General features: G+C 44.8%; 8 protein-coding genes across 19 annotated transcripts; 4 read left to right on the forward strand and 4 right to left on the reverse strand.

Annotated features, from left to right (window-relative positions):
* Positions 1-6,829: 6,829 nt before the first annotated feature.
* On the reverse strand, positions 6,830-36,018 carry LOC123763642 (protein abrupt). The gene is made up of 10 exons (XM_045750898.2): positions 34,880-36,018; positions 22,400-22,589; positions 18,608-18,739; positions 17,982-18,221; positions 17,057-17,296; positions 16,529-16,739; positions 13,186-13,324; positions 12,688-12,777; positions 9,118-9,259; positions 6,830-8,888 (listed from the first exon to the last, which is right to left on the reverse strand). The coding sequence occupies exons 1-10, from the start codon at positions 35,128-35,130 to the stop codon at positions 8,688-8,690; spliced, it is 1,836 nt and encodes a 611-aa protein (XP_045606854.2). The 5' UTR covers positions 35,131-36,018; the 3' UTR covers positions 6,830-8,687.
* A 1,038-nt stretch (positions 36,019-37,056) lies between these two features.
* LOC138352192 (ATP-dependent RNA helicase glh-2-like) lies at positions 37,057-43,588 on the forward strand. Its single transcript, XM_069304463.1, has 2 exons — positions 37,057-37,519; positions 43,527-43,588. The coding sequence occupies exons 1-2, from the start codon at positions 37,057-37,059 to the stop codon at positions 43,586-43,588; spliced, it is 525 nt and encodes a 174-aa protein (XP_069160564.1).
* A 3,865-nt stretch (positions 43,589-47,453) lies between these two features.
* LOC123763641 (activating signal cointegrator 1 complex subunit 1) lies at positions 47,454-58,129 on the forward strand. The gene is made up of 8 exons (XM_045750896.2): positions 47,454-47,633; positions 48,720-48,825; positions 50,143-50,252; positions 52,098-52,249; positions 54,048-54,211; positions 55,323-55,489; positions 56,834-56,973; positions 57,665-58,129. Exons 1-8 carry the CDS (start codon positions 47,510-47,512, stop codon positions 57,794-57,796), a joined length of 1,095 nt encoding a protein of 364 aa, XP_045606852.2. The 5' UTR covers positions 47,454-47,509; the 3' UTR covers positions 57,797-58,129.
* Positions 58,130-62,810: 4,681 nt separating this feature from the next.
* On the reverse strand, positions 62,811-64,512 carry LOC123763506 (spidroin-2-like). The gene is made up of 2 exons (XM_045750637.2): positions 64,432-64,512; positions 62,811-63,986 (listed from the first exon to the last, which is right to left on the reverse strand). Exons 1-2 carry the CDS (start codon positions 64,510-64,512, stop codon positions 62,811-62,813), a joined length of 1,257 nt encoding a protein of 418 aa, XP_045606593.2.
* LOC123763505 (uncharacterized) lies at positions 63,411-69,388 on the reverse strand. The gene is made up of 2 exons (XM_069304345.1): positions 68,466-69,388; positions 63,411-65,971 (listed from the first exon to the last, which is right to left on the reverse strand). Exon 2 carries the CDS (start codon positions 65,928-65,930, stop codon positions 65,316-65,318), a length of 615 nt encoding a protein of 204 aa, XP_069160446.1. The 5' UTR covers positions 65,931-65,971; positions 68,466-69,388; the 3' UTR covers positions 63,411-65,315.
* A 10,287-nt stretch (positions 69,389-79,675) lies between these two features.
* On the forward strand, positions 79,676-89,347 carry LOC123763639 (uncharacterized). Its single transcript, XM_045750894.2, has 5 exons — positions 79,676-79,862; positions 85,317-85,602; positions 86,043-86,207; positions 87,617-87,985; positions 88,698-89,347. Exons 1-5 carry the CDS (start codon positions 79,836-79,838, stop codon positions 88,922-88,924), a joined length of 1,074 nt encoding a protein of 357 aa, XP_045606850.2. The 5' UTR covers positions 79,676-79,835; the 3' UTR covers positions 88,925-89,347.
* Positions 89,348-93,921: 4,574 nt separating this feature from the next.
* Positions 93,922-180,818, forward strand: LOC123763638 (anoctamin-7). Of its 9 annotated transcripts, XM_069304353.1 has the most exons (20): positions 93,922-94,159; positions 145,027-145,340; positions 145,478-145,746; positions 153,621-153,911; positions 155,367-155,474; positions 157,261-157,397; positions 164,869-165,037; positions 166,695-166,860; positions 167,001-167,258; positions 167,560-167,780; positions 171,352-171,444; positions 172,435-172,537; positions 173,352-173,518; positions 174,258-174,386; positions 175,263-175,419; positions 175,785-175,990; positions 176,693-176,826; positions 177,761-177,851; positions 178,260-178,391; positions 178,929-180,818. In XM_069304353.1, the coding sequence occupies exons 3-20, from the start codon at positions 145,567-145,569 to the stop codon at positions 179,319-179,321; spliced, it is 3,135 nt and encodes a 1,044-aa protein (XP_069160454.1). In that variant the 5' UTR covers positions 93,922-94,159; positions 145,027-145,340; positions 145,478-145,566; the 3' UTR covers positions 179,322-180,818. The 9 variants fall into 9 exon arrangements, with proteins under 9 accessions (XP_069160454.1, XP_069160452.1, XP_069160455.1 ...); XM_069304351.1 differs by having other exon boundaries at positions 145,027-145,746; XM_069304354.1 differs by having other exon boundaries at positions 145,027-145,746; positions 175,329-175,419.
* A 29,467-nt stretch (positions 180,819-210,285) lies between these two features.
* On the reverse strand, positions 210,286-241,709 carry LOC138352101 (insulin receptor substrate 1-like). 4 transcript variants are annotated; one of them, XM_069304357.1, is made up of 13 exons: positions 241,600-241,709; positions 240,146-240,342; positions 237,460-237,599; positions 236,199-236,341; positions 234,362-234,453; positions 233,580-233,757; positions 229,021-229,112; positions 228,453-228,593; positions 227,221-227,498; positions 226,353-226,560; positions 225,551-225,764; positions 217,220-217,411; positions 210,286-213,101 (listed from the first exon to the last, which is right to left on the reverse strand). In XM_069304357.1, the coding sequence occupies exons 1-13, from the start codon at positions 241,707-241,709 to the stop codon at positions 210,413-210,415; spliced, it is 4,674 nt and encodes a 1,557-aa protein (XP_069160458.1). In that variant the 3' UTR covers positions 210,286-210,412. The 4 variants fall into 4 exon arrangements, with proteins under 4 accessions (XP_069160458.1, XP_069160457.1, XP_069160456.1 ...); XM_069304356.1 differs by having other exon boundaries at positions 228,459-228,593; positions 233,523-233,757; XM_069304355.1 differs by having other exon boundaries at positions 233,523-233,757.
* Positions 241,710-261,172: the final 19,463 nt, after the last annotated feature.

A 261,172-nucleotide genomic window follows, 5' to 3' on the forward strand; every position in this document is an offset into this window, starting at 1 on the left:
TAACTTTGGAGCCAAAGCAAACAAACAATTGAGCCCTATAACAAAAGAAACCTAGAATTCTTGCAAAAATACAACAATGAAGCCCTTGAAAATAAACATGCACTCAGCCATAGCAAAGAAACAACCATGATGATCTAGCAAAGAAACATGAGGTACTGGCACACCAATGCACGAACTGAAGCCCGACCATGCACAACCCGAAGCCCAAGTGACACCCCCGGAGCCCGACCAGTTATTTAACCGGAGCCCGACCAGTTATTTATATAACCGGAGCCCGACCAGTTATTTAACCGGAGCCCGACCAGTTGTGTAACCGGAGCCCGACCAGTTGTGTAACCGGACCCTACCAGTTGTGTAACTAACTTTGGAGCCAAAGCAAACAAACAATTGAGCCCTATAACAAAAGAAACCTAGAATTCTTGCAAAAATACAACAATGAAGCCCTTGAAAATAAACATGCACTCAGCCATAGCAAAGAAACAACCATGATGATCTAGCAAAGAAACATGAGGTACTGGCACACCAATGCACGAACTGAAGCCCGACCATGCACAACCCGAAGCCCAAATGACACCCCCGGAGCCCGACCAGTTATTTAACCGGAGCCCGACCAGTTATTTATTTAACCGGAGCCCGACCAGTTATTTAACCGGAGCCCGACCAGTTGTGTAACCGGAGCCCGACCAGTTGTGTAACCGGAGCCCAATCAGTTGTGTACCTGGACCCTACCAGTTGTGTAATAGAAACCCCACCAGTTGTGTAACTAACTTTGGAGCCAAAGCAAACAAACAATTGAGCCCTATAACAAAAGAAACCTAGAATTCTTGCAAAAATACAACAATGAAGCCCTTGAAAATAAACATGCACTCAGCCATAGCAAAGAAACAACCATGATGATCTAGCAAAGAAACATGAGGTACTGGCACACCAATGCACGAACTGAAGCCCGACCATGCACAACCCGAAGCCCAAATGACACCCCCGGAGCCCGACCAGTTATTTAACCGGAGCCCGACCAGTTATTTATTTAACCGGAGCCCGACCAGTTATTTAACCGGAGCCCGACCAGTTGTGTAACCGGAGCCCGACCAGTTGTGTAACCGGAGCCCAATCAGTTGTGTACCTGGACCCTACCAGTTGTGTAATAGAAACCCCACCAGTTGTGTAACTAACTTTGGAGCCAAAGCAAACAAACAATTGAGCCCTATAACAAAAGAAACCTAGAATTCTTGCAAAAATACAACAATGAAGCCCTTGAAAATAAACATGCACTCAGCCATAGCAAAGAAACAACCATGATGATCTAGCAAAGAAACATGAGGTACTGGCACACCAATGCACGAACTGAAGCCCGACCATGCACAACCCGAAGCCCAAGTGACACCCCCGGAGCCCGACCAGTTATTTAACCGGAGCCCGACCAGTTATTTATATAACCGGAGCCCGACCAGTTATTTAACCGGAGCCCGACCAGTTGTGTAACCGGAGCCCGACCAGTTGTGTAACCGGACCCTACCAGTTGTGTAACTAACTTTGGAGCCAAAGCAAACAAACAATTGAGCCCTATAACAAAAGAAACCTAGAATTCTTGCAAAAATACAACAATGAAGCCCTTGAAAATAAACATGCACTCAGCCATAGCAAAGAAACAACCATGATGATCTAGCAAAGAAACATGAGGTACTGGCACACCAATGCACGAACTGAAGCCCGACCATGCACAACCCGAAGCCCAAATGACACCCCCGGAGCCCGACCAGTTATTTAACCGGAGCCCGACCAGTTATTTATTTAACCGGAGCCCGACCAGTTATTTAACCGGAGCCCGACCAGTTGTGTAACCGGAGCCCGACCAGTTGTGTAACCAGAGCCCAATCAGTTGTGTACCTGGACCCTACCAGTTGTGTAATAGAAACCCCACCAGTTGTGTAACTAACTTTGGAGCCAAAGCAAACAAACAATTGAGCCCTATAACAAAAGAAACCTAGAATTCTTGCAAAAATACAACAATGAAGCCCTTGAAAATAAACATGCACTCAGCCATAGCAAAGAAACAACCATGATGATCTAGCAAAGAAACATGAGGTACTGGCACACCAATGCACGAACTGAAGCCCGACCATGCACAACCCGAAGCCCAAATGACACCCCCGGAGCCCGACCAGTTATTTAACCGGAGCCCGACCAGTTATTTATTTAACCAGAGCCCGACCAGTTATTTAACCGGAGCCCGACCAGTTGTGTAACCGGAGCCCGACCAGTTGTGTAACCGGAGCCCGACCAGTTGTGTAACCGGAGCCCAATCAGTTGTGTACCTGGACCCTACCAGTTGTGTAATAGAAACCCCACCAGTTGTGTAGCTAACTTTGGAGCCAAAGCAAACAAACAATTGAGCCCTATAACAAAAGAAACCTAGAATTCTTGCAAAAATACAACAATGAAGCCCTTGAAAATAAACATGCACTCAGCCATAGCAAAGAAACAACCATGATGATCTAGCAAAGAAACATGAGGTACTGGCACACCAATGCACGAACTGAAGCCCGACCATGCACAACCCGAAGCCCAAGTGACACCCCCGGAGCCCGACCAGTTATTTAACCGGAGCCCGACCAGTTATTTATTTAACCGGAGCCCGACCAGTTATTTAACCGGAGCCCGACCAGTTGTGTAACCGGAGCCCGACCAGTTGTGTAACCGGACCCTACCAGTTGTGTAACTAACTTTGGAGCCAAAGCAAACAAACAATTGAGCCCTATAACAAAAGAAACCTAGAATTCTTGCAAAAATACAACAATGAAGCCCTTGAAAATAAACATGCACTCAGCCATAGCAAAGAAACAACCATGATGATCTAGCAAAGAAACATGAGGTACTGGCACACCAATGCACGAACTGAAGCCCGACCATGCACAACCCGAAGCCCAAATGACACCCCCGGAGCCCGACCAGTTATTTAACCGGAGCCCGACCAGTTATTTATTTAACCGGAGCCCGACCAGTTATTTAACCGGAGCCCGACCAGTTGTGTAACCGGAGCCCGACCAGTTGTGTAACCGGAGCCCGACCAGTTGTGTATCTGGACCCTACCAGTTGTGTAATAGAAACCCCACCAGTTGTGTAACTAACTTTGGAGCCAAAGCAAACAAACAATTGAGCCCTATAACAAAAGAAACCTAGAATTCTTGCAAAAATACAACAATGAAGCCCTTGAAAATAAACATGCACTCAGCCATAGCAAAGAAGCAACCATGATGATCTAGCAAAGAAACATGAGGTACTGGCACACCAATGCACGAACTGAAGCCCGACCATGCACAACCCGAAGCTCAAGTGACACCCCCGGAGCCCGACCAGTTATTTAACCGGAGCCCGACCAGTTATTTATTTAACCGGAGCCCGACCAGTTATTTAACCGGAGCCCGACCAGTTGTGTAACCGGAGCCCGACCAGTTGTGTAACCGGAGCCCGACCAGTTGTGTATCTGGACCCTACCAGTTGTGTAACTAACTTTGGAGCCAAAGCAAACAAACAATTGAGCCCTATAACAAAAGAAACCTAGAATTCTTGCAAAAATACAACAATGAAGCCCTTGAAAATAAACATGCACTCAGCCATAGCAAAGAAACAACCATGATGATCTAGCAAAGAAACATGAGATACTGGCACACCAGTGCACGAACTGAAGCCCGACCATGCACAACCCGATGCCCAAATGACACCCCCGGAGCCCGACCAGTTATTTAACCGGAGCCCGACCAGTTATTTATTTAACCGGAGCCCGACCAGTTATTTAACCGGAGCCCGACCAGTTGTGTAACCGGAGCCCGACCAGTTGTGTAACCGGAGCCCGACCAGTTGTGTAACCGGAGCCCGATCAGTTGTGTATCTGGACCCTACCAGTTGTGTAATAGAAACCCCCACCAGTTGTGTAATCAGAGCCCGACCAGTTGTGTAACAGAAACCCCACCAGTTGTGTAACCGCAAGCCTAGCAAGTATACATCTCATCCAACTCCACCAAGCTAAACAGCCCCAGAGCCCAACCAAACTCCATTTCTCGCTCGACCAAACAAAAATTGCCTTAGCCCTACCTACAACCCTCCACTTGCCCTAGAAACCAGCTATGGAGCCCTAGCAAACAAACCTGGAACACAAGTATACAAATAACCCCTGGAGCACAACCATGCACGAATCAGAGCCCGATCATGCACAACCCGAAGCCCAAGTGACACCCCCGGAGCCCGACCAGTTACGTAACCGGAGCCCGACCAGTTGTGTAACCGGAGCCCGACCAGTTTTGTAACCGGAGCCCGACCAGTTGTGTAACCGAAGCCCGACCAGTTGTGTAACCAAACCCCGACCAGTTGTGTAACCAAACCCCGACCAGTTGTGTAACTGCAAGCCTAGCATGGACGAACTAAACAAAACCTCTGAAGCACAACCATGCACGAACCGAAGCCTGAATACCCACAACCCGAAGCCTAGTGACACCCCTATATAGCCCGAACAGTTATGTAACCGGCGCCCGACCAGTTAAGTAACTAGACACCGACCAGTTGTGTAACCGAAAGCCTAGCATGAATGAACCAAACAAACAATTCAAAATAAACAACATCAAACAAACATCTGAAGCATCACCATGCACGAACCGAAGCCCGACCGTGCACAACCCGTAACGGCAGTAAAAAAGCAAACCAAACCCTGGGAATAATCACGCGTACCTTTACCTTCAAGGAAAAGAAAGTTGACCTTCAATTGTTTAAGTTTCTGGTGCACCCCCACATGAATTATTGCATCCAGGCATGGAGACCTCATCTTCAGAAAGACATAGCTGTTCTGAAGCCATGTCTTACCAGAGCTGTGGAGCTATGTCTTACGACAAAAATCATACCAGCGCTTAGTCATCTCTCGTATCAGGAACGGTTGAGGGCCACAGGGCTAACACCACCACAAACCAGGCATGACAGGGCGAACTTCATAGAAACCTATAAAATTCTCAACAAATTGGAGGATGTCGATCAGGACAATGTCTTCAAAAGGTCAGATGTTACATGAACAAGGAGCAACGGGTTCAAACTCAACAAGCCAGAATATTGGACAGAAAACAGGAGATGCTTTTTCACCCATAGGGTTGTAAATCCGTGGAACCGCCTACCCGCCGAAACCGTAAACGCCAAAACTCTGCTGGGTTTTAAAATACAGCTGGAAAAGATCATCAGGGCAAATGCGGGGACTTTAACAAGCTGCCGGCTTACTGTCCTCATCGAGGCCACTAGTATTAGTGGCTCTCGCCTCGGGTAAATTCAGTTCCTGGAGGGGTGTCCCCGCTCCTTCCTGTTGGGAAGTTGTTCAACTATTGCAGTGCACTGGACTGTCGCTTGTCACTAAACTTAGTTTTTAAACTATTAACTTCTATAACAAGTCTTCTTAAGTCTATAACATATGCGTCTTGGGAGGTGGAGGCAGGGGTCGACCGCCGCGTTAACGAGCCTAGCCTGACGACGGGGTGGTTTAACACTATGGGGAAGTGTATTCTACGTAATATCCTACCCATATAATATTGGCAAATCATGATCCTCAAAATCTTCCACAATATCTGAGAGAGGACGGACTATTTAGCATTAGTGGAACACCAACATTTGAATACTACAGAACCCGGATGAAAAAAAAAAAATACGGAAACTGACCTTCGGAGACATTACTAAAACTCAATGTTATAATAGGGAACAAATGTATAATGCATTAAGCATTGTAGATGGAGGTAGACTATATATTCATGCTACCTCCCAACTGCTCAGATAGCAAAAAAAAAAAAAAAAAAAAAAAAAAAAAAAAAAAAAAAAAAAAAAAAAAAAAAAAAATTGATCAGCCTTACCTACACGGGAGCGACATACTCACGCCGCCGCTGCTTCCTGACGACTGGCGGGTAGTCGATGACCCGGAAGCGTTCAACCGACCCCAGAGACCCTCTGCCTAAAATTATTTGAACGCCATATTGAAATTCCTAGCATATAGCGCCAGGAGTGTGTAAATTAATATTTATATGTGCATTAGAGGCCTTTCTAAAGTAGTTTATAGATCTGAATATCATATATTGTTTAACAAACGGATTATTTAAGTTAATATTTTAATTATGCCAGATACAAGTCTCAACGCTCACAAGATTCGTCAGCGTATTTTTTTTTTTGTATTTTTTTGTATTTATATATAAAAAGAGTTCTTCTTTCTCGTAAAGTAGATTCTTGTGAATTCTTGTAAAGCCATTAGCATACATAGCGTTTCGAGCAGGCCCTTAATCCTAATTTCTTCCCTGGAATACGACCCGCCAAATAGGCCAAACAACCATTTCTCTGCTGGGTCAACAGTTAAGGATTGTCGCCCGGTCAGTTCTTCCCGGGCGGCAGGTCACAGCGCTGGCAAAGAGCCGTGTTGGGCGCGCGCTTTACCACTGCGCCACGGAGATTTCAGGATTATTTAATTAGCTAAGATATACCTGAATTTACCAGAGGGTCACTATCTCTCAGTGAGGATACGAAGCCAGCGGCTTGTCAATTGTCCCCTATTTGCCCTGGTGATTTTATCGAGCAATGTTTTGACATTTACAGCTTCTGTATTTTAGAATCTAATGATGAATACTAATGAGTATTTGAAACGTTATGAATTTTTAATTGAAATGTAAATATCTTAATTAAAAAAATAATATATATATTGGGAGGCTTACTAAAACACATCAGAAAGACTTGACAATATAATAGTCACTTCAGATACGCCTAACACAACTAGCAGATTGATAGGGGTTATATGCAAGGTAAAAATAAAACAAACATACATTGTTATCTTAATATATTATGTTATACAGTGAAGAGAGACTAGGTAGTGCCACACGTACAGTGAAACATTCTTAGTACCAGAGCCATAGAGAACATACCATAGCCCCCTCACTCAGGCACTTACAGTGCCAGTCACACAGCGCGCACCACAGGCCGTCACCCCAACACACACACGCACACACACACACACACACACACACACACACACACACACACACACACACACACACACACACACACACACACACAACCAACCTACAAAATCCTCAGGGGAATCGACCGGGTAAACAAGGACGAACTTTTCAACACTGGTGGGACGCGAACAAGGGGACACAGGTGGAAGCTGAGTACCCAAATGAGCCACAGAGACGTTAGAAAGAACTTTTTCAGTGTCAGAGTAGTTAGCAAATGGAATGCATTAGGAAGTGATGTGGTGGAGGCTGACTCCATTCACAGTTTCAAATGTAGATATGATAGAGCCCAATAGGCTCAGGAATCTGTACACCAGTTGATTGACGGTTGAGAGGCGGGACCAAAGAGCCAGAGCTCAACCCCCGCAAGCACAATTAGGTAAGTACACACACACACACACACACACACACACACACACACACACACACACACACACTGGAAGTTTGAGAACTCATTATATTGTAGGCTTACCTCATTAGCTAACGTACTACGTTGTTTAATAAGGAAGTATCCATTAGAGCAACTTTGAGGAAACATTATGTTAAGAAGACATTTTGGTCTGAGATCGGCTGGATACTGAATGAAATGAATTTAGAGACTTTCCTCTAAATAAAGCCACTATTTTGTACATTACTCTGTATGGTCCGGATAAGGTCATTACATTATTAATTACTCTTGTGTGACCCAGATGAGGGCATACATCACACACATTACTGACCCAAGTTAGGGCATACATCACACACATAACACTATGTGACCAGATGAGGTTACTATAACATACATTACACGAGTATCAGGAAAGTTTCCACCGACAAACACAGGGAAAAAGCTCCATTTGAACTAGTATAATTGAGCTTCAGTTGTTTGGCGTCTCACAGCCCTTAAAATAAACTTACTACTATTGGCTACATCTGACAATCCTACTAATACAACTTGAGGAGATCAGATTTGAGCATTGTACTGTACAAGTCGCCAAGCTAGAAAAAGATTCCTTCTTACTAACGCTTGCGGCTTAAAAAATAGCAAAATCAAGCATTCTGCAGCTTTTGTTTCTCCGCTGGAGGCAGAGTTCCTGTTTACACTAAGTCATTACCTCAACATTACCTAAATTATCATGTCACCCTCTCCAGGACTTCCATTAGAGTGTTGTTTGGGGTTCTATAGAGCCTTGACGATAGTGTTCTTGAGACTGCTTCGTCGCAGGAGTTCCTTCTGAGGGAGATGTAACCATTTTCATCCACCACGCGGAACCTTAAGGGGGGGGGGGATGAACATCTCTAGAAAATGCCTTATGGAGAACGAAAGAAGTATCCCCGCTGGTAGTTAGTTTCAGGAACCTTTGCTCCTTTGATCATCTTCCTGGAATCCCTTTGCTCATCTTCCTGGAATCCCTTTGAGTCCCTTTGATCATCTTCCTGGAATCCCTTTGAGTCCCTTTGATCATCTTCCTGGAATCCCTTTGAGTCCCTTTGATCATCTTCTTGGAATCTTTTTGAGTCCCTTTGATCATCTTCTTGGAATCTTTTTGAGTCCCTTTGCTCATCTTCCTGGAAGTGAGAATCCCCCCAAACAGGACACATGGAACACGTGTCCGAGACCCCCTCAGGACTTGAGCAGCCCGTAACGGAGGTCGTTTAACTAGAGGGATGTCTTAGGGGTGTAAGTTAGCACAGCTCTCTCTTCGAGGGCCTGAACAAGGAGAGGTAAGGGTCGTAGAGAAGGCTAGGATGCAGGCTGGGCATGTCTCGCAGGAGCGGACTGTACAGGCTTTCCATGGAGGCCGTAGAAGTCATGGGTAGACAGTTCAGGTTGGAGAGACCGCTCAGGCTGGACAAGTTGGGAGACACCAGGAAGCTGGACCCTGCCTGGAACGAGAGAGATTACTTTAGTGCCAAGGCAACGAACGGTACACCACCTACGTCACATATACCTCACATATAGGAGTCATTGCATCATATATAGGTCAAGACTCATTGATTAGACAACCGGCGGCTGAAAAGGGGGGCTCCGAGAACTAAAACTCGATCCTACAGGTATAAACAAGCGAGTACAAATCTGTGAGAACACACGGGAGCCGGTAGGCATATGATGTACCTGGTCCGTAGAAGGGAGTTCGGACTTAAGAGTAAGGTCATAGTAGCGCATCCGCTGCTGGATCTCCGCGTCGCTCGTGTTGAACTTGTAGATGAGCTTCGTCCCGTCGATGTGGAAGAGGATGCCCCTCTTGTAGTAGGTCCTGTAGAGGAGAGGAGGAACACGACTGTTTACCCCGAGAACTGGGTTAATGGTGCAGGCTCAGCTGGCAGCAGGGGAGTGAAAAATGGTTAATTTAAGAAGTAAAATCGGGTTTAGAGCATTGTAAACACTTATTTTTTGCTCACACTCCACTTCCTGTCTCTCCCACGATAGCTAACACATCGTTACATCGCCGCTAACACACCACTGAAGAGGAATTGTAACTTCGAAATAACATCTCACTACATCATTGTCATCATTATCACATTAACGTGACAGTATCAATGAATTGGTTGCTTTTGAGCATGTCGTGGTTAAGTGGTCTGAGGTGTGTGCTTGGGAGTACCCAGTGTGGCAGTTTCGAATCGCCCTCACGGCTCCTACTGATTTTCTCATTCATACAGCACCTTAATGGGATTTCTTTGTCATTATTAATTATTATTATTATTATAATTATTATTATACACGGCAACAACAATAACGCACAACACTCCGGCAACAACACCACCTCAACAACAACACCACACAACAACACCACACAACAACACCACACAACAACACCACCTCAGCAACAACACCACACAACAACAACACCACACAACAACAACACCACACAACAACAACACCACACAACAACAACACCACACAACAACAACACCACACAACAACAACACCACACAACAACAACACCACACAACAACAACACCACACAACAACAACACCACACAACAACAACACCACACAACAACACCACACAACAACACCACACAACAACACCACACAACAACAACACCACACAACAACACCACACAACAACAACACCACACAACAACAACACCACACAACAACAACACCACACAACAACAACACCACACAACAACACCACACAACAACACCACACAACAACACCACACAACACCACCTCAACAACAACACCACACAACAACACCACACAACAACACCACACAACAACACCACCTCAGCAACAACACCACACAACAACAACACCACACAACAACAACACCACACAACAACAACACCACACAACAACACCACACAACAACAACACCACACAACAACACCACACAACAACAACACCACACAACAACACCACACAACAACAACACCACACAACAACAACACCACACAACAACAACACCACACAACAACACCACACAACAACACCACACAACAACACCACACAACAACACCACACAACAACACCACACAACAACACCACACAACAACACCCAGCAACAACACCACACAACAACACCTCACAACAACAACACACAACAACAACACCACACAACAACACCACACAACAACACCACACAACAACAACACCACACAACAACAACACCACACAACAACAACACCACACAACAACACCACACAACAACACCACACAACAACACCACACAACAACAACACCACACAACAACACCACACAACAACACCACACAACAACACCCAGCAACAACACCACACAACAACACCTCACAACAACAACACACAACAACAACACCACACAACAACACCACACAACAACACCACACAACAACACCACACAACAACACCACACAACAACACCCAGCAACAACACCACACAACAACACCACCTCAGCAACAACACCACACAACAACAACACACAACAACACCTCACAACAACAACACCACCTCAGCAACAACACCACACAACAACACCACACAACAACACCTCACAACAACAACACCACCTCAGCAACAACACCACACAACAACACCACACAACAACACCTCACAACAACAACACCACCTCAGCAACAACACCACACAACAACAACACACAACAACACCACACAACAACACCTCACAACAACAACACCACCTCAGCAACAACACCACACAACAACACCACACAACAGCAACACCACCTCAGCAACAACACCACACAACAACAACACACAACAACACCACACAACAACACCACACAACAACACCACACAACAACACCACACAACAACACCACACAACAACAACACCACCTCAGCAACAACACCACACAACAACAACACACAACAACACCACACAACAACACCACACAACAACACCACACAACAACAACACACAACAGCAACACCACCTCAGCAACAACACCACACAACAACACCACACAACAACACCACACAACAACACCACACAACAACACCACACAACAACAACACCACCTCAGCAACAACACCACACAACAACACCACACAACAACAACACACAACAACACCACACAACAACACCACACAACAACACCACACAACAACAACACACAACAGCAACACCACCTCAGCAACAACACCACACAACAACACCACACAACAACACCACACAACAACACCACACAACAACAACACACAACAACACCACACAACAACACCACACAACAACACCACACAACAACACCACACAACAACACCTCACAACAACAACACCACCTCAGCAACAACACCACACAACAACAACACACAACAACACCACACAACAACACCACACAACAGCAACACCACCTCAGCAACAACACCACACAACAACAACACACAACAACACCACACAACAACAACACCACCTCAGCAACAACACCACACAACAACACCACACAACAACACCCAGCAACAACACCCAGCAACAACACCACACAACAACAACACCACCTCAGCAACAACACCACACAACAACACCACACAACAACACCACACAACAACAACACCACCTCAGCAACAACACCACACAACAACACCACACAACAACACCCAGCAACAACACCACACAACAACACCACACAACAACACCACACAACAACACCACACAACAACAACACCACCTCAGCAACAACACCACACAACAACACCACACAACAACACCACACAACAACACCACACAACAACACCACACAACAACACCACACAACAACACCACACAACAACACCACACAACAACACCACACAACAACACCACACAACAACAACACCACCTCAGCAACAACACCACACAACAACACCACCTCAGCAACAACACCACACAACAACACCACACAACAACACCACACAACAACACCACACAACAACACCACACAACAACACCACACAACAACACCACACAACAACACCACACAACAACACCACACAACAACACCACACAACAACAACACCACCTCAGCAACAACACCACACAACAACACCACACAACAACAACACCACCTCAGCAACAACACCACACAACAACACCACACAACAACACCACACAACAACAACACCACCTCAGCAACAACACCACACAACAACACCACACAACAACACCACACAACAACACCACACAACAACACCACACAACAACACCACACAACAACAACAACACCCAGCAACAACACCACACAACAACAACAACACACTCACCGCATGCCTCGTGACATTTTCTCATAGTTCATGTTGGTGTTCTTGCGTGCTCGGCCCCACAGCTGAGCCACCATGTCCGACTCCATGATCCTGAAAGCAGTTCTTCTCTCAGCATTTGTCTTCACTACACTCTCACGAGGTAATTAATAAAAATCAACATTTCAATCGAGGATATGAAAGATGCAAACAAAAAGTTTATTAAATTGATGACCAAACAAGCTTTAAACACATGTCCATTTAAGAACATAAGAACATAAGAACAAAGGCAACTGCAGAAGGCCTATTGGCCCATACGAGGCAGCTCCTATCTATAACCACCCAATCCCACTCATATAAGAACATAAGAACATTATTTTTTGCTAAATATTTTGTTTTCGTCGATTGCAGCGACATCTATGAATGTAAATCATAACTTTTTAAACATATGATAAGGGTCTTGAAGATAAGAATGCCTCGGTGCAGGCATTAGATATGTGCTCAAGTTGGAGTTTGTCTTACCTAAAGATGCCGGCCGGGCGGTCGAGCCAGCGGATGTAGATGGGGGTGTAGTGTGGGTTGTGGAGGAGGTCGAGCAGGAACCTCCAGAGTAGCACCCTCGACCCGCTGCTGGTCGACCCCGGACCCCGGGTCCCGCTCTCTGAGGGAGGAATATGCAAGACTAAGTTGGTGGGGAACTGAAGAGATTGATTGATTGATGAAGATTAAGCCACCCAAAAGGTGGTACGGGCATGAATAGCTCGTAAGTGGTGGCCCTTTTGAGACATTACCAGTATCAATAGATGATACTGGAGATCTGTGGAGGTGCGACTGCACCCTGCGTGACGGGAGATGTCTCCCTTATGAATGTGTTAAGATGAAGATGAAGCCACCCAAAAGGTGGCACGGGCATGAATAGCTCGTAAGTGGTGGCCCTTTTGAGACATTACCAGTATCAATAGATGATACTGGAGATCTGTGGAGGTGCGACTGCACCCTGCGTGACGGGAGATGTCTCCCTTATGAATGTGTTAAGATGAAGATGAAGCCACCCAAAAGGTGGCACGGGCATGAATAGCTCGTAAGTGGTGGCCCTTTTGAGACATTACCAGTATCAATAGATGATACTGGAGATCTGTGGAGGTGCGACTGCACCCTGCGTGACGGGAGATGTCTCCCGTGCCTGAAGAGAGGAGGAGGAGGAAGGGGTTGGTGAAGAAATGTAGCGCGACGTTTGCGAGGGAGAAAGTGAGTATAATGAAAGGGGGAAGTAGCAGAAAAGTGGATTAAGTAAGCACCAACAAAGGAAAGAGAAGAAAAGGGGAAAACAGCGAGAGGTGGGAGACAAAGGGAGCGGAAGAACGTGACGTAGAGAGGAGGAAGCGAGACTGAAGACGACATGGGAGTCTAAATTTTGTGTGCGAAGGTCCGCAAGTGCCATACGCTGCAGCCACGAGTTTTAACTCGACACTTAGCAAGCGCCCAACCTGAGTACCTATGCACATAAGAATTAGGGAGCAGCGCAGTAGATCACGGGTCATACTATTCGGTCCCCCTTTATATCCACACCTTCTCATCCATATACCTATCCCCTCTCATCCAAATAACTATGCTCTCTCATCCGCGTACTTACACAGTCTATTAAAGAAACCTATTAAACTGTTTGTCTCTATGATGCTAGCTAATAGTCCATTCTACAACCCTGAGCTATTCCAAGAGTTTCATAATCCTGTTTATATACCCGTTTGTTGATGCCTCGAACCCACTTGAAGGCCTCGATCATATCCCTCTTGTCCTGTGCCTCTGGCGAGTGCAGATTGTGACACTTCAATCTGTCTCCCTAGGAAAGGTCAACGATACCAGGTATCAGCCTTGTCATCCTTCACTGTATTTTCTTCAACCCATCCTCCGAATTGACAGTACGATTTAATACTAAGTGTAATAAGTACACTTTCGTACTGTCATAACCAGTGCATAATTGTACTTATGGGGCTGTTACATTTACCCAACTCCCTCCCCCGATTTAAATCTCCTCGTTTTCTGTTAACACACTCAGAATTTTAGGATGCAGTTTTCAATTTCAATTAGCAATACACAAGTTTTAAATATCAGGAATTTCTTTTTCAGGTTTATTAAACAATATAGATTTTATACAAAATTTTAAAATATCCTTAGTTACTTTACAATTTATTGATATATTTTAGTTTTGTTTTATTAGTTTTATAAAACTGTAATATCAATACAGCTATAAGTTAAGTACTAATTGTAATTAAGAAGCAATAAAATTATTATCTTCAAAAACTAAGACGGTTAGGTGAGGGTGTGGTTTTCTATTCAGTTTTTGGGGTAAACTCAAATATTCACAATATATTTGACAGTACGATTTAATACTAAGTGAAAATAAGTACAATTTCTAACTGCTATGAATAGTACATAATTGCACTTATTTGTCTCCTTACATTTACCACCCCATTTTTGGAGGACGGGCTGATTTTCTTTGTCAAGTCAATGGTCATTCTATAGTACGTCGACCAGTGGGGCTACACCAGTGCTAGATATACCTGAAGGATTGTACTTGTGCCTCTGTTGCTGAAGTGTCTTACTATAAATCCCAGCGCCCTGTTTGCTTTATTTCATGTTTTGAGACATTGTTGTCTCGGCCTCAGGTTGCTGTTAACAGTGACTAAGGTCTCTCTCAACCTGATCTATCAATGATTGTATTATGGACGTGGTGTATAGCATCGCTGTTTTTCCCTAGGTTGATAACTTGCATTTTTCAATTTAAATTACATTTGACCTTTTTCCGCTCAGCCCTGGCGGAAATTAAGTTTCTTTGCAGTTTCTCAGTCTTCTTCTGTATTCACTACAAGTCCTGTCATTGTGTCATCTGCAAACTTGCTGATATTACTGGTCACTCCAGTACCAAGGTTGCTGATGTATATTATGGACATCAGTGGGCCCAGTACAGAGCCCTGCGACATACCAAAAGTGACGTCCATCCATTCTGATTTCGCTACATTTATACTGATCCTGTGTTTTTTTCTTTTAACCATGCCCTGAACCCCCTTATATATACACTTTGATGAAAGTGACAGCATTTCAGTCCTTCCTGGGGCCGCTGTCCAGTTGTAACTGAGCAAAAGTGGGAGAGGGAGTCTTATGTTGGAACATTCTTGCAAGTTAACTCAGCTACGACTTTTATAACATAACTCTTTTACACCTGTTTTGGGAGTCTCTTATCAACCTGTACGGAACATTTTCAGCAGAAGGAAACTATTATAAAGTTGCTTTGGATTTCACAACTAGTTTTTTTTGCAGCGGACCACAGATACAGGGATGGTGGTTCTACCTTGTTGCATTAAGTATTGCATAGCAGAAGAAATCTTACCTTATCTTGCCTGTCACTAAAGATATTGTACTTGTCACGGAAGGAAACGAGAGACCAGAAGCCTCCAGTGGAGGTTTCTGGTCCAGACCAGAGACCAGTGGAGCATCTGTAGGTGTCCACTTTGGGAGAACCGACAGATGTTGTTAGTGTTAACTGTGTTCACCTGCAGGAGATCACTCTTGGGGCAGGTATTCACCCTGAGAGCACCTGAAGCTGCTCACTCTGGGAAAACCTGCAAATGTTCTCTCTGGGAGCACCAACAGGTGTTAACTCTGGGGTTACCTGCAATGTTCACTCTGGGGGTACCTGCAGATGTTCACTCTGGGGGTACCTGCAGATGTTCACTCTGGGGGTACCTGCAGATGTTCACTTTAGGAGCTCCGCGCATGAATGTTCACTCTGAACAAGAACTCGTGCTTGGGGGGCTGTGGAATGCCACCCGGTCTGTGTTCTACAGCTCACGTGAGCAACACTTACCGCTCTTCGTGCTTGGCGTCGTGGGCGTGGTGGGCGTGAGGGGCTCCTTGGTGGCTGTAGGCGTCTGGGGCAAGCTGTGATTGTCATTGGCTGTTGGAGAGGGTGACTCCTGGTGGGGGGAGCCTGGGTTTGAGGAGTGGGCCGGTGGGGGAGAGTGAAGGGGCTGCAGCAGCCGGGATGGCGGCACCACGCTTACTGACGACGACCTCACCTACAACAACAACATTGATGAAGATTAAGTCACCCAAAAGGTGGCAATTATTATTATTATTAAAAAAACCACAGGAGCCTTGATAAGGGTTCGAACCTATGCGCTGTTCCCGGACCTCAATATATAGATTCGAACCCTCATCAAGCCTCCTTTTGATTTGTTATTTGATATATCACGTTAATGTGATTTCTCTGTGTATTATTATTACTGTTTTCTCCTGTAAATAAATATTGTTATGATTTTCTGTAAACAAACTATCAATGTAAATATATTTCCGAATAAATCTTTTAAGCTGAATTGAACTGGAGGGAACTTACCGTGTGTGAGGAGGGGGAGGAGGGGTGGGGGAGGTGGTGGGGGGCGGAGAGGTCCCTGGCGGCCTGCGGGGGCGCCGAGTTCGGGGGGCTGAGGTGGTGGCTCCTGAAGAAGTGAGTGTTAGAGGCGTGTCCCGTCAGGTACGGAGGGGCGGAGGTCGGGGGCGTGGAGTGGGGTGATGTGGCCAGGAGCTCCCCTTCCTCCCCTGACGCCAGGGGCTCCACCTTGCACCTCTTCCTGCTCTACAGGTGGGAAATAAAATAAACAAAGACAATTAAATTAAAGAAAATAATATTAATCTTGACTTGCTACTTCGCCTTTACTGTTTCATTGTCTTTCCTCTCTCTCTCTACCTCCCTACTTTCTCTCACTATCCCTCTTTTTTCTTTTTAACGGACTAGGGTATATTATAAAGTCTCGGTCGTACAGTTGAGTTCATTCCCGATTCACAATTGGGAATCTGGAGTTCAAACTCCTGTTCCTGATCCTATTTTTTTCTCCCTACGTCTTTCTCTCTCCCTACGTCTTTCTCTCTCCCTTACCCCTTTCTCTCTTTCCCCGTCTACTTCTCTTACCGTCTCTTCCGAATACCCTGCGGTGTTCGAATAGTTTTGAATGTCACGTTCAATAGTTTTGAACGTCACGGTTTTGAATAGTTTTGAACGTCACACAGTGACGTTCCATCACAGTCACTGTGATGGAACGTGGAAAAATGATGAATTTACAGAATATTTTATTTATATTTCGCTCTCTATTTCTCTACATCTCTCTTTTCTATATGTCTCCTCTCTCTAATTTCTTTACCATCCCTCTCCCCCTCCCGTATAAGGTTGTTGTTGTTAAAGATTTAGCTACTCAGGACGAAGTGTCCATGTAGCACGGGCTATGGTGAACCCGTAAACCTATAAGGGTCATGCCAGTCCTTACCTGTGTGTCCTGTTGATTGAGAGGGCCGCCGAGCCTCTTAGGTCCGGAGAAGCCGTCAAGGCGTGTGTGCAGGGTGGGCGTGGCGGGGGAGTGGTTGAAGGTGAACATGTTGGGCGAGAGTGGGCCCAGAGGGCTCGCCCGGGGGACGCTCGACCTCGGCGATGCTGACAGAGGCGAGGCCGCTTCTTCCTTTTGTGTCGACATCTTCTGTAGTCCGCTGATCTCCAGGTCTTCGGCCAGCTGCAAGGTTAGACAAGGGTTGGTGAGAGGTGGAGGATCCCAGCGGTGGTGTTGGTGATAATTGTTAGTGGTGGGGATAACAGGTTGATTGATTGATGAAGATTAAGCCACCCAAAAAGTGGCACGGGCATGAATAGCCCGTAAATGGTGGCCCTTTTGAGCCATTACCAGTATCAAGAGCTGATACTGGAGATCTGTGGAGGTGCGACTGCACCCTGCGTGACCGGAGATGTCTCCCGTCTCATGACAGGTGATAATGATGACTTATTTCTAGCCCTGTTGCCTCCATTCCTGTAAATATATCCCCCAGGCATTATATTCCCCCCTCTCACATCACTATAGAACCACCTCCACGTCTCTTGTGCCGTGTGTGTGGCCAGACTCACCTTGAGGACCTCGGAGACATCCTGGTGGGGTATCCTGAGGGAGCCGCTGTAGCAGAAGGAGACAACGTGTCGTAGGTGGCGGGGGTCGGCGCCCCTCACCACGATCACGGGGTGCTGACCCGCTGGCACCCCCTGAGGAGAGGAAGCGGTTGTTTTAAGGCAAAAATCTTGATATTAAGGACATATTTGTTATTGCAACTCCACTTGATTTGTCTGGTGTATACATAGAATCTCTTGTCAAGTTTGTTGACAAGAGAGTCCAACTTTTATGTTGGAGAGACTCAAGGTCAAGGTCGGTTCAATTGCTCCCCTTGAAGGGAGGTCAGCCCCTATACCCCCTCACAAAGTCGGTGGATATGGAAAAAAATGTGCAACCCAAAGTCCATAGCGTTCGTTATTAGTGCAAAACGAAGATATACATGACAGATTTGCATTCTGGTCACAATATTTTGTGACCAAAAATGCACAAAAGGTGTGTCTGATGGGAGATAGGGAGGGAGGTGAGTGTGGGAGAGGACTGAGCACAAGGTCGACCCGGGCATCGCCGGGTATCCTATCTAGTATTGTATAAGGAAAAACCTGAATTCCAATTCGGTGTTTATTTATAAAAGATGTTAAAGCTACCCAATTGACGTAATACTCAGGATATCACAATATGCATGTTAGTACTCCTGTACCCACTTGTGTAAAAAAGAAAAACTAATGGGTAGTTTACAAGTTTTCGTATTGTGATACAGCCATCAAAAGATGGCTAGTATCTACAATATCTACAATACTACATGAGACTACAAAGAGCACAAGTTATTGAGACAAGCGGGAATGACACGCAAGTCCTTCCGAGAATCACCACAATGGCGAGGCTTCACCGGTGACAGAAGCCTGATCGTCAGTCTTTTACTGATGGGTAACAATTATGAAGATTAATACTAAAGAATACATCAGGAAGATCAAGCCTGGCTGCTGGAATGGCCTAGGAAGTGGTTGCTAGACCACATAGTAATGAAGTACTTTAATACGACTATGTATGAAGCATGGGGATATTATAGATAATATTTTTCTCCTCGCAGAAGTAAATTAATGTAATGAAGTTTAAAATAAAGAGGTATAGGTAGACTCTGTATAGAGTTTAGGATGTTGATATGTTAATGTCCAGTAATAGGTGAGAGGCGGGGCCTTGGTTGAAGCTCAGCCACCGCGAGCACAGCACGGTGGGTACAGCACGGTGGCTACAGCAAGGCGGGTACAGCACGGTGGCTACAGCAAGGTGGGTACAGCAAGGTGGGGTACATACTCGGAGACTTGCACAATAACTTGGGTTTTTTAGGACACTGTTTCCTGTTGTTTGGTGATGTTTATTTCCCACTAAACGCACGACAAGCCCCTTCCTCTTCATCCTCCTCCCCCCCATCCCCACAACCCTCCCCCTCCTCCCTCCGCAATCTCACAGTCCCCCCCCCCCCCATTCAACTGGCAGTTAACAAACCTATATTGTTGTTGTTAAAGATTCGCTACCTGGAACAAAAAGTTCCAAGTAACACGGGCTATGGTGAGCCCGTAGAAACAAACCTAACTGCCTGGTTCAACTAAGCGCAGCGGCCCAAGTATAGTACGATTTAATATCTCGATTAAATGTTTACAAGTCTCGCCAGAAACATTCATACGGACGCACCCATGAATTTCCGTTGCATAAAGGAAGTTAAATGAGCCGCAGCTGTTATCTCTTTTACAGTCTAATGAAACTTTATCTTTATATTTTCTGTTGTAATTTCTTTAAAATATAAATAGGTTGATATAATATAAATTGTCTTTACAAGCAATAGCTACCGATATCGTGAGTGTCTTGAAGACAATGCTTGCTACGGATAACGTAAATGTCTTTAAAGAGCAATAGATATGGATATCGTAAATGTCTTTAAAAAAACAATAGCTACGGACATCGTATAATTCATTGTACGCTAACATGTTCTAAGCTCATTTTCAGATAACATGTTATCTAGTTAGGGGGGGGGGTCCCGCCAGTATTTAGATAACTAATTATGTTAGATTCCGAATACATGTTTTATATACTGATAGGAATAAATGAGGGATATTCAACTGAAGCATTACAGTCTTTGAAAGGAAGAATACGATAAAATATTTCGGGATTACAATATTTGTCATCAGATATAATAACACAATGTTTCATAAAAAATATCATATTATTTGTTAAAAAATGTAATGTTGCTCTTTATATATATTTGACATTGTCAGACCACGAAGGAAGGATTGAAACAGGAATTGCCTTAAGTACTTTAGTATTTAATAATACATCTTCAGAAGGAAGATGTATTATTCTTCATCCTTCTGAAGATGTATTTAATACGAAAGTACTTAAGGAAATTCATGTTTCAATCCTTCATTCGTGGATTGACACTGTCTCATTTTTCATCACGTGTTAATTTTCGTGATTTACACACACACACACACACACACACACACACACACATATATATATATATATATATATATATATATATATATATATATATATATATATATATATATATATATATACTGTATATATATATTTATAGTTGAAAACTTCTCCCCCATATGCTGTTCAAAAGAATTGGAAGTCGTCAGACCCTTAACCCAATCCCTGAAAGCACTGGGTGGGATTAGTAGACACAACGACAATCTACTATAGCTATAATTTTTTTGAGATATATACAAGAGTTGTTACATTCTTGTACAGTCACTAGTACGCGTAGCGTTTCGGGCAGGTCCCTGGAATACGATCCCCGCCGCGAAGAATCGTTGTTACAAACAAGTACACATTTTACTGTTGCGTTAAACAGAGGCTACAGTTAAGGATTTGCGCCTAGTAAATTCTCCCCGGCCAGGATACGAACCCATAACAAAGCGCTCGCTGAACGCCAGGCGAGTGTCTTACAACTACACCACGGAGACTGATAATGACGATATCTTCGGCATTATGGAGGGCGAAGACCACGTACTGAATTTCTGTACATGGGAAAACACAGTTCACGCTAACATGAGAATTACACTGGAAAAGAGCGAACACTCAATCGCCTTCCTTCATACGATAGTGTACATCGACGAGACAGACAAGACGCTACAGACAACAGCCTTTTATAAGCCCACAGACTTGCACACAAAACCTAAAATATGACTCAAGCGATACGCAAATACTTAAGGACTCACTACCTTTCTCCTTACGACTGAGACTGAAAAGGATCACGAGTAAAGAGGAGAAATTGTACCCGTAACTCGATAGCTTGTGGAGCCCGTTCAGAGAGAGAGAAAGAGGGAGGTTACCCGGACCGAATAATGCGGAAAACAGAAGAAAAACTCAGAGGCTTCGGGAGGACGCAACTCCTCAGACCTAAAATTAGATAAGACCAGACGGATAGATGGATCCTCCCGACACTCTCCGTCCCAGGCTTGGCAGGACCTTCACAAGAAGGAATGACAAACTATGGGGATGGGTGAAAGAAACCTATGAGGAACACCCAGCCTGGACAACATTCCCTGGGCGCCTACCCATGATAGCCTAGAAGAGAGGCGGAGAAATCTCACGGACCACCTCGTGAGAGCTTATTTAAAACGACCAAAACTGAGAACTCAACCAAACCTAACTTAGGAGAAGAGAAACCTAACCTAAATATTCCTAAAAATGCATGTTCAGCGGTTAGGGAGGACCCACATGTAACAGTTCGCTAACATATAGATAAAAAAAAAGAGACGATGAAGCTAACGAAGCAGAAAATGAAATTAAAATTGGTCACTGACCTGTAGGACAGCTCTGAAGAAGGCGCTGGCGGCGGCAAGAACGATCCTGTGGGAGGGGATGGAGGCGCCCTTGGTGGCCACCGTGACGTCGGCTGAGGCTGGGTCGTGCTCCAGGCGGGCCACCTGCTGCGACAGGTGATTACCGTGACCCTCCCACCTCACACGGTACTCCTCCGGCTGCACCGACCACCTGGGGGAGTGAGACAGGTGGAGACTAATAATAAATAACTGAACACAAAAGTAGCTTTTTGATCAAAATATGATGATGAACTTATGATAATGGTGAGATATTATAAATTACTCTAATGTGATTAAAAATAATCTCAGGCTATCAATTTATATTTGTGATTTTCTGCACAGGAATATTACATAATACCTTATAATAAAAGAAATGTTAGATGGGGGGAAAGAGGGGAGGGAGAGACAGACAGATAGACCCGGGAACCGCTGGTAACCCCTTCCCGTACTATATAAATAATAATATATATATATAACAAAACACCACCACCGGCCTGCGTGTGAGTGCAGAGAGGTCCAGTGCCACTCTTAGCAGCCTAATCACTGCACTCGGCCATCGCGAGTCGCTATAACATCTTCATGTGGGGGCACAACATACCTACATCACTCACGCCACATGCAGCAGGGCAGCTTCAACAACCGCTGCTGAATGTGGGCCAGCGGTCACAAGTTTATTAATAAAGTAGCAATTCTAGCAGTCAAGCGTTTAGTGTTGTGAATGGAACTTATAACATTAGAAAATGTTATTCCGAGCAACTAAGACTTTAGCAAAAATGTGATGTTAACTGAACATTTCCACAGATATGGTAAGTTACACAATACTAAAGCTTGTTCAACTTGGCAAGAACCAGGTAATTAGGTAAGCTTGACTCAAGCACTTCTGGCCAAAGGTGACCAAAGAATGCACACAATATTCTTGGCTTATATAGGCCATTTTGCCCAAGCTAGCACTACCACAGGCTAGCCCGAGTATTGAGAGAACAGGTCAAGGGGGCCCAGAGGGCAACGGGGTCAGGTCAGAGTGTCGTCACCTGCTTGTTAGTGTCGCTGGAACAGAGGTGGCGCATCCTGTGTCTCCAGCGCTATCAAGGACCTCCTGCGGGCCATGATAAGGACACTAGCTGCGGCACTATACAGGATCTCTTACGTCCCTTGATAATGCCACCATAGGGACGACAAGGGGGCCTGCCATGTATGTCCCTTGTAGCCTATGAAATACTCTGTGGTATACCTTTATGTTAAAAAATAATACATGTTTGCATGTGCGCAAGAACCTTTGAATTTGCATCAGTTCCGTGGATCATTGAGTCTTCACTTATGAGACCATTGCTCAACTCAACTCTCCCTTACGTCTCTCCTTCAAGAAGAAGAAAAGGTGACACGAAAGAAGGAAACGAGATCAGACAAGTTGTTCTTGACGGCGGCCACAGTACCAAGAAAGGTTGACGGTGGTGGAGAGTCCTTATCAGCTGACGCTCCTGGCTTCCCTTCCCTTCCTAGGAACCTCATCTTGCCTCTCACTTTGCCCACCGTCAAAATCTGGGGTTAACCTGCAGTGTTCTGCTTCTCGAAACATGACGATGGAGCTTGAACATTTGCCGAAGCTTTTAATGTATTCTGAAGAACTATACACGTAACTGAAGTTCCCAAGTGGGCGGATACTGGGCATTGTACTGGGGGGAGGAGCCTGAGGGCTGGTGGGCGGGTACTGTACGGCGCGGGGGGAGGAGCCTGAGGGCTGGTGGGCGGGTACTGTACGGCGCGGGGGGGAGGAGCCTGAGGGCCGGTGGGCGGGTACTGTACGGCGCGGGGGGGAGGAGCCTGAGGGCCGGTGGGCGGGTACTGTACGGCGCGGGGGGAGGAGCCTGAGGGCCGGTGGGCGGGTACTGTACGGCGCGGGGGGGAGGAGCCTGAGGGCCGGTGGGCGGGTACTGTACGGCGCGGGGGGAGGAGCCTGAGGGCCGGTGGGCGGGTAGTGTACGACGCGGGGGGAGGAGCCTGAGGGCCGGTGGGCGGGTAGTGTACGACGCGGGGTGAGGAGCCTGAGGGCTGGTGGGCGGGGTTTCATGACACCATCAAGATGGACTATGAACCAACACCAAAATTGATCAATTGGTTTGCATTTTTTAAGTGATATTTAATAATGAAAATCACTCACTACTTAAATCTAGAAAGTGTAGGTACAGCAACTGAACAGATATAGAATATAATGTTCACAATAACAGCATAACATAGGTTGACATTCTGGATGAAGACATGTGAGCAAATTGGTTACATAATGTTTGATATTACTCAGTTTCTCTTTTGAACCGGTTGAGAGAAGAACAGTTTTTAATCTTATTATGTAGGTCATTCCACAGTTTAGAACACCTTGACTTGCCAGGCATTTCTTCTCTGGTTAAGTCTCACTCTAGGAACACCAACTAGATAGTGTGGCGACCAAGGGTTCTGCTACAGCCCTCTAGGAAGAGTTTGAAGTCAGGATTAGTATGGCAAAGGAGAGTTTTATATAGAGTACACTTGAGAGCGTGTGTAGAGACTTCACATGTACCATATTCAAGCAGTTCAGTAAGGAAGCAGAGTGCTGTCTGTGCCTGGAGTTCCTTATTGTTTGAATTACTCATTTCGCTGAATACTTATGGGTCTAATGGTAGTCTTGGGTTGAAGATTCCCAGGCGCAGATACCGTAGGTGAGATACAGATAGGTGAACAAATCCACAAGGGCCGTGACGAGGATTCGAACCTGCGTCCGGAAGCATTCCAGATGCTGCCTTAATCGACTGAGCTACGACATGGTCAAAAAGAGTTGAAACCGAAGTTCTACTGAACTTACTGGATCCTGCAGCCTCTCCGAGACAGATAGGTGAGTGAACAATATAGTGTCACCAAGGCATAACGAGGTACGTAACATAGGATTTTAAAGCGAATACCTATTGTTGTTGAACCTTTCTGTGCTGAGATGTCAGCCTTGCTGTAGTTAGCGGTCGCAACCACTTGTTATGCTCAACAACTGCCTAAAGATGTGAATTGTGGCTCAGTCCGTTAAGTACCGTTGCGTCTCACCGCTAACTACACGGATAAACACATGGAAACAGCCTCACCTTTAGTTAGGTAAGGCTATATAGTCTCATTAAGGTCTTTGCCTATAGGGTAAACCCATATCGAGAGGAAATGAACAACATTAGAGGAATTAATATTAAATAAAACTGAGGACAAGGGCGCACATCCAGAGAGAAGCAGAGTCACCGTCCTTGGGCCAATGGCGTAAGCGCTGACTCTCCAGCAGAGGACACAAGTATTCACCTATTTGTGCTTGCGGGGGTTGAGCTTTGGCTCTTTGGTCCCGCGGCTGGTCTGTGTGTGGTCTGTGTGGCTGGTCTGTGTGTGTGTGGTCTACAAGGTTCAAACATTGTTCTCTACAAGTCTCTCCCTCGAGAACAACCTACCAAGTGAGGTGTGTGACAACCTGATAGATGTTCCCCTTTGCACGAAGAGAGTAACTGCGACGGTCTTATCACCCGTTAACATGCACAGTTATGTAACGCATTTTGGTAACAGGCTGGCGACCAACCCATACTGTCACTTAAAAAAAAAATTTGTGCAAGTGATTGGCTAATAACCCAGAATTGTGTTCAATCAAAACACATAATCTCCCCATTGCTTCAGATAACTGTACAGAAAAAGTGTTCTAGTTTGCAAACTTCAAAGTAAACTCTAACTAGTCACGTGTTAAAAAAATAGATCATAATAAGAGGAAGAGAACAATATTAGAAAATATCGAGAGAAAACGAAAAATAACAGACAAAATATTAACGGCACAATTTGCCAAATAAAGAAGAAGGTCCAGTTTAGTGAAGACTGATACAAGTGCTTGAGGCAGCCGCAGGTTTTCCTCGTGAAGACTTGGTGACTCAGGTTTATATATACAGAAGTGTGACCTGCGTCACCAGCCGCTGGACCTGAGCCTTGTGCAAGACACAAGCGGCGCCCAGCTGCTCTGTCTGACTCACTCTTGAGGAAGTGGTCGACCAGGCGGGTAGGCAAGCCATACCAACAGCCAGGATGTTGGTGAAGTCAGAGGAACAGCCAAGGAGCTGATGAAGTCAGAGGAACAGCCAAGGAGCTGATGAAGTCAGAGGAACAGCCAAGGAGCTGATGAAGTCAGAGGAACAGCCAAGGAGCTGATGAAGTCAGAGGAACAGCCAAGGAGCTGATGAAGTCAGAGGAACAGCCAAGGAGCTGATGAAGTCAGAGGAACCATAGGGAGGGGTTGAGGAGAGCTTGGGGAGCCAGAGTTGATGAGTCCAGAGGAACAGTAGTAGGCATCCATCAGTTTCAGGAGACTATGGAGTTGCGCTCTGATGTCGGCCTGGTCTGGAGTGGCCTCACCAGGGCGCAAAACGAGGGTCCTGTACCCTAGACATAGGTCTCTGATTTCTTTCAAGAACAGCTTGTATGAAATCAGAGACCTATGTCTTCCCGAGTCTGTACGGCTTTAAGGTCCGAGGAAGAGCCTGAGCTGCCTTGTACTCAAGGCAAAGACAGACTCTTACGTTCAGGCTGCTAGTAAGATAATGGGGACATCCTATTTGATTACCGATAGACTGTGAAGTCGTGAAAAAATATCTAAATTACAGGTTAAAACGTTCACTGTCTCTGAAAGTTCGCTGTGGCAAAATTGTGGAAGGAGCTTGTTATACCTCGCATGATGGTTCAATCAACAACAAATAACTATGCTAATATTTTCTGCAATATATAGACTGCTGAGGTTACATTGCAAGAAGCACAGTCACCAGCACACTTGTTTTTCATAAATTTCTAAACGCCCAGATAAGTGACTTCCCTCAGAGAATTTCAGAGAGCTATATCCTTACAGGTTCCTTTGTGCGTAACGTAACTTTCAATGTCCACATATCCGGATCTGAGCAAGACGAATCACCTTGGAGAGGACGGAGACGACGGGCTGGCGCCACTGAGTCATTAATGTGGTGGTCATCAGGGTAGTGAGTCTATCCACCTCGAGATGGCACTCTAATGCATCAAGGTGTGAGTAAAATCCATTTGCCAGGAGACGGTGAATGGCGCTCCCTTCTTAGAGATCCGGTGGCCGCGCCCACAGCAACAGGGACATGAAGAAGAGTATGATATCAGTGCCAGACTCGTCCCATGGCTCTCCCTCCCCCACGTCGGGGACCACAGCGCGTGGGAAGGGAGGAAGTAATGTGTGACGCAATATATTGAGTTCTCTTTGTTCTTGTGTCCGGCTCGACGGAGCAGCGCCTCTCGCATTAAGAACTGCAATAATAAATAGCCGTGGAAGATCTTATTTGTATTACTGTTTTTGCGAGTATAGTGTCAGCTGATGTCTGTTGGCCAGCCTGCCTTCTGTTGTGAAATTACCTAAGTGTAGTTACAGGATGAGAGCTACGCTCGTGGTGTCCCGTCTTCCCAGTACTCTTTGTCATATAACGCTTTGAAACTACTGACGGTCTTGGCCTCCACCACCTTCCCACTTAACTTGTTCCAACCGTCTACCACACTGTTTGCGATAGTGAATTTTCTCATATTTCTTCTGCAGTTTTGTTTAGTTAACTTAAATCTTTGACCTCGTGTTCTTGAAGATCCAGGTCTCAAAAAATATTCGTTATCAATTTTGTCGATTCCCTGTTGTTTTATTGTTATAGATTCAGCTACTCAGAACAAAACGTTCCAAGCAGCACGGGCTATGGTGAGCCCGTCGTACTTACCTAGCACAGGGGATGTGCGTGTGTCGATTCCTGTTACTATTTTGTATGTAGTGATTATTTCACCTCTTTTTTTTCCGTCTGTCTTCTAGTTTTGGCATATTTAATGCCTCTAACCTCTCCTCGTAGCTCTTGTCTTTGAATACCGGAAGCCATTTAGTTGCATGTCTTTGCACCTTTTCCAGTGGAAGCACGTTTATGTAGACAATGAACATTGCCGGTGCAAGAACTGAACCCTGTGGTACTCCACTCGTGACATTTCTCTAGTCCGATTCATTGCCTCTGATTACTACCCTCATTTTTCTGTCGGGAAGAAATTTGTTCATCTATGTTAGAAGGCTCCCTGTCACGCCTCTTTGTACCTCTTATGGGGGACTCTGTCGGTAGCTTTTCTTAGGTCCAGATAAATGCGGTCAACCCAACCATCTCTTTTCTGTAAAATCTCTGTGGCTCGATCATAAAAACTAAGTAAATTCGTTACAGAGGATCTTCCAGATTGAAAACCATACTGTCTGGCTGTTATTATATAATTTTTCTCTAGGTGTTCTATCCATATGGTTTTAATTATTTTTTCCAAAATTTGTAGTCCTATACTTGTCAATGATACAGGTGTATAATTAAGGGAGTCTTCTCTGCTGCAACTTTGGTAGACTGGGACTATGTTAGCCTTTTTCCATATCTCTGCCAGGACTCATGTACACAGAGATGACTGGAAAATCAATTGAAGTGAAATACAGAGCTCAGATGCACATTTTCTCAGAACCCAAGATGAAGCTCCATCTGGGCCCACTGTGTTGTTTTTACTTAGCTCCTTAAGCATTTTTTCCACATCGTCTCTCTAGACACCTCTATGTGTTCTATGGAATTCTTAATGTGTCTGGTTCTCTGAAAATTTAATTTTACTCAAACACACTTTGGAGCTGTTCGCTTAATGTTTCACACATTTTCTTTTCATTTTCCGTGAATTTGTGTCCCATTTTCAACCTCTGTATTTTTCCTTTACCTACAATTTTGCTTTTTATGAATTTATAGAATAGGGCTGGTTCTGTTTTACATTAGTCCACTGTACCTCTCTCAAAATTCTTTTCTATCTCTTCTCACTGCAGTGTAGTTGTTTCCTACTTCTTTGTATTTATGATATGTTTGAGGGTTTGGCCTCTTCTTATACTGATTCCATTTTTGTGACAGTTGGCCTCTCGCCCTCTCGCAATTTATGTTGAACCAATCCTGTTTCCTAGTTCTGCATCTATGTTATGGTATAAATTTTATGTGCCTTTATCACATATTTCACAAAACTTGACATACATTTACTTCCTTGCCTAACAACAAATCAACCTCATTAAAGAACTTTCTAAGTTACCCATAGTGTCCTCTCCTGAAATCAGATTTCTCGACTGCTTCATTTTCCTCATTCTCTTCTAGATTGTAACACATTGCATACTTTATCCCCAAAAGGACATGGTCACTTTTAGGCAAGGGAAGAAGGTACTGAATATCAAAATATCTCTTCCTCTTTCCTGGTAAATATCAAATTCAACGTTGAAGGAACATCCCCTTCCCTCATCCTCATAGCTTGGTTAACGTGTTGATACACCAATGTCTCCAGGATGAGGTTTACAAACCTACAGGTCCAAAAGTCACCGAGTTCTAGCAGTCGTTATATATCTTTATATCCGCTCTCGCTATAATGTCTCTCATGATCGTTAAGAAGTCCTCTCGTTCGGTGTCCAGCTCCTCCTTTGTTCATGTGTTCCATGGCAGTAGACTGTAAGCATTTTTGATTATTAATTAATCATCCTGATTACAAATATCCAGTGTTATTATATCACCTTCTCGTTGGCAATCATTAATTTGTTTACCTTTAGGTGTTCTTTCACCAGCACGGCAACGTCTCCACCTTTCCTAATGGCAAAGGTAAGCTGAGTGTCGCTTTTTGTCTTCTGTGAGCCTGTCTTCTGTTGGGTGGCTAGGATGTGCTGAGTGGCAGCTGATGTCTGTTGGCCAGCGTGCCTTCTGTTGGGAGATAACGGGGGGTAACCTGACCGTCATCTACTGTTTGCTGACGAACCCGTTTCCTGTTGTGTGACAAGGGTAACCTGAGTGTCAGCTGCTGTTTAACCCGTTTCCTGTTGTGACAAGCGTACTATTTAGTGCGTACAGACATCTCTGTTCTGGTCGACGCATTGCTTCACTACATAACCCGGGCCTACACACACACAACATAACCCAGGCCTACACACACAACATAACCCGGGCCTACACACACACAACATAACCCAGGCCTACACACACAACATAACCCGGGCCTACACACACACAACATAACCCAGGCCTACACACACAACATAACCCGGGCCTACACACACAACATAACCCGGGCCTACACACACACAACATAACCCGGGCCTACACACACACAACATAACCCAGGCCTACACACACAACATAACCCGGGCCTACACACACACAACATAACCCAGGCCTACACACACAACATAACCCGGGCCTACACACACAACATAACCCGGGCCTACACACACACAACATAACCCAGGCCTACACACACAACATAACCCGGGCCTACACACACAACACAACTAGGTCTAGATGTGAACCACACACTACTCTCCAGCACAGAACATCCGACACGCGAGTACTCCGTAGTACTCCGAGTACTCCGAGTACTCCAATAACCAACGTTCCTCCGTGGCATCACTGCGTCATTGCGTGTGTGTGTTCCCTCCATTGTGTCATATTTATGTTGAGACAAATATCACAACCATATTTATCCTTGTTTATTTATTTATTGGCTATGAAAATGGCACAGCTATCTTAATTTTATTGACATTTTTGTTCTGATGAAGTCATAGATGAAATCAAAGAACATGAGGTTATGTTTCGGCCAAATGCAGTTACTTTAATTATTTTTTTCATAATAGTGTTTCCCCTGTCAAGACTTATGAACATCTTGCTGGTCAATACATCCACTTAGCGTAAAAGAGCACCGGCTCTCTGTGACCTGTGGTATAGAGACCATAGAGCCAGGCAAGGAGTCTTGCCCTGGCTCTTTATGACCTGTGGTATAGAGGCCATTAGAGCCAGGCCAGGAGTCATGGACCATGCTCGAGGTAAGGAGGTCGTGGAGGAGTCGTCACAGTGTGAAGGGGTCGTCAGGAAGAAGAACACATCACTCTGATACCGTCCACTTGTGTGTGTGTGTGTGTGTGTGTGTGTGTGTGTGTGTGTGTGTGTGTGTGTGTGTGTGTGTGTGTGTGTGTGTGTGTCTGTGTGTTTCCTGTTGAAGATTTACAGTTTGTCAGTCCCTGTCAGCTGTTGTTCAATGGGTTGAGTCAGCTGATACCCGGGACGCAGACTGTCAGTCTTGCTGACCTCCCCCGTCAGCCTCACTCCTGTCTGACACCTTTGTTTGTGGTCCTTCCTGGTGCTGACATGGCCCCACGGCTCAAGCCGATGGGGTTCTCTCACTCAGCGGTCAAAACTGACACTGGAACCATGTCCCCATAGGTCTGGAACCATGTCCCCATAGGTCTGGAACCATGTCCCCATAGGTCTGGAACCATGTTCCCATAGGTCTGGAACCATGTTCCCATAGGTCTGGAACCATGTCCCATAGGTCTGGAACCATGTTCCCATAGGTCTGGAACCATGTCCCATAGGTCTGGAACCATGTCCCATAGGTCTGGAACCATGTCCCCATAGGTCTGGAACCATGTCCCATAGGTCTGGAACCATGTCCCCATAGGTCTGGAACCATGTCCCATAGGTCTGGAACCATGTCCTCATAGGTCTGGAACCATGTTCCATAGGTCTGGAACCATGTCCCCATAGGCCTGGAACCATGTCCCCATAGGTCTGGAACCATGTCCCCATAGGTCTGGAACCATGTCCCCATAGGTCTGGAACCATGTCCCCATAGGTCTGGAACCATGTCCCCATAGGTCTGGAACCATGTCCCCATAGGTCTGGAACCATGTCCCCATAGGTCCGGAACCATGTCCCATAGGTCTTCCATCCCAGATCTCAACCACACAAGAAGCTGACTAACTCCTGGGTACCTATTTACTGCTAGGTGAGAAGGTGCATTAGGCGATAGGAAACGCGCCAAACCATTTCTGCCCCGCCCGGGATTCGAACCTGGAATTCCCGATTGAGAGTCGAGAACGAACCCGACTGTACTACCGAAGGAATACGAAAGGGTGGTGACATGTTCCTTGACACAGGTTCAAGGCTCCAGCCCCGCCTGGCGGTGGGGCTATCCTGGCACGGGGAGTGTATGGATAGTGCCGGAGTAGTGCCTGTGGAGTGCCAGGGGCAGTGCCAGGGTAGTGCCTGGTGCCCGTAGAGTGTGTGTACTAGCCATAGCAGGAAGTTGTCCGCAGATGTCCGCGGCCTCTTATCTCTTTGGGCTGTCCGAACCTGGCTTAGCACCCCGTCCCTTCCCCTAGTACCTAGACCAGGAACACCAGTGACTTCCCTACACGCTCTCTCTACACTCTCACTCTCTCTACACTCTCTCTCTCTCTCTCTCTCTCTCTCTACACTCTCACTCTCTCTACACTCTCTCTCTCTCTCTCTCTCTCTCTCTCTCTCTCTCTCTCTCTCTCTCTCTCTCTCTCTCTCTACACTCTCACTCTCTCTACAATCTCACTCTCTCTACACTCTCTCTCTCTACGCTCACATTCACGGCCTCTCCTGTGAGTGGACAGCGCTCAGGAGTCGTAATTCTAAGGACTAAGGCGTTCGATTCCCAGCCGAGGAGGAAATAATTGTGTAGCGTTTCTCTCACCCTGATGCCCCTGTTCTCCTAGCAGTAAGTAGGTACCTGAGAGATAGACGGCTGCTACGGGCGGCTTCCTGGGGACGTGTGTGTGTGTGTGTGGGTTAGAGAAATATATATAGTAGACATGATAGAAGAAAAATAGATTGGTTAGAAAGGTGGGGGGTCCAAGAGCTAATAGCTCGATTCTGCAGACACAAATAGTAAACACACACACACACACACACACTTCGCTGGAAGACAGAAGAGTAAGGGGGGACATGATCACCACATTCAAGATTCTGAAGGGAATTGATAGGGTAGATAAAGTCAGTCTATTTAACACAAGGGGAACACGCACAAAGGGACACAGGTGGAAACTGAGTGCCCAAATGAGCCACAGAGATATTAGAAAGAACTTTTTTAGTGTCAGAGTGGTTGACAAATGGATTGCATTAGGCAGTGATGTGGTGGAGGCTGACTCCATACACAGTTTCAAGTGTAGATATGATAGAGCCCAATAGGCTCAGGAATCTGTACACCTGTTGATTGACGGTTGAGAGGCGGGACCAAAGAGCCAGAGCTCAACCCCCGCAAGCACAACTAGGTGAACTAGGTGAGTACACACACACACACACACACACACACACACACACACACACACACACACACACACACACACACACACACACACACACCACACACACACACACACACACACGGACTCGTAAATAAAGGAGTAGAGTTACAAGAACGAGTGGCAGAAGTACAACTACACATGATGGCGACAACAGAGACGAAACAGAGAAGTGATATGGGTAATAATCCTCCCACGAGAGTATCAAGCAATAAGGAGAGGGAGGGTGAGAGGGTGTAGCCGTGTTGCTGCAGCTTATCTACACCTTTGAAGAATTAACATTAGCACAGGAATCCGATCAGCAAGATCAGATTCCCTTAGGAATTACTAGGAACTGCAGCAGCGGGAAGCATATGGTGTTGGCAGTGATTTACAAATCCAGCAAACAAAAGAAGACTTAGAGAAGAATACGACTGATGCAATGTGAATTGTCTAAAGGTAATGGGGAAAAAAACAGCCACAGTAGCAATGGAGCTAAAATCCTTATACTGGACTGACGGACTTCAACATAAGAAATAGAGTGGATAAATAATGATGCCCGCGGGATGGCTGAGACATGGAGACCAAGACTGCAAACATTTTCCCCTCACACTGTTCACAATATTGTAGCTATTCACTGCATGTAGCTTCACTGCAGTTTCAGGCCTCAAGTAGAAACCAGCGAGCAAGATGTACTACTGTGCTACTGTGTCCACTGTGTCCATTGTGTCCACGGTGCCACTGTGTCCACACTGTCCACTGTTCAGCTAGCACGAACATCACAATTATGACACATATCTTCAGCAATAAATGTAAAAATAATAAACTGATTTTGAAAGCCAGGTGAGAAAATGATGCCGCCACGTCAACGTCTCGCTAATGGGTCGGGATTGACACCAAATTTCACCTGTTGACCAGTCCACACACCAGAAGGTGAAGGGACGACGACGTTTCGGTCCGTCCTGGACCATTCTTAAGTCGATTGTGTGTCAAGTCACACACAATCGACGTGAGAATGGTCCAGGGCGGACCGAAACGTCGTCGTCCCTTCACCTTCTAGTGTGTGGTCTGGTCAACATACATCAGCCACGTTATTGTGACTCATCGCCTGCAAATTTCACCTGCTCTAATTTCACCTTAATGAACTAATGTTGTACAAGGAGGGCGAATGTAGTTGTACCTTGTAACAGCCAAACGTTTCCGAGGTGTAAACAAATATATTAAATAATAATAATAAAGAATGAGTGATGAGGCTGAGGAAGAGGAGGATGAATAATGGCTTCTTAAGAGCAGGAGGCGCAGCAGCAGGAGGAGGAGGTACTTACCTGTAGGCGTTGTAGAGGCGCAGTCTAGCCAGGGAGACCGGGTCGGTCGCCGGCGCCAGCAGAGGGCTGGGCACCCCTGGCTCCTCGCTCTCTTCGCCTCCAGAAGTATCAGCGTTCAGCATCTTCCTCTCCCACTCTCCTTCTCTGCTGTCTAGAGTCTGCTCCTCGATGCTGCGGGAAGGTGGCGTGGTTGGCTGACCTGCTGCTGGGGGGCCTGGCGGCTCAGTGCTGGCTTCTTCCAGAGTTTGCATTCAGGGTTCTTCCAGGTAGTTGATGGGAGTATGGCACCCGTTGAGTTCCTTCCAGATACGTCCCAGTGCCTAAATCCAGTCAGTTGTGTTTCTATCGGACTCCGAATTCGGTCCAATGTGTTTACAACTTGTCAGTCTCTGGAGCTGACTAAGGTGCCAGCCAAGAGACAGAAAGCTCAAGACGAGAAGGACTTAATTATACCAATGACGAGAACTTGAAAACTTTGTCCAACGCTGACTGTAATGCTCTCACCAGGTGGGAGTGTGGACACGGTGGGCGCCAGGCACCAGCGGCACGGACGCTCCTGCCACTCTGACCGTCACTAGTCACTAACTTGCAAATGAAGGGGGTCACGACTTCAGTAATAACGAGGAACGTCTCACTTCAGTAACCAGAACACAGCAGCAATTCAGAACGAGACTGGGAGCAGATAGGAACACATTAATGTTGAGGTACTCTGGAACATCAGGAACGCGGTACCATCGCGGTTCTTCTCCACAGTTCACAGGAACAAATTACCGGAATGTATCAGAGTAACAATAAGGAACTACTGGTCAGGAACCTCGTGGTAATGAGACATATAATTCCAGTTGTCAAGATTTGTGGAACACTGATGAACTTGTCATTGACGCTAATCGTAAGTCGGACACGAGATAGAACACTGTCAGCAAGCAGTAGAGATGAGCAGGAACGGCGCCAGGCGCTAGCAGGGAGGAGCAGGAGACGAAGTCAGCAGAGAGCTGCAGTAAGCGGGGTCAGCAGGCAGCAGGGGGGTGAGATCTTGTCCAGTGCCCGGTTGACAGGCATCTGTGCCAACACGCTCCGTGCTTCAACGGAAACAGATACCAGAGGTGACCACTGGCACCCCCACTCTCATGTGCTTCCAGTGACCGACCTCCCCCACCTCTATTGGCACACCCCACAACAAAAGGGCCACACCACCAGGGCCACACCTCCACAACACCAGGGCCACACCTCCACACCACCAGGGCCACACCCCCAGGTTCACACCTCCACAACACCAGGGCCAAACCCCCACACCACCAGGGCCACACACCCACACCACCAGAGCCACACCCCCACACCACCAGGGCCACACCCCCACACTACCAGGGCCACACCCCCACACCACAGGTGGCCACACCCCTCCCCCCAAGCACCAGGGCCACTCACACACCACAGTAGTGTAGAAGAGAACGGAAACAATACATGTTGCTTGCCCTTACGTTGCAAATATTTTTGGTAGCTCGCTAAAGACTGCTTAATTGTACTAAGTCATTTTTGGTGTATTGTTAATGATTCCTTATTGAACATAAGAAATAAGAAACCATTGTACACATAACAAGCAAGGAACCTGCAGCTAACTACCCAACCACACTCCGAGGGGAAGATTACTTCTAGATGACGGCGTCACAATATATAGATTAGCGATCTCCTCAAATAGTTCCTTCCTTTAACTAACCTAATCGTAGGGAACCCCCCCCCCCCATACTTTCCCTATCCACCACCTCCCCTCAATCCCCCATACTTCCTCCCCTATCTCCCGCCAACATGCAGAAGCAACTTGACGCGCGCTAAAAGGTTTAACATCACAAGCTTCCCGCTCTAGCTGCGACTGGCGCGGGCGGGCGGGCGGGCGCCCTAAATCCGAATTTCGATCGAAATATCGCACGGTTCCCGGCACGTTTCTTACTGCTAAGGTTCAAGTTCAAGTTCAAGTATGTTTATTGAGATAAGAAAGAAATACATCTCAAAGGGATAGAGTAGCTTAGGCTATTTCTACCCCCCCCCCTCACTACTGAGGTGATACTTGAGTGGTGGTGGTAGTGGTGGTGATTCTGGTAGTAGCGGTAGTTATGTTGGGGGGGGGGGTAATGTTGGTGCTTGTGGTAGTGGCAGCGATTGTAGTAGTGGTGATTGTGGTAATGGGAGTAGTGGTGATTTGCGGCAGTGGTGTTTGTTTTAGTGGTAATACTTGTGGTAGTAGTGGTATCAGTAGTAGTAATAGTGGTAGTAGTGGCGGTACTGGTAGTAGTGGCGGTACTGATATCAGTGGTAGTAGTGGCGGTACTGATATCAGTGGTAGTAGTGGCGGTACTGATATCAGTGGTAGTAGTGGCGGTACTGATATCAGTGGTAGTAGTGGCGGTACTGATATCAGCGGTAGTAGTGGCGGTACTGATATCAGTGGTAGTAGTGGCGGTACTGATATCAGTGGTAGTAGTGGCGGTACTGATATCAGTGGTAGTAGTGGCGGTACTGATATCAGCGGTAGTAGTGGCGGTACTGGTATCAGTAGTAGTAGTGGCGGTACTGGTATCAGTGGTAGTAGTGGCGGTACTGGTATCAGTAGTAGTAGTGGCGGTACTGGTATCAGTAGTAGTAGTGGTAGGAGTGGTGATTGGGTTGCGAGAAGTATCAGTCCAGTATATATATTTCCGTTGTTGTACACCGTATATCAACAAAAAGCGGCTCGTCCACCATGTTATCACATCCGCCCCGGATGTCATTGGGGAACTGAACCAACTGACACTAGTTGAGGGCTGACCGAGCTATGTTGAGGGCTGACCGAGCCGTGTTGAGGGCTGACCGAGCTATGTTGAGGGCTGACCGAGCCGTGTTGAGGGCTGACCGAGCTATGTTGAGGGCTGACCGAGCCATGTTAAGGGCTGACTGAACCATGTTGGGAACTGACTGTGGATGTTGAGGACTGACTGTAGCAGGATGGAAGCTAACTTAAACTGATTGCAAAATTTTAGAAGATGGGTGGCCTTAAAATAAGTACTTTGAATTTACGAGAGAAAGAACTTTTGGACCCCACGTATATGTTTAAGCAAATTGTGCCACACTGTATCTCTTCAGTCTTTCTTAAATGTGTATATTTCTTTCTGAGTGTACTCGTGCCTGATGATATGCATATCAAGAACCAACTGCCGCGGGGAGAGCTCATTTTCTGCTCTAAAATGAATCTAGAGAAACCTGAGGTCATGAATAAAAGACAAGGAGCCAGATTCGCGAAGCAGTTACGAACCTGTACATCTTTTCTCAACCTTTGGCGGCTTTGTTTACAATTATTAAACAGTTAATAAGCTCCGAAGCACCAGGAGGCTGTTTATAACAATAACAACAGGCGATTGGGACGTTTTTATGTTTGTAAACTGGTTAATAAATGTAACCAAAGCCGTCAAAGATTGAGGAAAGATGTACACTTTCGTAAGTACTTGGGTAACTACTTCGTGAATCTGGCCCAAGATGATCAACTTTTCCTTGATGTACTTCGATGTACCTCAAGACAGAACATTTGCGAAAACTTTACTCTCTGACAATTATTTATGATTTTGCAAGCCTAAAATGTCGCAAATTTCAATTTTGAATTTTTGTATCGTAATTATTTCTAATATTGTTAAAGAGAATTAACTAGAGAAGTAGTTAAAAAATGTAAAAATCATCATTGATTAGAAGATCAGTTAGGATTTTTAGACCATTTTATTTTTTACAACTAATTTCGGAGCTCACGATCACCGACAGCTGTAATTAGGGTTTTAGGCATAAGCCCGTGCAACTTAAAGACAGAGCCGGATTAAATCTTTCGTAGGCCTTAGACACCTCTAAGATATGGGGTCAGGTTCAATAGCATGTTCACTAAAGCACAAGTTAGTATAACTTATGTTGAACAAACCCACAAGGGCCGTGACAAGGACTCGAACCTGCGTCCGAGAGCATCCCAGACTCCCGATGTTCATTTGATGCATCACGCAATTGTGATTTCTGTGTGTAAAAACTACGTTGCTTTCATCTTGGCCCAGAACATGACTAAATACACTATTATAAAAAATAAATTAACGTCAATAGACATTAATCGAATTAATTAACAAACTAATGGGAAAAGTGCTCTCGGAATTTAAGTAATGTCCCCCTAAAAGTGGGGTAAGCAAAGTTATTGTTTTATTTTGAGTAGGGCCCCCCCCCCCCTTCACTATCTCGTAGACCGTAGGCACTGTGCCTAATAAATAACTCGGCACTGCCTAAACGGCTGTCTGCCATTGTGTAGAGTTGTAGGGCGAGGCTTTCATCAAGAACGAAAAGATGAGATGAATAGAGGCCAGCATGGCAGAGTGCTGATGAATAGGCTTCCCATCAAGACGGGAACTATCAGGAGAAAGCGCCAAGCCATTACGACTAATATAGCACTTGGAAGGGGGTCAGGATAAGGATTTAGGATGGGACGGGTTAAGGACTGGTGTCCAACCACTATTTCACCATTATAAATTCACATTAATGCATTTATAAATCTATGTATCTATGTATTTAGGTATGTAGCTTAGCCTAACATTTTAAAAGCACTACAATCACCTTCTGTGGTTGTTCAATAAATCTCTGAATTGTATGTTTGACAAATCTTTCACCCTGTCCATGGAGGATAGAAGAAAATGCATATATGCTGCTTAGCATTGTAAATGTGTGGCCACGTCTGTGGTAGAAAATAATAATAATAATAATAACAAAACTTGGACGATCGGGGATTGAACGCCGACTTGCATGTAGCAAGACCGTCCCTCTACCGTCCAGCCCAAGTGGTAGGGAGTTAGTTATGAGGGGGAAAGCGCCAAGCCATTACGACTGTATATCACTTGGAAGGGGTCAGGATAAGGATTTGGGATGGGACGGGGGAAAGGAATGGTGCAAAAAACCCGCTTTAATCATTAACATGAAAATTAAAACTATAAGCGTGAACGTGAGGCTTTAGGAAAATATTTTAGAATAACAAATTTGATTCTGTATTGCATAAAGTCATCAATATCCTCACTGGTATTTTCCTATATTATTTTCCAAGCTTTTCCGGTCAGATACCTGCCAGCGCCATGGGAGAAGACGCGGGATAATGATCATTATGATGATAATGATGACCATGAGAATTATCAAAACCATAATTGAATCAATGTTAATTTGTTCAAACAAATAAATTCAATTTTGCATTGATGAACACAACAGAAACGAAATTGTTATAAAGATTTTACCAAACACTTGGAAAAAGACGAAAACTACGAAGCATAAAGTATCGTACACATCAAAAACCTGAATTAACACAATGACAAACTTAATTTAATCTACAAAACACGTAATGTTTGTTTGAACCGTCCACGGAGGGGGGGGGGGGGTAAACAAGAAGTGAGGGGTAAGGGGGGGAGGGGGGAAAGTGAGGTATGAGGGGAGGAGAAGTGAGAGTGAGGGGGGGAGAGGGGGAGAGAGGAGGAGGCTGTCGCGATGCAGATAGCGGTGCCACACTTCCGGTGATATCCGCGGGAATACCGTCTCTGTACCGCTACTGCTGATGCTTCTCCAACCTCGCCACAGCCCTTCCTCACCCCCCACCACACTCGCCTTATCCGGAGCCCCGGGGGGTCCTTCAGGCATGAGCATGGCCATCCAGATTTATCCGATGTGTCCGGTTACTAGATTCCTACAGTAGACGCAGGTATCACCTTGACATCCGGTCCGGTCTGCCGATTACGGTACATGGGCCGCAGCAGAGGCTGGACAAGGAGACAGAACCCAGCGGTACGGCGCTGGAAATGATGTACCTATGATCTGTCTCAAGCTGTCCTGGTCTTCCGGTGTGGCAGGTGTAGGAATGTCCACGATAATAATAGTCCACCAACAGACGTCCAAAACGGTTCAAGGTGCCTAACCCAACGGTACAACATTTGCAAATAGGGTTGCTGAAAACCTGAGAATAAAGAATCCGGACAATGCCACCTCAGTAAAATAGCCAAGTAAAATAATAACCTGAATGTAACAAAACTGAACTTGCTTTTATTAACAGTCTTAGGAATATGCAGCAATGTGCTATTATTTTTTTCTGTATGAAAGATTACACAGTGAAGATAAAAAAACAAGTTACAAGTTCATCTAATATCCAGGTGCAGGCGATGAGTCACAGTAACGTGGCTGAAGTAGTTTGACCAGACCACATACTAGAAGGTGAAGGGACGACGACGTTTCGGTCCGTCCTGTACCATTCTCAAGTCGATTCATCTAATATCCCCATCTCACAGGATGGTTAGGGTCACGTAGCACAGGTATGCGAAGAAATGTCACGGATATTGCGAGAGTACCTCCAATAAAGGTGGCAAGTTTACTGGGCACCTCCACGTCCCTAGGTGGGGCAAGAGTGCAAATGGTCGACACAGATTCGCATAAGGAATGCAAAAATGACTTTGCTTTGAACACCTTGGATTATATCAGTCTTAAGACGTGGTTCCCAACTTTTCATGTCTCATGCCCCATTTTCAAACGACATTCTTACCTGTTGACCCCTACAATTACGTTCTCATCAGTGTACCCCTTCAACTACTGTGTTATCTGTAGACCCCAACAACCACGTTCTCACCTGTGCATCCCAACAACCACGTTCTCACTTGTGGATCCCAACAACCACGTTCTCACCTGTGCATCCCAACAACCACGTTCTCACTTGTGGATCCCTACAACCACGTTCTCACCCTGTGTACACCCAACAACCACGTTCTTCGCTGCCTGCATTAAACCGATCACGCTAGCAACATTGACAGTAGCCATTATTGCGACAAATACACACATTCATGTGTCACAGGCCCTGCAGTCTTATTCTCACTTAAAACGTCATATGAATGAAAAAGGGAGACATTCAGTTCAACACACAAGTGGTTATTACAATACCGTTGACAGTATTAGTCTCATGGACCCGCGTTGAAATTCTTCCATGGCTCCCCCAGTTCGAAGCCACGGGATCAAGCATAATAATAATAATAATAATAATAATAATAATAATAATAATAATAATAATTATAATAAAAAGAATGTGTGTGTACAAAGAACATAAGAGTATTGACAGGAGTTACACATCCTAATGAAGCCATGTGTAAATAAGCTAATAAAGTTCGTATATGATCTTAGCTTGAACACCGGTTTGGGTCCCACATTATTTGTAAACATTGATATAAGAAATAGTTTGTTATATATTAACCAACTGGATCAATTGTGACGCTAGCTATACCTATTCAGGTGACTAGGATATGCAGTAAAAACTGAAAAGTATTGAAAGGTGACTAGGCTATAAAACTGGAACGAAAGTGGGTTATAAATCTTTAAACAGCTGTACTCTTACGAATAATTCTGCTAAAATAGCTAGGCTATAATAGCAGTACACAGGTGACTAGACATAGCAGTAGTACAGACAGGTGCAGCAGAGAGGTAGCTAGGCTATGGCAGAAGTAGAACAAATGTAAAGCATGGGTAAAAAAATTGTAATACAGAGGTACAGAATGCGTGCTACAGCGGTGCAGCAAAAGCACTACAGCGTCACAACGGTGGTACAGGAGGGCAGCTGGGCGGACGGACGGAGTGGTTGTTGTAGTCGGGTGTCTAGTGCAGGAAATATTCTGATTAGATTAAAAAAGTCTCTTGTGGAAGCAAGCTGATGGTCCCTGTCTAGTACCACCACCACACCTGTCCCATATCTGTATTACCACACACACACCTGCCCCACTACACACACACCTGTTCCATTACACACCTGTCCCATTTCTGCACCACCACCACACACACACACACACCTGTCCCAAATCTGCACTACACACCGGTGCCCAATATGTGCCACCTCTCACATCCACACCACCACACAACCGACCTATTTGCAATCACATTATAATAACTTTCTCCTAATTCAAAGTTAAATATAGAAGAATTAATATACAGAAAGGATGTCAACACTCAGCCACGCTTTGGACCATTCACAGCGAATAGATAGCCTAAATTATTACCGTCCAGATAGCCTAAATTATTACCGTCCACTGGAATAGATACTAGTGCTATCCTACGCTCGAGAGGACGGGCTGGCTATCCGGAGTAGATCAAGGAATGATCAGGCATGGAGGATAGGCTAGAGAATAGTCATGGAAATAGTTACAGACTCGTGGCTGCTCGCCTATATTTTACTAATCTGTCCTGCTGATTAGATCGACTCAAAAATCCGCCACGAGGGACGTAGTTGACGCAATACACGACGATAACGGACCAAAAACTTTGGACGGTACAGGAAGCAAAACGTTGGTAAAGCGATAGTGATAAGCAGGTAGAGAGAGAGAGAGAGAGAGAGAGAGAGAGAGAGAGAGAGAGAGAGAGAGAGAGAGAGAGAGACAGAGAGAGAGAGAGACAGACAGAGACAGACAGTCAGAGACAGAGAGAGAGAGACAGAGACAGGAGAGCACGACATATGAAGGCTCTGTGACTGCAATTGTTACCAAAACGAAAGCAATCAGGTGTGAGTCTTGCCACGTGAGGGTCCACAGTAGTTGTCAACACTCAGACGTATTAAATCTCAGATCTCAGACGTATTATATGATGTATACAACAGTGGGAAACTCGAAGGCAAAGTCCAAGACTAAGGAAGATGGACTTCGTGCACTTGGCCTGTAATTTGGGGTAATTTTCCGACTCTTGTGCTCTTAGAGAAGCTCTGTAATATGCCGCTTGAAGTCAGCAGTGGGAAATGGAGAGACCACACTCTCACATCATCTACCTTTCAGAAGTGACAGAACAGCAAGAGAAGGTGATGCGATGCAATGTATGAAAGAGGATTTGAATGCAATCAGCAATGAGGAGCTAAAACACCATAAGATCGACTCCATAAGATAAGAAAACACAATCGACTTGAGAATGGTTCAGGACGGACCGAAACGTCGTCGTCCCTTCACCTTCTAGTGTGTGGTCTGATCAACATACTTTAGCCACGTTATTGTGACTCATCGCCTGCACCATAAGATCCTCAGAATCTGTATGGTGCAATATACTAGATTAAAATTGTAGCTATATGAATATATTTATATTCATATATATATACATTTATATTCAGCTACCATAGACTCAGACAGACTATATGAAGGGGAGTACAGAGTGTGTCCCCATCTCGCAGGATGGTTAGTCATACAGGGCCATGTGTTTAGTAGCCGGCACTGGCAAATTTTGGGTTCACTGTGAGGATATCTTCAAGAATACGAGAATGAATAAAGTAATTGCAAAGCTCCAGGTACCTCATGCCAACTGATCTGAAAGGTCTAATAACTGGGCATTCAGTGATGTAGTGTGGGAGATCGTGCCGTAGTTCCTGCTCACAGAGTCTGCAACTGGAGTGCTCAGGATTGGGAGATCCGTCACCTGCAGCCACCTGCCACAGGTAACGGTAACCCAACCTGATCCTTGCAACCACTGTGTCGCACAGTCTAGTGGACGTTTAGTGCTGCCCATAGATATAGGTTTCAGATCTGAACAGATCATAGCTCTTTATACTAGTACTTTCAGGTCGTTGGGAGCCCAGAAATATTGAAATTAACCTCAATTGATCAACTCTCCGGGACCTGCACCGCACGTTTCACAACTCTTCACACTTTTTATCATTTAATTCAAACTTCAATGTATCACTTCCTCAAACTATTGTATTCAAATTATTTAAAAATATGATACTAATTAGTATTAATAATAATTAGTATACTATTATAATAATAATAATTATTATTATACTAATAATAATCATGAAATTAATATAAATATTCATTTATCAATAATATTCCAATGTTAAACCAGCATTCTATATATATATATATATATATATATATATATATATATATATATATATATATATATATATATATATATATATATATATATATATATATTCAGTCCATCCTCCAATAATGAAAGTACTTTGATTAACGACGAGGTCGATATCGTACAGATATGGACGTGATGGACCAATAGAAAGTACACATTTTGTATTATTCAATTTGGACAAACCGGAAAATTGTGCTACCTATGTTGCTAACGAAACCTAACCTAACAATCCAAAGCCTGATACACATTATCTGAGGCCTGTTTAATACTCTCCAACACTATATCTGTGATTACCCTGTTATCAGTGATTTCAGACCAAATGGTATGAGGTACTTTAAGTTCGGTAATTACTTCATACACTCAGGAATATTGGAAGATATTCTTGTGCTGTACAGTGTGCTAGTGGAGGGTAATAGACCAGCCTTAAATTTTATGTTCTCTCCTGATTGCATGAATGACTAACCATTCTGTGGGATAAGGATATTAGAGGAACTTATAGCATTTTTTTTATCTACACTGTTTAATCTTTCATATAGAATAGGGGTAACAGCACATTACTGTGTATACCTAAGCTTGTTAATAGAGGACGACGACCGGGCCGCGGGGACGCTAAGCCCCGGAAGCACCACCTCAAGGTAGATGTTTTTATAAATGATTATTATTATTATTATTATTATTATTATTATTATTATTATTATTATTATTATTATTATTATTATTATTATTATTATTATTATTATTATTATTATTATTATTATTATTATTATTATTATTATTATTATTATTATTATTATTATTATTATTATCTTTGTAAGTTGTTGCGTAAATGCTTGATGAATCCTAGCCGCCCAGAGAAGTCCGCACAAGGTGGTGCTGTAGCTGCTCCTAACCCATCAACCACAACAACTTGTGCCAGGGTTGCCAGATTGCGCTACAAGTAGCGAATTGGGCTACTTTTGAGAGCCTACGCTCCCAAATTTTAAATTTCGCTACTTGCGACTTTTTGGGCTAGTTTAAACGCAAGTTGGGCTACTTTGGGCTATTAATATTAAGAAACTCAATGATGATTATTTATGCTTTAATAATATAATTTGTACAAATCACAGCCGAGTCCAACAGCCTGATTGACTAGACCACTTACCGCAGGAGAACCCTGGTCAGAGACCGGCCCCTGGGGGACGTTGATCCTAGGAACCTTTGAAAGAAAAAGTAACCGCAAGGCAAGGTAATCCTCCCCAGGGGCAATAGATTTCCCAACCTTAATTGCTAATAATACTTCATCCCAAAAGCTACACCTGGTTCCACAGATCTTCATTAAGGGGGAGAAAGTTATCTAGAAATTTACAGATTGATAAATGATGGGAAAGATCTCTTAGAGTTAATACCTTTGTCAGGAAGACGATGGTTGGCAAGGAGCGGTAGTGTAAAGCGGCCGTTTGATCAGTGGGGTTCTCTAACAACTCATTACCAAATAGCTTTTTCCTCTTGTGATAAATATGTTGCAAGGCAACTATTTTCAATGTACGCTGATCCCTCCAATAAGCTATATTTCACATGTCTCAAACCAATCCTAAATGATTTTGAATGGATGAATTTACTTTATCAAAAGATGAAGCAGATCAGAATAGCCTTCACACTGTCTTAGAAAACTTCACTCTTGGAATACTCAGAAGAATCTTTCGTCCTCATCATGCAAAGCTTCATGTTAATTTGGACTACAATTCTATGTATCTGCCCCTGGAGAAAGTGGACTTTGATTACGAATTTTCAACACTGGCCACTAACAGACAAAAGAATTTTACAACCCAGGAAAAGTTTCAAAATGTTCAAGAAAGATGCGATAATGTTTTAATGAAAGCTTGCAAATAGCTTCTTTCTCGTATTTTAAGTAATGTTGAAACTATAAAAAAGGTGAAAAATCTGTTACCTATCATATGCCTTAGTTTACATGGCCACCATTTTCCGAACTTCCGTTAGTATTAGCTGACCAATCTAAGCTTAGTGAAATTGAAAGTCAGTGGCGCCTACTGTTAACCACTGACTAGTCCAACATTTGTAAGGGACAAATTCCGACATCTGAATCGTCATTTTAGACCAAGACAATAACTGTCAAGAACACTGCTGGCGATCCCATACTGATTGACCTCGCTGAGTTCGTGTTGAAAATATACAGCTTGCTAATCAGTAATGCCCTGGTTGAACGGATATTTTCGAGAGTAACGTCTGTGAAAACTAAACTGAGAAATCTTGAATGGAAATGGGACTTGAGCTTTTGACATCAGTCTTGAGAATCAAAACATATCTTGAAGAAAATGTAACTTGTTGCTCGTCATTTGAACCACTCATGTCAATGCTTAAATATGAGTCTGCAATATACAAGACCGAGGTTGTGGATGCAGATCAAGATCTTGGTAATCTTCAACTGTAAAGACGTGGAAGGACTTCACACCCATTAAGCTTCAAACAGTAAATATTGGTAAGTTATCCTATTATCATATTGGTTAAATATGCAGAGATAATGTTAATAAAACAATTAAAATCGTTTAATATACTCTATATATCATAATAGACTACTTTGAAACCCGTATCAGTCACTAAACAAAAAATTGGGCTACTCTTATTACAAATTCGCTACTTTTAGACCGTCAGCTCGCTACTTTTAGCAATTTGAATCTGGCAACCCTGCCTTGTGCTGTAGCTGCCTCAGACCCCATTACAACAACAAGCAGCATGTGTGCTGATGTGTTGCGGCCCCCAACAGTATGGCTAGACGGCCGCTGCTACCGTGTGCTCAGCCCCCTCGCATCTACCACTACCGTCACCAACTATGTCGAGGAGGATTCCTATGGACTCGGTAAGAGTTAGTAGGCATGGTGCTGAGCCGCTCTCTGATGCCACACTACTAGGCCTAGTGATACTGTTTATTTAGGGATAAGTACATGCATACAAAATGGATCATCAGCAGAATGTTGGATTTCTAGATAGAGCAAGTATATGCTATGCCTAAAGCCACTAATACGCAGTGGGTATTCCTGATACAATAACACGAAGGTCTTACTAGTTGACACATATCATGGACAATGACTGGTAGAACACATAACAGGTGGTCAGCAATTCCTCACTCTGGGATGGCCAGAAGACCACTGAGCATCCCACTGAATGTCAACTGTCTTCCCTGGTTGCCCGCTGCCTCGTAAGTGGACGAATCATCGGTGAGGGGAACATCCTCACATTATGACAATGCACTGTGCATGTGCAGAACTAGCCACTGCATTGGTGGGAATTCCAAATGTCTTTTCTTTGCAATCCAACACAGAAGAATTCCTCAACACTAACATTCTTCCAAAAAGGACTCCTGCCTTACAAATTATTCTGTAAAATAATTTTAGCTCCATATATAAACCTTTTAAAGTAACGGTAAGAGCTGAAAATAAAACCCTTTGTAGAAGTCAGATACTATCATTTCCCCACATTTGTTACCTTAATCTTTTTTGTCCCTAGGGGTGAAGAGTGTCTTCCCAGGTATGTTTGATTATTTGATTATTGTCACAATTAGTATAAAGCAGACTTTAGTGACCTTTTTATTTCCATGCTCTAAGGATGGGTTTCGATAGTTCATACTTTAGGGTATGGATTAGAAATTTGTGCCCTTACAAGGTCCATAGGACACTTACTTATAGGTAGTTACCTATTACCTAATATAAGTTCATAGAGTGCTGCAGTGTTTCTATGCAGGTCCATGAGGTACTGCATTATTTGTATATAGGTCCATGGGGCACTCCAGTATTTGGATCTGTACACATATACTGCTGTCTCATGCAGTGTTTGAATTCTACTGTATATTATTACATTATACTATATAGTACAGTATTACACTTGCATTATGATGAATTGTACCATATCTTAAATGTATTAAATTATTAGTTTGTTAACTTGACAGAAGATGCTGTGTACCAGGATGAGGTGGAATGTGGTGGTGAACAGGCAGAATTTGCTTGGGAGCAGCTCAATAATGGAAAGTTCCAAACTTCATTCCCCGTGGCAAAGTAAAGTAAAAATGCCGTCTTACTTTTTATTATTATTATATATACAGTACTGTATACTGATAATTTCTCCTCTTAAATTATTTTCATACATTTAGTTTACTTAAATTAATTCGGATTTCTAAAAAATTTTGGCAACTTTTTGGATCACTCTATATACCCCCTTAGGTATTTGCTCATAACTCAATCATCACAATAAGAACACTCATATGCAAGAGTTGAGATGATGGTGAAGGTTAGAGAAGAACTGTGAGCACATGAGGCACGAGTAGTGCTGAGGTAGAAGTGGCTGGGTTGATGAAGTGTTGGAGGGTAAGTGAGGGTGAAGTGGTGGAGAAGCAGAAGCAATGGCAAAAGGAAATTGCTGAAAATGAAAGGATGATAATACAGTACATGGATATAATAATAGTGGAATAAAGAAAATGAGATAACACAATATAACACAGAAATCTGTTGATTTCTGTGTTATGCCACTAGGTCATCAGTGCCTACTGTTGCTTCCTTGGGCAAGTCCCAGCTGACTTTATTTCTACTTAGTTTTGCATCATGAAAAGATGACTTGGGTAAGAAACTGAAGGGGGCCTTACTAAGAAATATAACACCAAAGGAAATTTAACTCTTCTTTCTGGGTACCGACTCGTTCACTCATAGTTTTAGTCCTTTATTTTCCTCCTCCAAAATCACTTTGGTGTTCTCGACCTAAAGTAAGGGGTTGCCACCTTTCCTGACCCAATTGTACTAGCTAGTGCTGTCATTTTGTGGCAAGTGATGTGAAAGGAAGTGATAGTTATGCACAAATATACAAGGACCGTGACGAGGGTTCGAACCTACGTCCGAGAGGATCCCAGATGCTGCCTTAATCGACTGAGCTATGACATGGCCCTTGTGGATTTGTTTATTTAATGCATCACGCTATTGTGATTTGTGTATGTAAAGATAGTTATGCAGTTTCAGAATGACCATTGCCTATCTTAGCAGCCCCAGTGATATTTTGGAGGAGGCATTTAGTGGTTTGATGTGACCTTTGGTGCCAATTTGAGCACTTTTTCTCAGTGGTGGATTGAGATATGTTCTCCACTGTGCTCCTTACATATTACAGTACTCCTAATAACCCAACCCTTGCATTTGAAATTTACGTGTTGACGTCTCAATCCGTCAATACGTTCATTTCATTCCACACATGTGGGTTTGATTATTTGTTCCGGCAACATTATTGTCAGTTATTTTTTACAGATATTACTCAACTTTCATGGCATTTATCATGTTTGGCACTGTTAAAAATTGAATAAATATCTACTATACCAATGTGATGTGTTTCAGCTGCTACATATCATACATCATTGGAGCAAAGGGAGCCACCAAGAAGAGGATAGAGAATGAAACTTACACGACCTTAAAATTCCCGGTGAAAGGCCAGTCAGGAGATGTTGGTAAGGCACCCGGCAGTAAAAGCTTATCAACATTATTTGCACACAGTCTGCTCTAGAAAACCTGGTTACCTTTAATCCTTTATTTTCTCATATTTGTTGCTTTTGTTAAAGTCAACCTCCATGTCATAAGCTGTAGTTTAACAAAATTTAAAAAGGATTCATGCATTATAAAATATTAATTTCCTGAGCTAGGTTAATTATATTATAATTAGATTTGATATTAATATTTTTTTATGTTAAGCCTTGCAATGCACATGGGGATCAAGCACTTGCACATCACAAGAATCAGGCATTATCTTGATGTGCATACACAAAACTATTTATTTATTTATTTATATATATACAAGAGGGTATATTGGATTTATGAGAATACATAGCATTGATGTTTTTACATTCTTGTAAATCTACTGACACCCATAACGTTTTGGGCAGGTCCTTAGTCTAACAGATAATTTTAAGTAGGTAATTTCTAACAAAATTGAGAAATGTTAACAGGGACATTGTAAAAAACAATGAAAAAGATTAGTAGGTACATTATAGTAAAATTTGAGGATTATCAACAGGTACATTGTAGCATAATTTGAGGATTATTTCTAGGTATAATGTAATAAAATATGTATTCAGTAAAACAACCATAATAAAAAATGAGAGCAGTGATTACAATGGTGAAGTTGAATGGCTTAGGCACACATATTGGGGGAGTGAGTAGCACAAGATACAGTGCGAGTTTAAGGCACTAGGTAGGAAACTATGAGGATGAAATTATGTACTTTTGGTTTTATTTTTGAATAAGGTGTAGGTTGGACAGCTTTTCAATTCGTTAGGGAGTGAGTTCCATAGACTAGGACCCTTTATTTACATAGTGTTTACACAAATTTAGTTTGACTGGGAATATCAAAGAGATATTTATTTCTGGTGTGGTGATTATGGGTTCAATTACATTTGTCAAGGAAGAGTTTCAGATCAGGATTTGTATTTAAGAACAGGGGTTTTGTAAATGCAATATAGCACAAGAGAATGTGTGGAGTGAGTTTATGTTTAGCATGTTTAGGGATTTAAACAGGGGAGCTGAATGTTGTCTGAAAACAGAGTTTGTTATTGTTCTGATTGCAGATTTTTGCTGGTTGATGGTGGGCTTGAGGAAGTTTGCAGTGGTTGAAACCCATGCACAGATACTGTATGTGAGATAAGGATAGATTAGCACATAGTATAATGAGAAGAGAGCAGAGTTAGGAACATAATATCTGATTATAGAAAGTATACTAACTGTTTTTGAGACTTTCTTGGTTGTGTGTTGTACATGGGTGCTGAAGTCGAGTCTCTTTTCTATGCATAGGCCAAGGAACTTACCATCATTTTTATTGCTGGTGTTAACATTTTCTATCTGAAGCTGAAAAATACTCTATTCAATTCTATTCTATTCTGAAAAAAAAATAACTATTCAAGAAGTTATTTGTCATCTTTATTGTTAAAAACCATGCCAGAGCATAGGAAATTGTTAAATTAAACATGTTACATATTTTTTGTGTAGTGAAGCGATGAATTCGTGATTACTTATCATAAAATGTATAGCCCACGGGAGTCTCAAATGTTGTACGGGGTACCTAAAACTGTGTTAGCAAGATATAAGCATTTTAAGGGTTAATAAGTTATAAAATTTTAGTAATAAATATTAAGTAGTAAAAATTAAAGTTATGATGAGAGCTGATGAATCACGATGGAAACATAAATGTAAATTATATTATTGTATTATTATTATTATTATTATTATTCTACTCTTAATTTGCCTTTGCTATACAAATTTTCTTTAGGACATGTCAAATTGCATAATTTTTATTCGTGCAGTTGTGATTGGTAAGGATTTGAAGACTGTTCGGCAGGCGCGCCTCAAGATGGAACTGTTAGTGGAGCAGGCGAGAAAAAAGCAGCCGTTTACCCATTTTCTTTGTATCCCTTTCAATAAACCAGCAATACAAGAAAAATATATAGAATTTAAGGTTTGTAAAAAAAAACTTAGTCTTGTTTGCAATAACATACTGTAGTTATGTTGTTTATTTGTTCTTTCATGTGTCATTGTGTAGTTAGTTATGTTCTTTCATTCGTAGTACTGTAGCCTAGTTATATTGTTCAGTTGTTCTGTTTGTAGTAGTGTATTTGTTCTTTTTTTTCTTAGTTTTTCATAATGTAGGTGTTCTACATTGTTCCTTATAAATTTGTTAGTGTTGTTATGTTCTCTTTTGTTCTTATTTGTTGTAGTGTAGTTGTTTTCTCTTATTCATATTTGTTGGTATAGTTATATTGTGTCTCTCATTTTTGTTTAAGTTGTGTAAGCTCAATTTAGTTTAATAATTATTTACAATTAATATGAAGAGAACTGGTGTCTTAATTGTTTACTCTTAAACTAAACATGATCTGCTTATGCAAAATTTTCATTTGTTGTTTTCTAAATTAGTATATATCCCAAATTCTTACTCTATCATTTATGTTTGTACTTCCCAATATATTTCATACATAGTGCCCAATAGTTAGGAACATAAGAATAGAGGACACTGCAGAAGGCTCTTTGGCCCATTTGAGGAAACTCTTAGTTTTTTATAATTGTAATAAATGTCAAAAGCTCAAATGACAAATCTAGTGTATGGAATGGAATGAATGTAATGTAATTAAATGTCTCTTCAGGCAGCCTCGGTGGCTCCCTAAAGCTATCTCGTTGAGGTGACTGCCTACTACTGGGTCATATCATCTGCACATGTCCTGTTGCCCTTATCAGGGACCAGAGCCAGAACCCTCACAGAGGCACATAGAGCAGGGCACTATTATTGTCACCTTCACCAGGAAAGCATCCAGAAAGTCAATGAAACTTTACACACAATTGCAAGGTTAATAGAAAATGGTGCAGTGAAATAGCCAGACGACTCCACAAACAATTCAGACTAACCAATTGGTTCACTCTAAACTAGGTCACACTCATTAGCAACAATATTGCCACCAGGCAGACCAGGATCCTGGCCCACAGCAGTCTCCAGTGACCAGTCCAAAGCTGATGGACAATGAACAGATGAACGTGGTTTTCTAGGAGGAGCTTCTTTGTGGCTCCCTGAAGCTAAATCACCACAGAAATAGGAAAACAAGGGACTTGCTATGGCAGAGGATTGAATGCAGGAACTGGATCAAAGAGGAGTCCCTGTCACACAAGACTGACAGGGGACCAAGGACATGAACCATATACTGGGCAGCCAGAACCCACCAGAACTCAAAACCCCCCCCAAGCCCTATTGGAAGCCCATGACATGCTGGTCAAATTTGCAGCCAACACTGCATAGATGCAAACACCAAGGGCCTGGAGGTATTAACCACAGACTGGTTAACTATGATGACACTGCTCACAACCAAAGGAAAACTATCCATGAAACTGGTACGAAAGAAAACAGGGCCAACCAACAAGGCATTTACTAAGGTAGAACTGGTGGTATGCAGGCAGTGGGGAAGTGCCACTGCCTGCATGAAGTGGTACTGCACTGCTGCATGCAAGTGCAGTGATGTAACCTAATGTACATGACCTAATGTAACCCAGTAGTAGGAAGACTTCAGGGAACCACCAAGAGGCACCTCCCAGAAAAGTTGTTTAGAATACCCATCATGGGATTAATGTTGGGTGCTAAAAGGCATGTATGTATTTATTATATAAATTTGAGCAAAAATTCTTAGCTCATGATTATATATCGAGTGTAAGTCATGACTTTAGGGTACTAAATTTCATACTAGTAATAGTTTGTATTGCTCATTCTGCTACAGAAGGAAGTGCTGGAGAAGTGTGGTAGCAGCCGTGGAGTTGATGAGTCGATTTTTCAGGAGCCTGCCAAATTGCATCTAACTTTGTGTGTCATGGTGTTAGCAGATGATCGTGAACGCTATCAAGCTCTGGATGCACTGGCTAATTGTCCAGAAAGTGTTCTAAAGTTAGTTGAGTCAAAAATGTGTTTCCTAGTCTCAAATTGGTGATGAGGAGGGATTGATTTTAATTATCATACTGTTGTACTCAAACTTTTAAAGAATGTTGTGTTAAAATGGAATAACATATCTGATGTAAAATATGCATGCAGTGCTTGGTGCAAAATATGGAATTATAATTATAGCCGCTGAAAATGACTTTCTGTAGCTGTTTTTATCATTTTTCATCGTAAATATTGTCATTATGTAATGAAAGCATATTTATTCACAGTACTGTGCACACAATATCATGGGAAAAGGGGGGTGTGCACACCAGCATCTCATGTTTGTTAGTATTCATGAGATTCAAAACTTTCATGGTACACAGGGCTAACATCATGTTCCTCGGGACTTCAGTAAACAGATGCCATCTTGACAAAAATTATCTGCAATTTTTTGCAGACAGAGGCGCAGGGAGTGATGGCCCATGAATCTGCCCGAAACGCTTTGCGTAATAGTGGCTTTAGGCATTGTATGTACTAGCTCTATCTATAAATCTATCAATTTTTGTAAAATCTCTTGTATGTATGTACCTTACCTGAATAAACATTTATTTATTTATTTATTTATTTATTTATTTATTTATTTATTTAATACTTTACATTTAAAGTTTATCATCTTTGCCATCTTTGGCAAGCACCCAGAAAGATACGTGAATCAAAACAAACAACTACTGCATGATTTAAAATGAGACCTCAGCCCACAAAATGTCAAAAGAAATCCCCCAAAAGAAAACGGACAATCAAAACTTTGTCAAACCACCCCTTGCTAGTTAGCTCCACCTTCCTCCTCATTGGTGGGAGAAGGTAGCCGGGCTGACACCGGTCAGTTTTAGAATGATGTAAAACTGCTGACCAGAGAGAGGGCGTCAGGGAGCCTCCGGGGCTCACTCAGAAACTGGGTGAGCCCCAAATTTTCAGCCACATTATTGTGACTTATTTTCTGAACCTATAACAGTTATTTATCAGTTTATAGTGATATATACAGTAGTTGTAGGAAATGTAAAGTGGTATGTTGATAATTCAAGAAATTATTATTAGATGGGTTATTTATTTATTTATTTATTTATTTTTTCTTCAGGAAACACTTGGCTGGAGAAAAACTGCGTGTTGAGATGAAAGGCATCGAGTACATGAATGACGACCCAGGAGAAGTTGATGTTCTGTATGGCCGCATCAATGCCCTCAGCTGGACTCATTCATTACAGACTATTGCTGATTCTCTTGTAGATGAGTTTGTTAAAGCTGGTAAATACTGTACATTTAGTTTGCATTGTTTGACATGCTATTCAAGGAAATCTCAAACACCATTGTGTGTAATTTAGCAGTTACTATAAATATCCACTTATTCAGCATCCAGCATATCAGTGGTCTTGGGAACAGGACATCCATGCTTGTTAAGGGCACCAGCATTTTGCTTCTTTCAGTTGTATTTATATTGACCACTGATTTCTGAGGGAGCCCCTTGTGGCTTCCTGAAGCTATCTATCTTCTTGAGATTTCTTCATAATAAAAAGTCACATCAGCCATGACTAATTCTGTTAGGCATATCAGGGACCAAAGCCAGAACCTGGCACATTCACAGAGGCACAGAGAGCAGGGGACAATCCGTCACCTCACCAGAAAAAGTCTCCAGGAAGTTTGCACAGAAGTTCATCTTCACAGAAAATGAAGCCTCAAAACTGGTAAACAACTTCGCAAACAATTCACACAGAATGGGAGTTCACCGAATCTAGCTAAAAATTCATTAGTACTTAGTGAGAGTAGGTGGGCTGAACGAGTGTATGCTTGTTTTGAGAGATTCAATCGTTTATCTACATTGTTGAGGGGAGTTCCTTTGGCAGTTTTTGAGACTTCAGTCTCTTTGAACCCAGTAGTATCCTAGAAAGAGGCATTTTCACTAAATTTGATGCTGGTGTTTTGGGCAACTGCAGTAGCCCCTCTATTCCCACCCTTCTTTCACCACCCCATTGGGGATCGAATATGTTTTGGGAGCAGCATGTGAATTAGGAAGCAGGTAGGCCTAGATCCATTGGTATCCTGAGCTGCTGTCTTATGGTGCACTTGGGTACTAGCATGTGGTTTGTTGACATTGGGCAATGACATTGGGCATTGGGCAACTTCCCTTGTTTTCAGCTTTTCTCTCTTTACTCAAGATATGCAGTTTAACTTCAACTGTACTTACTGGATAGTTTTCTTCAAATATGAATCAGTCTCGCATCCAAATGTTCTCATTTGCCTTTATGAGCACCCCAGATTCTGGTTCAGTCTTTTGGTATATCACATGATTACAGAAGCTTGGTAGTTATGTTGATGTCTATAGTTCCAGAGTCATTGCACCATAAAGCCACTGAGGCTCCCAAAAAAGGGCTGTTCATTAAATTCAGCGCTTGATTTTAGTGTTCTCATAAATGCTTACAATTTCCTTTTTCTTTTGCCTATGTGAACTGAATGACATCAAATTTCTTTACATTATTTTCAACAGAAATATAATTACTGTACCGTGCTATAATGCCAAATTATTTCTGTCTTCCTTAAAGAAAATTCCAACAGCTGTACTGTGTAAATAATGAATTCATGTGATTTCAACAGGTGTGTTGAACCGACAACATGACAGGGTAAAGCTACATGTAACGTTGATGAACACATTGTTCCGCCATGATCGAGATGGTGTTACAGACTCCAAAGCTAGCAAGGACAGAGAGTCATTTTGTGCAAGGCAGATTTTGGAGGTTAGTGCATAATTGTTATATACAGTATTGTTATACTGGGAGGATGCATCACACAGTACACAAGACAGTTCTCCGCCAGATTTTAAAACCCACCTAACCTTATCCAACTTAATATAACCAAATCTAAACCAGCCTAACCTAACCCAACTGAGCCTAACACATCCTAACTGAAGCTAATACATCCTAATCTAATAATATATAGTTGTAAAAAACAGAAAATGTGGTTTGTTGAATTATCTTGTGCATTATTTGATCATACTGGGAGACATTGTGATTGTGTGGTGCTAAGCCATCATCAGACTAAATAATCTATACAGTATATATATCTATCAACATCAACGTAGTGCATATGATTACTTTAGAACTGAAAATACTGCATTTTGAAGTTGTGAACTTTGTCTATATTTGTATTCTAAAAATATGTCAAAGTTTGCAATAGGAGGACCTACTCTCCCACCTTTTCATTAATTTTGCGTTTATCTAATCAGATCAGTTTTAGGATCAGTTTTCAGTGCAGAAGAGTTTTTATGGTTAAGTGTTAAAGATAACAATTTTGCCACCATGGCCTATCAAATTCATTAAATGTCTGCCTTAATGGGTGTTTATGGTGTTGCTTAAACATCATGCAAGTCTGGATTGCATAGTTTTAGATTGCACCTAGATTGCAGTTTTACTATGATTAGTTTTTCAGGAGTTTGAGAATTATGAATTTGGCGAGATGGAGGTTGAAGAAATCCACTTATCCGTTCGCTATACTACAGCAAACAATGGATTTTACTCATCCTCGGGGAAGATTCCTGTCGTACCAATTGCAGCTTCATAATTAATGCTGTTTGTAATTACAGCCTCTTTAAGTAATAAATAATATTGGGTTCATTTGAATATAACATGTTAAAGGATGTCAGTTCTGTATTTAAATTTTCTAGATTTTCTGAGGCATGATTGGGTTCCTCGTTTGGCTTTCAATAGCTTACTAATTTTAAACAGCCAGATGAATTATTAAATAAATGGTAGTTTATTATTTACAGCATAGTTAATCGACTCAATTTATAAATGTCATTAAACTTGAATGTGCAAGTGATTTTGAATGCAATTTATAACAATATTTTTGTGTTGTAAGTTATATAATAAACTAAGTGTAAAATTACAGTGAACATTATGAAAATGTTATTTTCCCAGCTAAAAAATTTACAAAAAGTATTTTCTTGGGCTGTATTTCTGCGTTTAACTTTTAAACAAGTACATATATTAACCTGCTTCTTTATTAGTTTCTTGGGGTGGGGAGGCATCAGGTTGGAGGACAGTCTGCAAGTAATAGAGCAAAAGAAGTATCAGATATGTAAATACGAAACCAGATGATGCATTGCAGGATGTATCAGGTTCATGACTGGATTTTTATCAAAAGGCATCTAGAAATAAGTCATTCATTACAGTGAATGACTGATTTTCATTCGTCAACCACCTCCCACTTGCAACTAAAGGATTAGAGGTTAAAAAAAAACTTGTTAGCTTGACTCTTTTTTAATTTGGTATTTTTTCTTGAATTTATAAACCTTGAAATTGTTTCAAGAAAGTTTATATTGAATCTAGGTATTGTATAACTAATTTCATTAGTATGATGGGTTGTTTTTGGTGAGTGATGAATAAGCTGCAGCTTAGGTATATTATTTAGGTATGTTAAACTGTGCTAGCATGAGTGACAAAAAATCAAGAAAAATATGCCAACAGTGTGTATCTCTCTGACCAGAGATTAGAAATGTGTGGTGCAATGCACAAGAGTGTTGCAAAATTAAAACAATCATAATTTTTTGATGCAGCTCCATGTGAAATCTTGCTTCGGGTTGGGCCTAGATGCTCCAATGCTCCAGAACAATGAATGATACTGAATCAGAAAATAACAGCAATAGATCATAGGATACCTGGTCAACCAGACCATGATCCATATGGCAGGCTGTGAGCAGCTGCATGCAACAACCTGGTTGACCATATCAACCAGGAAGCCTGGTCAGAAACTGGGCCCTGGGTAGGGGATGTTGATCCCCGTGACCAACAAGAGGTAGGTACAGAGGGGCATTAATTACATTTCCCATATGTATTCTGTATGGGAAAAGAACACAGAATTATGTGTATGCATACAAGTATCCCAATATACATATGGGTACCCATGCAATAAGAACCTGGCCCCCCCTTACATAGGCACAAGGATTGAGTGATAATTCACCACCACACTGGGTAATCATCCAGAAAGTTAGTGAAGCTAAATAACTGTAGGGTTCAGAGAAAACAAAGCATCAAAACTGCCAAACAACTCTGCAATGATTCAAATGAAATATTTGGGTCACTCAAAACTAGCTTAAACCTTTTGAAGTTAGTATCTAATAGATGCTACCAGGTGGTCCAGGGCCCCTTCTCACAGCTGGCCTTCCTGACTCTGGAGCTGATGAACAACCCACTGACAACCCTAGAAGGGAGGAGGAATCGGTAAGTCACCAAGGCTCTACCAGAAAGAGGCATTTCATTACATTCAACACAGTTTCTGGGGAAACCCCTTGGTGGCTCCCTGAAACTATATAGCCATGGAGAAAGAATACAGGAGACTTTCCAGGGAGGATGAGAGGTGGCAGGTACTAAGACGAAGAAGAGACCCTGGCCAGAAAACACTGCCCAGAGCAACACAAGACTGACCGAGACCCTGAATATTAATCATATACTGGGCCACCTGCACCCAGTTAGATTTCCAAAACCCTGAACAGAAGGAGAAGCCATAAACCAAGAAGAAGACAGAAGGGCAAGGATGCAGATGACCAAAAGGACATGTCATAGGCATGCCACCCCATGGAGATTGGACGGAAACAAGAAAGTCCATCCATGAAAATGCTGGACACTCCCAAAAAAGTGAATGGCAAAGAAAACCAAACCTTGAGAATCCAGAAGATGAAATATGTGCAGCGTCCAGCTCCACAGGGAAATGGACCGAACAGACCTCCCTCAGTTCAGGCAGTGAACCACTGGGAAGCAGTATGAATGAACTGGAATGCAGGAGGATACTAATCCTCCTTAGGGAATGCTACACAGCAATAAACTTGCTCTTCATATTGTACACCCAACAGAATAGACCTGTCCAATAACCTTGGGCAGCCTGGCAACTGCTTGTCTGGAAGTTTCAGCACGAATCTCTAGCACTTTCAAACATATCAAGCGATGGGAGAGGATGGTGCCCAAAAAGCCAGAAGAGGAAGCTGACAAAGCAGCAGAGAAAGAAGGACAACAGGGCCCAAACCCGATGGTTGCAGCAGCTGTGAAAAAGGTTGAACCAGAAAAACTGGTACAGTACCCAGGGCCACACCATGCCTAGCAGAAAACTACACAAGCAAAGTTCATGCTACCATATAGCTGCTTGAGGAAATGCCGAGTCACCCAGAACTAATCCAACACTAAGCTGTGGCAGAGCCAAAGATGGAGCAAGGACAGCAGAGGGAGAAAAAGCAAAGCTGACTGAGAATCCCAAACAAGGCCAAGCCAAATCTGAACCTGGGACAAAACCAATTGGAACTTGTCAGTTTATCAGGAACCCAAACCCAGCAATAACCTTGCAAAGACATAGGGGAGAGCCAGATTCAGTCTAAAAGGAAGAACCTGTAAGTGGTAAGCTTGATGCCCTACCACAAAACCTGACCAATCTCTGAACCTCGGATGTACAGGGACATGTATATAAGCATTCTTGAGGTCAAGAGAAATAATTCAAGAGCCAGCCTCTGAGACCAGGCACACCAGAGCCAAAGTGACCATGCAACAGGTCAGACAGGGAATGAACTTGTTAAACCATGAGGGAGAATGAACTGGAATGTCACCAAGTCCCATTTAGGTACTGGGAAGAGATGGGACACCCAATGAAGAGATGTATTCTTTTCAGCCATGTTGGAAGCCAACCATTCCACAGTAACCTGATTGAGAAAAAGGAAGTGACGTGACCTGAGCGCCCCAACCCCCCCCCTAAGTAGGAGGCCAAATAACGTCACTAAAGACCATGGAAAAACTACTCGATAATCTTTCAAATCATGGTACTAAAAGTCTGCAAACCTGGCCAGGAATCCTGCAAGAAAAGAACACTTTAAGGTGTAAGTATTTGAATACTAACATAAGTACTGGTATTCCAATTTCAGAGAAGTGATGTTTATGTCAGATTTTAAATATTTTTGAATTTCTGAACATCCAATGGAGAGTATGGCAATTTTGTTATGAAAAATAATACAATAATTATTATTATTATTATTATTATTATTATTTATTACAATATGTACAGTACATAAAATAATTGTATTTATTATATAACGAATAAAAATATTGATTATATACTATAATAATAATGATTATTATTATTATTATTTAAATCTTTTAACTTGTTTGCAAAAAAAGAATTTATTTTTCCAAATACTGTATGTTAAGAATAACAAATATTGGTGACCCCTGAGGTGGGAGACCTGCGCGCACGCACACACACACACACACACACACACACACACACACACACACACACACACACACACCGAGGGTTAACAACATATATTATATATATATATATATATATATATATATATATATATATATATATATATATATATATATATATATATATATATATATATATATATATATATATATATATATAACTATTGGGTTAAGGATAGCATAGGCTAACATAAGACATTATATTTTGTTACATTGAAAAACTGTACATGAACCAGAAGACGTATGTGGCAGCCGTTCTTCTTTAACACAACAGACACGTGACAACGTTAAACACTAAATATTAAGAAAACCACAAAAATCGGCCACACTGGAGACATTTGTTTGTGTCATACAAGTAATTAGTGTGAGGGGACAAGGAGAGCAAACACGATAATCAAGACTGTCATTTTGTCCCGCCTTGTAGGGCACACTTAAGTAACATTAGTTGCTCGGTAAGTATTTTGCATATTCGATATGTATTCTGTATGGGAAAAGAACACAGAATTATGTGTATGCATACAAGTATCCCAATATACATAGGGGTACCCATGCAAATAGGTATCCCATTGTAAACTGTATAAGGGTGCCCCCATTGTAAACTGTATAAGGGTACTCCATTGTATACTGTATAAGGGTACCCCCATTGTATACTGTATAAGGGTACCCCCATTGTATACTGTATAAGGGTACCCCATTATATACATATACAGTATATTATACATTCAAATATCACATTATGCATACAGGCATCCCATCATACATTCTGGTATCCCATTATACATTTGGGTATCCCATCATGCTCTCATTAGTTACAAAAAAATTAATTAAAAAATCAATCAATTTGCTCTTACAAATATTTTTGTTGTTTAAATGTCTTGATGTCATTTAATAGTGCCCTGGACATTATACTGTTACGAATATGAAAATTTCAGCCCGGTCGCTTGAACTCCGTAATAAATCCAACCTCTGACTTAAAAGAACGTACAAACCCAAGCAACCCTCCTAATCTGTCGAGTCCTGTGCATAGAAAATGTGGATATTTGTAAGCTGTTACTCGGTACATTGCATTTGTAATGGGGGTTATAACTAAAATGAGAGAGATGGTGGGAGGGAGGATGAAGGTGGTGGGAGAGTGGGGAAGGTAGTGGGAGAGTAGGGAAGGAGGTGAGAGAGAAGGGAAGGTGGTTGGAGAGAGGGGAAGGTGCTGGGAGAGAGGGGGAAGGTAGTGGGAGAGTGGGGAAGGTGGCGGGGTAAGGTAGCAAGAGAGAGGGGGGGAAGCAAAGTATCATGGAAGGAAACTTCACCTGAGTGGACCGAGAAGCGTCTCTTTATAAGTCTTCGCCGCCATGGAAAAAGTAATCAGGTTTTAAATTGAGTCTGTGTGCCTCTTCTAAGGGAAGCCGCACAACAGGTAAATCCCGGGGCCTTCTCCAGAGGCCGGGAGATGCTGCTGATGCTGCGCCTCCAGGGCCCCCCTGATGCTGCGCCTCCAGGGCCCCCTGATGCTGTGCCTCCAGGACCCCTGATGCTGCACCTCCAGGGCCCCTGATGCTGCACCTCCAGGGCCCCTGATGCTGCACCTCCAGGGCCTCTGATGCTGTGCCTCCAGGGCCCCTGATGCTGCACCTCCAGGGCCCCTGATGCTGCACCTCCAGGGCCCCTGATGCTGCATCTCCAGGACCCCCTGATGCTGCATCTCCAGGACCCCTGATGCTGCGCCTCCAGGGCCCCCCTGATGCTGCGCCTCCAGGGCCCCTGATGCTGCGCCTCCAGGGCCCCCTGATGCTGCACCTCCAGGGCCCCTGATGCTGCATCTCCAGGACCCCCTGATGCTGCATCTCCAGGACCCCTGATGCTGCGCTTCCAGGGCCCCCCTGATGCTGTGCCTCCAGGGCCCCCCTGATGCTGTGCCTCCAGGGCCCCCCTGATGCTGTGCCTCCAGGGCCCCTGATGCTGTGCCTCCAGGGCCCCTGATGCTGTACCTCCAGGGCCCCTGATGCTGTACCTCCAGGGCCTCTGATGCTGCACCTCCAGGGCCTCTGATGCTGCACCTCCAGGGCCTCTGATGCTGCGCCTCCAGGGCCCCTGATGCTGTACCTCCAGGGCCTCTGATGCTGCACCTCCAGGGCCCCTGATGCTGCGTCTCTAGGGCCCCTGATGCTGCGCCTCCAGGACCCCTGATGCTGTGCCTCTAGGGCCCCTGATGCTGCATCTCCAGGACCCCCTGATGCTGCATCTCCAGGACCCCCTGATGCTGCATCTCCAGGACCCCTGATGCTGTGCCTCCAGGGCCCCTGATGCTGCTCCTCCAGGGCCCCTGATGCTGCGCCTCCAGGGCCCCTGATGCTGCACCTCCAGGGCCCCTGATGCTGTGCCTCCAGGGCCCCATTAATGCTGCATCTCCAGGACCCCCTGATGCTGCATCTCCAGGACCCCTGATGCTGCGCCTCCAGGGCCCCTGATGCTGCGCCTCCAGGGCCCCATAATGCTGTGCCTCCCTGACCCTAATGTTGCTGGTGTTGTAGGCATGATTAGTGGTTCTACGTGAATGTACTGCTTCCTTGAGATGGTCAATATCCCCGCGGCCCGGTCTCTGACCAGACCTCCTGGTTGCTAGTGTGGTCAACCAGGCTGTTAGACGCCGCTGCTCGCAGTCTGGTGTATAATGTTGTTCTCCACTGTATATCAGTTTGTTACACTAACCCAATGTACGTTCTTAATGAAACCATTCACCCATCTACCTATCCTTTCATCGACGTATCTACCTATCTACACATCTACACTTTTATTGAAGTATCTACACGTCTATCTATCTATCCTTTTAGCTACATATTTTCCTATCTACATGTTGTTCGTTGAAAATACTCATCTTTCTTGCTGGATGAACAGATGTATTAGGTGTAAGGAAACGTGCTCAAACGCTTCGACTCTCCTGCACGGGAAGCGAACCGGAGACGCTCCGGCTGAGCCAGTTTCTCGAATTGCATTACCATGCATCCCATTAATCAATCCACTCGCAGATTCAGCCATCTATCAAGCTATTTATCCATCCAGGGACTCGCCCCCTCCCCCTCACGTTAATCACCGACCCAGAGGGCAAAACGGCTCGAATAACGTTGAAACAACGTCGTTTGCCCAACATGTGACTGTCCTCTCGAAGAGTACATTGCATTTTGTATAAATAAACCCAACGGCAAATATATGATGTACTGTAAATCATGGCAGCTCGCAAGATAGACAGGTCTGTCATGTTTTGTGTTCATGGGGCCCCGCGGGCAGGTTAGCTTCGGGTAACTGAGTGCATCTCTTGTGGAGTTATGACAACTCGAGAGGACGGGCTGAAGGGAGGTCGAGAGAGGATCCTACTAACACTGTTGTGTTTACCACAAGCCAAGCTTCATAACAGCCCTCACGGACTTCTCCCGCTCACCGGCTTCCTATTATCTTCCCAGCCTGCCGTGGGGGTGTTGGTGTCTCAAGGTCCTCGTCTGGTGTGGGCATATTGGGGGTGTTGGTGTCTCAAGGTCCTCATCTGGTGTGGGCATATTGGGGGTGTTGGTGTCTCAAGGTCCTCGTCTGGTGTGGGCATATTGGGGGTGTTGGTGTCTCAAGGTCCTCGTCTGGTGTGGGCATATTGGGGGTGTTGGTGTCTCAAGGGCCTCGTCTGGTGTGGGTATATTGGGGGTGTTGGTGTCTCAAGGGTGGAGCGAGGAGTACGAGGCTCAAGTGTATGTACAGGGCACAGTAGGAGGAATATTCCACTAATATAAGATAGAATATTTCAGGTTTAGGTCTGCGGTTCAGGTGTGGGACAGGTTCAGGTATTAGCGTGCTCAGTCGGAGCTCAGGTTAATGAAAGAAGAAATGTGTTCCCTCGCCCTCATCCTCAGCTGCGACAGGGTTGTGGGCGTCAAAGCCAGACTCGTAGGTGTGAGGGGCAATGTTGTGGGCGTAGGAGACTGCGTAGTGGGTGTGAGAGTCGTGGGCGAGAGAGACAAAGTCGCTGGTGGAAGAGATAATCCAGTAGAAGCGAAAGACAGACTCGCGGGCTGCAGAGACAGATTCGCGGGCGGCAGAGACAGACTCGCGGACGGCAGAGACAGACTCGCGGACGGCAGAGACAGACTGGCGGACGGCAGAGACAGACTCGCGGACGGCAGAGACAGACTGGCGGACGGCAGAGACAGACTCGCGGACGGCAGAGACAGACTCGCGGGCGTAAAGGAAAGCGTCGTGGGCGTGAGACTGAGGCTGCTGGAAGAGAAGGCCGGAGCGAAGGACTGAGTAAGTATGGGCGGCTTCTCATCCTCGTGCAGTTCCAGATCCGACGCCCGCACGCCCAGGTAGTAAGGGCTGGAGAGGATGGGTGGCGAGGACGCGGGTGGCGAGGGCGTGGTGGGCGGCGGAGGCGTGGAGAACGTGGAGGTGAAGGTCGACGTCCACTCCATGCTGAGATACGGCAGGGATGACACTGGCGGCGACGACGACCCTGTCGACACAACCACATACAAGGTCATTACGAGTCAATGAAGTCTTTACTGGCTTAGCAAGTTGGGGTCCAGGAGCTAGGAGCTCGATCCTGCAGGCACAAATAGGTAAAATACAAGTCTCTTCAATTAAAAACAAAAATATATAAATATAAAGTACCTTTAAAATACATTCTAGTTATTAATTAAGGTTCAAATTCCACTACTGGATCAAATCTCGCAAGTTCAGCCCAGCCAAGTGTTTGATGTCGGCCTTGCTAATTGCATTATGGGATCTGTTAATTATCCCGCCAAAACTGTGCTCTGCGGATCACGTGACTGCCGCTGCCAGCGCTCATTGGCTAGTGTGTGACGTCAAGCGCCGTGTTTAATTAACTGATGCATTAATGCTAATCTTTCATTGGTTGAGGATTTGTCTTACTACTTGATGAGGCCTGTCAGTGAGCAGCGGTGCCTGTGATGGACGGCCCGAGGACCTGAAGGTCCAAGCTCATGGGACTCGCTGGTGATGCTTCCCGTGTGTTTGGTGTAGTACCCACTATTACCACTCACTGCGGTACTCTTGCTGGGGAGTTGGGCCGAGCCCCCGCCCTGGAAACTAATATAGCGTCCTTGAGGCACCTGTAGGCGCATCTGACTGCTCAAAGAGAATTGTAGCTAGAAAACCTTTAATGATATAAGTGTGCGCATCGCATGATCTGCCACGACGCGCTCTCAGGCACGGCCACTACATGCTCTACGGCACAGCTTCAAGGTGACCATATACAGCTGACCCAGTGGTCTTTCGAGGTCCATTGAAGGTTGAAAGGCGGGACCCCAAGAGCTGAAGCACAGCTATGTGAGTACACAGACATAGCCGGACACCCCACAAGCGCCTCCACCGACCCCCTCCCCCACCCCGTCCCAGCTCTTGCTAGGCTTCGCCACGCCCCTAGATCATCACTGTTTCACGACCACGGGCCGCTACAGGCCGCCACGGGCCGCTACGTGCAATAGTTGCTACGCACACGGATTGCCACGAACACAATGCTGCCATGTAAATAGACATTCATAAACAAGCAATACACGGACGTTCGCAAATAATGACTATTGCATTTGACATGGTGTTTAGGACAAAGGTTGGCGGTGGCTCTTGTGGAGCGACGACTGGCTGTACCAGGGTCACCAAAATACAAGAAAAAAATAATAGTTGGTTAGACAATCTTCCTAGATTGTTAATAAACATTTGACAGTCCCTCGTCCCTCAAACACTGACCAAATGCAGTGTTTCTTTAGTCATTTCAACTTATTTCTGCAGCTTCAACACCGGCTTTTAATAATAAAATTATTAAAGCAGCAGAAATAATTTGAAATAACTGGGGAAACACTGGATTTGGTCAGGGACAGCTTGCAGGACAGAAAATCAAGAGTCGCAGGCAGAGAGGCGCCGAGCTTAGAGCAATGCGAGTTTTTTCTAATTAAGACGCAACAAGTACATCAAGGCTAGACGGTGAGGCATAGAGCTAGACCACTCTTCCCCATAGCCACTGTTAGGGAAAATAAACACACACACACACATGGTTAATAAGTCAACATGTCAATTAGACCCGCAGGAACGAGAAACTGATGACCCCCAGTCAGACTTGACATGATAATGTTAACTGAACGTGTCGGACATAAGGAAAGTCACCTTCGAACCCCTCACTGGAAAACAAGAAGCCGAAAGAACCGTACTGACATCTTAGTGTCTGTAAGGAGTAGGAGCCGCTTGGGCAAGGTATCAGGACACAGAATGACTTACAGAAGAAGGAAATTAATTGAAAATTCAGATATTTCATATCGTAAGTACCACAGAACACACAACGTGGCGTCAAAGCTACTACAAGAAATGATCGCATTCCTCACCCTTGAAAACTATCGGGAAGAAAGCCGACAAATTTGTTCAGTATATGTGTAGTGGATGAATTTGTGTTTTATTTATATATACAAGAGTTGTTACATTCTTGTACAGCCACTAGCACGCATAGTGTTTCAAGCAGGTCCATAATCTTAATCTTTCAGCGGAATACGACCCGCCAAATCGTTTAACAACCAGGTACCCATTCACTGCTGGGTGAATGGCAGAGGCGTACAGTTAAGGATTGCGCACAGTCAATCCAGGATACGAACCCTGTCCTTATAGTTCGCGAAGCTTGGGGCGAGTTCCCCTGCGCCACGGGAATGGATGGAATGATTCCGTGTACGTGTCGTGGATAGATAGATGGAATGGTTCAATATACGTCTAGTAGATGGATAGATGGAACTGGTTCTTAAGAAGAGGTAATTGAGGGAGAGACAACAACCAAATCAGAAGTGACAATATCATAATAAGACCTTAACAACTTCGCTCGGGATGTGAAAGAGGCAGCGGACCCCAAGAGATGTTCCTCCGCGCCTCCGAGCACTCCTGCCTGACATCTATTACCCAGGTACAAACAAGAGCCAAAGGTGCCACACTCACCTGCCGGAACAACTCACCGAAGGTCAAGTGTTGTGAGGGCGTGGGCGGCTGGGTGGTGGTGGTGGGCGGCGGCGGCGTGCTGGGCGTGGTCTCCGATGGTGACGTCACTTCTGGGGGCGTGGCCACTCCTGATTTGCCGAAGAAAAGCGGAAGGAGGAAGGGTCGAAGGTGGGGCGGAAGTGGATGGAATGGGGGTCACGGAAAGGATCAGCAAGAAAGGAAAGGGATCAAAACAAATGAATTAGGAACATAAATTAAAAGGTATTACTTCGCCCTGACCAGTCTACGTCCTCTCTATCTCCGCCTCTATCCCTCGACCTGTACTACACACTCCCTATCCTACGACCTGTACTACACACTCCCTATCCCACGACCTGTCCTACACACTCCCTATCCCACGACCTGTCCTACACACTTCCTATCCCACGACCTGTACTACACCTTCCCTATCCCACGACCTGTACTACACACTCCCTATCCCACGACCTGTCCTACACACTCCCTATCCCACGACCTGTACTACACCTTCCCTATCCCACGACCTGTCCTACACACTTCCTATCCCACGACCTGTACTACACCTTCCCTATCTCACGACCTGTACTACACCTTCCCTATCCCACGACCTGTACTACACCTTCCCTATCCCACGACCTGTACTACACCTTCCCTATCTCACGACCTGTACTACACCTTCCCTATCCCATGACCGATATTTGCTATATCTATGCATAATAAAGTGTCACAGGTTTACGGTGTAAAGTGTGAAGGTTCACGGGCTCGCCATAGCCCGTGCTACAGGAACATTTTGTTCTGAGTAGCTAAATCTAAAACAACAACAACGTGTCCCACACCCTCTAACTACACTACTTATGCGTGAGTGCATGTCAAAGACTGAGCCAACTGTGCCACGGAGTCCCACAGTAAGAAGGCAGGTGACCAGCCTGGGCTTTGAACACACACAGACAAAACACACAGAGATCACACTAACGTGATGCATCAAATGAACAAATCCACAAGGGCCTGTGACGAGGATTCGAACCTGCAGTCCGGGAGCATCATGCTCCCGATGCAGGTTCGAATCCTCGTCACGGCCCTTGTGGATTTGTTCACACAGACAAACGTACAGTGTAAGTATAGACACACACAGACAAGTACACACATGGAGACAAGGCGTGAGGTAATTATGAGGAGGAAGCGCTCATCCGGCACAGAACACGGTTGATTGAGAGTTGAGAGGCGGTACCAAAGAGCCTAATGCTTCAACCCCCTGCAAGCCTAACTAAGGGAGTTCACAGCAGCTGGAGGAGCGAGGCTGCTCACCTGTCATGGGCTCCATCACCACCTGGCTGGTGATCTGAGGGGAGGTGACAGCTGGAGCCAGCGTTGTGCCGTGTTGATGTTGCTGCTGTACTACGCCCGTCCCTTGCACGCCCGCGCCCTGCAGGCCCATACTCTGTACGCCCGCGCCCTGCATGCCCACGCCTTGTTGCCCAACGACCGCCGCTACTGCCGCCGCCGCCGCCTCCTGGTGCTTGGCTGCCAGCTTCTCCTGCTTCCGCCACTTGGCTCGCCGGTTCTGGAACCACACCTGCAAGAGGACGGGGTGAGACGGGGAGGAGGGGGGAGAGACGGTGACAGGGAGGAGAGAGAAACACTCTGTGTAGCCGAGAGAGGTGATGAGATAGGAAGAGTGTACCGGGACCAGGTTTGAGACAGACACTGTCAAACTTCCATATACCCATATCGCAGACATGGCGTCAAGCGTGTTGACAAAGATCTTCCACACTACACAGTCAGCCAGTCCCGCTGACCCAGGAATGAGTATGAAAGATCACACAGACAAAACTCAGCCAGTCCGAAGGTTAATCCAACTACTAAATGTAAATCATAGAATAGAACCAGTACGGGAATGTTGATTAAATAGGTCAGCTTATATTTATTATTATATTCGAGGGCCTCACCTGCACTCTGGCCTCCGTCAAGTCAATCCTGAGAGCGAGTTCCTCCCGGAAGAAGACATCAGGGTAGTGGGTCCTGTGGAAGGCGCGCTCAAGTTCCTCCAGTTGGAAGTTGGTGAAGGTGGTCCTGTAGGAGAGAAGCACGCCAGGAGGGTGAGCGGGAAAGTTACCTCGAGGTGCTTTACCTTGAGGGAGGTGTTTTCGGGGCTTAGCGTCTCCGCGGCCCGGTCGTCGACTAGGCCTCCTTGTTTCCGCTCCTTGGGAAGCTGTGTTATGCTCCTGTGTGAGCCACTACCCACGCTCAAGACACCAGGGTGAGCGGGAAGCTGTGTTACGCTCCGCCGTGTGGGTCAACACCCACGCTCAAGACACCCACGACACCTCTACCCATCCGGGTTTCCCTCCAGGTAACTTATTTTAGTTATTGACACTAATACAATTGTAAATTCACACTCAAGTCTACATGCGCAACTTTGAACATTTTGTATTACAGGCAAATCAGAAACCTTGAAAGGAGTACAGAATACAAGATTCAAGAACACCGGCATTCTTCAGAACACCGGTGATGGTATTCTTCAGAACACCGGTGATGGTATTCTTCAGAACACCGGTGATGGTATCCTTCAGAACACCGGTGATGGTATTCTTCAGAACACCGGTGATGGTATTCTTCAGAACACCGGTGATGGTATTCTTCAGAACACCGGTGATGGTATCCTTCAGAACACCGGTGATGGTATTCTTCAGAACACCGGTGATGGTATTCTTCAGAACACCGGTGATGGTATCCTTCAGAACACCGGTGATGGTATTCTTCAGAACACCGGTGATGGTATTCTTCAGAACACTGGTGATGGTATCCTTCAGAACACCGGTGATGGTATTCTTCAGAACACCGGAGCTGCCATGCGTGCTCCGTCCTCGCAGCCCCTTATTAAGGCAAGCGAAATTGCAGAGGTAGAAAATGTTCCAAGAACCTTTACTTCCTGCAGAGAATGAGTGAAGCAATGATGACCAAACCACACATCACAAGATGAAGAAACGACGACGTTTCGGTCCGTCTTGGACCATTATCAAGTCGTGTCTTATCGTCAGCCACGTACAGAAACACCGCAAGGTAAGGTTATTGTGACTCATCGTCTGCAATCAGTGAAACGCCTTAACTACCGGAACCGTCTAAAAGCACTGTTCTCCTTGGAACGGAGACGAGATATATATCTGAGTATTTAGTAGTAGGCATCCATCAGTCTCAGGAGACTATGGAGTTGCGCTCTGGTTGTCGGTCTGGAGTGGCCTCACCAGGCCACTCCAGACCGACGGTCCTCTGACTATATACACAGGAAAAATACCAGATGATTAGGTTTCAAACTTGCACAGTGCAGGTTTGTGCAGGCCTCCCTTCAAATACATATTGAAGGGAGAGATATGGTAGGAAGTGTAGAAGAAATCCAACGAAAAGTTCTCGTACCATAAATACACTTAGAGAATACAGTGTAAACATCAGAGGACCATCATAATCCTGCTGTTAACATATAAACAAATATCACAGAAAGAATTTCAAGAGGTTTCTGCTTAAGTTACCGGATTAGCCTGGCTGTGATGGCCGTGTGGCCGTGCGGGCTACGAACACAAACAGCTTCAGACCAGACAATTACCAGGCAAGGTTAAAGTCAAGGGACATCAGGAAGACATTTTTCAGTGTTACAGCTGTCAATAAATGGAATAGGTTAGATGCAGAAGTTATTGAAGCTAATTCGATTCAGAACTGTAAACGTAAATATGATAAAAGCGCAAGAAATGAGTCATTACGTAAATCTAAGAACGTTCGGAGGTCGGGGCTAGGAGGCAGCTGGGCTCTACAAGCACATCAAGGTGAATGCACACACTTGTAGAAGAGTGTTGTATCTCATGCTACTAGGAATGCATAGGAGCCTGACACACTGATCTGGGACTGGATGACTTCAAGAGAGCTAAACACCTGCAGACACACACCTGTAGCGGCGTTGTTTCCTCTTGAGGGCCCCGCTGGTGAGGCTGGTGAAGGAGACGGGGCTGGAGGCGTGGGTCGGGGAGGCGCCGCCCCCGCTCGACGTGGGCGTGCCGCTTATGGGCGCCCCGATGGAGAAGGAATGGCCGGTGTGGTGGTGGTGCTGGTGGGGGTTGAGGTGGGCGTGGTGGTGGTGGGGGTGATGGTGGTGGGTGGTGAGGGGAGATCCCAAGGTGATGGAGATGCCTGAGGGCGTGGTCATGCTGCTGCCCGCCATGTCTCCACACTCAGGATACCCTGTCAGGACACATCACGCCTCAGTAACTAACGCGTGACACACATATACTCCGCAACACTTCATTAAGTCTAGGGCAGGGGTGGTGAAACTATGGCACGCGTGCCTAGCGTGGCATGCAGTGCCACCCCCTTAATTGTTTAAATCCCGCCTATAATAAGTGTATATAAAGATAACAATTACTGGCAAATGAAGCAGCGAGCGAGGAAAACATTCAGTCTTCATATACAATCTTCCGGCATCATTGATTCAAATTTATAAAGTGTGAGGACAGTGTAATACCGGATAAACTGAACTTGGAAATGATGTAGTGGATTGAGTGATAATTTTGAGATGCAATTGATTTTCAAATTTACCTCCAAGTTTACTTACTTTTGTCTCCAAAATACTAAATTTGGAGGTCAAAAATGATAACGTCTGTTATGATTTCTAAATAATTTCTGCACTTTTCCCTTCACCTGTGTCTCTCCATCTTTTATACCCCCCCCCCCCCTCTCCCTCCCCAAAACAAAAGAAGTGGTAGCAATAGTTGTTGTAGTAGTATATATTATTATTATTATTACTAGTAGTAGTAGTAGTATTATACATTATTATTATTATTATGAGTAGGAATAGTTGTGGTTTCATGACTAACATTAACACTACTACTAAAACTATTAATTATAATACAAATAATACAAAATAGTAATAATAAGATATCAATAGAAGGGATGAACAAGTTTCGGGCGATGGCGGTGGCGGCGCCGAAGGCCACGGAGGCGGCGGCGGTGGCGACGAAGGCCATGGCGGCGGCGGCGGCGGCGGCGGGGGCGCGGGCCGGTAACCAAGTTAGCGTAATAGCGGTCATTGAGTTAGGGTAAACGATTTAGTCAGCCTGGCTCCGTATATAAGATGCGGCCACCTACCGCCCGGTAAACACTGACTTCTTCATACACCTCTTTCACTCTCCGCCGTCGCCGTCTCCTCCAGCGCCTGCTACACCGCCGCCTGTCCTCGTGTCAAGGACAAGCAAGAATCTAATATCGCCATTAATACAGTAATCCAGATATGCCAATGGTGACATTTCTCTACTTATTTCAGTTTCAATATCAACGAGCTGGGAGCTTCCTCGCTTGAACCCTTAATGAAAGGAGAATAAGATTGTTGTACTAGTGAGCCCAGTGTATAGTGTGTCAGTAAGTGCTGATTGTGTAGACATTTGTATACCAAAAGAAGATGGCCGCTAGCTCAGACGAGGTAAACCACTCTGGTACTGAAAGAGGCTGTGAGCGCTCCAGTGGACATTAGAGCAAAGATGGTGATGCAGCCTTGTTGTGCAGAACATTGGCTTGAAGACCTGTGAAGCAGCGTGTTGTGAGGAAGGTGAGTATGTCCACGCTACTTGCTACACTCATGCCCGGCTCTCAAACACCACACTACACTGCTCTTATTCTACACCTTCCCTGGAATTGACAGGAGTAGATAAGGATGGATAACACGGGTGGTACACGCACAAGGGGACACAGGTGGAAGCTGTGTACCCAAATGAACCACAGGGACTTTAGAAAGAACTTTTTCAGTGTCAGAGCAGCTAGTAAATGGAATGCATTAGGAAGTGATGTGATGAAGGCTGACTCCATACACAGTTTCAAATGTAGATATGATAGAGCCCAATAGGCTCAGGAATCTATACACCAGTTGATTGACGATTGAGAGGCGGGACCAAAGAGCCAAACCTCAACCCCCGCAAGCACAACTAGGTGAGTATACCCCCTCCACACACCACCCTCCTCCCCCACTCCCTCCCTCCATCACCTTTCTCCCCCTCCCACCCTCCCTCCCTCCCTATCTCACCACATTCCTCCCCCACCACTACCCTACTCTCTACCCTGGCCCCAATAAGCCTTCTGCACATTTCTTAATTCATTTGTTAAACAAGTGAGTGTCGCAGGGCAGGACTCCGGCGTGCTCGCCAACACAGGAGTTACAAATGTAAACATGTTCCAATAATGGAGCCATTTACACATAACCAAATTCAAAGAAATAAAAAATCTTAATCGAAAAAAATATAACTTATAAAATATTCTAACTTGACAGTCCCTTAACTGAAAATTAAAACACAAATATAAAGCTAAAGTTACAAATCCCAGACTTCAAATTCAAATATAAAGCCTAAAATGAACCCAAATTATAGAGCTACACTGTCAGGGAGCTGCGTGACGTCACGGACACTCCGCATGTGGTGAAAGGTGAGCCTGGCCCCAGGAGTAGAGTCCGGCCCCCAGGAGTAGAGTCTGGCCCCCAGGAGTAGAGTCTGGCCCCCCCAGGAGTAGAGTTTGGTCCCCCAGGAGTATATCTGGCCCCCAGGAGTAAAGTCTGGCCCCCAGGAGTAGAGTCTGGCCCCCAGGAGTAGAGTCTGGCCCCCCTCAGGAGTAGAGTCTGGCCCCCAGGAGTCGAGTCTGGCCCCCCCAGGAGTAGAGTCTGGTCCCCCAGGAGTATATCTGGCCCCCAGGAGTAGAGTATGGCCCCCAGGAGTAGAGTCTGGCCCCCCAGGAGTAGAGTCCGGCCCCCAGGAGTAGAGTCTGGCCCCCAGGAGTAGAGTCTGGCCCCCCCCAGGAGTAGAGTCTGGTCCCCCAGGAGTATATCTGGCCCCCAGGAGTAGAGTCTGGCCCCCAGGAGTAGAGTCTGGCCCCCCCAGGAGTAGAGTCTGGCCCCCAGGAGTAGAGTCTGGCCCCCCAGGAGTAGAGTCTGGCCCCCCAGGAGTAGAGTCTGGTCCCCCAGGAGTATATCTGGCCCCCAGGAGTAGAGTCTGGCCCCCAGGAGTAGAGTCTGGCCCCCCCAGGAGTAGAGTCTGGCCCCCTCCAGGAGTAGAGTCTGGTCCCCCAGGAGTATATCTGGCCCCCAGGAGTAGAGTCTGGCCCCCAGGAGTATATCTGACCTTTAAGAAAAGTATGAACCCTATACGTCATCGCTATTCTTTAAACAACCCGAACCTAACCTTCCCAAACCTAAAGAAAATAAGACGCAATTTTGAGCTTCGTGTATAATGTAGAGAAGGAGTGTGACGTCATAATGTACCCACGGGTACAGAGCCTATAGTCAGAGCCTATGGGACCCAAGGCGCCCCCTCCCCTCTCCCCCCCAGGAATGTCCAGTACTCGTCACTTCAGCGGCCGGTGTAACAGCGTACTCTCCCTTAATGATCTTACCACTTGTTTCATAGACTCTTATAGCATGGAATTTTAGGATTTTACAAGAAATAATAATATAACCATTCATCGTGTCGGGGTACAGTACAGTTATTCATCTATCATCATACTCATCTCTCTAACGATATGTATATTTTGCGCTTTGTACAAACCTAAATGCGCTTTGTATAATTATTATTTATTATTATTTCTTTTACACAAGTGGGGTAGACAATTTTCACTCCTATTATTAGCCTTAGCGTTTTCCTTCCTGCAGCTAATGGTAAACATTACCCTACTAATTTACTCTGGAACATGACCTCCCAATCAGTTACAACCAGATCTCCAATTATTGCTGGGTGAAATGTGCGAACTGTCAAGAATCAATCCGCCCCCTAGCCAAGGCTCGAACCCAAATGCGGGGAGCTAGTGTGCTGCCATCATTGATGGGGTTACTGACTCACCGTACTTGATGGGGGTGAGGTTGTGAAGCAGCCCTGGGCTTTGGTCTGGCTGTGTGGTAGGGGTGAGGAGGCCGTTGATGGAGTAGCCGCCCATGTTCATGCCCATGCCTGCCCGAAGACCCCGGAAATGGGCGTCGGGAAATGCCCCATTACTTGGCTCTACCATCTTGTCCTCCATGGTGGCTCAGTGTTTACTGTGTCCGAAAGATATCCCTTATTCCATCGATGTCTCCTGTGTTTAGTTGATGGTTCCGGTGTTCGATTGATGGCAATGTTTGTTTGGTTGATGCCCCCTTTGAATTCAACCTTTCTCGTGTTGATGTTACTATCCGGCTTGTATTCCTCTGTATCGTTGTGGTTATCTTACACTTGTCCCGTCCGGAGACACTGTCGCCGTTGTCTTTACTCTACACTGAAGTAACTCTGGGCGCTAAAGTTCGAATCCCAGATGCCGAGAGCCACTGTAGCAAAATGTACGGGAATTAGGCCAAGTCGTGCATTCTTTTCTCGGTTCAAGTCAGTTTTGTGCACTCAGGTTTTCTGCTTGAGACACTAGTGTGTGCCCGGACCCCAGTTAGGTGTCACTAGTGTTGCTAGCGACGCAGGTGACCTCCCGGGCGCCGCACACAGGTGTTTCACACTCACGCCAACACGTTATATGTTCATGCACCGGCCGAAGGTGTTCTGGGCCAGTGTTATACTTGGGGGTATGTCGGTCCTGGCACTTAGCGGAGATGGCAACCCTCGTGTTTCTGCCATGACACTAGATGGCGATAATCACCGGTGACCTCGACGGAAATCTCATACGCTAAGAAAGGCCAAGGTTTAGTCAGTCTTTTGTTGCTGTCCAAAGCCTTTACTGGAGTCTAGTTTCAGTGTAGCAGTTTCCTCCAGTGTCGTGACTCCCTCGCCTGTAGGGAACCCGCAGGAGTCACCGCTACAGATCACACCAAGGTCAAAGTTCACGAGAGAATGGTGTCGGTGCTTGTTGCAGAGGGAGGCCGTTGGAGGCGCCCAGATAAGCCGGAGGGCGGAGTGCCGTCTTAAGGGGAGGAGTCAGTGCCATCGTGGAGGGGAGGAGCCAGTGCCGCATGCCACACGAGGGGAGATAGAGAGGAGGCACAAGTGGCAGGAGGGGCTCGGGAGTGAGCAAAAGGAGAAAGAGGGGAAAGGAAAGGTGGAGTAGAGGAGATAGAGAATACAGAGGGAAGGAAGGAGAGGGTAAAGTAATCGCATTTCTGATCTCCGCACGATCGCTCCTCTGTCAACACAACTCGCGGTCAAGTTGTCCAATGAGGCAGGCCACTGCTGATGCCTCCCTCTGTAGACATGGCCGCCGCTGGGCCCCTGTAGTCGAGCACCCGCCCCCCCCCTCCCTCCCTCCCTCTCCCGAACACCCTCCCCCGAACATCCTCCCCTCCAACACCATCCCCGTGCCTGTTCCAGTGGGAGGGGGAAGGGGGTGCTGGAAAGCTCATGGAGGAGGGGGGGCAGGGAGGTGGGAGGGGAAAATTGTTGTGGGTCTTCAACTATCAATAATTTTCTTCTCCAGCAGTGAATCATGTGTGGCTCCAGAGCCTGAGACTAGAGCCTCCTGGCGGGGAGACTGGAGCCTCCTGGCGGGGGAGACTGGAGCCTCCTGGCGGGGAGACTGGAGCCTCCTGGCGGGGGAGACTAGAGCCTTCTGGCGGGGGAGACTGGAGCCTCCTGGCGGGGGAGACTAGAGCCTCCTGGCGGGGGAGACTGGAGCCTCCTGGCGGGGAGACTGGAGCCTCCTGGCGGGGGAGACTAGAGCCTTCTGGCGGGGGAGACTGGAGCCTCCTGGCGGGGGAGACTAGAGCCTCCTGGCGGGGGAGACTGGAGCCTCCTGGCGGGGGAGACTGGAGCCTCCTGGCGGGGGAGACTGGAGCCTCCTGGCGGGGGAGACTGGAGCCTCCTGGCGGGGGAGACTGGAGCCTCCTGGCGGGGGAGACTGGAGCCTCCTGGCGGGGGAGACTGGAGCCTCCTGGCGGGGAGACTGGAGCCTCCTGGCGGGGAGACTAGAGCCTCCTGGCGGGGGAGACTTTCTTGCTAGTGCTTTTAGCCTCATCTTGGGATGAGGCTTAACAGTAGGCCTAAGAGGAAAGGACATCATAAATATTAATATGAGGAGTGAAGGAGAAAGTAAGGAGAGGTGTGAGGGAGAAAGTAAGGAGAGGTGTGAGGGAGAAAGTAAGGAGAGGTGTGAGGGAGAAAGTAAGGAGAGGTGTGAGGGAGAAAGTAAAGAGAGGTGTGAGGGAGAAAGAGAGTGTGAGGGAGGGAGGAAGGGTGAGGCAGGTGTGAGGGAGAGTGAGGGAGCTGACCACACAAGATAAAGACCTACAAGTTGCTTGGTACCGATACAGACGGGTGTCAGGTCGACGACACAGACGGGTGTCAGGTCGACGACACAGACGGGTGTCAGGTCGACGACACAGGTGTCAGGTCGCCGACACAGGTGTCAGGTCGCCTGTGTATACCTCAGCAGGGGAACACCCGGGAAGAGACCCGAGTCGTGCGGGGCACACCTTACCCTCGGGTACTTATCATGCAGCAAGAAAATGTACAATATACAATATACGGGTTATTCATGCCCGTGCATACGGGTTATTCATGCCCGTGCCACCTCTTGGGTGGCTTAATCTTTATCCATCAACTTACAATGACTCGAACTCTGTCTTTGACAATGTTAACCAAACGCGTCTCTTAGCGTCTGGCCAAATAGAACTGCAAAAAAAAAATTTGGAGAGTTAATTTTTTCGACTTCCTTCTCAAGTGAAGATAACTATAAGGGAAGTGAAAGAAGATTAGTGTTAGAATAATGATCTCACACTTTCGGTACTCATCAAGATTGTAACTTGCTTAGCTAAATGAATTGTGGGGTTCAGTCCCTGAGCCCATTATGTGCCTCTGTAACCCTTTCCACTACCGCCCACAAGATGGGTATGGGGTGCATAATAAATGAACTAAACTAACTAACACTTTCGGTCATGTTCAATAATATATAAGAGGGTAAGAGGTGTTTAGCAAGAGGTCGCAGTAGGGAATGTTTTTAACTGTGAAACTGTTGAGGTGGTCAGGTGACTGTACTGCTCCTATTCTGACTGAGACTCAGCCAGTGAATTGAACTATCTTTCCTATCCCTGCAGTTTATATCATCTTCGTGATGCAACTGGTTACTTACGCTAAGTAGGATATCGTTCATGTAATTGCAATATATTGTTAGTTGTTCATGCTATAAGGAGAGGGGGTAAGTGTAAGAATGTGAAGCAGAAGACGGCGCCAGAGGTGGGCGAACACTGGTGACCCGGGTTTGGGCGGTGGCCCGCTGTCCCCGGAGACGTCAGTTGGCTACTGGCTGTGTGAGAGCTGTATTCCGGGTTCCTGTACCGTTTATTCCTTGGACTGTACCTGTGCACAAGTACAGCTTGTGGGCGCTCGAGCCCAACGTCTCTACAGCGTGACTCTTGTCTAATATCAGTCTAAGCCGGCGCCATGGTGTCCTCCGGCCTGCTTGTTGCGGTAAGATGAAGTGGTTGGCTACTTCACCATGTTCTTGATAACCATTTCTTAAGCCATTCTAACGCCTCCTTGGGATGACTTTACTATTGCGGTTCTCTTCTTGAACACTTGGCTAATTCGCAGACGAGGAGTCACAATAACGTGGTTGAAGTATGTTGACCAGACCACACACTAGAAGGTGAAGGGACGACGACGTTTCGGTCCGTCCTGGACCATTCTCAAGTCGATTGTGTCGTCGTCCTTTCACCTTCTAGTGTGTGGTCTGGTAAACATACTTAAGACTAGTTTATTAACTCTTGAGTATCCAGTTGACGCTCTGCTCCAATTGACTGTTCACTGATAATACAACTGCTTAACAACTTGCCATTGGTCGGTAACTGGTAGTTTGAGACCTTGCGAGCAGCTGTGCTACGATGGTGAGGTTTGTGGTGAAGGACAGATAGAGCCACCCAAGAGGCGGCACAGGTAGCCCGTACAGTTGTGGTGATTGAAATTGAAATAAGTTTATTGAGGTAAAATACACAAAGGGATGAGGCAGCTCGAGCTATTCTCACCTCGTTCAGTACATCGTGTTAATACATAGACACACATCACAAACAATAAACATATTACCGAACATTCTGAGATAAATATATACATTTCCTCCTTGACACAAGTAGTTGTGGTGACGGACTTCCTCTGTCAATCTCTATGGTTAAAGTTACCAAGAGCTGACAAACCAGCAGGTACTTTAGTTATGGACAATGTCCAGGGCTAAAGTAAGCTACGTGTACATCAATATAAATATGTGTATATATATATGTGTATGTATGTATGTGTATATATGTGTGTGTGTATGTGTATACTAAATTGTTCTGGGGGACAGGAAGCCCTTGTGTACACACTAGGCTTGTAAAGGGGTACTCCCCCCCCCCCCCACACACTACGTAGCAGTACTGACCCCGCCCAGGAAACAATCCCACAGCAAGTTCAGTAAACAGTAAGAAGGTACCCAGGACTTAAATGAATGGGTGCATTAGGTGAAAGTAAATATACTCAACCATTTGTCCCGGCCAGGATTCGAACCCGGAATTCTCGATTGTGCGTAGAGAACGAACCCGGCTATACTATTGGAACCCTCGTCTAAATTAGATATACCTCGGTGTAGACATTTCCCAGTGGTAGTGAGACCCGTCAGTATATAAAAGTACACGACAATCGGCATTAAATTACCTGGCGGCCATGAAAGAAGTTACAGTAGATAGTTATTTCGCAAACCATCTGGTTCATCAGTCCAGCAACCAGGAGGCCTGGTCGACGACTGGGCCGCGGGGACGCTGAGCCCCGGAAGCACCTCAGGGTAACCTCAAGGTGACCAGGGTTCCAAGGTAGGGACCTCTCGGTCTGCTCTCCCAGCCGGCACGAGATTATGTATTTATATATACAAAAGTTCCTACATTCTTGTACAGCCGGCAGCACGCGTAGCGTTTCGGGCAAGTCCTTTACCCTGTGTTCCCCTGAGTACGACCCGCCGAATCATTTAATTAGGTACCCATTTTATTGTGTAAACAGGATACAGTTAAGGATTGACACCCAGTCAATCCAACCCCGGCCAGGATAAAATCAGAGGATAAAGCGCTCGCGAAACGCTAGGAATGTCTTAACCACTACACCACGGACTGTCTAATCCCTAATAGATGGTCAAGCCTAAATTTTTAGATAATTTGTGGGCAATTGATTCATGTTTTAGCAGTCCCCGTATTCACCTAGCTGTGCTTGCGGGGGTTGAGCTTAACCCGTGGTGTGGTGGTTAAGACACAAGCTTGGTGTTTCGCGAGCGCTTTGTCCTGGGTTCGTATCCTTGCCGGGGAGGACTGACTAGGCGTCAATCTTGTACATTTATACTGTTGTTCAGTATAAGCATTTATACCATTTCCTTTTGGTATTGCCATGCCCTAATCCAACTTAGCACCAATACCGTGAGTCTATCTTTTTAATGTCTCGTGTGGCACTGTATCAAAAGCTTTGCTAAAGTAAAGGTACACATCACAAATCTTACACTGTCAACTGCCTCAACTATGCTGGAATAAAAAGATAGCAAATTTGTTAAACATGAACGGCCATTTGTAAAACCATGTTGACTGCTTTATTAGTTTTTAAAAGATGAAAATGAATGGTATTTCCAATTATCGATTCAAGTAACTTTCCCACAATAGACGTTAGGCTAATTGGCTGATAGTTTGATGAATGTGATCCATCTCCTTTCTTAAAAATTGGTACCACATTAGCAACCTTCCACGACTCTAGCACTCTGCCTGACTCTAATGATTTATTAAATATGGTAGACAATGGATCGCAAAGCTCCTCTTTGCATTCTTTAAGCACACTTCATCCGGCCCTGGGGATTTGTTTGGTTTGAGTTTTACTATATGTTTAATATCATCCCTGGTAACTGTTAGATTAGTCAACCTGTCTTCGTCCCCGCCCACATTCACTTGTTCGGCTGAAGGCAGTAAAGTTCTTCTTAAGTAAATACAGATAAAATATTTATTGAAAATGCTACTCGTCTCTTCATTATCAGTTATCTTACCTGTCGGTTTTTAATGGACCTATCCTTTCCTAACCTTTGTTCGATTATAGAGGATTAAGGACTTGGCCGATACGCTACGCGTGCTAGCATAGCGTTTAATTAAAATACTAAACACACAATTTGTGATCAGTAACTTTTGAAATAGGTGAGGTATGGGCGTGTTGACCGTAGTGTGGTTGGTGTGAGGGGGTGTGGCTACACCTTAACACTTTAAGAATAAGCAGACACGGCTCCATTGTCTGGTGACCCCTTATTTACACCTCGGTCATTACTTTGAAGTTAATTATACTGTTGGGGTTTATGTATGAACCCGACACTCTTGATAGACGGAACATAATCAGACTGACCAATTTAATTTTAGGGATATTGGAGGACCTCTCTCATCTCCGGCAGTTTCTCCTATTCCACACTGCCTCTGCTTCACCAGAGATTTTGTAAATTCGGGTGACATTAAGAATGCGATGGCTGCAATGAATGTACGCGCCTATGTCTGGAACTCTGCGTTTTGGTGGCTTTATTTAAGACAATTAACCAATTGCAATATTTTTATCTTATTCATAAAATTGTCCGACATTCTCAAGTCGGACAATCGACTTGAGAATGGTCCAGGACGGACCGAAACGTCGTCGTCCCTTCACTTTCTAGTGTGTGGTCTGGTCATCATACTTTAGCCACGTTGACTCATCGCCTGCATTCATAAAATGAGTTGGTTGTCAATTTCTGAGCTCGAGATTACGTTTAGGTATTAAATAAGTTTACCCATAAATATTTGCGTTTTCTGTTAAATATGAGGGTTTTCTTATTAAGAGCGGAAACATTTATATTCTTTCAAAAGTTTAATAATTTATATTTTGTAAGTTTATTATGCACTACATTCCCGTCCGGTGAACATTAGTGGGAAAGTTAAAAGGTACATATTGAGCTCTCAGATTGAACCCCAATATTTAGCAAAGTTAGTCTAAAGAAGCTAGTTAGTTCACTAAAAATTATCATATCAACAAAGTACACACAGAAATCACAACGTGATGTCAAATGAACAAGTCCACAAGAGCTATGAGGGTTCGAACCTACGCACGGGATGTTCCCAGATGCGCCTTAGTCAACTGTACCAATATATGGTACATATTGTGATTTAATTTTTTTTTTACGCATTTTGATATACCTGAATAAACATTTGACATGGTTAACATGTTTGATCGAGGCCTTGAACCTTCGAGGCCCTTGTTGATTTGTTTATATAAAGTGTTCAGAAACTCCTAAAAGTTGTCACTTTAGCTAAACAACTTGCATACGGGGTGAGCTAATTTCATAATTTGATCTGCCATCACACACACCGGCCCATCCAGTGGACAGCGGTGGGAAGCTTACATTAACAGCCTGAATTTAAGTGAGCCGCTAACGTTAGTGGCCTCGAGGACAGGAAACCGGCGGCTTGTCGAAGGCCATTTGTGGAGTTTGTATACAACTTTTGAAAGGCCTCAATATCATCTTCATATCCCACGTTACAATAAATCTATCATCGCCAAATCGGATAATGTGACTGAACAAACCACATTTCTTCAGATTAATTTCCGTTAATGACTGTTTGAACCAGAATATCCATTAATTAGCTCTCTTCTCTTTCAAACGTGTGGGTAATGGGATGTCGCCCAATCATTTTATTGCGAACAGTGATGTAAAGTATTCATTGTTTGCCGCCATTTATCGTCCATTATAACCCGTTGCGTCATGCACATAGTAGCAGCCGAGTGAGCTGTACTGTGTCTTGGAGCCACACTCGCCTCCAGGGGTGTGGCTCCAACTTCTCACTAGAATAATCAACTGACAAATGTCGTATGAACGTATTTTTAATATATTTATAACTGAATTTTGAGTGTTCATTAGACAAAGATGGTGCATGATGTACATAAGTGTAAGATTTATCGGCGCTGCCTGACACGCTGAGCAGCATTAGGTGTAGCCACTCACCCGGTCAGTCCTGTGCGGGCGGTGGCGCGAAATCATCTTTATTTCTGGGCTTGGCGTCCCCGCGGCCCGGTCCTCGACTAGGCCTCCTTTTTGTTACACATCCCCGGGACGCAGCCTGTAGCAGCTGTCTAACTCCCAGGTACCTATTTACTGCTAGGCGAACAGAGGCGTCAGGGTGGAAGAAACTGCCCATTTGATTCCTCCTTCACTGCGGATTAGAACCCGGAACCTTAGGACTACGAATCCCGACCGTTGTCCACTCGGCTGTCAGGCTTCTAAGTTCAGGTGGTGCTGAATTTAGTTTGAATACTTCACAAGTTTAATTACCCTTTGAAAATGATGCCCCGATATTCTTTTAAAAATGTCACCACCTCTGCCATCCATACCTCTATCCTGTCAATTATAACCCCTACGGGTCTACAGTACATAAAAGGTGTTTGTTAACGTTTTTATCTACTTTTGTGAAGCTTCCAGTGACTCGGTCTATTGTTCCCCACGAGCCGCCACTGATTATAACTTGTCTCGTGTGTTTAATGGTAGCACGCAGCCTTTTGTTTCGGTTGACTTGTAGAGACATAGTCCGACTTTAGGCTTTTTTGAAAAATTTCTTTCGTAGTTTCTTTTGGCAGATTTGACTTCCTGGGTGGCAGAACTTAATGTCCTCTTATATATATTTTTGCACTGTTGTTCATTATACATTTATACCTTCTCCAGAAATGTACTTATCTTAGCCAAGTCTCCCAACTTTACCTGCTGTAGGTAGTGCCTGTGTCAGTGTGAAGTTTCCACCACCATCAATGTAAATTGCTTATTTGGTGGCAAGTATAGGTTATATTTAAAAAATTTTTTATAATTTGCTACAGTAATTGTACTTTGAAAATTAAGATAATTCTCCCTCATTTGGATATACATTTCAGGCGTTTGTGTTGGTTGTCATGTCGGTGTCTGGGGACGTAGCATTTGCCGCGACGCCTCTGCTGCCCCCTGACGCCGCGACGTCTGGCTCACGAAGCGACTCCATCAACACCTCCAGTGCTCCGGCGGCGACACACTCCAGGACTGGAGGCGCAGAATTGGTGACGACGCTAGGAGAGAGCCTGCCTGGAGGTGAACAGGAAGATGGTGGCAGGGAAGAGCGTGACGAGCCCTTCCTCCCCGGCATCTTGACACACCTATCTCTCCTTGAGGAACGTGAGGCAGAAGGTAATATGAAAGTGTGGTGATGACCAGACCACACACTAGAAGGTGAAGGGACGACGTTTCGGTCCGTCTTGGACCATTCTCGAGTCGATCTCGCAATCGACTTGAGAATGGTCCAGGACGGACAGAAACGTCGTCCTCCCTTCACCTTCTAGTGTGTGGTCTGGTCAACATACTTTAGCCACGTTATTGTGACTCATCGCCTGCACATGTGTGGTATACGGAGACAGGCAAAGTCCTATGAGTTAGGACAGCGTAGAGTATAGATTATGCAATATTTAACATTTAAATCACTTGCCACCATTGTTTCCCATGTTGGAACTACTGTAGCCCTCACTGCCAAACAGATAACCCACAATGACTCCCCCAGTGCCTTCACCAGATTTTTTTCTCTGGCGTCTCGCCGCCTAGGACACGCCTTGCTAACATTTACCTGGTTTCAGTGCCGCGGTGCCAGCAGCCAGTCCAGACGGGGATGTGTCGGGGGATGTACCGTATGTGGTACTACGACACCGCCACCACCACCTGTACCATGTTTATCTATGGCGGCTGTGGAGGAAACGACAATAACTTCCTGACGGAGGCGCATTGTCGCGCTGCTTGTCCAGGTGGGTCATTGGTGGCGGGGCCGGGTGTTAAGTTGACATTTTATGAGCTCTCCAGGCAGACTAATACACAACCCAAATTAACAAATTGATAAATTTAACAATCCGGTACTGCACCGTTATTTGTAACAGAACTACTAGAAAATCACATCAGAGAAATCACAAAATCGACTTTGCCCCCCCCCCCCCCAAAAAAAAAAAATCACAACAAATTACCGAATTATTGAACTAGTTGTACAACTAGTTATGACTTTCATCTATTAGAAAGAGGAAATAGAGGTAGGTTTCTTGATATAAAATATTAATTTGTATATTTTGAATTTTGGTGAAAAATTGACTAGTTACTAGTTAGATATTGCATTTAGGGTAATTGACTTAATTTCGTAGAAGCTAAAAAGTTGGCGTAAAACACTAGAGGTGAGTGTCGCTCAGGCCGCACTTGCATTAAAGTAGAATTTGGTTTGCTTTAACTTCTTTAAAGCCAGCCAGCAGCCGGATGAACATTTTAAAGATTAAAATGGCCGAGTGGACTCTTAAATTGCCAAATAGTTTTATTTATATTTAATGTTCTTTTATTTATGAAATGGTTCTGCGCTCGGTGCTCCCAGTGTATTAGCAGGATTTTACTAAAGATGAATTAGACAACATTGGTGCCGAGGCTGGAGGTAAACATTAATCCCTAGGCTGCGCCGAAGGCAATAAAGGGCTGTTTAGTGCCCTCGCCGGACAGAGGCCAATGTTACTAGTGTCGGTCATTCCCATGGTGTCTCTAGATGTAGAGCGGCAATAACGGTGCCAACGGAAGTAGTTAAGTGATGCCTAGCCTTCCCACGGGTAATAGTGACTGTACCAGGAGCCCTGATTTAATTTGTTCTGGGCACTGGGTGAGGACTCTCTTGAACCCCGCTGACTAGTGTTGCTTGTGACCAGTTTCCTGTACCGGTGACACAAGAGGGCGAGAGGCATAACTTTCGGACGGGGGAGCCCAGCCCAGCCCGTCCTAGAAGAACCGTCACAAATGTTTTAAACTGCCGTAAGACTGGTCCACGAATAGAAAAAGTAACAGGCCGTAAATTTAGAGAGCCGCTATGATTTACAGTAAATCATATATCGACGTTGAGGATTTTTAGTCTAAATCATTTCGAGAGGACAAATTGCATCGTCAGAGTTCCTCACTCTGCTCGGGAAGACTTGACTTTCAATCCTTCTGGGACTGGGATCACATTAAGAGGGGGAACGGCCCTTTCCACCCCCCCCCCCGTCCCTCCGAAGTAGCGTTGGTATATTAACCCGTAGTAAATGCCCCACAATGTGAGAATTGGGAAGTTAATTTTATAAATTTGAATATAAATTAGTAACTCTTAAGGGTGCCAAGATTTTTAGTCTCTCGCACGTCCTCCATTCATCCCCAGACGTGGTGACCTGCCCAGAGGACCCGAGCAGGACGTGTCTGGTGTCTGCGTCAGCCTGCGTCAACGCGACTTGTCCAGCGGAGCCGGATGCCATCTGTCGCGTGACTCCGTGCTCCTGTCTTCCCGCCTTCGTCAACGAGGTTGGCGATCCCGTTCGGTGCGAAGAGCAGACGCCTGCCCCATCACCACCAGCCCCATCCCCACCTGCCTCATCACCACCTGCCCCATCACCACCTGCCTCATCACCTGCCCCATCCCCACCTGCCTCATTCCCACCAACCCCATTCCCACCTGCCTCATCCCCACCCACCTCTACCCCCACATTAACAGAGATAACCACCATTACGCCCACGACCTCTGAAGACGAAGGTAATGGTAAAGAGTTGTTAATGGAGTATTTGAGGGATAATAGTGAGGTGAGGGGCCATGGGTGGAGGCTGACTTGCACAAGGAAAGCCTTGTAAAAGAGAAGACATGATTGACGATTGATTGATGAAGATTAAGCCACCCAATAGATGGCACGGGCATGAATAGCCCGTGCGCATGATTGACGTGTACAAATGAGTAAAATAGTTTAAATAAAGGGCAAACGGAAAAGGTTCTAAAAAGCTAATCCCGTTAGGAAACTTTCACACCCTCTTTTTATTACCTGGTTATTGCTCTACCTGGACGGTAGAGCGACGGTCTCTGTTTATGCAGGTCTGCGTTCAATCCCCGACCATCCAAATGGTTGGGCACCATTTCTTCCACCTCCCTTCCCAATCCCATTTAATTATCATATCTTCCAAGTACCATATAGTCACAATGACTTGGCGCTTTCACTAATAATTCACTAATCTGTGGAACAATCTTAAATAGTCATCACTTAACCTATCCACACGATCTCAACACCCCCCCCCCATTAATTCACTGGGTATTGCAAGGGTTAGGCTTGAGTGATGGGTTTTGAAGGTAAAAATTAATTTGGTGGTTCTCTTGATCGTGGATATCGCTATACAAGAAAACACACATTAACGACTTGGAGAAAGTCGGGAGGGGTCCGCGCATGTGTAATAACTTTCAGTAATATTTTCTCCTACAGTGGACGAGCTGCTGTGGGTGACGGTGGTGTGTGTGGCAGGAGGGGTGATCCTGGCGGGGGCGATGCTGTGGGCGCTGGTCCGCCACTGCAGGCTACACCACAAGGGCTTGTACATCATCTTCCTCGCCACCACCAACACCGACAGGGAACTCTGCCCCGCCAAGCAGGTCAACGCTCTAGACTCCACACCCGGCAAATTCAAAGAGCTTTCCCACTTCCCAGTATGAGAGGCAACGCCGGCGACGAGACGTCTCTTGATAAATGTTTCTAGTTAAAGTTTAAAGCACGTTTATACGTTAAGGTACTTAAAACTGAAGTGATTATAGATGTTAAATTTAAATTTTCCATTAACTAATGTTTTAACGGAGTGGAATACGGCAACATTTGTTTTAGAGGCGCTATTTGCATTTAAGATTTTTAAATGTTATTAAAACTAGCATTAAAACGATCACACTGATAGTTTATCATGGATTTTTTTTTAATTTTGAGAAAGATGTGGCATGTTAGGCGACACTGGCAGTGAGAGGCAGCACAATACCTCTGGTAAAGTCACTGATCAAAGTTATTGTGAGAAGCTCAAATTTTGTTCAAAGAATTACTTGTGCATTTTAATTCTCTGTAGATTTGTGAATAAATCTTTCCTTTTTTAATGGCATTAAATTCACCTTACGATGGGCGTGGTTTAGTATCGTTAGAATTACAAAGAATGTGTCTGTTCAAAGTTGGAGGCTTGCAGATACTTGACGCTAGCCTCGCCCATTTGTGTAAGAATACATGTTTTGGGGGATGGGACAGTCATAGGCTGCTTGGGGTCGGGTCAAGTTATATGCTTTAAGAAACATTAGCATTTGGACCCCAAACTTCCCCCCCCCCCCCTCCCCTCTATGAGATTTTCATGGTAAAGTGCGAATTGTTTGGCATTATCCCCCCCCCCCCTCTCTCCTTCTCCCCTCTTAAGAGTTTTTAGTAATATTATATTTTGAGACTTGAACACTTGTTTGTGCTTCTTGATCCTTTCCCACTTTTCATTAGTTACCACAATCCGTTCTCGCAAATTTAATAAGTCAATATTGACTTATTAAATATGTGCATAGGTGACATACTTAACATAATAGATACCCTTAAAAAGATTCATAGAAAACACCGACCTTACCTAACCTTGTTAGTATCTTAAGATAAGCATCTTATAGCTTCGTAATTACAATTATTACCTAACCTATAATACGTATAGGTTAAGTAATAATTGTAATTACGAAGCAATAAGATGCTTATCTTAAGATACTAACAAGGTTAGGTAAGGTCGGTGTTTTCTATGAATCTTTTTAAGGGTATCTATTATGTTTAGTATATCACCTATGCACGTAGTTAATAAGTCAATATTGACTTTACGAATTTGCGAGAACGGGTTGGTTACCAAGTGGGTATGGGGGTAGAGTGGCTCAAGAGGTAGATACGGTGAAGTGGGTAAGAGACCCGGGTGCAGCCGGGTATCCCTTGTATACAAATGCGTCCCAAACGTCTGACCATACAAGTGAATTTTTTAAAAATATAACGTGTATTATTTACATTATTAGTTGTATTGTAACTGACTTAAATTATACTTTAAAAATCCTAATGGTTTTTTCATAAGTAACCTATGGCCATACTTGTGTAGGGGGCGAGAGGGATAGATGGGAGAGGGGGGGGTGTGGATGGGAAATGTGGAAGGACGGACTATCCCGGGTACCGCTGGGAACCCCTCCTAGTAATATATATATGAAAAGTGCGTTTTAAAACGAAATAATTCAAACAAAAATTTAGCAGTTTATGCAATAGTCTAAATGCTGATTGTTGGCAGATTTAGATTTATTGAATTTTGATTTTTTGGTTGAAAGATTAGGATATATTTTGGGTTGGGTGTAATTCCAGGTGGAGTATGTCAGGACGGAGTCTGAGGGCCTCGCATGCCTCTGAAGATCCTGGTGATCATTTATCCTGGTGTTAAAGTAAGAATCATGCGGGTACAGGGCGACGTCACGGAGGGTTTATAGAGTAATGCTTGTCTCTGGGATGGTGGTCCTGCCATGATATATTATAGGGGCCCTGCAGTGGAATATTGGTCGGGGTGTGTATTGTCACGTGTGGGAGGTTGTGTGTGTGTGTGTACTCGTCTAATCGGTGTACAGATTCCCGAGTCTGTTGGGCTTTCATATCTACATTCGAAACCGTGTTCGGAGTCTGCCTACGCTACATCGCTGTCTAGTGCACTTTATTTGTTAACTACCCTGACGCTAAAAAAAATTCTAGTCTATGACTCGCTTGAGTACTCTTGTTTCCACCTGTCCCTTGCTGCATGTACCCCCTATGTTAAGCCGTCTTTATCTACCCTATCAAGTCACCCGAGAATCCTGTATGTGGTGATCATATCTCCTCTAATTCGTGTGTTTCCCCACACACCTGATTGTGCCGTCAGGTGTGTGAGAGGGGGGAAAGGTCACGTACCGTCAGGTGTTTAGGAAACTTCTACTCCACAAGCTCTGCCACAAGCAGAGCTTGTCTGAAGTTACTTGGTCTGAAAGGCTGTTGGTGTGTGCACCCCGCATGTTCGTGTCCCTCCAACAACCCGGCTTCTCCAGCACTTGCCCCGGGAACCTGTCCAGCTGTTTACTAAAACTTACGCTTGTCCTGTAACATTTCTTGGTTGGAGGAGGTTGAGCTGACAAAGCGGCCTCCCAACACGAGAGTTCTCGGTACATCATCTTTAAGCCATTAAAGTCAGCTTTTCAAAAGCCTATTGAGGAAAATTAAAGTTTTATTTCTTTAATTAAAGCATGACTGCTGGGCTCTACGAAAGCCGACACAAATTATTATGTTCATTAACATAATTAACTTACAATTTTGCCTAATTTGAGTAATTAAGTCTTATTAGAGTGAGGATGATGCTCGTATTCACTATCAAACAGAAGAGACGATCATGCACAAGGCCATAGGTTGAAACTGTAGACTGAAGCGCGCACAAATTTCATATTTACACTCAATTTTACAATCAGACATTATACACGATTCAATTTACGAATTTGTAAATGCACCTTAGTATTGTTCACTACCCCACAAGGCACGGATGGATTCGTAAGAAATAAAACTTAAAATTTGTTGTCTATTCCTGAAATTAGGCAAGCAAATTTAGAATAAATTGTTCGGCTATCGTCTAGTACACCAGATACAAGGAAATGGTTACATAGTGGATTGTACAGCAGCTCGGGTCTACAATCTTTTTACTGTTTACAAGCTGAATATTCTGGTAGTGGCTCAGCCTCACTAACCTGCCAGATGTGCCTATAGTCAAGATGAATTAGCGCGACCACATTGTCTCGTCCGGTTACTGCGCTGACCATATAAATAATAATAGACAAGTTGATTTTCAATACTGCAGCTTTTAGGTCTTTTGATCTTTTCTTAGTTCTAATAAATCTGTAGCAATCTCTTTAATGTGAATATTTTTAATTGCATTAGATGGGCCAAATCAGTGTTTTTTTTTCCTGCAAGCCTACTGGCCAATCGATGTACAAAGTCATGTTTTCCAACTCTAACATAAGACGGGATTCACACAATTTTTCATTAACAAATGATCAGCGTTGGGAAATATTCAAATGTTATTTAATATTGTCAACTACTTCAGCCATTAATTGCGATGGTTATTCAAAGACTGTAGAACAGGCACAAAATACCACTCCGCCCCATTGAGTTTAAAGTACTCAGTGAGTAGGTAAACACCTAATACCTCAGCTTGTGAGAAACGGAAACGACTGTTAAAGTCTTTGACCTGAAATATGACACGATTGAGAGCAATTCTTCCAGAGACTTTCAGTTCTTTACACATACACATGGGTCTGAATTTTTGAGTTAGGTTTAGGAATTGGTATTAGATATACTAAACATAATAGATACCCTTAAAAAGATTCATAGAAAACACCATCCTTACCTAACCTTGTTAGTATCTTAAGATAAGCATCTTATTGCTTCGTAATTACAATTATTACTTAACCTATACCTATAATAGGTTAGGTAATAATTGTAATTACGAAGCAATAAGATGCTTATCTTAACATACTAAGTAGGTTAGGTAAGGTCGGTGTTTTCTATGAATCTTTTTAAGGGTATCTATTATGTTAAGTATGTCACCTATGCACATATTTAATAAGTCAATATTGACTTATTAAATTTGCGAGAACGGGTTGCATTATGAGACAGTGTCCATTTTTTTAAGATTCCTTGTGAGAGGCTGATTTGATAGGTGAAGCAAAGGGTGGCTAGGGACATCATTCAGTAAGCTCAAGGTATTATACGTTATACCATCCTCACTATGGGCAGTTTGTTTCCCCTTCTGCTGTTGTCTACTCAAATTGGGTTATAACAAACTAATCCGTTAAATCTGGCAAGACTAGGCTATTGCAATATTAAAAGTTTGTTAATTTTGGTATTATTTAAATGCTGCTCTATGTCTGGGGGTAAGGCTGAAGTTTGAAAGACACTAGGCCATTGAGTTAAGAGCATATCCGTATATCATGCAGACGTATGCTGAACTGGGGGGATGAAGACTTGGCAATATTTTAAATTTCGCTTCATATCTCCGATCAAGTTGTAGTTCTATTGATACATTGTAGGAATTGCTCCTAATTTGTAGTCTTCATTTAACCCATAAATTATTAAGGTCGCAAGAAAAAAAACTCTTATTGGCATTGAGGAATGGTAGTACATTTTCAGCTGTTTTCTGCATGACTTACGGAGGTGGCAAGCCTAGCCTCGTGCCACAATCGAATGATAGGATTTCGTTCATTTATTTCTCATTGTTTGTGTATGAACTTTCTTGTTGAGAATTGCTCCAATATTGGTGCAGGATTTTGATTTGGCTTATATGAACAAAGTATTTTAAATGGATGGATGGAAAGGGAGGTGGATAGTAAGGTGAATGGGGGATAAGGAGGTAGAAGGTGGATAATGGAGTGGATTGTGAGGTAGAAGGTGGATAATGGGGTGGATTGTGAGGTAGAAGGTAGATAATGGAGTGGATTGTGAGGTAGAAGGTAGATAATGGGGTGGATTGTGAGGTAGAAGGTAGATAATGGGGTGGATTGTGAGGTAGAAGGTGGATAATGGGGTGGATAGTGAGATGGATAGCGAGACGGGTAATAGTGTGGAGGCGAGCTGGTACCGGGTGGAGAGAGCCAAGGGATCGTCAGTGAGACACGAACTGCAGGCGGGGGCGCACCACGCTGCTCCTGGGCTGCACAAACGCACGCTGTGTTCGGCTCCTTCCCACCCTGACTTGATTGATCTCTTAACAAACCTGTACTCACAGCGGACTAACACCGTCTCGAGATGGATTTATAAGTGGATCAGTGTTCAGTAGGACGCCTTTTGCCAAAGCTTTATAATTGCCATCCAAGCAGCGACCACTAACTGCCATTGAGCACCAATTAAAGGTTGGTACTGCGAGCTTAATATAATTTCCTTTCAGATGCCTTTACGATAGACAACGGTTATCGTAATTTTAATAAGTCCCAGCACGTCCGGTTAACGCATAGCTTGGTTGGATGAATCTTGAGATGAATAGGATGAATCGTGATTGATTCTTCGAGGCCTGGTGGTGCTCTCCTGACGGTATAGGCCTCGAGGAAACATTTTTTGCAATGAACCAAATCTTGCATACTCTTGCCTAGCTGCCATTGCTATTTAGCATTACTCGGCACCTCTTACTAAATCCTTTCAGCCTCGTATGTCCTATGTGAAATCCTTTTGACTTAATGGGTTATGGCTGCCTTTGTGATTACCATGCTAATCAATCATAAAAATGGAGGAGTTCTGGCTGTTAATGGTGCAGCTGTCATGCGCCGCCGCACTGTCTGTGCGGTGTGACTAAGTTAGTTAGTGTGTTCACAACAGCAGCGTCACTATTAATGTGATGTATTTTGTGGTATTTGAATAGTGTTGGTTCTCTAAGGAAAATGTGCGAGTGTGTTGACTAATGGTTTCTTGAAGTGTACCGTTGGGTGTTTTGTGTTGCGGCTCTTGAAGTGTACCGTTGGGTGTTTTGTGTTGCGGCTCTTGAAGTGTACCGTTGGGCGTTTTGTGTTGCGGCTCTTGAAGTAATCATTTTTGTTTTCCTAGAGTTCTTAATCTGGGAAATTCAGATTTAATTTGGGATTTCAAGATATCCAGATTTTAATCTGGAATTAATCTGGGATTTCTTAATCAGCATTTAATATAATTTGAATTGATTGTTGTACTGGAGTAACAGTATTCGACAAAGCAAGTAAGATATTTACATAAAATATGTGTATATTTACGTGACGGTAAAGAATCATCTGTCTATAAATAGATGTGCATGACATGGGCTCCTTCCATTGAGAGAGGGGGGGGGTTATCAGGGTAAAGCGCCAAGTCATTACGACTATATAGCACTGGGAAGGGATCAGGATATGGATTTTGGATGGGACGGGGGGGGAGAGTTCTGTTTCCACAATAAATGATTTGAGGTGATCTGTGTTATTGGCCACTCCATTCCACATAAATTATAGCATGTACTTACAGCAGCTATTTTTCTGCTGTAAGTACAAAAATACTTTTACGTACAAAAATAATGTTGCAGTTAATAATGTTAAGGTCTTGTACTTTCATAGAGCTTACACTAGAACTGTTTTAGTCGTATAGCACATGTACGATATCAAGACTAATGTAGCGCACATTAGGCTATCGTATAACGCGTATATCAGACATTAAATTGATTAATTTGTATCTTGGTCAGGGTTAAGCTATCGTCTTTAGTTACGGTTCCATTTCTAAAGTATGAAATTTCGGTCAATTAAATAATACAGCAAGTGAATTTTTTGGGTCCAACAGTGTTTTATGTTTGTCAAAAGAGTTGCAATAAGTATTATCATTATTGCAGGGTGGAAGGAAGACGGTTTAGTGTGGGCAAAGTAGAGTCGGTGCCCACTAGGTGTGTGGGGGGGGGGAAAGATAGCACTCCACAAGGTGTGTGAAAATCGGTACAAATGGCTAATTTTCTGGGCGTAATTATCTTAAATTAATTTCATCCCAAATTATCTTCTCATAGAAAAACCAAAGCATATATTCATGTTTGACTAATCGGCACAAAATACCGTAGTGAACCCTTCAATAGAAAACTTTGTAAAAACGTTGAGATTATTCTAAAATGAAGTTCCACGCGAGTACTCTAATGTGGACAGGGTTGTCGGAGCAACCCGTCCTCTTTAACAGTACACCGCATGATGACGTATAAGTCCCCCCTCGGGCCAAAAACTGACGTACTAAACATTATAGCGGCTCGCCAAATTGTCGTGATGTCCCGTTTTCTATTCGTGGGGTCCACGGTTAGGTTAGGTTCGGGCAATTTAGTGAACGCTCTAGAGGACGGGCTGGCCACAGGTCTTCCGGCAATGGGTAGCTTTTTTTTCTTTAGTAGCAATTAAGCCAAAGTGCTGCAAATGTTGACGTTTGTTTACTAGGAAACTAGCGCTAATTGGAGGGGCTGGTGACAGGAGGGCAGCAGCTTGCCGACACCCGACCTACTGTACTATTGATCGGTGGGAGGGACGGGGGGGGGGGGGGGGGTTGTGTCCACCTGTACTCGGCTGGTAGGATGTAACCCACTGTGGTGGTGGTGGTGGTGGTGGTGCACTTAATGCCTGGTGCGTGCACACGGGTCCACCCTCCCCCACACCACTCACTCTCCCCCTCCCCCCCCCTGTATGTGTGTCTTCTCCTGTGTGTTGGGGGAGACGGGGGATGGTTGTAGGTGGTCGGCGGGTGTGTGAGAACGTGGTTGGTTAATGGGGGAGGGGGAATGAGAAATAAAAGATTGGAAACTACAGTGTGTAGACATTTTGGTGCGTAGTACTGTAATGTGGCAGGCTCTGACCGTAGACTTCTTTACGGTATGACTGGATTGCAGTTACAAACTCTGTGAGCAGGAACTACGGCACGATCTCCTGCACTACATCACCGAATGCCCAGTTATTAGACCTTTCAGACCAGTTGGCATGAGGTACCTGGAGCTTTGCAATTACTTTATTCATTCTCGTATTCTTGAAGATATCCTTACAGTGTACCCAAAATTTGCCAGTGCAGGCTACTAAACATATGGCCCTGTATGACTAACCATCCTGCGAGATGGGGACTTTTATTACCACTGCTACCTTATTCAATCTTGTGTTGATGATATCCTCAAAATGCTTCCGGAGTCTGCCAGTGCAGACTGCTTATCACTTGCCTCTGTATGACTAACCATCCTGTGTGATGGGGATTTTTTAGCATCACGTAGCTAGCTTTTTGACGCTGTACTCCACTTCATATAGTCTAGGGTAGCTGCACTAATGCAGATGTACCTAAATGTGTTAATAAAAAAATAGTCATTAGACCCATTAGTTAGACCTGCCAGTATAAGGTACCTGGAGCTTAACAAGTACTTTATATCCACTCTCGGGTTTTTGAGAATACCCGCACCATGCACCCGATGTTTGGCAGTATAGGCTACTTGGGGTGTCCGCATGACCCACCTCTCTTAACTCGTTGTGGACACCGGGGCTGTTAGCCCGCCTTTGAAACGAAGGCCAAAATGCTCCTTAATCGAGCCAACAAACCCGTTTGAATGCAAATTTCTCAACCTGTCCTCGGGCGAGGCTCGTTAAAGCAATGGCCGTCCCCCCAAGACACATTCATCAAATAAATGTAACCAAAGCCGTCAAAGATTGAGGAAAGATGTACACGTTCGTAAATACTTGCGTAAGTACTTTCGTGAATCTGGCCCCCTAGACAATTGCAGTTAACAAAACTCTGGCGTCGTGAAGGTCGTCGCTATAAACGAAGATCGGTTAACGAACAATTTTGCGAGGCTTTTGTATTTGTAGTTCGTGGATGGAACAGTTAGAGGAGCGAGTCTCGAACACTGGCAGTGCGAGCGAAACATTGTTAGAAAGAAGTTTAAAACTATTTACTAAAGAGATTCATGTGTTAAAGGGTTTTATCATTTACAAGCAGGTCGGGGCGGCTGGTGCCGGGTTGTGGCTCGGGAGCTAGGGCTCGACTCGCTATAGCTGGACTTAGGATTGTGAATGGTCACCATATGCTTCTTTGCTGGGGGTTTTGTTTATTAATAAATGGCACGCTTTAAGCCAGGGGGGGTTTCCCAAACTTTTTCCTGGCCATTCCCCACTTTAACCAGGAAATATATATTGATTTTCCCCACGCGACCTCCCCCCCACCCTCCCCCTTCCCCACGCGACCTCCCCCCCACCCTCCCCCTTCCCCACCCGACGTCCTCCTCCCTCACCCAACCTTCACTCTTAACCTTGATGTTATATAGTTTCACTACTTTACTTGAAATAAACATTGCAAAAAGATTTTATTAGTGACTAGCAATAATTAAGTAGACATAGAAATCACATTGACGTGATGTATCGATAAGGAATTCAGTAGGAGCCGTGAGAAAGATTCGAACCTATGCACTGGGTACTCTCAGGCAACGCCGTAGACCACTCCATCACGACATGGAACCCTAGATGATTCAGTTGAATCCCAGGTTACACCGCTTTTTGGTCATGCGGTGGTGTAGTGGTCCAGAGCGTTGCCTGGGAGTATCCAGTGCATAGCTTCGAATCCTCCTCATGGCTCCTACTAAGTTTTTTCATTAATTTTTAATAGACATGAAAACAAATTAGATTTAGAGATAAATTACGGTTCCATATCCAAATCTCCACATGCTGCCGCTACCATCACTGTCATCAACTGTACCTCACCGCCGGTCGGCCGAGCGGACAGCACGCTGGACTTGTGATCCTGGGTTCGATCCCAGGCGCCGGCGAGAAACAATGGGCAGAGTTTCTTTCACCCTATGCCCCTGTTACCTAGCAGTAAAATAGGAACCTGGGTGTTAGTCAGCTGTCACGGGCTGCTTCCTGGGGGTGGAGGCCTGGTCGAGGACCGGACCGCGGGGACACTAAAGCCCCGAAATCATCTCAAGATAACCACCAGTCTCTCTGTACCTCCGTGTGGTCCTACCACCTTTTTGACACCAGCTCAGTTGTCAGAAGGGCTGTTGTTGCTGGCAGAGTACACCCAATATCACACTCAACCCGGGGCGGCTTGCTTAGTGACTTTGACGTTATTAAGAGCGGGGAAGAAATGCTCCACTCACATGTTGATACAAATGGGATGAGCAGACGGTCTGTTCTCTCAAAGTACAGCATAAATGAGTAGCATTTAAAAAAACACTTTGCAAAAGAGCTGAAATTCCTAAGTTGTGGTAGAGTTCCAAAACATCTTGCAGGAACTCTGTACATACATGATCTACACCGCATTTTAATGGATAACTGAAAAGCAAAGTGTTCAGTGCTTGCCCTTCGATGAAGTTGACAGTTTTGACAGCTTGGCAGTGAGCATGCAAGAGCTGGTGTCGTCTTCGAAGCAAGAGCCTCTCTGTGAATCATGTCTTATCTCCCAGCCACTGTACGATTTTTTTAGTTTGACAAGTGTCAAGAATCCAGGCTTAGACACCACTCTACATACACTCTGGTTACATCTTTCCATAGTAGCCATTCTTTATCACGTAAGCTTTAATTTAGTTCCATTACTTGAATCCTTTGTTATCGTGGACGATAAAACAAACGTCCTCTATGCCGTCAAGTCGATTGTGTGAGGATGGTGATGGTGAGCGGAAAGTGAGCACAATCGACTTGAGAATGGTCCAGGACGGACCGAAACGTCGTCGTCCCTTCACCTTCTAGTGTGCGGTCTGGTCAACAAAACGTCCTCTATGCCTTGACCGTCAACGTATCTGGGGTGAGGACTGAGAAATTGACCATGTTAGTGGTCTCGTTTACTAGGCGAAAGTTCTTTGACATCTTTATCGTGTCAATCACTTGATCGATAATGTTCAACCATCTCACCAGTCACAGACTTGACAGTATTATCACATAGCGAGAGTTGCTTCATTTTCTTGACTGCACGATCTTTGAGGACACGTTTTGTACTGTCAAGTATAATGGCTTGATCGCGGTATCTCCAGTTGAGGGGGGAGTCTTATCTCTGGCAATATAGAGAACAAGTATACATGATGCATGTGTACTAAGTCCCCTTCGGGTCCGCTGGATGGTTCCGCTGTCTTCCTGCATAATTATGTCCAAACCATGGGATTTTTAGCTTCAACAATGTGCGACTTTGCTCTTAAATTGATGCGACTTTGCTTTTAAATTTATAAATAGTGTTCGCCTGTGTGGTCATAAAATAAATTTGTTCTCTAATAAACAATTTATAAAAATTATATTTTGGTCTCTTTCCCCCCCCCCCCCCTTGGAATGTCAAAATCCCTACAACGCCCACTTTAACTCCCTCGATTGGGAACGCCTGCTGTTAGCAAATAGCTACAGGCCAAACCACTTGAGTTCTCTGAATATTTCAACACTTCCTGTTTGCACTGAGCTCAGCCTTTTAGGGCAAGTTACCTCCTAAAGGCATTGAAATTTTCTAGTTCCTGTCGGCACCGCCAGAGGAAATGAAGGCGGGAAAAAGCCCCACCGCTTGATGACTGTTGAAAGTGCCCTGTAGTGAGCGTAATAATATTTATATTGAACACAAAAGACAAACGTCATATCTTCTTGTACAAAATAAGACACCCATCTGAGCCTTCCCTTGAATACTCCGCTCACTACCATTTACGGACAGACAGAAATATACAGGTTTCTGCTTGTTACTGAAACACACAAGTATATATATATAATTATGCGTTATGCTCAGTGTCGGGCCCCGCACAGGTGGCAAGAAGAGGGAAAAAAAAAAACACCCGCGGTGTTGCCATTAAAGGGTGTTTGTTTTTGTTGGCCCAAAGGACGAAAAGTATGGCAATTTGTATTGGTAACTGCGAATGTTGAAGCAGGAGTGTTGAGTAACAACAGTCTAGATCAGAACTACTACTTGCAACTAGTATAGCGTGTGTGTGTGTGTGGATGGGGTGGTAAATGCGTGTGTGTGGGTGTTGCATGCGTGCGTGAGGCTGTGTGCGTGCTTTGAGTGCGGTGTGGCTGGTTCCTGTGGGGATTTAGGTGGTTTGGTGTCGTGAAGGCGGCGAGGGGCAGAGGGCAATTCATCCTCCAGAAATGTTAGGTCCTATAGCTGTGTATATAATGCTCCAAATAAGAACTGATGTACCTGAAATGTTCACGTTTGTAATATTTTCTGTATACTAAAGATCATAACACTAGCTACCACAACCTAACCTATCCTTGGCCTAAATATGCCATCCTCTCTCTAAGCCCCTAGGGCTAATTTATTATACACATTTACTAAACTGGTCTAGCAAACGTAAGATACGGGTCTTGCATTTCCGCTGACTCTCTGCAAAATGGATTTTTTGTCGTCTCCGTTATCTTGAGGTTATCTTGAGATGATTTCGGGGCTTTAGTGTCCTCGTGGCCCGGTCCTCGACCAGGCCTCCACCCCCAGGAAGCAGCCCGTGACAGCTGACTAATACCCAGGTACCTATTTTACTGCTAGGTAACAGGGGGCATAGGGTTAAAGAAACTCTGCCCATTGTACCTTTAGCGACTGTTGGTACAAGATATTTGAATGGATATGTTGAGTTTGGGTTTTGTTTACCCAGGCGATAGTGGAGGTAACAGATAACAACAGGTAACAGATAGCAACAACAGGTAACAGATAGCAACAGGTAGGTAACAGATAGTGAACAACGGGTAGCTGTTGTTCCTTGCCAGTAGCCCCCCCCCCCGGGTATGGCACTACCCCAACTTGCCATAAACGGTAAATTTCACTCGCCAAACGTGGCCTTATTACAAGGTCGAGGTCAAGCAGTGATGTATTTAGTCATTTAGAGAGAGAGTTTGAGGATTAAGTCATAAATTTGAAGCTTAATGTCTATAAACACGAGAGATGTGGTCTTGAGATTACTGGGTATCTTTAGCTCTCTGTTGGTCAGTTTGTAGATTACTAAACTAATATAAACTCGTTGTTGGGTATTTATAACTTAGATCATATATTGCTGTGAGTTACGAAGCAATGCAGAGGTAAGGTGATTATCACGAGAGAGCACTAAGCCATTACGACTATGCAGCACCTGGAAGGAATACGAGGATAAAGGATTTAGATCAGGACGAAGGAATGGAATGGTGCCCAACCACTCGGAAGGTCGGGAATTGAACTTTACTCTGCGAGACTGCTGCTCTACCGTCCACGGCAAGTGGTAGCGGAAAAAGACTTTTGATTGTTGCCGTCGGAGGTGGCTAGTTTGTGCACCCCATACTCATCCTGTGAGCGGTAGCGCAAAAAGCATCACAGAGGGGCACAAAAGGTCTTTATCAGACCTCAACGGAGATTATTACATAAACAATTTCATCTATCCTTCACCCCTTCTAATTACAATGTCGGCAAGTTAGAGAACACACAGAAATCACAATAGCATGATGCATCAAATGAACAAATCCACAAGGGCCGTGACGAGGATCCTCGTCACGGCCCTTGGGGATTTGTTCAAGTTAGAGAATGTTGTATTTAAAGAGTGGAAGAGAGAGATGACACACATCCGCGGGGTGGCGCTTGACGGCTGCCTGGTAAAGTTCTGTATATTACTTCTCTCTTAATTCCATGTTATAAAGTACAGGGGAGGCTCTGGGTGTGGGGGCGTCGCGTGACAGTCAACACGCCAACACACACTTGATATAAAGTGTCTTAATTTCCAATTCAGGTTTGGAAATTCTAACTGTACTAATTCTAAATGTACTAAATTAATTCTAAATGTACACAGTCGGCCACAAGAGAGAATTTCAGTCTCTCTCGGGGGACAGGCAGCCTGTGTACATGTATACTTTAGGGGGGACGTTCGTGCAATCCTAAAGTCGAACTCCGATTAATGCAAGGAAACATTCCAATGGAGTTACGAATTTTGTCCTAGTTCAGCTGCGTGTGTGAATTGGGAACACTATTACTTTTATCTGACCAATCAGAATGCAGGAAGCATTGTGCCTCTCAACCCTTGGCCAACCATATTGTCGGTTCACTTAGAGAACTGATCACTTGCGTACATTTACTCTCTGCCGACTCTGGTAAACCAAACCACAATTTCCGACTTCATAAGAGTCGCAAAAGTTACCGATCCTTACTGAGAGTGGGAGATGGGGACCTACCCCCGACCCCCTTAAGTGACGTGGCTCTCACAAGTAGGCAGAATAGTATATTAAGACAAAGTAAAAGACGTGTATACAAGTTCACATATTCTTATTTTTTAAGAGTCATTCTTAAGAATCAACGACATTACTGATAATCGTTCCTAGAGAATGTAGCCATGTCACGGAGCCCCCATCTTCCCCTCAAAAAAGACAATGCAAATTAAAAATGTATACAAGTTTAGAGAAGGGTTTGACCCCCTGTCTCCCCCTTTTCTCCCCTTCTCTTGTGACTGAGAGCTGAGCCTAACCGGTAGAAGTGAGGGGAGAGATGTCTAGAAGGAACACACTTGAGGAACAGACGTATAAGAGTTTACTTAAGTCACGTAGTTTCTGGCTCTCCATAAATTATGTACGTGTATAAATATAGTTAAGAGTCCTCCCTTGTTATTTGCTTGTCCGGGATATATAGTAGGATATAAATGTATTAAAGTTGTTGTAATAGGAGGGTACACAGTCCCTGTAAATGTTGCATTGTTTCTGAACCCAACCACTTGGGCTGGACGGTAGAGGGACGGTCTCGCTTAATGCAGGTCAGCGTTCAATCCCCAACCGTCCAAGTGGTTGGGCACCATTCCTTTCTTCCCGTCCCATCCCAAATCCTTATCCGGACCCCTTCCAAGTGCTATATAGTCGTAATGGCTTGGCGCTTTTTCCCAATAGTTCCCTTCAACCCATTTTACAACCAGTCACGTCTCGACTCCACTCTCAACTCTTTAGGCTCTCACTAACCCACAAAATAGATACTTTTAAACAAATGTTTTATTTTTTTTTTGCACGATGAACCGAATGTAATAAAGATAAGGTTCTGGACCGTGACTAGTCAAGCATGTGTGTTCCTGTGAACACACACACACACACACACACACACACACACACACAATCTTACCTTCATCATGGCGGCTTACGCGTGTATTCATTAAACAGTTTACGAGCTGGGCACCGCTGCGAGATGGTTCTCGACCCAAGGTTGTTATTGTCATAGACAACCTCGTAACGCTTCGAAGCAAATAATGTTAAATAAATACAAACAAAGCAAGCGTGATGGAGACGATGTACAGGCTTCGTAAGTGGACACGTACATTCTTGATGAATCCCGAGGTGTGAGGTCTACACAGACCGTGCCCGGTGGTCCCCCTGTGTTACTGGAGCCTTGGGGTACACAAGGACGGTGATGGTGACCTACTCTGGTCACCTCTACTGTGGGACACCTCCGGGGGTCGGTTCCTGTAGCCTGGACAGTCTTGAGAGCTGCTCTTAGTGAGGACACTGCTGCTCGTAAGGTAGATATATTTGTCCTGTCGTTAATATCTGTGAATATGGCTCATGGGACAGCACTTGGTGGTGAACCTTGAGTTGGGACATGTCCCCTTGAAGAGGACATCACGTCCCCCTCTTGAAGAGGACATCATGGTCCCCCCCTTGAAGAGGACATCATGGTCCCCCCTTGAAGAGGACATCATGGTCCCCCCTTGAAGAGGACATCATGGTCCCCCCTTGAAGAAGACATCATGGTCCCCCCCCCTTGAAGAGGACATCATGGTCCCCCCCCCTTGAAGAGGACATCACGTCCCCCCCTTGAAGAGGACATCACGTCCCCCCCTTGAAGAGGACATCACGTCCCCCCCTTGAAGAGGACATCACGTCCCCCCCTTGAAGAGGACATCACGTCCCCCCCTTGAAGAGGACATCACGTCCCCCCCTTGAAGAGGACATCACGTCCCCCCCTTGAAGAGGACATCACGTCCCCCCCTTGAAGAGGACATCACGTCCCCTTGAAGAGGACATCACGTCCCCTTGAAGAGGACATCACGTCCCCCCCTTGAAGAGGACATCACGTCCCCCCCTTGAAGAGGACATCACGTCCCCCCCTTGAAGAGGACATCACGTCCCCTTGAAGAGGACATCACGTCCTTCTTGAAGAGGACATCACGTCCTTCTTGAAGAGGACATCACGTCCTTCTTGAAGAGGACATCACGTCCTTCTTGAAGAGGACATCACGTCCTTCTTGAAGAGGACATCACGTCCTTCTTGAAGAGGACATCACGTCCTTCTTGAAGAGGACATCACGTCCTTCTTGAAGAGGACATCACGTCCTTCTTGAAGAGGACATCACGTCCTTCTTGAAGAGGACATCACGTCCTTCTTGAAGAGGACATCACGTCCTTCTTGAAGAGGACATCACGTCCTTCTTGAAGAGGACATCACGTCCTTCTTGAAGAGGACATGTCTGATAGGGAGACCACTTGAGCCTGGCAACTGAGGGGGAGGAAGGAAGGGGGGGATATGACTGGTAGTCTCACCCTTCAGCATTAATGAATGCCTCGAGTGACCTCTGGAAATTACACCTGCGACTTGACCATAAACTACGCGGGAATGGTTGGCAATTTCGCACACGAGAAGCTTCGGGTAGTTGTGGCAGTATTGGTGGCTCTGGTTGGTCTCCCAGGGCCACCTGTAACGAGCCCTGGAACACGGCTCACTAGTGTAATTTGCACAGCCCGTCCTCAGACCATTACAGTGAGAAACCACACCCCCTCGTTCCCCCTCAAACCTCCTGGATAGTTGTCTGGATATTTGTGATGGTCTGAAAGCACATCACGGTTCCAGTAATAGTCTTGATGTAAACTGGCAAATGAACTTTTGTCATAAACTAAGATTATTCTCAAGTTATAACTTTAGAATATTAGAAATCGTGGGTTTAAAATGTGTGTTTTTGATAATTACCTTGCCTTAAAATGTGTGTGTGTTTTTTAAAACGTTTTCTTTTAATTCTTTTTTTTTTTTAAACGGAATTCGCGGGCACACTGAAACAGTTTTCGAATTTTCTATTTTCGCATTATCGCCAATAATACATTGTCTTATCGTAACCAAATGTAAAGAAACATATCCTAACCGAACCTTACCCGAACCATGGGTAGAGTAGATAATAGCACAAATTATTTAGTTGTTCCCAGTCCATTTCCTTGAGGGGAGATCTCCTCCCAGAGGACAGGTTAATTAGCATCACCTACGTAGACTCACGCACCTGTAAGTCAGGGGAACAAGCTTTCCAAGGCGTTTGATACGTAAGGAATTAGCGTTTCCCGGTAAATATGACCTCTAGTGATCTTATCTTGAAATGATTTCGAGGCTTTTTAGTGTCCTCGACCAGGCCTCTACCCCCAGGAAGCAGCCCGTGACAGCTGACTAACACCCAGGTACCTATTTTACTGCTAGATAACAGTTAATAGTTGATGTGAAGGGAACAGAGTTCATTTGGAGTCATTAACTCACTGTTCAAGTTACTGAGGGAACGGTTGTTTACCGGGCCCCATGGTGGTGGGACCAGGGGGGGCCGCAACCCCCTTCCCCTCCCCTGATCTACGAGCTTCTAGATGGGACTTTCCAGAACTTCCCGGACAGACGTAACTGAAAGCTATATACTGTGTTACCCTGATGGACGTGCGGCTGACTGCCTCCAGGATTCCTTCAGTGTTATTTAATTTGTTGTTGTGAGAAAGGGAATGAATATGCGGGTGGTTGATAAACACTTGTGATGCAGGATAGACGTTGTCGGCCACTGTTGCCCTACACACAGATCTCTCGCCCGATGTTGTCTCCTTTTGACGTCTAGGAATTAACGAGACGAGGCCAGAGGACAAGACACCGTTAGTGTAGCGACTTGATTTACAATTCGAATTTGCCGTTATTGAAATGGCTGTCGAAATTAATATCTGTAACGAGACAAAATACATAGTTGTTCCTCGGGGAAACTGCAGGAGGACTATTGGTCCGTTCGAAGCGGCTCCCATTAATATCCACCCAAACTCTATTAATTAATGTCTAACCTACCGTTGGTCTCGGCCTTCCAGGTATGTTAGGCTCCGGTAATTTAATTTCATGAACAAACTTGTACATATATATGTGTGCGCGTGTGTAATGTATATATGGTGGTATGTATTCTAGTCACCACATACAGGAAACCAACTAACCAGCGAGGGTCTGAGGAGAGACAGGATTAAATAACAAAATACAATCTAGGTGGAGACGGCGAAAGGGGGGTGGGTGGGGTGGGGGGCGGGGCTCGAACCCGCGTCAATAAAGGCGAGAGTGGTGAACGTGTCGTGCATGCTGGCGAGAGTAGGAGCTCCTTAAGAGTTGTGGGAGCCCACTGTGGGAGTAGGTGGCGTGGGTGCCCACTGTGGGTGGCGTGGGTGCCCACTGTGGGAGTAGGTGCCGTGGGTGCCCACTGTGGGGGAGTAGGTGGCGTGGGTGTCCCACTGTGGGGGAGTAGGTGGCGTGGGTGTCCACTGTGGGAGTAGGTGGCGTGGGTGTCCACTGTGGGAGTAGGTGGCGTGGGTGTCCACTGTGGGAGTAGGTGCCGTGGGTGTCCACTGTGGGAGTAGGTGCCGTGGGTGCCCACTGTGGGGGAGTAGGTGCCGTGGGTGCCCACTGTGGGGGAGTAGGTGCCGTGGGTGCCCACTGTGGGGGAGTAGGTGGCGTGGGTGTCCACTGTGGGAGTAGGTGGCGTGGGTGCCCACTGTGGGAGTAGGTGGCGTGGGTGCCCACTGTGGGAGTAGGTGCCGTGGGTGCCCACTGTGGGAGTAGGTGCCGTGGGTGCCCACTGTGGGGGAGTAGGTGGCGTGGGTGTCCCACTGTGGGAGTAGGTGCCGTGGGTGCCCACTGTGGGTGAGTAGGTGGCGTGGGTGTCCCACTGTGGGGGAGTAGGTGGCGTGGGTGTCCACTGTGGGGGAGTAGGTGGCGTGGGTGCCCACTGTGGGGGAGTAGGTGGCGTGGGTGCCCACTGTGGGTGAGTAGGTGGCGTGGGTGTCCCACTGTGGGGGAGTAGGTGGCGTGGGTGTCCACTGTGGGGGAGTAGGTGGCGTGGGTGTCCACTGTGGGGGAGTAGGTGGCGTGGGTGCCCACTGTGGGGGAGTAGGTGCCGTGGGTGCCCACTGTGGGAGTAGGTGCCGTGGGTGCCCACTGTGGGAGTAGGTGCCGTGGGTGCCCACTGTGGGAGTAGGTGCCGTGGGTGCCCACTGTGGGAGTAGGTGCCGTGGGTGCCCACTGTGGGAGTAGGTGGCGTGGGAGCCCACTGTGGGAGTAGGTGCCGTGGGTGCCCACTGTGGGAGTAGGTGCCGTGGGTGCCCACTGTGGGAGTAGGTGCCGTGGGTGTCCCACTGTGGGAGTAGGTGCCGTGGGTGCCCACTGTGGGAGTAGGTGCCGTGGGTGTCCCACTGTGGGAGTAGGTGCCGTGGGTGTGGAAGGAACCTGTTCTTAATAACGTGTAATTGTGTGCATTAGAACAATGGGAGATGCTCCAATGGAAACCGCTGTAATATAATGGGCGCTGTTGGTGGCTTTAATTGTTTGGGGGGACGGTATTGATGGACCTTAATGGGGGGGGGGAACGCTGTTTACAGTTATAATGGGTGAATGGGGGATGATATTTAAAGGGAACCACGCTTGCAGCAGTGTGTTGGGGAGTTTGCTTTAAAGATGACTGTGTTTGTTTAAAAGTAATATTTGCTTTGGTTTTAATTAGCTTGATAATGTATTTTATTTATTTATTATTATTTTAATTTTATTATTTATTATTTTATTTATTTTATTTTAATTTATTTTAATTCGTTATATAGATTACGGTGTATAATTTTTTGTTAATTTGGGACTGCATTAATTTGACAATGTTATTACCTGCAGTGTTTCCGAAATGTTTATAGCTCAGAATTTGTATTATAAATATTGTTTTGTTGATTTAACAAATTCACATTTGGATACACAGATTCCTGGGGAACTGGGGGGGGGGGTATTCAAGGGAAGGGGGGGGGGTGGCGGGGGGTATTCAAGGGAAGGGGTGGGGTGGCGGGGGGTATTCAAGGGAAGGGGTGGGGTGGCGGGGGGTATTCAAGGGAAGGGGTGGGGTGGCGGGGGGTATTCAAGGGAAGGGGTGGGGTGGCGGGGGGTATTCAAGGGAAGGGGGGGGGGTGGCGGGGGTTTTTCCGGGGAAGGGGGTGTGTTAATTATGGCTTGATGCCAGAGCCATTACTGCATTAACTTCATTAAAATATCTCGCATAAAATTATACAATTTGCGTACCATGGTATGCACAATTGGTTGAATACGTCGCTTATTCTATAATGTGGCAGTAGTGATAAGTATGCAAATCTTCCCCTTCTGAATCCAATAGTATTTTCATGAAGATCGGACAAAAAAGTTAATTTGCCATAAGGCTGTTACTTGCGTGTTGCCTTGCACTATTATGCAAGAATTCTTATTGATTAATTCTATGCAGATTTGATGTTAACTCTCGAGATGTATTTTTAGTTAATAGTTTAAGAGGGAAGGGAGGGGGAGGCATGGGAGTGACTATGGGCATAGGGGGGGTTTGGGATGATTGTATGGGATGATTGACTTCCCAAATGTGTCGTAGACTGTCACGGCGAGAAATGGGGTGAAGGGGGGGGGGGGGTTGGAAGAAGTGGTTTATTTAACAATATGCAATTGACGGTTGTCTCTCTTAAGAACATGTGAAGAATGAAGACGACAAAAGTCCTTATTTTATATTCTATTCACCTGGGATGTATGGGTTTCGAACCGGGGACCCCCACGCGTGTGAGGCCGAAGCTCTATTGGCTGGGCTATTTGAGTTGTCTTAATAAGAAAAGTTCCCAGAAGCAGCAGCATCCTGCTGTCAAACTGAAATTATCGCCATTCCCCAAGACTACCACTGAAGCCTCGAGGAATCACTGGCCCCACGTCATATAAATTGTCATCCAAACTTCCGTGGAAATAAACACTCCTGGAAGTGTGGATGACAATTTATCCTCATTGTATACCAATGCCAACATGTTAGTATACATGCCTAGCCTACAGGTGAAATAATAAGTTACCCAATGTCTCTCGTCTTGCTCACGAACGTACCATAAACAGTCAACTGGTTTTCCAAACCAGTCTTTACCAGGTGTGTGCGAGACCCGGATATATATATAGTATATATATAATATATACTATGTACAGTATATAATATATACTATATATATAATATATAATATATACTATGTACAGTATATAATATATACTATATATATAATATATAATATATACTATGTATATAATATACATATAATATATACTATGTATAGTATACATAGTATACTATACTATAGTATACATAGTATACTATACATATATATACTATGTAATATATACTAATATATATATTATATTATATATAATATAATATATAATATAATATATAATATATACTATGTACTATGTACATAGTACAGCCTACTATGCAAGGCCAGATTTGCCTAATAAGCCAAGTTTTCCTGAATTAATATATTTTCTCTAATTTTTTTCTTATGAAATGATAAAGCTACCCATTTCATTATGTATGAGGTCAATTTTTTTTTATTTGAGTTAAAATTAACGGAGATATATGACCGAACCTAACCAACCCTACCTAACCTAACCTAACCTATCTTCATAGGTTAGGTAGCCGAAAAAGTTAGGTTAGGTTGGTTAGGTAGTCGAAAAACAATTAATTCATGAAAACTTGGCTTATTAGGCAAATCGGGCCTTGCATAGTAGGCAGAAAAGTGTGTTCTGGCTACTAGGTACGACATAATATATATATATATATATATATATATATATATATATATATATATATATATATATATATATATATATTACTGCACGGAATTGTAAAGTTTTGCTCATTGCTGCTATAAATAAAATATACACAATGGGAGGAAAAGAGGCGTATCCCCTACTGCACTATTCGGCATCAGGGGAAGGTGGCGCCCCCTTGCAAGACTACCACGTGGGCCTCTGCTTTATTGGCTTCTACCACCCACATCTAATTTATATTTTTAAACTTGGCTTCTCCAGATTGGTTGCGAAAGAGTCGCAGGATGTAGTGTGTGTCCTCGGAGACCAAGACATAAGTTTCCTGTGTGTTGTCACACTGAGGCGCGCAGGAGGAGGAGGCAGCTGAGAACTCTTGCGGTCTCGTGTTTCAAAGAATCCGGATTCCTGTAAAAACCCATTGGTAGTTGTACCCCAGAGATCAAGGGAGTCGCGCAACACCGGGGGCGAAGTTTTTGGTAATGACATAGTTCTCCTGTTGTTGTTTATAGATTCAGCTACTGGGAACAAGTTCCAAGTTGCACGGGCTATAGTGAGCCCGTAACTTACCTGGCACAGGAGCGGTTCAAATAACAAGGGCTATGGTGAGCCCGTAGTGGACTTGCTTAGCACAGGAGCGGTGCCGTCTGGTCTGGAACATAGTTCTCTGTGCCTTTATGTTCTTGACCGATTCCAACAGGAAGGTGAGAATTGTGGAGTGTTTAGGAAGTTGTTGGTGGGTGTGCTGGACACACCCGGCTGTGGTGTGGCTCTTAATATCATTGACTTTACTGTGCATTGAATCCCAGCCCCTGGGCTTTGGCAGAGCAGCCGTGCTGATTGGACCTGTCAACTTCTGCTTGCATTGGGGGCAACAAGGCAGAGAATAGATACACTTGCATGTAGTATGTTGACCAGACCACACACTAGAAGGTGAAGGGACGACGACGTTTCGGTCCGTCCTGGACCATTCTCAAGTCACATTCGACTTGAGAATGGGTCCAGGACGGACCGAAACGTCGTCGTCCCTTCACCTTCTAGTGTGTGGTCTGGTCAACATACTTTAGCCACGTTATTGTGACTCATCGCCTGCATGTAGTATATAGATATACATACCGATATAGTACATACATATATAGTAATAAATATACTACAGTATATGGAAAAGTTGCTGTTTGAGACGGGTGCTTGTTGCTGACTTAGGTCTGTAATAGACCATGACCTAGGTGATGCGTCAGGCTTTGGTCTGCCAAAGAATCGGGTCTGGCGAGAATTGTGACGGGTTGCAGAGTTGTAATGGTGATGGATGGTTTTCCCCTCTACCTCATCACCCTTCCCACCCCCCACCCCCTCCCAGCTCCCCACAGAGCCTCGACTTCTGGGAACATAATCAATAGTGCACCTGTTGAATGAAAATCCTAGTCACTCTCCCCATCTACCCTCTCTGCGCTCCACCGCAGTCAACCTTGGGGGGTTCCACTTACGCCTCCCGCATGGGGATTGTGGGGGGAACTCCTCGCTCAAAGTGGGGGGGGGGGAGAGAGAGGAGGGGGAGGTGGGGAGAATTTAGGGGAAGATCTTCTGCCCACTCAACCCATGCTTCTCAGCACACGCCATTGTTGGCAGAGTGGTGAACCACGGCCCGGCAGCCTGGATCCTTACTTTATTGCCGAAATGACGAGGGAAAAATGTAAGAGATTAGAAGGTATTGTCTGGTATTTTTCCGAGGAAATAGCGTATTGCTCGAGGCTTCAGAAAAGCGGTGGAAGGTGGCTCGCCACTAATCCTGGGATGGGGGGGGTGTGGGGGCGTTGCTGGAGGCAGGAGTGGGGGGGTAGATAGGGTCTGGCTAGACCTGGGACCGGGATAGGGGTGGTGGTAGGGTCGGGCTTTGGCTGGAATGATGAGAAAATTGTGGCTAGGTGTGTTGTGTTTGTGTGTATACATTTTAATAATAATAATAATTTGTCGAGGCGTTGATGACGAGACGTCTACTATATTTAGTAGTTGTCTACTATATTTAAGATAATAAGAATGAAGGTAACTGCAGAAGGCCTATTGGCCCATACGAGGCAGCTCCTGTTTATAACCACCCATTATAATTCATATTTATGTCTAACCTTCGCTTGAAACAATCAAGGGATCCTATTTCTACCATGTTACGCGATAATTGCTTGCACAAAACAACAACCCTGTTACTGAACCAGTATTTACACAGGATTTCCTAAATCTAAATTTCTCCAATTTATACCAATTGTTTTGTGTTGTCTACCTAAGAAAAGGTAACTGCAGAAGGCCTATTGGCCCATACGAGGCAGCTCCTATTTATAACCACTCATATACATGTCCAACCCACGTTTGAAACAATCGAGGGACCCCCACCTCCACCACGTTAAGCGGTAATTTATTCCACAAATCAACAACCCTGTTATCGAACCAGTATTTATCCAAGTCATTCCTAAATCTAAACTTATTCAATTTATACCCATTGTTTCGTGTTCTGTCTTATGTTGATACTTTTAATACCCTATCAATAGCCCCCTTGTTATGTCCATTCATCCACTTGTAAACTTCTATCATGTCACCCCTAACTCTTCACCTTTCCAGTGAATGCTATTTAAGCTTTGTTAATGTTTCTTCATATTCAACAACCCTGTTACCGAACCAGTATTTACTCAAGTCTTTCCTAAATCTAAACTTATCCAATTTATACCCATTGTTTCGTATTCCTTCGTGTTGATACTTTGAATACCCTATTAATATCCCCTTTGTTATGTCGTCTTAATAATAATATTAGTAATATTATTAATCTTAATGATAATAACTCCCAGATCCCTTTCGCAATCCGACTTCGCAATCTCAATACCATCTAGCTCGTATCTTTTTTATTTATATATGCATATATTTATGTATCTTGTAACTCTATCATCATTACCCAGTCTCAAAACCTTACATTTGTCAGCATTAAACTGCATTTGCCTTATCTTTTGACCATTTCAACATGGACATCATATGAGAGTGGGATTGGGTGGTTATAAATAGGAGCTGCCTCGTATGGGCCAATAGGCCTTCTGCAGTTACCTTTGTTCTTATGTTCAAAACTCTTTGACTATTTCAAAACATTTAAAATATTAAAAATTATTAGTCAGAGTGCCTGTCGTGGAAGTTTGCTAATGTGGCACCAATTTTCATGAAAGTAGAGAAAGATTAGCGGGTTGGACAAGTATATGAGTGGGATTAGGTGGTTATTGATAGGAGCTGCCTCGTATGGGCCAATAGGCCTTCTGCAGTTACCTTTGTTCTTATCATGCGCGTCCAATTAGCCTAACGGCCAATATGCAATATATCCACGTCTCTTGTGGAAAAGTTGCTTGAATCGATAATTGCAAATACCATTCGTCTTCATCTTGAAAAACATGGTGTAATAAATTATTCACAACATGGTTTTCATTTTATATGAAGAAAGATTTAACTAAGATTAAATTGTAAATTTAAATTGATTTTCAAGCTTGGGTTGGACATGTATATGAGTGGGATTGGGTTATAGATAGGAGCTGCCTCGTATGGGCCAATAGGCCTTCTGCAGTTACCTTTGTTCTTATGTTCTTAAGATAGAACACGAAACAATGGGTATAAATTGGATTAGTTTAGATTTAGGAACGATCTGGGTAAATACTGGTTGTTACACAGGGTTATTGTGACATATATATATATATATATATATATATATATATATATATATATATATATAATTAGCCGAAAACGCGTTAAGCATTCTCTATTTTTCACATGTGGTTATTTTGCATAATATACATATATATATATATAAATGTATATTATATATAATATATACAATATATAAATAATAAATAAAAAAAAATTAAATATATAAATAAAATTGGGTGGATATAAATAGCTGTCTCGTATGGGCCAATAGGCCTTCTGCAGTTACTCATTCATACACGTACACCTTAGGGTACATCTCACCACCTTAGGGTGGTGAGATGAGGTGTATGTGCAGCCAATACCTATATATATCCTCTATCTGGAATTGCAAGTTCACTCTTCTCTCGTTGTGTGAGAACACTCCGTGAGGTGTAAGTGAAGCCATTACTCCGTGAGGTGTAAGCGCAGCCATTACCTATATAAATCCTGTATCTGGATTTGCAAGTTCACTCTTCCTCTGTCGGTGTGAGAGAGAATTGTGAGAGAACACTCTGTAACAATGGAATCTCTACACATTTTTACAGTAACTGAAGAGGGTTCTTTGTCGAAATTGCATTCATTCCTCATGGCTGCGTCCAAGATAAAACCTTCAAGAGTTTCGGCTATTCAAATTTTGGAAGCTATGGAAATATCAGAACACCATCTGAATGTCACACACGGGTCTGATTCAAAGACGCTCGCAGCCAGCACATCCCAGCTTGGAATATTTTGGGCACTAACTCTGGCCTCGTGTTTGAAAACGAAGATTATCCTGCAAGATCGATGGGAAGGTGTGCTGTGGAAAATGATTGAATTAGCTAAGCACTGGCTTCCTCGAAACGTTGATTCTAGTAAAATGAAATCTATCTTGAAACCCTGGATCCTCTCCATGTTCACCGACCGTCATCTGTGCCCCAATCCGTACCTGCGTCTGGAGATGCTTCGCTTTATTGGCATGTGGCCGGAGACATATCTTCAGGACGCTACATCAGGGAGGCGGGCTGCCGCAGGCCTGGTGGCCACAAGCCCACACTTGGAACTGGATCACCTTTTGGGCGTCGACTCACAGATGACGCTCTTCTACCCGCTCATTAAGGTGTTGCACAGCCTTAGTAAATACGGTCATATGAATGATGTTGCCACCGCAGCCATGAGTCAAATGAGGAGTCTGAGGGTGGGACCTGAAGCAGCATTCTACAATCGTCTACTGCAGCTTTTGAAAGAAAAGGCAGAGGCTACTGTGGCAAAGTATCATTCCGGCACATTTAACACCATGCTGACTCTCAATGTGTGTAGCAATATCCTGCGACTTTTCAAGTTGATGGTCTTACCACCCTCCACAGCGGTGTATGGGGTTCCTGGTCTAGCCGAGGCAGCTGCTTTGTCCCTGGTTTCAATCACGTCTTCTATCGTTCCATTAGTCTCGAAATCACAAAATCAGAATGAAAGAAGTCTGTGGATCGTATCTTATTTGGATAATATTTACAAGACCATATCGGAACAGGATAAATTTAGATTGATATCTCTGGTTCTGCAACGTGACCACGCAGAGTTTCTGGCTTCTCTACAAGAGCAGGGAACAGATTCCAGGTTCTCCTTTCATCACTTCCCAACTCCGCGTGAGGAGTCGACAGAAGAGTGCCCGGAGGAGTTCGTGGACGCCTTGACGCAGGCGGTGATGGAGGCCCCGGTGCTGCTACATTCCTCCAAGATGGTGGTGGACGCCTCGACGCTGCTGCTCCTGCTGTTGGAGTCTCACGTCGACCCCTTCACGCGATGCCCTCTGGACCCCGGCTCCTATAGTCGCCTCCCCGACCTCCAGGCTGACATTCGTGCCTGGAGGAACGAATGTTACTCCAACATTGAAGATGCTTACAGCGAAGTGGAGGAAGAGGAAAGTAATATTGCTGTGGACGAGGTCAACAATGACAGTAATATTGGTGATTGTAATATGAGTATTGATTATGGCGACGATGACAGTGACACCAGTTTTGAAGAAGTTGTCGAGATCGGATATGAAGACGTAGAAGATGTTTGTGAACTTTGTAACCTGTATTATTCCTTCTAATCAAGCTGTTTCATGGTGTCCAGACGTCCCGTAGACTCCTTCATATTTGCATCAATCTCACATGGGAAAATTAGATGCATAATGTGATCTGATGTTGTGATCAATTGTTATGTATAATTTTAATAAAATCTACAAAATAAAAAAAATACGTTTATCTCGCCTATCATAATGTTAATATTATATAAAAAGGAAGGTGGAGGGAGCCGGTGCCGATTGCACGGTGGATCTAGCACCGATCCTCTGTGCAAGAGCCAGAGTCTAAAACCTGTGCCGGTATGTACATTATTGCCGTCACACACACGCGTATCATATACCTTGGAAGAGATATACCGAAAATAAAATATTGATTTATATGTTTTGTTTCTTTATTTTGTTTCAGTAACAATAGTAGAGGTGCATAATTTTGTTAATTTTTGTTAATAATAACTATTCGTTCTTCCTAATTGTCTGATATCCTGAGTCAAACCTCAGGATATCTGAGGCCCCCTTCCTCTCGTTTTCTGACTTACCAGCTCCTATACCTCCTCCCAGAGTGAATAGGTAACAGAAAATCATTCTCTTAAGAACATTAGCATTCCAATGAATTTAAATGATATTTTCATTAAAAAATTGGTTCTCTTCATATTTAATTAGTCCTCGCCTGAATCGTGGAGAGGAGTTATATATAGTTTATATAGTTGTATATATAGTTTTCTTTGGTGGTTTGTCTTCTGGTATTGTGTGGGGTTTGGGTGTGTTACGAGCGGGGTGAGATTAGTCTAGCTGTAATTGCAAGCATCAGTCCTCATTAAGTAATTAAGCTTCTCATACCGTTGTGGGGCTTGCTATGTTGACTCATTTTCATTTTTTAGTAGAGCTAATAAAAATAATAACTTGCGTTCTCAAGTTTGTTGGTTGAGGAGTGATTTTGTTGCTATGCAATTCGCCTAAGTAACCAGGTAATGTGGAATAATTATGCGTTTAGCATGTCAGGTATTTTTGCATGTAATCATGATTTTGGCATTTAGTATAATCAGCCTAAACTCTTTGTATGTCTGTGTAATTATAAATACACAGACTCTTCTGTGTATTTATAATTACGAAGATTACGATCCTTCTTGGGATTGGAACTACTAGGAGAAAACTCGAAGCCATTACGACTATTGCACTTTGAAGGGATAAGGATATAGATCTTGGACGGTTGGGGCTTGAACGTCGCTCTACCTTCCCAAATGGTTGGGAATTCTCTCAGAAGCGTCTTGGGAGAGAATTATTGGTCGTGCCTTAATGTGTCGTGATCATGTCTCCTCTGCTTCTCATCATCGTTGAAACCATACCATCACCAGGTATGGTTTCAACGTCTATCCTCTTAATTCACTGTACAGTTTCTCGTGACAGTCTTGTTGCTGTACTTGCTCAATTTTGATTTTGTATTCCGCGGGGTCCACGCCAGTGCTGAAAAACAAAGGATAAAGATATTATCCCAAGAGGTGGCACGGGCATGAATATCCCGTAAGGGTCGAGCTAGCCCGATCATTACTCTTGTACTCCTCTTCTTTACTCATGTACTACTGTTACCCCCTTATCCCTTATGCTTTCCTATACCGTCCCATGGTGTTGACCTGCACTATACTCTCAAATCTTACCTTCCTCGGGTCTCATTCCTCTCGTAACCCCTGCTCCCTTCTCTTCCCCCCTAATAGCTTTCTCCCACATTCTAATGGCCCTCCCCCCCCCGTCCTCCTAGGTAATGATGCTCCTACTCCCCCCCCCCCTCACACCACCGCCAACACCTGTGCATGACGATGGAGAATATTACTGGTGCGTCAGGCAAGAGTGTCATAAATTAATGCGTTCGTTGCCTGGACCTGGTGCGTCGTTCCACGCACGCAGGCCTCCGTGGTGTTTCATGTTCCAATGATGGTGACTGCGCTTCTGCCATCATGATGCAGCGGCTTCTACTGTGGTTAGGCAAGGCGTCACTCGACCTACCATAATGGTACTTATATCATTGGCTGATCATTGCCGTTTTCAGGTATGTGTTTGATGAGTAGGCTACGGTAGTGGGGTGGGGGGGATGTGCATGGTTGTATGTCTGACGAAGCCTACTCTCTGCAACAGACAGTATAACTCCGTTGCATGTGCCAGTAGACCATTTCCTCCCCTCATCATGGCACTATACTGCCATGGGTCTCCCCTCCCACTGGTGCCGTGTGAAGGTTAAGAGGGGTCAAGGACCCCTCGCGTAAAGAAAGATGGGTCTTATTATAGGTATTTGCAATGTCAGCTGACATAATGCATAACAAAAACGCACCCTACCCGGAATGATATCTTTGTTGCAAGAACGCGATAACGTTGCAGATACGTTGTGTGAGCTTGTGTTGCATTCCTACGATGGACCGGAAGGTCGTAGTTTTATCTTCTCATTCGTGTTGGAGTGTTTTGTCTTACTCTCTGCGTGACGAGTCATCATTCAGGAAGATGCTTCGATGTTGTCGTGTGGGTCACACTACGCGGCGTCTCGAATTACAGGCAACACATATTGTTTAATAAGGTTTGTAAACCAATGGAACGGTTTATCTAGAGTGATGTTATGTTTACTTAAACATTAATTGGATATTTGCTTCTCTTCAAATTCTTGTCGGTGTGTTTGCTAATCATAAATTTGATTAGCAAACATTTGTCAAGACTCGATTGCCGCGGGGCTGTTTATCTTCAGGTGTGTGTTTGTGTGGTTTAGAATGGTGTTAGGGGATGGTTTGCGGCCCCCCCCCTTTCCCTTAGCCTTGCCGCCAACACCCTTAGCCAGGGTGTTGGCGTTGCCCGCGGCTCCTCTCCCATCTCCCTTCCATTGCGCGCGCTGCATCAGAAGTGTCGTAACAGTGTACTCGGGGGCTACTTGCTGTCACTCGTTGGCACTCTTTACTTAGCTGTGGAAGGGAAGGGGACAGTGCCTGGCGCTTCCCTCAGATCAATGACGACCCCTGGGTACGTCCGCCCCCTCTCCCCCTTCCTCATGTAGCTCTTCCATCCACCCCTTATCCCCCTTACACCCGCCCTATCCCCCGCCCCGCCCCCGGATCGTTTCCCCACTTTAGATCCTATGATGGCAGCAATTACCCCGGCGAGGCTCTGTATGCTTGTGTGGTTGCCAATATTTACTTGTAAACATGTAAGGTTTACGGTCGACTGATCACCCAACTGGTCAGCTGCAGGAGGGCTGCTGACCCATGTCCTATTATTACCTAGCATCGCGCTCCTGCTTGTTATTTCCAAGTTACCGCCACCAACAAGCCAGTTGGCTTGTTTGGTGGCGGTAACTTGTTGAAACTCGTGAATTTTGTTGAATCTAGACTTAAAGATGTTTTGCTTGTCTAAACATACCGTTTACTTCCTCCATCCCTTCCCCCATTTTCTAAATCTCCTATTTTCCCAAAGTTGGTTGGTTCCAGGTGCTGGGAACCTGATTTTCTGGAACCTTGGAAACTTCACTTGATTACTATCTATATCACCATACACTGAATATTTGTCAGCTACACTGGTCTATAATTTAGTGTCTTTGTACGCCTTTTGTAATATAGGGACAAAACAGAAAAATTAAAGGAAATGATAAGGAAAAAGTTTGTCTTTTTCCGAAACTCTGGAAGATTTCTCATCCGAGTTCTATTGCAAACATCAATTGGCGGGTGACAGGGCAGCCATCTATTGCTTCTTTTATTTGAACTCTGAAATGTCTACTAAACAGTTAGATAACTTACCAGTGATAGCATATTTGTTATTATACATTGTTCTTAAGAGTATTTCTTATCTATTTAACAGGAATAGTAATTAAGTATTTTTTTTTAATTCCGATACGCTTTGCGTGTTAGTAACTTTGCAGTAGTGTAAAACCCCCAATATTACTAATAAAACCCCCAATAAAATAAGTACAAAACTATAAGTCTTGTGTTGATAAAACCTTCTGTAAACCGCTGTAACTTCTTTGTTAAAGATCTGACTTCATTTAAAGGAAGATTATATGGAGGAAGATGTTAAACGGTCCTGACCATTCTAACTTCACACACTATCTGCACACGCTCGACATACTAGTGGCTCTCTGTATTGTACTTCACAGTCTCCACTGTTCATGAATTTACTCGCTTAGTAAATAAAGTAAATTTACTTTACTCGCTGTTCATGTAACTAACTCGCATAGATTATAGATTAATTATAGATATAGATTAATTATAGATATAGATTAATTATAGATATAGATTAATTATAGATATAGATTAATTATAGATATAGATTAATTATAGATATAGATTAATTATAGATATAGATTAATTAATCTATAGATTATACGTAGATTAATTACAGATATAATTTGCGGCTTTGGAGGTGCGGCTGCACCCTGCGTGACTGGAGATGTCTCCCGTGTCGGTGACAATATCTCTTGGCGGTATTAATATTCCACGACTTTACAAATTTCCTCTCATTTCCCCTTCTCCCCCTCCGAACTGCACCGTTGCTCCCAGTCACGTCCTGCTCCCCCTCCCTCCTGCTGCTGCCAGGGAGAGATCACTGTGATGGGGGAGACAAAGAGAAGCTGCAAGTCTCGCAGTATTGATTCCCCGGGATATGACGGTGGTAACCGTCTCTTTTGGGAGACTTATGCTCGCTCGTTCCCAGGGTAATAGTGGTGTTGCTGTGGTGTAGATACAGGAAACAGGACCGACAGAGTGTGGTCTTTTTGTGCCAAAAGTCCAAATACAAATTTATCAAAGTTATGAGGATAGGAAGAGGAGTGGGTGTTAAGTGGAGACCCAGGTCTCCACTTCGTATGGAAGAGCTTCCCATACGAGGAGACCTGGGAGCAGGCGTACAGGAGGAATGGGATGGAATTATCAGGGGGGGGAGGGGAGGTGCCAAGCCATTACGACTATATAGCACTTGAAAGGGGTCAGTATAAGGATTTGGGATGGGACGGGGGGGAAAGGAATGGTGCCCAACCACTTGGATGGTCAGGGATTGAACGCCGACCTTCAGGCCAAACTCTTCTGAAGGCTGAGAACAGCCTCGTGGGACCCATTCTTAAATATGCTGCCCCTGCATGAAACCTGTTAACTTAATTTGACCCCCTTAACTGTTTTCCTATTTTTGTTCATCTCTCTTTTCTCTCTTCCCCTCCCTTCTCCCTGACCTCCTCCCACCTCCGCCTGGCCTTCCAAGGGCACAGTTAATGCCTCGCTGCATGAGAGTATTGCATGGAAAGTCTTGAGCCCAGTTTTATTCATCGTTGATTCACTGATATTGCTGCTGGGCTGGAGGTCGCGTGACCAGGCGACGGGGGCGGGGGGATGGATTAGTATGAGGCTCCCCCCCCCCCCTCTGTCACACACACCAAAACGGAGAAACGGAGCTAGGAATGAATACATGAAAATAAGAAGATAATCGAAAAAAAACATGAAAATGGTGTTGCTTCCACAGCAAAGAAACGCAGAAGCATTGTCACATTTACAAGGAAAGTGACAATGAATGACCAAGTGACTAAGTTACGAACAAAGGAGAGGCGAGTATAGAGAAAATTAGGAAGTTTCTAAGGAACTGGAAGTCAGGTTCCAGGTAGTGTTTACCACCGAGTCTGAACAGCTCCCAGACCAAGACGGTATCCCTGATAAGGGCGTGTTAAATATTGAGGTAACAGGAAGTAGCAGCTTTCTTTACAATTATTAAACAGCTCCGACGCACCAGGAGGATGTTTATAACAATAACAACAGTTGATTGGGAAGTTTTCATGTTTATAAACTGTTTATTAATAAATGTAACCAAAGCCGTCAAAGATTGAGGAAAGATGTACACGTTCGTAGGTACTTGCGTAACTCCTTCTTGAATCTGGCATCCGTTAGGTTTAGCATCTTGCCCGATCAAAGAATACAGTGTGGTGTGGAGGCTGGTGAGTGTAGCAACACGGGCTCTGGGGACGGTGTCGTCATCGTACTCACCATTATATAGGTCAGTGTTGTGATGCTGGTGGCGCCCTGCGGGTCTCACCAGCCACGGGGAACACTATGTGGGTCAAGGATACTCTGAAACCAGTCCCACATCTTTTGATTTGTACACAACTAGACAGTCCCACTACATCCCCCCACCACACAAACCCCCCACAATCCTCTTCCCCATCATTGTTTGCACTCTCTCTGGTATCTACATGTGATCAGTCTGGATCCCATACTTAATGTGTGGTTCCCTGGGTTTGCTAGACACAGTTTAGCACTCTTGTTTATTAAAATATACAAGAGAGGGGTGAGGACACCTCTCCGTGGGGTGCCTAGGTCAGAAGATGACTTTCTGTTGGAGAAATAACCTCTGAATAAAGAAGTCGACCAGCAATATTTATTATCGCAAGCTCACTCAGACGGAAATGTCGGTATGCAATTTCAAAGGCAGACTTGAGGTCTAAGAAGGTGGTAAATATAATATATATATAACTTCTTGGTGTGTAGGGGTAAGACAGGTGGTGATGCAGTGATCCACACTCCTTCCATGCATGAAGCCCCTATATCTGGTTATCTTGAGATGATTTGGAGGCTTTAGTGTCCCCGCGGCCCTGTCCCCGACCAGGCCTCCACCCCCAGGAAGCAGCCCGTGACAGCTGACTAACACCCAGGTACCTATTTACTGCTAGATAACAGGAGCATCAGTGTGAAAGCAACTCTACCCATCGTTTCTCACCGGCGCCCGGGATCGAACCCGGGACCACACAGGATCACGCGCCCAGTGTTCTGTCCGCTCAGCCACCGGCTCCCTGCCATCTGGATAGGATGGTTCTTATTCTACTGAGGCGATTGTTTAAGACCATTCTCTAAGAGTTGTTGCAGAGGCAATAAGTAAAGGAAATTGGGCTGAAAGCGTTCTCCTGATTAAGCTTGGGAATTGGAGTGATGATACTGTTTGTCCACGAGACGGTAAGTCTAGACGGCGTTCCAACTTGGCCTCCGACTGGACATTACTTGTGGTATTTTACCCAGGAAAAGAAAGCTTCCCCGCCCTTTCCCATCCCATCAGCTCTCACACTAAAACCTTAAACCTCTTACATAATTAAAGCGTTCTGCCTTGTTCCTTTTATTTCTCTGATCTTATGTGATGTATGACCTTTGACCTGGGTGGGCGGAGGACATGGCGAGCCTGTCAAGGGCTGCCCTCGCCTGTCCTCGTCTCCCAGTTAAGGGCAAGGGTGTGGGCAGTCACTCATCTACAGTTACTATCTGTACCTCTAAATCTGAAGATACCTGGCCTAACAGGCTGAGGAACGTTCAAAACTTCAGCAGGAGACTTGGAATTTGATGCTTGAAGACGACCTGAACGACATTGAATAGTTATCCTTGGCGATAATGAAAACGGGTTAACTAGATTTTTTCTCTTAAAAGAAAATTCAATTATTGACGAAGACTGTTGGTAACGCTGCGTGCAATTGGCGGTGAGGTTGGTTGTTGGTAGCGCTGCTTGGGAAGTAATTGTTAATCTTGGTAATTGGGTTACGCGAATGGGGGTGGGGGGGGGGAGGGGTAGACAGAATGGGGGTGGGGGGGGGAGATCACCTCTTGATCGAGTGGTAACTCAACAGTGGGGAGTTCTGTCTTGCATATTACTGAGTAAATATAATGTGTAAATTATTGAAATAATAAAGCACCTAGAAGGGTAGATCATTATATATAGTGTGACAATATATATGTAAGAAATTGGTGGTGGTCAAATGAGGCAGAATAGAATAGTACTATATCATTATTTTGGGGTACTATATATTTGGGAAATAGTACTATATCATCTTCAGGCACCGTAGTAACGTAGTAACGTATTATATATAATACTATATAATACCCATTAATAATATATATATAATAATAATATATATAATATATAATTATTATATATATAATATATATAATAAGTCCTTGTTCCAACGTCTTGGAAGTTGCTTCAGGTTGTCTTGTATGAAACTTTATGAAGATTAATTCTCTAAGACGGTGTTGGCCCGGTAATATATTGTGTTAAGAGACGTCTGGTTGACGTTTTGGTCTCTGGTAAAGTTTTTAACTTTGCGCGTCCTTGGCATGGAGAATGGCCTGATTAGACAGTTGGTGTCTGGCGATATGACTCTGGGGGTATTTTCCCCCCGTCCTCCTTCGTCCCTCCCCCCTGGGTCCCCTCCTCTCGGTCCCCTTCCTTCTCCCCCATCTCCCCCTTCTTCCAGGAAGTATTAAGCACGGACAGAACTGTATGGGGGTTTTCGCGAAATATATTACTACGAAGTGGAACAAAATGTTCGCGCATTACCAGGAAGATGCGCGCGTGAGCACCCGCCCGCACGCACTCTAGGGCACATTATGTAATAAATCTAAGAAAATAAACTGCCCAACTTATGCTATACACCTTTTATGATACATTCCACGCGTAATTATATTATTGAACTGAATCTAGATATCACACGGAGTTGACTCCTACCTCCCACTCCCCCCCCTTCGTGACCCCTCTGCCTCCCCCTTCGTAACCCCTCTGCCTCCCTCCCCCTCACGCAGTCTTGCCGGTAGAGAATAGTGTTAAATTAGTGCCTAGTCTGTGGTGGAAATTATCCCCGTGGGACCCTTGCCTGACACCAGGACCCCGACCCAGGGCCCTGGAGTAGTTCCACCAGCTGCCGTATCACCCCCACCTGGCTGCCCTTGGGGGACACAGGCTCGTATAATGCTTAGCAGCTGGTGCGCTGCCAGGCACCAGCTGAGGGGAGTGGGGAGGGGGTTGGGGAGGCGTGATAGTTTAGTCTCCAGTCTGCCACTAGGACGCCGGTGCAATATGGCGCTCTTTGCTGTTCTACGATGCTGGCGACATTCATCATCATACCCAAATGTGCACCCCATGCACGGGGTGACCAAGCTTGTACCATGTGACAGGTCAGGTCAGGTTCTGTATGTCTCTACGCCTGAGGCACTACGGGCTCACCATAGCCCGTGCTACTTGGAACTTTTTGTTCCAAGTAGCGAATCTTAAACAACAACAACAATGTGTCTACGTCACGCGCTGAGACTCGCATGACCGTATTGGGCCTCAGTGTGTGTAATTACCTAAGTGTAGTTACAGGATGAGAGCTACGCTCGTGGTGTCCCGTCTTCCCAGCACTCTTTGTCATATATGTGTGTGTGTGTGGTGGGTTATGGGTGTATATTGTGCACCCTAGATATACTCGCATAGATCTTTACCAGGTTGAGTATCAACTCCTGGCCCCCGCCTTCCTAATATTTAGCAGTTCAATGCAATGACGTATTCGTGTTTTTCATAATATATCTAAATTTTTAATTGACCTTTTGAGTCGGCCTTATCTAACGTTCTTACGTACTGAGAACTCTTTATTAATAGTTTCTCTGCGGTTTTCCATGTCACCTGGTTCTGTTGTTCATAATTCTGGAGATTGTCAATTCCCCTTAGAATGTTGTATGTCGTTATCATGTGCCGCAAAGGTCTCCTCGTCGCCGTCAGCTCAAGCACGTAGCGCAGTCGGCTTCGTTCTCAACGGTCAGTCGCGAAGGGACGGGAAATGGTTGGAAAAGTTCCTAATCATCTAATTTTTCTGTTCACCTATCAGTAAATAGTTTTTACTGATCAGATAAGTTCTGATCTTAGTTCTGATTTTTTTTTCAAGATCAGATAAGTTGACCAGACCACACACTAGAAGGTGATGGGACGACGACGTTTCGGTCCGTCCTGGATCATTCTCAAGTCGATTGTCAGATAAGTTTTCTTACCTGGTCTTAAGCTCTTGCACTCACTGCTTGAGTGCCTGGTCGACCCGAGACCTTCGGGTCGACCCTCGGTACATCGACTAGCCGTTCTCTCCATCGTCTGCTCCGTAAAAAATGCAACGGTTTTACTTAACCAGAAACGTCCGAACTCCAACCAGCCTACCTAACCTATCGAAGCCTATGTATATATAATGGCAATATGGCGATGCTGGCACGTCCCTGAGAGGCTCCGAGGACGTCCCTGGGTGGTGGGAGGCTTCGAGGACGTCCCTGGGGGAGTTGGGAGGCTTCGAGGACGTCCCTGTGACGTGGGAGGCTTCGAGGACGTCCTTGTGACGTGGGAGGCTTCGAGGACGTCCCTGTGACGTCGAGGACGTCCCTGTGACGTCGAGGACGTCGCAGGGTATCGTATAAGCTTAACCTTTCGCCCTAAAACCGATGTGCCAAGCCTAAGATCAGAGGTCAGCATCGGAGATAAAATAATGCGGTTTTGAGTTTTATCAGAGCATCAAGCTGAAGTTCAAGCTGGTCAGTTATTACAAATGGGGCGGGCAAGTTATCGCATCCGAAATAATAATAATAGGTTATAAACGGCCCCAAGAGCTGTGTGCATTGTTCCCGGCAACTGCCAGGAAATGGAGGCCTATTGCTTTCAGTTTAATGATACGGGAAGCTGTTTATTCCAGCCGGTCAATATTTGCCCCGACACATTGTGAGGGGAGCGCGCACGCTGCAGTGTGTGTGTGTGTGTGTGTGTGTGTGTGTGTGTGTGTGTGTGTGTGTGTGTGTGTGTGTGTGTGTGTGTGTGTGTGTGTGTGTGTGTGTTACCATCTCTGAACCCATGTTGGTGGTGCGTTAACTTACCACAGCAACCCATGTTGCGGTGGTAAGTTATTTCCCTCCAGATGCTCTACGAGCCTTTTCCTCGCGATCTTCTCCATCACCTTGCATGGTATACAAGTTAAGGAAACTGGCCTGTAATTCAGTGCCTCAAATTCAGTGTGTGTGTGTGTGGATAGTGGCCATCGTCAACTTGAAGAGCAGCAATACAAGCCCAGCATTCTCAGGCGTGGTGTATTTGTATGATGATTTTTTTTGGTGACGTTTTGAAGTAGTGTGAGGCTCGTGGAGGTCCCTTTGTGCCTTGTAGCCGCGTTCTCACCTTGTGGTGCTTGTCTGGGGTGAGCTGCGACGTTGGCCCTGTCTCCATACTCTTTAAGGCAGCGTCTGGGATGCTCTCTGACGTGGGTTCGATTCCTCGTTACAGCCCTTGTGGATTTGTTCACTGGTGTATAGGTTCTACAGCATATTGGGGCTCTCATATCTACACAGCTGTGGATGGAGTTTGCCTCCATAGCTTTAAGAAGTAAGGCATTGGATTTGTTCACACTCTGGCTAGATACTGGAACGGCCATGTTCTCCAGATTCGCCAGTCGTCTTATATCCTGGATCTTAGGTGCTGTTGGGAGCACAAAGGTGAGCGTTGATGGAACGGTGTCCAGCTGTTCCAGGCTGCCGAGGTTAGAACCACGACCTTTGTACCGGCGTGGCGAGAGGAGTTGATGGTGGTAGTCACACCTCAGGGTGCTGTCAACTAGTGTGTCGTCATCCAGTAGTGCTGCTCCACGCGTTAACTACCACACTCTAGCCTCAAACTATCATACTTACTCATCATGTTATAATAACATGATGTGAGGCCGAAGCTCTCATCATGTTATAATAACATGATGTGAGGCCGAAGCTCTCTCGACCGAGCTATTGAGTCGTCTTAATAAGGAAAGTTTCCAGAAAGCCTTTGCATAACTTTATGTAATTTTGCTTGAAATGTCTTTAGATTGACATTAAAATATAAACGTAAGCTTCCAGTTACCGAACTCTTGACGTGGAAATATATATATATATACCAGGGCCCGAAATCATGCTCGTATTTCGTCCTCAAGTTTCCGACCTTAAGTAAAGCGACTCTAAGTTTTGAGGTTATGGCTCGAGACTGTCGGGGACACCCGCTGTCCGCCCCTCATTACGTCCACCTGGACCAGACTCCACTGGAGGGAAGCGCATACACCAACAACCAACTTGATCACTAACAGCCGTGAGAGGAGGGGGGACTCCCCCACCGGGCCTGGTCTATTAAAACACCTCACACACACACACACCACACACACACACACACACACACACACACACACACACACACACACACACACACACACATTTTCATACACTTTGAACGTGTTTTTCCAAATGTAATGAACACTTAAGTGTAGACTTGCATTACACTGGAGTCGCACCTTGTAGACCTTCACAGCCAGGTGTAGCGAAAAGGGACTGGTTATACCTGGTTGATGGGGTTCTGGGAGTTCTTCTACTCCCCAAGCCCGGCCCGAGGCCAGGCTCGACTTGTGAGAGTTTGGTCCACCAGGCTGTTGCTTGGAGCGGCCCGCAGGCCCACATACCCACCACAGCCCGGTTGGTCCGGCACTCCTTGGAGGAATAAATCTAGTTTCCTCTTGAAAATGTCCACGGTTGTTCCGGCAATATTTCTTATGCTTGCTGGGAGGACGTTGAACAACCGCGGACCTCTGATGTTTATACAGTGTTCTCTGATTGTGCCTATGGCACCTCTACTCTTCATTGGTTCTATTCTACATTTTCTTCCATGTCGTTCACTCCAGTACGTTGTTATTTTACTGTGTAGATTTGGTACTTGGCCCTCCAGTATCTTCCAGGTGTATATTATTTGATATCTCTCTCGTCTTCTTTCTAGTGAGTACATTTGGAGGGCTTTGAGACGATCCCAATAATTTAGGTGCTTTATTGCGTCTATGCGTGCCGTATATGCATACGTGTGTCTTTGTCCACACCGCTCCATACGCTGACAAAGAGAAAAGACAGACATGAAAATGAAGACGTGTTTCATGTAGACATGACGGGGAAGGTGGGCACGACAAAGGGGGGTGTGGGGGGGGGTAAATGAGAGATGATGGTATTCAGATGTGGGGCGGCGGGCGTGCCTAAAGATGAGGAACAATGGGGGATGGTGCGGGGCTCCTCCCTTCTCTCATACACGCTGCATTGTGTATATTTTGATTATCGATTCATTCTCTCTTTCCCTCTCTCATTCTCTGTCTGTCTCTCTCTCTGTCTGTCTCTCCCTCTGTCTGTCTCTCCCTCTGTCTGTCTCTGTCTGTCTGTCTGTCTGTCTGTCTGTCTCTCTCTGTCTGTCTGTCTGTCTGTCTCTCTCTCTCATATATATATTGCCTGTATCTCATTTTCTAATTGCCTCTCTCTCCTATACTTTGTAATTCGATAATGTACCCCTAACACATTCTAATAAAGAATAGTAGTTTACCCTACAGGTAAACTTGACATGCTTCTACTAAAGAATAGAACAACCAAATGACAGCATCCTATTAATTATATTTTAATTCAACTCCCCCACTCGATCTATTAACTCAAAATTGATCTACATAAGCGTGCCTTGATAGGCAAACATGTCACACATTTGTATAATGTATTGCAGAAATAATAATTATTCTACATGCAGGCGATGAGTCACAATAACGTGGCTAAAGTAAGTTGACCAGACCACACACTAGAAGGTGAAGGGACGACGACGTTTTGGTCCGTCCTGGACCATTCTCAAGTCGATTTTGACAATCAACGTCGTCGTCCCTTCACCTTCTAGTGTGTTTGGTCTGGTCAACTATTCTACATAATATTGGGCGGCATTTAAATAAGGCAATAGCGATTGGCTAATTAGCATACGTGTAGTTATTCTTGTGGACACATAATGCACAGCTGGGTGTTAAATTTCTGTTAATGTTCTATGCTGTAAGAAATTTATTTTTTTCAGATTCTTGCTGGCTCGTTACGTCTGGACAGAAGTATGCCAATTTGACTCTGGGTATTTTAATAGTTGTGACTGAGGCCAATTACCTGGTCCATAAAAGCATCTCATACCCATAATACACAAGAGGTATGCACCTTGGGTATTCTCTAGGAATGATCTATAGGAATGAAATGAATTTTGCCCTGGTTCAATACACGAACCAGCAAAATTCTAGCGAGAAAGTGTGCATTCTTAAAGGAAACGGAGGGAGGTGTTGACGGGTCCTTGGGCGGGCTGTCCTCAGGTGAGAGGGATCACACACGTGGTGCTGGGAGGGTGAACACTCACGCTAGTGTTATACCATGTTCACAGGAGCAGTGTGCATGATACGTGGGGAGAAACATGTTGATGGGTATGCTTATTCTCGTCTTGCCCTCCATCTTATTCTTGAGGTCAGTTCATCACCGTCTTCACCTTATTGCCGTCCCCACACACACACACACACACACACACACACACACACACACACACACACACACACTCACTCACTCACTCACTCACTCACTCACTCACTCTCTACCTCTTTTCTGCTACAACTTGAGAATAAGGAGCTGACTGACCAGAACCCTCGTTTGGCTAGGTCTTTCCTAACATTTTTAATTCTCCTGTTGCGATTACCAGTTTTGTACCGGCATCAAACACTAACATGCACGATCCTACTTCCTCAGTTCAATCATGTGTAGCAGGAGGCGTACGGGTCATAGCGGTGACCCCTATGCCACTCTGCTTCATCTTATCCCCCTTCCTATCACTCGTCAGTAACTACAACTCTCTGCCTCTTGTTGGGTAATTCTTCTATCCAGTTAATCCCAGGGTTACACATCAAGTTCGTATAGAAACCTCCTCCTTAGCCTCCTGTACAGAAGAGTTTGGAAGACTTTCTGTAAGTTACGGATGTTAGCCCATGCTTGCCGGCATGATTGTGAATCCTTGTTGATGCATTGTTGCACAATATGTCAGTTCTTGGTGTTATACCAGCCTCTTGCTGATTAATTGATCTTGCACATACATGTCAACAGTAGTCCTGCAGCTTAAACTTCCTCTTTCCTCGTGTGTATACAAGGATATTACCCATAAATGTTAGAAGCTCTTGTAACCACATGTATTTCAGTCGAAACCAAGGAGTTCCTCTGGTTTGCACCAAGTTAGGTTAGAATAGCTTGGGTTCCTATTCCTTGTGACTCGCTTCCTACAGTAACTGAGCAAGGAAACGTGCCCTAACTTGCATACCCTTCAAGGAGGATACTGCCCTTTTCCAGCCTATCAGAAGGGAAGGACCGATGGGAAATGTTGCCCCGCGGAGAGCGTCTTAAAGGTGCCCCTCCGTCCACTGCTAAAGGTTATCTCCTCTCTGTCGGCTCGTGATGACTTCATCATTTTTGGTCATCCGAGAAAATGGTCCTCCAGAATATTTCGCGAAAGTCTTGGGCGAGCGAGAGGGAAAACTTGCACTTAGTTGTCAGGACCATATTGGAGAGAGTTTGGCTTAAGGCGCAGTGAGAGCTTTTCATATCTGGCTGGAGACGGCCCACTGAGCTGGGAAATTGGCTGGATGTGTCTCTCTGGCTTTCGCCATGGTACGCATGTGCGTACTCACTCACTCACTCACTCACTCACTCCCCCAAGCTCCCCAATTACCGGTCAGTGAACAGGGGGGTCGAACAGTTTAAGATCACTTTTCTCAGGTCATGGTTTGAAACCAAATCGCTCACGAAGCACAAAGCGAGGGTGCTGTAACAGGAATTGTAAAAAAAAAAAATGCTCAATGGCCTGGGTGGATGTTGACAATGGCGAGGGTAAAAAATTGAGTTGTTAGTGGAGCTCAGTGTAGCGGTCACGATGGTCTCACAACTTAGCAGCCTCTGGGAATTCATACTCACGAGTCTGTGGGTGCTGGGAGTGAGTGTCTGTGGGTGCTGGGAGTGTGGGTCTGTGGGTGCTGGGATTGTGGGTCTGTGGGTGCTGGGATTGTGGGTCTGTGGGTGCTGGGAGTGTGGGTCTGTGGGTGCTGGGAGTGTGGGTCTGTGGGGTGCTGGGAGTGTGGGTCTGTGGGTGCTGGGAGTGTGGGTCTGTGGGGTGCTGGGAGTGTGGGTCTGTGGGTGCTGGGAGTATGGGTCTGTGGGAGCTGGGAGTGTGGGTACTGTGGGTGCTGGGAGTGTGGGTACTGTGGGTGCTGGGAGTGTGGGGGGCTTTTAAACTGCAGTCTGGGGACTAGAAGTTTGTCTTTCTGCTCTGAGGGGGTTTTGGGACATACGTATCATATATTCAGACGTGTCATGCATGCATGCAAACACACGTGCATGTAGGAGGCCCTCGAGTCGTGTGTGTGTGAGTTAGAAACATATGTAGTGGACATAATAGAGGAAAAATAGACTGGTTAGAAAGTCCAAGAGTATAGTAGCCAGGATTCTACAAGCACAAGGAATCAATACAAGCTCCGTGAGTGTGAGGGAGCTGCCAACATTGCTTATAGCGGCTTTATCAGTAGCGGAAATGGCCTAAATGTTTGACAGTAAGACCGTCACTGTTAAACATTTAAACAGCTGAAAAGAACACATTTATTCTAACTGTATTATTGGTAAACATTTTATCTGGACGTTGTCTCGTGGACACTTCATGGTCTCCTGTCTGTTGGAACACTCGGTATTTTTTTGACGGAGGCTTCACTGAGAGAAAATGTTTTTGGTAACTTTTTTAAGTATATTGTTCCTTTCCAAGTGTTGTGATGGTCTAGGCCTCCTTCACGCACTGGGGAGTGTGTGTTGTGATGGTCTAGGCCTCCTTCACGCACTGGGGAGTGTGTGTTGTGATGGTCTAGGCCTCCTTCACGCACTGGGGAGTGTGTACTCACCAATTTGTACTCGCCTAATTGTGCTTGCGGGTGGGGTTGAGCTCTGGCTCTTTGGTCCCGCCTCTCAACTGTCAATAAACTGATGTAGTACAGATTCCCACACACAAGATATGTGTCTTGGGTGTGGTAACTTCCCACCAGCTGTTGGGTGTAGGTTACACAGGTGCCAGCTGTCTCCCTCCACCAGCTGTTGGGTGTAGGTTACACAGGTGCCAGCTGTCTCCCTCCACCAGCTGTTGGGTGTAGGTTACACAGGTGCCAGCTGTCTCCCTCCACCAGCTGTTGGGTGTAGGTTACACAGGTGCCAGCTGTCTCCCTCCACCAGCTGTTGGGTGTAGGGTACACAGGTGCCAGCTGTCTCCCTCCACCAGCTGCTGGGTGTAGGGTACACAGGTTCCAACTGTCTCCCTCCACCAGCTGCTGGGTGTAGGGTACACAGGTGCCAACTGTCTCCCTCCACCAGCTGCTGGGTGTAGGGTACACAGGTGCCAGCTGTCTCCCTCCACCAGCTGTTTACAGCAGGAAATTTGATATCCACACGCAAGAAAGTTTAAATTAGACAATTGTAAATAAAAGCCGAACTAATATAATTATTACATTCAAATATTTTCATATAAATTTAACAGTTTCATCTGATAATTATGTATATTCCATATATTTATCAAAGCTTCTGGCTGCCATTTAGTGTTCAAGATGAACGTAACTCAACGTAACACACACACAGAGATCACAATAACGTGATGCATCAAATGAACAAGTGATCATGAACAATGATTAAGGCAGTGTCTGGGATGCTCCCGGACGCAGGTTCGAATCCTCGTCACGGCCCTTGTGGATTTGTTCTCGTGTCTCGGCATAAGATTCGAGTTAATGAGTCGTGTTAAGGGAAATTAAGGGACAGCCTCTCGCTGTAATAAAAGATACAGTGCCTCCGAGTAAGTGGCTGTATTAACCCATAAACTTAATTTTATGTTTGGATGTAAAGTTGAATGCTGCGACGGACGGACAAGATGGCGTTGGGGTGGGGGGGGGGGGATTACACTAGAGGCTATGTAATGAGGTCGGAAGTCACTGTTGGCTAGTCTTCAGCCGAGATGGATAGTTCTCTGGGGGATGCACGTGGGGACGGAGATTAGGATAGGCCTCTCTAGGCTCTCCCAAGCTTCCGCTACACACACACACACACACACACACACACACACACACACACACACACACACACACACAACAGCCTAGCAGGAACGGAACAGCCTACCTGTAACGATTCGAGAAAGAGACCTGGGAGTGGATGTGACACCTAATCTAACTCCTGAGGCACATATAAATAGGATAACGACAGCAGCGTACTCTACACTGGCGAAAATTAGAACTTCATTCAGAAACCTAAATGAGGAAGCTTTTAGGGCGCTTTACACTGCCTACGTGAGACCCGTCTTAGAGTATGCCGCGCCATCATGGAGCCCCCACCTGAAGAAACACATTAAGAAACTGGAGAAGGTTCAGAGGTTTGCGACGAGGCTTGTCCCAGAGCTACGAGGGATGGGATATGAAGAGCGGCTGAAGGAACTGAACCTTACGACACTAGAGAAAAGAAGGGAGAGAGGAGATATGATAGGGACATATAAAATACTCAGGGGAATTGACAAAGTGGAAATAGATGAAATGTTCACACGTAATAATAACAGAACGAGGGGACATGGGTGGAAACTGGAAACTCAGATGAGTCACAGAGATGTTAGGAAGTTTTCTTTTAGCGTGAGAGTAGTAGAAAAATGGAATGCACTTGGGGAACAGGTTGTGGAAGCAAATACTATTCATACTTTTAAAACTAGGTATGATAGGGAAATGGGACAGGAGTCATTGCTGTAAACAACCGATAGCTAGAAAGGCGGGATCCAAGAGTCAATGCTCGATCCTGCAAGCACATATAGGTGAGTACATATAGGTGAGTACACACACACACACACACACTCTCACTCACTCTCTCACTCACACTCACCCCCCCCCCCCCCGGTTGGGTATGAGCTTCGGCTCTTTGGTCCCCCGCCAATCAGCAGGTGTACAGGTTCCTGAGCCTACTGGGCTCTATCATATCTACACTTATAACTGTGTATGGAGTCAGCCTCCACCACATCACTTCCTAATGCATTCTATTTATTAACTGCTCTGACACTAAAAAAAAAACTTCTTTCTAATGTCTTTATGGCTCATTTGGGCACTCAATTTCCCCCTGTGTCCCGTAGTGCGTGTGCCCCTTGTGGTAAATAAACTGTTTACCCTAACAATTCTTTTGATAGGGTAGACCTTTCCTTTGTGTGTTTGTGTTTTTGTTTGTTTGTGTTAACAATTGTTTAGTGTTAACAACGTTGACTGGAGGCCCCTTAATGTCCTCCCATCAAAAGAGTTGATTATGTATTACTGATATTCTAGAGAGTACAGAACAATACAGCCTAATCAACAATCCTATGTTGTACTTGTTTGGCCTAGGAACTATAAGGGAGAAAGCACCAAGCCATTACGACTATATAGCACTGAGAAAGGATCAGGATAAGGATTTGGTATGGGACGAGGAGGAAAGGAATGGTGCCCCAACCACTTGGACGGTCGGGGATTGAACGCAGACCTGCATGAAGCGAGACCGTCGCTCTACCATCCACCCCAAGTCGTTGGGATGTTTGGCCTAGGAGAGGATATATTATAGCCTTTCGTGGGACGTATAAAACGAAATTGGGATGGCGGGTGACCCACCATCCAGTTTTCCTACAGATACTCCCATATGGTTACTTTACACAGTAGAATTAGTTAAGGATGTGTTGTTGCTGGCATCTCCAGCTGTGACACATCGTGGACCGTGTATGTTCAGATGGTCCAGTCTAATGACCCCTCGCTGGTACTTGGTGGTGATCTGTGGTTTACCATCTACCTCTTGAGTGTGAGGGGAGGGGGGGGGGTCCCAGAGTAGGGGGCACTTGAGGGTCAAGTGTGTCTGATGAACGTTAGGGCAAGTGTTGGTTGTGAGGTCACAGTAAGTGGGTAAGGGACGTTGAGCAAGGGGTCACAGTTAGGGGTATAGGGCAGCATGCGCATCAGCAGGTCAGTATTATACTATAAGCAATAAACGTGAGCTGGAGGACCATCAGAGGGCCTTCGGTGATTGGCTGACGTACTAGGTACAGTACCGGGCCAAACTGAAGAGCCGCATTACCCTCTTTTTGACGTAAAGTGTTGGAGGAGTGACGCGTTTCAGGCCTCGGCGAAGCCACTCTTGTCTTAGTGGCTTTATTATTAAGGCTTTCACACACTCGAGAGGCTGCAGGATACTTTCCACAACACTTGAAGGAGCATAAAGGCTAAGCTCGTCCTTCAAGTGATAATATAGGGTGTTGTGTTGGATGTCATACGGGCGGAGGAGCCCCAGCAGCGCCTCGGGGTCTGAGAGGGTCTTGCTTGGGGCCACTTTGCTCTCACCTTTAACAGAGGACACCCTGAGCGCTCGAAGCCTCGGACAGCGGGGGAGTTTCGCTGACTGGTTGGCTGGTTAGTTGGTTAGTTGGCTGGCTGGTTGGTTAGTTAGTTGGCTGACTGGCTGGCTGGGGTGGCGGCGGCTATTGTTGTAGCTGCTGTTGCTACTGCGGATGTCGTTATTGGTCGTGCTGGTCGTGTTTTTAAGGTTGGTGATAAGAGAGGCAGGGATGGTCGGGCGGTGTGTGTGTACTGGCAGACTTGTCAGGAAGGCGGACACTCGCCCTCACAGAGGACTGGTGACTGGGTGATACTAGTGACTGGGTGATACTAGTGACTGGGTGATACTGGTGACTGGGTGATACTGGTGACTGGGTGATACTGGTGACTGGGTGATACTGGTGACTGGGTGATACTGGTGACTGGGTGATACTAGTGACTGGGTGATACTAGTGACTGGGTGATACTAGTGACTGGGTGATACTAGTGACTGGGTGATACTAGTGACTGGGTGATACTAGTGACTGGGTGATACTAGTGACAGGGTGATACTGGTGACTGGGTGATACTGGTGACTGGGTGATACTAGTGACTGGGTGATACTAGTGACTGGGTGATACTAGTGACTGGGTGATACTAGTGACTGGGTGATACTAAAAATGTTGACCAAAACGGTGATGACAGTCAATTGTGACACTCGACTTGAGAATAATAATAATAATAATTTTTATTTAGGTAAGGTACATACATAAAGAGATTTTACAAAGTTTGTTGGCTTTATAGATAGAGCTAGTACATACAATGCCTAAAGCCACTATTACGCAAAGCGTTTCGGGCAGGTTCGGAATGGTTCAGGACGGACCGAAACGTCGTCGTCTCTTCAATTTCTAGTGTGTGGTCTGGTCAACATACAAAAGTACATTGTAAGTGCTGTAAAACGGAATGAAAAGGAAAATAGCGTGATTTAGTAAGTCTCAATATGTAAGAAGCCTATCAATGGAAGTCCCTTCAAGAACTATACACCTCTTACGTCAATGTTTACACCTGTTTAACATAATTCATCAAACCTCGAAGGAGCAATTGCCAGGGGCCAGATTCACGAAGCAGTTACGCAAACACTTACGAACCTGTGCATCTTTTCTCAATCTTTGGCGGCTTTGTTTCCAATTATCAAACGGTTAATGAGCTCCGAAGCACCAGGAGGCTGTTTATAACAATAATAACATTTGATTGTCAAGTTTTCATGCTCATAAACTGTTTAATAAATGTAACCAAAGCCGTCAAAGATTCAGGAAAGATGTACACGTTCGTAAGTACTTGCGTAATTGCTTCGTGAATCTGGCCCCAAGCTCTTAATGTTGTTACTTTGCACTAAGGAACCCACAACCATCTGGTTGATCTGTGCAAGAGCAATTTTGATGTCTGTAAAATAGTCTAATTTAAAGATGCATCGCTCAAAGTGCAGTAATGTAAAAAATGTTTTGTGTAGCCATTTTAAGCAGGAGTTGAATAATGAAATAAGTATACGTCAGACTGCGAGCAGCCGCGTCCAACAGCCTGGTTGATCAGTCCAGCAACCAGGAGGCCTGGTCGACGACCGGGCCGCGGGGACGTTAAGCCCCGGAAGAACTTCAATGTAGTAGAGTTTGTTGGTTTAAGAGGTTAGTGACATTTCAGTTCAGAAGTTATTTGGGAGTGTCCATTACTTACTATAGTGAAAATGATCATAAGGTTGTCAACGTGTCTTAGGCTGGTTGTGCGTGAACAGATGTGAGGTTGGGAGTACTGTAGAGGGGTTGTGCGTGAACAGATGTGAGGTTGGGAGTACTGTAGAGGGAAATAAATTATTATCGGACAGAAGATTGTATTTGAAATTGAAATTTATCAATTGTATTTGATTGTATTTGAAATTGAAAGTTTATTGGGGTAAAGTACACACAAAGGGATGAGGCAGCTCAAGCTATTCTCACCCCGTTCAGTACATCGTGTTAATACATACACACATCACAAACAATAAACATATTACCAAACATTGAGAGATAAACATCTACATTTCCTGGATTTGAAGAACCATGTTAGAATAGGAACATATAATACAATTGAGAGTTTCTGGCTCATCTTCTGAGCCAGAAACTCAGAAATTTGGAAACTAGAAATTTTAAATTTCCAAACTAGAAATTTGGAGTTTCTAATTACAGAAACTCAAAGATGATTTTTTCTCGCTTCGCTCATAGAGAAGTTAAATATAAAAAATATATGGAATCTGATTCATAATTTGTTACTTGAATTACCTAAATTACCCCTCTTAGGCCTATCAAGGTATCCCTAACCAACAGCTGATCTTTCAAAAAATGCGAACCACAATAGTCGACTAACTCTAAACAAAAAATATTTCGTCATATTTTAGGTCTCGGTAGTACAGTCGGCTTCGTTCTCGACTCAAAATCGAGAAGTGCGGGTTCGAATCCCGGACGAGACAGAAATGGCGGGGCGCATTTCCTATCACCTAATGCCTCTGTTCACCTAGCAATAAGTAGATACACAAGAGTTAATCAGCTTATTGTGGGGGTTGCATCCTGTGTCTGTATGGGGGGGGGGGGGCGGGGTTCCTGGATAATAAGCCTAACGTATATAAATACGCGTTGGCAACAAGCTTTGTCGAGTGTTGCTGTCGCGTGCTCGTCATAATATTAGACAAGAGGTGGTAGCAACAACCACTTTGGACTCGTTATCAAATATTCACATCTGATTCATCTTGAGGAACTCTTGACACGCAGCTGTCATCTGCTAGAGGTTAGGAGGCTGCTAGAGGTTAGGAGGCTGCTAGAGGTTAGGAGGCTGTAAGAGGTTTCTGCCCGAAACGCTGCGCGTACTAGTGGCTTTACAAGATTGTAAATACTATGTTATGTATCCTCACAATCCCAATGTACCTTCTTGTATATAAATAAATAAATAAATAAATAGGAGGGGAAACAGTGTGTCTTGTAAAGTATGGAGACCTATGAGTGATAAACTTTAAGATCGAAATAGGTAAAATCAGGATCTTTTACAAGCCGCTGGGTTCCTGTTCTCATCAAGGCCACTAGAGAGAGAGTGGCCCTCGGGTAAATTTAGGTATTAATGTGTTAGGACTCAACGATGTTGGGTACTCAGAACTGTGTGACTGAGTACCACACAATTCTGAGCTTAAAGAGCTGTATTTTCAGTGCCCCATACAGCTGTGAACAGCTTGTACAAAATGGTGGTTTCAATTTTTAATATATAACGCTAGATGGGATACCCGGGTCGACCTCCAATAGATTGCACCATTTAAGCGATAGAGGTATACCCTAGAAGACACATCTATCATATTTATAAGCAGCAGGAGGAGTCTCTCTGGAGAGAGAAATGATTCATGGGAGTCGCATGATGGGAACCGAACCCCTCTCTTAAAAGGGGCGGCAATGGGCCGACCCCGACTGACCTGTGACATTCCCCTTCTCCCGTCTCTCTCTCTCTGCTCTCCCTCTCTCCTATTTCTCTGCTCTCCCTCCCACATGTCTCTCTCTGCTCTTTTCACCATCTGGAGACGAGATCTCCATCAAGCAGCACGAAAGGCTAAAATTGGTCTGTCCATCAGCGCCAAAGGCCGTATTGTTGGTCTCGTGGGCAAATTGTTTTTCTGTCGATTCCACCACTTCCCTCATTCTCTCCTCCCCCCCCCCTCTCCCACCTCCCTCCCCCCCCCCCCTCGGTCACTTCCTGTAGCCATTCCTTCCCTCCACTACTCGGGCCCCCCCCCCCTCTTCACCTCACTGGAGACAGGGCCGGCCTCAATACCCAGAGTGGCAAGCGACTTAACAGTGGAATTTACTAGTGGTCGCCTCCCGTTCATCCTCTCGCTAAAGTGGAGACAGCACAGAAAACGGGTGGCGGGCGGGGCGCTGTGAGGGTGTTATCTGGCCGTGTTCAGGTGGGCTTTAAAATGTAAATTGGGATTTAGTTGGCGAGTCTGGCTTACGGCTGTGCCTGTGGAGGGGAGTGGGAAGAGGGGGAAGGGGTAGGGGAAGGAAATTACGAATATATATTTTTTTTCCTTCCGTAGACGAGGCCACACAATGCTGACTAACACACACACACACACACACATTTAGAAAGGGGGGTCCTGGTGGTACAGTCGGGTTCGTTCTCGATCCATAGTTTCGAATCCCGGGCGGGGACAGAAATGGTTGGGCGTGCAGCCCGTCCTCATAAACAAAGGCCAAACGTCCACTCCATGCACCCGCCAAACCCGCTGTTTATGAATGGAAAACTGCTTGTACACACACGACTCCCAACTGCTGACGTCCGCACCTGCAAGAGTGCTCTGGTGCAGGAGTCAGCACTCGGCCACAGCTGCAAGAGTGCTCTGGTGCAGGAGTCAGCACTCGGCCACAGCTGATTTAGAGTGCTCTGGTGCAGGAGTCAGCACTCGGCCACAGCTGATTTAGAGTGCTCTGGTGCAGGAGTCAGCACTCGGCCACAGCTGATTTAGAGTGCTCTGGTGCAGGAGTCAGCACTCGGCCACAGCTGATTTAGAGTGCTTTTACAAATCTCAAATTTTAACATTGTATAAAAAGTGTTGTATTAGATACTTCAGTTTTGTGAAAGCTCCCAGATACGTCTATATCCCAAGACGTATTCTGGCTACTATGACATCGCAATGAGGAGTTCTTGTTCTATTAGTTTCGTATACAAATGTCTCCTTACGGAATTAATTAGCATGTTTAATTCTTTCAGGTCTGTGACTCTCTTAGGTCGGTGAGATTTCCATCGGAAATTTAAGTATTCTTATTTTTTTAAATGTAATTAAATGCCTATATTAATTTTTACTATCGGTCTGCTACAGTCTGTCTTTGCAAGCATGTTAACAGTATCGTGCCTTGGGATAGCGAAAATGCAATGGCATTCAGAGGAATTTATCCTCGAATGCCACAGAGTAAATCCCAGAATGAAAGGATAGCCGGTTAGTGTGAGGAGGAGGAGCTATCTTTTGTTATCCTGTTTCTCACAAGCTTCCTCCCTCCCCCCGTCCTCCCCTCTCCCCCCCCCCTCACACCATCACTTAGGAGACAGGGAAGATGGGAAGGTGTGAGAAAGTGGTGAGAGTGGGGAATGCAGTTTTTATCTTGTATTTATAGATATGAGAGAGAATGGGATAGGAGGTTGGAGGACACCTCCGCTATGGCCTTCTCTAATACCATTATACCATAATACCATTATACCATAATACCATTATGTTGCTAATGTTGCTTTTGTCCATAGTGTGTGTGTCCTTTGTTACGTGTCTTGTGGAAGGTGTAGTGGAGCAATTAACTGCTTGCGACTCTCGTCTCCAGTAATGAGTGTTCCGCTTCCCGCTTCCTCCCTCCCCCCCCCCCTCCTCTCCCTATTTTTTGTTGCGCCCCCCACTCTATCTTCCACTCCCCCTCCTCTCTTCCTTCGACTCCCCACCCCCCTCTTCCTTCCGCTCTTAACACTTGCCCTCCTCCCTTGTAGCTTCTCTTCCTCTATTTGGCTCTCTTCTCTTTCTCCTTCCCTTCATCACCCTCCCTCCCAAACCCGTTTCTATTCCCCCTTCTCCCCAACACTATTCACCATCCTCCAACACTCCTTCCCCTCCCCCCCCTGCCCCCTCCCAGGCCTCATTAACTAGCGTTTTTTTGCCCTCGTGCCAGACCAAAAAAAAACGCATGGCCTCTTAACCCCCCCCCTCCTTCTGGGAGGGGGGGGGGTGAGACTGTTTATTTCTATTATTATTGTCTACCACAGACGTGGCCAGACATTTACAATGCTAACCAGCATATATTCATTTTCTTCTGTCCTCCCCCATGGACAGGTTAGAGATGTGTTAAAGCATATGGTCCAGTGGAATGGGATGGAAGAGACGGTGAAGGGTGAGGATGGAGTTTGATGGAGAAGGGCCGGGATGGAAGAGGTGGGAGGATGGGGTAGGGGGGAAGAGGAGGCTGAAGGATAAGCTTGACGAGCTTGAAGGGAGAGTATCAAGGCAGGTGGTGGAGAAGCTGCGCACACGAAGAGGCAGGCTGTAGTGTGTGTGTGTGTGTGTGTGTGTGTGTGTGTGTGTGTGTGTGTGTGTGTGTGTGTGTGTGTGTGTACTCACCTAGTTGTACTCACCTAGTTGTGCTTGCGGGGGTTGAGCTCTGGCTCTTTGGTCCCGCCTCTCAACTGTCAATCAACAGGTGTACAGGTTCCTGAGCCTATTGGGCTCTATCATATCTACACTTGAAACTGTGTATGGAGTCAGCCTCCACCACATCAATATTTATGGGAGGGGGTAATGGGTGGGAAGTTCCCAAACACACACTAACTTCATCAGAGTATTGGGAGGTGTGGGGAAAGCTTTTTGAGCATTTATCTGTTACACACTTGAGAGTGTCGTCAGTCAGTCAGTCGAGTGTGTGTGTGTACAGATGAGCACACAGTATGTACACGCTGTGGGCCGCCTCTTCACAGGGTCAAGGGGGAGAGGGTTTCAGGTCTACAACTATTCCTTAATTTATGTACCGAGAAACTTGGCTGCCCTCGAGTAGAGTCAAGCTCTTGGGCTCACTGCGTGGTGAACTGCGACGTCTCTTATAAAGGGTGATCTCTCTGGGATTCCATCTCTTAACAGCTTTCTGTTGTTCTCTGTTGTTCAGCGGTTCATGGAGCTATTGAACCGTTGATCAGATGGTGTGCAGCTCTCTCTATGCCTTGTTTTGCACTGCTTGCACCTTGTACACGTTTGCTATTTGTAAAGTTTTTTGTTAAGGGTTTTAGAAGGAATTAGAGGTGCGGACGACCTAGATCCTCGTGTAAAGCTAGTCGTCTCCGCACGAAGGTCACATAATATTCTTCCTTTGCCAAAGTCTTTTAGCTATGTTTGTTATTTGTAACTCGAGTTTGTTGGTGTTTATTTTCAACTTCTTCTTGGTTTGTTTGTCATGCCACTGGAAGACCCTGAACCATCAGGCACTCCGAGCCTTGGCACCATAATCTCCTTCCCCCCCCCACAACCACCCCCCCCCATCCAGGCCCCCCCTCCCCGGCCTTATAACATTGATCTGCAACCTTGCATCTTAGATAAACACCCCCTCAAAACAAGAACGTCCACGACAGCCCCCCTCCCCCTCTCACCCCACAACCAAGACGCCCCAATAACCCCCCCCCCATTCCCCACACCCGAACACCCCCAACAACATTCACCCTTCACCCCACAACCAGAACGTCAACAACACCCCTACTCCCTCCCCCCCCCCTCCATATGTCGGCCATATTGCAACTGGCAACATTGCAAGCAGAAATAATCAAAGAAAAAAAAATGAAATTCGAACAGCCGCTTCCCTTCTGACTTAATGATTCGTTTTCTTTCCTTACTACCTGGACTCTCCCTAGAAATATTACACCAGATATAATTCGTTCCTCACCAGATTATAATCATATAATTCGTTCCTTTCCACCGTTGCAGTTATACTTGGTAATCTTGAACAAACAGGAACAGGAACTACTCTTGAACAAACCTCAAGTTTCCTGTTTGTGACTCGGCGCGGGTGTACCACATCTTACGGCGGCTCTTGGAGATGATGTTTCTTAAACCCTCGGAACACTCCTGTAGTGTGCTTATGCTGGCCTGGGTTGCAGGTGTGATACGGGGTTGAGAGGCTAGAGTAGTGAGACACTGTGGAAGAGAGATACCGAGAGGAATAGTATTTAATGCAGGCGATGAGTCACAATAACGTGGCTGAAGTATGTTGACCAGACCACACACTAGAAGGTGAGGGGACGACGACGACGTTTCGGTCCGTCCTGGACCATTCTCAAGTCGATTGATTCTCACAATCGACTTGAGAATGGTCCAGGACGGACCGAAACGTTGTCGTCCCTTCACCTTCTAGTGTGTGGTCAGGTCATCAATAGTATTTAATGCCTCGTCAATAGGCCTTCTGAAGTTACCTTCATTCTTATGTTAGGTTCTTATATAGTGGTGGTGATGAAAGAGGGGGAGGATAGCAGGAGGGTGGCAGTATACAAAGGGGGCTGAGGGGGGAATAGGGGTGCAGAGGGGTAGTGTGCTCAAAGGAGGAGGAAGAGTGGTCCGGTGTTTGTAATTACATGACTGTACTCGCCTAACTGCTCCTCGCGGTAAAGTTTCAGTCCTCGTGCGCGTGTCTGAATTATATACAAGTATATATCACGCATGTTAAACGTATCTCTCAAATGTACGAATTTAGTCCTTTTATCCGGTTTTCGTGCGAATTTTCGTTCTGTTAACGGGTACATTGTATGTATCATTGTATAATGCATGCAATGTATCGGTGGGGGTCGTGTCTTATCTGGTGGGTTGGGGGCGGCGTGGCAGACGAGGCCTGGCAATAATTGCACTCGAGGGGCCGCCCACCTCGACTAATAACATGCTCCTGGTGGGCGTGGGGGGGGCGGAGGGGGCTGGTGTGTGAATTAAAGCCAGACGTTTGAGGAGAGGCAGGCGAGGGGTGGCAGGGGTAGAGGTAAAGGGAGCAAAGTTATGGGTAGAGAGTGGGAAGTAATACCCTCCCTTGCCTTGTTGGGGAACAAGGCTATTATTTACCTCCCTACCCAGGACGGGGTAGGGAGGGAATAACATTAGAGCTAAGGTTAGAGTAAGGGAATATTATACACGTATTATATTAAAAAATAGGAAATAGCTTGAGAGGTTCTCGTAACTAACAATGTTTTCTCATTTCCAGACTTGGTGTCGCGCTGTGTCAACCTAATTTGCGTCAAAGGGGGTCGTCCCGACGCCTGAATCTCTCATCCAAGAGTCACGGAAGTGTCAAGTCCATTGAGTGCTCATTAGTGATGAACGTGTTCACACGCGGAGGCTTTCCCCGACGACGGCGCCCCCAAAGTCGCCGGCCGCCCGTGTTCCCGCCAAATGGCTTGGGTATCCACAGTTGGGCTGGCTTGTACTGCCTGCCCTGAACTGTTCCCCGGATAGCTACTTCGCTGTGTGGGCGTGGGGGCTGGTTTACAGTCACTTTTACATTAAAGATCTGCAATGGTACATTAGCTCAGTGTATTTGTGTATGTAACTACATTCAAGAATAAAGATAATTGAAATCCAATATCGTCCCTTCACCTGACACAAGAAATTTTTGCCATATACTAGACTATTTTTGTACTGAGAGGGCATTTCAGTGATAACGCAATTGGAGACGGTTCTGTTCGAACTATCAACCCCCCTCCTCCTCCTCTCTAACCCTAAACAAACCAACTCGATCCAAACGATGCCGTTCGGGACCCGTCAGAGCGAACGGTACGAACTAAACGGGACGGGACAGCTCCAGCGAGACCGTACGTACGGCAGCATCGTGCGGGACGGGACCTATGGCAGCATCGGCAGCTACACCAACATGGACCCCGAGGCCCATTGTAACTTTATCAACGAGGATGATCTTGATTTCCAGGTGAGTTCGTGATGCTCTGTTTTTTTTCCTTCCCCCGCCGGTATGTGATGTCCCCCTGGCAAGTGTGTGTGTGTGTGTGTGTGTGTGTGTGTATGTGTGTGTGTGTGTGTGTGTGTGTGTGTGTGTGTGTGTGTGTGTGTGTGTGTGTGTGTTGGGGGGTGAGGAGGGGGGGGGGTGAGTTGGTCAGGTGTGGTGCAGCTCTCGGCTTGATGCCGAATGTAAAAATGGTTCACGGTTCTTGTACCATGTTTAAGAACCATCGGTGTTATAGTGTTGTATAAAATATATATTCACGCAAGTTAATGAAGTGTTAAGCTTGCGTGTTTCATTATTTTGTATAGATTTAAAACAAGAAAATTCGGAGTCGTATTTTTGGAGACATAAGACAAGTACATGCTTGTTCTAATAAGTACGCCTTCTTTACGAGTACCTTACTAATACGGCTCGGGTTGGACTAATCAGCCATCTCTGAACCCCACTCTCCTAGAAACTTGTGGCACCGAATGGTGGTCATTGACTTGACAGTGGAACAGCCGCGTGTATTCCAGACCCAACGTGATACAGTTCTCCAGCACGTGACGTCTTGCGAGAAAAGGAAATTGTATTATAGTAATCAACAGGGGAAGCCGAGAGGCTGTATGATGCTGGTGTGAGAGTGCCTGGCCTCCAAGATAAGAGATAGCTGGGTATTGATTACACACGCACGCATGCACGCGCGCACACGCACGGTCTTCATCGGGAGGAACATGTATACAGCGGATCTGTATGCGATTTTGTATTGCTATACAAAATGTATATTCTAGGAAACTAGCAGATGCCTCTGCTAGGAAGCAGCTCTCCTTGCTGGTCCCTTCTCCCAAATTAGGATTACTTATTCGGATTTTTTTACTTCTACTTCGCTATAATTCCTTCCCCAACCATTGGAAATAATGGTCAGGTATTACGAGGAAGCACACTGTGACCTGTTACATATGTGCGGCCAGAGTAACAGGTGGTAGCTAGGACACAACCGTCCAACCACTTGGGCTGGACGGTAGACAGCGGTCTCGCTTCATGCAGGTCGGCGTTCAGTCGCTTCGTCTCCTGACCAAGACAGTGGAGTGTGCGCCTACAACGGAGATTAATTACCATGACAGGTTAAGACAGCCACCAGGCTCTTGCTGGCTTTTTCATTTCATGACACAATTGCTGAAAGTTTCTGAAGTAAGGGAAAGGGAGGGGGGGTCTCTCTTTTTAAGAGAAGGAAGGGGTCCTTTTTAAGTTTTGGGGTCCCTCTTTTAAGGGGTATAGGAAGGGTCCCTCTTTTTGAGAATGGGGGTCCCCCATTTTTAGAGCGTAAGAAATGAATAGGCACGCCAGGGTGAGAGGGGGGAGGCGGGGACGACCCGCCAGGGTGAGAGGGGGAGGCGGGGACGACCCGCCAGGGTGAGAGGGGGCGTCGAGACGACCCGCCAGGGTGAGAGGGGGGCGGCGGGACGACCCGCCAGGGTGAGAGGGGGGACGGCGGGACCGGGAAATACTTTTCACTTATTGATTCACTTGGCAACATAGAGCAGCAGCAACATGCAGAAGCCCGGTATAATGAGTGTGTGAGGGGCTGTAGTACGTGGCTGTATACAGACTTAAATATTGGTTAGTATACCATTAAAACATTCTCTAATCTATGAGACGTGCTCTGATAGCAGGTCACATCTGAGGTGTTGTCTGCACACACTGGGGGGAGTTGTCCCCCCCTGTCTGCTGCACCCCCAGGGGGTAAGGCTCCCCCTCCTTCCCCCCTGTCTGCTGCACCCCAGGGGTAAGGCTGGCCCCCGCCTGGAGCTCCCCTTTAGGGGGAGTGTGTTGGGGGTGGGGTTCCAGGGCGTCAGGGCGTCATATGGTTCGCATCTAGACCTGCTAACTTGGAGGAGAGGGAGATGGGGGGTGAGCTTTAGGGATCAGGGAAGAGTTCATAAGCTGTCGACGTTTCCTCTCACGTCCTGCCTCTATCTTATCAACTTTCCTTTCGTAACTGTGTGAAGTTCGACGTCATTCCGTATGAGTTTGGAGCAGCTGCTGACGTTGTCCTCTGTGTGTGTGTGTGTGTGTGTGTGTGTGTGTGTGTGTGTGTGTGTGTGTGTACCGCTCCTAGAGCCGGGTTAGTGCTTGTTTAACATGGTCCTCCAGCCGTTGTCTTAGAGTGTGCCAGCAAGCATAGTCCAACCTCCGAACCTAACCAGAACAGTACTAACTCGAGCAAGCCAACAGATCTATAGAGTCCGAGGCATATAGAGCGTAAATGTTTGTGAGCCGTCACTTGTCACAGAGCCGGTCGGCCGAGCGGACAGCACACTGGACTTGTGATCCTGTGGTCCCGGGTTCGATCCCGGGCGCCGGGGAGAAACAATGGGCAGAGTTTTTCACCCTATGCCCCTGTTACCTAGCAGTAAAATAGGTACCTGGGTGTTAGTCAGCTGTCACGGGATGCTCCCTGCGGGTGGAGGCCTGGTCGAGCACCGGGCCGCGGGGACACTAAAGCCCCGAAATCATCTCAAGATAACCTCAAGTAGGTTGGATTTGTAACGTTGATTTACCGTGACGGACAAAAGTTGACCTAATTTAATCGAGGGCTGAGTGACAATGTTGACCAGACCACACACTAGAAGTTGAAGGGACGACGACGTTTCTGAGTGACAATCTTAACAGTACTTCGTATAGGATAATTGTCAGTCACGCTTCACACACTGAAATCACAATAGCGTAATGCATCAAATGAACAAATCCACAAGGGCCGTGACGAGGATTCGAACCTGCGTCCGAGAGGTTCGAATCCTCGTCACGGCTCTTTTGGATTTGATCAATTGTCAGTAACGAAGGTCTGTGTTAGTCTCTTCCCTCTTTCTTGTTTGGGGGGGGAGGGTGTTTGGGTTTGTGGATAGCGAGGAGGGGGGGGGGAAGGGTGTGTACTAACCTAGTTCTTCTTGCAGGGGGTTGAGATTTGGCTCTTTGGTTCCGTGTGTGTGTGTGTGTGCACCTAGTTGTGCTTGTGGGGGATGAGCTCTGTTCTTTCGGCCCGCCTCTCAACTGTCAATCAACTATTACTAACTAATCTCCCCCCCCCCCCACACACACACACACACACATCCAGGAAGCAGCCCGTAACAGCTGTCTAACTCCCAGGTACCTATTTACTGCTATGTAACAGGGGCATCAGAGTGAAAGGAACGGCCCATTTTGTTTCTGCCATCACCGGGGATCGAACCCGGACCCAAGGATTAAGAGCCTAGAGCGCTGTCCGCTCAGCTATCAGGCTCCCAGGTGTATCAGGTTTGTGTGGGTATGGGTTTGGGTGTGTGGGTGTTTGTGTGTGTGGGTGTGTTTGTGTGGGTGTTTGTGTGTGTGTGTGTGTGTGTGTGTGTGTGTGTGTGTGTGTGTGTGTGTGTGTGTGTGTGTGTGTGTGTGTGTGTGTTTGTGTGTGGGGGGGGGGACGGATTTATTTGTGGGAAATGATTTGTGAGTGTGTTGGAGAGAGGAAATTAGTGTGGAACAGTAGTGGTGCACTAATCTTGCGCACACACGGTTGGTGAGGCCAGCAGTATCTAAGCGACTTCCGCTGCCTCGTGTGGGTCTGGCCAGTCTCCCACCAGTCAGCCAGCCAGTCAGTCAAGTCACAGTTCATTACCATCAATCAACCAGTCCTCCTTTGACTGTCCGCGCGGTAACAACAATCCCCTACCACCACCACCACTACCACCACCACCACCACCACCAATCGCCGCCTCGTCGCGCAGTCGCTACCACCACCACACGACTATCACCAACGCAAACCCCTCAAGTCGATACTAGTGCGTGGCGCCCTCAGTCAAAACGCCACAACGTCTTACAGTCGCTGTTGATGTGTCTGTTGTACAATACCGTTTCGCGATGCCTCACTGTTGTATTTTAGTCTCCCCAAGTGCTACTGTTGGTCCCCCCCCCTACTGTATTATTCGAGTGTCACAAGTGCTACTGTTCACTGTTGTGCTACAGCAAATCAACTTTTATTTGCTCCGTTACTTGGAAGGAGGTTGGAATGATTCGAAGGAAAGTGCTGCAGTGCAGGCCCCCTCTTAGACGGAACTGTTGCATCTACAAGCGAAATAGTTGATATATTTTCCCCTCGGCTCTATATTGGGGGGGGGGAGATGCATAAACATTGATATAATTTAGTTTTATAAATAACATTTTAATTTGTCGAGTAGACGTGTGTTGCTGTAAGCGTTAGAGTAGTGTTGCAACGCTTGATAATGCTACAGAAAGTGCTCCTGTTTGATGCAAGTGTTACTTAAAAGCTCACTGGGTAATTAGCCATGTTACAGACTAACTTGTAAACTGTAGTAACACTTTCATCAAGTGTCGGTTTATGATGATACGTGTTACTTAAATTGTTCCCTAAGTGATCTTGACAGCCGCCACGGAGCCTGGTGTGTGACCCCTTAAGTGCGACTAAGGTCCTTGTGTTTTTTTTTATTTTGAGGGCGAGGGGAGAGGTCTAGACTCACTCTCCATCTTGGAATGATGTATTGTGGGTCTTGGTTTCCATTGAGTAAATCCAAGCTCTTGGGCCAGCGGTTGTGGGAGTATATGGTGTCTCGTTTGTAGTAATCTTGGTAACTTTGTGTCTACTAATATTTCGAAGGTGTTGCACACAGCCTGGTAGCTTAGTGGACACTGTTTTGCTGCTCTTCTTAGCGTTTTATTCTGTACTGTTTGTACATAATAAAATACCATAAGTTTATACTGATGTTTATACCATCCTCGTCTCAGGAGATGAACTTATCATTCTCATACTACTGGCCCAAAGTTAATCACTTCATAGCGGCATATACATACCTCTCACGATACCAAGTCCCGAATTCCACACCTTGGTCAGCTGGTAGTGACAGCGGAAGTCCCCCCCTTCCCCAGCTTGAGCTCTTATCAACCCGATGTCACGTTTCAATGGCTCCCCCGTCAACCACTCTCTGACATCATGTAGAACATAACCGATTCTCGCAGCATCCTTGAGCCGACTTGGGTCTACTTTCCCCCCGTGACACTCCCTCTGGTCCTCTACAACTACTCATTGTTGTGTGGTAGCTTCAGGACTCCCTCCTGCTATCAGTCTCCGGTCGCCGCAGAGTCATTGAAATACTGCCAGCCTCACATGATTATCGGACTCCTCTGGGAGCATCCGTTATGTATCGGCGTCGCAGTGTCTCTCCTCTATCTATGCTTCTAATACTCGCTCATAAAGGCTTCCGCTAGACTCGTACTTTTAAGAGAGAATAACTAATTTACTATCATTCATTTGGGTCACACCAGCACCCTAGTTCGTGGTGCATTTGTCCGCCTGTGCTCACTTGCATGCAAGACGCATGTCCTGGGACCTGCAGGGGTGCACCTGGCTATACCTTGCATCCTGCAATGTGTCTTGGGTACCAAAGACTGGTACTTGGTAGCATTTTAACTTGCAACTCAACTCCCTGACACTAAAGCATTTCATTAATTTGCTTAAAATGCAGTTATAATTGGGAAGAAATTGTGGTTGTTTTTAATGACTTGTTAGCCGCTTTCTTGAGTTGTATACCTTTTTATAGTTTAAAAAAATGGTTAGTATTGGTAATATTATAAATTATATAAATTTCTAAATACCTGTATTTAATACGGCCATGTTTGTGGCGGTTGGAACTGTGGAAAATAGTTTGTTTTTTATCGCGATGGAATGTAATGTTCGAATTTCTTATGACAACTTTTTAAGAACTGTGAGAAAAAAACAAATCAAAAGTTTCGCTCAGTGAAATTTTTAAAAATTACTAGACAAATCTAAATTATTTGTATTGCAGATGATTGTAACAATAATGATTGGTTAAAGGGAAAGTTTGAAACTTATAACAAAGAACGCAAGTGATTGTTAGTGACGAGAATAACACTTTGATGAATCTTGTCAGCGTGCGCATACAGGTGACAAGTTGCTGCTAAACACACCAAGAAATGGGAAGAGACATTTCCTCAGAATGCAACACCTGGACCCATGCCGTACATTATATGTATATATATGGCGGCTTCCCAACACAATATAAAACAAAGGAGCAATAGAACTTCCTGGCAAATAAGAACATCCTGGGTAGTTTACCATCATGGAGTGGCCAGTGGGAGGCAAGGATGCCACCGGCCAGGCTATGGCCAAGGTGGAGTGTGGTGCCAGCAGTTCGGGCCAGGTGGACCAGGTGGACCAGGCAGGCCAGGTGGACCAGGCGGGCCAGGCGGGCCAGGCGGGCCAAGGCACAGCCTCGGTGGAGTGTGGCAACAGGCGAGTACTCTTCGCCTCTCATCCAAAGACAACAGAGTCGTCCACACTCGACAGCGGAAACATTTCACCAGATGAAGACAAAACGGTTACTTCCAGCAAGAGGGAAGGCATGTTAGGGCAGCTAGATGAGGCAGCGTCATGTGTAGACGAAGATGATGATGATGATGAATCAAAGGCTTGCCTGTCTCGGGCCAGTATAAGGGCACACTTGTGTGAAGAGGACGAGAAGGTAGACTTGCTTAGGCAGCAGACAAGGGCCAAGAGGGTGACGAGGAATACCCTCGACTTCGACGACGGCGGCGTGGTCATGATGGGATACAGGAAAAAGGAGGACTCGCTGGAACCCACCACAGCTACCCCTGACAGCAGCAGACCGGAGACCCCCGAGGGTGAGGAGTGGGCGGAGTCCCCGGTGGGTGAGGATTGGGCGGGAAAGAGTACTGGGCCAGGGTGGGCAGAGCTGAGCGGTGCAGTCCTCAAGGAGTTGTGGAACGACGCCAGGGATTACCTGGATCCCGCCAAACACTCCCAGGTGAGCAACTGGGTGGGTGGGGGTGTGTGTGTGTGTCTCAGTGGTCGTGCCTGGTGCTGCTATACGTATTCTATGGTGCTTGTGTGTGTGTGTGTGTGTATGTGTGTGTGTGTGTGTGTGTGTTAATTGTATCTCCTCTTTCATTGCTGTTCAGTTTGGGCAGAATTAAATCCCTTTAATTTTTATTATAGTGCATATTTCTGGGCTTTGGAATTCATGTTCAATTCACTTTTCATATTTTATAGTTGTAAATGGTAACTGAAAATCCTTTTGTGGTTCGAAAGGTTAATTCATAGACAGTATAGTTTTGTTCAATGATTTACATCCATCCACTTACCAGGTCATCTGACAGCGGTCTTAAGCACTTGAACGGTCTTATCATTCCATCAATCTCGTCCCAACCATAGTCCTTAGAAGTTAGGGCTAATGTAAGGGAACTATCAGGAGGAAGCCATTACGACTATATAGCGTTTGGGAGGAAGCAGGATAAGGGTTTGGGATGGGACGGGGGGGGGGGAGGAATGGTGCCCAACCACTTGGACGGTCGGGGATTGAACGCCGACCTGCATGAATCGAGACCGTCGCTCTGCCGTCAAAGTGGACTATTACTTTAGGGCTAATTCGTCATTATTCAAGAGAACGAGTCCACCGCTGGTGTTATTTGAGGACCAAACTGGAACTAAATGTTTCTCTACAGTTTCCTGTTCCTTATCTGATGATATATAGCTGTTTGCAGGCGACGAGGCACAATAACGTGGCTAAAGTAAGTTGACCAGACCACACTAGAAGGTGACAGGGACGACGACGTTTCGGTCCGTACTGGACCATTCTCAAGTCAGAATGGCTTGAGAATGGAACGACTTGAGAATGGTCCAGGACGGACCGAAACGTCGTCGTCGTCCCTTCACCTTCTAGTGTGTGGTCTGGTCAACAGATCAGGGAAATGTTGGACGAGACTCATTTGATACACAGGTGTGTGTGTGTTTTGGGTTTGTTGTGACAGGTGTTACACACAGGTGTGTACTTCCACAGCACGGCGGTGACGCTGACAGCTGGCGCAGCAGCGGCGGCCTGACCCCAGCCCGTCCTCCCGCCCCCAAGCACCGGGAGGACGCGGACACCTTCTTCAGGGACGGCCGCCGCCGGATCGACTACGTGCTGGTGTACGAGGACGCTGCGGGCGCCGGCCGCAAGACTCGTCAGGAGCGGGACAAGACCCTCAACCGGACGCTCTCGGCCAGTGAGAAGAGGGCCTTTAAGCACGAGTCCTGGAGGCTGAGGTTCATGAATTCTCTTATGAAAGCTGGACTCCACATGGAGGAGGTGAGTGGTGGTGGAGGGGCGTTCTCTCACCTCTCCCCCATTCTCTCCCATCTCTGAATATATATCTCACACTGACGCGCGCGCTTTCACACTCACTCTCTAAAACACACACACACACACACACACACACACACACACACACACACACACACACACACACACACACACACACACACACACACACACACACACACACACACAGAGGGTAGATAAAGATAAACTGTTTAACACGGGTGGTACGCGAACAAGGGGACACAGGTTGAAACCGAATACCCAAATGAGCCACAGGGACGTTAGAAAGAACTTTTTCAGTGTCAGAGTAGTTAACAGATGGAATGCATTAGGCAGTGATGTGGTGGAGGCTGACTCCATGCACAGTTTCAAATGTAGATATGATAGAGCCCAGTAGGCTCAGGAACCTGTACACCAGTTGATTAACGGTTGAGAGGCGGGACCAAAGAGCCAGAGCTCAACCCTGGCAAGCACAACTAGATGAGTATACACACATACCAGGAAGCAGCCCGTAACAGCTGTTACGCCCCCCCCCCCCATCCCATCCTGTAGTTGGTGGTGTGTAAGTGTTGGTAAGCACTGTTCAGCTGATACCAATTAAGCTACCATTACCCAATCCGAGACGACAAGCGTTTCAGCACCTGTCAATCTTTCGATCATTTTAAAAGCTTCTCTGAATTTTCTTTCGACGAGTTTGTCTTGATTTATTTCCAGGCCATTTTTTTTCTTCAGCAAATTGGCAAATATTGCTGTTGAATCCACTCAAAATTGTTTATATACAGAATAAACAACAGAGGTTCCATGAAAGAGCCCCGGGGCACTCCACGTAAACATTCAATTCTTCCTTTGAAATAACAAAGCTCTAATCCATCCTAGGATAGCTCTCCCAGTACCACGTGCCTCTAGCTTTGTGACGAATCATGTGAGAGTATTTGAAGTCAAGTATATAACATCTCGAGCCTTTCCACTATCTTGAAATATAATGAAAAGGAATATGAGAGAGAATTGATCAAACACGAGCTGCCCTTCGTACAGCCATGTTGTGAATCCTCTATTAATCTGCTTTCAAGATGTAGACGAATGACGTGATTATAAATACAATAACTCTTTTTTTATAATAGAAAAGTGATTGTATTTCCCGCGGTTCTGGCACTGTGGTCGACTTTAATTATATATGCAAGTGATAGGCTCTCTAAGCTGCTCTTTACGCGCTAAGAAATATTCTGTTTATCCCTGGGGACTTGTTGAACTTTGATTTTCACCGAACTTCAACAGTGAGAGATCGACCCCCAAACAGGGTCCAAACAACCACATTTTTTACTTATATTTTGTGTGCATTTTTCTGTTTTTAAATTGTAGTATTAGACGCCTTGGGATTATTTTTTGTGTATAGATGATTACTTGCATTAAAACTAACGTGATCTCTGACCCTTGTGTGTGCAGGAGACGGAGGAGACTGGGAAGAAAGTGATCTGCTTCATCAAGCTTAGTGCCCCCTGGCCCGTGCTCTGTCACTTCGCCGAGGAGCTCAACATGAGAGCGCCCCTCCAGGTTAGTTGTGTGGGGGGGGGCGAGTCCTTCTCCTCTTCCCCCCTCTCTTGCAGGTGTTGGGGGGGGGGGGGGGGGAGGCCCTGCCCTTCAGGCTATAGTTCAGAGGGGTAAGGGAACCCTCGTCACGGCCTTTTTGGGTTTATATGGCTAGTCGGGGTCGGCCCCAATGTCAACCTATTAGAAATATCGGCATCTTTAATGCCCCCCCCCACCACCTCCCTCTTGGGATTTTCATGGTATGAAAACGGGTATTTGTTTTCTGTATAATTTCCAGTTTTCAGTGCTTCGTAATGTTATATTTTCTGAGGGAGAAAAGCTAGGAGAGGGGGAAGAGGCCATATCTAATAATTATATATATATATATTTATATTATATATTATATACAGATTATATATATAAATAAGACACCCCTACATGTGAGAAAGGTAGGTATGGTGTATGCGTGTGTGTGGTGTTGTATATGCATGCATTCATTTATATTAAGAACTTGTATACATTTCGTAATTTACGTGACAAGAGTACTATCTGGGTCCGAGTGTAAAGGCACGACCCATAGCCACGCCCGGCCCATAGCCACGGATGACAACGGAAACTGTGTAAAACTGGTTAGAAGCTTGGCCAGTGCTTGGCAGAATCCCTGGTGGATTTAGAAATTGCAATTCTTGTGTGGTGTTGGTGTTGAAGTGTGTGGTGTTGGGTGCCGCTGGGGGTCCTTGGATGCTCGCAAGGCGGCTGGTCCACCTGATGCATCGTCTTAGTCTGTCTTGTATCCCTCACAATACCAATTAAAATATTATAAATGGTGATGAGTGACGTGGAGGATGAGGAGGTGGGTGTTACTTGGCCTGTGTGTGGTGTTGCAGGTCCGCCAGCCAGGGGGGGAGCTCCGCAAGCTGCTGAGAGTCCGCTCATCCACCGTGAGTTGACTCCCTACATACACCCGGCGACGCCTTTCAGTCTTTAACGCGGCTTGTTAAGCTTTGTATTTATCTTCCTTCTTGGCCGCACCGTCATTCCCGGCGGCTGCCGCCTTCTCCCTTCACTCACACGCACAACAGTCATCAACTGTGACTTTTATGGGGTACTCTGAGAGACTTGGCGCAGTGCAATCCCTCCAGCGGCGGCAGTGGTATTCCCCAGTAATGAAATCCGCAAGCGTTGGTATCCCTGATGTTATTGCCTCTAAGTGTTATAATGGGTGAGCATCGTGGCGCTGTGCAAGCAGACTTGTGGCTAGGGTGTCTGCTGGCGTCTGCTCCAGGCCTGCCTCCCCTGCCCACTTTGTCTAGAGGTTGAAGTCAAGCACTGTGGAATTTTCTGTTTTGTATAATACTCTCATGGAAAGGGATTCAATTCACACACTTATTGCTTCTATATAAGAAATCCTAATATTAAGTGCGTGTGGTCTTTGACCTTCCTGGTTCATGTTTACACCTTCGACACTGCACATTTCTTTGACTTATCTTGCTATTAAGTCTAAAACTTCTCCTCCAGCGCAAACTTCAGTCTTATCTCCTCCTTAGCTTGTTAATCCCTCAACTGAACTACTAACTCTCCGGCTCAGTCTGTCAAGATAATCTTAGTGTAGAGTCATTCATTGTAAACATGTTGAGTGCCCTTATGACCTGTGGGGTGAGAACCTGTTTGCTCACGGTTGACTAACTCTCCAACTCCTGAGCATAACGTCAATATCTTTACCGCTTCTCAGAGGACATAAGCCTCGAGGTGGTCCTTGTTGGGTAACCGTCATCGCTTCGAGATAACACCATGTCTTCTCCCCCTGTAGGCACACAACAACCCGTCTACCAACTGGTCCGAGGTCATCCTTGAACGGCTGCACCTGCCCAACTTGATGGCGGAGGACGTCCCCAACAAGCCCCTCGACTACTTCACCTGCGCCTTCAAGAAGTCCAAGATAGATAGGTAAGGTGGTTGTGCCGGCTGGCGCGTCTTGGCGTCTCGCCTGTGTACCGCCCTTAGTTGACGGTGTCGAGGAGACGGCTCTTGCGCTCTTAACAACCAGGGGCCAGATTCACGAAAGCACTTACGCAAGCACTTACGAACGTATACATCTTTCCTCAATCTTTGACGGCTTTGGTTACATTTATTAAACAGTTTACAAGTATGGAAACTTCCCATTCAACTGTTGTTATTGTTATAAACAGCCCCCCTGGTGCTTCGGAGCTCTTTAACTGTTTAATAATTGGAAACAAAGCCGCCAAAGATTGAGAAAAGATGTACAGGTTTGTTAGTGCTTGCGTAAGTGCTTTCGTGAATCTGGCCCCAGATCATTGTCGGTGTGTGGGCAGCATTCCGGCCAGGCGGTCATGAAGCAATGATCATCCGGTGTGTCTCTTTCTTCCTTCCTCTTATGTTTCCTCGCTGAATCTCTCAATTTATCTCGCCCACCCTTCTTGCTGGCTGGCCTCCTCACACCGCTCAACTTAGGGTTGCTTAAGTACACAGACGGAACTCGGTAGGAGTGCATGAGGCATCCACAGGTCACAGCATCGTAGTGTATTAACAGACGCTTGGCACACTGCCGCGCACTTGCAGATGTAAACTAAAGACTACACCTTGTATTGCTTTAAAATTGTTGTGGACTCACGTAAAAAAATGATAGGCTTTATGAACTGTAACTTCAAGCCCTAAATTCTCTCCACAGAAGAAAGATGATATAATGCAAAAGCTCACTTTGACCCCCTTCAGACAAAGCCTCAGGCTTGCGGTGCCAGACTTGGTCAGCTGAGTCAGGCTATTAACACTAATATTTCACGAAGTGACTTCATGCCCCAGAAGCCGTTAACTGCCGTGTTAACTATCGTTAACACGGCCGTGTTAACGGTGAATGGACCGTTAACTGCCGTTTTTTAACTAACTCATTTCTTCCCGTCTTCTTCCTCCTCCCGCTAGAAAACTCATAACCAAGTGAGCACAAATTTATTTTTTTCTTTCGTTGGCTGGACAGTTTCTGCGATAACTTGTGGCGAGTCCTCGTCTGGGACTCTGAAAGTCACTGTCAGAAAATCCTGGAAATGTAGCGCTCAATGGCGCGGTTGAGCCCCGTGTGTGGGGCTCAACTCAGACCTCAGACTCCTGCTCCAACCTACATGTGGGCGGCCGCCAGTTCGTTTCAAGTTGTAGTCTTTGGTCGTGACTCTCAAAACTCCCCACAAATGTATAGACATTTTTACCCCGGGAGATTCACTCTTTGAGATGATTATCCAGCATTGTGGCCTGGCGTTTGCGGCGCCGCCTTCCGCCAATTTAAATCAAAACTAATTCCATATTTTATCGAAGAAACTGTCTGTGCTTGAGCACCTCGTACCGTCTCGTAGCGAGGGAGGGGAAGCTGGTGTGTGGACGACAAGAAAGGATATCAATAGTGAAGCCATGCTTTACAGACTTGCATCACAACAGTGCATCATAGTGGGTTATTAAAACACATTTGCACTGCCATAACCCATCGGAAAACTTTAAATACACTCTAATGGGATTTTTTGTAATTACTATATACTTTAGACTTGTAAAAACACGTGAACTTTAGTAATTGTTTTTATTAAATGAAGAGTTAGTGTTTTATATTTCCGGTTATACAGTATGTATACTTTATTATACAAAGTAATACACAGTAACCAGGTGTCTGTGGCACGCACCAGCCAGCCCCCCACGCTGCTCTGGCCTGCCTGTAGCCCTGCACGACCCCCTGGTAGTGTAGACCACTGTTGCCTCTCGCTCTCGGCTCCACTACCCCTACCTTCCCTCCACATGCACGCTTGCATCTACACATTATAACCACCTCTGGAACCTAACTTTAGAGCTTTATTTGTGGCCATTAGAGCTGACCATTCAGCGCTTGATGCCTGTGAATGTTGCGGACGAGGAGTCATAATAACGTGGCTGGAATATGTTGACCAAACCACACATTAGAAAGGGACGACGACGTTTCGGTCAGTCATGGACCATTCTCAGTCACAATCGACTTAAGAATGGTCCAGGACGGACCGAAACGTCGTCGTCCCTTCACTTTCCAGTCTGTGAATGTTATAAAGCAAACTACAGACCCCCTGTAATTGTCCCTAGAGAGAGATGGGAAAGCGGGCCCAGTGAACAGGGACGAAGACTGTCCCTCGCGCGGGAAGCGAGTGGAACAACCCAACACGTAGCTTTAAAGCTCGTGTCAGAACGGCTCTGGGAACAGAAAGCGCTCTTTAAAAGAGTTATGGAAGTTATTTTAAGACCAATACGCTTTTTACTCTAACCACATACATTAAAACATGTTTAACTTCAGAGTTTTGCAATAACTGTCCTCGGCTGCAAACTACAATATATTGTATTCTGCTGAAGACGTCGTATTTTGGGAAGAGAGTTAATACAATTGTTGTATTAGATTTAGCTATTCAGAACGAAGTGTCCATGTAGCACGGGCTATGGCGAGCCCGCAAAAAGGTTAATACAGAATAGCATCCTTTCTACTTGCAGCACAAGTTTTACATATTTTTAGTATTGCATAATATATCTGCTGTATAAGAGTATATGTACAGATTTACTAATTAACGTAATATATTTAGAGACGTTTTCATACTTTTGTGAATCTTTCCTGATGTAATGAGGAGGACAAGATGGTATAATTCGCGGTGTGAGGTCGTCAATTATGTGATGACTATAGCTGACATGATACTATAATTAGTGATGATTTAGTCGTAAGTTAACAGTACGTAGTTAACGCTGGTAATGGTTGTGTGTGTGTGTGTGTGTGTGTGTGTGTGTGTGTGTATTCACCTAGTTGTGCTTGCGGGAGTTGAGCTCTGCTCTTTGGTCCCGCCTCTCGGCCCGCCTCTCAACTGTTGCACAGATTCCTGAATTATATTATGGTACTCTTGGTATACCATCATTGGTACTGTATTAAAATAATTGTAAATAAGATTTACTTCAGGCGTTTAAGAATGGGGGAAATACACGCAGACGGGAGAGGGAGGGAGGGAGGAAGGGAGGGGAGAGGGGAAAAGGGAAGGGTGAAAGGGAGGGAAGGGACAACATAAACTCGTTCGTGGTTTCAACTCCTGTGATTCCCCTCGCTTTCCCCTCACCTTGCCCCTCATATTTCCCCTTCCTTCTCTCATCCCCCTCCCCTTATCCTCCTCGCCTCTACCTCTCCCCTCTCACTCCGTTGTCACAGCAATGCACATCTTATGAATTATATAAGAAAGTGGTAGTGCTGGCCTGTCTTCAGCGGGTCGTTGACAGCCTCTCTGATTCCGGCTTAAAGCTCTCGCCTCCTTACCCTTCATAATTACTACACCTGAGGACAACATTAGGAGCCGTGGCAATCGGTAGTTACAATCTACCATGGCTCGGTAGTTACAGATTGTAACTACCGATAGCCGAGGCTCCTAATTTTGTTCTTAACTACCGATAGCACCCAGCTTGTTCATAGCTCAAGCGTCTGTGTGCTTTTTCCTGTACACTTGAAATAACTACATATTGTCCACTTGGTACAATAATTCCTGCGTTGTTCTTACATTCGTGCGTTCACACTTTTGTGTGTGAAGGCAAATGGAACATAACCGTTCCATTTTTTGGTATTAATTGCATTAAATAATTTCATGCACCTGCCTAACGTTAGAGCTTTATTGGTGGTCATTAGAGCTGACCTCGCTGGCCCTTAAGCGCTTGATGCCTGTGAATGTTATAAAGCAAACTACAGACCCCCTGCATTAGCCTGAAGTTTGGAGACTCCAGTCTCCACAACCAGAGCGCAACTCCATAGTTTCCAGAGACTGTAAGAGACCTACTACTACTACCTGGGAAGGAAATGGTGCCCAACCACTTAAGACGGTCGGGGGCATTGAACACCAACCTGCATGAGGGGAGACCGTCGTTCTACCGTCCAGCCCAAGTGGTTGGGCCAAGGGGGTACACGGAACAGCTGCTGCTGCTCACGTTGATAGACATGGAGGGTCAGTTTGGATGAGAGAGGGCGAGGAGTCGGGTGACTTGGTGTGGTTGACGCTTCGGGGGATATCTACCACCTGCTGATGTGAGCCTCGGGCAGGTGGTGAACCTTGGGATACAGACCACACTCAGCTGGCTACTGTAACTAAACTGGGGTCATACACTTTGCAATCTCCTCTTCCCCCCCTTTCCCCCCCCACTTTCCCCCCTACTCGGTCGTGCATGTGTTTAACCCAAACAAGACCCGTCTCTATAATACTGGCAGCGGAAGCAAGCAATGATTTTTTACATTAGTCTTCATGGCGTCCGTGAGTGTGGACGCGAGAGTGGGCACGTCAGTCTGGGTGGGGAAAACATGCGTTCGCATCTTTCATCTTATACCCAGCACCCGAAGTTTCTCTAGTAAACATTGTATATAATTCAGTATATGATCATACGTCTGGCCATCGAGGCAGCAGACAGTTTCTCCCCGGCCGGCGTCGCGAGGCTCAAAAAACAGGTCTGCCAGCCGCCCCGGGGCGCGTGTCTGAGAGCGGGAAAGCCTCATGGGATGGAGAGTCCTTGTAATGCCGCGAGTTTATTCATGAACGTTTTCACTCTCTCTCCTTCCTCCGTTGAAGATTCCATCAGATAAGTCCAGCGATCGTCAGGATAATCGTGAAGTTTCATTGAGGCGGGTCAGCTGTAGACGCTGGCACTCCAGACATAATTCTCTCTTCTCCCCTCTCGCGCCTGCGCTCTCTTCTCGCGCTCTCTTCTCGCTCTCCTTAGCTGGCATGAATGTAACCTCGAACTACAGAGTTCAGCAATGGTAACCACTAAATGTAGGGCGAATAGAAGTACAGTATTTATATCGTTGAATGTATTTCGGTATATTGAAATTCACCTACCCGACCTCCGCTACCCCCTTTCCCTTCACGGATCTCAAGTCCTCCCCAACGCCTCGCCCCCGGAGCCCTACCCTGTGGTGGTGAGGGCGGGGGTTGGGCTGAAGAGTCCAGCACCGCTAAGCCAGACTGACTTGATGAAGCAGTGAGGTACTCTACGGTCCTGTCACTTCGTGTTTCACTAGCAAATTCTTATCACATACAACGAATCTTGCAATTAATGCTCCCTGTGAAATAACATCGACTACAAATAAGCTATTGCAGCAAGTATAGTCGGCCTAAATCGTTAGGGTAGCCAAGAGTGTGTGGAAGGTGCCTTGTGGCTCACTCTAGCGTGGCTAGGACACGTCTTTGGACTTTATTGCCAGCGTTTACAGTCCAAGATGACTGGAGTCCCTCCCAGGCTCCCGTTGGCCGTCTAGACTCTAGAGCAGGCGCGGCCAGACTTCCTTGCTGTAAGAGCCACCATTAATAGAGCTCAGATGTTTAAGAGCCGCGGAACATGAACACAATTTGCACTTAAGTTTTTATTACACATTTTGTTACAAAAATTTGTATATAAATTAAAAAAATTGCATATTAAATGCAATACTCTTTATTCGTGGATGCGGGTTGCAGGTGCTCCGTCTGTTGACAGAGCACCTGCAAGATGGAACATTAATCCTTCCACTATTTTCTTTGTTGGATTATCTGGTGACTGTGCCGAGTCGTTCTCATGTTCTCCACATCCAACCCGTTCTCGCACTTGCTTATAGTCAATATTGGCTTATTTAATAAATGCATATGTGACATACTAATTGATTGTAAATATTTACCTTGAAAAGCTTCATAGAAAACACCGACCTCACCTAACCTTCTTAGTATGTTAAGATGAGCATCTTATTGCTTCTTAATTACAATTATTACTTAACCTATACCGTTGATAGGTTAAGTAATAATTGTAAATAAGAAGCATCTTAACTTTTTCCTGCATTTTCCTTCCTTGTTCTCACGTAGATACGATATGAGTCTCTAATTTTTATTTGTTCAAATGCTCTTTTGTTTCTCCAATTTAGTGTGCAGATGCTGCCTTAGAAACATGTTTTTTTATTATTAATGTTTGTCCTTCTGACTTTGGAAAGAGGTACGAATCGCCAGTTTTTCTGCGTTTTCTGTTCGCGTAGCCCGCGTAGCAGACCATATAATTTTATGGTCCTTGCATTTTCGGGGGTTGGGCTCTGGCTCTTTGGGCCCGCCTCTCGTCTGTCAATCAACTTTATTTTTTTCTCCTCTCACACATAACCCTCCCTTCCCCTTCCCAAGGAAAAAGCCCGTAACAGCTGTGTAACTCCCAGGTACCTATTTACTGCTAGGTGAACAGGGACATCAGGGTGAAAGAAACATTGCCCATTTGTTTCCGCTTCTGCCGGGGATCGAACCCGGACCCCTTGGGACTACGAATCCCGAGCGCTGTCTACAGTGAGACACTCAGTGTGGCGATGAGAACATATTCGTCATCGGTTTCAGCATCGTCAGTTAGTCTTGCTTACCTCTTCTGTTGTCTTTGACCGAGCATGGCCGTCTGTCACGCTGCTAGATCGAGCATGACCCGTCTGTCACGCTGCTAGACCGAGCATGACCCGTCTGTCACGCTGCTAGACCGAGCATGGCCCGTCTGTCACGCTGCTAGACCGAGCATGGCCCGTCTGTCACGCTGCTAGACCGAGCATGACCCGTCTGTCACGCTGCTAGACCGAGCATGACCCGTCTGTCACGCTGCTAGACCGAGCATGACCCGTCTGTCACGCTGCTAGACCGAGCATGACCCGTCTGTCACGCTGCTAGACCGAGCATGACCCGTCTGTCACGCTGCTAGACCGAGCATGACCCGTCTGTCACGCTGCTAGACCGAGCATGACCCGTCTGTCACGCTGCTAGACCGAGCATGACCCGTCTGTCACGCTGCTAGACCGAGCATGACCCGTCTGTCACGCTGCTAGACCGAGCATGACCCGTCTGTCACGCTGCTAGACCGAGCATGACCCGTCTGTCACGCTGCTAGACCGAGCATGACCCGTCTGTCACGCTGCTAGACCGAGCATGACCCGTCTGTCACGCTGCTAGACCGAGCATGACCCGTCTGTCACGCTGCTAGACCGAGCATGACCCGTCTGTCACGCTGCTAGACCGAGCATGACCCGTCTGTCACGCTGCTAGACCGAGCATGACCCGTCTGTCACGCTGCTAGACCGAGCATGACCCGTCTGTCACGCTGCTAGACCGAGCATGACCCGTCTGTCACGCTGCTAGACCGAGCATGACCCGTCTGTCACGCTGCTAGACCGAGCATGACCCGTCTGTCACGCTGCTAGACCGAGCATGACCGAGCATGACCCTTTACCTTAAAGATGTGCCTGTCAAGACCATTTCCACAGCTCCTTAACCAATTTTTACTAGACCTTATCGGCTGAAGTTTGCCGTTTTTTTTTTATCTAAATGTCTCCACATTGTCGCCCTTCAATAGGCTTCCCTTACCTTGGCTGCCTGCCTGACCTCGGGTGCCCCGCCGACAGGTTCCTAGGCAGTGACAACCCCGACCAGTACTTCACCAACACGCAGAGGGCCAGGATCGTTCACGAGATCCTCTCCACGGCCTCCTTCGGCAAGAGGAAGAAGGGCGAGATCGGAATCGAGAGGCTGGTGGAGGAGGGTGTGTACAGCGCTGCCTTCCCGCTCCATGATGTGAGTACTGCTTCTTGTACTAGAGTCTTGGCCCCCTCAACCCTCCTGTTCTCTCGTCACTCGGAAGTGTTGCTACCATTTTGTGTGTGTGTGTGGGGGGGAGAGGGTCGGTATCCGCTGTAACTTAAGGAAATAGGTCAGGTTTCTGTTTCTATATAAATCCTATTATGCACCCGTGAAGAGGGTTGGCTCCTCTAAGTGTATTGGCTAGTAATGGCCACTATCTCTTTATTACCTCGGCGTAAATACTTCTTGCAGTTGGTACTGGCTGTGTGGGGCATTCTTAACTGTGGTACAATACACGAGACATGCGGTAGAAAACTTAACAGGCAGGGTCGAGGCTCATTAGGTTTTAATTGGCGTGTAGTGGAGACTTAAGGTGTCAATGGATGTGTGGGTGAGGAGGTCCCCCACACACCCCACCAGGCTCGCTAACACCCCTCCACGCCGGTAGACCCTCCAGTAACACCCCTCCACGCCGGTAGACCCTCCAGTAACACCCCTCCACGCCGGTAGACCCTCCAGTAACACCCCTCCACGCTGGTAGACCCTCCAGTAACACCCCTCCACGCCGGTAGACCCTCCAGTAACACCCCTCCACGCCGGTAGACCCTCCAGTAACATCCCTCCACGCGGGTAGACCCTCCAGTAACACCCCTCCACGCGGGTAGACCCTCCAGTAACACCCCTCCACGCGGGTAGACCCTCCAGTAACACCCCTCCACGCCGGTAGACCCTCCAGTAACACCCCTCCACGCGGGTAGACCCTCCAGTAACATCCTTCCACGCTGGTAGACCCTCCAGTAACACCCCTCCACGCCGGTAGACCCTCCAGTAACACCCCTCCACGCCGGTAGACCCTCCAGTAACACCCCTCCACGCCGGTAGACCCTCCAGTAACATCCCTCCACGCGGGTAGACCCTCCAGTAACATCCTTCCACGCTGGTAGACCCTCCAGTAACACCCCTCCACGCCGGTAGACCCTCCAGTAACACCCCTTCACGCCGGTAGACCCTCCAGTAACACCCCTCCACGCCGGTAGACCCTCCAGTAACATCCTTCCACGCGGGTAGACCCTCCAGTAACACCCCTCCACGCGGGTAGACCCTCCAGTAACATCCACGCGGGTAGACCCTCCAGTAACACCCCTCCACGCGGGTAGACCCTCCAGTAACATCCACGCGGGTAGACCCTCCAGTAACATCCACGCGGGTAGACCCTCCAGTAACACCCCTCCACGCCGGTAGACCCTCCAGTAACATCCCTCCACGCCGGTAGACCCTCCAGTAACATCCCTCCACGCCGGTAGACCCTCCAGTAACACCCCTCCACGCCGGTAGACCCTCCAGTAACACCCCTCCACGCGGGTAGACCCTCCAGTAACACCCCTCCACGCCGGTAGACCCTCCAGTAACATCCCTCCACGCGGGTAGACCCTCCAGTAACATCCCTCCACGCGGGTAGACCCTCCAGTAACATCCCTCCACGCGGGTAGACCCTCCTGTAACATCCTTCCACGTTAGTAGACCCTCCAGTAACATCCTTCCACGCTGGTAGACCCTCCAGTAACACCCCTCCACGCGGGTAGACCCTCCAGTAACACCCCTCCACACACCAACAGCAGCACCGTAGAGGCCTCACCCTTGTCTCCTGCAGGGGGCGTACGAGTACCCAACGGGGTGTCGGGATCCTCGCCAGCTCAACCCACGACAGGTGCTGTACCACTACTGGGCGCGCTGGGGCAGGTGGTACAAGTACCAGCCCCTCGACCACATCAGGGAGTACTTCGGCGAGAAGATCGGCATTTACTTCGCCTGGCTGGGTAAGTTGTACGCCCTCCCCCCTGGGGCAGGGACTCTTCAGTAGTCACGTTACACTCTCCTTACTGTGTCACACGTGTACATGTATACTACACCCCTTCCCCTGTGTCCTCACATCCAACTGATGGGTGACTCCGTGCAGGTCTGTATACGGGTTGGTTGCTGCCGGCGGCCATCGTGGGTCTCCTGGTGTTCTTGTACGGCGTGTGCACCATCAACTACAACACTCCCGCCAACGAGATCTGTAACAAGGAGAACGTCTTCAAGATGTGCCCTCTGTGTAACGAGACGTTGGGTTGCGTGGTCTGGGACCTCAGTGACATCTGTATCAACGCCAGGATCTCCTACCTCTTCGACCACCCCGGCACTGTCTTTTATGCCATCTTTGTCTCGTTTTGGGGTGAGTCTTTCACCCTGCCTTTGGCACTAAGCTTTTTATTTTATAATGATTTTAATGGTATTTTATAATTTAGTGATTATGAAATGTTCTATTAATATTCTGTGAATGTTTTGACCGTTTTTATACTGTATTTGTGTGTTTATAGACATGTGTTGACGTATTTAGTGACCACTGTCGTGCTTTGAGGCTGGCGGCCGCTGGCGTGTTTGGTAACTCTTCAGGTCTGGTTTCTGACCTTCTACTCCTGCCCTGGTGTCTGTTTTCCTATTATCCTGAATGTGTGTCCTCTCCACCTTTCCAGCCGTGACCTTCCTGGAGTACTGGAAGCGTAAGAGTGCTTCCCTGGCACACCACTGGGACTGTCTGGACTTCCAGGAGGAGGAGGAGCGTCCTCGCCCGGAATTCGCAGCTAAGGCGCCGTGTCAAGAGCGGAACCCCATCACAGGTGTCCGCGAACCCTCCTTCCCAAAGTCCATCAGAACCAAGCGCATCATGGCTGGTGTTGGACTCATTTTCATCATGGTAAGTGGCTGGGGCTCCCTGATTACAACATTATGGTTCAGGAATGAATATATTAATTACCATTGTTAAAATCGATACAAGATCAGGGTCTGTACTACTGTTCCTTGATGCGACTTGATAAGGAATCCAAGACGGACTGAAACGTCATCAATCCCCTTTTTCATGTGTGGGGCTGGGTTACTAATTTTCACTAAAATATTGATTGGTTCTCTATATTTAGAAATCCCATTCGGATCATGGTTTCTATAATCCTCCAAATCGGCCTGCCCCCCCCCCCCCACCCCCACAATACTTCAGGTATGAAGTATTCAATATGGCCTCCTTCAGCTCCCTCAACAATAAACTTCTGCTCGTTTATTTCCACAAATTCCAACGTGGGAGGCAATCCATGGGAGTTTTACCTCTTCCCTGATTGGTTAGTATTCTCACAGCTCTCTTGATTCAGCAACTATTGCAAGGTTTACTGCCTGTTTTTTTGCTAAGTCTTTGTAGTGCTGCTTTTGAATCGGTGTTGATCAATGCCCCCGTTAGTGTTTCTTTCTAGGAACCTTAATGCCATAACAATGGCAGTTAGCTCTGCTTACGTGGAGGAGGCAGCATTCTCAAAATGTGGGTTTTCTTCTTTTCCGTTTTGAAAGACTGTAATTGGTACAACAAAAGTATATAATTAACATGCGAATAATAATGGTTTAAAATTATTAGTCCAGGTAAGTTGCAGAACAGAGCAAAAATCCCTTAAATGTAATCCCCAGATTAGACCAGATTAACAAGGCAGTCGGCCAAAACAGTGACACGAATTGACAGTAGTAATCCACCACAAACCATCTTATAATAGCCAGTGTAATATTATATATACAGATTACATTATTTCTAGTACTAATTGATATTCGGCAGTAAGCTACCAGTAATCTAGAAGAATAAACTGGGATAATTAAGGCATCTTGGGCGGACACACATCCATCCATCCTGTCCACTCGTCACCTTGTAGAGACCTGGATCCAAAACTGGATTCGTTACTCCATACAAGAATAAAAGGAACAAGTCGCATGTAATTTATATATATAATAAATATATAATATAATCAAATTTAACGTTACATATGTGCAAATCAACATGTAACATCCCTCCATTATCATAAATGCAATATGCTAACAAATTAGCACAGTGGTCTGCGGTGTTGTATTCTCAACATTAACAATGTAACACAACTCAAAATTAATTGCCATTCGTAGCCTGTATGTGCAGTTTGAAAATTTCAATAATGGTAATGGATGAGTCTCTCCTGGGTTATAACACTACCCCCACGTGTTCTACCCCCACGTGTTCTACCCCCACGTGTTCTACCCCCACGTGTTCTACCCCCACGTGTTCTACCCCCACGTGTTCTACCCCCACGTGTTCTACCCCCACGTGTTCTGTACCCCCACGTGTTCTTCTGTACCCCCCACGTGTTCTTCTGTACCCCCTCACGTGTTCTTCTGTACCCCCCTCACGTGTTCTTCTGTACCCCCCACGGTCTCTTCTGTACTCCCCACGGTCTCTTCTGTACTCCCCACGGTCTCTTCTGTACCCCCACGGTCTCTTCTGTACCCCCCACGGTCTCTTCTGTACCCCCCACGATCTGCTCTGTACCCCCCACGATCTGCTCTGTACCCCCCACGGTCTGCTCTGTACCCCCCACGGTCTGCTCTGTACCCCCCACGGTCTGCTCTGTACCCCCCACGGTCTGCTCTGTACCCCCCACGGTCTGCTCTGTACCCCCCACGGTCTGCTCTGTACCCCCCACGGTCTGCTCTGTACCCCCCACGGTCTGCTCTGTACCCCCACGGTCTCCTCTGTACCCCCCACGGTCTCCTCTGTACCCCCCGGGTCTCCTCTGTACCCCCCACGGTCTCTCCTGTACCGTCACGTGCTGTTCTGTACCCCCACGGTCTCCTCTGAACCCCCCACGGTCTCCTCTGTACCCTCCACGTGCTGTTCTGTACCCCCACGGACTCCTCTGTACCCCCCACGGTCTCCTCTGTACCCCCACGTGCTGCTCTGTACCCCCACGTGCTGCTCTGTACCCCCCACGGTCTCCTCTGTACCCCTTCGTGCTGTTCTGTACCCCCACGGTCTCCTCTGTACCCCTTCGTGCTGTTCTGTACCCCCACGGTCTCTCCTGTACCCCCACGTGCTGTTCTGTACCCCCTCACGTGTTCTTCTGTACCCCCCTCACGTGTTCTTCTGTACCCCCCACGGTCTCTTCTGTACTCCCCACGGTCTCTTCTGTACTCCCCACGGTCTCTTCTGTACCCCCACGGTCTCCTCTGTACCCCCACGTGCTGTTCTGTACCCCCTCACGTGTTCTTCTGTACCCCCCTCACGTGTTCTTCTGTACCCCCCACGGTCTCTTCTGTACTCCCCACGGTCTCTTCTGTACTCCCCACGGTCTCTTCTGTACCCCCACGGTCTCCTCTGTACCCCCCACGGTCTCTCCTGTACCCCCACGGTCTCCCCTGTACCCCCACGTGCTGTTCTGTACCTCCACGGTCTGTTCTGTACCCCCCACGGTTTCCTCTGTACCCCCCCACGGTCTCCCCTGTACCCCCACGTGCTGTTCTGTACCCCCACGGTCTCCTCTGTACCCCCATGGTCTCCTCTGTACCCCCACGGTCTCCTCTGTACCCCCACGGTCTCCTCTGTACCCCTTCGTGCTGTTCTGTACCCCCACGGTCTCTCCTGTACCCCCACGTGCTGTTCTGTACCCCCTCACGTGTTCTTCTGTACCCCCCTCACGTGTTCTTCTGTACCCCCCACGGTCTCTTCTGTACTCCCCACGGTCTCTTCTGTACTCCCCACGGTCTCTTCTGTACCCCCACGGTCTCCTCTGTACCCCCCACGGTCTCTCCTGTACCCCCACGGTCTCCCCTGTACCCCCACGTGCTGTTCTGTACCTCCACGGTCTGTTCTGTACCCCCCACGGTTTCCTCTGTACCCCCCCACGGTCTCCCCTGTACCCCCACGTGCTGTTCTGTACCCCCACGGTCTCCTCTGTACCCCCATGGTCTCCTCTGTACCCCCACGGTCTCCTCTGTACCCCCACGGTCTCCTCTGTACCCCCACGGTCTCCTCTGTACCCCCACGGTCTCCTCTGTACCCCCACGGTCTCCTCTGTACCCCCATGGTCTTCTCTGTACCCCCCACGGTCTTCTCTGTACCCCCCACGGTCTCTCCTGTACCCCCACGGTCTCTCCTGTACCCCCCACGGTCTCCTCTGTACCCCCACGGTCTCCTCTGTACCCCCACGGTCTCCTCTGTACCCCCCACGGTCTCTCCTGTACCCCCATGTGCTGTTCTGTACCCCCACGGCCTTCTCAATACCCCCCACGGTCTCCTCTGTACCCCCACGTGCTGCTCTGTGCCCCTACGGTCTCCTCTGTACTCCCCACGGTCTCTCCTGTACCCCCATGTGCTGTTCTGTACACCCACGGTCTCCTCTGTACCCCCCACGGTCTCCTCTGTACCCCCACGGTCTCCTCTGTACCCCTACGTGTTCTTCTCTAACCCACGTGGTGTTCTCTACCCTCAGATGAGTCTAGTAATCATCTTCATTGTAGCTGTCATCATCTACCGCGTCCTGGTGTCCATACCTCTCTTCCGCAACGACACCCTCAGGTCCCAGGTACGTGGCCGACGGTCCCCATCCCCCCCCTCTCAGGTCCCAGGTACGTGGCCGACGGTCCCCATCCCCCCCTCTCAGGTCCCAGGTACGTGGCCGACGGTCCCCATCTCCCCCTCAGGTCCCAGGTACGTGGCCGACGGTCCCCCCCCCTCAGGTCCTAGGTACGTGGCCGACGGCCCCCCCCTCTCAGGTCCCAGGTACGTGGCCGACGGTCCCCCCCCCTCTCAGGTCCCAGGTACGTGGCCGACGGGCCCCCCCCCCCTCTCAGGTCCCAGGTACGTGGCCAACGGGGCCCCCCCCCTCCCAGGTCCCAGGTACGTGGCCAATGTCGGTGGCCAAGAACCTGAAGGATTGGATTGTCAATTATACATTAATTAAATATTGTTTATAGTCTTCATTCATGGACTGTACAGTGACGCTTAGATTATGCGTCTTAGTTATTTTATTATATATTGATCAAGACTTTGAATCATTCCTAACTTTTTTGTGTAAGTTTCCTTCCCCTGAGCTTATAATTTTGCTTCTATTGTACTTTTTGTACTTTTGTCAAGTTTACTGGGTTTGTACAAGTTTCAGAGTCTACTTTTGTTTGGTTCTACACTGATTTAGAATATTTTTTCTTGTTGCGTTATTAATTCCAGTAGAATGTTGTACATTAAACCCAGCTTTTTCTGCCGCATTAAAGCTTAGTCACTTTCCAAAATCTTAAAAAATAAAAATGGAATTAATATATTTGTATTTTTAGAATTTTTTTATCGTGGGAATACTGTAATGCTAATGTAATGAGCCAAACCCGTGTTTTGTTTGATCATATTCATATATATTTTCTTTGTCAGACTTATTGACTTTAGGTATTTGTATGTTACATAATGTGATTATAATTATAAACGTGAGAGACGACCACGGGGACCTGCATTAGTCCCTGCTACACTGTGGTCAGGTTAGGTCTCGCCCTTCACGGTGAACTCACCGGCACTGTTTGTCTTGCAGGCTCAGGCAATATCATCACTGTCGGGCGCTGTGGTCAACTTCATCATCATCATGTCTATGGGCAGAGTGTACGAGAAGCTCGCCCACAGACTCACCACTTGGGGTACGTCTCGGCCGCCTCTCCATCACCTAGTTAATGTCTTAGATAAATGCTTTAACATGCAGTATATTCCTAAACGCTACAGTAATTGGATTTGTTCTGTCTTGATATTGTTAGTTTAGAAAATCTGTTTTCTAAGTGATCTGTCCTGCAGAACATTTTGTTTAATTCATTACTTCTATAGTCTTACCTCTTGCCTCTTATTTCCTCCACCTGACGGTGATGTTTAGTCATCCCAGCTTGGCAGCTTCCTTTGATAATTGTGTATTTGACAAACTTTCCCTTGGTGTTGTCTTTCTCCCTCTCTCCCCCTGGTGGTGTTGTCTTTGCCCCTCTCTCCCCCTGGTGGTGTTGTCTTTCTCCCTCTCTCCCCCTGGTGGTGTTGTCTTTCTCCCTCTCTCCCCCTGGTGGTGTTGTCTTTCTCCCTCTCTCCCCCTGGTGGTGTTGTCTTTCTCCCTCTCTCCCCCTGGTGGTGTTGTCTTTCTCCCTCTCTCCCCCTGGTGGTGTTGTCTTTCTCCCTCTCTCCCCCTGGTGGTGTTGTCTTTCTCCCTCTCTCCCCCTGGTGGTGTTGTCTTTCTCCCTCTCTCCCCCTGGTGGTGTTGTCTTTCTCCCTCTCTCCCCCTGGTGGTGTTGTCTTTCTCCCTCTCTCCCCCTGGTGGTGTTGTCTTTCTCCCTCTCTCCCCCTGGTGGTGTTGTCTTTCTCCCTCTCTCCCCCTGGTGGTGTTGTCTTTCTCCCTCATATAAACCACACATTACTTACATGATCTTCATTCACACTTGTAATTCAGTAATGGAAAAGCCATGTAATGTCCCACAGAAATGCATCGCACGCAGTCAGAGTTCGAGGACAGCCTGACCTTCAAGGTATTCATCTTCCAGTTCGTCAACTTCTACTCCTCCATCTTCTACATCGCGTTCTTCAAGGGTCGCTTCGTGGGCTACCCTGGCCATTACTACCACATCCTCGGCCTGCGCAATGAGGACGTCAGTAACCACTCGCTGCACTTATTGATTTCAGTTCAATCAATTAACAAACAATTCAATCGATGTGCAGGCGATGAGTCACAATAACGTGGCTGAAGTATGTTGACCAGACCACACACTAGAAATTGAAGGGACGACGACGTTTCGGTCCGTCCTGGACCATTCTCAAGTCGATTGTGTATATATGATGTATATTGTGTATATTGATGTATATATCAAGTCACAATCGACTTGAGAATGGTCCAGGACGGACCGAAACGTCGTCGTCCCTTCAATTTCTAGTGTGTGGTCTGGTCAACAATTCAATCGATAATTTTGTTTCTCAGAATACACATGCGCTCTCCGTAATAACAATTGATACATCAACTGTTTGTTACTCGTGTTTACGTGGTACTTTTTTGTAACTGTGGATCATCGTACATATTCGTTCGTGATGGACAATTGGTAGAATTTGGAACTATTCACTTTACAAGTCGTGAGAAAATAAAGCTTAAAAGTTAAACTTAAGTATCGTAGGCCTAGTATAGCATGTTTTGTCCAAGTTTAATAGTACCAGCTTTACTATTTTCAAATTGTCCATTACGTCAATGCAGCATATGTACGATGGTCCACATAGTTACTATAATTACAATTTAAACAGGAGGATTATACTATGGTATAATCTAAGTACTACGTACAACTACTATGGTTGCAGTGCGCGACCGTAGTACACAAATTGACACATTGTTTTATTGTGCAGTGCTCAGCCGGAGGGTGTCTTATTGAGCTTGCTCAGCAGCTGGCGGTCATCATGATCGGTAAACAAGTGGTGAATAATGCTCAGGAGATCCTTGTCCCCAAGGCTAAGGCTTGGTGGCACAAAAAACAGGTAAGCTGACAGTGTCTATATAAATCGGTACTGTATATGAAATATAAATAAACGGTATAAATTGGACCTCATTATTCCATGTCTATGTTCCTATATTGAATTAGGAACTATATATAGCCTCCTATATTGAAGGCTCATAAAACTATGAACCTGCCACCACCTGTGGGGGAAAGGCAGGGGAGGGTCAGAGCCGTCACTTAACCCATCCTCATTTTTTTTATTTTTTTTTATTTATTTATTATTTTCTACCACAGACGTGGCCAGACATTTACAATGCTAACCAGCATATATACATTTTCTTCTGTCCTCCATGGACAGGGTTAGAGAAATGTTAAACATAGAGTTCAAGGGTTTATTGAACACTCAACCACAGAAGGTGATTCGGTGCTTTTAAAATGCTAAGCTAACCTACATACGTAAATACATAGATACACAGATTTACGTATGCCCTACATAAAGTGTTTGATGTGTCTTTTACATAGTGTCATTAATGTACATTCACAAAGGTGAAATGTAATTCTGATCAGCTTCCATATATACTTTATACCCATACATATATACACACACATGCATTCACATACATCTGTCTCATTTACTCTGATAGGGTGAGATAGCTGATAAAGAAACTAGTGTGCAATTAAGCACTTAATCATTGAAGGTGATGAAGGTGCTTTTACAAGCTCAGGTTATGTAGTTACATCATATATATACATTGAATAAATGATATATTACATGGTCAATCTTGGATACAAGTCCAATATATCAAGTGTTCCAGTACTCGTATAGTAATTACAGAGTTCAGCATACCTTAACCCAGGAGGGCGAAAGTCAGTCAGTATGGGACATTCTACAATATAATGTTCAAGAGATTACCAGGTGAAGATGACCCTAACCCATCCTCATTACCAGGTGAAGACGACCCTAACCCATCCTCATTACCAGGTGAAGATGACCCACAAAGCCAGGACACGGTGGGAGGCGGATTATCAGCTGATTGACAACGAAGGCCTCTTCCAGGAGTACCTGGAGATGGGTAAGTGTTTGCCTGACCTTTTTAATAGTATAGATTTTTACTAAACATGTCGAACATAAAGACCCGTTCATATAAATATTCTCCCTGAATTCTCCCCAACATTACTGCAGTAGTACATTTTGCCTTGTGTTACTAATAAGCCTAACAGTCATTTCTATCCACAGTGTGGGCAAGTAAAATGTCAAGATTATATTTGGGTACCAGTTCGGTGCCTTCAAAACCCTTTTAAATTTAGTTTACTGCCAGATGTGCTATTGTTTGTCCATTGTGATAGTGGGTAATGGGCGAGTTTGGGGGAGACACAGGACGCAAGTCGCTCCATTGCTCCAAAAAGATATAATTGTTTGCATTTTGTTGTATTACAGTGTTGCAGTTTGGGTTTATCACCATCTTCGTGGCAGCGTTTCCCCTGGCACCACTGTTTGCTCTTCTTAACAATTGGGTGGAGATAAGATTGGATGCTCAGAAGTTTGTGTGCGAGACGCGGCGAGCGGTGTCGGAGCGGGCCCAGAACATCGGTATCTGGTTCACTATTCTTGACTTCATGGCCCATCTTGCCGTCATCAGTAATGTAATTACAAAATATGACACTTTTCAAATTTTCTTAACATATAATCATATATAAATACACAGCACCACCAAATGGGTCTCTTGCAGAACCAGCGCTCCATAACACCTAAAGGCCACAAGCAATTGAATTGGGATGACCCCATTGTAAAAAGTGGCTGTAGCATGCCTAGAAGCTTCAACACGAATAAGAGCACATGCATTCATGTATACGTGAATACTAGAACAATAGGCTTGGTTACCAAATAATTAATCACTTATAAATGGTTTACAAAAGTGCATAATGTTATCTCTACCAGAAACATCGGTGGCATAAAATAAGGTTCAAAGAATGTAATGCTGAGCATTTTTGTGTACGGTATTCAAAATTAAAGTTGTCTTTGGGTGAACATTTATCTTACCAACCATAAAGCAATCTTCATGACCATTAACTATTGGTTGTGTAGCAAAGTACTGTACGTCCTCGGCTCATAGCCGAGGGATAAAGATTAAATCTCTGAGCAGGACAGAAATGGTTGGGCACGTTTCCTTTTACCTAATGGTTGTGTTCACCTAGGAGTTAAATAGGTAACCTGGAGTTAGGAAACTTGTTGTTTGCTGGCTTACTGTTCTTGACAATGGGAATTATTTAATTCTGCAAAAGCTTTTTATTCTTGAACAGCTTTTTCTCACTAACAAGTGTTTAAACATGTTTTATCTTCCATAGGCATTTCTCATTGCCTTCACGTCGGAATTCCTGCCACAGCTGCTGTACAAGTACGAGTATGACTGGTCGCTTTCTGGTTATGTCAACTTCACCTTGGCCACAGCCCCCAATAACACCCTGAGTCAGGCATGCAGGTGAGAAGGCACACCCCGGGTGAGAGTGAGGCAGAGTACAGATTGGGTATGTTCCGAGCTACCAGTACAGTAGTCGATTACTCTAGTAAAGCGTTAATGTGAAGAGTTGGTTTATGTGTACATTTAATAAAATTTCAATCAGTTCTCTTAAAATGATAGTATTTATAGTAACTACTTAGTCAAATGTACAAAAGATGGACTGTTTCAGGCAGCAATGTTCCCATTTTGTACTAATAATTTTACAGAGGGCAGGAATATAGAAACCAACAACTAAACCTATATTTTCTTAAGGCAAGTAAAGCACATTTATAAAGTAAATATTTAGCCTAAGGCCTAAGATGGTGTATATTGAGACTAGGATTTCTTATTTATGCCTTGGACAAGTTAGATTATTTACTTTAGATTGCACAAACGAAACAAGTTGATGTTTATTTTTGACGAAATAGGTGCTAAAGGAGCACAGTATCATTATTGGAGGCTGTTAGATTTGGATAGTATAGTATGAACGTCGATATAAAGCAGTATTAAAAGGTCTAACATTTGGAGAGCAGAATGTAACAAACACAGCAGGAAATGTGAAAGATTTCAAATTGAGACAATTGTTATAATTTAATTGTTGTTCACTGAAATTTATAAGTAAAAGTAATCATAATTAAGGTGTAACTCATATACAGATTTCAGGAACTGATAACGGTATTTGAATTTAATTTGAGATAATTTGTATATCAAAGGAAATACCGTATGTGGAATTTTGTTTAAATATATTTCTGAAATGTAGTCCATATTTAAAATATGGTAGACCAATATTTGCCTCATCTGTTTGAGATGGAAAGGGTTGGAGTTGTGGTAATCAAATGGTAAAATTCTCAAAATCGTTCAGTGTACAGAGTGCATAAAATTCTTAACAGTGTGCTAATGATGTGATGATTGGCAGGTATCGCGGGTACCGGGACGCCGAAGGGAAGCACACGCTTTTCTTCTGGCGACTCTTGGCCATCAGGTTGGGTTTCGTCATTGTCTTCGAGGTAGGTTTGAGGTACCTCGCAACTATCTCCTATTTTATTACTGTCAGTTCTTGGTTTTGTGAAACAAATTAACATAGTCATGTAGGAGACTGCAGGGTTTTTGGAGGTTTGTGAGAACCTAAGAGCTTTGCAGGGGGTTTTGAAAGGAATTACAGTATCTTGGAAGGGTTTTGAACAGGGTTTGAAGTATTGCAGGGTTTTGAACAGGGTTTGAAGTATTGCAGGGTTTTGAACAGGGTTTGAAGTATTGCAGGGTTTTGAACAGGGTTTGAAGTATTGCAGGGTTTTGCTGGCTCGGTTCTTGCCAAAATAGTGTTTTATTTGTGTGTTTGTAGTAAAATTGGCTTGATAAAATATTTATGTAATAGCTATAAAATTTACAGAAGTTAATTCCAAAGGGTGTTTCAGCATGTGGTGTTTGGGGTGTGTCGGATGATAGACATCTTGGTGCCTGATGTACCTCAGAGTCTGGAGATAAAGATGAAGAGAGAGAGGTACCTGGCAAAGCAAGCTCTAGCAGACTCTGATACAATCATGAAGGTAGGTGTTACCTAGACAGACATGTATGAATATAATGAAAAATAAATGTTAGACTTAAGTAAATAAATTAGAATTCAGTATGCCAAATTTCAGGAGTAAAATTAATAGGAAATGAGTAAAAAATGTCAACCTGTCCACTGGTATACTAATGTTGAGAAAATAAAAAGTTATGTATATAATAAATCCAAATATAAATCATATCTTTATAATACAGTATTCTGGGTAACCATTATATGAAAATATGCAGTTGTATCATCATCCTGTTGTTGGTCTGACCTGCTGCAAGCCTCCTGTTGTCGGCCTGACCTCCTGCAATCCTCCTGTTGTCGGCCTGGCCTGGCCAAGCCTGCTGCAATCCTCCTATTGTCGGCCTGGCCTGCTGCAAGCCTCCTGCCATCGGTGAAGCCTGCTGCTGTTGTTGTTGGCCTGGCCAAGCCTGCTGCACGCCTCCTGTTGTTGGCCTGGCCTGGCCAAACCTGTTGCAAACCTCCTGTTGTCCACACGAGTCTAATGCCTCTCATTCCATTTGTTCTACAGGTCGCCCAGGGAAAGGACGATGATGACGACGATGATATTGCCGCAGTTAATGACATCAATCTGGCCATGAATGATGCTGACACTCCATCAGTTGTCATTCCTCCTGTCGAAACATTTCCTATTAACACTTCGAATGATTCTCCAACGTTTTCCTCTTATAATTTTGGAAATGACTCTCCATCAGCTACTCAGTATACCAAGATGTCTCATTCAAGTCTACCATCATCCTGTGACAAAAATGACACCATAAACTCACCATCATCGTACTCCAAAAGTCCTTGTGTTAACTCCAGTGGCAGCGTTGCAGGCAGAACAATGAACACATCTGAGGCTCCTTCAGCGAACCACTTTGGCTCCTACACCAATAAGACTCCTTTACGTCCCCCGACATAACAGACCACCGCCCTCACCCGTCCTATTGTCGTGTATAAGCAGACATCTGTCTAATGAACTTCTGCACGATTAACTTGAGTTCTTCTTTGGTTGAGGCGCTCTGGTGTTAGATTCAGGAAAGTAGAGGAGGATTTGAAATATTAAAGCGAGAGAGTTGCACAAATAGATTTACTGTACATTGTTAGTGCCCTAACAATGACACATCAATCAGTGCAGATCGATATGATTTCCCTAACACGGTTGAAGATCTTGTGACTTGCTTACTTCATGATAATGAAATGTTACTGTTATATTGAAAATTGGTATGTGGGTCATTTCCTGCATGTATAAATTCTCCAATAATTTGATACTGGATTGGAAATTATGGTATTTGTCCTCCAGCACAAAGATACTTGAGTGCCTTCTTGATGTTTCTTCTGTGTTCATGGTTTATGGTGTTGACGGGTGGTGGCTGTGTGATGACTTTTAGTACTGTGAATAAATAACTTATAAATTTACAGTACTATACAGTACTAACAAGTTAAAGATTACTGATACATTCAATGTAAATATTCTTAATAAACTTGTATATTTGATATTTTAATGATTGCAACTACTCGAGCCAAACAAAAAAAAGAATGATCTCTTAAATAGTCACATTAGTATTTTAGGTTTGTGCTATTTTCATCAAATAAGTATCACAATGTTTCCCAGTGAAGATATGTTTAAAATACTTTATAATCTATAGGGCCTGTTGCTACTTATTGGTGTCACTGTCGGTAGCAGAAAACTATGGCCCACAGGATCTCTAAGGTCTTCTGATATCTGTACAGTACACTCATCGCTTCATAAATCTTGTCTAAGACAATGATTATTCTAATGAAATTACTATTTAATAGAAAAAAATGACTTGTAAACTTAATAAATATTTAAGCTGCAAAAAAAAAAAAAAAAATATCCTAAGTGAGCCCCTTTTAATATAATAAATTTTAATTCACAAAAAATTGTAATGGCTCCACTGCTTGTTATACGGATATAATTTACACTGTTCACTCACTCTAGTACTGTACATTGATGTCCACCTGCAGCAGGAGCAGCACAGAATTATGTTGGGAGCGATGAGTGTGCTGACACACTCGGGTTGTTTGGCATGAACAATTGTGATATTTTCATCATTCCTATATTTCATATTTCTAGTGCTCTTGCACTCGATTCTATACACCTTTACATATTAGAGTTCACTTAAGGCTCAACTCGTGCACTATCTACTGACATTCCACTCAATATTGATCCCTTCATTTTGTCATTGTATTATAAAAATTCATTTGTAATGTCCTGCTGATCATCAAATATTTTCTATATGGAGCAATGCTCAGTTGTTTATATATTACATTAATGTTGTCTTTTGATACAGCAAGTTTTGAAACTTGTTTTACTGCAAGGTTTCATGACAGTAATTAGCTAGGTAATTGTATATTCCTTTTGTTGTGCTTTATTAATAAAATTTAACTTTGTAAATTTCTTTATTTAACTTAAAGAAGTATAACTGAATGATTGTGATTCATGGCCATGTTCATGACCTTTGATCGCACCAACTATTTATTTCTTAAGTTACTGGGAGGAGGGGGGGGGGGGGTGGGGGGGTGGAGGAACCCAACATGTCTACTTTTTATTTACCTATGTCTCCCCCCCCAACTTCTCTCCCTACCACCCACCTCTCCTGCAAGACACACCAAGGAAGAACACATTGGGCCCTTGCACAAGGATGATGGAACATTTACACATGACAGCAAAGAAATGAATTAGAGAGAGAGAGAGAGCAAGAGAGATAGAACAGAGAGAGAGCGCAAGAGAGAGGGAGCAAGAGACCAAGAAAGATAGGGAGAGGGGGGAAGGGGGAGATGAGAGGGGAAGAGGGCGAGAGAGGGCGTGTCCCAACAGGGAGGGAGGGAGGGAGGGGGTGTGGGGAAGGGGAGCGAGGAGGGAGGAGGGAGGGACAGGGAGGGGGGGGGGAGAGGGAGAGATATTGTATGTCACTATCTATGGTATCCAGTTGATGTGTAAGGGGGGGGGGACCAGTGTTACCATGACTTCTTAATCCCAACACAGTACAATTCAGGTCCCAACTTGAGCTCACAGTGAGGTTAGTGCCTCATTCTCTATCAATCTATCAAGATTACTATTCTATTATCAAATGAAATGCATTATATGTGACTACTATATGATATTTTATAAACATTGCACACTTGTTGAAGACTTTAGAGAGAAGGGCATTTACCAGTCACCACAACCAGGCAGATCCACGGCGGGTTTTCCCACGCTGGCCATCAGGTCATGTCGCTCCACTTGGTTCTCCACTCTGTACATGCAGGTGAAAATGACCCTAACCCATCCTCATTACCAGGTGAAGATGACTAACCCATCCTCATTACCAGGTGAAGATGACCCTAACCCATCCTCATTACCAGGTGAAGATGACTCTAACCCATCCTCATTACCAGGTGAAGATGACTCTAACCCATCCTCATTACCAGGTGAAGATGACCCTAACCCATCCTCATTACCAGGTGAAGATGACCCTAACCCATCCTCATTACCAGGTGAAAATGACCCTAACCCATCCTCATTACCAGGTGAAGATGACTAACCCATCCTCATTACCAGGTGAAGATGACCCTAACCCATCCTCATTACCAGGTGAAGATGACTCTAACCCATCCTCATTACCAGGTGAAGATGACTCTAACCCATCCTCATTACCAGGTGAAGATGACCCTAACCCATCCTCATTACCAGGTGAAGATGACCCTAATCCATCCTCATTACCAGGTGAAAATGACCCTAACCCATCCTCATTACCAGGTGAAGATGACCCTAACCCATCCTCATAACCAGGTGAAGATGACCCACAAAGCCAGGACACGGTGGGAGGCGGATTATCAGCTGATTGACAACGAAGGCCTCTTCCAGGAGTACCTGGAGATGGGTAAGTGTTTGCCTGACCTTTTTAATAGTATAGATTTTTACTAAACATGTCGAACATAAAGACCCGTTCATATAAATATTCTCCCTGAATTCTCCCCAACATTACTGCAGTAGTACATTTTGCCTTGTGTTACTAATAAGCCTAACAGTCATTTCTATCCACAGTGTGGGCAAGTAAAATGTCAAGATTATATTTGGGTACCAGTTCGGTGCCTTCAAAACCCTTTTAAATTTAGTTTACTGCCAGATGTGCTATTGTTTGTCCATTGTGATAGTGGGTAATGGGCGAGTTTGGGGGAGACACAGGACGCAAGTCGCTCCATTGCTCCAAAAAGATATAATTGTTTGCATTTTGTTGTATTATAGTGTTGCAGTTTGGGTTTATCACCATCTTCGTGGCAGCGTTTCCCCTGGCACCACTGTTTGCTCTTCTTAACAATTGGGTGGAGATAAGATTGGATGCTCAGAAGTTTGTGTGCGAGACGCGGCGAGCGGTGTCGGAGCGGGCCCAGAACATCGGTATCTGGTTCACTATTCTTATTCTTATTCTGGTATAAATTTACAGTACTATACAGTACTAACAAGTTAAAGATTACCGATACATTCAATGTAAATATTCTTAATAAACTTGTATATTTGATATTTTAATGATTGCAACTACTCGAGCCAAACAAAAAAAGAATGATCTCTTAAATAGTCACATTAGTATTTTAGGTTTGTGCTATTTTCATCAAATAAGTATCACAATGTTTCCCAGTGGAGATATGTTTAAAATACTTTATACTTAAAATACTTTCGCGTAGTTTCTGGCCGCTAGCGGCGAAAATCGCGCGATTTTTGGCCGCTAGCGGCGAAAACCGCCCGTTTTTTGGCCGCTAGCGGCGAAAATCGCACGGTTTTTGGCCGCTAGCGGCGAAAATCGCGCTATTTTTGGCCGGTAGCGGCAAAAGTCGCGATTTTTGCCCGCCAGCTGCGAAAATCGCATGGTTTTTGGCCGCTAGCGGCGAAAATCGCGCTATTTTTGGCCGGTAGCGGCGAAAATCGCGATTTTTGCCCGCCAGCTGCGAAAATCGAATGTTTTTGGCCGCTAGCTGTGAAAATTGCGCGGTTTTTGGACGGTAGCGGCGAAAATCGCACTATTTTTGCCCGCCAGCTGCAAAAATCGCATAGTTTCTGGCCGCTAGCAGCAAAAATCGCGCGATTTTTGGCCGCTAGCGGCGAAATTCGCACGATTTTTGGCCGCTAGCGTCGAAATTTGCACGATTTTTGGCCGCTAGCTGCGAAAATCGCTCCATTTTTGGCCGCTAGCGGCAAAAATAGCCCCTTTTTTGGCCGCTAGCGGCGAAAATCGGTCGATTTTTGGCAGGTAGCGGCGAAATTCGCGCGATTTTTGCCCGCCAGCTGCAAAAATCGCATGGTTTCTGGCCGCTAGCGTCGAAAATAGCGCGGTTTTTGGCCGTTAGCCGCAAAAACCGCCCGATTTTTGGCCGCTAGCGGCGAAAATCGCACGGTTTTTGGCCGCTAGCGGCGAAAATCGCGCTATTTTTGGCCGGTAGCGGCGAAAATCGCGATTTTTGCCCGCCAGCTGCGAAAATCGCATGTTTTTGGCCGCTAGCGGCGAAAATCGCGCGGTTTTTGGCCGGTAGCGTCGAAAATAGCGCGGTTTTCGGCCGGTAGCCGCAAAAACCACCCGATTTTTGGCCGCTAGCGGCGAAAATCGCACGGTTTTTGGCCGCTAGCGGCGAAAATCGCACTATTTTCGGCCAATAGCGGCGAAAATCGCGATTTTTGCCCGCCAGCTGCAAAAATCGCATAGTTTCTGGCCGCTAGCGGCGAAAATCGCGCGGTTTTTGGCCGATAGCGGCGAAATTCGCACGATTTTTGTCCGCTAGCGGCGAAAATCGCGCTATTTTTGGCTGGTAGCAGCAAAAGTCGCGATTTTTGCCCGCCAGCTGCGAAAATCGCATGGTTTTTGGCCGCTAGCGGCGAAAATCGCGCTATTTTTGGCCGGTAGCGGCGAAAATCGCGATTTTTGCCCGCCAGCTGCGAAAATCGCATGTCTTTGGCCGCTAGCGGCGAAAATCGCGCGGTTTTTGGCCGGTAGCGGCGAAAATCGCGCTATTTTTGCCCGCCAGCTGCAAAAATCGCATAGTTTCTGGCCGCTAGCAGCGAAAATCGCGCGGTTTTTGACCGGTAGCGGCGAAATTCGCACGGTTTTTGGCCGCTAGCGGCGAAAATCGCGCTATTTTTGGCCAATAGCGCCGAAAATCGCGATTTTTGCTCGCCAGCTTCAAAAATCGCATGGTTTCTGGCCGCTAGAGGCGAAAATCGCGCGGTTTTTGGCCTGTAGCGGCGAAAATCGCGCTGTTTTTGCCCGCCAGCTGCAAAAATCGCATAGTTTCTGGCCGCTGGCGGCGAAAATCGCACGATTTTTGGCCGCTAGCGGCGAAAATCGCCTCATTTTTGGCCGCTAGCAGCGAAAATATCCCCTTTTTTGGCCGCTAGCGGCGAAAATAGCCTCTTTTTTGGCCGCTAGCGGCGAAAATCGGTCGATTTTTGGCAGGTAGCGGCGAAATTCGAGCGATTTTTGCCCGCCAGCTGCAAAAATCGCATAGTTTCTGGCCGCTAGCGGCGAAAATCGCGCGATTTTTGGCCGCTAGCGGCGAAATTCGCACGATTTTTGGCCGCTAGCGGCGAAAATCGCCCCATTTTTGCCCGCTAGCGGCGAAAATAGCCCGTTTTTTAGCCGCTAGCGGCGAAAATCGGTCGATTTTTGGCCGGTAGCCGCAAAAACCGCCCGATTTTTGGCCGCTAGCGGCGAAAATCGCACGGTTTTTGGCCGCTAGCGGCGAAAATCGCGTTATTTTTGGCCGGTAGCGGCGAAAATCCCGATTTTTGCCCGCCAGCTGCAAAAATCGCATAGTTTCTGGCCGCTAGCGGCGAAAATCGCGCAGTTTTTGCCCGCCAGCTGCGAAAATCGCATGGTTTGGGCGCTAGAGGCGAAAATCGCGCGGTTTTTGGCAGGTAGCGGCGAAAATCGCGCTGTTTTTGCCCGCCAGCTGCAAAAATCGCATAGTTTCTGGCTGCTAGCGGTGAAAATCGCACGATTTCTGGCTGCTAGCGGCGAAAATCGCCCCATTTTTGGCTGCTAGCGGCGAAAATAGCCCGTTTTTTGGCCGCTAGCGGCGATAATCGGTCGATTTTTGGCAGGTAGCGGCGAAATTCGTGCGATTTTTGCCCGCCAGCTGCAAAAAACGCATGGTTTCTGGCCGCTAGCGTCGAAAATAGCGCGGTTTTCGGCCATTAGCGGCAAAAATCGCCCGATTTTTGGCTGCTAGCGGCGAAAATCGCACGGTTTTTGGCCGCAAGCGGCGAAAATCGCGGTATTTTTGGCCGGTAGCGCCGAAAATCGCGATTTTTGCACGCCAGCTGCGAAAATCGCATGGTTTTTGGCTGCTAGAGGCGAAAATCGCGCTATTTTTGGCCGGTAGCGGCGAAAATCGCGATTTTTGCCCGCCAGCTGCGAAAATCGCATGTTTTTGGCCGCTAGCGGCGAAAATCGCGCGGTTTTTGGCCACTAGCGGCGAAAATCGCGCTATTATTGCCAGCCAGCTACAAAAATCGCACAGTTTCTGGCCGCTAGCGGCGAAAATCGCACGATTTATGGCCGCTAGCGGCGAAATTCGCACGATTTTTGGCCGCTAGCGGCGAAAATCGCCCCATTTTTGCCCGCTAGCGGCGAAAATAGCCCGTTTTTTAGCCGCTAGCGGCGAAAATCGGTCGATTTTTGGCCGGTAGCCGCAAAAACCGCCTGATTTTTGGCCGCTAGCGGCGAAAATCGCACGGTTTTTGGCCGCTAGCGGCGAAAATCGCGTTATTTTTGGCCGGTAGCGGCGAAAATCCCGATTTTTGCCTGCCAGCTGCAAAAATCGCATAGTTTCTGGCCGCTAGCGGCGAAAATCGCGCAGTTTTTGCCCGCCAGCTGCGAAAATCGCATGGTTTTTGGCCGCTAGAGGCGAAAATCGCGCGGTTTTTGGCAGGTAGCGGCGAAAATCGCGCTGTTTTTGCCCGCCAGCTCCAAAAATCGCATAGTTTCTGGCTGCTAGCGGCGAAAATCGCACGATTTTTGGCCGCAAGCGGCGAAAATCGCCTCATTTTTGGCCGCTAGCGGCGAAAATAGCTCCTTTTTTGGCCGCTAGCGGCGAAAATAGCCCCTGTTTTGGCCGCTAGGGTCGAAAATCGGTCGATTTTTGGCAGGTAGCGGCGAAATTCGAGCGATTTTTGCCCGCCAGCTGCAAAAATCGCATAGTTTCTGGCCGCTAGCGGCGAAAATCGCACGATTTTTGGCCGCTAGCGGCGAAATTCGCACGATTTTTTACCGCTAGCGTCGAGATTTGAACGATTTTTGGCCGCTAGCGGCGAAATTCGCACGATTTTTGGCCGCTAGCGTCGAAATTTGAACGATTTTTGGCCGTTAGCGGCGAAAATTGCCCCATTTTTGGCTGCTAGCGGCGAAAATAGCCCGTTTTTTGGCCGCTAGCGGCGAAAATCGGTCGATTTTTGGCAGGTAGCGGCGAAATTCGTGCGATTTTTGCCCGCCAGCTGCAAAAATCGCATGGTTTCTGGCCGCTAGCGTCGAAAATAGCGCGGTTTTCGGCCATTAGCGGCAAAAATCGCCCGATTTTTGGCCGCTAGCGGCGAAAATCGCACGGTTTTTGGCCGCAAGCGGCGAAAATCGCGGTATTTTTGGCCGGTAGCGCCGAAAATCGCGATTTTTGCACGCCAGCTGCGAAAATCGCATGGTTTTTGGCTGCTAGAGGCGAAAATCGCGCTATTTTTGGCCGGTAGCGGCGAAAATCGCGATTTTTGCTCGCCAGCTGCGAAAATCGCATGTTTTTGGCCGCTAGCGGCGAAAATCGCGCGGTTTTTGGCCGCTAGCGGCGAAAATCGCGCTATTATTGCCAGCCAGCTACAAAAATCGCACAGTTTCTGGCCGCTAGCGGCGAAAATCGCACGATTTTTGGCCGCTAGCGGCGAAAATCGCACGATTTTTGGCCGCTAGCGGCGAAATTCGCACGATTTTTGGCCGCTAGCGGCGAAAATCGCCCCATTTTTGCCCGCTAGCGGCGAAAATAGCCCGTTTTTTAGCCGCTAGCGGCGAAAATCAGTCGATTTTTGGCCGGTAGCCGCAAAAACCGCCCGATTTTTGGCCGCTAGCGGCGAAAATCGCACGGTTTTTGGCCGCTAGCGGCGAAAATCGCGTTATTTTTGGCCGGTAGCGGCGAAAATCCCGATTTTTGCCCGCCAGCTGCAAAAATCGCATAGCTTCTGGCCGCTAGCGGCGAAAATCGCGCAGTTTTTGCCCGCCAGCTGCGAAAATCGCATGGTTTTTGGCCGCTAGAGGCGAAAATCGCGCGGTTTTTGGCAGGTAGCGGCGAAAATCGCGCTGTTTTTGCCCGCCAGCTGCAAAAATCGCATAGTTTCTGGCTGCTAGGGGTGAAAATCGCACGATTTTTGGCCGCAAGCGGCGAAAATCGCCTCATTTTTGGCCGCTAGCGGCGAAAATAGCTCCTTTTTTGGCCGCTAGCGGCGAAAATAGCCCCTGTTTTGGCCGCTAGGGTCGAAAATCGGTCGATTTTTGGCAGGTAGCGGCGAAATTCGAGCGATTTTTGCCCGCCAGCTGCAAAAATCGCATAGTTTCTGGCCGCTAGCGGCGAAAATCGCGCGATTTTTGGCCGCTAGCGGCTAAATTCGCACGATTTTTTACCGCTAGCGTCGAGATTTGAACGATTTTTGGCCGCTACCGGCGAAATTCGAACGATTTTTGGCCGCTAGCGTCGAAATTTGAACGATTTTTGGCCGTTAGCGGCGAAAATCGCCCCATTTTTGGCTGCTAGCGGCGAAAATAGCCCGTTTTTTGGCCACTAGCGGCGAAAATCGGTCGATTTTTGGCAGGTAGCGGCGAAATTCGTGCGATTTTTGCCCGCCAGCTGCAAAAATCGCATGGTTTCTGGCCGCTAGCGTCGAAAATAGCGCGGTTTTCGGCCATTAGCGGCAAAAATCGCCCGATTTTTGGCCGCTAGCGGCGAAAATCGCACGGTTTTTGGCCGCAAGCGGCGAAAATCGCGGTATTTTTGGCCGGTAGCGCCGAAAATCGCGATTTTTGCACGCCAGCTGCGAAAATCGCATGGTTTTTGGCTGCTAGAGGCGAAAATCGCGCTATTTTTGGCCGTTAGCGGCGAAAATCGCGCGGTTTTTGGCCGCTAGCGGCGAAAATCGCGCTATTATTGCCAGCCAGCTACAAAAATCGCACAGTTTCTGGCCGCTAGCGGCGAAAATCGCACGATTTTTGGCCGCTAGCGGCGAAATTCGCACGATTTTTGGCCGCTAGCGGCGAAAATCGCCCCATTTTTGCCCGCTAGCGGCGAAAATAGCCCGTTTTTTAGCCGCTAGCGGCGAAAATCGGTCGATTTTTGGCCGGTAGCCGCAAAAAACCGCCCGATTTTTGGCCGCTAGCGGCGAAAATCGCACGGTTTTTGGCCGCTAGCGGCGAAAATCGCGTTATTTTTGGCCGGTAGCGGCGAAAATCCCGATTTTTGCCCGCCAGCTGCAAAAATCGCATAGTTTCTGGCCGCTAGCGGCGAAAATCGCGCAGTTTTTGCCCGCCAGCTGCGAAAATCGCATGGTTTTTGGCCGCTAGAGGCGAAAATCGCGCGGTTTTTGGCAGGTAGCGGCGAAAATCGCGCTGTTTTTGCCCGCCAGCTGCAAAAATCGCATAGTTTCTGGCTGCTAGCGGCGAAAATCGCACGATTTTTGGCCGCAAGCGGCGAAAATCGCCTCATTTTTGGCCGTTAGCGGCGAAAATAGCTCCTTTTTTGGCCGCTAGGGTCGAAAATCGGTCGATTTTTGGCAGGTAGCGGCGAAATTCGAGCGATTTTTGCCCGCCAGCTGCAAAAATCGCATAGTTTCTGGCCGCTAGCGGCGAAAATCGCGCGATTTTTGGCCGCTAGCGGCGAAATTCGCACGATTTTTTACCGCTAGCGTCGAGATTTGAACGATTTTTGGCCGCTAGCGGCGAAATTCGCACGATTTTTGGCCGCTAGCGTCGAAATTTGAACGATTTTTGGCCGTTAGCGGCGAAAATCGCCCCATTTTTGGCTGCTAGCGGCGAAAATAGCCCGTTTTTTGGCCGCTAGCGGCGAAAATCGGTCGATTTTTGGCAGGTAGCGGCGAAATTCGTGCGATTTTTGCCCGCCAGCTGCAAAAATCGCATGGTTTCTGGCCGCTAGCGTCGAAAATAGCGCGGTTTTCGGCCATTAGCGGCAAAAATCGCCCGATTTTTGGCCGCTAGCGGCGAAAATCGCACGGTTTTTGGCCGCAAGCGGCGAAAATCGCGGTATTTTTGGCCGGTAGCGCCGAAAATCGCGATTTTTGCACGCCAGCTGCGAAAATCGCATGGTTTTTGGCTGCTAGAGGCGAAAATCGCGCTATTTTTGGCCGGTAGCGGCGAAAATCGCGATTTTTGCCCGCCAGCTGCGAAAATCGCATGTTTTTGGCCGCTAGCGGCGAAAATCGCGCGGTTTTTTGGCCGCTAGCGGCGAAAATCGCGCTATTATTGCCAGCCAGCTACAAAAATCGCACAGTTTCTGGCCGCTAGCGGCGAAAATCGCACGATTTTTGGCCGCTAGCGTCGAAATTTGCACGATTTTTGGCCGCAAGCCGCGAAAATCGCCCCATTTTTGACCGCTAGCGGCGAAAATAGCCCCTTTTTTGGCCGCTAGCGGCAAAAATCGGTCGATTTTTGGCAAGTAGCGGCGAAATTCGCGCGATTTTTGCCCGCCAGCTGCAAAAATCGCATGGTTTCTGGCCGCTAGCGTCGATAATAGCGCAGTTTTTGGCCGTTAGCCGCAAAAACCGCCTGATTTTTGGCCGCCAGCGGCGAAAATCGTACGGTTTTTGGCCGCTAGCGGCGAAAATCGTGCTATTTTTGGCCGGTAGCGGCGAAAATCGCGATTTTTGCCCGCCAGCTGCGAAAATCGCATGTTTTTGGCCGCTAGCGGCGAAAATCGCGCGGTTTTTGGCCGCTAGCGGCGAAAATCGCGCTATTCTTGGCCGCCAGCTGTAAAAATCGCATAGTTTCTGCTTTCGCTATTTTTTAGCCCAAAATTGGGTTACTTTCGCTACTTTTTAGTCCCAAATTGGGCTACTTTCGCTACTTTTTAGCCCAAAATTGGGCTACTTTCGCTACTTTTAGCCCAAGATTGGGCTACTTTCACTACTTTGTAGCCCAAAATTGGGCTACTTTCGCTACTTTTTAGCCCAAAATTGAGCTACTTTCGCTACTTTTTAGCCCAAAATTGGGCTACTTTCGCTACTTTTTGCCCAAAATTTCGCTACTTTCGCTACTTTTTGCCCAAAATTTCGCTACTTTCGCTACTTTTTAGCCCAAAGTTGGGCTACTTTTGCTACTTTTTAGCCCAAAGTTGGGCTACTTTCGCTACTTTTTTGCCCAAAATTGGGCTACTTTCGCTACTTTTTAGCAGAAAATTTCGCTACTTTTTAGCTCAAAATTGGGCTACTTTCGCTACTTTTTAGCCTAAAATTGAGCTATTTTCGCTACTTTGTAGCCCAAAATTGGGCTACTTTCGCTACTTTTAGCCCAATATTTCGCTACTTTCGCTACTTTTTAGCCCAAAGTTGGGCTACTTTCGCTACTTTTTAGCCCAAAGTTGGGCTACTTTCGCTACTTTTTAGCCCAAAATTGGGCTACTTTCGCTACTTTTTAGCAGAAAATTTCGCTACTTTTTAGCTCAAAATTGGGCTACTTTCGCTACTTTTTAGCCCAAAATTTGGGCTACTTTCGCTACTTTTTAGCCCAAAATTGGGTTACTTTTGCTACTTTTTCGCCCAAAATTGGGCTACTTTCGCTACTTTTTAGCCCAAAATTGGGCTAATTTCGCTACTTTTTAGCCCAAAATTGGGCTACTTTCGCTACTTTTTAGCCCAAAATTGGGCTAATTTCGCTACTTTTTAGCCCAAAATTTCGCTACTTTCGCTACTTTTTAGCCCAAAATAGGGTTACTTTCACTACTTTTTAGCCCAAATTTTCGCTACTTTCGCTACTTTTTAGCCCAAAATTGGGCTACTTTCGCTACTTTTTAGCCCAAAATTGGGCTACTTTCGCTACTTTTAGCCCAAGATTGGGCTACTTTCGCTACTTTGTAGCCCAAAATTGGGCTACTTTCGCTACTTTTTAGCCCAAAATTGGGCTACTTTCGCTACTTTTTAGCCCAAAATTGGGCTACTTTCGCTACTTTTTGCCCAAAATTGGGCTACTTTCGCTACTTTTTAGCCCAAAATTGGGCTACTTTCGCTTCTTTTAGCCCAAAATTTCGCTACTTTCGCTACTTTTTAGCCCAAAATTGGGCTACTTTCGCTACTTTTTGCCCAAAATTTCGCTACTTTCGCTACTTTTTGCCCAAAATTGGGCTACTTTCGCTACTTTTCCCCAAAATTTTGCTACTTTCGCGACTTTTTAGCCCAAAATTGGGCTACTTTCGCTACTTTTTGCCCAAAATTTCGCTACTTTTGCTACTTTTTGCCCAAAGTTTTGCTGCTTTTTAGCCCAAAATTTCGCTACTTTGTAGCCCAAAATTGGGCTACTTTCGCTACTTTTTAGCCCAAAATTTCGCTAATTTCGCTACTTTTCCCCAAAATTTTGCTACTTTCGCTACTTTTTAGCCCAAAATTGGGCTACTTTCGCTACTTTTTGCCCAAAATTTCGCTACTTTTGCTACTTTTTGCCCAAAGTTTTGCTATTTTTTAGCCCAAAATTTCGCTACTTTGTAGCCCAAAATTGGGCTACTTTCGCTACTTTTTAGCCTAAAATTTCGCTACTTTCGCTACTTTTCCCCAAAATTTTGCTACTTTCGCTACTTTTTAGCCCAAAATTGGGCTACTTTTGCTACTTTTTGCCCAAAATTTCGCTACTTTTGCTACTTTTTGCCCAAAGTTTTGCTACTTTTTAGCCCAAAATTTCGCTACTTTTGCTACTTTTTAGCCCAAAATTGGGCTACTTTCGCTACTTTTTGCCCCAAATTTCGCTACTTTCGCTACTTTTTAGCCCAAAATTTCGCTACTTTGTAGCCCAAAATTGGGCTACTTTCGCTACTTTTTAGCCCAAAATTTCGCTACTTTCGCTACTTTTTAGCCCAAAATTGGGCTACTTTCCCTACTTTTTTCCCAAAATTTCGCTACTGTCGCTACTTTTTGCCCAAAATTTCGCTACTTTCGCTACTTTTTAGCCCAAAATTGGGCTACTTTCGCTACTTTTTACCCCGAAATTTCGCTACTTTCGCTATTTTTTGCTTAAAATTGGGCTACATTTGCTACTTTTCTCCCAAAATTTCGCTACTTTTTAGCCCAAAATTTCGCTACTTTTTAGCCCAAAATTGGGCTACTTTCGCTACTTTTTGCCAAAATTTTCGCTACTTTCGCTACTTTTTGCCCAAAATTTCGCTACTTTCGCTACTTTTTAGCCCAAAATTGGGCTACTTTCGCTACTTTTAGCCCAAGATTGGGCTACTTTTGCTACTTTTTAGCCCCAAATTTCGCTACTTTCGCTACTTTTTAGCCCAAAATTGGGCTACTTTCCCTACTTTTTTCCCAAAATTTCGCTACTTTCGCTACTTTTTGCCCAAAATTTTGCTACTTTCGCTACTTTTTCGCTACTTTTGCTACTTTTTAGCCCAAAATTTCGCTACTTTTTTCGCTACTTTCGCCACTTTTTAGCCCAAAATTTCGCTACTTTCGCTACTTTTTAGCCGAAAATTTCGCTACTTTTTCGCTACTTTCGCTACTTTTTAGCCAAAAATTTCGCTACTTTCGCTACTTTTTAGCCAAAAATTTCGCTACTTTCGCTACTTTTTCTACTTTTTAGGCCAAAATTTTGCAAATTTCGCTACTTTTTAGCCCAAAATTTCGCTACTTTCGCTACTTTTTTCGCTACTTTCGCTACTTTTTAGCCCAAAATTTCGCTACTTTTTTCGCTACTTTTTAGCCGAAAATTTCGCTACTTTTTCGCTACTTTTTTCGCTACTTTCGCTACTTTTTAGCCCAAAATTTCGCTACTTTTTTCGCTACTTTCGCTACTTTTTAGCCCAAAAATTCGCTACTTTTTAGCCGAAAATTTCGCTACTTTTTCGCTACTTTCGCTACTTTTTAGCCCAAAATTTCGCTACTTTTGCTACTTTTTAGCCCAAAATTTCGCTACTTTTTCGCTACCTTCGCTACTTTTTTCGCTACTTTCGCTACTTTTTAGCCCCAAATTTCGCTACTTTCGCTAGTTTTTCGCTACTTTTTAGCCCAAAATTTCGCTACTTTCGCTACTTTTTAGCCCAAAATTTCGCTACGTACGCTACTTTTTCGCTACTTTTGCTACTTTTTAGCCCAAAATTTCGCTACTTTCGCTACTTTTTTCGCTACTTTCGCTACTTTTTAGGCCAAAATTTCGCTACTTTTTTCGCTAATTTCGCTACTTTTTAGCCGAAAATTTTGCTACTTTCGCTACTTTTTTCGCTACTTTTTAGCCAAAAATTTCGCTACTTTCGCTACTTTTGCTACTTTTTAGCCCAAAATTTTGCTACTTTCGCTACTTTTTCGCTACTTTTGCTACTTTTTAGCCCAAAATTTCGCTACTTTTTTCGCTACTTTCGCTACTTTTTAGCCCAAAATTTCGCTACTTTCGCTACTTTTTAGCCGAAAATTTTGCTACTTTTTCGCTACTTTTTTCGCTACTTTCGCTACTTTTTAGCCGAAAATTTCGCTACTTTTTCGCTACTTTTTTCGCTACTTTTTAGCACAAAATTTCGCTACTTTCGCTACTTTTTAGCCGAAAATTTCGCTACTTTTTCGCTACTTTCGCTACTTTTTAGCCGAAAATTTCGCTACTTTTTCGCTACTTTCGCTACTTTCTAGCCCCAAATTTCGCTACTTTTTTCGCTACTTTCGCTACTTTTTAGCCCAAAATTTCGCTACTTTCGCTACTTTCTCGCTACTTTTGCTACTTTTTAGCCCAAAATTTCGCTACTTTCGCTACTTTTTCGCTACTTTTTAGCCCAAAATTTCGCTACTTTCGCTACTTTTTAGCCCAAAATTTCGCTACTTTTTTCGCTACTTTCGCTACTTTTTAGCCGGAAATTTCGCTACTTTTTCGCTACTTTCGCTTCTTTTTTCGCTATTTTCGCTAATTTTTAGCCCAAAATTTCGCTACTTTTTTTGCTACTTTTGCTACTTTATAGCCCAAAATTTCGCTACTTTCGCTACTTTTTCGCGTACTTTCGCTACTTTCTTTTTAGCCCAAAATTGGGCTACTTTCGCTACTTTTTGCCCAAAATTTCGCTACTTTTGCTACTTTTTAGCCCAAAATTGGGCTACTTTCACTACTTTTTAGCCCAAAATTTCGCTACTTTTTAGCCCAAAATTTCGCTACTTTCGCTACTTTTTAGCCCAAAATTTCGCTACTTTCGCTACTTTTTAGCCCAAAATTGGGCTACTTTCGCTACTTTTTTCCAAAAATTCGCTACTTTTGCTACTTTTTACCCCAAAATTTCACTACTTTTAGCCCAAAATTTCGCTACTTTTTAGCCCAAAATTGGGCTACTTTCGCTACTATTTAGCCCAAAATTGGGCTACTTTTGCTACTTTCTGCCCAAAATTTCGCTACTTTTGCTACTTTTTAGCCCAAAATTGGGCTACTTTCGCTACTTTTTAGCCCAAAATTTCGCTACTTTCGCTACTTTTTAGCCCAAAATTTTAGGGCGAAAATCGTCGATTTTTGGCCGCTAACGGCAAAAATAGCCTGATTTTTGGCCGCTAGCGGCGAAAATTGCGCGGTTTTTGTCCGCTAGCGGCGAAAATCGCGCGGTTTTTGGCCGCTAGCGGCGAAAATCGCGCGATTTTGGCCGCTAGCGGCTAAAAATCGGGCTATTTTTCCCGCTAGCAGCGAAAATTGCGCGGTTTTTGGCCGGTAGCGGCGAAATTCACACGATTTTTGGCCGCTAGCGGCGAAAATCGCCTAATTTTTGGCGGCTAGCGGCAAAAATAGCTCGATTTTTGGCCGCTAGCGGCGAAAATTGCGCGGTTTTTGGCCGGTAGCGGCGAAAATCGCGCGATTTTTGCCACTAGCGGCCAAAAATCGGGCTATTTTTACCGCTAGCGGCGAAAATTGCGCGGTTTCTGGCCGGTAGCGGCCAAAATCGCGCGATTTTGGCCGATAGCGGCTTATTTCGCACGATTTTTGGCCGCTAGCGGCGAAATTCGCACGATTTTTGGCCGCTAGCGGCGAAATTCGCACGATTTTTGGCCGCTAGCGGTGATATTCGCACGATTTTTGGCCGCTAGCGGCAAAAATAGCCCGCTAGCGGCGAAAATTGCACGGTTTTTGGCCGGTAGCGGCAAAATTCGCACGATTTTTGGCCGCTAGCGGCGAAAATCGTCGATTTTTAGCCGCTAGCGGCAGAAATAGCCCGATTTTTGGCCGCTAGCGGCGAAAATCGAGCGATTTTGGCCCGCCAGCTGCGAAAATCGCACGGTTTTTGGCCGGTAGCGGCGAAAATCGCGCGATTTTGGCCGCTTGCGGCCAAAAATCGCACGATTTTTGGCCGCTAGCGGCGAAATTCGCACGATTTTTGGCCGCTAGCGGCGAAATTCGCACGATTTTTGGCCGCTAGCAGCGAAATTCGCACGATTTTTGGCCGCTAGGGGCGAAAATCGCGCGATTTTTGGCCGGTAGCAGCGAAAATCGCGCGATTTTGGCCGGTAGCGGCGAAATTCGCACGATTTTTGGTCGCTAGCAGCGAAATTCGCACGATTTTTGGCCGCTAGCAGCGAAATTCGCACGATTTTTGGCCGCTAGGGGCGAAAATCGCCGAAATTTTGGCCGCTAGCGGCAAAAATAGCCCGATTTTTGGCCGCTAGCGGCGAAAATTGCGCGGTTTTTGGCCACTAGCGGCAAAAATCGCGCGGCTTTTGGCCGCTAGCGGCGAAAATCGCGCGATTTTGGCCGCTAGCGGCCAAAAATCGGGCTATTTTTACCGCTAGCGGCGAAAATTGCGCGGTTTTTGGCCGGTTGCGGCGAAAATCGCGCGATTATGGCCGGTAGCGGCGAAATTCGCACGATTTTTGGCCGCTAGCGGAAAAATTCGCACGATTTTTGGCCGCTAGTAACGAAATTCGCACGATTTTTGGCCGCTAGCAGCGAAATTCGCACGATTTTTGGCCGCTAGCAGCGAAATTCGCACGATTTTTGGCCGCTTGGGGCGAAAATCGCCGAATTTTTGGCGGCAAAATTAGCCCGATTTCTGGCCGCTAGCGGCGAAAATTGCGCGGTTTTTGGCCGCTAGCGGCGAAAATCGCGCGGTTTTTGGCCGCTAGCGGCGAAAATCGCGCAATTTTTGCCCACCAGCTGCGAAAATCGCACGGTTTCTGGCCGGTAGCGGCGAAAATCGCGCGATTTTGGCCGCTGACGGCCAAAAATCGGGCTATTTTTGCCGCTAGCGGCGAAATTCGCACGATTTTTTGCCGCTAGGGGCGAAATTCGCACGATTTTTGGCCGCTTGCGGCAAAAATAGCCCGCTAGCGGCGAAAATTGCGCGGTTTTTGGCCGGTAGCGGCCAAAATCGCGCGATTTTGGCCGATAGCGGCGAATTTCGCACGATTTTTGGCCGCTAGGGGCGAAATTCGCACGATTTTTTGCCGCTAGGGGCGAAAATCGTCGATTTTTGGCCGCTAGCGGCAAAAATAGACCGATTTTTGGCCGCTAGCGGCAAAAATAGCCCGATTTTTGGCCGCTAGCGGCGAAAATCGCGCGATTTTCGCCGCTATCGGCCAAAATCGCGCGATTTTGGCTGCTAGCGGCTTATTTCGCACGATTTTTGGCCGCTAGCGGCGAAATTCGCACAATTTTTGGCCGCTAGCGGCGAAATTCGCACGATTTTTGGCCGCTAGCGGCAAAAATAGCCAGCTAGCGGCGAAAATTGCGCGGTTTTTGGCCGGTAGCGGCGAAAATTGCGCGATTTTTGGCCGCTAGCGGCAAAAATAGCCCGATTTTTGGCCGCTAGCGGCGAAAATCGCACAATTTTTGGCCGCTAGCGGCGAAATTCGCACGATTTTTGGCCGCTTGCGGCAAAAATAGCCCGCTAGCGGCGAAAATTGCGCGGTTTTTGGCCGGTAGCGGCGAAAATCGCGCGATTTTGGCCGGTAGCGGCAAAATTTGCACGATTTTTTGCCGCTAGCAGCGAAATTCCCACGATTTTTGGCCGCTAGCGGCGAAGTACGCACGATTTTTGGCCGCTAGCAGCGAAATTCGCACGATTTTTGGCCGCTAGCAGCGAAATTCGCACGATTTTTGGCCGCTAGGGGCGAAAATCGCCGAATTTTTGGCCGCTAGCGGCAAAAATAGCCCTATTTTTGGCCGCTAGCGGCGAATATTGCGCGGTTTTTGGCCGCTAGCGGCGAAAATCGCGCGGCTTTTGGCCGCTAGCGGCGAAAATCGCGCGATTTTTGCCCGCCAGCTGCGAAAATCGCACGGTTTTTGGCCGGTAGCGGCGAAAATTGCGCAATTTTGGCCACTAGCGGCCAAAAATCGGGCTATTTTTACCGCTAGCGGCGAAAATTGCGCGGTTTTTGGCCGGTAGCGGCGAAAATCGCGCGATTATGGCCGGTAGCGGCGAAATTCGCACTATTTTTGGCAGCTAGCGGCAAAATTCGCACGATTTTTGGCCGCTAGTAGCGAAATTCGCACGATTTTTGACCGCTAGCAGCGAAATTCGCACGATTTTTGGCCGCTAGCAGCGAAATTCGCACGATTTTTGGCCGCTAGGGGCGAAAATCGCCGAATTTTTGGCCGCTAGCGGCAAAAATAGCCCGATTTTTGGCCGCTAGCGGCGAAAATTGCGCGGTTTTTGGCTGCAAGCGGCGAAAATCGCGCGGTTTTTGGCCGCTAGGGGCGAAAATCGCGCGATTTTTGTCCGCCATCTGCGAAAATCGCACGGTTTTTGGCCGGTAGCGGCGAAAATCGCGCGATTTTGGCCGCTGACGGCCAAAAATCGGGCTATTTTTGCCGCTAGCGGCGAAATTTGCGCGGTTTTTGGCCGGTAGCGGCCAAAATCGCGCGATTTTGGCCGATAGCGGCGAATTTCGCACGATTTTTGGCCGCTAGCGGCGAAATTCGCACGATTCTTGGCCGCTAGCAGCGAAAATTGCGCGGTTTTTGGCCGCTAGCAGCGAAATTCGCACGATTTTTGGCCTCTAGGGGCGAAAATCGCCTAATTTTTGGCCGCTAGCGGTAAAAATAGCCCGATTTTTGGCCGCTAGCGGCGAAAATTGCGCGGTTTTTGGCCGGTAGCGGCGAAAATCGCGCGATTTTGGCCGCTGACGGCCAAAAATCGGGCTATTTTTGCCGCTAGCGGCGAAATTTGCGCGTTTTTTGGCCAGTAGCGGCCAAAATCCCGCGATTTTGGCCGATAGCGGCAAATATAACCCGCTAGCAGCGAAAATTGCGCGGTTTTTCGCCGGTAGCGGCGAAAATCGCGCGATTTTTGGCCGCTAGCGGCGAAAATCGCGCGGTTTTTGGCCGGTAGCAGCGAAAATCGCGCTATTTTTGCTCGCCAGCTGCAAAAATCGCATGGTTTCTGGCCGCTAGCATGGAAAATCGCGCGATTTTTGCCCGCTAGCGAAGAAATTCGCACGATTTTTGGTCGCTAGCGGCGAAATTTGCACGATTTTTGGCCGCTAGCGGCGAAAATCGCCCCATTTTTGGCCGCAAGCGGCAAAAATAGCCCCTTTTTTGGCCGCTAGCGGCGAAAATTGGTCGATTTTTGGCAGGTAGCGGCGAAATTCGCGCGATTTTTGCCCGCAAGGTGCAAAAATCGCATGGTTTCTGGCCGGTAGCGTCGAAAATAGCGGTAGCGTCGGTAGCGGCAAAAATAGCCCCTTTTTTGGCCGCTAGTAGCGAAATTCGCACGATTTTTGACCGCTAGCAGCGAAATTCGCACGATTTTTGGCCGCTAGCAGCGAAATTCGCACGATTTTTGGCCGCTAGGGGCGAAAATCGCCGAATTTTTGGCCGCTTGCGGCAAAAATAGCCCGATTTTTGGCCGCTAGCGGCAAAAATTGCGCGGTTTTTGGCAGCTAGCGGCGAAAATCGCGCGATTTTGGCCGCTGACGGCCAAAAATCGGGCTATTTTTGCCGCTAGCGGCGAATTTCGCACGATTTTTGGCCGCTAACGGCGAAATTCGCACGATTTTTGGCCGCTAGCAGCGAAAATTGCGCGGTTTTTGGCCGCTAGCAGCGAAATTCGCACGATTTTTGGCCGCTAGGGGCGAAAATCGCCTAATTTTTGGCCGCTAGCGGCAAAAATAGCCCGATTTTTGGCCGCTAGCGGCGAAAATTGCGCGGCTTTTGGCCGGTAGCGGCAAAAATCGCGCGATTTTGGCCGCTGACGGCCAAAAATCTGGCTATGTTTGCCGCTAGCGGCGAAATTTGCGCGTTTTTTTGGCCGGTAGCGGCCAAAATCCCGCGATTTTGGCCGATAGCGGCGAATTTCGCACGATTTTTGGCCGCTAGCGGCGAAATTCGCTCGATTTTTTGGCCGCTAGCGGCGAAATTCGCACGATTTTTGGCCGCTAGCGGCAAAAATAACCCGCTAGCAGCGAAAATTGCGCGGTTTTTCGCCGGTAGCGGCGAAAATCGGGTGATTTTTAGCCGCTTGCGGCGAAAATCGCGCAGTTTTTGGCCGCTAGCGGCGAAAATCGCGCGATTTTTGGCCGCTAGCCGCGAAAATCGCACGGTTTTTGGCCGCTAGCGGCGAAAATCGCGCGATTTTCGCTCCTAGCGGCCAAAAACCGCGCGATTATCGCTGCTATCGGCCAAAAACTGCGCGATTTTCGACGCTAGCGGCCAAAAATCGCCCGATTTTTGCCGGTAGCTGGTAAAAATCGGGCGAATTTCGCCGCTGGAGGGCAAAAATCGGGCGATTTTCGCTGCTAGCGGTCAAAAACCGTGCGATTTTCGCCGCTAGCGGCCAATAATCGTGCGATTTTCGCCGGTAGCGGCGAAAATCGGCCGATTTTTGACATCCAGCGGCGAAATTCACCCGATTTTTGCCCGCTACCAGCGAAAATCGCGTGATTTTTGGCCGGTAGCGGCGAAAATCGCGCGATTTTTCCCGCCAGCTGCGAAAATCGCACGGTTTTTGCCCGCTAGCGGCCAAAATCGCGCGGCTTTTGACCGGTAGCGGCGAAAATCGCGCGGTTTTTGGCCGCTAGCGGCAAAATTCGCACGATTTTTGGCCGCTAGCGGCGAAATTCGCACGATTTTTGCCCGCTAGCGGCGAAAATCGCGCAATTTTTGGCATTTACCTGCGAAAATCGCGGTGTTATTGGCCGCTAGCGGCGAAATTCGCCATATTTTTGCCCTCCAGCGGCGAAATAAACCCGATTTTTGTCCGCTACCGGCGAAAATCGCGTGATTTTTGGCCGGTAGCGGCGAAAATCGCGCGATTTTTCCCGCCAGCTGCGAAAATCGCACGGTTTTTGGCCGCTAGCGGCGAAAATCGCGCGATTATTGGCTGCTAGCGGCGAAAATCGCTCGATTTTTGCCCGCTAGCGGCGAAAATTGCACGGTTTTTGGCCGCTAGCAGCGAAAATCGCGCGGTTTTTGGCCGCTAGCGGCGAAATTCGCACGATTTTTGGCCGCTAGCGGCGAAATTCGCACGATTTTTGCCCGCTAGCGGCGAAAATCGCGCAATTTTTGGCATTTACCTGCGAAAATCGCGCGGTTATTGGCCGCTAGCGGCGAAAACCACACGATTTTTGGCCGGTATCGGCGAAAATCGCGCAATTTTTGGCAGCCAGCTGCGAAAATCGCACGGTTTTTGGCCGCTAGCGGCGAAATTTGCCCGATTTTTGCCTTCCAGCTACGAAATTCACCCGATTTTTGTCCGCTACCGGCGAAAATCGCGCGGTTTTTGGCGGGTAGCAGCGAAAATTGCGCGGTTTTCGCTGCTAGCTGCCAAAAACCGTGCGATTTTCGCGGCTAGCGGCCAAAAATCGCGCGATTTTCGCCGCTAGCGGCCAAAAATCGCGCGATTTTCGCCGCTAGCGGCCAAAAACTGCGCGATTTTCGCCGCAAGCGGCCAAAAATCGCCCGATTTTTGCCCTCCAGCGGCGAAATTCGCTCGATTTTTTCCCGCTACCGGCGAAAATCGCACAGTTTTTTGCCGCTAGCAGCGAAAACCGCGCGATTTTCGCTGCTAGCGGCCAAAAACCGCGCAATTTTCGCCGTTAGCGGCCAAAAATCTGGCGATTTTTGCTGCTAGCGGCGAAAATCGCCCGATTTTTGCCCTCCAGCGCCGAAATTCACCCGATTTTTTCCCGCTACCGGCGAAAATAGTGCGATTTTTGGCAGCTAGCTGCGAAAATCGCACGGTTTTTGGCCGGTAGCGGCGAAAATCGCCCGATTTTTGGACGCTAGCCGCGAAAATCGCTCGGTTTTTGCCGCTAACGGCCAAAAACCGCGCGATTTTCGCTGCTACCGGCCAAAAACCGTGCGATTTTCGCCGCTAGCTGCCAAAAATCGCACTATTTTCGCCGGTAGCGGGAAAAAATCGGGTGAATTTCGGCGCTGGAGGGCAAAAATCGGGCGATTTTCGCCGCTAGCAGCAAAAATCGCCAGATTTTTGGCCGCTAACGGCGAAAATCGCGCGGTTTTTGGCCGCTAGCAGCGAAAATCGCTGCTAGCGGCCAAAAACTGTGCGATTTTCGCCGGTAGCGGGAAAAAATCGAGCGAATTTCGCCGCTGGAGGGCAAAAATCGGGCGATTTTTGGCCGCTTGCGGCGAAAATCGCGCAGTTTTTGGCCGCTAGCGGCGAAAATCGGGCGATTTTTGGCCGCTAGCCGCGAAAATCGCACGGTTTTTGGCCGCTAGCGGCGAAAATCGCGCGATTTTCGCTCCTAGCGGCCAAAAACCGCGCGATTATCGCTGCTATCGGCCAAAAACTGCGCGATTTTCGACGCTAGCGGCCAAAAATCGCCCGATTTTTGCCGGTAGCTGGTAAAAATCGGGCGAATTTCGCCGCTGGAGGGCAAAAATCGGGCGATTTTCGCTGCTAGCGGTCAAAAACCGTGCGATTTTCGCCGCTAGCGGCCAATAATCGTGCGATTTTCGCCGGTAGCGGCGAAAATCGCCCGATTTTTGACATCCAGCGGCGAAATTCACCCGATTTTTGCCCGCTACCAGCGAAAATCGCGTGATTTTTGGCCGGTAGCGGCGAAAATCGCGCGATTTTTCCCGCCAGCTGCGAAAATCGCACGGTTTTTGGCCGCTAGCGGCGAAAATCGCGCGGCTTTTGACCGGTAGCGGCGAAAATCGCTCGATTTTTGCCCGCTAGCGGCGAAAATCGCACGGTTTTTGGCCGCTAGCAGCGAAAATCGCGCGGTTTTTGGCCGCTAGCGGCAAAATTCGCACGATTTTTGGCCGCTAGCGGCGAAATTCGCACGATTTTTGCCCGCTAGCGGCGAAAATCGCGCAATTTTTGGCATTTACCTGCGAAAATCGCGCTGTTATTGGCCGCTAGCGGCGAAAACCACACGATTTTTGACCGGTATCGGCGAAAATCGCGCAATTTTTGGCAGCCAGCTGCGAAAATCGCACGGTTTTTGGCCGCTAGCGGCGAAATTCGCCATATTTTTGCCCTCCAGCGGCGAAATTCACCCGATTTTTGTCCGCTACCGGCGAAAATCGCGTGATTTTTGGCCGGTAGCGGCGAAAATCGCGCGATTTTTCCCGCCAGCTGCGAAAATCGCACGGTTTTTGGCCGCTAGCGGCGAAAATCGCGCGATTATTGGCTGCTAGCGGCGAAAATCGCTCGATTTTTGCCCGCTAGCGGCGAAAATCGCACGGTTTTTGGCCGCTAGCAGCGAAAATCGCGCGGTTTTTGGCCGCTAGCGGCGAAATTCGCACGATTTTTGGCCGCTAGCGGCGAAATTCGCACGATTTTTGCCCGCTAGCGGCGAAAATCGCGCAATTTTTGGCATTTACCTGCGAAAATCGCGCGGTTATTGGCCGCTAGCGGCGAAAACCACACGATTTTTGGCCGGTATCAGCGAAAATCGCGCAATTTTTGGCAGCCAGCTGCGAAAATCGCACGGTTTTTGGCCGCTAGCGGCGAAATTCGCCCGATTTTTGCCCTCCAGCTACGAAATTCACCCGATTTTTGTCCGCTACCGGCGAAAATCGCGCGGTTTTTGGCGGGTAGCAGCGAAAATTGCGCGGTTTTCGCTGCTAGCTGCCAAAAACCGTGCGATTCTTGCCGCTACCGGCCAAAAATCGCTCGATTTTCGCCGGTAGCGGGTAGAAATCGAGTGAATTTCGCCGCTGGAGGGCAAAAATCGGGCGATTTTTGGCCGCTTGCGGCGAAAATCGGGCGATTTTTGGCCGCTAGCGGCGAAAATCGCGCGATTTTTGCCCGCGAGCTGCGAATATCGCACTGTTTTTGGCCGCTAGTGGCGAAAATCGCGCGATTTTTGGCCGGTAGCGGCGAAAATTGACCGATTTTCGCCGCTAGCGGCCAAAAATCGCCCGATTTTCGCAGGTAAAGGCCAAAAAATGCGCGATTTTCGCCGCTAGCGGCCAAAAACCGTGCGATTTTCGCAGCTGGCAGGCAAAAACCGCGCGATTTTTGGCCGGTAGCGGCGAAAATTGGCCGATTTTCAGTAATTGGCATATTTTCGGAATGAAACGTCGTAATTTGAAACTGAAAAAAGGTGCAGAGAGCCAGAATTCGGCTCAAAAATCACGCTCAGGAGTCAAATTTCCGACATTTCAGACAATTTAAAAACTGCAGGGGGGTTTGGGCAAAATATGACGAAAAATCAAAACAAAAAACGGCGAAAATCGTGCGATTTTCGGTGCTAGCGGCCAAAAACCGCGCGGTTTTCGCAGCTGGCGGGCAAAAATCCGCGATTTTCGCCGCTACCGGCCAAAAACCATGCGATTTTCGCAGCTGGCGGGCAAAAATCGCGCGATTTTCGCCGGTAGCGGCCAAAAATCGGGCGAATTTCGCTATTGGATGTCAAACATCGGCCGATTTTCGCTGCTACCGGCGAAAATCGCGCGATTATTGGCCGCTAGCGGTGAAAATTGCACGGTTTTTGGCCGCTAGCAGCGAAATTCGCACGATTTTCGCCGCTAGCGGGCAAAAATCGCGCGATTTTCGCCGGAAGCGGGCAAAAATCGGGTGAATTTCGCTGCTGGAGGGCAAAAATCGGGCGATTTTTGCCACTAGCAGCAAAAATCGCCAGATTTTTGGCCGCTAGCGGCGAAAATCGTGCGGTTTTTGGCCGCTAGCAGCGAAAATCGCGCGATTTTCGCCACTAGCGGCCAAAAACCATGCGATTTTCGCAGCTGGCGGGCAAAAATCGCCCGATTTTCGCCGCTACCGGCCAAAAACCGCGCGATTTTCGCCGCTAGCGAAAATTGCGCGGTTTTTGGCCGTTAGCGGAAAAAACCGTGCGATTTTCGCCGCTAGCGGCCAATAATCGCGCGATTTTCGCTGCTAGCGGCCAAAAACCGTGCAATTTTCACCGCTAGCGGCCAATAATCGCGCGATTTTCGCCGGTAGCAGCGAAAATCGGTCGATGTTTGACATCCAATAGCGAAATTCGCCCGATTTTTGGCCGCTACCGGCGAAAATCGCGCGATTTTTGCCCGCCAGCTGCGAAAATCGCATGGTTTTTGGCCGCTAGCGGCGAAAATCGCGCGGTTTTTGGCCGGTAGCGGCGAAATTTGCTCGATTTTTGGCCACCAGCTGCGAAAATCGCACGGTTTGATTTTTTATCCGAATTCTGACTCTCTGCACCTATTTTCAGTCTCAAATTACGACTTTTTATACCGAAAATATGCCAATTACTGAAAACGGCGATGGGTCATATTTTGCCCAAACCCATCTGCAGTTTTTAAAATGTCTGAAATGTCGGAAATTTGACTCCTGAGCGTGATTTTTTTTCCAAATTCTGACTCTCTGCACCTATTTTCAGTTTCAAATTACGACTTTTTATACCGAAAATATGCCAATTACTGAAAACGGCGATGGGTCATATTTTGCCCAAACCCCCCTGCAGTTTTTAAAATGTCTGAAATGTCGGAAATTTGACTCCTGAGCGTTATTTTTTTTCCAAATTCTGACTCTCTGCACCTATTTTCAGTTTCAAATTACGACTTTTTATACCGAAAATATGCCAATTACTGAAAACGGCGATGGGTCATATTTTGCCCAAACCCCCCTGCAGTTTTTAAAATGTCTGAAATGTCGGAAATTTGACTCCTGAGCGTGATTTTTGAGCCGAATTCTGGCTCTCTGCACCTTTTTTCAGTTTCAAATTACGACGTTTCATTCCGAAAATATGCCAATTACTGTAAACGGCGATGGGTAATATTTTGCCCAAACCCCACTGCAGTTTTCAAAATGTCTGAAATGTCGGAAATTTGACTCCTGAGCGTGATTTTTAAGCCGAATTCTGACTCTCTGCACCTATTTTCAGTTTCAAATTACGACGTTTCATACCGAAAATATGCCAATTACTGAAAACGGCGATGGGTCATATTTTGCGAAACCCCCCTGCAGTTTTCAAAAGGTCTGAAATGTCGGAAATTTGACTCCTGAGCGTGATTTTTGAGCCGAATTCTGACTCTCTGCACCTATTTTCAGTTTCAAATTACGACGTTTCATACCGAAAATATGCCAATTACTGTAAACGGCGATGGGTCATATTTTGCCCAAACCCCCCTGCAGTTTTCAAAATGTCTGAAATGTCGGAAATTTGACTCCTGAGTGTGATTTTTTATCCGAATTCTGACTCTCTGCACCTATTTTCAGTTTCAAATTACGACGTTTTATACCGAAAATATGCCAATTACTGAAAACGGCGATGGGTCATATTTTGCCCAAACCCCCCTGCAGTTTTCAAAATGTCTGAAATGTCGGAAATTTGACTCATGAGCGTGATTTTTTATCCGAATTCTGACTCTCTGCACCTATTTTCAGTTTCAAATTACGACTTTTTATACCGAAAATATGCCAATAACTGAAAACGGCGATGGGTCATATTTTGCCCAAACCCCCCTGCAGTTTTCAAAATGTCTGAAATGTCGGAAATTTGACTCCTGAGCGTGATTTTTTATCCGAATTCTGACTCTCTGCACCTATTTTCAGTTTCAAATTACGACGTTTCATACCAAAAATATGCCAATTACTGAAAACGGCGATGGGTCATATTTTGCCCAAACCCCCCTGCAGTTTTCAAAATGTCTGAAATGTCGGAAATTTGACTCCTGAGCGTGATTCTTGAGCCGAATTCTGACTCTGCACCTATTTTCAGTTTCAAATTACGACTTTTTATACCGAAAATATGCCAATTACTGAAAACGGCGATGGGTCATATTTTGACCCATCGCCCCATATATAGGGCCTGTTGCTACTTATTGATGTCACTTTCGGTAGCGGAAAACTATGGCCCACAGGATCTCTAAGGTCTTCTGATATCTGTACAGTACACTCATCGCTTCATAAATCTTGTCTAAGACAATGATTATTCTAATGAAATTACTATTTAATAGAAAAAATTGACTTGTAAACTTAAAAAATATTTAAGCTGCAAAAAAAAAAAAAATATCCTAAGTGAGCCCCTTTTAATATAATAAATTTTAATTCACAAAAAATTGTAATGGCTCCACTGCTTGTTATACGGATATAATTTACACTGTTCACTCACTCTAGTACTGTACATTGATGTCCACCTGCAGCAGGAGCAGCACAGAATTATGTTGGGAGCGATGAGTGTGCTGACACACTCGGGTTGTTTGGCATGAACAATTGTGATATTTTCATAATTCCTATATTTCATATTTCTAGTGCTCTTGCACTCGATTCTATACACCTTTACATATTAGAGTTCACTTAAGGCTCAACTCGTGCACTATCTACTGACATTCCACTCAATATTGATCCCTTCATTTTGTCATTGTATTATAAAAATTCATTTGTAATGTCCTGCTGATCATCAAATATTTTCTATATGGAGCAATGCTCAGTTGTTTATATATTACATTAATGTTGTCTTTTGATACAGCAAGTTTTGAAACTTGTTTTACTGCAAGGTTTCATGACAGTAATTAGCTAGGTAATTGTATATTCCTTTTGTTGTGCTTTATTAATAAAATTTAACTTTGTAAATTTCTTTATTTAACTTAAAGAAGTATAACTGAATGATTGTGATTCATGGCCATGTTCATGACCTTTGATCGCACCAACTATTTATTTCTTAAGTTACTGGGAGGAGGGGGGGGGGGGGGGTGGAGGAACCCAACATGTCTACTTTTTATTTACCTATGTCTCCCCCCCCAACTTCTCTCCCTACCACCCACCTCTCCTGCAAGACACACCAAGGAAGAGCACATTGGGCCCTTGCACAAGGATGATGGAACATTTACACATGACAGCAAAGAAATGAATTACAGAGAGAGAACAGGAGAGAACAAGAGAGCGCAAGAGAGAGAGAGAGGGAGAAAGAGAGCAAGGGAGAGAGGGGAAGAGGGCGTGTCCCAACAGGGAGGGAGGGAGGGGGTGTGGGGAAGGGGGGGGGGGAGGAGAGAGATAGAGATATTGTATGTCACTATCTATGGTATCCAGTTGACGTAAGGGGGGGGCAGTGTTACCCTGACTTGTTAATCCCTTGTTAATCCCAACACACACAGTACAATTTAGGTCCCAACTTGAGCTCACAGTGAGGTTAGTACCTCATTCTCTATCAATCTATCAAGATTACCATTCTATTATCGAATGAAATGCATTATATGTGACTACTATATGATATTATATAAACCTTGCACACTTGTTGAAGACTTGAGAGAAGGGCATTTACCAGTCACCACCCAACAAGCACAACCAGGCAGTTCCACGGCGGGTTTTCCCACGCTGGCCATCAGGTCATGTCGCTCCACTTGGTTCTCCACTCTGTACATGCACAGGTGCTGCCATTAGCTCCACTTTGGTTTCTTCGCTCTATTGCTTGAGAAAAAAAATATGACTATGCTACGTTGCACCTTGCTTGCTACACACTGCGAGAGGCCAAATACTATGATCTAGCTTCTATACTCCTTCAATGTCCCGAGTATTTGACGAATTTCCGTGGACCTCATTAACACGTGTTTCCCCCCCACCGGCGGCAGCCTACTCACTCTGTCTGTCTGTGTGTGTTTACTAGTTGTGTTTACTAGTTGTGTTTTTACGGGGGTTGAGCTTTGCTCTTTCGGCTCGCCTCTCAACTGTCAATCAACTGTTTTACTAACTACTATTTTTTTTTTCCCCCACACCACACACACCCCAGGAAGCAGCCCGTGACAGCTGACTAACTCCCAGGTACCTATTTACTGCTAGGTAACAGGGGCATTCAGGGTGAAAGAAACTTTGCCCATTTGTTTCTGCATCGTGCGGGAATCGAACCCGCGCCACAGAATTACGAATCCTGCGCGCTATCCACCAGGCTACGAGGCCCTCTGTGTGTGTGTGTGTGTGTGTGTGTGTGTGTGTGTGTGTGTGTGTGTGTGTGTGTGTGTGTGTGTGTGTGTGTGTGTGTGTGTGTGTGTGTGTGTGTGTGTGTGTGTGTGTGTGTGTGTGTGTGTGTGTGTGTGTGTGTGTGTGTGTGTGTGTGTGTGTGTGTGTGTGTGTGTGTGTGTGTGTGTGTGTGTGTGTGTGTGTGTGTGTGTGTGTGTGTGTGTGTGTGTGTGTGTGTGTGTGTGTGTGTGTGTGTGTGTGTGTGTGTGTGTGTGTGTGTGTGTGTGTGTGTGTGTGTGTGTGTGTGTGTGTGTGTGTGTGTGTGTGTGTGTGTGTGTGTGTGTGTGTGTGTGTGTGTGTGTGTGTGTGTGTGTGTGTGTGTGTGTGTGTGTGTGTGTGTGTGTGTGTGTGTGTGTGTGTGTGTGTGTGTGTGTGTGTGTGTGTGTGTGTGTGTGTGTGTGTGTGTGTGTGTGTGTGTGTGTGTGTGTGTGTGTAGAAAAAATTAGTAGTAACAGTCGAGAGCTAATCACTAACAAAACTACTGTATTAAAGACCAAAGGCATTTCAACACGCTCCCTCCACATATAAGGGGCATAATTGGCTGACCTCTCAAGAGTCATCAAAAGAGAAATTGATAAAACGCCTTCAAAGGATACCTGCTCAACGAGGCTATGAGTCATACACCAGCCTGTGAGCAGCTGTGTCCAACAGCCTGGTTAACCAGACCACCAACCAGGAGCCCTGGTCAGACATACAAGATGCAGTCAAACCGACTATTGAAAGAAAAAGGAATGTAAAAGAAAGTGTCTGAAGTCTCTGACCAGGCTGAGTGTCAGGGGGCCATTGATACCTTCACGTACTTCACGTGACTAACTGGACACCTGATACTTCATTGGCTTCAAGTAATTTTGAAAAACTACTAAGCCCATAAGGTTGTAATAGTGATTGGTTTTAAATTCACTCATTATTATGTTAAAAAGCATTCTATGAAAACAAATAGTCTACATAACATCCTATGTTATTCTGTTATATTCTGACTATTCACTACAAATATACATTAAACAAGGAGCTATAAAAGTCTCGGCTCATAAGGACTGAGCCTAGAGACTTATGGCCCTGAACTATCATGAATGCAACTATATTCTGAAAGACTTGTCCAATGTCCTGTTAAGTTTTAAGTTCTTACCTATACATTTCACACATTTATTCAAATATCATGACTCATTAAAATATGCAGCAAAATCTCTTCTCACTTACAATACACATACCAATCAATCGATCTTTACCAAGTTCTGATACCACTTCCTCAGATTTTGTCATCTTATTTGCCAATAACTTAAGAACCTTACTGCCATATGTAGGAGTCGATGAAACAATAAAACAATAAATAGTACTCACATGTTTTAACTTTTATTAACTTAATTACTGAATTTTATAAATCATTTATACAGTTTTGATTTGCGTGGGTGTGGGAACTGAAAGGGAGGCATGTGAATTAAGGAAGGCAGGAGAATGTTAATGTCGGTGGTCACGCGAGAGGGAGGTAGTCCGCAAACCCTCACTCTTAGTGAAATCTATTTGAGCATAACTGAGGGGTTCATCTTCCTCTCCAACCACAGGGTCTTGAGTACATGCTCCTTGAGTAACCGTCCCACTCACAGCTCGACGCCCAGTTCGGGGTGAAGGCCTGACACTTTCACATTTAGCTGGACCTAGATCTAATGAGACATAATTTAGTCCACTGTCTGCACTGCCACTGCCAATAATTGCCGAGGATGGCTGACTGGTCACAGAAGGAACAGTGGAATGAGCTGCTAAATCTGCTGGCATATCTAAGACACGACTTGTTCCACTTGATCCACTTGACCCACCCTCTCGCCGCCCCACACCCACGTTAACCACAGTACAGGTGGAAGATGCAGAGGAAAGGCCACCCTCACTAAGAGAGGATACAGATGATACAGACCCACCTAAAGTAGGTGATGTAGGTGGTGAATATGACACTGGTGAGGAGCATGCTGAAGCTGCACGCCCATTGTTACCCTGACATCCAGACCCACTTCTAGGTTCTGAAAGTTGTTTCTTAACACGCACCTCACTGCTTACAGCACTTCCTTCTGGAGCTCCAGGCCCACTATGACTTCGACACCGTTCACTAGAACTGTTGCCAGCAGAGCTAACAAAATTTAGTCGTTCAAGAGTGGCAGTGAGAGAAGGGTCTGGTCGAACACCAAGTAATGCTGGGGGAATGTCTGGGCGATGAGCTACCATTCGGGGAGATGAGGGCTTTGGTGGTGGCGGTGGTGGTTGCCCAGGAGTCATAAGTAAATAACCACTCTCACCACCACTACCACCTTCCGAGTCCCCACCACTACTAACAGTATTAGATTTTTCACTATCTTTTCGACTATGTTGTCTAGAAATCCCTTTTCCTATATTAAGGCTTTTTTTATCACTTGCATCATTATTCCCAGGGATATTGGTCTTGCTACTAGGAGGAATCTTATTCAAAGCAGGAGGAAGCTGCGGAGGTGTCTGAGAAGTGGTAACAGATTCAGAACGTCCCCCTGGGCACATATTAACATAATCATGAGGTTTGTGTGTATCTTCTTCTGAAACTTTACTGGATCCCATTGGAGATATATTCATATAATCTGACAAGGATGTATTGGATACTTTACGCTGTCTACTTTCTGTTATAAGTTTATCACAAGTACCTAGTGCTAAATTAACATATGCCCCTTGATCACTACTACAGGTATTTGCCAGCTGCTGACTGGTGCTGCCTTTACCTAATAATGATTCCAAGCCAACAGACCCCTGACTTTCCTCCTGCTTTGTGTCTGCCTGAGATGCTGCCTCACATATCCCCAAAATTCTCTTGCTGCAATCATTAACACTCATTGTTTGTTTACTCTGCTGTTCACCACTGTTAGGAACTGTCTGTGAAGATGCAGTGGCACTCAGATTATCACCTGGTATCGCACTCTCTTCAGTCTCTATACTCGATTCTTCAATGCAGCTTGTGCCAATGCCTGAGTTTATACTGGAGGATATTCCCCCAGAATTGTCTTTACCAACACTGTCTTTACGACCCTCCTTATCATCCCTGTTTTTACTACGAGTCAAACTTGAAAATGGACTAGGAGTGCCTCGATTAGATTTTGGTAGTGGACTACCAGTGGGGGAGAGAGGTGTCTTAGGGGGTGTGCCGGAGTTTTTACGGCCTAGTAGAGTGCTCAAGGATGATAAGGGACTTGTACCTTTTTTGCTCATTTCCTGTAATACTTCACTATCACCACTTTTTACAACAACATTTATTGGTTCAGATTTCTTTCTTTTAGTGCTTTCCTTAAATGATTTTCTCTTACTATTTTTCTTTTCTTTTTTCTTATGTTTCTCCCCATCAATTGAATGAGAAGAAGGGTCAGTATTACTACGAAAGTCTACAGGCATATATTCGTCCAATTGTGAAGTACTGTCTTGGGAAGACAATGGATTTAAAGTGGACGAAATCTTTCTGACTCTAGCACCAATGGAAGATGAGCTGTTTGAAGTTGTGGATGATGAAGATAATGAGGCGAGAGGAAGTGGTCCTAAGCCTTTTCCTTGACTCATATCCACATAGCCATCATGTGACCCTGAAGAACATGAAGATCCATATCGATCACTGCCTCTAGACATGTCTACATAAGGATCTGCAAATGAGGTTTGTCTAATCAAAGACTCTCTGCTGTTCATATCCAAGTATTCTGAGGTACATAAAGGCTGGGAAGTATTTATGGCAGGTTTCATGGGAAGGTAACCATCATAAGAATCTGAAGTTTTGCGATGAGGGCTTGGGTTGATCTCAAGTTCACAGTAGTTCCCTCTTTCAGAAAGCTCAATACTTTTGGTCGATAACTCGCTCTCGGATTTCTTCTTGTCTCGTTTAATGGAATCGAATACAGATTTCCCATTCCCTGAGGATTTAGAATTCGAGCGATGTCTTTGACCAGTTAGAGTTCTTTTAATGCTTTCAAAGCTACTACTCTTCTTCTCCTTATCAGCAGATATACTGTCACAACTTTTATTTTTTGAAAAGTCAAATTCCATCAGGTCATTGTTGCGTTCTTGGCTTCGAGCTTGAAGGAAGCCTCTGAAGAAGGTTCCCGGAGTGCCTGACCAAGAGTTAGATATTGGAGACGATCCCAATATGGGAGCACTGCAAATGAGAAAAAGATAATATTAATAAAGATTAACAAAATTCCCGACATTAGTATTCATAAGGCATGCTAACACAGTTTACGGGGATAAGTCATGGTATTAATATTAAAGGAACCTATAAAATAAGGATCAACTGTATCCACTTCTACAGTATTTCAGAAATATAAATTACAAATTTGGTTGACTCTCAAATGAAATAGATATACAAGTACAATGCATCAATAAATAATTGATGCATTGTACTCCATTGAACATTGGGCACTAATAAATATACAGTATTTGATTGAATACAGTATATTTATTAGCTTGTATTCAATAAACATGAAATTAAAGATGACAGAATTTGTGAAGATACATAATAAGTAGCATCAAGAAAATGTTAGAAACATGTCAACAATTAGATTACTGAATCTTCAAAATAGACTCACTGCCTTAAGAAATTCCTGCATTTGAAAGTAAGTATATTACCTAATGAAACACTACAACAGAGAGAGCCGTCCTGCTACTGTACCACTGAATGTTCCTATCTTTTACATTCCTACCGAAGACACTTTGCTCTCGTATCCAATCTAATTGTTTTGAAGTGACTTGACTCCTTCATTACCGTCTCATTTTATCTACAAAAAAATATACTGTATTGTTAATGCTACCGTGCCAGCAATAATCTTAACTCATCAATATTTGTAATAATTTCACCCCAATTTAATTTTTTTTAACCCTAATTACCCATTTTGACAATTATTTCCACCTCAGGAAAATGTAAATAATAAATCCTTGAGATTAACTTAAATTAACTTGACTATTCCAGTAAGATGTTATATTTTGACTTTCCTTCAATTACTTATGAACTGTATTTTCAAATATTAATATCTCAAAAGATGATTCACAAACAGAAAATGAACAGCTCTTGGTGCTATAGTAAAGCATGCCATGCACAATAAAAACCATTTTAGAAAATATTAATCACTGTATTAATTTAAGATATGAAGTGCCTTTTTGTAAGTTGCAGTGTACTGCTTCACTAGTAGATTGTATAATTCACATACTAGAATGCTTTCAAAACTCTTGATATGCTCTACATATAACTAGACTTGGCGGCATAATTTTAAGCACTAGCCTCAAACAATTATGTTAATGTATTATATAGCATTCAATAATACTTCATTAGCAGCATTATTGAACTCATTTTTGACTGTATTCTACCAAGGATTGTGTATGTAGGGCAAAACAAAATTATTGTGCAAAATATGATACACACCATAACATGTTTAAAATATAGTATGTGTGAAATTCTTATTTATACATGTGATTGTCATCATTATTGTTTTCCACTTTCATGGGGTGGCAACAGTCCAGAAAAAATAGGCAAGCAAGAATGCACAATGAAAAATGATTATATATTAAAAATTGGACTCGTTCATTCATTTTGCTGTACTGAACCTGTTAACTCATAATTGTAATGCTGTTTACCATTATTACAATACATATATGTACAGTACAACCTCAAAGATTCCAAGCCTCAAGACAGTGGACCACTACTGGAATAGTTCACTCAAATCAAGATGAGAGGACTGTTATTCTGAAAGACCACCAAGAAGAGGACCGACTTCAAACCACACTTTCTAACCAATTTATATATTACTGTATAAATATGTTCTTATTTTACAGTACAGTACTTGTACTGTACTATAAAATGTTCACATTAAATATAGAATGACTTTTTCGTACGTGGATCAATACTACCACCACCTGTCATTTTAAGACCATCTGATCTTTTGTTCTATGCTAGCTTGGTATTAATGCACTGTTCCCCATTACAGTATTCAAAAAATTTCAACTATTATTCTTTTGATTTTACCTCGAGTAGAATAGACATCAATTATCAAGAGGAAAGAGATGTCTCTTAACCCTTCAACTGCACAATAATGTTTCCAAGTAACTTAGGCAAATTACAGAGTAATCAAATCCATGTGTATACCAAATTATGAGAATTGGTGGTAAAGTTATTTGCCGATACAATAGCATGTGTTTACACTCACACATATACAGTGCATTAATTTATGAAATAAGGCCTTTGATACAGTATCACACAGGAGACTGCTATTCAAACTTGAGAAGCAGGCAGGAGTAAGTGGAAAGGTCCTAGCATGGGTAAGGAACTACCTAACAGGAGCCAGAGAGTAACGGTAAGGGGCAAGAAGTCGGACTGGTGAACAGTAACACGTGGAGTACCTCAAGGATTAGTGCTGGGACCAGATCTATTTCTAATATATGTAAATGACATTTACAGGAGTAGAGTCCTACATGTCGATGTTCGTGGATGACGCAAAAATTAATAAGAAGAGTTGTGACAGATCAGGATTGTAGGATCCAAGAGGACTTGAACAGGTTGCAGGCTACTGGAGTTCAACACTAGCAAATGTAAAATTATGGAAACAGGATTAGGTAATAGGAGACCAAAGGGACAGTACACAATGAAGGGAAACTGCCTACCTGTGACAATTTGAGAAAGACCTGGGAGTGGACGTAACACCTAATCTAACTCCTGAGGCACATATAAATAGGATAATGACAGCAGCATACTCTATACTGGCAAAAGTTAGAACATCATTCAGAAACCTAAGGAAGGAGGCATTTATGGTGCTTTACACTGCTTACATGAGACTAGTCTTAGAGTATGCTACCCCATCATGGAGCTTCCACCTGAAGAAACACAAGGAAACTGGAAAAGTTTAGAAGTTTGCAACAAGGCTCGTCCCAGAGTTATGAGGGATGGGGTATGAAGAGCGCCTGACAGTGAAAGAGATGAAATATTCACACTGAATACTAATAGAACAAGGGGACATGGGTGGAAGCTGGAAACTCAGATGAGTCACAGATGTTAGGAAATTTCTTTTAGAGTGAGAGAAGTGGAAAAATGGAATGAACTTGAGGAGCAGGTTGCAGGTTGTAGAAGCAAATTCTATTCATAATTTTAAAACTAGATATGATAGGGAAATAGGACAGAAGTCAGTGCTATAAACAACTGGTGGCTAGAAAGGAGGGATCTTAGAGTCAATGCTCGATCCTGCAGACACAAATAGGCGAATACAATATTCTGTACTCACTCCTGATTAACAAGTATGGGGTCGGCTAAAGATGTCTACCTGAGCACCCTGGAGCTTAGTACAAATTATAGTTGTGAAGGCTGTAAAGCCAAGAGCATAAACAAATTAGCTATAGAGCATTAGGTGAACAGAGGACTAAGGTGGTAGAAATCGTGCCCATATATCTCACTTTGCCCAGGAATAAAACTCTGATCCAATCGATTATAAGCAGACTGTACAGTACATGTATTGCATAGTAAAATTTGCAAAAGGTGCCAATCACAAAATATCATTACAGTACAGTACAGTATTTTCCTGATGAGCGTGACGGAGAAATCTGACGATTCAAATGCAACCTTTCCTGCAAGAAGGAATAATTCACCTGATATTCATTTAAAGTAAATACTCCAACTCTACAAACCCTACAAGTAATTCAAAAGTTTATTTCAGAACTTACCTGAGTTTATATAATTGATGAGCATTTAACCCAAATTACTAGATGACACTATACAATACATGATGGAAAATACATTCTATATTAAGCCCCATATGAAGAGAATGAAGTAACAGCTGGTCATGCGGCTAATTAGTGATCATGGTTTCGGGCAACCACTAAGCATCTCTAGTAAAGCAAGCAAAAACTATATTTCACAGGTAAACTCAAAATAAACTTCCATAACTATCTCAATACAGTATTTCCAAAGCAATAAATAATAAATAAAACTACTCTTTAAAAAAAAATTACAGTATCTTACAAGGCACTTTCAAAGCTTACAATTTAACATCTATTCTATGAAAATATTATGCTAAACTGCAAAACTACAGTTGGCTTCAGGATACTAAATGAGCAGCTCAAGGCATACCATCAGACAATAATAAAAAACAAAATTCAAAGAGATGAGACAGACATCAAAACCCCTTTAACCTGTTTCTGAAGACTACAACCCACAGAGCTCAAGATCATATTCCTTTGTATGCTATCATGTCTCCTGAAGTGAATCAATCTGCTGTGCAGAGATAACATCCCTACCTTGTTGATTTGCTTTTCACTTGCTTTCCCCTCTCCTTAATAGAAGAAGAGAACTCGGCGACAGACACAGATGTTGCCGCAATGGCACCACCTGCTACCTGGCCGGCTCTCCCACCTGCAAGCCTGAGGCTGACACGTGACCCCACAGAGAAGGCTCGAACACGGGCAGGTTCTGCTGGGCTCACTTCCAGTCTATAGTTGTTGTTGACCCACACAGGAGGGATGGAGAAGGCAGGAGGAAGGAGCAACAGGACCAGTGTTACTACAGTTACTATTTTAGCAACACAAAAGCAGTGGCACCACAGAACAGAATTACCTCCTATTGCCCACATTCACTACATTCTATAACACATACCACTCATAGCTCATAGTTCTTAACATTTAGCACAACCTCAGTATTAGTGGGGCAAGCAAATGTCAGTTTCACAAATATAATCCCTCACTTATGGTGTGCACAGTTATAAAGTCATCATCCATTCCAATAAGCTATGTACAACTTTCATAATATATTACAGTATTTATGACTATGCTAATCAAGATAAAAGTTACATGTTAGTAAATGCAGTCATGTTTGAACACTTTAAGTACTATACATTTCTAAACAATAGCATTTGCATCTTCATATTTATACATAGTATCTGAGAGAAATATATACAAAAATTAGAAAACAAAACTGAAATTAAAAGTGTATTTACAGCACTACCTCAGCAGAGGTTATTCGAGTAAAACGTTCCAGGTAAATACGTCAATGCTGTATTCTCTTAAACACAGAGAAAACTACAGTATGCCCCCATACAGTGTGAGTAATGTCTTTCGGGAATACTTCACACTGCACAAAACTGTTGTAATGACGATAGAATACATGCTAAATCCTCCCCCCTCAAAAAAAAAAAAAAGTGTACAACATATTTGGGAAGTATAACTGCAGAACCTAAAACTTGTTCTCAAATAAGGGCATGATTGTAAATCAAGCAGAATGAATTTGGTGTACACGAGTCATGCCTTCCCTGTGTGTGAACTGGGTAAAGTGGCACTTGTGCTTTTACTCACTCAATAAGTGTTAGCCAGTGAGTTATACAAGGAGGGGAGGGGAAAGGAATGAAGAGTGTGAGGAGAAGAGAATGGAAGGAGGGATAGAGGGGGAGGGGAAAGAGGGGTAAGATATGGGGAGGGGGAAGAGGGTAAGATAGATAGATAGATATAAAAAAATGCACGATTTGCATGATGCCCAATTTAGTTTCACTTTCGGTCAAAACCTTGTAATGTTGGGTGTCAAGTTAATGCCCTCATCTCAAGGAACGCAGGGAACACTACTGGGATTGTGCATCTCATTTTTTTTTTTTTAGTTAATATGAACGATAGAAAATTGTTAAGCCAATTTTGGGTGACTCAGAGTGAGAGTAATTTTAGCTTCAGGATGGAAGTGGAGAGTGAGAAGATGCTATTTTTTGGGGGTGGGGGTAAGTGGGGAAGGGTAGGTTGGATAGGGGAAAGAGGTGGGATGGAAGGGAAAGTGGTAGGGAGGTTGGGGGGAAGGCAGGAGGGAGGAAGTTATCCTTCATAGACCACATCGTATTCCACCAAAGAAAAGAAGTGGTCTATGTCTCAGCCAATTGGTACTTCCTAACAGGAAGTCAGCCAGCTGTGCAGCCTATTGGCAAGCAGGCCTACTCTTCATTCCCTGTCCTTCATTTAAAACTGAAACCTGAGAAAACCATCTGGTGAAGACCCCAGCCAGAGTCAAGCTTTTGAGGAGCACATGTCACACAACGTGGATCCATGTTCTCTTTTGCCAGAGAAAACAGGAGGTATTAACATGTATTACATCAAGTTAACTGATATGCACTGTACTGTACTTCAGGTAATTCAACCTCAATCAAATCCAATGCTGTACTTGCTGAACGTTATCATACCAGCAGTTGTGGGACAAATACCGATCTCATAGCTTTGAGATGATAGAGGATAAAAAAGAAGTGTGTGTATTCATTGTGAAAAACAAGTCATCCAGTACATATAGAAGTTACCGAAGACACAAAAGTTCTCTTTTTGGAAAAGTGTGGTAGACAGATGGAATAAAATAAATGAGAGGTAGTGTATCCCAAAACCACTGGAAGCTTCAGAACTTCATATGACAAAAGACAGGAAACCACAAGTGCAGCGCTTATCCTGTAACCAACATAAAAAATTAAACTTAGGTATTTATGCGCACACACAAATATACAGTACAGTATAAAGTATAATTGTACTGTACATACCACATAAGAAAATTCTACAAAACTACTACACAAAAGAAAAACGGTCTAAAACAAGAAACCACTTAAAAACCCACAGGAGCAAGAAAGTTTATAGTGAATTGCTTGGCAAGCCTCAAAATAAAAAAAAAATAAAAAAAAAATAAAAAGATCACCCTTAATATGGCATAAAATACAGTGGAAGCTTATAGCAGTTTAGTGAGAGGACAGGTCAGAGAGCCATAGAACATGCAGCACACTGCTCCCAGGTGACATGGTGCCATAAATCCGCGTTCAAGGGAATCGTAGCAATACGTATCTACCCATAGTCCCAAGCCAACGGTTACACACACCTGCATACACACAAATTATCAAGAACAAATGACCTGAATAATAACAAAGTGAATGACTAATAACTTCTAAACTGTTTATATTCATATATCCATCATGTAGTGACACTAGGGCCTTATAACGAAAGTGGGGCAGCCATTAATCAATACCCTTCAATTTTACAGAACATTTATACTGATGCTAAGCAAAACACAACATTTTCAGAGTATCAATTCAATCTGACCTATACACCAAAAGCTATGTGTAAGGTCATTTTAAGTTTGAGCATGACCTTTACCTCCTGGAGTCTCAATAACCTAGCTGTTATAACTAGTATTGTATCTATATATATGTAAAGAAGTGTTTTTGAAATTAGGGACATCAGTTGATTCTAAATACCAAAAAGGCATGTAAATTTTACTGAAGTTGGCCATTATGTGAAATAACCCTTGTACTAAAGTCAAAAGTTAATCTTTTCACCTTATTGAGCACTAAAATTAAACAAAAAAGATTATATTTTAAACCCCCCTTTCTATAAGAGTAAATAATTCAGCAATAAAATAAAATGTTACAGTGACAGGTACAGCTGTAATATTTTACAGCAGGTACAAGCATTTGGAATATACAGCAAGTAATTTACGAAATAGATCAATTGCACAATGGTGGATCAAACTGTTTTGACAGGAATTAAATTGTTAATGAACTTGTTGGTTTCATGAGGAAGTTGATGTATTTAACAAAGTATTTAACATCAACAATTATAATGTATCAAGGAATACTGGAGAAATTTAAATTTGTGGCAATATAATTGAAATGTTAATAAATAGATATGGTGTGACAGAAGCTGGGTATTCACGGACTGGCATAACTTGGGATATATAGTGTGGTGTAGTGAGTACAGAGGTTGTGATGATTACACACTTGCAATGACAACAGTATGCTATAACGTAGGTGTTATACATGAGGTCCTACTGCCCTTTCTAGTCAAATTTAGTCAGTTCAAAATTAAGAACTTTATTTATAAATTGTTGTACATTGTACATTTATCCAATTACAATTAACATAGTGTATAACAAAAAAAAAGTATTGAATGTAATGAAACACCAATTTCTGAGTGAGCCTTGGTGGCTTCCTGAAGCTACTACTACTAGGTGCCATCAATTGTGGATATCTTATTGACCTATTGGGACCACGAGGCCAGATCCTGACCCCCCTCAGAGAGCCACAGCGAGCAGTGGCACTATGTAGACCTTTTATGTAAAGGTATTCATGTCTGCCACCATCAAGGGCAGGAGCCCAGAAAGTCAGCAAAACAAAACAGACTACTGCTTGGTTAGAACAGAGACTAACCACAAAATAGCCAAGAAAACTTCCCTAACAATGTAAACAAATGATCGAAGATTTGTAAACCTAGCACAAGCTAGTTTGCCCCATCTCCCTGACGAAAAATACATTGAAGAAACCCCCCACGCCCAAAGAACAACCCAAGACAAACAAGAAAAGACTGCTGAAAGGTTGCAGACTGCTGCACATCATGGGCATGAGGGAAGACCACAGGCTGGCTAGACTATAGAAAATTGCAAATGACCTGAGAAACAAGGGATCCTGGGAAAATAGAGCAAACCACAAATAGTCCACTAAAACAGAATTGGCAGAACAAAGGCAGTGGCATAAAGCCACCACAAGACATGGCACATGATGCACCCTCGGCCAAACAACCAAGCATCAGAAGCCAACCAACTTCTCCCCCAGAAAATGAGCCGGCAGCAACCAAAGGAAGAGCCCAAGAGGGCCAATAGAACAAAGGAGCTGGTGCTGAAGGAGAGCAAGAAGCTCCTCCACCTGGCAACTGGAAGCCAGAGAAAGCAAAACATCGCTTGTGGAAAACAAACCCGGACCAAAGGGGCCACTGGAAACAGAGTGGACTAAAGAAAAAAGAAGAACCCGGTCAAGAGGTTCAAACTCTGTTTTCTCTAGTTGCTCATTCTGGCACGAACCACAGAGAATGAGCAACTAAGGAGAATGGCAGCATCAACCAGACATGTAAACTGGAGCATGTATTTCCTTGGCTCTCAGAGTAGGTTGCACAAACCACAGTACGCCAAACCAGCAATAAACACTCCAGACCCAAGAAAACACTGATAGTTCAAGACAACCGGATTACCTTAAGGGGCGAGGGCCACCACCAGCAAGGATACCCCCAAAGGGAGTGTATCCTGATCACACCAGGGAAGATAACCCTGACAGTGCAATGCTAGCAGTTAAGCAGCACTCAGGGAAGGGATCCCCGAGCACATGCAGCCCCGTGGACACTAAACGTTTGGCTCACCCGACACAAATGCTCACAAGAACAGCCTCAAAGGCAAAAACCATTTATGAAAAAATGGGAGACTGGAGCCAGAGTGACTTGAGCAAGTGACCCGGCACCAGATGGTTACCTTACCTCGAGATGCTTCCGGGGCTTAGCGTCCCCGTGGCCCGGTCGTCGACCAGGCCTCCAGATACATCGAGTCAACGTATAAGAGCTGGTAGAGCAGCCGGGTGAATCGGTGTGCTCCCTCTCCTTCCCCCAAACTAGGGGGAAGAGGTGGGGCAAACTACCTCGTGTTAGTTTCACCAATTTTAAATCGTTTGTTTACATAGCTGGGGGGAGTTCTAACCAAGCAGTAGTCTGTTTTGTTTTGTTGACTTTCTGGGTGCCTTTCCTTGGTGGTGGCAGACATGAATAACTTTACATACAAGGTTTTCATAGTGCCACTGCTCCCTGTGCTTCTCTGATGGAGCCAGGATCTGGTTTGTGGTTCTCAGTAGGCCAATAAGAACTGACTGATGGCACCTAGTAGTGTGGCACCTAGTAGTATACTACTACTACTAGTAGTATGGAGTAGAAGTGTGCAATAGCTTCAGGGAGCCACAAGAGCCCCTGATATGACAATACTTATCACGACGTGATACAGAAAACATTAAAATGACTACAAACAATAGTAATTGGTACAATTTGGTCCAATAATGTACACAATTGACTAACTTTTTAAACTTGCCTAACTCTAGCAGCAATATACAGTACTGTATAGCTTCCCCTGATTTTGAATCTTTATTTAATGACAAACTGATCACATGTTGCTTACAATTACAAACGTGGCGGGGTATATTTTCAATGGAAATCAATAAAATACCTTAACCCTTAAAGTGTGGTTGTCCATCTATGTTCACTTACAGGGTAATGCAGGACAGTCTTAACATTCCATCAATCTCATTCCAACCATAGTCCTTAGGATTTAGGGCTAGTGGAAGGGAACTATCAGGAGAAAGCACCAAGCCATTATGACTATATAGCACTTCGAAGGGATCAGAATAAGGGTTTGGGATGGGGCAGGGAGAAGGAATGGTGCCCTACCAACTGGACGGTATCGGGTATTGAACACTGACCTGCATGAAGCAAGCCCATCGCTCTACCGTACAGCCCAACATGTGCGTGATTTACTCTCCACCTTGAACTGCACATGCCTGGTCATCATTAAATGCCTCAAAGAGAATGGCTGGAATGGGGAAGCATAACAGCACCAGCATTTGGTGAGCACACCAGGTAAATGAATGACTAGTCAAGGCTGGAAACAGTAGCTAGGTGCATAGCCACCTGGCAGTGAGCAGGTTAACTGGCAGGTGACCTACTTCACTAGGTGGTTCATCTTAAGTGTCTCATTTCCTATGTTTTGCTAACCTTACCATGCTGATTGTCTATTGTTTTGCTCACCTTTCTGGTTAGCCCTTTCTTGGTCATCTAGTATCCTCACACTCTCTGTGCCTCTTTAAAAGGGGACTAGGTTTTGAGCCTACAATTCCTGGTAGGATTACAAGGACTCGCAAGGGCCTGGTGTGGATTGAAGGGAGCCTCCAATTCAAGCTCTCTCAGATAATAAATACTTGAAATATTTGTACAACTAAGCATGTGGCCTGGATGTTAAAAGGTCTGTTATATTTTGGAGCACTCTAATATATATATACATAAAAATACCTGGGAACTAATAACATTTACTTTCTTCTAATGCAATCGATGAAATCATAAGAACATGATGAATCTATGAATAAATAGCGAGGCCTGAATACCTATTCTCTTCTAATACTCTTATCAGCAGGACGCTTAACATAATATTGAGAAACTCAGAAAAGAATATCCTATATGCACAACTTTAATCTTATAAACCTTAAATTGAATTTATCATGTGCCTGACGATTATTGAATTACACTTACGCCTCACCAAAGTTACATTTGCTCCATGTTTAAATTAGCTCTATCCTCTTGTATCAGGTTATGAGCATAGACCCAGATGTTACACCAGGCCAAGTTGATTTATATGTTATGAGCAATAATAACAACTGAAGACTTATGACAGATGATAATGGTGATGCTGAGAACAATTTCGCCTTACCAAATATTTAATTAAACTCCGCTAAATCAAATATATCTAATCGACAATTGCATATATGGGCACTATACAACCTCATAAAAGCCTGCTACCAAATGAGGCAATAACTCAAGTTATTAAAAACTTGGTACAAATTTTCAAAGTTTTCAAGTTTTAAACAATTTAGAGTTCCAACGATTCTAAGACACACATCCGTACTCCAACAATAAACATTCCAACGATGCTAAAATGCATCATCCATCTCAAATTTCCCAAAAATCTCTATTATTCTTATTATTATTTTATTGTAATTTTGTTTAGGACAAGAAGAGAGAGTGCATAGGTTATCAAGGGACCATATCTAGAGATCACCCCAGCCAACTACCTATCAGTCAAGACAATTATTATTGCTCTCCCTGCGAGTATTTCTACAATGCTTCGCAAATTACCAACTGGAGAAGTATGAATGCTATATCTTTTTTTTTACGCCAACATAGACCAATCATGCACACATGTCCATAAATGTTTTTATTATGATAAATAAAAATATGTAGTTTTTAAATATAAGGAATGTTAAATGTTCATAAACATTCATATATTCAGCACTGTTACACATAATCTATTAGAAAAAATAATAATTTTGTTTCGCATCTATACTCCAGCAAATTCATTTCAGAACATTTTGACACCAAATTTATAGTTATGGCCCAAACAAAGTGAAAGAGAAAAAAAAAATATGAACATCTCGGGCGTCGCTGAGTGGAACCTTGAGATGTCCGGAACATTTATGGTTTGGAATGCACTGATGGGTTGGAACATTAAAGTGTTAACATCGAGTTGATACTGCAATCATGAAGGAAACTTTACACAACATTTATTGCAACAAGACGTGTGATAGGAAACAAGAAGAGTTGCAAATGCCTGTATAAACCTGTAATGGCAAAACTAATCTGAGTGGGAGTTAAGAAAAACCAATCCTTAGGTTTTTCAATGTATCAATACAGAAACAGGAATGGATGATGATATTTTAATTTAGTGCAATATCGTGCTAGAATTTGAAAAACCGTTAACTAACATTATGCCAAGTCACCGACAATCATGTCAATAACCTTAAACTTTACAGGTTTTGTTGTGCAATAAATACCTTCAGCCATAAAGATGAATTCACAATTCAATCTCTCAAAATTCTTGAAGTACTTGTATCTGTATTATAACAACAATTAGCCATGCCAAGCAACAGTCCCAAAGCTGGTGTCATGCATCAGAGACCTGCTAATGTCTACTACATAACCAGTAATTCCTACCATGCAACAATTATGTACAGCCAAAATAGAGAATCTTGAGATGAGACATGTGTGACTTACCTATTCTTGCGGCTTCTAAATTGTTCAGGTTTAGAGCCAACCGAATTTGTTCTGATTGGTCGGTCTATGGAGGAATCGTCATCTTCAGAATAACCATAATATGAACCACTTCCACTTTTCTCAGCTATGAAATCAGGAAAACGATGATCAGAAGAAGGGGTTCCAGACGTAAATGAACAGCTGCTACCAGGAGACATTTCAGGAAACGAGTCACCTGTTAAGGAAAAATAATTACAGAGAGAGACCTATATAAGTATTAAAACTTTTATTTGACTTTCACCAGAAAAGTAGGAATGGTCTTTTGTATAAGTTATGGAAATAGTTTTAGATTCTGAATCTGACAACTGTAATCTTAAATCATTGATAAATGTAGCTTCTAGATCTAATTCTTGAGTACACAGTTTATAATTACAGATATTACATGTTATGCTGTTATTATGACTTTCTCTTAACTAAATAATTTGGTGTCAATTTGTATAAACTAACCCAACTATAAATGTACAAAACATTTACAAATAGAGTATTTCAATTTCAATTCAATTTCTACATCTTGGAATAACACACACCAAGCTGTACCACTTGAAATGTACAATGAAGAACTCAACTCCACTCCACAAGAGAGATTTAGTTATATGTAATAAATTCTGCAAAATTAGACGATCAGTTTCTCATAACAGGTCAAATATAAACATGAAATTCATTGATACCGTCAGCTAATTTTATACTAACTAAATTATTCTACAGTTACATCATTAAAGATACAAAATTACAGATCATTTAAGTATTTGATATAAGCACATACCATCAGATGGGCTGTAAGGAATGGGTGTAGGAACAGCAGGCGTAGGAGTCATATCTAAGTAGCCCTCTGAGCGGTCTTGACCAAAGTTTTCACCAGTGGTCATGTCTCCTAGGTGACCTCCAGGTACCATGGATAGGTAGCTGTCCGTGGTATCATCCACCACACTGGGAATGCGTGAATGGCTAGCCGAGTGTGGTGGCGAAGATACCTGTAAATTTAGGATGGTAGTCAAACAGGTGCTCCTGTTGCCCCTCTAGCTAGAAATCTGGTCTAGATATTCCCTTGCTAATGATACCTAATGAGATTACACTTGTAATTGGAAAGGCAGGAATTATTTCCTTAACCTTTTAGGTATGTGTTGCCTCTGTGACATTGCATCTTAATTACCACCCTCATCTTTCCTGTCAGAAAATTTTTCATCCATGTCAGGAGTCTCTATCACCCCTCCAGCATGTTCCAGTTTCCAGAACAACCTTTTGTGTAGGACTATCATAAGCCTGTTTTAGGTCCAGATAGACAGTCAACCCAGCCATCTCTTTCTCGTAGAATTTCTGTGGTTCTCATAAAAACTAAGATTTGTTACACAGGATCTTCCTGTTTATAAACCATACTGTGTTATTATGTCATTACTTTCCAGGTGTTCTACCCATTTGGTTTTAACTTTTTCTAGAATACAGAAGGGTGATAACCATATGCTAGAGTAAACAAGTATATATTAATTTATATTAACAATTCCCTATCTTGTATATCTAAGACCCATTAAATTAAGTAATATTGTACCTGTGGCCTTGAATATCAAACAGTCTGCCCTTCCTCCTGCACTGTCAACTTCCCCATATATTACAATGAGTAGATTCATTAAGACTACCTGACTAGAGGAATGTGATGGCCATGTAGTAGGAATAGACCCAGGCGAATTAAGGGGTCCCATTGACATATAGCCACAGTTTTCAGAGGCTGAGCTTCCTTGTGGTTGGGGCTGGGTTTTGTCCATATACATATAGCCCCCTCGCTCTGGCTGGGAACCAACAAGACCTGCGTGCATGCGCTCAGACGGACTGGCCATCTCAAGGTAGTTGTCTTGAGGGGAAGATAAGCAATGGCCATCTATGCTACTCCCACTGACTGGTGATACAACACCTGCAACTGTAACAAGAGAATTAAGCAATGTAAAATATTACTTTATTATGTATTAAGGCATACTAAATAAAAGACATTTATAGTTATAAATTTTAATATAATTTTATCATAACACCTCCCGTTATGATAAAACTAGAAGTTATTGATTCAAGCCAAGAAAACTAAGATGGCAAAAAAATGTAAGAAAGTTTTCTTATGCAAACACGGGTAGATGTTTGGAACAAGTGAGAAGGTGAGGGATACCAAAACCATCAGAAGTTTCAAGGCATTATTATAAGAGAACCAGGAAGACAGGACAAAATGAGCACAGCTCTCATCCTGTAGTGTCACTTAGGTGATTACATACACAACACACACAACTCACGATGCCACACATTTATCCACAACAGACCATTATTCAGCTTAATCTGAAAGTCACAAGAATTCCTACATGTTCACTAAAAATTATTTATCCAGATAAGGTGTCTTAACACACTTCAACTTATACAGATTGGAGATTGGAAAATACATTTCATATTTTATAATAATTTCCATTTCCCCCATGTGGTTTTGGTTTTGTACTGACCAATTTTGGTCAATACTTCCAAAATTGGAAGTACGAACTGCCTTATGTTTTACATTGTCCATGTAAATAATTAAATGTATACTGTATGTGGATCTATGTTTTATTATTTACACTAATAAAGATGCCTTTTCTGGGGCCAAAAACCAGAAACATTAAAGGTCCAGCTGGAATAATGTGGCCCTGGTCTCAATTACTGCACTTTGTATAAGTGTAATTATTTAACTTTAGCTACTAAATGAAAGATGCACTGTTGTTCTTGAGTTTACTAGTAAAAAGTACTGTACTGCCTTGTGTGTTTTCCTGCAACTGTTATTTGTTATCAAGATTCAACATTTATAAAAAATAAATGATTAATTTGAACCCTTATAATTTATTAAAAAATGCAAAATTATAACCTTTACTTTGTGAAGAACCCATTGGACGAGTACTGATGATAGGAAGAGAAAACGGAGGTTGTGGAAGTTCCCGGTGCTGATGACTGCTCTCCGTACTCCCTACTCGTCCCATGGCCATGTAACTGTCCTCCTCACTACCACCTGTTAATACATTAAGTTATAATGTATTCAATTTAGGCAGTGCTTTGTTACCATGTATACAAAATATGCAAGCTGAATATTTTTTTTGAAATATTCATTTTAATTTACACTAGTAATTTTTCCATCATTTCAGCCCACTAAAATGCATCATACATGTGCATCATACATGTAAAACCCAGACAATAATTGTTTAAATCGCCATATGATGATAACTACATTCCCCCGTCAATCAACATATGTTGATGATAACCGTATGGGGTTATATGATGATAACCTAAGGGTATAAGAGGTAAACATTCGATTTTAGTTATTCAAATGGAGATCCCCGAGTCAGGGGTCTGGCATGAGGGTCAATGATGCCATTGGATACAGTGGTTAATGAGTCAATATAAACTTGATGCTTGTTTAAACCCCTCTTTATACTCACAGAGGCCATCATTGTTGTCAGGAGTGTTAGAATGCAAGCATTCAAAGTCGTCAACAGAAGTTGCGGACTCCATTGATTCGCTTGAACTCGGACTGAGAAAAGATAAAACAAAAATTAAACTCATATCTTATATATTTCATGATGAGAATAAGCAAGAAATATAAATTATGTATAATTTGTATTATTTAAATTTTCTATGTTGTTCAGTCATGCTGAAGATGCATAATCACAGCATATCTCAACACGAACACAGACACAGTATTTCCTTTCATCTCAAGTAATTTCTTACAATTGTACAATAATTTCAACTCCAGCTATTTTTGTATCTAGTGCTCCAGTGCAGGCCTGTTACATGATAAGAGTGCATAAATGAGAAGGGGAGGAGGAAGAAATTATATGTAAATAAAAGTAATATTTGAAGTATTATTTACTAAAAATTCTGGAATGAAAAAATAACAAATTAATGCAAGTATCGTGACCATTCAATTTTCAGGCTTATATATTATTATTTTATTAGTTCCAAACTAATTCTTTGATAATCATCTATTTTCTAATATTTTTCCAATGGAGATGGGATGAATCAAGAACAATATAACCTTTAATCCTTTACATTTAGCCCCAACTTTCACACAATGAACCAATCAGAATAAATTTTCCCATACATGAATTTTTATCACCAATTTATCGGTAAACATGCAAATCCAATTCATCAAGCAAATCTTTAATTTAAATAAACTCACTTCCTCAACCCCAAATTCCTTCCACTGACAATCTGTATTCCTTATCTTTTAACCAATCATTATTCACAGCTGCTCCACCTCTCCAAGTTTCCACCCTTTGTAATGCTCTCACAATTTGACCAATCATCCCAAAATTATTTATTCCATATACTTTTGCCAGCACTACTTTGCTCACCTCTGATACCCCCTCACCTCTTCATTCTTAGCTTACCAATTCTCTTAGATGTACTTACGTACCAAGACGTTTAGCATGAAGAGATTAAAACTTAGATTGAATTACAGTGGAATCTCACTAATAAGAACTATCAAAACAACACAATGTGCATTGCATCTGTTAAGTGACCAAGACATGGCCACTACTCTAAGACTATGACAACTCAAGACTAATCAAGCAAAATACTGTACTTATAGATACTATATGTAAAAATAAAAATGCACATAAAATTATAAAAAATATCAACAATAAAAAAATATACACGAAACTCCAAAAATACAGCCTTCATTACGAACAAGTCCAGCACACTACTCTGAACATTGTGTTTCTTTACCCGTCATCTCATGTGAATATATAACTGCATGCATGCATACATCATTATATATTTAAATAAACTGTACAGTATATATAAATATATATTATAAATATGTTGACCAGACCACACACTAGAAATTGAAGGGACGACGACGTTTCGGTCCGTCCTGGACCATTCTCAAGTCGATTGTGATGGGGAGGTAGGGACAGGCGTTAAATAGGCAAGAGAGAGCTGAGGAGGAAAGTCAGGTGTAGGGGATAGTAGTAATGAGAACTGCAGCAGGCCTGCAGTTCTCATTACTGCTGCAGGCCTGCAGTTCTCATTACTGCTGCAGGCCTGCTGCAGTTCTCATTACTACTATCCCCTACACCTGACTTTCCTCCTCAGCTCTCTCTTGCCTATTTAACGCCTGTCCCTACCTCCCCATCACAATCGACTTGAGAATGGTCCAGGACAGACCGAAACGTCGTTGTCCCTTCAATTTCTAGTGTGTGGTCTGGTCAACATACTTCAGCCACATTATTGTGACTCATCGCCTGCATATTATAAATATATACTGTATATGTTGTTGAATATGACCGAAAGGGTAAGATTAACGATTCCAACACGAATCTTCTCAATATTTCTTACGTTTTTCTTCACTGTCGAGTGTAATTGAAAAATTAACTCTCAAAAGTTCATTTTCACATTTTTATTTATGGTCTGACGCCTAGAAGCATTTCGCAAGATTTCCACATTTTCAAAAGATTAATTTTTATGTACTCCGTTTCATGCTTATATTTGTTTTTGAGCGAGGTGACAGGAAACAAATCAACGGTGATGGTCTGGTTGTGTGAGCAAAATTATATGCTCCTTGATGGAGCCCTGTTGTTTATGCATTGTTAATCGCCTAGAAAGAGACGTTGTCGTCTTGCCTATATACCGAGATCTTAGGGGCTGACAGTCCCAAAGTGGGCATGTAAAGGCATAGACGACGTTGGTTTTTTCAAGGTGATCTGTTTGGTGTCTGGAGAGTTCTTCGCGAGTAGGTTGGCCGTTTTTTTTTATTTTTGTAGTAAATTGTTAATTGTATCTTCTGATCTGTGTCTGTGGGGATAACGTCCCTATTAATAATATCTTTCAGGACACTTTCCTCTGTTTTTGAGCCGTTGGCAACGGCTCTGGGTTGATAACCAGTGAACAGTTTGCTATCCTGCCTTGCCATTACTGCACACAGATGTAGTTAAAGCAAAGCAATTTCAGACAACTGGTGCCCAGCATAGGGTTAATTTGGAGCAGAGGGGATGAACTTCAACTTGCAATCATTGTAAAGTTTTACATTTTCATTAAATTGGTACAACAGATTTTTGCAGGTTTACTAGTTGATAAGTACACACACAGTATCCATGAGGCTATGAAAAATATGTATTGGAATCATCATTTTTTTTTTTATAATGTTATACCACAGATGTTGCCACACACTTACAATGCTAACTATCATACATACATTTTCTGTACTGTACAAACTGTGCTATCATGGGCAAAGGGTGGCGTGCCACCCACTTAATGACATTTGTTAGTTCTATATCGTAAAAGTCAAAACTCCAGCGGGTATACAGGGGCTCACATCTTGTTCCTCAGGAGTCCAAAATCAGATGCATCCCTCCTGGCTACGAGAGCCTCAGTACTGCCAGAGCGTCCAAGGCACATACAGCGAGAGCTCACAGCACTCCTACTACTCTATTTTCTGGGAATAGCAGGACCTTTACACCGAGAACTGACTTACAGGTTTGACTTAAGGTCACCTGGATAGAACATTTGGCATGGCAAAACTTCCCACCTTTACCTCCTATGATAGCATGGGTCAAAGGGAAATCTCTAAAAGATAGGCTAGTTAAAGCTAGCCTTCCCTAACATTAGCGCACCTTCCATCAACACTGCGACATGCTGAGGGGAGGGGGGAGGTGTCATCAGGTGAGTTTGATGACCCTGTAATATGACCTTTGAAAAAGGGATCCATGTCTAGGTACAATAGACTTCACTAATTTGACTGAATCTATGTAAAAGTCCATTAGGCAATGTACACCTCTCGGATTGAGGTGATCCTCCGATTATTAGACATTACCGGTTACCGGTGGGCCAATTACAGCCCCACTCCCGTGCCAGGTAAGTCCACTACAGACTCGCCATAGCCCATGCTACTTGGAACTTTTTGTTCCGAGTAGCTGATTATAAAACAACGACAATCATAGCACAGCTGTGCAGGTTGGGGCCACAGCACCACTTATCAATGATTAATAAAATAAGTAGCTGCAATTGTTTTGTGATGATAAGTGTTATAGATGATCCTGATTGTGATAAAACACTATGTACAAGGTTTAGATTGTTAACACAATACTAGTTATGACATTTCACACCGTAAGGTACAGAAACAAGTTTGCCATTGTTTCATGCATCTACTCATGAAATGACTTCATGCTCTTGAAAGTGAAAAGTGTGATCCGATGGTTACCCACATGGTGACTAACCGCATGTCTAACATGAACATGGAACTGTAAACCTTGGCTAGGTCATGGCTAGTTCAGAATATTTGATTCCATCCCACGTGACTAATTCTCAGTGTAATTATTCACTACTTTTCACCGTAAACAAGTAAATTATATTTTGCTACAAACGTTTCCAAATGTTATGCCATACACTGTATAAATAAAATATTGGTGATCATCCTCAGTGAGCAAACAGCACACAGCAAGTGTAGTAGAAATCAGCTACGTGATAATAAAGCATAAATAATACAGTAGCATCAGCAGCCAAAAAAGGAACCACAGGAAAGAAAAACAGCCACACATGGTGCCCGGAGAACGACCCAGCCTACGTTAGCCAACTACTAGTACAGGGTATTGTATTTAGGAAGCAGCACTTTATTTCCAAAGCATTGCTAAAATATTATATCAGTACCTTACTAGATTAGCTGGCAACCATCATGACAAAATTTATATCCTTTTAAATACAAAAAAAAAGGTTACACGAATGTTCAAATAAAAAAAAATTATTTTAAATTTATATTATAAGACCTTTGCATCAAATAGTAAAATTAATTTCATCTTTATGACACTGTTGTAGACAATATATGCAATTCTTTGTTTTTGGAGCAATAACTATATACAAAAAATCTCAGAAATTCGAGACTGTGGGCTTAAAAACAAGCCTGTACAAAAGTACTGGGTGGGTCGCCCAAGGGTCACACAAATACCTGAACAAGGCAGAAAAAAAAGGTGGAGAGCACGACGATGATAGAGAAGAGGAGTACATAGACTTAGGTCGTGTGACGTGCAGGCAGAGAGAGCTCGCCATGGAACCATCCGTTTGGTGGGAGCAGTTATGGCCATGAAACTTGTTGGGAACATTTTGGACAGATCCCTCACTGCTCGTGCGACTCCGAGAGGGCATGCTGTCACAACGGCCACGCATGTGGCATGGACCACTACCTACAAAATATTATACATCATTAGTAAGCAATAGAACCATTCCTAAATTTGTAGAAAAATGGTACAACTCGCACACTATACACCTACTCTCACACACCACATTTCCTCATTCGGACACAACTCAAAATTGTTCAAAACATGAATAGAGCCTTATTAAATGGATTAGCATTCAAACCCTAATTTTCCCCACACATTGTGGGCAAATTTCACAGCAAAATTTAAATTTTATCTTGTGTGATAGACAACAGTCAGAAAAACCCAACTAAAGAGATTTTACCTTTCACCAGCCATTCATGTACAGAAATGAATGGCTTTTGAAAGGTAACACCAGCCATTCATGTACAGAAATTAGTAGCAATGACAAAAAATTTCATACTCTATATCATGTGAACAATAATCAACTTTAAGAGATCTTAATAGTACCTGTCCCTATTCTACCTGTTTGTTCTTGGAATTAATGTTCCCATGGCCCAGTCTCTGACCAGGCCTCCTGGTTGGTGGTCTGGTCAACCAGGTTGTTAGACACTGCTGCTTGCAGGCTCATGTATTAATCACAATGCATCTAGCAATTAAAATTTACACAGAATATCTGGGTCTTGCTTACCACTATCAAATGAGCGATGATTCGAAACAGAATGGGTACGCTCACGCGTCTGAGAGTCTTCACTCATATTATTAAGAGGGTCATGCATTGCTCTGAAAGAAAAAAAAACAAAAATTATTGGGTGTCACAAGGTAGGTAGTTATTTGTGGTAATAATAACGATCCTAATACTACAAGTACCTGATGCTTTTCTTCCAAGAAACTTGGCTCAAAGGGAGGTCAAGACATTTAAGAAATCTTCCCAAAAGCCCCCACCATAATCTTTGAACCTGTCTTGCTCACTGTGTGCAGCCATGTAACTCACGAGTCTTAAACTCTTCTACTTTAATTTTTAATGATGGTGACTGTTCACCTATGATGGTGTCTATGGGGGGGGGGGAGGGGGGGGGAAGTGAGGTCTACCTCTTTATGACCCTCTAGGATCTACCTCCTAGCAATTTATACCTGGCAGACTAATTCTCTCTCTCTCTCTCAACATTAATACTTTCTTCATATTTTGTCTTAAAGCTGTGGATGGAATTGGCTTCAACAGCCTCTTCCTTTAGTGCACTCTACTTGCCAGCTACTCATACTGGGAACGGGAACTTCCTTACATCTCGACTCAATTGTGTGTCCATTGATGTCCCCTTGTCCTAACTCCTTTTAATTAATGTAGGTTTACTTTATCCACTTTTTCTATTCTCCTTCAGACTTGTATATGTAGTGATCATTTCCAATCTTGTTTTTTCTCTCCCCTAAGGTTGTGAGGCCATGTTTCTCAACCTGTCACAGATGAGTTATCTCACTTCCAGTACTAATCATCCATGTATGCTCCAGGTAATCTAGTTGCAAACCTCTGAATTTTGTCAAGTTTGTGTTTATGCTTCATACTATGTAGGTTCCATGATGGTGCTACATACTACAGTAATTGTCTCATCAGGGCCATCAGGAACTTCCGTATCCAGTCAGCGCCTTTCCCTTTATTCTTAATTTTATCTCCATCTTTATAGCCATCTTTTCTGCGAGACTGTGCCAACAGCTTTCAGACAGTCTAGAAGATGCAGTTTACCCAGCCTTCCTCCTCTTGTCTTATTTTAGTGATTCATTGAATTTCATCAAATTTGTCAAGAGATTATTTTCCCTCTCTAAAGCTGGATTGTGCCCATTATAAAATTTACTCCCCCAAATGTTCTACAATCCTTTTCTTAATGACTTTTCAGCATTTTGCATAGAATGCATGTTAATGACACTAGACTTTCTTGTATATATTGGAACTACAATTTACATTTGTCATTTTCCAAATTCTCTCCTGTCTAGTGTAATGTTGAACACTATAGTTAATGCATAACAAAAGATTCCTGCAGCTTCTGTTAGTAACCACGGCAATATTTGGTCTGGTCCTACTAGTTTTGCTACATTCCTCTAAATGTCTTTTTTATCTCTTCTACATAAACTTTAGTTCTGTCTAGCATTGCGTCTGGTCACCTGTCATCACTCCTCCTTCGACGCCAATCTGATTAAGGTTTGTAGGCCTCCTGGAACCTCTTGTTGAGTTATTCATATAATTCTTACTCTCTCTCACTCACTCTCCAAGAGTGACTCTCCGTTTCCCTATAGTCAGATCACATGGTCTCATACCATTGTTTTCCTCCGAATATGGTTATGCTGTTTACCTATGAAGGTGACTGTTTACTTGTAACATTCATAAATTAATCTGGACAGTAAATACACATCTACATGGCAAAATATAAATTTATGCATTAGAGAGATTTTTGTATAATATCAATGGTGGGCACAGACAGAATTCACCAATATTGAGAACTTATCTTTTGATGATTAACACACTGCAAGTGGCTTACTTTCTTATAATGCTGTGCATATTTTCGGCAATAACAGCATCTTCCGTTAGCATCCAGATGTCCCCAGCACCAGTGACGGCTGATCGTCCAAGTCCAAGAAAGAAGAACGATCCCGTGTGGCCACATCGACGGATGCTATTCAACTGAAGAATTGAAGAACTTAATATTAAAAATTACCCAAGCAGAAAAATACATTAAACAAGGCATTACTTTAATTAAAATTGATTAAAAGAAGATCTCAAAGACCAATGCTTGCAGATCTTGAAATATAAACTATTAAATATAAACAAACTGAGGAAAGGATGTGAGCACACCAAATAGACAACTACTACATCATTCATATTTACCAACATAAAAGGTATCATACTAGGCAAACTCAAAATAAGTCCATTTTATAACTGGCCCTTCAATGAAGCAAATGCAATGTTTGCAGCTCTAATTGAAACTCTCCAAAAGACTTCTATGAAAGTGACAAAGATAACAGAAAACAATTTTTCCAGATTTATCATACAACACATGTTACAGGGTGGGGTAAGCCTGTACATCAGTGACTGCACAATACTACAAATGATATAATGGAAGTTCTGATAATCAAAATCCTAAATGTGGTTATTGTCTTTGTATATAAGTCCTCATTAAAGCAGTTTAATGACCAACTACTGAAAATCAAATATTGCCGAGAAAACCTCACAAATTCAAACTGAACTGTTATTTTGCTTGGTGACAAGTTTACATTACCTAAAATAGAAAATGTGGCAAATCACTTTATATTAGAGAGAATCCCAGGAAGTGGTCTCAATGAGCAGTCACATTGTGACTTCTGTTTACCATGTACTGATTCTGGGGATCTATGTCCCCACAGCCCAGCCACTGCCAGGCTTCTTGGTTCATGGTCTGGTCAACTGTTCAATGCAGCTGCTCACAGTCTGATATGAATCACAGCCAGATTGATCAGACATCCTTTATAGATGTTTATCAAGTTCTCTTTTGAACATTGAATGGTTCTTCCTGTTGTTACTTCCTCCATTGTAGTGCTTAGGTAATCAAGTCTAACTGCTCAAGTTAACACTCATTACTTTCTAAATAAACAAACCCAGGACAGTACACAGAAAATCTAGAGATATCAAACTAATCCATTTAAGCTACCACTAAGATTATTGTATTTAAAACAACTAACAATATTATGTTAAATCTCTTCCCTCATGGGAAAAACTTAAAACAAAAACACATCAGTTACAATTTGCCTTCAACCCTCACTTACTGGAAATTCAATTTTTTTCTGGCAGTCTCCCACTCTAACGAGTGCAATAGACTTGTAAGTGAGACAGATGTGGTGCTCTCCAGTTAGTCCTTTGCTGCTACCGAGACTTCTTGGCTGCACTGAAACCAACCAGACGTGTTCTGAAATAAAAGAAGCAAATAAACACCAATATAAAGTACCGTATCATGCTTGTGTTTCGCTTAAAAAACCAGCGTTGAATGTAATGAAATGCCAATTTCAGGGTGCATGTCACGGTGGCTCCCTGAAGCTATTATCAATGATAGTGTACTGTACCACTACTAGGTCACTACATCAGCTGCAGAGTTCTATCACCTACTGGAGGCCAAAGCCAGAACCTGGCCCTCCAACAGAAGTGCAGGGAATGGTGACATTTATATATTTATTTATGCCACCCAGGAAAGGTACCCAGAAAGCCAGCGAGACAAAACAGACTACTGCTCTCTTCAAATGAGATCGCAGCCTCTAAACTGAGAAAAAAAATCCCCAAACAATGTAAACAAACTATCAAAATCTCTTGAAACTAGTGAAAGTTTGTTCATCCCACCTCCCCAATTCATTTAGGGGGAGGGGAGACGGTAGCTTCCAGTCGACCACCATCAGTTCTTGGTAATGTAACCAACACATGACTTGATAACTGCCCAGGACAGACCGAAATGTCATCATTTCTCCATCTTCTGATGTGTGGTTCAGTCATCATAGCACTGTATCAGTGTAGTAGCTTCAGGGAACCACAAGTGCCTTCCCTCAGAAAAATAGCAGTAGCAGACAGGCAATCATTGAGAGGCACAAAAAGAAAGACCCAGAGAAATGCCTACAGTATGGTTAACATCCCATGAGCAGCAAGGGGATCCCCTCAAAGATCAGTTCTTTCACATACAATCTTGGAATGATATCTAGGTGAAAATAGTGGTGTTGAGGGAATAGATGGAGGTTGCTGCTTGAAGCTGAAATGTTGAGGGTCCAGGGTTAAATGAATGGGGGAATAAAAGCTTCAGTTCAAGCTCTTGACAGATCTGCTTGATACCGGCATGATGGGATTCTGGGAGTTGTTCTACTCCCCAAGCCTGACCCGAGGCCAGGCTTGACTTGTGAGAGCTTGGTCCAACAAGTTGCTTGGAGCGACCCGCAGGCCCACATATCCACCATAGCCCAGTTGGTCCAGCACTTCTTTAAGAGAAACTAGATAGTTTTCTTCAAGATGTCCACGGTTGTTCCGGCAGTATTTCTTGTACTCGCTGGGAGGGTGTTAAACAACCGTGGACCTCTGATGTTTATACAGCGTTCTCTGATTGTGCCTATAGCACCTCTGCTCTTGAATAATTCTATTTTAAGCTCTCTCAAAAGTCTCCAAGTGTTTCAAACCATTTAAGTTTTGAAAATAGTAATCTCTAAAAAAATAGATCATACCTCTGAATGCAAAAATCTGGGTTTTTTCCCACACACAACTGGTGCTGGTGCTAGTACAAGCTGCCTTATGTTGAGGCAGTTCTGAGGATCAATGTCCCCTCAGCTTAGTATCAGAGTATAGTATCAGAGTACAGTACCAGATCAAATCAGGCCTCCTAGTTGGTGGGTTTGTCAACTAAGTTATTAGATGCCACTGTTTGCAGTTTGATATATAAACGACAACCAGATTGATCAAGTATTTTTTTGTGTTAGTGCACAACCGTACTCCACCCTAGATAGCACATTTCTTTAAAAGAATTTGTTTGCCATATCTTGTTTGAAAGGTTCTTGCTATCCAGTCTCATTTTTCTTGCAATTGTTACAACTACTTTTATTGTGTTCTTTAAAAGTAGGGGTCTTCCGACATGATTTCTCCAAAACATTTAATACTGCCTTTTCTTTCTATAGTGCAATTTGACTTTTATTTGTGGTTTCCAATATTTACATTTTAATTTTTACCATCAAGGAGGAGCGGAAACTTGTCTTCACCTGGATTGTACCTGGATTGTACCTGGATTAGATTCTGGGAGTTCCACTCATAGCCCAGCCCCTGGACAAGGCTCGACTTGCGAGAGCTTGGTCCAATTGGTTGTTACTTGGAGCAGCCTGCATGCCCACGTATACACTACAGCCCAGTTGGTCAGTTATTTCTTGTAGAAAAATGTCCAGTTTTTTCCTTTAAGGCTTTCCCTTTTGTTCCAGCAACATTTCTTATACTTACTGGGAGGATATTTAACAACTGAACATTTTGTTTTCTGTGATCAATTGAATGACCTGATTTACATCAGTTAAGAGATTTGCAGTGTCCCTTATATTGACTACACTCAAAAAGCCTAGTATAGTCTGCAAAAGAATGATATAGTGCTAATGGTCTAAAATTTTTGGCATCTACTTTATTATCCCCCCTTGTGGCATGGTGGTTATTTTGTGTTTCATGGATATCAGAACTAGTTCTTACGTGGATTTCTAGATACGTAGCTGTCGGATAAAATCAAATCTAACTTTAGTGAGAAGTGTGAAAGATAGAACTCGCTTGGGGATCTATATAGGCCATGTAATTGTATCAGACTAAAGAGTGGAACTCACTTGGGAATATGTAACAGCAGCAGCCTGAAGGATGGAACTCGCTTAGGGATCTATAATAGTACCAGCCTGCAGGATGAAACTTAGTAAAAAAAAAAACCTATATTAAGGAATTATAATAAAAGCAGCGACATACCATACATTTTCCTAGACTGTCCATCGGCACCAGTCACATGCATATGATGGTGGAGTAAGCCCAGCCAGTCATTCAACTCGGCGTCGGATTCAGCTGCCATGCATACAGAGTCGTGATTTGAGTACAGGGCAATGACATGGCTGTGTTTAGGGTCCTTCTTGCGATTAATGCTAAAACAAGTACGAAGGATAATTGGCCTGCAAGTAAACAAAATAAAGTCAATGAAGAAGAGCAGTTACATAATGTTTAAATTTTGTTTACAATTTATAAAAACTAAATGAAACTACTGTACTATAAGATACACTTTTCCACTTGCTGATATTACAAAAATTTATTGATGCCAAAAGTGATAATCTAAATTAGTGACACGATAAAGGGATGGTTAAAATTTAAAACTATTCAACTGTCACATCATAACAATTAAGGAAAAGGTGCAATTGGAACCGAACTTTAGATGCACATACTCCAGCTCGAGGACTCTTTGGAGGGATTGCTTAAATTGAGAGAGAATTCTATCATCAAAGGCTCAAGATGCTCCCGCTACACACAGGGCATAACTAGTCAGCCTCTCACAATGTTCAAGAGAACTTGATAAACACCTCCAAAGGATACCTGGATTGTACCTGGATGGGGTTCTAGGTGTTGTTCTACTCCCCTAGTGCAGCTCGGGGCCAGGCTTGACTTGTGAGAGCTTGGTCCAAACAGGCTGCTTGGAACAGCCCGCAGCCCCACATATCCACCCACCACAGTCCGGTTGGTCCGGTACTGCTTTAAGAAACCTACGTATCTAGTTTTCTCTTGAAGATGTCCACGTTTGTGCTGGTAATATTTCTTATACTCACTGGGAATACGTTGACCAACCGTGGACCTCTGATGTTTATACAGTGTTCACTGATTGTGCCTATGGAACCTCTGCTGTTAACTGGTTGTATTCTGCATTTCCTTACCTATTGTTCTCTCCAGTATGTTGTTATTTTACTGTGTAGATTTGGGACCTGACCTTCTAGTATTTACCATGTGTATATTATAGGACCTCTCTCTTGTCTTGTTTCTAGGGAGGACATTGGGAGAGCTTTGAGATGATCACAATAATTTATGAGATTAAAGATCTGGCAAGTCAGACATTTGTACCAATGCTTAATTTCTGGGAATGCCACAGAGTGGCCTGCAGAAAAGGGATTTTCATTACAATGCTTTATGACTAAAACCACCGTGTTAATTATTATTACTACTTATGTCTGTCACTACCCACTCGCCACATCTATTCATACCTACCTATCCAACAGGACTGCCTCTAATTTTTTTCCAATAAGATAAGATTTTTTTTTAGATAAGATCTAAATTTAACATTTACACGTTTTGTCACAAAAATATGTTTTGAGCAGTCCTACCCCTTCTAGTTTGCTACTTAAAAAATACAAAAAGAGGTTGCAATATCCTTTGTAAATACTCACTTCTTTGGCTGAGCACCTGCACGGAATTTCCTCTCGTTGTCGTAGTACTCCAAACGTGCTGGGTAGTCAGGCCCAGTTTCACGCCGCAGAACAAAAAACTTTTTTTTCATAGTCTGCGGAAGAAAAGGTAATACAGTATTAGTTTAAAATCATCAAAATTAAATATTATATTTATACTGTACTCACATCTCAAATAGAAACAAAACAGATATGGGTCAATTGTGTAAGTGTTGTTAAGAAAGGTAGTGTAACCCCAGACTGGAATACCTAATGATATTAGAGTACGATGATTAAGAAGTACAGTGTTATTCGTGTATGGTGGTTGTGGAGTACAGCGTGCTGTAATGAAGAAAACCTAAAGTACCAAGTACAGTTTGGTATAATGAGCTCCTGGAATGTAATAAGTCGGAGGAAAAGGAGCAATGGAAGTTGTGTTTGAAGAATAGTAATAGTGATGGTTGTGGCAGTGTTAGTGGCTGCAAGCAGTAGTGATTGGTGCAGGCAGGTTTTGTGCTTGTGGTGGTTACACTGTGATTAAGTGTGGGCAATTTCAGTGGTTGAAGCAGTTGTAATTGCAGTGGATGTGATGATAATTGTGGTACATAGTGGTGATTTTAATCACGTGATAAGGCCAAAGAAAATAGCAGTACTGTATTATCACAGAAAGCAACAATACTGTATGTGTAAGGAACTCAACTTGCCTAACAGTTGTTGGTTCAGGGGATCAACATTTCCCAGGCCCAGTCTCTGACCTCGTTGGTGGTCACCAACGGTCACCTTGGTGGTCTGGTCACCAAGGCTGCATGATGCAGCTGTTCACAGCCTGAGTTATGAATCACACCCGCATTGATCAGGTATCCTTTTGGGGATCGAGATGTGTATAAAGTTCTCTCTCAAACACCCCCATGACAGGTCAGCCAGTTATGACCAATATATGTAGAGGGAGAGTCTTGTATATGACCAATGGAGAGAAATCAAACCTTATATAACAATAGGAAGTAGAAGAGGCTGCCGGAGAACTTTGTCACCACAAACTTTTTTAAATAAAACACTCAGAGGCCAGAAAGCTTCCGAAAAGATGGAAAAAAAGGAAACGCATAACTGCGAATAGTGCAGCTGAACCAATTTTCACAAGATGGGGGCTCCCAGAATAAATGAAAAAATTACACACACACACACACACACATATATACAATAATATAAATAATAAGAAAATAGTAATACTAAAGGTTAATGATGTACATTACATAATGATGTAGATCTAAGGAATACAATAAAATTAGAATCCGGAACTGCCCCATAAATGGCTGACCCCACACAGTGTTCAAGAGAACTCGATAAACACCTCGAAAGGATATCTGATCAACCAGGCTGTGATTCATACGTCAGACTGCAAGCAACCACATCCAACAACCTGGTTGACCAGACCACCAACCAGGAGTCCTGATCAGAGACCGGGCCACGGGGACCTTGAACCTCGGAACCACCGCTAAATATTCAGAGTAGGCCAAGTTCTTCAGAATGAGGATGTAAACTTGAAAACATTTGCAGATCCGTATGGATTATTAGTTGACCCAACTGTGCACTTCACGAGATGAATTTGCAAGACATGAAGCGGCTACAAAGGAAATGCTACCAGATGTTGATTAAAAGGCAGTTCAAACTCGCAAATGTATCAGAAAGTAGGTACTCAATGACGGAGATGCACCAGAAGCAGATCAGAATGCCAGAGATAAATTTCTTATCACCACCTTTTATACAATTGTTAACAAGCTTGAAACTGAGATGAGGAGAGGGGAGAGATATACAACGAAGTTTTTTTTTTTTTTTAAGTGATGTGATACATAACATCACTTCGTCTACCGAAATTGAAAGGTTCTCTCAGTGTTGTCAAAAACCGATTCATACTTACCCAGAGGACTTTTAACACCAATTTCTCAGCTGAACTTCAACAGTTGCACCTGCTTCACACATAAATGTGCATCATAAGTTCAGTGCAACAAAATTTAAAAACCAAGATCCAGCCATGCTGAACTTTATAAAATAACTGTAGAAGGTAATATTGAATGTACCTTTACACATTTAGGACATTTGGTTTTGAACATTTGTAACATTAATGGTCACAAATTGCTCAGATGTGCATTCATTTTCTCAGTTGAAGTATATTGATAATCCCAACAGAACAACTATGCAGCAAGGCAGGTTGGATGCCTTATCTCTACCAAATATAGAAGCAGATGTGTTACGTAAGATTACTTTAGAGGATCTGATCAAAGACTTTGTAATTAGAAAAAGCAGGAGAAAACTTTTCATATATAAATAAAGTGGAAGTATACAAAATAAACATTAATGTCCATCTTACTCTAAGTTTTGTTTCATTTCAAAAAAATTTGAATGTTTTTTAAATATTTTAAATATATTTCTCAAATTTTGGAGAAATTGCTGAACTGGAGATCTTGCAAAGATCCTTTACTGCTAGAATCCACTCTATAAAACATCTAAATTATTTTGGCTGATTAAAAATTCTAAATCTGTATTCTCTAGAGTGCAGGCAAGAGATGCTTAATAATTTACATTTGGAAAACATTAGAGGGACTGGTTCCAAATCTGTACATGGAAATAACATCACATGAAACCAGGAGGCATGGCAGGATGTGCAAAATAGCCCCATTGAAATGCAGAGGTGCAATAAGCACGCTAAGAGAGAGAACTATCAACATCAAAGGCCCAAGACTTTTCAACACTCCCGCTACACGTAAGGGTCTTAACTGGCCGGCCTCTCACAGGGTTCAAGAGAGAACATGATAAACACCTCCAAAGGATACCTGATCAACCAGGCTGTGATTCATGCACATGCCAGGCTGCATCCAACAGCAGACCTTTTGATACAGGAACTTTACAAACATCCTGTTAAGTTCCAACTGGCCAGTGAGAAAACACTACCCCACACATGGGGAGAGACTGGCCAGTGAGACAACACTATCCCTCACAGGGAGAGAGACTGGCCAGTGAGACAACACTATCCCTCACAGGGAGAGAGACTGGCCAGTGAGACAACACTATCCCTCACAGGGAGAGAGACAGGCCAGTGAGACAACACTATCCCTCACAGGGAGAGAGACTGGCCAGGGAGACAACACTATCCCTCACAGGGAGAGAGACTGGCCAGGGAGACAACACTATCCCTCACAGGGAGAGAGACTGCATCCAACAGCCTGGTTGACCAGACGACCAATCGGGAGACCTGGTCGGAGACCGGGCTGGGGGAGACATTGATCCCTGGAACCTCCACAAGGTAATTAGGTAAGTAACCTCCCCCTTTCCCCCCCCTCTTCTCTCCACACATCCCTCTTCTCCTATTTCTCTCCCCCACCTCCATTCCTCCCTCTTCTCTCACCACATTGCCCCTCTCCCAATCCTCTCCCACCCCTTCATCTCCACAATTTTCCCTCTTCTTCCTACTCTCTCCCACACCCAGCCCTAGTGACCAACCACTTGGGTTAGATGGTAGAGCGATGGTCTCGCTTCATGCAGGTCAGCATTTAATCCCCGAACTCAACAAACACCTTCAAAGGATACCTGATCAACCAGGCTGCGACTCATATGTCCGGCTGTGAGCAGCCGCATCGAACAGCCTGACTGATCAAACCAGCAACCAGAATGCTTGGTCAGAGAATGGGGTGAAGGGACCCTGATCCCCAAAATCATCAACAGGTAGTCCAGGTGGTTGGGCACCATTCCTTCCCCCCATTCCATCCTAAAACCTTATCCTGATTCCATCCAAGTGCTATATAGTCTCAATGGCTTGGTGCATTCCCCCGATAGTTCCCTTCCCTTTTAACTCACCCCATCTCCCTGCCCCCCCCTCCCCTCTTTTTCCCCTTCTCTCCCTCTCCCACTTCCCCAACTGGCCTCCAATCTCTCATATGTACACACTAAGAGGGGGTACTCAGTAGTGCCTGGGATGTGTCACTCTCTCCCCACCCCCATTATACCCCATTTTTTCCTCTCTTCCCCTCCCTTCTTTCCAGCCCCCTCTCTTCCTCCTTCCCTCTTTCCAGCCACCCTCCCCTCTCTTTCCTCTCATCTCCCTACTATCCCCTCGTCCTCTCTCTTCTCCCTGCCCTTCCCCTCTCCCCTCCAATCTGGAAGAGACAGACAGACATTTCCATTTACATATAGAAGGAATACTCAGCTGCACCTGGGTCTCTTTACCCCATCTCTCCCTTTACCCCCTTGTCCCCATCCCTTTGGTCCCCCCTTTGTTCCTTCCCCCTTCCTAACCCTACTTACCCCCCTCTCCTCTCCTCTTATCCCAGGAAATTTATTAAGGAGCATTGAAAGAACTGTTTGTGTATCAGAAACCATTACTAGAAACTCTAAGGTAATCACACCAAATATTTCACACTTAACTCCATGAAAGTCGCATATAGAGGTCTCTATTTTGGCCTCTACTTTAAATAAATCGTGCATAACACGACTTAAAAAAATATTAAAAGCTAGATAAATATAAAATCTTAAGTATTTATGGAAAGAACCCAAGTCTTGTGTTGTTATAGTGATAAATGTCAATTGAGACACCTAATTGACTTGGGATTGCCTCTTGTGTCAAGTGACATGGGCTCTTGTCTACGGGTTGAGAGAACTACAAATAATGACTGGAAAAAGACTGTGTACAAGGACATCCTCTTTAAATTAAGATAAAACAACAACACTGATGCAAACTGGAAACTCATATAATTTAAGAAACACACACAGAAATGTTCATACCCCGTATGGGTGGTCAATTATTGGAACGCACTTGAAGCAGATATGACAGAACATGAATATCAAATTAAAAATATATAAAAAAAAAAAGCCGCGCCAGATACAAAAGGGCCTTGTAGGCGGAGCATAAAGAGTCACTGCTACACAAGTACTAAGGAAAGCAAGGAAAGTCGAGAGAAGGGCTACAGGTATACAATAAAAACACTTTCAACCGTAGTTAAAATGTTTTAAAATATCTCGAAGAGTAAAAGCCTCCCAACCCTCTTGACAGACTAATAGACAGGGTGTGGCCACGAGAAACCCGCCTTACATCGACCTGATATTGGATCGAAATTAAGAAACTCACACACAATAGTGTAGCCAACTTTTAAAATGGTAAATCACCATCGTTCCAAACATATAGATTTTTTTTGAATGAAGATAAGAGTTGTAAATGTTGAAGTAGCATTGGGCGCGTGTAGGCGTGGAGGAGACGAGTGTAAACAGAGAGGCCCACACGCTGCCAGGTGCACGATACTATTCTGGGCGCAGCCACAACAGATCAATGCTGCTGCTGCTGCTGCTGCTGCTGCTGCTGCTGCTGACCCACAAACACAACTACGCAACGTGGACCCCCCTCCACCTTACTTGCCTCTATCATCACCCTCTACTATACTTCATAATGGTCAACACTCATCCATGCCCTTATAATCCAAAAATAAAAGTCCCCCCAAAATATTTAAGAGCTCAAAAATCAATCTCACACACACACACACACACACACACACACACCACACACACACACACACTTTTCACAGTAAATAGGATTAAGCATGTCACTGGTTTGAATACTTTTCAATTGATTGACTAGGGAGGGGGATACTTGGTTGTGCTCTCTTTTTCCCATCTTTCCCCTCTCCTTTCCACTCCACCTTTCTCCCTCCCCCTTTCATGCCTCTCCTCACCTCTTCCTTCCTTCTGCCCCCCCCCCTCCCCTCACTCTTTCCATCCCCCTCTCCCAGCAGCATCACCATTCACCCAGCAAAAAAAAAAATGGGTGAGGCTAGCTCCAAGCGCCTAGCCTCAACTTTGCAGGGTGAATGGTCTTAGGTATGGGATAAACAACCCGGTCGAGTATTCTATTGGTCCTAATAAGACGGGGCCCGTGTTCATTATATCTGTATATATCTATATCTAATTACACACACGTACAAGATATTGTTCACTTTATAACTTACAAATCACTGAATTTTCTAATTATACCTCAAATAGTTTGTAAATGTTAAGACGGGGATGAAACGCTATGCATGCTTGTGGCTTGGGAAATAAACAAAGTCTATGCACCACCAATCCTGAAATATTATTTGCAATCATTAAGAGTGGAAGTCATGCAAAGAAGTGCATCCCTGTTAGCAAGTGGAATGCAGTGAATGAAGAGGTGGTTGCAGTTCTATTCCATCCACAACTTTAACTTTGTTCCATCATATTTTGTCTTAAAGTTAAGAGATACAGTTAGCGCGCCAGTTAAAGGGCTTATCGACGGGGCATAAAGAGACAGATCTCACTCTCCCGTAGTCACTGATAGGCCAGGATCGTCAGTCGTTTCAAAGCGTTATATGACAAAGAGTGCTGGGAAGACGGGACACCGCGAGCGTAGCTCTCATCCTGTAACCACACTTAGGTAATTACAGGTAAGCACATCGAAATGTTATTTGGTAGAGACTATAATTAACAAGTCACTACAGTTCACACGAACTGCTCCACATGCACAGATATGTAAGGTGGTAGTAGCGTCACGTGTATAGTATGGTAGTCGCGTGCATGGTGGTAGCCGCGTGCATGGTGGTAGCCGCGTGCATGGTGGTAGCACGTGTATGGCGAGATTGTCACGTGCATGGTAACGAGTGTCACGTGTACAGCACTGGTGTCACATGTATACAAGTTTCAGGTTTACGGAGGTACCAAAGGTCAGGATACCAACGCGGTCACCCCACCAATTACTGGCCAGACCCAACGAAGGGGAAACGAGCGACCCAGAGCCTCACTTGTACAAAAGTTCAAAAAAGTTAAAAAAAAAAAAAAAAAAAAAAAAAAACACCCACATTTAAAAGTTGTAAATTTAATATCGTTAATCATTGTGATCAACAACAAAATTAACTAGCGCAGTGACAACAGTTCCCAGGATATTGTTGCCACAATCTTATCCACAACTTTGATAACAAAAATATAAAAAAAAGTTAAGGTTGAGAGGTAATTAGCGCGCCAGGTAATAAACTACTTGGGAGGCGGGGCGTAGTTATAGTTAAGAACTGATAAGGACCACTTAACCGTTCCCCAGACATAACTCGACGTCTCCAACTCTCCTACGATGCCTTAATTATGCCATAAGAGTCGACACATTCCTTGCACAACCGCCAGTCGAGTCCTTTAAGCGTAGAGCCAATACACAATGCTCTTTTCAAAATATCAAGTAAAACTATTTTTAATACAAGGAAATGTGGGATAAATAACACACCACCACCACCACTGGTGCAACTGTAGGGACTCATAGCCTCGGAGAAGAGAATACAGAGTATTCAGAGAAAAACTCACTGTTTGAATATGTACAAGTATGCATGCATGCACTCGCCTAGTTGTGCTTGCATGGGTTGAGCTTTGGCTCATTGGTCATGTATGTATGTGTGTATACAAGCATGTATGCATGCATGTGTGTGTATATATATTATATATATAGGTAAAGTGAGTACAATGTACTTGTATATCGTAAGCCGCTATCAGCGAGGCGTCTGTCAGCGACCATCCTCCATGGCAGTCTATCAGCTGTCGCCAGAAATGTTCAAGAGAAACTTGAATTCAAGTTCCGGTAGTCGCATGGTGTAAAAACTAGAACTATTCTAAATTTGCCATTTGATCCGCACACTGTTCATTCCTATTTAACTGGATTTGTGTGTGTGTGTGGTTGGTGTGTGGTTGGTGTGTGGTTGGTGTGTGGTTGGTGTGTGTGTGGTGTGTGTGTGGTGTGTGTGTGTCTGTGTGTGTGTCTGTGTGTGTGTCTGTGTGTGTGTCTGTGTGTGTGTCTGTGTGTGTGTCTGTGTGTGTGTCTGTGTGTGTGTCTGTGTGTGTGTCTGTGTGTGTGTCTGTGTGTGTGTCTGTGTGTGTGTCTGTGTGTGTGTCTGTGTGTGTGTCTGTGTGTGTGTCTGTGTGTGTGTCTGTGTGTGTGTCTGTGTCTGTGTCTGTGTCTGTGTCTGTGTCTGTGTCTGTGTCTGTGTCTGTGTCTGTGTCTGTGTCTGTGTCTGTGTCTGTGTCTGTGTCTGTGTGTGTGTCTGTGTGTGTGTCTGTGTGTGTGTGTCTGTGTGTGTGTCTGTGTGTGTGTCTGTGTGTGTGTCTGTGTGTGTGTCTGTGTGTGTGTCTGTGTGTGTGTCTGTGTGTGTGTCTGTGTGTGTGTCTGTGTGTGTGTCTGTGTGTGTGTCTGTGTGTGTGTCTGTGTGTGTGTCTGTGTGTGTGTCTGTGTGTGTGTCTGTGTGTGTGTCTGTGTGTGTGTCTGTGTGTGTCTGTGTGTGTGTCTGTGTGTGTGTCTGTGTGTGTGTCTGTGTGTGTGTCTGTGTGTGTGTCTGTGTGTGTGTCTGTGTGTCTGTCTGTCTGTCTGTCTGTCTGTGTAAATCCTGTTTTAACATTCGAACACGAGCCTAACCTTCTAGCCGATTGGAAACAGGTTTGCGGGCCCACCCATCAACAGTGATTAGCCATCCTTACCAATATTTACGACAAGGCTATTACAGTAGATGCCTACGCTAATCACAGACCAGGGGCCAGATTCACGAAAGCACTTACGCAAGCACTTATGAACGCGTACATCTTTCCTCAATCTTTGACGGCTTTGGTTACATTTATTAAACAGTTTACAAGCATGAAAACTTCCCATTCAACTATTGTTATTGTTATAAACAGCCTCCTGGTGCTACGGAGCTCTATTAACTGTTTAATAATTGGAAACAAAGCCGCCAAAGATTGAGAAAAGATGTACAGGTTCGTAAGTGCTTTCGTGAACCCGGCCCCAGACCGGGTGCACAGCCGTAAGAGTGCACGTGCACTCCTCGCCTAGTAAGACAACACCACCCACCAACATCCTGTACACCAAGACTTTCCATTCATAAAACCTTAACCGGCACGTCATTGATGGCGCGTCACAAAATCCCTCAACGGGGCTCTGACTGTATGTAGTACACTAACACGACTTACACGTGTACTAGTTGACAACTGGTGGTGAGGGTACGAGTCCACAGCACCTAGTACCCTTCACGACCTGAGATCATGCAAACTATTCCCATAATAATCACTAGCGAGGGCGTAAGTGATTATAGATCCACATCTGTGCATCTGTAGAGACATAACCCTTGCACACCTGGTTAGGCTAGGCTAGGTTATAACCCATGCACACCTGATCACAAGGAGAGACATCAAGAGGGCTAACAATGACTTCATAACTACTCCACACTCACACGGCTTCCAGAGTAAAATCTCAGATCACTGTCTCTACCTCTTACACCAACTAGAGAATAATGGTGAGATTATGCAGTGCTACAAGGTACCACATACCTGTCATTCCTCCCCCCCCCCCACCACCGTCCCATCCCAAATCCTTATCCTGACCCCTTCCAAGTGCTATATAGTCGTAATGGCTTGGCGCTTTACCCTAATAATTCACTCCCTCCCTGTATGTCACACAGCATCAGCGCCAACAATTTAGCCTGTTCTCTCAGCGTGGGAGAACTAGCGAGAACAGCGTCGGAGAACTAGAGAACAGTTCTCTCAGCGTGGGAGAACTAGTGAGAACTTATCATTGCACAAAGGAAAGCATGGACCTCAACACATTGATTCAGGGAGTCTTAAAGCTCTTCTAAGGTCGTTGGTTGCTTCACATTCCAGGAGATAGTGAAGTAGTGGCTTTTCTGTGATTGTTTGGCAGAAGATGCATTCCCACTCTGGTTGATTGTTGCCACCGGAGGCGGCTAGTTTATTCTGCACGCCATACTCATCCTGTGAGCGGTAGCGCAAAAAGGATTACAGAAGGCACAAAGTCTATCAGACCTCAACGGAGATTATTACAATAACAATTCTATCCGTCATATCTTATAATTACAATGTCAGCTAGTTACAGAGAATGTTCTATTTTAAAGCTATATATTTACAGTTAATCATTATACATTAATGGTAGGTCTTATCGCTAATACATAATTGTTTGACCAATGGAGATATTACAGTCATAGGGGAGCTGTTGTTTGTTATTATTTGTCTTCACAATACACTACTTGTTTCCTAATCTCATATGTCGTTTTTTCTAATGGAAGCGAAATGTGGATACAGTGCAAGGCTTTCAGGTATTCCATCCTTAGTAATAAGATTATTTGCCATTTCATACAACCTGAGATTAGATTTATCTCGAAATGGCTCAATTTTACTGCAGTCCAAGATAAAATGTTCGAGTGTGTGTGTGTCCCTGTCTTTGTCCACATACACTTTATTTCATCTAGATCCCTATACAAACCGAACTGCCAGAGATACTTGTAGCAAAGTCTCATTCGAGCTGTGACAACGTCTGTTAGTCTACTGATGTTACTTGCCCCATACACATGTTTTACTTGACACATTTAATTATGGTGAACAATGTACCTGCTAATTCCAATTTGCACTGTTCTACTTTCTTCAAATTCATCCAGGAGTTCTCGCCTAATGACACTTTTAAGGGACCTATTTGATAACTCAAGATTCTGTTCAATACTGTCTTTATTTACTGCAGCCTTAGCAAGGGCGTCAACTTTATCATGTTCCTGCAGGCCAATGTGAGAAGGAATCCACAACATTTTTATATTTACCCTCTTGCTAAGTATGCTTATATATCTATGTCTGGCTTCTGATACAAGCACGGTATTACTTGATTGCAAACTATTTATTGCTAATAATGAGGAAAGAGATTCAGAAATAATTAAGTTTCTACTTCAGTGTTGTCAATAATTTCGAGTGCTACGAGTATTGCTACCAACTCAGCTTGCATAGTGGATGCCCAGTTACTAACTCTTATATTCCTTTGAATTTTACTGCCATCGGGCTGATGAGCAATAACAGCACTTCCTGCCCTCCCTGTAGCTGTATTGAGTGATCCGTCAGTGTATATGGTCTGTGTGATATTGTTTTTAGTTTGTATAATGTGAATGTGTTCTATGGTGCTTAATTTAGCAGCAAGCTGAGCATGAGGGTTGTTTGTGATTAGTTTCTTGATGGGGGTATGCAGGGGTCAGGATGTCAAAAGGTATTATCTGCCAGGGTGGAAGGAAGTGCTGTACTTGTCCATCTGTACATACATCGTACAGTCCCATCATTGTAATGTGTGGCTGTTCTTTGAATCCATTTAGACTCGCTGGTTCCATTACGTATGTGTTTTAACAGTTCAACTGACACAATGTTGCTTTTGTTATCACGCAGAAGCTTTAGTCCCATCATAAGATTGATTTCAAAAATTCCATCTTGAATGCTATGTATACTTAATTCTTTTAGCATAATAAGAATTTTGGTAGTTCTAGGACAGCCAAGTATAATTCCGAGTGCTTCATTTTGCATTTTTTTCCAGTCTATCAATACTTTTGTCATTTTGCAGGACTAAAGCTGGTGCATGATGGACAGTCTACCGGAAACCTTATATATGCTAAGTACATCATTTTTGCTATTCTAATACTGACACCGTATTTAGGGCTCTCTGGGCTCGCTAATTTCCCAGTTGCATCTGTAACCTAGACGTAGTCTATATAACCGAACTACTATTTCCTTGTATATATATCCTTGTGGGATATTTAACATTTCCAACTTGGTGGCCTGAAGATACCATAGTGCAGAGGGGGAACCTTCTGCTACTCTCTGTAGATGGGCTTTGTTGATGTGTGCGAGTTTTTTGGTGATGACTGTTTTTATGTACTCTAGGCTGGGTTCGATTCTTTTTGTGGAGCACTGGATGATGAGTTGCCAATTTAGGAGTTTCATCGGCTCTCTCGTTTAATGGGATTACGACATGGGATGGGATCCAGTTTAGGGTGATGTTAAGTCCTCTGCCCTTAGTAGTAGCTTCTTGTTTAAGATTTGCTACTTGGAACAAACAGTTCCAAGTAGCACGGGCTATGGTGAGCCCGTAGTGGACTTACCTGGCACAAGAGCGGTGCTGTAAGTTAGCGGGGCCTTAGCAGCTACTAGTACTATCGATGCAGTATTCACCTAGTTGTGTTTGCGGGGGTTGAGCTTTGCTCTTTCCGCCTTCCTCTCAACTGTCAATCAACTGTTTACTACTTATTTTTTCTCCACACCACACCACACACACACACACACACACACACCACACCCCACACACACACACCCCCACACACACACCACACACACACACACACACACACACACACACACACACACACACACACACACACACACACACACACACACACACACACACCAGGAAGCAGCCCATGATAGCTGACTAACTTCCAGGTACCTATTTACTGCTAGGTAACAAGGGCATTCAGGGTGAAAGAAACTTTGCCCATTTGATGATGACAATCGACTTGAGAATGGTCCAGGACGGACCGAAACGTCGTCGTCCCTTCAATTTCTAGTGTGTGGTCTGGTCAACATACTTCAGCCACGTTATTGTGACTCATCGCCTGCATTTGCCCATTTGTTTCTGCCTGGTGCGGGAATCGAACCCGCGTCACAGAATTACGAGTCCTACGCGCTATCCACCAGGCCCCCATGACATTTCTATATAGCAGTATATATGTTACACAGTGTTCCCATACACTATCATCGTGCAGAAAGTATAACATTTCCTTCTCCGCTCTTCTAGACATCCCAATACACCAACACTCAAACAAGATGTTAGTCACACCTCGATCTCTTCCACTAACTGCACTATGAAACATGATTCAATTTTTCCCCATCGACCAAACTATGCATTACGCCTCAACAAAATACAGTAGAGTAGACCCCAGCAGCCAACCACACAAAATACTGGCACACCACCAAAATCTGATACTGTTAAAACAACGTCCATCAACCACGTCCCACCACCAGTCCCAACCTACCGCTCCCAACACAACATCAACGCTAATCTTGCCAGCAACACCGCCACAACACATTACAACTCTACAACTTATAACAAGGAACCTTCAAGAGCAGCAGACGCATTAGTCTTCACAAAACGACCAGAAAATGGAAAACTATTTACGATAAATTAAATAAAAAGGGGGGAGGGCCGGGCTCCACAAAGAGTATAGCCGAGGTAAATTTCCCAATCTGGTTAACTGGTACATTAGCGTGTGGATAATTAATTAATTTACCTGTGACCAGTCGAGTAGCACCCTAATTTGGGACGATTGGGAAGTCACTTCAAGAGAGAACTGGATAAGCACCTCCAAAGGATACCTGATCAACCAGGCTGTCACTCATACGTCAGGCTGCGACAGTCGCGTCCAACAGCCTGGTTGATCAGTCCAGCAACCAGGAGGCCTGGTCGACGACCGGGCCGCGGGGACGCTAAGCCCCGGAAGCACCTCAAGGTAAGGAGAGGCATCACTCATTCAGATGCAGGCGATAAGTTACAATAACGTGGCTAAATTATGTTGACCAGACCACACACTAGAAGGTGAAGGGACGACGACGTTTCGGTCCGTCCTGGTCCATTCTCAAGTCGATTGTGGAATGGTCCAGGACGGACCGAAACGTCAACGTCCCTTCACCTTCTAGTGTGTGGGCTGGTCAACATTCGGACGCAGTTCTCGCTCATTTATTCAGCATCAAGGTTGCAACCCCCTGGTATAATTTATGAAGATGAACTCGCTATAAGCACATGGTAATCTTTACAAAGATATATGCATCTCTCTGCTTCATCCTCTTAAACCCTTGCCCACCCTAAGGTCAGCTAATTTTGTCTTCCCTAAATATAATGTCTTGAGTAGCACTTTGTTTTGCATTACTGTCAAACCAGTTTGTTAGAAAACTTACTAATCACCACCTCACTCTGCTTGTTACTTCTTTGATGGACATTTGATGGTTTATCTCACCATACACACACTTAAATGCCTTTCTGAGGTACGAGTATTTAACACTTAAGTTCCGATTTTCTACTGTCGCTCTGATGACTTTGTCGTAGTGGGTTGAGGGCTCCGCAAGACGTGATATGTCTGTTGTAAATCATAACATTGGATCCCCTTCCCCAATCCCCTTTATTAAAATTTTAAACGGATTCTAAATCCCTCTCAAATGATTAAATAGTATGTGATACTAGTTGTGTGCCGGTTTTAGTGTCTCAGGAGGCTAGGAAGTATATAAGCTTACACACACAAACCACAATAGCGTGATGCATCAAATGAACAAATCCACAAGGGCCTAAGGCAGCGTCTGGGATCAATCCCGGCTGTAAGTTCGAACCCTCATCACGGCCCTTGTGGATTTGTTCATTTATATAAGCTTTCTCTCCCAATTTCGCACAACACCGGCGCCCTGCTGGTGTTCTTGCATTTCTTTGCGAATATACAGCTCCAGGAGTCGGGTCCCGGGGCGTCACAGGAATTTTGTGGAGTGCGTCTGTCTGTGTTGTGTTTGTGTTACTGTCCGATATTTTGTTTGCAGTGTGAGGATTGTACATGAACTGTGCAATCCTCACCCTGAACTGTGAGGATTAAGGTGGAGTAACGTGCCATAGGTAAAGAACACGGAACATCAGAAGTCCACGGTTGCTTAACATCCTTCCAGCAAGTATTAGAAATATTGCCGGAACAAAAGGGGAAAACACTAAAGAAAAAGCTGGATAGATTTCTGCAATTAGTGCCGGACCAACCGGGCGGTAGTGTATACAAGGACCCGCGGACAGCTCCAAGCAACAGCCTGTTGGACCAAGCTATCACAAGTCAAGCACAGACCTTGGGAGTAGAAGAACTACCCTAACCTCATCCAGGTACCGATATGACTGAGTGAGGAGGACCTTGGAGCGAGCCAATGCATGGCTCCATCACCAACGTGCTCATTCCGTATCAGGAATAAACACAATATTTGGATTAGAGTTGATACACACCCAAGACTTTACAATTAAATTGAATAAAATACTAAGTCCCATTAATTGTGGAACCAGCTCCAGTGACCCAGAACAAATAGGCTCTAAGAGAACATAAGAAATACCGCGGCCCGAGAAGATGAAGGCTCAAGATGATGTCCAATTTCAGCTTCCAAGCAGATGAAGTACATTTCAACTTTGATTTGAACTCGCGTACAGATCTACGCGAGTTTCACCATCCTGGAGCAGGACACTCAATCCCTTGACACAGGGTGGGGAAACCCACGACCAACGGACGATTTTTGTCAACATCTAAATTCCTACAATTATTGAATAATAATGTGAGTACCTAAATCTAAAAAAAAAAATGAAAAATTATTGCATGTAACCTTGATTATGTAACAAGTGAAGGAACAAGTGAGGGGTTAGGGGCTATTCATGCCCATGCCAGCTATTGGGTAGCTTAATCTTTATCAATCAATCGAGTGAGGGGGGGGACACTACATGGTTATTGTTTCAGACGACACACTGAGCTTGTGGCGGATGGGATTGATTGAGGATTAATGAATGAAGATAAGGCCAACCAAGAGGTGGCACGGGCATGAATAGCCCCGTAAGTGATAGATTTTTTGGGAGTGAACGTGATCTCTGGTGGAGAAGGGAGGTGGGGGAGGGTGTCACCAGCTCCTCCTCCCTTCACTGACCAAGCGGCTCTCTGCGTCGCCACCACCTACACCGTCGCTACCACCTACACCGTCGCCACCACCTACACCGTCGCCACCACCTACACCGTCGCCACCACCTACACCGTCGCCACCACCACCTACACCGTCGCCACCACCTACACCGTCGCCACCACCTACACCGTCGCCACCACCTACACCGTCGCCACCACCTACACCGTCGCCACCACCTACACCGTCGCCACCACCTACACCGTCGCCACCACCTACACCGTCGCCACCACCTACACCGTCGCCACCACCTACACCGTCGCCACCACCTACACCGTCGCCACCACCCCTACACCGTCGCCACCACCTACACCGTCGCCACCACCACTTACACCACCACTACCACCACCTACACACCACTACACCACCACATGTTGGTATCTCAAGGCATGACACTGTTGATATGCTTGCAAAGACAGCCTATAGAAAACCAGTGGTAGAAATTGATATGGGTGTTTCATTAGCAGTGACAAAGAGAATACTTAAACAAATATCTAATGAAAATCTCACCGACCTAACAAATTCACAAAGACCTGAAAGTTGTAGCATTAAATATTATGATAGATATGGTGAGGAGACATTCACATATGGGACTAATAGAACAAGAACCCGGCAATGTGATGTTATAGTGGCCAGAATACGCCTGGGATATAGACGTATCTGGCAGCTTTCTCAAAACCCAAATGTCGAGTACACAATGTGTCAACTTTGTGAAAGAGAGAACATGCACTCTTGAACATTATATTGTAGAATGTCCCATACTGACTGACTTTCGCCCTCCTGGGCGAAAAGTATGCTGAACTGTGTAATTACTATACGAATACTGGAACACTTGATATATTGGACTTTTACCCAAGATTAACCATGTAATGTATCAATTATACAATGTATGTATGTGATGTAAGTATATAACCTGAGCTTGTAAAAGCACCTTAATCACCTTCTGTGATTAAGTGCTTAATTGCACACTAGTTTCTCTATCAGCTATCTCACCTTGTCAGAGTAAAAGAGACAAATGTATGTGTGTGTATGTACGTATATATGTATATGTACGTATGTGTGTGTGTGTGTATGTACAAGTATATATATGAAAGCTGATCAGAATTACATTTCACCTTTGTAAATGCACATTAATGACACTATGTAAAAGACACACCGAACACTTTATGTAGGACATACGTAAATCTGTGTATCTATATATTTACGTATGTAGGTTAGCTCAGCATTTTAAAAACACCGAATCACCTTCTGCGGTCGACTGTTCAATAAACCCTTGAACTATATGTTTAACACATCTCTAACCCTGTCCATGGAGGACAGAAGAAAATATATATATATTCTGGTTAGCATTGCAAATGTCTGGCCACGTCTGTGGTAGAAAACAAAAAAAAAAAACACTACCACCACCTACAGTACACGAGTCTCAACACCACCAAACATTTACACTATGATAACACGGATAACACCACTACTGAACCACTGATACACACACCCTCCCCTGATAACACACACACGCCACACACACCCCAACACACACTTTAAAACACACCACAATACGTCTTACTACTAACAGTAATGCCAATTTACCCTCAATATCAACCGCTCGGTAGGAAATTTCCTCCGCAGAAAATGCCTAAACCCAGGCCTTTATACATGGACTTTGGCCTTTATACATGAACCTAGGTCGTTATACATGGAGCTAGGCCGTTATACATGGATGTGTCTAGTATTTTTAAAGCCTTCGATTGCGCTTCGTTATCTTAGAATTTGGTTATCGTACTGTAGCACTCTTGTTGGTCGCTATTTAGTCAACATGATAAATAGGACAACTTTTCAAGTGCCTATTTTGTGTATATTTTGTAGTGTAATAGGAGCTAGTACACAAGGCTCAACCCTGCTGGGGACACCAACGGTAATGACCAGTTAATAACGCTGATTCAACGTGCAACAACGCCATTCATGGCTACTGCGTCATACGCGCAGCATGATACGCACATGATGGGGGGAGAAGGCCTGATGGCCGAGTGGACAGCGCTCGGGAGTTGTAATCCTTGGGTCCGGTGGTCGATCCTGGCGATGGCGGAAACAAATGGCTAGTTTCTTTCACCCTGATGCCACTGTTCACCTAGCAGTAAATAGGTACCTGGGAGTTAGATAGCTGCTACGGGCTGCTTCCTGGGGGTGTGCTTAACTAGTTGTGCTTGCGGGGGTTGAGCTCTGGCTCTTTGGTCCCGCCTCTCAAGTGTCAATCAACTAGTCAATCACTGGTCAATTAAATGGGTGTGTGTGGGGGGGGGGGAGGGGGGGAAATAATCAGTTGATTGACAGTGTAGAGGCGGGACTAAAGAGCCAGAGTTCAACCCCCGCAAGCACAACTAGGCAAGTATAACTAGGCGAGTCCACAACAGCACGTGGGCGGCGCCAGGCGGGCGGAGACGGGTCACTCCTTAGACCATCACCACCACTCCCACAGACAGCCAGCCAGCCCCAGCCAGCCCCCAGCCATCCCCAGCCAGCCAGCCATCCCCAGCCATCCCCAGCCAGCCCGCCAGTCAGCCAGCCCCAGCCATCCCCAGCCAGCCCGCCAGTCAGCCAGCCCCAGCCATCCCCCAGCCAGCCAGAAGGTGAACCACACGAGACAAACTACCCACACAAATTACGGCCTACACAGTCAAATTGTCACCACCACACACGCGCGTGGGCACATGGTAATTAGCGCAGTCGGCTTCACAGTCCACTGAACTCTACTTCGATTACCGGTTGATCGATTGACGCTAATACACGTGTCCTTACACCTGCTGCTCCTGATCATCTAGCGGTAAGTTCCGCTTGATTTAGGAAACTGTTGGGAGCAGGCATCCTGGGGAAAGAGGGGTAGATGGCGCCACAGGCTAATATGACACCTTTTATTAATTAAAAAAAAAAAATCGTATCCATTCGATCTCAAGCAGACTTGAGACATTCCACGGCCCTTCACACCCAGATTAGGAAGGGAATATTTTCCGTCGCCGACCTCGTTGTACGCCTCTGGTACACGTATAGATCGCGGCGCGGGAACAGAGTGACGCGTCTCTCACACGTGTGGCCACAATGGTTCCAAGGTACGCGCCACCTGGAATTTGGCCAGAAGGGTCAATTTTGCTTGATCATTATTTCAAGAGGCTGTGTCTTGGCTCCTATAGCGCATACACACACACACGCCACTGTAACGCTACTGAGGGCCACTCCCACTTTCATTCTATGCATATTTTAAAACAGGGTTCAAATAAAAAAAGTTAACTTTACACTTAACCTTTGACCTTGGAAACTGACCTATACCTTGAAGCTATATACAAATTAAATACTATGGGGGTATTCTTTTAGTTTAGGCTGTGTATTAGGGTATAGTAATGACCCTAACCTTTGCTGAAAACCCGGACCTCGAGTATATATCCAAACTTTGGAGAGCGATAACTGTACATATATATTATAAAATACCGCATATAAACAATATGTGGAGTATTCAAATGTATTTGATTTGAAGGTGGAAAATTTCAAGGTGGCGAATTTCAAGGTGGCGAATTTCAAGGTGGAAAATTTCAAGGTGGAAAATTTCAAGGTGGAAAATTTCAAGGTGGAAAATTTCAAGGTGGAAAATTTCAAGGTGGAAAATTTCAAGGTGGAAAATTTCAAGGTGGAAAATTTCAAGGTGGAAAATTTCAAGGTGGAAAATTTCAAGGTGGAAAGGTGGAAAATTTCAAGGTGGCGAATTTCAAGGTGGCGAATCTTGGCCGGTATTGGCGTGGCAGGGCAATAGCTGCTGGTCTCCGAGATCTACAAGTGTTCCAAAGTGCATCAAAATGGGAGACGGTGCCGGAAGGCATGTGGAATGACCCATTTCCATACGACCAATAGCAAACATCCTATTTAACAGACTAAGTAAGCTCATTCTTATCAATGTTTGAACACAAGGCTTAGCTAATCACACGAATTAAGAGCTGAGGACTCTTAATAAACTGCAAGATAA

Source organism: Procambarus clarkii, chromosome 52, assembly GCF_040958095.1.
Source record: "Procambarus clarkii isolate CNS0578487 chromosome 52, FALCON_Pclarkii_2.0, whole genome shotgun sequence".
Taxonomy (NCBI): domain Eukaryota; kingdom Metazoa; phylum Arthropoda; class Malacostraca; order Decapoda; family Cambaridae; genus Procambarus; species Procambarus clarkii.

Bases quoted from the DNA above. Each gene is read 5' to 3' on its own strand.
- LOC123763642 (XM_045750898.2), bottom strand. From the start codon at position 35,130: ATGCAAACTCTGGAAGAAGCCAGCACTGAGCCGCCAGGCCCCCCAGCA. The intron at 22,590-34,879 runs GTAAGTACCTCC...TCACTCCCCCAG, and splicing joins CGCCTCTACAACGCCTACAG to GTGGTCGGTGCAGCCGGAGG. The intron at 12,778-13,185 runs GTAAGACAAACT...AACTGCTTTCAG, and splicing joins CGCCCGGCCGGCATCTTTAG to GATCATGGAGTCGGACATGG.
- LOC138352192 (XM_069304463.1), top strand. From the start codon at position 37,057: ATGGGAGTAGTGGTGATTTGCGGCAGTGGTGTTTGTTTTAGTGGTAAT. The intron at 37,520-43,526 runs GTAGGAGTGGTG...TGTATACAACAG, and splicing joins TGGTATCAGTAGTAGTAGTG to TGGGAAACTCGAAGGCAAAG.
- LOC123763641 (XM_045750896.2), top strand. From the start codon at position 47,510: ATGTGTGCTGATGTGTTGCGGCCCCCAACAGTATGGCTAGACGGCCGC. The intron at 52,250-54,047 runs GTTTGTAAAAAA...ATTCTGCTACAG, and splicing joins AAAAATATATAGAATTTAAG to AAGGAAGTGCTGGAGAAGTG. The intron at 54,212-55,322 runs GTTAGTTGAGTC...TTTTTTCTTCAG, and splicing joins TGTCCAGAAAGTGTTCTAAA to GAAACACTTGGCTGGAGAAA.
- LOC123763506 (XM_045750637.2), bottom strand. From the start codon at position 64,512: ATGGCTGAATCTGCGAGTGGATTGATTAATGGGATGCATGGTAATGCA. The intron at 63,987-64,431 runs GTTCGCTTCCCG...CAGCAACATTAG, and splicing joins GCTCAGCCGGAGCGTCTCCG to GGTCAGGGAGGCACAGCATT.
- LOC123763505 (XM_069304345.1), bottom strand. From the start codon at position 65,930: ATGGAGTGGACGTCGACCTTCACCTCCACGTTCTCCACGCCTCCGCCG.
- LOC123763639 (XM_045750894.2), top strand. From the start codon at position 79,836: ATGGTGTCCTCCGGCCTGCTTGTTGCG. The intron at 79,863-85,316 runs GTAAGATGAAGT...TATACATTTCAG, and splicing joins CCTCCGGCCTGCTTGTTGCG to GCGTTTGTGTTGGTTGTCAT. The intron at 87,986-88,697 runs GTAATGGTAAAG...TTTCTCCTACAG, and splicing joins CACGACCTCTGAAGACGAAG to TGGACGAGCTGCTGTGGGTG.
- LOC123763638 (XM_069304348.1), top strand. From the start codon at position 151,884: ATGGAGTGGCCAGTGGGAGGCAAGGATGCCACCGGCCAGGCTATGGCC. The intron at 175,991-176,692 runs GTAATTACAAAA...TATCTTCCATAG, and splicing joins ATCTTGCCGTCATCAGTAAT to GCATTTCTCATTGCCTTCAC. The intron at 178,392-178,928 runs GTAGGTGTTACC...TTTGTTCTACAG, and splicing joins ACTCTGATACAATCATGAAG to GTCGCCCAGGGAAAGGACGA.
- LOC138352101 (XM_069304355.1), bottom strand. From the start codon at position 241,709: ATGAAAAAAAAGTTTTTTGTTCTGCGGCGTGAAACTGGGCCTGACTAC. The intron at 237,600-240,145 runs GTATGTCGCTGC...CTTTTATTTCAG, and splicing joins ACAGTCTAGGAAAATGTATG to AACACGTCTGGTTGGTTTCA. The intron at 226,561-227,220 runs GTAGTCTTAATG...CTAAATTTACAG, and splicing joins CATCACATTCCTCTAGTCAG to GTATCTTCGCCACCACACTC.